At 43.4% G+C, this 288,358-nt stretch overlaps 3 protein-coding genes and 2 non-coding genes across 6 annotated transcripts; 1 reads left to right on the top strand and 4 right to left on the bottom strand.

Annotated features, from left to right (window-relative positions):
- Positions 1 to 45,004: 45,004 nt before the first annotated feature.
- Positions 45,005 to 54,470, bottom strand: EMX2 (empty spiracles homeobox 2). Of its 2 annotated transcripts, XM_056850031.1 has the most exons (3): positions 54,069 to 54,470; positions 50,933 to 51,117; positions 45,005 to 45,174 (listed from the first exon to the last, which is right to left on the bottom strand). In XM_056850031.1, exons 1-3 carry the CDS (start codon positions 54,463 to 54,465, stop codon positions 45,007 to 45,009), a joined length of 750 nt encoding a protein of 249 aa, XP_056706009.1. In that variant the 5' UTR covers positions 54,466 to 54,470; the 3' UTR covers positions 45,005 to 45,006. The 2 variants fall into 2 exon arrangements, with proteins under 2 accessions (XP_056706009.1, XP_056706010.1); XM_056850032.1 differs by lacking the exon at positions 50,933 to 51,117 and having other exon boundaries at positions 45,071 to 45,174.
- Positions 54,471 to 173,951: 119,481 nt separating this feature from the next.
- On the top strand, positions 173,952 to 234,953 carry PDZD8 (PDZ domain containing 8). The gene is made up of 5 exons (XM_056850081.1): positions 173,952 to 174,820; positions 198,087 to 198,209; positions 201,112 to 201,214; positions 224,572 to 224,734; positions 232,641 to 234,953. The coding sequence occupies exons 1-5, from the start codon at positions 173,952 to 173,954 to the stop codon at positions 234,827 to 234,829; spliced, it is 3,447 nt and encodes a 1,148-aa protein (XP_056706059.1). The 3' UTR covers positions 234,830 to 234,953.
- Positions 234,954 to 240,963: 6,010 nt separating this feature from the next.
- SLC18A2 (solute carrier family 18 member A2) lies at positions 240,964 to 270,535 on the bottom strand. Its single transcript, XM_056849657.1, has 15 exons — positions 270,391 to 270,535; positions 266,618 to 266,969; positions 262,297 to 262,355; positions 260,637 to 260,720; positions 259,977 to 260,069; positions 259,048 to 259,137; positions 258,897 to 258,940; positions 258,755 to 258,815; positions 252,639 to 252,734; positions 248,949 to 249,027; positions 248,671 to 248,722; positions 245,365 to 245,428; positions 244,545 to 244,664; positions 244,015 to 244,148; positions 240,964 to 241,398 (listed from the first exon to the last, which is right to left on the bottom strand). The coding sequence occupies exons 1-15, from the start codon at positions 270,509 to 270,511 to the stop codon at positions 241,288 to 241,290; spliced, it is 1,560 nt and encodes a 519-aa protein (XP_056705635.1). The 5' UTR covers positions 270,512 to 270,535; the 3' UTR covers positions 240,964 to 241,287.
- Positions 270,536 to 273,521: 2,986 nt separating this feature from the next.
- TRNAA-CGC (transfer RNA alanine (anticodon CGC)) lies at positions 273,522 to 273,594 on the bottom strand. The gene has a single exon. It is a non-coding gene; the product is annotated as a tRNA-Ala (tRNA).
- A 67-nt stretch (positions 273,595 to 273,661) lies between these two features.
- TRNAA-CGC (transfer RNA alanine (anticodon CGC)) lies at positions 273,662 to 273,734 on the bottom strand. Its single transcript has one exon. It is a non-coding gene; the product is annotated as a tRNA-Ala (tRNA).
- Positions 273,735 to 288,358: the final 14,624 nt, after the last annotated feature.

Below are 288,358 nucleotides of genomic sequence, written 5' to 3'. Positions count from 1 at the left end.
CCATCACATTGGTGGCTAAAGTTGGAGAAAGCTTTTATTCTGTATAAGGAGGCAGCTTGCCTGAACCATTCCAGCTATTCAGCATTAGCCTGATGGAAGAAGTAGGCAAATGTGTTGCTTGCAGCCAATGGCAATATGGCAGATGGGATTAGGGGAGAGACAGAGGTTTTTTGCCTAGGCAAGAGTCACTGGAAAAGACAGTCATGCTAGGAAAAGTTGAGAGCAGCCGGAAAAGAGGAAGACCCAACAAGAGCTGGATTGGCTCTATAAAGGAAGCCACAGCCCTCAATTTGCAACACCTGAGCAAGGCTGTTAAAGATAGGACGTTTTGGAAGACATTGGGCAAAAATGCATGGTCGCTTTAGCCTCCTTTATTCCCTGTTTCAGCCAGGATTCAGCCAGGATCGAACACATTTTCGGAGAAACGCATGTGTTTGATCCTGGCTGAGTCCTGGCTGAAACAGGGAATAAAGGAGGCTAAAGCAACCATGTGTTTTTGCCCATTGATTCATAGGGTCACCATGAGTCAGAAGCGACTTGACAGCACTTAACACACACAATTCGGTGTACCCTCCAGGAAGCCTGTCACATGCCCAGTATCTTTGAAGAGGCAAAGTATTCTCTTTAAGGGGGTTCTTGTTCAGAAAAGGTCACTGTCCCAGTTGGGGTGAAGGTGTTAGCCAAAAGCTAGGAGCTATATTTTGCTGTGTTCCATTCCCTCCAGATGCCTACCCTTAAACAGACCTTTTCTGTGGAGCAGAAGCTATTCATCTTCCACCCACTCAAAAGCAAAAAAAGAAGGAAAAAATATGCCAACCTCCAGGTAGAGTCTGGAAATCTCCTGGGATTACAACTGATCTCTAGACTACAGAGATCAGTTCCCTGGACAAAATGGTTGCTTTGGAGGGTAAAGTTTATGACATTGTACTCCACTTAGCTCTCTCCCCTCCTCTAACCCTGTCCTTCCCAGACTGCACCCCAAAAATCTCCAGGAAATTCCTGACCTAGAGTTGGCAAGCCTATGTGTAAAGCAGTGGTATGAATGGGTGTGTGTTTTTTTTTATTTTGTTACAAAAATGTAGAACTTGGATGAAGGGAGTCAAATCCCGCTCCTCACATGTCATACCACATTGAGTGAAGCATTACTTTTTTTTAATGACACTACCATGCTTGATACTTAATAGTTATGCAAGGGCTAGAAGAACCATACAGAAATGTGGTTTATGGGTGTGGGAGTATGTGTAGCATTTAGTGCCTCATCCTTCTTCTTTAAAAGTCCAAACTTATGCCCCATGAGGATCCTGGTCATGATAAAAGATAGATCATCTTTTCAAGGACCCTGTGTGCCACTGCCTACAGAGGGAAGGTGGGTGGCCTGACCATCAAAGACAGAACTTTTGGGGTGGTGGCATATTACCTTTGGAATTCTCCTGGCATCTACCGGTACTTTCCTTTCCTTTAGGTGGCAGACCAAAAAGTTTCTGTTTTCCCAGGATTTTAAAAGGTTCCATCTTTTTAGCTCTTTCATGGTCTGCTAATACCTTTACGACTCTTTTGTCAATATCATTTTAGTGTACTCTATTATTTGTTTTGTGACTTAATTTTATTGGTATGTTTTTATTCGCTTTGTCTTAATTTTTTACTGACTTGGCTGTTGTCTGTATTGTTTTTATTGGCATGATTTGCTTTTATTGACTTTTTACTCCTTGTTGGATTTTGTTCTAATGTTTTTGTCATGAGCTGGCTTGAGTAAGTCTAAACGATGGAGGAAAGATAGGATCAACCCCATATTTGGGCCCCGTCTGCATGGGGGAACTTTCATGGCCTTCTTTTTAACTCCTTTTCTGTTATCTGCCTGAAATGTGGGAGGGGTGTTACTTTAGGTGAGGGGTACTCTCCTAAGGAACTTACCTCAGTTAGCTGAGGGAAAGTCACAGGTGGGAATGTATTCATTATTGAAATCTGTATAAATGGCACCTGAAAGCAATAATGACCCTGGACATGTGACACAAAGATATTAAAGAATCCAAACAAGCTTTTTAATTAGCTGAAACTGAATACAAACTTAAGAAGAATGAATGAAAAATTCAAGTATTTTTCACAGACTCACTGCTTAACACTGCATATGGGTTGCACTCAACATTTCTTTTGAAGAGGGAATTCTCTACCTCAGATCTCTCTCACCACAGACCTTCACACATTCTTCAAGTACTCAGTCCTGTGTAAGAATTCAAAGTCAGATCCCAGAAATCAGATCATATAAATCAGGAATGATTATCAGTGAGTGATGAAATGAATATTTTTTGTATAAGGCACATTTGGCTTTTGAGTTTTTGTAGATACATTCATTTCAAGCTGCTAAATTCAAAACAGATGCCAAAACCAAGCAGTAAAGTTTACTAAGACAGATTTTCACATATCTTTTGGTGAGTGCTTTTAACAATAATACACATGAAAAGGATCTGAGAATCTTTATTGCATTAATTTAACTGCCATAAATCAACAGATAATGAAAGTTCATTTAAATTAACCACCTTGGAAATAACACAAAACAATAGAATTTTATGCTCACATCCTTACAACACAATGGATGAGATTCCATTTATGTTTGAAATTTAATATAATGTTCATGAAATGTAAGAACTGGATTCTACGAAGATATTACTGCTTCTTTATTTATGGAACTACATGTTAAATCAGCTGGTTATAGCCCAGTGGTGAGGAAAATTATGCCTGATCTAGTACAAAATAATCTTGAGACTTCTTCTTGAATGATGTTTTACTTGTGTAGATGTACACACAGATGTATCTATGTAGAAAACAATCATGGTAGTTGACAAACTTGAACAGGAAAGACATGGATTCAAATGCTCATATGGCAAAGAAGCCTTGGAGAAGTTACTGTACCTCAGCCAAACCTACATTGCAAGGTTGTTGTGAAGACAAAATGGTGTGCTTCCTTTAGCTCTTTCAGGGGTGGTATACGAATATGGTTAATGAATGCAGAGGTATAGGAGAAACCCATGCCAATCTAGAGACATATCAGACACTATGGAAAAACAGCTAGAATTTTTAGCTTGGGCTATGTTAATCCTAGCTTGATTGAGGATTAATCCTAGTTACTCCTTGGTCACCCAGTTCTGTGTATGGTCTTGGAAAAGCATTGCTTCTAACACATCCTAGAGGGCTGTTATGAGACTAAAATGTCACTCTCTTCTCCTTGAGGCAACAGGGGAGGACACAGGTATTAGCATACATACATACATACATACATACATACATACATACATACACACACACACACACACACACACGCTACTATGCATGAAGGTCATGTGAATCTCTTTACCGAGCAAGGCCGGCTCAATGTTTTTTGACACTGTTAAGGTAAAGTGTGCTGTCAAGCCACAACCGACTCATGGCGATCCCATGAAGCTCCACTTCATGGAGTTTTCAAGGCAAGAGATGAGAAGAGGAGGTTTGCCATTGCTTCCTCTGCATAGCAACCCCAGTCTTCCTTGTTGGTCTCCCATCCACATACTAACTATGGCTGATCCTGCATAGCTTCTGAGCTCTGATGATATCAGGCTACGCTGGGCTAATAGGCCTGCTAATTTGGCACTCTGGGTGAACTATGAATGAAGATGTCAACCCAGTGTGTGACTGCTGTAAAAAAGGCAAATTCCATGCTGGCCATAATTAGAAGAGGAATAGAGAATAAAACTGCTGATATCATACTGCCCTTGTACAAATCTATGGTGAGACCACACTTGGAATACTGTGTACAGTTCTGGTCACCGCGCCTAAAAAATGATATTACAGAGCTTGAGAAGGTGCAGAAAAGAGCAACCAAAATGATTAGGGGACTAGAGCAACTGTCCTATGGGGAGCTGTAAACGCTTAGGGCTGTTTAGCTTGGAAAGAAGGCGGCTAAGGGATGACATGATAGAGGTCTATAAAATTATGCAGAGTTTGGAGAGAGTGGACAGGGAGAAGTTTTCTCCCCCTCCCATAATACTAGAACGTGAGGTCATCTGTTGAAGCTGGAGGGTGACAGATTCAAAACAGATAAAAGGAAGTATTTTTTCACACAAAGCATAGTTAAATTATGGAACTCCCTGCCCCGGGATGTGGTGATGGCTGCCAACTTGGAAGGCTTTAAGAGGGGAGTGGATATATTCATGGAGGAAAGGGGTATTCATGGCTATTAGTTAAAATGGATACTAGTCATGCTGCATGCCTATTCTCTCTAGTATCAGAGGAGCATGCCTATTATATTAGGTGCCGTGGAACACAGGCAGGATGGTGCTGCTGCAGTCATCTTGTTTGTGGCTTCCTAGAGGCACCTGGTTGGCCACTGTGTGAACAGACTGCTGGACTTGATGGGCCTTGGTCTGATCCAGTAGGGCCTTTCTTATGTTCTTATTATGTTCTTATTGGGCACAGAGTCAAATTGGAATACATCCCTATACACATACCTTGGTTGTTATAATACTGTTTTATAATAATACTTAGACTACTACAGTCTAAGTGATTGTATAAGACCACTGATGAAGGCCAAGGGGCTGAAATGCGTTTGGATTGTGGTTTCAGTCTGTCAACCTGTATTAGTTGCCATTTGTGCTTTCTTTTAATGTATATTTTAAAATGTTTTTAATAGTGACATTAGCACCTTAAAATAAATACATTTCTCTATATAACTGAGTTCTTTTCTACAACAGACACTCTGTGAGGTAGGTGGGGCTGAGAGAGCTCTGAGAGATCTGTGACTAGCCCAAGGTCACCAGCTGACTTCATGTGTAGAAGTGGGGAAACCAACCCGGTTCACCAGATTAGCATCCGCCGCTCATGTGGAGGGCTGGGGAATCAAACCTGGTTCTCCAGATCAGAGTCCACTGCTCCAAACCACCACTCTTAACCACCACATCATGCTGGCTCTCATGTTGTGTTCACATTTATGCTTTGTTTTAGCTCCATTGTCAGTTTTCTGCTTGATTTCAGATTTCTGCAATCCAAACATCGCTTTGCTTATTGGTGGTCCCATCCTGTTGATGTATGACCTATCTTGTGTCATCCGCCTTGAGGCTCAGTGAGAAAGGCGAGCTATAAATAATGTAAATAAGTAAATAAATAAATATTTCTTACAAAGCAATTTCTTATAGGTGATGGTGTTAATTACCGCCTCGCATGGCGATGAAGTAAACATGTGTAGCACTGGCTGGCTTAGTGCAGCTGCACCTGCTACTCCTCTCTCTGGGGTTGTCTAAATGATATGGCTTACTATACTCCCAGTTGTGAGGTGATGTACGGCATGAGTACTTGCCATGTGTGTTGATTGTTGCAAATGTTATCAGCACTGTGCAGTGTTAATGTTTAAACAAAAAAAATCTGCCTTCAGGATGTGTCCTTCCCTCCTCTCTCACAGAGTTTATAAGTTATTGCTAGATTTTAAAAGGAAGCTGAAGATGGGACTGTATTAGAAGGAGAATCACAGATACAATGGCTAGATAGTCTCGAGAAGGAGGAGGAGGAGGGTTGTTTTTACATGCTGATTTTCTCTACCTTTTTAAGGAGAATCAAACCAGTTTACAATCTCCTTCCCTTCCTCTCCCCACAACAGACACCTTGTGAGGTAGGTGAGGCTGAAAGAGCTCTATGAGAACTGTGACAAGCCCAAGGTCACCCAGCAGGCTTCATGTGGAGGAGTGGGGAAACAAACCTGGTTCACCAGATTAGAGTCCACTACTCATATGGAGGAGTGGGGGATCAAACCCCAATCTCCATATTAGAGTCCACCGCTTCTAACCACTATACCACGTTGGCTCTCAATTCTCTCAGGCAGTTTAGAATCAAAACTTTATGGTGGAAGATACCAAAAACATCATTCCCTGTGAGAATTATGCACATGTACAGAATGCCACAGGTTAAACATATCACAGAATTCTTGAGGTGGATTACGAAGGTGACAAGCTACCAATTAAACATGTTAAATAAACATGATAACTCTTCTAAACAAACAAGTATATCCCATGAATACAGAAGTCTCCCCATGATCTGTGGATTACTTTGTAACCTTTTTTGTAGCAATGCTGCTATTATATGTATTATAGAATTGGTCTTCAACCGTAACAAATAATTCAAGTGTATTAACTAATCTAACCCAATCGTGCAGCTTTTCAAGGAACAAGGACCCTGCAGTAGTAAGGAATAAGGAATAAAATTGTAATAAGTAATAAGATTGCCAATCCCATCTTCCATGATGTTGTCACACCTTATTCCATAACTGATCTAGTCCAAAAAAAGCGGTGACTGCTTCACCTACCTGTGTGCTTGTGATGTTAGCAGATAAAGAACTAACATTGCCCTTTTAACATACCTGTCCCTATGATGGGGCAGCCACACTGAAAAGAGGGACCAATGAGTACTCCATAATGCTGAAATGATGAAAGAATGAAAGGGAAGGCCTCAGCAACTCAATGTCATCCTGATTCTCAGCATTCCTAATTACTTCTGATGTGATGATAAAGCCAGCAATTAGGCTACCTAAAGTGGAAGGTAGTAGAGAAAAAGGATAACAAAGTGTCTTGGGATGATAATGAGCAAATATTAGCAATCAGTCAAAGATTAAGGAGAATGAGCAAAATGGGCCAACCTGAATAATAGTTATTCACAGCACAGTCATTCTGCCAATCTATAACACTGCTGTGATGTGCATCTATCTGTTTTTTTCCAGCCCTTTTCCGCTTGGGGACCATAGCCAAGAAATGAATCCACAACCTCGTATATGCCAAACGGTGTCATTCCACTAAAGAATTTTTTTACTACTGAGCTATATAGTTTCATCCACATGCAGCCTCTATCATGAACATATTAGACACTTTCACACATGCTGAATAGTGCACTTTCAATCCACTTTCAATGCACTTTGAAGCTGGATTTTACTGTGTGAACTGGCAAGATCCACTTGCAAACGATCATTAAAGTGTACTGAAAGTGGATTGAAAGTGCATTATTTGGCATGTGTGAAAGTGCCCATATAGACTGTTAAGTCAGATTGTTTCTTTCTGCAGCAGGATGCCTGGCTTCTGTCTCCACTACAGTTTCCCTTTTATATCTAAAATTATTGTTGCCATCTCCACCCTCAAAATGACTGGATTCTAGTCCAGTAGCACCTTAGAGACAACATTTTCCGAGATGGAAGCTTTCAAGAGTCAAAGCTGGAGTCTATAGGGCACATATATGCTATAATGTGGAGTTCTCTTTTCAGTCCAAAAACTTTAATTATATATGTACTAGATAAAAATAGGGGAAAATGTATCATAGTCTTTTCTCAAATGAAGGGGTTTGTAAGAATCAAGGGTAAGTCTTAGTGATTCTGAGGCCCTGGGCAAAAGTCAGGGTTGGGGCCTCAGAAGCACTGCTACCTCCTCACCACTACCATTCACAGCCTGAGCCAAGCAAGGGGTGTCACTCACCCTGTGCAACGGGGTGGGAGCAGCCACCAAGTGCCAGTAGCCTGACCCCAGACATGGTGGGCATAAGCGCTAGCAGCAGCCTGCTCTTCTTCTTTACCCCTCCTTCAGGGGGCCATGGGTGGTCAAGGCCCCTCCCAGCATGGGACCTGGGGCGGCTTCCCTTGTTGCCCACGTGTTAAGACTCCCCCAGTAGTAATCTCAACTATAACATGGAACGAACTCATCTTAGCCTATCTGCTTGTAGGTGTTTTCTCCACATGGGTCATGATGGTTTAGATACACTGGGTTGGATCCAGTGATGCATGAACAGAAAGGAAAATTGACTTAGCATAGTCCTGCTTGCACAAGTAATGGCACAATGGCTGCAGCAACACATAGCACAGCACTTCGATATGATTTTAAACAAAATAACAATCTACAACAGTTTGCATGATTGTGGCAAAATGCTTTACACTCCCAGATTAGTCCTGAAGATCACAACCCAAAAGTGGGATAACTGGGTCTGCACTCTATACAAGCTCAGAATTTATAAAATACATTTTTCTGGCTGGCTGGGGAGATAGAGTAGGAGGAATGAGGATGACATTAGGGCTGTCAATTCGGTTCGGCCTGAACTGAAAATCAGCCGAATTTCCCCTGATTCAATGGTTTTTAGTTCGGGAGGAACCGAACTCAAAACTGGCGGGCAACCGGGGGGGGGCGAATTCAGCGAGTTCGGGAGTTCACGAATAAATTCGGCAAATTCGGCCGTCAGTAAGCAGCATAACCGTCAGTAAGCAGCATTCTCCTCCCCCGGCCAATCGGTGGGCAAGCTGGGTCTTCTTCTGGCCAATCAGTCAGGATTGAGTACTGGAGGAATCAGCTGATGTGCGGCCCGGCCAGGGAGAGAGAGAGAGAGAGCGAAATCCTCATGTGTGTGTGTGGGGGGGTGCTTGTGCACATTTGCTCCTTTCTGTGGCTGCAGGGGGCGTATTTTTTGGGGTAGAGACACAAAACTTTCACTGGAGCTTCAGATGAAGCTTCTTAAGATACCCCCCAAGTTTTGTAAACATTGGGTCAGGGGGTCCCGAGATATGGGCTCCCCCCCTTTTTCTTTCCATGGCTGCAGGGGGCGCATTTTTGGGGGTACAGATCCCAAACTTTGAGCGGAGTTTCAGACCAGTGTTCTTAAGATACCCCCCCAAGTTTTGTAAACATTGGGTCAGGGGGTCTCGAGATATGGGCTCTCCCCCTTTCCCCTTTCCCCTTTTCCTTATTGGGATGAATGGATCAGCCGATCCTGTGCATCTCCAGAGCAAAACGTTCTGTGCCTAATTGGAATCATCTTGGATTACAAGTCCTCTTCAGCCCCTCTTGATGGAACAGAAGACAGCCACAGTAAGACCCCTTTGGGGGCTTTAATCTATAATTTTTCTCCTGTGTATGTGTGTGTGTGTGTGTGTGGGGGAAAGCAGAGTCTGTGTGTGTGTGGGGAGGGAGCAGTTTCTGTGGGTGGGGGGGGAAGCCAAAGGGGGCTTTCGTCGGTTCTGCCTGGGGTGTGTGTTCCCCCTCGAGTCTCTCGCTCCCTGGTTTGAGGGGGGAGGTTTCAGTTGTGTGTTGCAAAGGTGTTGTTTAACAAGGTTGTGTTGTTTTGCAGTTGTTTTGCAAATTTCTCAGCTGTTGTCAGGGCTGGGAGCTTTGTGCATGGGCGGCAAGCTCTGCTGAGAGATGCACATTAAGGGTGGGGGGGACCCCTTTCAGGGCCCGTATCTCAGCCCCCCCTGACCCAATCTTTACAAAACTTGGGGAGTCTTTCAATAAACGTCCTTTGAAGCTCTGCCGAAAGTTTGGGACCTCTAACCCCAAAAATGCCCCCCCAGAGCCGCGGAAAGGCGCGATTGTGTTTTTAATGGCTTTATTCGGCCGAATTTTTTTTCCGAACTTTGAATTCCCGCCGAATTGAATGGATCCGAAGTGGGGGAGTTCGGACTTCAGCACATACCGAACCCACAAGGGCCAAATTCGGCCGAATCCGAACTGTACCGAATTTTTTTTTCGACAGCCCTAGATGACATGCCTTCCAAGCACTGTGCCATTCAGTGCTATAGGGATGTAGATGACTCTTGCCAAGAGAAGGACAATAGACAGCCAATGTCCCACCTAAAGTCATACTCACACCTGACAGCACTTCAGGAGGACAAGGGACAGAGTAGACACAAATGCAAATAGGAAAAGATAGATGGTCTACTGATGTAGGGACCAAGAGGGAGATAATAAAAACCCCTGAGCATGCTGAGGGAGCTCTTTTAGCTCTTAAGGTAATGGGCGAGTTCTAATTGCTGGTATCCTCAAGTATTATATTGCTTATTGGTAATTACCATCTGTAGGGATATGTACAACATTAAGGTTAGAGAATTGCATTTTATCATCTTTTCTTTTAATCCTTGCTTAGTCTGTTGTGTTTACATATGCTGTATGACTTTTATTTTCTCGCTAAACTTCTTTATGCTTCTGTGCAGCTAGCCTGATCTGAATGACCCACTTCAAAGCCCTTGTTCAGTCTGCAAGTATGAAGAGCAGAAGGGGGAGGGGGCAGTGATTAGCTCTACTCCCCGAGAGTGTTCTGCCAAGCATGAGTCCCCTCACCAGCAAGGGCAAAAGGAGTGGGAGACAAAACACAGAATGGAGCCTTTAACAGCAAACTGGGTGCCTGAGCTCAAACCCTCAGGTGGAATTAGGGTTGCCAACCACCAGGTAATGAAGGAGAAAAAAGACACCTCTGTACTATTATCAGGAGGATGAGAAAACCAGTACAGGAGCAATGCTGCTAACAATGCCAATATATTATAGCTACGTATACACTTTACAGTATGTGGTAATGAAACCAACAACAACACATACATTCAGTACAACAGTGGATGTACAAAATTTCCACAGCTCATTTGAATTCCATCTGGTAAGTATCAAATAAGTCCTTTCAAGTAATTATCTTAGTCTTTTCTCAAAACAGATGTTGCAAGATGAACAGTCAAGGAGAATACGATCATTTCGGAGCACAAGGGCTCAGTTCTTCATCAGTTCTTCCTGTACAACATAATAAATACAAATTTTTCTATTCTGCAGTCTCTTTAAAATCCAATAAATATCTTTCAATAAATAACAATAATTAAGTTACAATAAATAGTTCAAATACTTACAAAAGATGCAATGCATGCAATCCTATATCAACATCCATGATATCAGGTTTCAAAGAATAACCTTTTCCAGAATAAAGTGCATAATACTTCCCCAGAGGGGTAAGATGCTGAGTTCCTTCCACTCCTGGTAAGGACTCAAGTGGCGTTATTCACATAGCATATTCAGTAAACCCATCCACTGTTGTACATCCACTGTTGTACTGAATGTATGTGTTGTTGGTGGTTTCATTACCACATACTGTAAAGTGTATATGTAGCAATAATATATTGGCATTATTAGCAGCATTGCTCCTGTACTGGTTTTCTCAACCTCCAGGTAATAGCTGGGGATCTCCTGCTATTACAACTGATCTCCAGCTGATACAGATCAGTTCGTCTGGAGAAAATGGCCGCTTTGGCAATTGGACTCTATGCCATTGAAGTCCCTCCCTTCACCAAACCCAGCCCTCCGCAGGGATACAATTGCCTTCACATAGCACAGGCAGTCAGCCAGTAGTAATTGTAGAACCTCGTCTTGCCCCAAGGATGGTTGCACATGCACAAATTTTCCATGGGATCCAGCCCACTGAGTCCCTGTGAGCACGTTTTAGTCTTTTCTTCAGAAGGAGGTTAATGGCCTTCATGTGCCAAGGACCAAGATGTAGAATTCAGAAAATCTGATTTGCATCCCAGCTGGAAAGTGAATTGTTGTTTTTATTTATTTGTTTGTTTGTTGCAAAATTACATGTCAGTCAAAAGCATCAAGGGGGCTGAATCTTCATTGCTGAGAATTTTGGAGACATTTACTCTCAAGTCTGGCTGTGTTCCACAGAAGAAGGAAAAGCTGGCTTTATAGTTCTAACAGCCCTAAACAACAACATCTTAAAGATGATGACTCAGTGTTTTGACAAGGTTTTTAAAATATTTTACACATGAGCATATGAACAAATTTCAATCTGGGCTTCATATTGAAATAAGCATGTTCTTCTCAGACATAAGTCTGCCATTCTTTGCCTTCTGGGGCCTATTAATATGATGTTTATGCATTTCATAGCAAAGCAAAATAAAATACTTTGAGCCTATCCCTAACATTTGGGTGTAACTTCAAATAAACATGAACAACAGTGCAATGAAACTGGGAATAAATCATTAAAGAATGGCATAATGAAATGATGAGAGTATGAAATTATCTTCCCTCCGTCGTCTTATTTCTTTCTCCTTCCTCAGCTCCACTTTAATGACAACTTTCTGCTACATCATTGAACTCTAAAAATCTAGAGTAAATGATTTTCAGACTGATGCAAGCAGAGGAGACAGCCTTTTTCTTAGGCTTTTAACTGATGAAGGTGCTTCCTCAATGGGCACTGTAGAAGCACTGGTGGGTGGTGACTAATAACTACTGGAATCTGGAAAGAACACAGCCAGAGAAAGAGGCTAAAATATGGCTTGTATAGCTGGCTGCCAAGGAGGAGCCTTAAGGAATGGGTTCGAGAGGAATGCTGATAAATAATGCCACTTTTAGAGACTAACAGTCTCTCCACATTTGTATCGCTGTTAATCAGTACATATTACAAAAACATAATCAGTCTCCAGTCTCTCTCAAATAATCACAGAGTTGAAAGGGGCCATATAGGCCATCTAGTCCAACTCCCTGCTTAATGCAGGATCAGCCTAAAGCATCCCTGGCAAGTGCTTGTCCAACCTCTGCTTAAAGACTGCAAGTGAGGGATAGATCACCACCTCCCTAGGGAGCTGATTCCACTGTCAAACAACTCTTACTGTACAAAAAAAAATTCCTAATACCCAGCTGGTACCTTTCCTTCTGCAATTTAAACCCATTACTGGGAGTCCTACCCTCTGCTGCCAACAGGAACAGCTCCTAGCCCTCGTCTAAGTGACAGCCCTTCAAATACTTAAAGACAGTAACCATGTCCCCCCTCAACCTCGTCTCCTCCAGACTAAACATTCCCAACTCCCTCAGCCTTTCCTTATAGGGCTTGGTCTCCAGGCCCCCAATCATCCTGGTCGCTCTCCTCTGCACCCACTCGATTCTGTCCACATCTGTCCTTGATTCTGTCCACATCCACATCTCCTCACAAGAAAACTGACGGTGTAAACGACTGTTCAAAAAACTTCCCACAATTTGGAGGAAGTGAAGAGCACAGAACTATAGGAATACAGAGGAAATTAGATTAAATTTTAATAATTCTGTTATGAAAGTGCCTAATTTATTGACTTGACTTCCACAACAGATTAAGAAATAGGGACCTATAGGTCAGAGAATCATGAATCATTTATCTGTCTTAGAGCGCTGGCTGTCACATTGTCTATCCTTGGGGTACCTTTTCCACACTGATTTGCCTGTTCAAAAACTCTGTTGCATTGTCTGCAATATCCCTACATGCAACAGAGAATTCTGGGATAAGATCTAAAGTACAGCCCTGGGTTGTGTTGGACCTAGCTGTCTTTCAGGCAGCTTGTCCACCACTAGTGATTTCTTATCAAATAACCCAAGGGTATTTAGGAATACAGTCTGAAAACCATAGCTATACAGTACCATACTCTGCGAACTGAATGGTTGATATACTCCCTTTAAGACAAACTGCAGTCAATTCTTCCTCAGAGTCTCAACGGGAACATAATCCCTGACAGCCCCTATTGTTGCCCTAGGCCCTATAACCTTTCCATTAGGAGCAAAAGCGTTCCAGGCTCTCCATTTTCAGAAACTCATTCTTTTCTGAATACACCACAGCTAGAGTGCTTTTAATACAGATATATAGCCAACAAAAAGGTCAGATGTGTAGGTGATATGTAAAGCGGTATGAGTTACACATTAACTCCAAGGGAGTTTGCATTGGTGTAATTTATACTCACAAAACAGCCGAAGTGTGATAGGCGCAGAGTGCTCTATCTAGCCGCCATCGCCAGGACTTACGTTGTGTGTTGTGTTATTCCCTTGTATTGTTCTGTTGAGTAATGCAATCCCCCAAACATCTGCACATTTGCAACGCTGATCTGCATTAGAGCTACAGGTGAGGTTGTAATTTGCTGTGCCTTACCAGCTGTCCCTGCAGCATTGACTTGCCCAACCCACTTGGGAATTATTACACCCGGGCAAAAACCATTCTTGTTTAACCACAGCTAGAATTCACCCTCCTGTCCATTTCTTTGGGGAGTTTCTGGAAAATAGATACAATACCTAAGTACCATAGTGGTACTTAGCCTCCATGTAGAAGTTGGCAGGTGCAATGTAAAAGGAACAGTTTAAGGTTCAGGTTCGAGTTTATTGCATTTGGCCAAAGGCCATTACAAGAACTGATAAAAAGGTAGTTATACAGCCCTTTAAAAATACTTGATTTTAAGAATGGAAGGCATGTGGTCAAGAACACAATTGTTTGGTTTCTTTTCGGCCAAAGAATGCTAATTAATTGGTTCTTGTAGGTTATCCGGTGTCAGATTCTGGGACTCCGTTGCCTATCAGGAATCATCAACTTTACTCCAGATGTTAGCAGAGAGTTAAAGTAGAATTTATTTGAAAGGAAGGGTACAGTAATCTAGGACACACAACGTTACAATGGCGCAAAATCATTTGGAGGGCATTCTTATAGAGTACACAAGCTAGAAATGTTTACAAATAAAAAGCTTTGAAATGCAAAACATTAGAGGTTCCCCAACACCAAGAGAGAGAATTCACACCTTAAGATCAGAGCAGGATTACAATCAGGAAGTCACTTTGAAATGGAGATTTCTCGAGCCTTTGGCCGTTGCCCCTTCCTTCCTTCCCACGGGAAGGAGAGGTGAAAAGAAAGTCACCTCGCTATCCAGGGTTCGATTGCATGCCCTCGCTGACACTCCGCCTCCCCAAAGGCCCCCCCCCAGATTTCCTGGTTTGCCAGGGTAATGGCGATGGAAATCCGCTACAAGGGTGGGAGCCTGTACGTGAACAGCGGACACCCACTCATCGTGACTGGAATTTAAATGTTTCCAACGCACAAGATATTCCAGTCGCCCCCTCTGCCTCCGAGAATCGAGCACTTTGGAGATTTCAAAGTTCCGTTCACCCTGCACCATGATGGGAGTTGCCGCTTCGGGTTTGGGGTGCCATTCTGGTGCTTGTAGAAAAGGTTTTAGCAGACTCACGTGAAACACCGGGTGCACCCCTTGTAAGGATTTGGGTAGATCCAACTCTACCGTAACCTCATTGATAACTCGGGAGATAGGGAACGGACCCACGAACCGTTGGCTCAATTTTTTGCACGGGCGTAAAGACCTGAGATTCTTGGTGGAGAGATACACCTTCTCTCCGACCCTCAATTCCCACTGAGGTGCTCTGTGTTTGTCTGCTTGTATTTTGTACCTGTCTTTAGCCTGTTCCAGGTTTTTTACAAGCCAGGGCCAAGTGTTCCTCACTGTGTGAGCCCATTTAGACACCTCGGGGGGATCGCCTTCTGGTGGGGTAGGTACAGCCCCTAAGGGTCCAAAATCCATCCTATAAACCGCTTTGAATGGGCTTATCCCGGTTGCAGAGTGTACCGAGTTATTATAGGCATATTCTGCCAGTGGCAGCAGATCAACCCAATTGTCTTGGTGATAATTAACAAAACAACGCAAATAACATTCCATCACCGCATTAACCCTTTCGGTCTGCCCATCCGTCTGGGGGTGATAGGCAGATGACAAACCCAACTGCACTCCTACAAGCCCTAAGAACGCTTTCCAGAACTTAGACACGAACACCGAGCCCCTATCCGAGACCACCTTCCTCGGAAATCCGTGTAGTTTAAATATGGCATGTATGAATAAGCGAGCCAGTTTGTGAGCAGATTGGTCTTGGAATTTTCTTTCCTGACATTTCGCCAGCAGCTGTGGCAGGCATCTTCAGAGTAGTAACACTGAAGGACAGTGTCTCTCAGTGTCAAGTGTGTAGGAAGAGTCAGAGAGGGGTTGGGTTTGAGCTGAGTACTGTCCTGCAGACATAATGTGCTAATCATTGTCAATGATACACAGCCCGGATAACCTACAAGAACCAATGAACTCTGACCGTGAAAGCCTTCGACAATGCTAATTAAATTGAGCACCCTGGCAAATTGAACCGTTCTTCCCACAAATCTATAAATCAGAGATTCCAGTTTGTTCAATATATGGCTTTGCTATCCTAGTTGCCCTGGTGTGGCCTTTGCCTGTGTGGACAAGAGACCTCCATGATGGTCCCAGTGGAACTGTTAATGGATGAGGATTTGACACACACAAAAAACTAGAAACGTGTAGGATCAAGATTACCTGGACATAGTGGTGACAAAGCCTTGGGACTGACTTACTTGATGGGCAATGAACCTTGTGAAAGTATCCGTCTTTCTGATATTTTTCAGGACTTCAGCTTACCACTTCTTGTCTCTGTCTACAATCGAAGGTTTTTTCAGAAGGTGCACAAGTGCTGGAAATGTGTTAGAAAATTCACACTCCCGGTCCATCACACCAAAGACTCTAAACTCGTGATGGTTCCTCCATTCTCACCACCATGTCAAAGTTATCATATGAGTCATCCCTAAGTCCAAGCCAGAACCAGGATAAAAAGAAAAGCAACCACTTTCTCTAGAACAAACATTTTGAGTTAGTAAGTGCCAACCAAGAGACAAATAGACTCATCAAATGAAACAGGTGATACTCTGAAGACCAACAGCTCCAAAGAAGCGGGCTGTTTTACACTTTCCTGTATGGAAAAACCCTGTACAAAATTATGTATGATATACAGCATAAGTGTGTGTTTTTCCATACTGGTTCGATATGTATTGCCGACTGGCTCAACATACTTACAGCAAAATCAACAGTCGTGCCATACTTTGCAAATGACAGGTTTGTCTCCTACTTGGAGACTGGAGAGGCAGTGTAGGGTAGTGGTTAGGAGCAGTGGACTCTAATCTGGTGAACCAGATTGGTTTCCCCACTCCTACACATGAAGCCTGCTGGGTGACCTTGGGCTAGTCACAGTTCTCTTCAAACTCTCTCAGCCTCACCTACCTCACAAGGTGTCTGTTGTGGGGAGAGGAAGGGAAGGAGATTGTAAACTGGTTTGATTCTCCTTAAAAGGTAGTGAAAATGGGCATATAAAAACCAACTCTTCTTTATCTTTTGTGCAATACAAATGTCACGTGCAAGTGTAAAGTAGCCTGTGGAAATCTGGACTTAAGCTAGACGACCGGCAGAAAAACAGGCATGAAAGTGGTAGTCAACAAAGAGGAAAGGTCTATTTAGGGGAAACTTTAAAAAAAATGTTTCCTGCTGCCTGTACGAAATTATGAACAGAAACAGGACTTTATACAAACCGGGAGTGAAGCTCATTCAATCTGAACCTTATGAAGAAATGGAAAGGTACCAGCGCAGCATAATTTCTTGGAGTGAGAACATTCCCTCTATGATCCCAAAGGCTATGTAACCCAAGAGAGATTTGTATAATGTCCCGTGGGGAGAAACCAGATCCAAAATCCACCATGCCTTAACAGGCCTCCTACCTGCCTTCTTTGCATCTTTGGCCGGTAACATTTTCCTTAATACCATTTCACAGCACCATTGGCTTCAGCCTTGTGAAGCGCCATTCCCTATGGTCACGCTTATGTAAAAAGGGGAGGATGGCTTGTCGGCATGTAAGTGGTTTAGTGACCAGATGTGTAGCATTTCGAAGTCTACTCTGACACACAGTCTAGAAAGTTTTGTTGTAGAGCAGATATGTCACGATCATCAGAATGTTATCTTTTAATTATTTTATTGCACTTTTCTAGCCTTCCAGCAGTTTGCGCAAGGGAGCCTTGAAAGCCTTCAAGGAATAATTACTAAAGACTCAGAAACTAAACAGTCTGGAAGGCAGAGCTTTCAGTTGTAGGGTGCACTCATTATTAGGCATGGAATTTATTAGCCTACCCTAACAGTACAATCCCAAACAGAGTTACACCATTCTGAGTCCATTGACATCAGTGGGCTCTGAAGGGTGCAACTCTGCTTAACATTGCATTGCTAGTCTCATAATGTTGTTCCTCCAGGCCCACAGTCAGAGCAGTATGTGTTCTAAGATTCCACCGTCACAACTAACAGGACAGTAATGAACACGTATCACCTATCACCTAGCTGTCATGGATTGAGCCTGGGATTTTTGCAGGCAAACAATGTTCTCTAGCACTGAGCCAAATCTTTCGGTCCTGAGTGAAGAATCCATGCTGAGCATCTCAGTTTTTATTTTTTAGGATTTCTAGACCTGAAAATGTACTAATGTTTAAGCAATGTTTAGTGAAATCTCAAATACAGAGGGGTGTCTGAAAACAACTTCCAATGATATGGTGAAGAAGTAGTGTTGGCTTTTATACTCTGATTTTCTCTGCTTTTAAAGGAGACTCAAACCAGCTTACAATTGCCTTCCCTTCCTCTCCCCACAACAGACACCTTGTGAGGTAGGTGGGGCTGAGAGAATTTGGAGCGAATTGTGACTAGCTCAAGTTCACCCAGCAGGCTTCTTGTGTAGGAGTGGAGAAACCAGCCCAGTTCACCAGAGTCCACCAGTCATGAGGAGCAGGGAATCAAACCCGGTTCTCCAGATTAGAGCCCTCTGCTCCTAACCGCTACAACACGCTGGTGGAGGTTATCTTCAATGCCTTGTATGATCCTGACCAAAACTATCAGAAGTAAAATAAAATGGGGAAATCAGTAACTAACTAGATGCTGTGGGGCTGTTGCACAGAAGCTAATCATAGCCCCAAATTTGAAATTGAGTAGATCTTGATCCAACATAAGACATAGACACACTCTTGGGAGCCACATCTGTATCTTGAAAGTGAAAGGTCAAGAAGAAAGCACAAATGTACAGCCAGTCATAGTGATAACATTTTAATGTTAGCATGTCAGATCTCCAAAGGACAAAGCTGGCATTCAGGGTTGCCTCTAAGAGATTCCCAGTAATGTTACTGAATGGCTCTACTCTTCATTTATTTCCTACATGTTGCACTTTTCCCTTAACATTACTGAAGAGCAATTTCCAAGGCTCACTGCAGTTAGGCGCAAGGTCATTCATTTTGGGGGAGGAACTTCTGACCTGTCCTTCTCCGATTGACTCTAACTCCTCCCACTTCCATCTTTAAAGAGCACAGTCTAGTTATTCTTCAAGTGTTTGCAACAAGTATGGAAACAATGAAATCCATATGTGCAATTTGTTCATGAATTTGGCCTTTAATTCAAAGAAGCCTGCTGAGAACCATTTCCTATGAGCAAGAGAAACAGAGAAAGAGCTCTTTAGGGGAAGAAAGAAGTTTTTAAATAGCCATGACAGCACTTAACAAAACCATTAGACCTCCACATACAGTCACAAGGAAGAGCACGAGAGGCTTATTATTATGATAGATTATTCAAATTTCACAAATAAGATGTTTGAAATATTGAACTTACCCTTCTCACAAATATTGAACTTACCCTTCTCGTCTCCTCTTGAGACGAGTACCCTGATGATTTGTTAGCAATTTAAAATGAGCAGGATTCTGAGTAGTTTTGCATTCAACAGTTTGGCTCGTTGGGCACTCACTGCTGGAGCATCCTTCACTTTTCAAACTTGCTTGGATTAAGTATGCACCAGGGTCATCATGGACGTATCATTTAATATCAGCCACATTTCAAGTGTATGGGGTACTCCTACACAGCTGGCCATATTAATCAGTCCCCAGCATTCATTTTACTGGCTGATGCTCAGAACTTACTGGATTGAATTACAATTCCCAGGCAGCAGCCTGAGAACATACAAAGTATTTGTGGTCCAGCCTAGAACACTTGGTGAACATGCACACTCTTGGCTTTGTGAGTCAGGCAAACAATAGGAGTGTGGCTGGCACATTGTCAAGAAGCCATGAAGCTTCTCTACAACCACCACCACCGTCTGAATAGGACTGGTGGGGGAGCCAAGCACTTTTTATATATTTTTTAATATTCTTTTATTTGCTGAATGGATTTTGCAGGTCGTATAGGGTGGCTAGGATAGTCATGGGGAAGCAGTATGAAAAGAGGGTGCACAAAAAATGTACAATACAATTCAGAATAATTTTGAGAGTTCAGTACCAAGAGAACTTGTTTTTTTTAGTTTGCAAGTCACAATATGAACATAGACGTGTTTACCAACTGCTGATTATTAGTCATTGCTATATACTCCCAAATCAGGGGAGTTTTAACAGTAATCACCACTGGACTTTGACCCACTGATGATTAGAAGTACTAGTTGTGGATACTTTCCCTTAAGCTACAAATCTATACAGCTACTTGATAGCAGGGCTGGCCCAACCATATAGGTAAACTAGGACTCCTGGTTTTAAGGGGCATCCAATTATATGCAAGTGAATTTTTTTCTCTAATTAAAAATATGGAACAATAAAAGAAAATTCCTTAAAACTTCTATAAAAGAAAATTTATTCTACACTTCTTACTCTTCTCTATGTTGGATGTGGGGGGCACTAAAAATCAGTGGGCCAGCGCTGCTTGTCGTAAACCATGTTGAACTCACTGAAACGTATTCATGAAGATACCACTTAGGAGTGAGCAGTAAATGGAACAAATACCCAAGAACATTCATCATAATTAGTTGTATGAAGACTGCCTTTCCCTTCTTCTGCCAGTCACCATAGTTAACTACTGCAAATAATTACTACCTCCATGCTTGCTCATAAGTATTTCCCAAATAAGGCTCAAGCAACACAGATGGCTAATATACCACAAGGGTTATATACTTGTTAATGGCCCTTATTAGCCTCTCACATACTTCAGGTTTCATGAATACAGGTTTCATGAATACACTGTGATAAATTTATTGAAGCAATAGTATTTAATACATTTTTGATAGTAAGAATATAGAAAAAGAAGGACAGTTGGTTTTTATATGCTGGTTTTCTCTACCTTTTAAGGAGAATCAAACTGGTTTACAAACTTCTTCCCTTCCTCTCCCCACAACAGATACCTTGTGAGGTAGGTGAGGCTGAGAGAGCTCTGAGAGAACTGTGACTAGCCCAAGGTCACCCAGCTGGCTTCATGTGGAGGAGTGGGGAAACCAGCCTGGTTCACCAGATTAGAGTCCGCTGCTCCTGTGGAGGAGTGGGGAATCAAACCCGGTTTTCCAGATTAGAGTCCACCGCTCTTAGCCACTACACCACACTGGCTCTCTATACTAAATTAATCTGTAGAATAAGAAACAATGGTTGATTTAGGACTGCAAGAATGTATGTGTGACAGACAGGAGGCTGTACTGCCCCTGAAGGGAAAATCAGTCACTCAGATGAGCCCATAGGAGCACTGCTCCAGCATCCAATCATTTTCGAGAAGGGAGTAAGATGTTGGAGGGAACACGGGAGAAGAGGAAGCTGAGTTCTGCCATAGAGAGACAGTGGCCGCTCAGGTCTGGCTCAGGAAAAAGCAGACAGTATGAAGGGTAGCTCTGCCTGGTGGTGTGGCAGAGCGATTTAGCTCCATCTCTGGGAGCGAACGCTCGATTGTTAGGCCTGTCTCTGGCGAGCAGACTTGTACAATTTAGTACGACTCTGGGGAAAAGGCAAGCTGGTGTGGGTGGAATCCTGTATGAGAGAGAGGATCCAACCTAGTGGCTAATCAACAAAAGTCTGTTTGTGCCCGAAAGCATTGTAGAAAAATCTAACGACTCTCTGATGTCATAACCCCTTTAAATTGTTGTGCCTCATCCAGGTTTCTATTTTGTCTACCTGGAGACCTGTGCTGCTGGTTAGTTCGTTTAAAACCAGCCTGTAAATAAATAAACCTTCTTAGTTGTTTAGCCTCAGTGCTCTCAATAATCTCCTTGAGCACCACAACAATAACCTCACAGCAGCGAACCCAAAGCCTATACACTCGCTACCTGTAGAACACCTACAGGGAAGGTTTATAGTTCAAAATGAACCTAGATCCCAAAAATCTTCAGAGGCTGTGTGCGTCCCCTCAGTACGAAAAAAAAAACTGGTCACAGTATGCGTCTGTGCAAATGAAATTATGGCCAATATCCAAAGGTGACCAGCACATTAGCCATTCTGACTGAAAACAAAAGCATGGTTGAAGTTTATGAAATCTAGGGTTGCGCAAAAAAAATGGGTTTTTTTTGTGTGGTAAATTTCAGGTTTTTTCGGCCTGATTTATTTCAGGAAACCTGAAATAAGCCAAATACCCATACCGGTAAATATGGGTATTCAGCTTATTTTCAGGTTTCCTGAAAAATTCAGGCCCATTATAGTCAATGGGGATTTTTTTAAGCTCCTGGGGGCATTTTTAGAGGTGGAGTCCCCAAATTTGCAGCATGGCTGCAAGGGACTCTCCTTTGATGGTCACCAAAGTTTGGTAAACTTTGGGACAAGGGATCCAATTTTATGGACCTGCAAAGGGTTCGCCCCCATCCTGCAGGTATTTGAAAGCCAAGTTGCCCATCAGGTTCAAAAGTTCAGCGTTGCTGAGGACTGGCGGAAAGAGCTGATTCCAGGCTGGCACCTCAAAGTCTGGGGTCTGCTTTAATTTCTGGGTCGCTTTGCATGATGTCCATGCAAATGAGCTTGCAAACAGAGGGAAAAGGCTTAAATGCAAGATACATAAGGCACGGAAAACATTCCTTTTGGTGGCAAGTGACATTCTGTGAGCAGTCCTTAATTGTGGTCATGAAAAATCAGATTCCAAGAGATAGTCACCATGCAGGGAAATTATATTGGAGCCAGCTCATGTTAAGGAGATTGCTCATCCATGCAGGTGACGGAGTCTTCTTCAGAAGGGCCATGAGCAGCTGACGGAAACTAATGTTCTCCGGACTGGGTGAGCCCCATCTTTTAAAGTGCAGATCAGGTCAGCTCACTGTTGTCAGTTGTTCAGACCAATTTGGCTCTGATTACACGACCCCTACCTCAAAAGGGCCCCAACTATGGGGCCCTAACAAAACCAGTCAAAAGAAAGAAAGAAAAAGGGGAGAAAGCACAGAGCTGTGCCTCTAAGCAAAGGCGAATAGGCAAACCCGAAAAGCTGAATACCTATTCAGCTTTTTCAGGAATCGCCTATTCGGCTTCAGCTTTATCCCCAGGTTTTTGTGTTTGATAAACCCGAATCCTGAAAATTACCAAAACGGCTAATTTGGAGTTTATTTTTGGTTCAGGTTTATCAATATGCATAACCCTAGTGAAGACCAACCAAAATATCACAAAATAGTGACTGCAAGCTTTCAGGTTTCCTAGATGTCTTCATCCAGCTAGTACACAAAATAGGGAAGAAGGGGGAAAGGATGTTTCAGGGCATTTTTGGCAACCCCCACAAGTCTGCTATTTGAAGGGGTTTTTTTAATTGATGTCAGGAGGTGTTTCACACTCAGGTTACAGAGGTTTATTTTTATATTTATTTAATTAAGTAGGGATGAACTCCATTTTTGCTCCTTCATCCCAGGAACCTCTTGGGCATCTTGAAATATAGCATATAGCAACGCCTCATCTCCATTTTAAGAAAACTACAAAGAGACTTTTGTGCTCTGGCAACATGCCCTGAAACATCTTTTCTCTTACTCTCCCCACTCCCTTGTTGTACCGAACATGTAGTCTAATGGAGACTTACACTCACTATTTTGTGATATTTTGGTTAGTCCTTGGCAATAACAGTATACAATGCCCACTTTCAGCTTACATCTTCGAAATAGTCACCATATATTTTCATATGTAACTCACCTGTTTAGGGACAGTTGCCAGAACAGAAACTGGGACTAGTCAGTTTCAGAGGGTGACCATGTTGCTCTGAAGTAGAAGAGATAAATTCAAGTCCAGTAGCACCTTATAGACCAACAAAATGTCCGGAGAATAAGCTTTCAAGAGTCACAGCTCCCTTTGTTGGATAAAAAAATCTAGCTAGCCAGTGGTTAGCCAGAGTTTTAATATGACTGCAGTCACCTTCTGATCTCAGTCTTGAAAGGTGTATTCTGTTAGGATCAAACTGAAATTTGATCAACTACTAGTATTTGTACTTTCAAACTGAAGTCACCATCCCCCCTTTCTTCATCCCAGAAGATTTCCTGAAACCAGCTAGTTATACCCAATCACCTAATCTAATTCTAGTTGCAACCCATCTTCTGTTCTGCAGACAGCAGGCTACATGCCTTTTCATCATGACCTAACATATCTTTTTTCCCTCTCCCCCTCCTTTTTTGGGGTTTTTTATTTTTTGGGGGGTGGGGGTTAATAACTAAACATCCAGCCTGATGAGAGTTCTGGAAAACTTGGAGATTTTTATACCATTTTTATTTATTTAGAAAATGTTTGGGCCACCTTTTCAGAGACCTGCTGAAGGGGGCTCACAGCTAAAACAATTCAATAAAATCATATAGTCAACCAGAACATAAAAAAATGCTTGGTCATAATTAGAGGTAGGGTTGTCTACCTCCAGGGACTAGCTGGAGATCTCCTGCTATTACAACTGATCTCTATCTGATAGAGATCAGTTCACCTGAGAAAATGGCCGCTTTGGCAATTGGACTGTATGGCATTGAAGTCCCTCCCCTCCCCAAACCCTGCCCTCTTTAGGCTCCACCTCAAAAACCTCCCGCCGATGGTGAAGAGGAACCTGGCAACCCTAATTAGAAGTATTACTTGGCTTTCATGAGGGGAGGGGTTGGACTAACATAGCTACCTCTACCTATTGGGGAGGTTAACCTATAGGAGTACCAACCTACATTGCTGTGGAAGCATTTTTACATCTTGGCTTCTCCATTCATTTCAGTGGAGGAAGCAGCTTGGTGAATGCAAAGGAATAATGTGCATAGAGCTGCCCCCTCCATTGGAATGAAAGGGGAGCTCCTGTAAGAAAAAAAATGCAGAATCCTCGTATCCACAAGGTAACAGTAAACAGGGATGTCACACTGAAATGACATAAGCTTTCATGGGAAATCTTCTCTTTGTTCATCAGAAGCATGAAGTGGATGGATGAAAGAGGGTGAGGTGGTGTGTAAACACATGGTTAGTATAAGCCAGAGACTGGCTCCAGAATATTTTTGCCCTAAGAAACTTGAGATTCTCCTGAGGATTTCTATGTATTTTCTATTATTGCTGTTTATAAAAAATTCTTGGATCTGGTCTCATTTTTAAAAAAAAAAATAGTAAGGAAGGAAGGCTGAGGTTGAAATACACTAAAATGAACCAGTATAATGAGGTTCATGTTTCCAACCACTGATACTGAATAAAAACTAGATTGCAGTAACGGTCTTTTAGGCTCCACTTGACCTTTGAACCCGCCTGGAAAAGTTTCCAAATATTTTGTGGCATTAGCATTTCTCTGATGCGGTTTCCAAAACGCACCACTGAGATGCCTCCACGGTGTTCTGCTGTCCCAGCGGCTGGTTTCCCTTTTGAATGAAAAGTAATCTTGTGAAGTTATTATGATTATTTTTAATGAAGAAGAAGACAAAGAAAGAGTCAGTGCTGGCCTTTTCACATTTATTCCTTACAGACATTACAAGAAGACGTCGTGTGAAACCCTAAAGACTAACCAATTTATCGTGGGCATCCTGCCATCGTACGAGCCTTTTTACTCGAGCCGTCTTTTTCCTTATGTAAGCTCAGGCATTACTACCAGACAAAAAAGGGGAACGAAATCTTTCTTGTATCCCCGCTCTTCCTTATAAAGTAAAGAAAGCAAAGATTTCATTTTCCTACACAACTTTGGGGAAGATATTCTAATTATAGGCACAGGCCAACGAATGTATCTGGAACCATCTCATTTGACCTGGATTCAAGGCCTGAACATGCATAATAATGAGGTATGAATGAAGGGGTGACATGTTGAGGTGAAAGAATGGGCTACACATGATAGGTGAGGCACATCACTTTAGATTAGATACAAGCCTCTACAAACAAAACATTAGCACATCAAATGGGAAGAGTTCAGCCCTGCCCACAACACATGTTAAATATGGATTTTTATATATTTTGGCATTAAAAAAATAGGCAACGTATACAGTTGTAGTATGCAGAAATGTTCATGGCAGACATTATACAGCCAGGGAATGCAAAGGTTGCTTCTGTGCTAATGTGTGTAGAGTATTGCTGGGTGGTAAACAAGTAAATCAGTTTCAACTGAAAACAATGACCGCCACTTGAAGAGCAGGGAAACTTCAGTGAGTTGAGTACGCAGCAACCCAACCCATCTTTTAACCAAAAGAACTTGCTTCTGTCAAACAACACCAGTTTTGAGAGATTTATTTCCGGGTTCAATTCACCATGCTGGTTGTATCTTCACAACCCCGGTACCTGAAGCACCATCTCTCCTACAATGCATCTGACAACCACGTCTGTTCATCACCCAAAGTTCTCCTTGGTGTTTCTTCCTGTAGGGAAGTTCTAGCTTTGGGGGCTAGTTTCAGGGCATCTTCTGTGGTGGTGTCAACATTCTGGAACAGGTTTCCAGTAGAGGAAAAATCTGCCGCCCTTCTTTTCCTTGCCCATATCTTTAAGGAGGTATATAAAGCTGTAGTACATCAGACTTTTTGTTGCTTTGATCTCTGTGATGTGGTTGTGGATTTCAATTGAGATTTATTACGGAGTACGTTGTTATGGTTTTATTCTTTATAGTATATATGCTGCAACATGTCTTATAAACCGCTTCGGGCCCATTTGTTAGGGGAAGGCAGTTCATAGATGTTTTAAAATAAAATGAATAAATCTGTTGACTGGAAGCGCGGATTGAGTTCAATCCCAGACAGTAAACTTCTTCTTGAAACAAACAAACTGGATGGGGTTTAAGATAAGGATTTATGGTTCAAGCTTGCTTCCATCCCAATCCAACACGCTGGTGTCACAGGTTAACAACTCATCAGATACAGCTGGAGAAGTTATATCGATTACCTTGTCTTTGCTTGTTGCTCTCCAGTCCAAAAAGATCCCTGTTGGATCAAATTAAAAACGCATCTAGCAATCTAGCATACTGTTTCTAAACATGGAGGCTCCATTTAGCCATCATGGTGAACAGCTGTTCGCAGTTCTATTCTCCATGAATGAGTTTAATTTCCTGTTCAAGCCATCTAAGCCCATTGCCATTATCAGATCTCTTGGCAGTGAATTCCCTAAGTTAAGTGTGCCTTGCGTGCAATACTTGTCTTTGTTCTGCACTGAGCCTACTGCCAATCAATTTCATGATGTAATCCCAATATGATGATAGAAGGAGGGAAGAAATTGCATCGTTTTGCCTGTTTGTTTCTTCCAATAAAATTCTTGATTGAAAGATGGGTGAACGTACATGTTACTATAGCATACATACTATGGTGCCGCAGGGGAGAGGGAAACTCAACAGTCCTACGGTAACCTCATCCCTTTTAGTCCTATGTACTTTCTCCCTGGCCCAGGATAGTATTATAATCAAGCTTGCAGAAAGACTATTTGTCCAGGATTCATCAGAACTTCATTATCAGACTTTCAACCTGTTCAAACAATGAATCAGGGTCAGATCAGTTTGGAGCCTCTTGTATAGAACTGCAGATCTCTCTCTCTCTCTCTCTCTCTCTCTCTCTCTCTCTCTCTGTCTCTCTCTCTCTCTCTCTGTCTTCCCTACCCCCTTTTGGCAAAGGCTCCATGTATCACCTAAGCCCAGTTGAAATGAAAGGTACGTCCCCTCTCCCTCATATTCACCCTGTTTCAATAAATCAGCTCCAAATCACCGTCTCCTACTAAGCCTCGGAGACTGGCTGGGGTTTAGCCTGTGAGCTTTTCCCTCCAGACAACAATTATGGGGAGAAACATCTGAATAAACACAGGATCATTTACTTAACGAATTGACAGACCTTCCACTTGAACTGCTTTAAATTATTTGATGCCTCTTTTTTCCTACTCCCCCCCCCCTCCTTTCATAAAACATATAATTATAGTCATTTACCAAACCAGAGCAGGAATGGCTGAGGGAGAGGAAGGAAGAAAAGCGGCAGTAATCAGATGCTGAGATTCATATACACAAACACACAGCTTGACTTGGTGGGGCGGCATCAAGAGAGCTTCTCCTCGGCTGGCTTGCCCTGATGCTACTGGAAACCCAGCAGGATAAACTTCGGGCTGCTATTTACTTTTTCACTGAGAACTAAACTAGATTGTGAAAAGGAACAAGCACCCAGGTAGGCAGATGTGCTTGAATTTAAGCTATGATCCTAGCCTGTTTGATCCAAAGATTGCATGAAATAGAAGAATGAACATGTGACTTATGGCCACCAATCACTCTATGATACTGTCTTCAGGTTTTGAACAATGGCTGCTTGATTCTATGGATACATACTAAGAATTTCATTGAGGTTCAGCTGATCTTACTTTTAAGTATGCATAGGACTGCAACCTTGCTCAGTCCATAGAATTTACTTCCAAGTAAGTTTCCACTAGATTGTAGCCTGACAGATGGGTGGAAGGGGAGGGGGCAGAAGTGCTTTAAAAGGAAGCCAGATTAAAACAGAGATCCATCAACAAAACGTATTTGGAATTGACTTCCACTAAAATCTACAGACCTTCTACACAGACGTGTTTAGGATTGGGACATTCTTAGCTTCCACCTTCAGTATAAATTGATCTTTGGGCTGGCAGCTGGCACTCATCTAAAGCCCTATCCCACCCATGGTTATTCAGAAGAAAGTCCATTTGGGCCTCATTTGCAATTACTGTTGATTTCAGTGTAGCTTCTCCCCGGGTCAACATATACAGCAAAGGTCCGCAACGTTTTTGAGTCTGTGGGTGCCTTTGGAATTATTTGGAACAGGGTGGTGGGTACAACCACAAAAAGGTTGCCAGGGGAAGCGAGGCCACACGCTCAAACACCCACCAGAAGTCCAAGTGCAGAGAAGAAGAAGGGTCATTTTAACTACATTTTAACATATGTTATGGAGCCATGCACTCATGAAACTGCCTCATACTGGGTGGTATAATATATCACACCAATACATACAACAATTATACAATAAACACATCCACCAATATCAACTATGATCCTAAATAACTATCTGCTATACAATGAAAATCCTAAAGTTACAGAACAATTCCACATAAAGTCAGCTCAGTGCAGCTGTAGTGACTTGAATTCACCAAAACTCAGTTAATAGGCAAATAGCTCAATCACAAGCGTGAGCAAACGATTCCAGGTGAAATTTAGGATCATAATTGATATTAGTAGATGTGTTTATTGTATAATTGTTGTATGTATTGGCTGGATATATTATATTTTGTCACACGTACATCAGGATTTTGTGAATGTTATTTCATGAGGTTGGCTCATCTATGTGAATTACATTTGTGATTGTAGTACGTTGTACATAGAGGTGGTGTGGTTGTTTATAACATTATACTGAGGCATTGGTCATTCTAACTATAGATGCCAAGGATTGAACCTGAGAAGTTTTGCATGCAAAGCAGATGCTTAACCGTTTAGCAACAGCCCAGCCTTGAGATCAGATTTGAAAAGATTATTAACAGAGATGTGTACCTGGACATTAAGTAATCAAAACTGGAAGCAAACCCTCCACATTCAAACACCCACCAGAAGTCCAAGTGCAGGGGGGAAGAAGGGAATTTTAACTGGCAGAGAGGAGTGAGAGAGAGAATAAAACTAATACTGCAGTGCTGTTTGAATCTGCACAGCTAATCAGGTCTCCAATGGCCAATCAGAAGCTGTGCCAGGCAAGAGCCCCACCTGGTGCCACCCATTTTTTGAAAACACTTGGCAGCGCAGGTGAGGTGTCCGCACGCACCATGATGCCCACAGGTATCGCCTCTGATATCCAGGATCGGAGAGTGCAGAGGACGTGGCCCTCTCCATGAGAATTCAGTGGGAAATGCTCAAAAATAATCAGGAGCTTCCCCCTTTCGGGATGAAAATGTCCACACTCACACCTTCCAAAGAAGATGCTCTATAAAATGGCACTCCAGATGTTTGGGTGGATGACTTCAGAGTCATCAATTTATTGAATGTCCCAAAATCTGTGTCCCACCCCCACCCCCCGTTTTGATTGGGTTGAAGCTTGCTTATTCCTTGGCACCCCGCAGCCAAAGCTTCACAAGCACCTGCTGAATTCTTGTCCCAGGCTCTTCGCCAATATTTCTGCTCAACCCAAGCCTAAGCAACAGCAACTTGAGGTCTATAAAATTACAGAGAGAGCGGACAATTTCTCCCTCTCTCATAATACTAGAATGCAGGGTCATCTGCTGAAGCTGGAGGGTGAGAGATTCAAAACTGATAAAAGGAAGTATTTCTTCACAAAATGCACAGTTAAATTGTGGAACTCCCTGCCCCAGGATGTGGTGATCGCTGCTAACTTGGAAGGCTTTAAGAGGGGAGTGGGCATGTTCATGGAGGATAGGGCTATACTTGCTGCTAGTAAAAATGGATACTAGTCATGATGCATACCTATTCTCTCCAGGATCAGAGGAGCGTGCCTATTATATTAGGTGCCATGGAACACAGGCAGGATAATGCTGCTGCAGTCGTCTTGTTTGTGGGCTTTGTAGAGGCACCTGGTTGGCCTCTGTGGGGACAGACTGCTGGGCTTGATGGCCCTTGGTGTGATCCAGCATGGCCTTTCTTATGTTCCCTCCACTTGTTTGAGGATCGAGGCTAGCAACTAGCAAGATTAAGAACCAGCCCGTCCCTCCCCCTCAACCCGATTTCTGTGAATGCCAACTATTTGTCAAGAGTAATTCACAGATCATTAACAGCTTTGAGATGTCTTCTGTAGAAATGAGGATACTTTTAAAAGTTCTTTCCCCCAAGATTCTAAAGGGGAGAGAGAGACACAAACTGGTGCGATCCACAGGTAATCCAGAATCATCAGGCTGAGCCTACGGGCTGCCCCAAGGATTTCGGATGAGGGTGGGGGTGCAGATCAGTCTGCTAACGTACCTTTCCGAAGCTAGGAATATCCGTGCTATCCTAAAAACACTTCTTTGGGAGTCAAACCCATTGAATAGACTCAAGAAGGATTCTGTGTAAACTGGTTTAGGATTGCTCCACAAGTCCCACTGAGTTCAATCCAACTCCTTCCCCCGTGGGAGCACTGCCCACTGAGAGTGCCAAAGCAAAGATGGTTAGCATTTAAACTTGCAATCCTTTCCCAACCCACGCTTGCACACACTTAAAAAAACCCAAAGTCAAGGGGATTTAGTCTCAAGTAAATGTGTGTTGTAGCCAGGTGGGAGGTCAGCCTGCATATTATCCAACAGTAAATACCAATGTCTTCAAATGGGGCATTCCCAACAGCCTACCCACTTTACTCCCAGATCCTGGTCAGACACTCTATTCACGACACTCCCAAACCAAAATATATCGCTAAACATATCTCAGTTTGTTCAGTTTGGGTTCCCTCTGGCTATTTTCGGACACATGAGGAAACATCTGTTTCTTTCCTCACGATTCTTGGAACAACCCCGCTGGCTCAGCATTGGATTCATCCTGAGATGAGAAATGTTGTGGCTCTTGAAAAAAGATTGCTTTTAAACACACACACACAGAGAGACACACACCAAAAGAGAACCATGAGGCTGGTGTTCATGTTGATGGGAAGACGCCCCAGGACTCACTTCCGAGTAAGCATGCACTTTTCTATCTTCCCCCCTTCTTAGACAGAGGTCTTGAACAATAAAACCATAAAACTTAAATAAGACCCATCTCAAAAAACACCTCCCTTCCTCTCTTCTCTGCAGCCTCCAGAAAACAAGCAACAAAATAAGTACGCTGAGGATCAGAGTCCTGTAAGTAGGAGGAACGGAACCTTTTGCTCCAAAGTTGCTCAAGAAGATGTGGACCATTTGTTAAAACGTGGTATAAGCCATTTTAGCCTAAGTTGGTACACGTAAGGGCAATGCAATGCAAAAGGATATGTACCAAGGAGTCCACTGACTGACGCGTAAACATGCGTAGGATCGGCTGCCCGAGAAACATAGGATGCTTCTAGCCATCATCCTGCGGAGAAAAATATTGTAGGGGGGGTTTCCCCACCAATCTGACCAAAGCAACCTTTCTGAGGATGAATCCTTCCCGGAGACTCGGAACACTCACCTGCCAAGTAAGCGATGAGCGAGATTGCGAATGAAACTGGCCTAGGAGCTTTATCTGGGAATCCCTCGCTCTCTTCGAGTACTCTGGACCGCGCTGTCTTCCCTCTGGCTCGCTGGGATCCCAAATGCCACGGAGCGTAAGCGGAGCTGTCTCCTGCCTCGGGGGTCCCGGTCGCTAGGGAGAGAGTCCGGGCTTCGGGAGTCCGCTTCCTGTTCGGAACCCCCCTCCCGGCCCCAGGTTTTTAAAAAGGGTCCGCAAGCAATCATCAAGCTAGGAATGAAATCCAGACCATTTATGCATGGGAGCTTTTGCCTTGGATTTGCCGCTCTCTAGATGCACATTTTCCTTATCCGAATTCTCAAAACTCTGCAGGGAGGCTTATTGTGGAATTTTGAGAATTTGGATGGGGAAAATGTGCATCTAGAGAGCAGCAAATCCAAGGCAAAAGCTCCCATGCATAAATGGCACCAGACTCACACACATCCCAAGGCCGCTTGGAAATGCTCTGGGGAGTTAGGCACGACCGCGTGGGGCCCCTTCCCACCACACTGCACGGCTTGACACGGGCGCTCGTTCCCCAGCAGTCAATTTCACAGCGCGGGATATTGACAGGATGAGTTTCGGTTGTTTGAAGGGATCGTCTCCTCCACGGGGGGGGAGGGGGGAATATAAGTTTCGCAGCTATCCAGAGAAGGAACTTTTAGGGAAAGCATAAATTCTATGCCCCTGTACCTAGGAGCAAGTCTCTTTGAAATCCAGTGGGATTTCCTGCCAAGGGACTGTAGATGGGAGGGGGCTGTCGTGTGTCGAAGGCTGAGTTTACTTAAACAACAAAATTAAGTGATGTCTTTAAAACAACAACAAGGAAACAGGCAGTTATGCCTTGCGTATCTACAGCGTTTCCCAACCAGTCGCACCATAGATGTACCCCGAAGTCTCAACAACTTCGGTGGAACTTTCCAACCTGTCCTGCCCCAACCCTAGAAAACCAGTCCCATGGAATCCAGTGGATCTCCTTTCCCACTAAAAAGATGCAAAGACCAAGCTTGTAAACTTCGGGATCTCAACCCGTCCGGCCCCCCCCCTTTTTTTTCCTTCCAGCCTGGCGTCTGATTTTTGCTCTTCCCAGTATTTTAAGTCTAGGCTGAAACCGGCCCGCTTTTCTCTTCGATGCATTTGCCATTAGAGGAGAGGCTGGTCTATTTCCCCTCCTCAGACTCATTGGGCGAGTGAGGCTATGCGGTTCTGGACTGATTTTTCAGCAAGGAGGGCACTCAACGACTTGTCAGAAAGTTTGAGGCCATTGATGCACGCGAGGTTTTGCCTTGGGTTTGCCGCTCTCTAGATGCACATTTTCCCCATCCGGATTCTCAAAACTCTACACGGGGGCTTATTTTTGAGTTTTAAGAATGTGGATGGGGAAAATGTGCATCTAGAGAGCAGCAAATCCAAGGCAAAACCTCCCGTGCATAAATGGCCTGATAATTCAGATGGCGACAGCAAATGGAAGAGGCAGTCCGAGTCTGATTTCTGAAGGCGGTTCTTTTAGCGCCAAATAGTTGCCTGGATCGCTTGACAGCCAGGTTGTAAACTCTTGACGGGGAAGAGGCTTCTTTCGCACACCAATGACTAATTGGGAACATGTGAAAGGTCAGCCTTACAACTAACAAACGGCAGGAAACACCCGCGACTTCGGAGCTGACCGTTTAGCGCTTGCATTTCACATTGTGCGCGGAGGAGAAACCCTGAACACGGAAACCGACCTCGAGCCAGCCAAGGTGAAGCAGCAAAGCTCCGCTGGTTCCACCGGGGGAACGGAGCGCCTGCCTCAACCTTCCCCGCTGGAGCCCGTTGGATCTACGAGTGGTTTGCTTTCGCTGGATCGGGCCCATTTCCTCCACTGGGAAAGAGTATAGACTCTCAGGATCTGAAGGCTTACCGCCCGATCCTAGTAGTAGGAAGTAATTCGTGCGTGCTATGCCGACCGTATTTGCACACAGCCCGTCCCAGTTCAGTCTTTCACAGGGCGCTCTTAAGAACGCTTTCTTGGGACGAGCCCATCTGAATAGACCTGAGTAGGAGTCTGAGCAGATCTTCTTCGGATTGCACTCATAGGCCATTTATGCATGGAAGGTTTTCCCTTGGATTTGCCGCTCTCTAGATGCACATTTTTTCCCATCCGAATTCTCAAAGCTCAAAAATAAGCCCCCGTGCAGAGTTTTGACAATTCGGATGGGGGGGGGGATGTGCATCTAGAGAGCGGCAAATCCAAGGCAAAACCTCCCAAGCATAAATGGCCATAGAGTCTGCTTTTGACCAAACCCCCAGATCTAGAGCGGTTCTCTAAGATCTTCGGGCGTGATAACGTTTGATTCCATTTGGGGTGGTTCTAAAAAAAACAAGGCACCCAAGTCTCCCATAACAACTCCCAGAATACCATCAAAAGCCCTACTTTTGCTTGGCTTCTAAATCTCAATCTAAAGAAACCTCCATGACCCCCCCTCCCCCTCCTTCCCTGCCTCATTTAGAATAAAAAAGTTCGGAAAAGTGGAGGGGAGAGAGAGAGAGGAACAGAAGAGAGCGTAATCCTTTCTCTTTCCCAAATTTCCAAGCCGATTGATCCCTGGCAGCCAGCCTCTTACCACCTGACTCCCCAGTTCTTCTGCAGAGGGGCAATTTGGCCCGCGGAACAAGCCCTGAATGCGCCTTCGGCGGACGTTTAGAAGTTCTTTATGCCTTCCCATTTCAAAGAAACGTGGTCGATCCTTCATTGTGCTGATAGAAAACACACACACATTCCGAGGGGGGAGGTCCTTGTACCTCCGGACTTTGATGTGGAATAATGCTTTTCAACAAAACAAATAATAGCATAAGGGCGGGGGTGGGACGCGTAGAAGACATTTGGCTCCCTGCTCGTTCGCAATTTCTTTTTTTCTCCCCCCATTAAAATGAATGGAAAGTTTCTGATGGGTTGTGCCTCGCGGTATGGAAGACTTCTTGTGTTTTGTTTTGTTTTTCTTTCAGTGAAAGCATCAAAAGCTAAAGGCGGAAGGATGGGACGGCCAATACCTTTCGGCGGACTTCCCTAGGCTAGTGGTAAGGACAACAAGAAGAAGTAAATAATTATTTTTAAAGCCCCAAGGAGGACCTGATATGAATGTATAATCCCCCTAACCGGAGAGAGAGAGAAAAAAAATCTCCTATCTCATTTGATATTTGGTGCTAGGCAGAAGCTAGCCTTCGTAAATAATATACAAAGTAAGAAACCTAATCCAGCCGGCTAGAATGTTTAATTCATCATTATGCGAACTAATTGGAAGGTGATTATATGGTAATTGCTCATTAGTGGTGTATATTTATCGCTGTACCTTATGTCAAGGCCATGGGAATTGTGTAGAGTCTGTTCTCTCATTTCAAGATCAGTTTCAGAAGCAGGCTGGATCAAGTGGGTGTTTTTTTTTCCTTCTTCTTGACGTCAGGTCCAGCCAGTGCAATGGAGAGCGGAGCTATAAATATTAGCCGCCTTCCCCCTGCATGAAGGGGAAGGAAGAGAGAGAGGGAGACGCGGGGGTCACTTCAAACGGGTACCTGATAGCCGTCGACTGCTCCAAAAGGCATTGCGATGGAGACCAATGCAGGAGCTGTTCGTTCGGGTTATTTTATTTGGGGTGGGGTTGGTTTAGAGAAGTAATAGTTGGTGCTGGAGGGTGAGGTGGCAGGGACCAGGTGAAAGGGGCAGCTGGGAAGGGGGACTTGTCCTCCCGGAGAGGCGAGGGCCATGAGGAGGACCCCAAGGATAAACTTGCCTGTTTGGGTTTGCATGAATGAGAGTCTCATTGCTTTTAACGAAACTCCTAATAAAACAGGTGAGAAAGCAGGCTGAGGATGATGATGAAGAAGAAGGGTTGGTTTTTATATGCCAACTTTCTCTACCACTTAAGGGAGACTCAAACCGGCTTACAATCACCTTACCTTCCTCTCCCCACAACAGACACCCTGTGAGGTAGGTGGGGCTGAGAGAGCTCTAAGAGCTGTGACTAGCCCAAGGTCACCCAGCTGGCTTCATGTGTTGGAGTGGGGAAACAGATCCAGTGCACCAGATTAGCCTCTGCCGCTCATGTGGAGGAGAGGGGAATCAAACCAGGTTCTCCAGATCAGAGTCCACCGTTCCAGATCACCACTCTTAACCACTACACCACGCTGGATGCAATATGGAAGATCTCCTACGAGGAAACAGCCATCTATGGCAGGGTCCTCCAGACTGTGCTTCTAACAGGAAGGATGCTGGGGGATCAGATGCGTGTGCAGGTGCGAGAGATCTTATAGGACCCGATTCACCTGAGTGATGAAAGGGGCAAGAAGCCGGCCTTTCCAGCTATCGCTTTAAACCTGCATGAGGTGTGGGGGGTACACATGAAGCAGTCTTCTACTGAATCAGACCCTTGGTCCATCGAAGTCAGTATTGTCTACTCAGACCGGGAGCGGCTCTCCAGAGTCTCAAGCAGAGGTCTTTCACATCACCTACCTGCCTAGTCCCTTTAACTGGAGGAGCTGGGGATTGAACCTGGGACCTTCTGCATGCCAAGCAGATGCTCTACCACTGAGCTATGGTCCCAAAAGCCCCTGAATGGTGGGCATGGGCACCAAGGCCAGGTGGGAGCCTGGCATGGACCAGACTCTTGTCCGAGCCGTGTCAGTTTGGAAAAGAAAAGGCTTTTGTGAGCTCGCAGGTCACCGAGACACCTGCCAGGCAGGGCGTATTGAATTCAGGCGAGGCGTCAAATGACAGCCGCCGCTTTGACACTCTCTCCTCCACGCCGAAGGTTAGAATTTTCCAGGGTGGCGGTAGCACCCAGGTAAGCCAGAAGGGTTTAGGTTTTAAGGCTTTGGCGACCCCGAGCACACCTATTTAGACACCGGTCTCCTGGATTTCACCGCCACTCATTTCCCATCAGGCTCGCATGTATATGTATACACTTCTAGCCTAAACACATTTAGTTGGAAGTCAAAGGAACCTAATGGTCGAATACGATCCTATGTAGATCTACCTGGAAGTAAGTTCAGCAGAAATCGAAGTACGATCACAGCCGTTGCCCATAATTACTCAAAAGGGAATTCCACGGTCCTTCCCAAATCCCTACTGGTAAACTTGTCAATTAAAATCAGTGTGATTTTGAATAAGACCTTGGATCCAGTTAAAGACTAGAAAGCAATAACGTCTACACAGAACTGCAGCCAATGGGTTTGTTAAACTTTCGCAGTTGGAGGGATCTGAGGATCGATCTTTTAGGAATATAGAGCCTTGGGTTTCTTTCTTGAGCAAACACGTCTTGGGTTTCACCGAATAAGTAAATATGTTTTTTAAACTGGGGATGGGGGGGGGGGGTGCCTGTCTGCGATTTTCAAGATCCTTACACCGAAGCTCGGGGATCTAAGGTACCAAGATCCCAAAGGGACGATCCTTTGGTATGCTCACGCGGATCTAAGGCACCAAGATCCTAAAGGTACGATCCTTTGGTATGCTCACGCGGATCTAAGGCAGCAAGATCCTAAAGGTACGATCCTTTGGTATGCTCACGCTCCTGGGGTAAGGAAAGAGAGGGCAGCAAACAGAAGATCGACCAGCGAATGACAAGCGCTAGAAAAGCAGAATGAGTCCTTCGGCAGCATCTGTAAGCAAAGGGATGCCGTTTGACATCTGGCTTCCTGGCCCTAATCACAAAAGGCCAATTAAAAGCCGAGCGGCTCCGATTCATACAACCTCGCGCTTCCAAGGGCCGCTTCCCTCCCTCTCCCACCCCCACCCCCAATGGCGGAGAGCGTCCTGCCAGGACAAGCCCTGGCCAAGGAGCAAGGTTACCGCTAAGGGTCAGTAGGTTCTCTAAACTGCCACTTCCACGGCGCAGCGGGGGCTATTTGGAGAAGTAAATCAATTGATTTATTATTAGCTCTGAGTCGTTATGAAACGCTGTAGAGGAGAGGAGAGGGGGGGGGGGCCGGGCAGAGCGCTGGAGGAGCAGTCGCCGCCGCCGCTCATTTCCTCTCCTCGAGCCCAAGCGGTTCCCTGGTCTAATCGGGAAGATCACTCGTTTCCGGAGAGCTCCAGACAGACGGAGAAAGTCCGGCCGAGGGTTCAGGGATATTCCGTTCGGGTATCTCGCACGGGAATGGCGAGATAAACGCTGTTCGCGCGCCGCTGGTTACAATCCGGAGTTAGGCCACTTCCAAACGAACTCCGGCTCAGACACACACCCAGGCAAGCTGCAAACCCATCTCCCCCCCCCCATTGCAGTGTAGACAGGCTATTTACACCCGAGCACGTTTTCACGGGAGTTGCAGGTCACACATGAAGCTGCCTCATACTGAATCAGACCCTTGGTCCTTCAAAGTCAGCATTGTCTACTCAGACCAGCAGTGGCTCTCCAGGGTCTCAGACAGAGGTCTTTCACATCACCTACTTGCCTAGTCCCTTTAACTGGAGATGCCGGGGACTGAATCTGGGACCTTCTGCATGCCAAGCAGATGCTCTACCACTAGGCGACGGCCCCTCTCACACACAATAATGTAGTAGTAGAAAAGGGCAAGAGTCCAGTAGCACCTTAAAGACTAACAAAAATATTTTCTGGTAGGGTAGGAGCTTTCGTGAGCCACAGCTCACTTCTTCAGATACAGCTAGAATGTCTGAAGAAGTGAGCTGTGGCTCACGAAAGCTACCAGAAAATATTTTTGTTAGTCTTTAAGGTGCTACTGGACTCTTGCCCTTTTCTACTACTGCAGACAGACTAACACGGCTACCCACTGTGAATTATCTACACAAGAATGTAGTCTTACTATCAAACGAAAGTGGTTTGGGAGTCACAGCCCCCGTATCCGTTCATCTCCAGACACGCACAGGCACACCCCAGAGAAACTGGAATCTCGCCTCCTTCTTTATGCCAGTTGTTCATATTCTTTGTGGGGGGTGGGGGAGGGGGAGAGAAGGTACACAGCCACAGAATTTATCTCACAAACGTACAATTGAACTTCAAACCAGGTAATTCCAGAGTCCACCTTGGTAAGCAAGTTTTATAGGGAACCATATGCAAAGACCCGTGGCGCAGAGTGGTAAGCTGCAGTACTGCAGTCCAAGCTCTGCTCACGACCTGAGTTCGATCCCGAAGGAAGTTGGTTTCAGGCAGCCGGCTCAAGGTCGACTTAGCCTTCCATCCTTCCGAGGACGGTAAAATGAGGACCCAGCTCGCTGGGGGTAAAGGGAAGATGACTGGGGAAGGCACCGGCAAACCACCCCATAAACAAAGTCTGCGTAGGAAATGTCGGGATGTGACACCACCTCATGGGTCACCGGGTCATGAGCTGGTGCTTGCGCAGGGGATCCTTACCTTTATATGCTAAGACCAGCCGTGGAAAACCACGAGCCATGTGTGGCTAGATGCTGTGCGTGTTTGCTCAAAAGTAAGCCTCGATGTGTCCCACGGGGTTCATCTACAAGGTCGCCTCGCTCGCGTTCAGAATGACAGCCAGCCCAAGTGGGGAGATCACCGCCAAGCTCCCAAAAGCGGCACCCTCGAAACCCGTGGAGCGCCTGGGCGATCCAGATCCAGGCCTGAGCGAATGTCCGGCTGGGCTACCAGGGCCTCCGAGCCTTTGCCCTGCGTGACTACTGCTCTTCAGACATTCGTTCGCATCCGAATGCAAATGGGGAAGCCATCGTTCAAAAGGAGAAGCGCCCCTTCGGTGTCGGATGCGGACATCCGGCCAGCCTGAATGGCTTTGGAAAACGCCCCCCTGCATTTCACCGCAGGCCAAGTTTTCACCCCGGAGCTCCATTTGTGTCTGGACGGCACCGTTTCCGACTGCAGGTGAGAGGTCTCGTGGCAGAATGCTCCGGCTTACTTAAAACTGCCTCTGGAACACAGAAACTTGGACCCGAGGGAGAAGGTTACTTTCACCCTGAGGTGCTAGTTTTCTACATGAAGGGTGGCGCTGCCGTTTTCTTTCTTTTCCCCCCGTATTATTGTGTCAGCGGGGCTCCCAGTCCAACATAGCTACACTAGACCAGTTTATCCTCCCAGCAGGGAGGTAGGGCTTACTGGGAACAGTTAGCCCACAGGGGCAAATGTGCTTGAATATATGCTTACTTCTGCTGCCGTTCCGGCCAGCCTGCTAGGTAAAAGGTAAAGGTAGTCCCCTGTGCAAGCACCGGGTCATTCCTGACCCGTGGGTGACGTCACATCCCGATGTTTTCTAGGCAGACTTTGTTTAGGGGGTGGTTTGCCAGTGCCTTCTCCAGTCATCTTCCCTTTACCCCCAGCAAGCTGGGTGCTCATTTTACCGACCTGGGCAGGATGGAAGGCTGAGTCAACCTTGAGCCTGCTACCTAAAACCGACTTCCGTGGGGATCCAACTCAGGTGGTGAGCAGAGTTTTTGACTGCAAGACTGCAGCTGACCACTCTGCCCCACGTGTAGGACAGGAGAAACGCATGTCTGGCCGATGGGCACCGATTAATCTATCACACCGCCTTCACATCTGGACTTCTAAGGAGAAATACCTGCTGGGACGGGAGACCCCACAGCTCTACCTGAGAAGGAAATCCCATCTGGGCAGGGTAGCCACAAGCGGCTAAAGAGTCTAACAGTGCATTCCTAAGAAGAGTTACTCCAGTCTAAGCCCATTGAAACGAATGGGCTTAGACTGGAGTAACTTTCCTTAGGAATGCACTGTAAAGCCTGGTTGGCCCCTGTGTGAACAGACTGCCGGACCTGATGGGCCTTGGTCTGATCCATCATGGCTTTTCTTATGTTTCCCAGCTCCTTACTCTTTCCAGGGACAAAGTGAAGGGTGAAGCTCCAGCGGAAGAACACCTCCCCTTTTCAAGATGTATCTGAAGAAGTGAGCTGTGGCTCAGGAAAGCTCATACCCTGCCAGAAATGTTGTTCATCTTTAAGGTGCTACCGGACTCTTGCTCTTTTCTACTGCTGCAGACAGACTAACACGGCTACCCGCGGTGATATTGCTTCCCTTTTGGTTCGCCTCTGGATTTGGCTCGCGGGGCTGCCGGGGGAAGAGAAGGCGTGCGCTTTTGCAGCCCCAGGGCGGCCAGAATCGTTCCCCTCCAGGGAGGAAGGAGCCCTGTTTAGAGTCAAAACTCCACTGAGCTCCTTGGGAGTTTTTTCGGAGTAAACAGACATCAAACCCGGTCGGGTGTGTGGCGGGGTGGGGGAAGCAAAGCCACTCCCAAATGCCTCCATTTCTTGAAGTTCGGGAGCAAACGCAAAAACAAACAAACCACGTTTTCCTCCCACCTCCTGGGCAAGCCGGATCCTCAAGGAACCCCCCTCCGTCCCGTCCCCCCAGCTCCTTTCAAGTCTCCCAATCGGTTCGGGACCCGATTCTTGGCCCGGCTGCATACAGATGGGGGGAGCAAAGTTCGCCGCTATCCCGCCAGCGCCCGCAGCCCCCGGGTAATCCGGGCCCCACTTTAAAAGAGACGAATTAATAAAGCAAATGAGGACTTAATAATTCCGAGCGTCCTGCCTATGGGGGGGGGAAAGGGGGGAGAGCCAGCGAGAGGAGAAAAGTGCGCCCAAATTGTTTGCAGCGGATCAAGGCGAGCCGCCTTTTGCTTCACTTTCTTTATCTTAATTCCGACTTGAAAAGATATAATTATCTAGTTTGAACAGAGCTGCTATCAAATCCTTCTTGCGGCAGGGAAGGGGGAAGCTGGAGTGGGGCTGCGGTGTTCTGAGCCGCTTGGTGGAGCCTGAGATAGCGGGTAATGAAGTTGTGGAGTCCTCAGATACAAAGGGCATTAACCTCATTAGCATGAAACCTTTTCTTCTCGCCATTGTGGGACTCTTTCAGACGCCTAATCCCCCCTATTTTCAAAGCTCGGTTTGTAATAAAGCTTTTAGGGCTCTCTCCCCCCCCCCCAAAGCTAATAGCATTCTCTGAAGATTTTATTGCTGTTACGCTACATAGGACGCTTAATTCCTCCCCCCCCCTTCCGTCTCTTTTCTCCCTCCCCCCTTTGCGGTTTAAGGGGGGGATAATAATAATAAAAAAGAGATCGCTCCTGCATCCTGCAAGGGAGAGGAAAAAAGCTTAAAAATCAAGATGGGGAACAATTTCTAGGAAGAAAGAACCAGTCCAGGAATTGGATGATATGTGACTTTTTCTTTTCTTTTCTTTTTTAAGTAAGGCTGGGAGGAGATTTGAAGATGCCCGAACAAATGCTCTGCCTGATTTCTTTCAAGCGACGTTTTCAAAGGGGAGGGGGGAGATGAAGGGGGGAATAGAAAGTTTACCTAAGGAGTAAGACCGGTAGAGTTGAAGTGGAAAGAGGCGGGAGGGAGGGAGGGAGGAGGGGCGTATCTGGCAAACGGAGCCTCCTTTACTCTTTCTAAACTGCTCGGAGTGGAAAGTCACTCATTAAGATCGAAAGGAGAAAAGAGGGGTAAAAAACAAAATATTCATAAAAGAAAGCGCCCGGCCGGACCTTTGAAAACCGAATTTCCACCGGGCCCTATAGTGACCGCACGTGCGCTGAATGCTTAAACTGAACTTTTCAACTACTGATGTTTTAACAAAGCGGGTTATTTTCGCGACGGCATTGTAACTTCGCCTTATCGCAGCGTAAAGGGTAGTCAGATTGTCCTAAATTATGTCCAACCAGCCCCCCTGGATCCTCGGATTAAGAGATTAAAGGAGACCACTGGGCCAGGGCTCCTCTTTCCCCCCCTTCATATTCCTGGTATGATAATTGCCTAAACTGATTTGCACTTCCACAAAAAAGTCTTTGTAGCTTGAACACTGCAGACGAGGTTTTGCGCTGTCAATGGGAAGAAAACTGATTAATGCAGCCTAAAGAGCAAATGAAGCATGAATTTAAAAAAACTTTTTTTAAAAAAACCCACCACGACCTGGGGTACCCCCAGAAAGCCAGCTAGGGTTCTGGAGGATTAGGGGAAACGTTCCCCCATTAACTACTAAAGTCGGCACCCCCTTACCTTTTAGAAAGTCTCTCCTCTTGGAAAGCATAAACAATCATGCTAGCGGGGAAAAAATGCAATCCTGGACTCAGATTTTAGAACCCGCCCCAACGCAAATGACTTCCTTTGCTGTTATTCTTACACGCGGAACTCAAGGACTTTCCCCGCTGGCGGGGCTTTACTTCCAAGTAAACATGTGTTCAGAGATGCCAGACTGGGATAAATTTAAGAGCCCTGGATGTATTTTAAAAACAATTTGACTGGGGAGAAAAGGCTGGTGGGTTTCAGCAGGTCTTCATTCCTAGACCGGCAGCCTTACTTCGATTTCAAGAGGAAGTGTTGACAGTACAACAGTATAGGGAATTTGGATTAAGAAGATGCCTACCCTCCAAAACCTCACCAAGGCCCAAACACACGCTATGAGGTAAATCACATTACGGCCATTTATGCACGGGAGGTTTTGCCTTAGATTTGCCACTCTCCAAATGCACATTTTCCCCATCCAAATTCTCAAAACTCTGCTTGGAGCGGAGGCTTATTGTTGAGTTTTGAGAATTTGGATTGGGAAAATGTGCATCTAGAGAGGGGCAAATCCAAAACAAAACCTCCCGTGCATAAATGGCCTACGTCTGTAGTTTTACTCCGGTTTAGATCTAACTCTGATCTAAGGGACCGTTTTTGCCAATCCGCAGCAACAAACCCAGGTTTGCCATCCGCTACGGGTGAGGGTGAGAACCAATTTCGGTTCTCCAAAAGTGTCACTTGACTTATAAAATACGAGTGTTTTCAAAAATCCGTTTAGGCATACCCTTCAAAAGTTAGGTCTAGGTACAAACATGATATCAGAAAAGTCCTGGCTTGTTGGTGAAAGGCCTGGGGGGGCGGGGAGGAGAGCGGGGCCATTCTCACTAGGAATATTTTATTCCGCGTTAATTGGACGCCTACTCCGAGACAGCCGATTATGTCGGAACTAAATACGGGTCATCCTGACCCTTGAAGTCGGGTTGGGGGGACAGGAGGGTAGAGTAACCCTTGGGGGAGAAAAACCTTGCTTAAAATCTTTAGGCCATAATGATAAATCTTTATTGACAAAATATTGACATTGAGATACTTCTTGGAAGTATATAGTGTGTTAGAATTCTAACAAATTAAAACACAAAACACAAAAATATTTACATTCTGGTAAAGAAGACATTAAGGAAACCTTTGCCATTTTTTTTTAGTAGCTCTATAATCTGAAACATCACGATCAGTGCTTGAAATTTGTCCCCCATGAAAACGGGCCTGGGTCGCGGTCCTTCCTGGAACAAGGGATCTTCAAGATCCCCGATCCTTCTGAAATCCTGTCTGGGAAGAGCCCCAACGAAGGGGGCCAGGGGGAGGGGTGAAGCAAGAACCGAAGTGTCACAATGAGGACTAGCTTCTTTAACCTCCTCTTTTTTTTCCGCAGTAAAGTGATAAGGGTTCCCGCCCCCACCCTAGCCCAATCCTTTTTCTTCAAAGGTTTTCCATTTGGGGAAGCAAATATATATATATAGAGAGAGAATTTTTGTTACCGCTACTTCATCGAGTGTTCACAACCACGTTGACGCCAGAAGTTATCATAAAAAGGTTTACAGACTGCACAGTTTCTCTTAAAATAAATTTAAAAAGCACACAGAACCTGTCTCAGAGAGGAAAACCGAACAAAAAAACAATTTATGCCTGCCTGTCTTTAGCAACCGGGTTAAAAAAAAAAAACAACCAAAAACCCCTCTCCCCCCCCTTCTCCCCCCTCCCGTAAGTTCTTTTTAAAAAGCATGCAATTCAAGTTTCTGAAACAGGTCTGTAGATTTTGGCTAGGTTGTGGAACTTTCTCTCTTAACGACCAAGAGAAAACGAGAGTCATTCTTAATAAGAATAAATCCCCTTTACGAAATGCAAAACGTCCCGTTAAGGTAGTCTGTGTAATGTGGTGCGTGCCTGCGTGTCTCTTTTTTTTTTTTCTCCTTTTAAAATTTGGAGCCGTTCGGTTTGGGAACCTGTCAATCATCCCGTCTCGGTGGTTTGGCTTTGATTGACAGAGTCCCCCTCCCCCGCCCTTTTGCACCAGTGCTGGACCAGCAAGGCCACCGTCGGGGCTGACTTCAGGCTGGTCGGCCGGCCGGCCGGCTCCCGCCCCCTCTAAAGGAGGGCGGCCGGCTCTGTCCCTTCGCTCTGCCGCGCCACTCACTTTCCTGGGCTTGTCAGGAGCCTGGTCACACTCGCGCTGTTCGTGGGGGGGGGGGAGTCTGTAAGTGCCAGCGGGGGGGTCGCTGCTGCTACCGCTGCTTCTTGCGGCGAAGGATGGGGGGGGGGTTTAATCGTCTGACGTGACGTCGATCTCTTCCGGGCTGGCTTGTTTGGTGGCGATTCTCCACCGGTTAATGTGATGAGTCCCCTTTTTCTTCTGTTGGGAGTCTGAGCCTTCTTCTTCCAACTTCTGCCGCTTGAACTTTGTCCGTCGGTTCTGAAACCAAACTTTTACCTGGGGAGGGGAAATAGAGGCTGCCATTAGCCCCGCGCGGCTCACAGGAAAACCTGCCTGGACTGATCTCTAGCCCCCTCCCATCCGACGGCTTTTAAGGGGGGGGGGTGTCTGATTTGGAGATGTGATTGGCTCAGAGAGGTGAAGAACACCGTTTCAGAAGAGATCTCTTCCCGAGGTGGGTTTCTTTCCTCTCATAAAATGCCTTATGCAATTGATACACATCTGGATTACAGAGAGAGAAAGAGACATGCAAACACACCTCGAGCTCAGGCTCTTACACCGGGCATTTCATCCATTATTTTTTACCATGGCTACAATCCTAAAACAAGCTGAAAGTCAGGCCGCGATCTTACCGCGCGCCTGCTTGGGAAAGTAAATCACAATGAATTCTTTACAACCTTTTAAAGTAAAGGTTCATGGTAACATACTTTGGCGGGTGGAGGTATTTAGATTTGGTTATTGATAGCTGATGAATTTCCCTGCTTCCCCGTATATACGTTGTACACATTCCTTTGTCAGTACCATTTTTGGAACTTACTGAATAGGGGGCTATGTAGCCCGACTCTATGACCATTTGCACGTGCGAGTCTTTGCCTTGGATTTGCCGCTCTCTAGGTGCACATTTTCCCCACCCCAATTCTCAAAACTCTGCAGGGGGGGGGGCTTATTTTTGAGTTTTGAGAATTGGGGTGGGGGAAAAATGTGCACCTAGACAGCAGCAAATCCAAGGCAAAACCTCCCGTTCATTTGAAGAAGAGTTGGTTTTTATATGCCGACTTTCTCCGCCATTTAAGGGAGACTCAAACCGGCTTACAATCACCTTCCCTTCCCCTCCCCACAACAGACACCCTGGGAGGTAGGTGGGGCTGAGAGAGTGTGACTGGCCCAAGGTCACCCAGCTGGCTTTGTGTGTAGGAGTGGGGAAACAAATCCAGTTCACCAGATTAGCCTCCACCGCTCATGTAGAGGAGTGGGGAATCCAGATCAGAGCCCACCGCTCTTAACCACTACACCAAGCTGGGACATATGTTTACTCAGGAGTCGCCCCATTGAGTTCAAGGGGGCTTACTCTGAGGTAAATGTGTATACAACATAGAACTGAAGTCTAAGAATCGCAGTCTTTTGAGCACAGCGTGTGCTTGTGTAGGTGGAGAGAGAGAGGGAGAGAGAAAGAGAACGAACTTGGATTGAAGACAATTAGGGTCACGAATCACGATCGCCTGCACGCTTGCTTGGAAGCCAGCTCTATAGAAATCAATGCGATTTCCAGTCCTCTGGGAGAACCGATGCCATGATCAAAGGCCGTCTCATTGACTTTAGGGGGTCTAACTGCCTGGTTACTCTACAACTCCGTTAAACCGCAGTAATTTGGGGTTTACGTCTAATCCTCGATTTTTAAGCACAGTCCTTCGAAATATGTCCCCATTGATTTCCACTGACGACCTGCAGCTTTTCACCCCCCGACTCTAAAGTCATTTGCGGCAGGAGAGTCGGTAGGAAATCAATACTGTCCAATCCGAAGAAACCTGTTCCGGATCACAGTGTCAGTCTATTTAAATCCAAGCACCTAGGCTCAGAGCTGCTGCGGATCGCCCGGGAAAGCGGATTGTAAACACATGGAAACTGAAGTGAGGATCTGGTCAGCCCACAAAGGCCATTTATGCATAGGAGATCTTGCCTTGGATTTGCCACTCTCTAGATGCACATTTTCCCCATCCAAAGTCCCCAAACTCAAAAATAAGCCCCCATGCAGAGTTTTGAGAATTTGGATGGGGAAAATGTGCATCTAGAGAGCAGCAAATCCAAGGCAAAACCTCCCGTGCATAAATAGCCATAGACTTACTCTGAAGTATAGTAGCCATGCGCCATATAGAGGTGAGAGTCACATCCCATTTACTCCAGAGTAGTCCTATTAAGATCGGTGTGAATGCTTGAGAGGAAATGGCTGTACCTCTTGCCAGTTTAAGGTGTCCAAAACACCTTTCATTAGGAGCAAGCCCTGTTGATTTAAATTGAAGTTACTCCCAAGTAAGTTTGCTTAGCATCATAGCTTTTTATTCTGATCTTGGGCGCGTTGGCTTGCAAATAAGGCCCGTTGATTGCGGTGAGACTTAATTTCTCCATAAAATGTTATTAGAAGCGGGATATGTGACTGCTTTTTTTTCTCCTATTGGTGTGCAAGTTATCCCTGTCCCTGAATCCCCAACCTTGAGTGTACCTCTGTTTACCTGTATATTTTGAAAGAAATAGGCTTATATGTGTGGTTTGCCTATGCCTCACGGGAAGGATTCTTCTGTGGCAAACGTGCTCACACGATTAATATGCAGTTATGCATAACAACGTATGCTGTTTATATTCCACCATAAAAGTGAATACCTTCTGCTTCGCTCTCTGCCTACACGTGTAGAGATATACGTTATCCTATAACTCACGCATGTATGAATCGTGTGTGCCGTCCGATTATGCATACAGCTGTATCAGTCTGTTCTCTCTAATATCTTGCATCAGCTTGCACACATATTTATTCTTTTAGCAAATATCTGATTTTCATATTAATTATAACCTATATCATGTGGGGGTGAAAAACCCTGGCTTTCGCATATATACCAGAATCATTATGAATTCTACAGTCAATTTCAATTTTCTGTACCTGTTACATATCGATCATACTTATTTTTTAAAAATAAAAACAATCACCCATAGAATTCAGACGTTGCGGTTGCGCGTTAAACCCTGACTCTTTTTCACACGATCAGTTTAATATAATTCAGCATCTAGATTGTTGATCCTCCGGGTGCAAAACTCAGATCTTCTGCACCGATATATTTTTTAAGCCGCTTAAACAATTCAGAAGGGGGCGGGGGCTTCTACGTTTTCCTCTTCCTGGTTTCAGGTTAATTTAGAAAAAAAATCTTTTTCAGGATGGAGGAGGGAACTCTTCATAATTAAAAATAATCAAAGACTATATATTGAAGAGCTCTAACATGGCGTGTGGGGAGGGGCGAATCACTCCGTTAATTAAGTATCAGGTTCGAATTCTGCAGGCTCCAACTTCCTTTGTACCCGAGAGCCTCTTTCTTACCAAAGGAACCCGAAAGAGACATTTTCCCAGAGATGGGGCGGCCGGACATTCCAAATGGGGAAACCCTTCAAGTACTTTTGGGCAGGGAAAGGGAGAGAGGGGACCCCATTTATGCATGGGAGGGTTTGCCTTGGATTTGCCGCTCTCTCGATGCACATTTTCCACATCCAAATTCTCAAAACTCCACAATAAGCCCCCATGCAGAGTTTTGAGAATTCAGATGGGGAAAATGTGCATCTACAGAGCGGCAAATCCAAGGCAAAACCTCCCGTGCATAAATGGCCAGGAGATGGGGGGGGGGGGAGTCCCGGTGCATTTGCTTTGGGTCAGGCTAAATCTGAATTAAACATAACCACCAGCTGACCCTGTCAGTCATTTAATTACAGATCTTATTGATCCAAAAATTATCTCCAAAGAGAGAAGCACGCACGCACCCCTTGTTGTGACCAAAGGTAAACACAGCCCCCCCCCCCAAAAAAGAGTTTCTGCTCCGATTCGGCCTGAAAGGGCCTGATAAAGGGCCTTGCACCGAAGGGGAAGGGGAGGGGAGCGCAAATCCGAAAACGGGACTGGCTTAATCAGCTACTTTCACCCGCTTCGCTGCCCCTTCAGAAGCCGTTCGCTGCCAAACGCCCCCTCCCCACCCCCATCCCGGCCGCATTTTCGCATTCACCTCCAAGCTTCCCATTTAAAGCGCCGGGCAGGGAACAAGGGGGGGAGTTTAATTCGCTTTTCAGCTCGCTAATTGAGGGGGGAGGACGGTTCACTTCTCCCCGCCGATCTCCAAAGGGGAGCCGGGGGCCTGACACCGCCACAATAGACCCCGGCCAGCTTCGGAATCAAGCGGCACAAAGACCACCTTAAATACCGCTTTTGGACGGGTGGAAACCAGCCTGCGCCCAGCGCCTCGTTCGGCGGACCCCATCAAAGCGGCGATCCTTTGACGGGTTGTTGATTTTTTTGTGTGAAGGAGACATTTTAAAATAAAAGGCCCTGCCTCTTTAATGCAGCGCCCCCCCCCAACTCCCTCCGCCCCAAAGAAAGACAGGGAAGGAGGGGGGGAACGGGGGGAAAGTGTTACAACTTAATCCGACCAAAGAACGTTACTGTTTACGGGGAACTTTGAACCAAGCCTTGCTTATCTGCCCCCCCTCCAAGATAGAGCCAGATCCCGAAACGCAAGCCATCCCCTAACCTCCCCGGTTTCTTGGAAGCAAACGCAATACGTTTTCAGATGGGAGCAAGAAGTCCTCCCAAGAACCCCAATCTGAAAATCTGCAGCCAAAGGGACCATCTGGATCTAAACTCGCGGGCGCGCGCACGGAGAGCAGCTGGGCGATCTAACAGACGTCGCTTGAAGACGAATTTGGTTCCCACCCCCCACCCCCACCACTCTCTCTCTGGCACACTCTTCAAGACACCAAGCGCGGTCTCCCCTCCGCACGACCATCAAACCACGCCATTCTTTCCACCGGGTTGTCTTCCTCGCCATCTTTTGGACGCCGCCCCCCTCCTTCCACCCCCATCCCTTATCATTGCATTTCACTGGCACGATTTGCCAGAGGGTCCCTGGGACACCAGCAGCGCATCAAAAACAAAAAAAACAGCAAGCTTTTTGCAGCCTTTCAGGAAGTAGACGAGCGACCCGATCCACAACTCTCGGTCCAACCGGATTCAAGGCGGCTTCCCGCCGCGCTGAAATTCCAGGGGAAAGCCTCGCGCGGACCTCCGCGGAACCGGACGGCGGGTTTCGACAGACTTTCGCTTACAGCCAAGTTCCCGAGGAAATCAACGGGGGCTCGCTTCCAAGCAAACGTATTCGGGATCACGGTGTGGAAACGGCTTAAATAACAATCGCGTTTGGTGTCAACGTGTAATGCGATGGAGCTGTGCGTATGTCAAGGGGGAAAGGGATAGAGCTTTTCAAATTAAAAATCTCTAAACTAAACGGGGGAGGGGGTCTCCCAGCTTCGCTCCTGGCTTCCTCATTGTCTTTCGTTGGAAATCTTTCCCTTAACTGCCTAGGGTCCTAAGCGCTCGGCAAAAGACATTCAGCAGCCTCTCCCTTTCCCAAGCCACATCTGACCCCGAATGAAAGCAAACCGCTCTTTTGCATCCCCCCCTTTCGAAACTGGCGGAGGGGGGGACATCCCCAGAAATCGAACCGATCGCTTCGCCGCCCCAAAAAACAACAATTTATTATTTTAAAACTCCTCGACTCAAAATGGAGTTCGTTCAAAAGGAAAACGAAACAAAACTTCCACCCGGATGGCCTTTTCGTTCGTCTTGGTGTTTGGCCAGGGAGGCAAGCAGCCCGATCCGGAAGTCCGTTCGGCCGAGATCCCTCTCTTTAAGATGACCTGACCCTAGGAACGGAGTCGGTGGGTGAAAACGGGTGGAGATGACATTTGTCAAACCACATTTCAAAAGATTGACCGTGAAGCGCAGGGAATAAACGAGTCCAGGGGCTTTCCTAAGAAGGGCCTGTCTTTGCGATCAATAGCCCCATGCTTTTGACTCTGCCCAAAAGAAAGTGGCACCAGGAACCCACCTGGCGTTCCCACGTTTCCCGGGTGAACCGGAATCTCAACGATCCGGCCCCAAACAGGTTTGGGGAGGCCGCGGCCTTGCTCATGGCTCCGGAGCGGCACCGCAGCACTCGCTTCTCCTTACCTGAGTTTCTGTGAGGCTGAGGCTGTGCGCCAGCTGCTTCCTCTCGGCCCCCACGACGTAGTGATTCTTCTCGAAAGCGTGCTCCAGCCGCAGCAGCTGGGACGGGGAGAAGGCGGTGCGGATCCGCTTCGGTTTCCTGGCGAGTGCATTGTGCAAAAGGAAGCTCTCCGGGCTGGTTTCGTTGCCTGGACGGCGAGACAGAAGACAGACACGCATGGAGATCAACGACTGAACCCAGCCTGCCGAAGGGGGGGGGGAAGGGGGCATAAAGGGACTTCCCCGTTATTGTGAGCTCCTCTCCGTCCCCTTAAATGGGGGGGGGGGAGGATCAGAGCCAGTCGGTGTCAACGGTGTGCTGCTAACTTTCTCTCCAAAAGAGAGGGGGGTGCAGGAAACGTGCTCCCAGCGAGGACAGAACGAAACGAATGAGATTCGCTGGCATAATGGTGCACCAGTAAATTGACACGTCGGTTGTTACTTTTCAATTGTGGCTTTTGGGGTGAAGTGTGTGTAGGGATACCTGAGTGTGTACAATTAAAATTAGGTGTGCACTGAATGAAGCCCACTCCGGATTATTTTTGGGGGGTGGGGTGGAACGCTTCAATAAGGAAAGCAACGAAATAATTCACCGACAGCCCAAGCAACTCAATCCCATCACTATTGGGGGAGGGGGGGTGCACCAGGGAATTTATCCCAGTCTTGGAGGAGCGGGTTGACTTCGGAGGAGATCGCTGTGGCAACAGAGATCCCTCCCAATCCACTTCCTACCCTATCTCTCCTTCCCACCCTGACATGACCCTTCTCCTTGCAAGAAAACCAGAACAAGGCAGCCAGAAAATACGAAAACAAAACAAAACCCAACGTAGGGCTATAGTGACGTTTGCAATTGAAGCCCTGCTGGGTTCCACGAAATAATTTTAACAAGAAGCAACCAGCGGACCGGAAGGAAGCCTTCTCCAATAATTTGGAATTTGAACTTGAGAGAGAGAGAGAGAGAGACTCTTCAGGTCACACACACAAACAGAGAACGAGAGAGAGAGAGAAAGCCCTCCTCTGCCCTGGTAATTTGTCAATTACTGGGAGCTTTGCAAACGAAGGCCTTCCAACTCCCCCCCCCCCCACATTCCCCGGAATCGCTCTGCCTATTTTCGTGCTTTAGTTCATTCACCAAGAGGCTGTTATTTCAATCAGACAGGGCGGGGGGGGGGGGGGCAACTGCAGCAGGCAAAGTCCTTCTTTGCTCCGGTGCCCTTCAACAAGCTGTTGGGGGGGGGGCATGACTGAGCCAACGAAACCCGCCATTATCCATCGAGTGCCTAATAATAATACTAACAACAACAATAACCTCCTCACCACCTTCTCCCTCTTCCTTGGAAACCATGCCTAGGGTCCAAGTGAAAAGAAACGAAGAATCACGAACGGGTGCGTGCGTTGGCCCGGTCCTGCCACAATACTTTTCCTGAAACGTCGTGTTAACCTGAGAGTAAGGAATTCTTCGTCGGTTTTAAAATGCTCGGGATTGAAACGTCAACATGTCTACACATGGCCTTTTATGCATGGGAGGTTTTGCCTTGGATTTGCTATTCTCTAGGTGCACATTTTCCCCATCCGATTCCGAATTCAAAAAAATCAAAAATAACCCCCCCCCCTGCAGAGTTTTGAGAATTTGGATGGGAAAAATGTGCATCTAGAGAGTGGTAAAGCCTCCTGTGCATAAATGGTGTTAGTCTCTCTCTCACGTTCACTCTCACACACGCAGGAAGACAAATGTCCCACGATTGATTGGCAGGGAGGCGACCCCCTTGATTGATCGTTGGCCGTATTTCTCCCTATCATCCTTCAAATGGCTTTTTCGACGTTTGGCCTCCCAGAGGCAGGGAAAGCCTGTAAATTCTCCCTCGCCAAATTGCTTTCCCTCACACCTGCTCTGGAAAGTCTGTGTATAGGAAGCACCTCAGCTCGTCCCTCTCTCCTATGGCCCTTTCGCCCGCATAGAAGCCGGGAAAGTGAAATTGAGAAAGTCCCCCCCATTAAAAAAAAAAAAAAAAATCATTTTCCAACGCTTTCTGGAGACCTTCCAGATTTAGAGGGGAGGGGGAGGAAGAACACTATTAGGGGTAGCAGATCGGACCATTACCTGCAACCCGACCCAAGCACTAAATCCCACACTCTTCAATGGAATTACTCTCCAGTAAATTCTCATTGAACTGAAAAGAGGAGCCCAGTTTTGGAAAGGTAGCCATCCCTTCCCTTGCAATCAGATTTACATCCAAGGTATTTTTGTTTCAGGCGGCAAAGCGTGCTAAAAAAATTGTTTTTTTAAAAAACGGAAAATATTAGCAATGCCCTTCAGCCTTGTTCCCTGGGCGAACTCGTAGCCTCCCAGAGAGAGCGGAGATCTTTGGTTGTACATTTTTCCCGCTGGAGAAAAAAAATTAAAATTTCAAACAAATCGGGAGGATTTTTAAAGGCGAAATTCACCCGAGATAATTTTTGTTTAAAAAGAAACGGGTCTATATATTTACAATAAACGTATTTCTGTCCTGGCCGAGAGGGTCTGATCTTTTGTTTGTTTGAACTTTTCCCGGCAAGAAATGTGGCTGCTGGCTGTCTAGCGCTGACATCCCGTTGAACCCCTAGCGCGGACAGAGGATTTGGTTTCCTGGCAAGGGAAGACCCCAGCCCCAAATCCAGCTGCTCCGTACTGCTCTCCCGACAGGGAGTTCCCGAAAGGGGGGGGGCTCTTGAGCAAACGAATCGTGACCAAAAAAGCTTTTAAACAAAAACGTTCTCTCCCCCCTCCCCATACACGCAGTTTCTCACACTGAAACTAGTTAACCCATGGGAAAAGACACCCCTCTCCAAGCGGTAAGGTAGCATTCCCTTACTCTGGAGTAGCCCCGTCGATTAATTCTCTATTGAAGTAAGAGGCTTCGGCGACGGGGGGGAGGACAGCTGCCCCCTGGCTCCAGGCCCTCCCCCGATCCTATTTTCGTTCTCTCTTACAAACGGCTTTTTATTGGGGAGGGGATCCCTTGTTTGTGAACTGGGGGTGGGGGCGTTTGGCTGCCCAGACGTGAAGCTTCCCGGCGTCGCGTCCCCTCCCCCCCGGGGGTGCCCCTCGCCGCTCCCTTACCTTGGAACCGGTGGCCCAGGTACCGGTACCTGTGGATGAGCCAGGGGTAGAAGGTGGAGGGGTCCCGTTGCTGCGAGGCGAAGAGCGGGTGCGGCGAGTGCGAGGAGGGCAGCGGGTGGGCGGCCAGGGCGTGGGGCGGGGGCACGGGGTGGACGGGCACGGCGGCCGGGTTGGGCGGGTGGGCGACGGCCTCGGCGAAGACCAGGTCCGGGTTGGAGTAGACGCCGCGGCCACCGGCGTGGAAGCCGTTGAGGAAGGGGTTGACGGGCCCGGAGCCGGCGTAGCTCAGCGCCGCCGGCCGGAGGGGCTCCTCGGCGCGGGAGGCGGGCAAGGCGGGGCTCTCCTTGGCCACCAGCGACTCGATGGTGAAGCAGCGCTTGGGGGTGGGCTGGAACATCCTCCCGGCCGCCCGGCCGGCCGACCCACCGACGGGGGCCGCCTAGATCCACGGGGCAGAGCCGGGCCGGGGGGGGGCAGCCGCGGAAAGGGGGGGCGCTCCGGCTCGGCTCCCGCTCACTTCATCCGCCGCCGGCCGGGCTGGGGCGAGAAGTTGCGCGGGGGCGGCCGCCGCTCCGCCGTCCCTGGCCTCTGCCGCCCGGGCGCTCCGCTGGCGCTGTCCTCCTGGGCGCCGCGCCCCCGGCGGCCCCCGCTAGCTCCCGCGGCGGTCCATGGCGGGCGGCGGCGCGGCTCCCTTCGGCCCCGAAGTGGCGCAAGCCAGCCGTCGGTCCCGGGCGCCTGACGAGCTGCCCCCTCGGCGGCTGCCTGCGAAGCCCCGGCGACTGGCTGGGCGCTCGGCCGCGCTGCCTCGCCCGGAGGTGGGAAGGGGGGAGACTCTTTAAAGTGCGTCAGAGGGGAGAGGCGAACTTCTGGCCGGCGCGATCCTGGAGGGATGGATCCGGGCCCGCACTGGAACGGACTCGGCCGCCGCCTGCCGCGCCGGGCCAGGCGAGGCGAGGCGAGGCGAGGCGAGGCGGGCTGGCGACTCGGCGGAGGCGGGCGCGGAAAGAGGCGGCGGCGGGCGGCGGTCCCGAGAGCCGCCGAGCCGACTCCCCCCCCCCCGGGATGCAGGTAGGAGCGGGGAAGGGTCCTGAGGGGCGGGGGAGGAGCTGCGAGGGGGGAGACTCGTGCTGGGGCTGGGGGGGTGGAGAGAGAGAGAGAGAGAGAGAGAGAGAGACTGGATCGCCTGGGCTACAGAGGAAATCTGGCTCTCCGAGCGGAGCCGTCGTGATCGAGCCCCCCTCCGGACGCCTCTCTCAAGCCCGCCCTCCTGGCGGCCGGCATCCCCCGAAGCGAGTCTCAGTCGTCCAGGGGGTCGCTCGCCTTCCCCAAAAGATCCTCCTCGGGCCGGGATTGGGCCGCGATCTCTGGCCCCAAAGACTTTTCTCAGCAGAACTCGACTTGAGGGGGGGGGGCTTTTCAAGGCTTCCTTGCGCTGTTCCGACGAGCGCGAATTGGGGGGGGTGTCCCCTCCTCCCAGCAGCGACGCGAGACTCGCGCCGCCGAGGCTCTTGCGAGGGGACGGGCGGCGCATCCGCGGATCCGGCCTTGTCCGCGTTTTCCAGATCACCGTGGAGTTCGGGGGACACGATTTTTTAGGGCCGCGTCCTCCGGCTCCCATTGGCTGCCGCGGTCGAATAATTATGATCGCATCCTAATACTTCTGGCTGCTGCTTACTGTTTATTGGTAGTTAAGGATCTATTATCTATTCATCAGCCTCCTATTTTTACCAATTACACGCTTCTAAAGTGAAGTACCAGCAGGTATTTTTTTCACGTTTACAATTAATGATTAAAACACACACACACACACACACAACCTGGCGTATTTTAAATCTATTACGCGGCGGCGTGATTTATTTTGAAAGATGCAGAACTGCTCCTGTCAATGCGTATTTGCTTGATTCAAGGGAAGGGGAAACCCCTCACTTCAAAATATTTTAACTTTTTCTCTTCTTCGTCCCTCCCCCTTTACCATCAATAAAGAATCCTAGTCTAGCGGTGTTTTTTAAAAGGGGGGAAATATAATAACGCATTCATATAAATATAATATACTTGCATTTTCCTTAACAGCTGATACGGTGTCTCCGATTTGTCTGTTTGTTTGAAAGTGTTAAACTAGCAGCCGTAGGAAAGCGAAAGCCAGGGCCTAGCTGGCGCCGCTGAAAACTTGGTGGTGGGTGACTCCATCCATTTTCTCCTCATATTCAGAAAATATCACATTTTCTGCATAAAGTGGAGATTTTGAGTACGTAATCATATCACACACAGGCTACAAATATATGTGTGCTTACACACACGCAGGAGCATGGATTTTGCACATTCCTTTAATTTGTGTGAGGTTTTACATTAATTATGCAAAAATCCTATCTGTATCTCCTTCAAGTCCACGGAGATGGAAGTGTAAGGAGATCTTTCAGATCCATTTAAATGTATATAGGAAGGTAAGAGCTATGCACCTGTGCATGATGGCGTTCTAAAATTTGCCTTGATTTCCAACCTTCTATTGTCCCAGATTACTGTCACTTGCTATTATTATTATTATTACTACTGCTACTACCACCATATCATGCAAGAAAACAAACGGTCCCCCTCCCTCCAGCCCTAAACGACAAGGTTCAGAGCGGTTGGCCATAACGGAGCTTTTATTTTGCTTTTAACTGGATATTTTATTTAAGCGGACATTTTTAAAGAAAAGGACTGTCTCCTTCTCTATTTCCCAATAATATTTCTCAGGTCCACCAACTGAATCCCCCCCCCCCAAAGACTCTTTACGTTCGTCTTAAAGAATTAAGTTGCAGTCAAACATTTCCTCTCCTTTTCTCAGCCTTAACTTTTCTGGAAAAGTAAAAGAGAGATGCTTTGGGGGTATAAAATCGTTCGACATGTCGACAATGGAAAACACTGTTCCCTGATCCCTAGTTCAGTTAAACCGGGGTCACGTCTAGGTGCTCGAATATCCTTCATTCCAATTCATTCGGTTTCGCCGAGTCCTGGATTCCCTTGGGGGGGGGGGTGTCCCCTTTCTTGCACGCGATCCTAACCAGGAGCGTGGATGAGGCTGTTCGTGTGCGTGCGATCATTTATACTAGAGTTCCACGGAGAATAGTGGGATTTACATTCAAACTAATCGCCAAGCCACAGATCTAAGCACGCTTTACTTGGATACCTTTCTTAATTGAAATCTGGGAGATATTCTGGCAGGTTAATTTTGCAATATGGTTTAAGGTGCGGGGGCAAAGTAACAACCGCGACCCATTTGCTGCCTGTTAAGGCTCCCAACTAGTAGCGCCCAGAGCGAAATGCAATGTCAGGCTAGCGAGGAGAAAGGGGAAGAAGCCTTTTTTATTATTATTTTAACTGGCTCCTGGCAACGAATCTCCAATGTTTCAAGAGCGCCATTCCAGGGATCCCCGCTCGCGTGTCCTCCTCCAAGTTCTTTGAAGACTCGGGCAAAAGGGTGGACCCCTGGGATGAACAAAGGGGTGGAAGTCTCGACTCCCCGATTAGAAAAGGCACCCGACCCCAATAGCCCCGGCTGGTCTGTCGGCCTGGGACCAGTCTCCGCCTAAAGGGGGCATTGTTTCTAACCGGATCGCCGCTGCGAGCCGAAAGCCTCAGCCGTCGCCCTCTCTTTAGGGGGAGAAACCGGTTTCGGTAGAAGAGACTCTCTTTCCGGGCGGATCGGGGCCGTCAGAAAGGGCCTCCTGGTTGTGCTCCCCGCCCGCCCCAATGCTGGGGAATGGGACTAGAAAGCAAGAGGGTGGCTCCGACCCTTTAGGAAACTCTTCCTGGGACTTTTCTCTGCTGAGAAGGGAACAGGGGCCAAGCCTCCCCCCCCCCCCCAATCTGCCGCGGCAAGGAGGTCGCTTCTGCACACACACACCCCGAATTCCTGGCTGGGCCGTTCTGGAGCAGCCGGCAGGGCCAGCTGGATTCCAGCAAAGCTTTCTGGCTGGGTCAGCAACCCAAGGCCACGTCTGGACCCCGCTCCCACCACACCCCCTGTGTGTATTTGCGGATCTCCTAATGCTTCCCCCGACGCCCGGGCCCAGATCCAAGCCCAATCCTTTCTGGCCATTTAAGCATGGGAAACTCAACAGTAAGCCCCCATGTAGAGTTTTGAGAATCTGGATGGGGAAAATGTGCATCGAGACAGCAGCAAATCCAAGGCAAACCCTCCCGTGTATAAATGACTCTGCCCGCCTGCCCTCTGCCCCAGACCTGTCCGCTGGGCTCCAAACGCTCGGCAGTTTTTTTTTTTTCAATGGGGTGAAACTCTCCGCCCCCCAGTCGGCTCCATTGACTGGAGCAGCTCCGAATTGCGCCCACCAGAGAGGCTCCGGGTGTCTGGTTGGGTCGGGTGGAATAATGAAGTGGCTGAAATGCACAGGCGAGCTCGGCACCGGCGGCCAAGCGACTGAGGCGTGCTTCCAGCACCCTCGGGAAGCATCTCTGGCGGCAGGAGCGAGAGGGGTTCGTGCGGCCGGGCCTGGCCGCGGCGACTGGGAGGCAGATCAGTGGCCAGCCGGACCTGGGCCGTGCCCGGGAATAAAAGGGACGGGTTACTCATTACGGGAAGGGAAGGGGAGAGCGGGGCGGGGAGATGGAGGTGCAGCGCCCGTCGAAAGCCAGGCAAGGTCCGCTCCGGCGGCCACATGAACACATGAATTTATACTGAACCAGACCCTGGGTCCATCCAAGTCAGTATTGTCTACTCAGACCGGCAGCGGCTCTCCAGGGTCTCAGGCAGAGGTCTTTCACATCACCCACTTGCCTGGTCCCTTTAACTGGAGATACCAGATTGAACCTGGGACCTTCTCCATGCCAAGCAGAGGCTCTACCACGGAGCCACAGCCCCTCCCTTCTGCAAGGCAAGCCGCTTTCTCCATTCGCCCCACGCAGGTGGACGGGGCCTAGCCTTACCCGCAGCCCCTGCTAAAACGCGTTGGGATCGCACGCTTGGTCTCCCCTAAACCGATCCGCAGAGCCTGAGGGGGGAATGAACGTCCAGGGGCTCGCTGGAAAGAACTCTTTTGGTCAGGAGGAGGAGGGGGTGCACTGAATCCCGAAGTCACTGCGATTTGGCGTCGGGGGCATTCCGCCAGGGTAGGGCCGAGCCGCCGTCTATTAAAGCCCACCCAGTCCAAACCTCTGGATCCAGAGCGTCCCCGCTCTAGATCCAGGTTGCATTCAGAACTGTTCTCCCCTCCTGGGTGTCCGGGAATGCGGGCCCTGCCAACCCCCCCCCGTGGGGGTTCGGGGTTCATCTCCGCATTAATTTGAACGGAGACACACCCCAGCGTTTCAGGCAGCCCGTTCGGAAGGGGACGGTCACAAACAGCTGCGAAGGAGATGGTTTCCTTTCGCCCCCTCCCCTCAATGAGGGACCAGAATAAGGGAGAGTCAATCTAAGGGGGATCCTGTGGGGAGAGGGGCTGGGGGAGCCTGGTGACCTTTGGAGACCCCAGTTTTGCTGCAAGGAGGCTGGATCCATACAGTGCTACCCTAAGAGTAACGCTCCCCAACGGATTTAGAAGAGTGCAACTTTGCTCAGGATTGCACCGCTGAAGCGCAGTACTGGGGGTTTAGCAAATTTGGCCTTTGTTAAAGTCAATGAGCCGTAAAAAGGCCCAAGAGATGACCGACATGCAAGACACCAGGGCGAGCTCCAGCTAGTCTGAATCAAGGGGGGGGGGGGGTTGCCCGGCCTGGGGGGGATGGGGGAGTGGTCAGTCCCGGCCCGTTTGCGGATTGTATTCTGACTGAGTTATGAAGTGGTCTGTTGGTTTCGGAGCCTAAGCAGAATACTGATTCGGAGGGCAGCCCCGCTGATTTCAAAGGAGCTTACTTCGGATCAGGTCTGGGGGCTTTTCCACTGGCCGCACTTACTCCTGATTTTCTTCGGAGTCAAACCACAAGCGCTGGAATCGGTTGGGGGACGGGTCTTCCACACGTCTCTCTCTCTCTCTCTCTCTCTCCCCCCCCCACCCATTTTCACAGTTGTACAGTCAGTTTATTTCCTTCCCCGCGAGCCTTGGATTTTAGCCCGTGATGAATCCGGCATAGAAACAGAATCGGTCAATCGCCTTCAACTGCATCCCTCTAGGTTCTGAAGGGTGATGTAAAGGCTTGGATTCACTGGCCTTGTGATTTCCTGTCATAACACCCTAGGAAGCAAAACTTCAGATGATGGTTGAACATTAGACGGGCCAAACCCCGGAGTCTTTTAGGCTTTAATCAGCCATTTGTTGAAACTTTAGCCTGGGCTGGCGCTGCATGTCTGCCCAGCGCGTTTAAGATGTTTCAAACCATTTTTCCGAATTAGCTTTGGCCTTGGTATTATTTTGATCCAGAGTTGCAAATGTGGTTCGAATCACTTTAAGAACAGACGGCTCTATTTATAAATCATCTCCTTCAAATTTTGTATGGAAATTCTTCATTCACATCATTTCGAAAAGACACACCCTACGTATTAATATATCCAGTTCTGACAGGCTGGATAAAATATCCCTTTTGTGATGTCTATTTTTTTTTAAGAAAACTATGCCGTCGCTAATTCATATGCTTTTATGGATGAAATTAGAAGTTACATATTTTCAACACGTGTGTTCATTAGAAAATGCTTTTATTTTTAAAGATGTAACATTAAATAGGAGACTTTATAAAAGTATTTTCTGACCAATACGTCTTTCAGCCTTTCACTAAATCTATGTGTATGCAGTGCCGCCTAGTGGACAATGTCTGGAAAATTCGATCATAAATCTCTTTAATTGCAGTAGACAAGAGATTGAGGAAAAAACAAAACAGCCAATTATTTCCTGTGTATATTTTGTTCCCCTTGCGTAGACCCTCGCGCCTCCTAACCTGCTCACCAGTCGAAAGCCTTCCATTTTATAATATCGAGATGTTATTAATGGAAGCGTGATGTCACAATTCAGAATCTGGAGGAAAATTATAAACTTCATTTTACAAAGATGCCATTTTTGAAAAAGTCCCCTTGATCGTATGTTCATAGATTTCAGCGCAGAGCTCTCAATTTTAGAATATGTGAGGGACATTTAATACCCCATCCCAACAGGCAACTGAAAATGATTTCCAATGGAAACTATCTCCGTATAAGTCCAGGCTCCCAGGCTCTAGTAGGATAGACTGATCCTTTTATATTGGTTCTCCCCTTCATTTGTCCTCATGTGTGATACTTGGGAGTATGTGCGTCACATCTACCGCATTTGGGCCGGTAGATGTTCCCTTACCTGCTTCCATGCTACGCCAAGGTATCTTCAACTTTTGCCAATAAAATTGGCCATTTCATTCAAACAACATGTTTAAAGTTGTTTTATGGTTCGGTAACACCTTCCGTCTCCATTCCCACATTGCCCCAGAAGTAGAGAATTCCAGACGTTTCCCGGGAGGGTTTCCAAAATCGTAGCCATTACGAATTCATACTTGTACTCTTATTTATAAATTATGGGTATTTGAAATAATAGAATACATTTAAAGGCACACGTCACCGATGGAGTATACTTTCGTTATCTGCTTACTACTTGGCTCTCAGAGATGGTATTTTATAGGCCCCGGCCTTTCAAACTGCCTGAAAAGTTTTCCTCAACAACATGGACAGCAACAACAAAACCCCACCATCCGTCTTTACTTCGAATTAAGCCCTTGCATTGATCTGAACACAGTGAACCCACTAACTTGCAGGTCAGTCCCAGGACAAGACACAGGGTCCAGGGAATCTTTTCGGGGAGAGGAGATCCGCTTCCTCCCTCGGATGAGCAGTGCGATCCTAAAAGCCCTGTCCCGGGCATAAATCCCGTCGAAGGCAGGCTTCTGTACGGCTCTGAAGAGACCCGCGCTGCCAAAGTCATCAGTGCGAATTCTCAGACAGACTTCGCTTCAACGTGCTGCCTCCTTGGGGCACGTCCGATCCCCCCCTCCCCCTTCAAAAACCAGCTGGGCTAAGAGGCCTGAGGGGGTCCACTCACATTCCTCCCCCCCCAGTCCTGCGTTACCTTTTTCCTTCCCCGAAATCTCGCCGCGACCCCAAAACCTGGTGCCCCAGACGGGCCCTGGAAGAACTCCTGTCGCCGGAGCAGGGAGTCCTTCCCCAAGGGACGGCTTGTGGGGTGCCGGATTTCTGCCCTGCTCTTTAGCCGACGGCAGCCCCGCGCTTCTGCTGGCATCCTGGACGGGCCCGGGATTTCGAAGCCCCGATCCGCTTATGCTCTCTAGCCTTGACTTTCGCCAGATGCGGCTAAGCCCTTCCCAATTCCCATCCCTCTTTCCCGGCGTCTCGGTTTCAAGTTTCCTTGCCTCCTGTCGGTTCTTGCTCGGCTTTGCCTTGCATGGCCCGGATGCTTTCGAGAAAGGCCGTCGGGGACAGGTTTTTCCCTTCCCTTGTGTGACTTTTCACTTTGCCCCAGTATGTTTCCTTTGCAAGTAAGCGTTTCCGTCCAGGTTTTCCAGACCTCGGAGTCCTCCATTCACTTCTCCTAGGAGCTTTCGAGGGCTTGTTTGTTGGAAACTGGTCCTTATTTCACGCCAGAGGGGAGAAATCCGGGAAAAGGTCCATGAAAATTCGCAAGGAAACGCGGGGATTGGCGCGTCTAACTGCATTGGTGTCTACCAAAATCTCTGCGGTTTGCTGCTCAGCTGGTATTTGGGGGTCTCATAATACAATTAACATAACCGGGAAGCTTTGTAATTGGTTCGAACATAATTTAGTCCTTGTATATATTCTGTTGAGGTTCTTGATCCCAGAGATTTCCCTTTAGATGAATATTTGAAGTTTCTAGTCCTCGTGGTTGGGAAGAACTTGGGGAACGTGGGGACAGTCCAGAATAACTGACGTCAGCAAGGGTTGTGTTTCCCATTATCTTCCGGGGGTATGGATTGAACCCATTTATCAGCTGAAAAGGTCACCAGCCACCGAAATGCTGGCAGATTTTCCTTGGTTCAGTATATTGCTGAGTTATATTTCACCCCCTCTCCTTGGGGGGGGGGGATCTCCCTGTTATCTAGAGGGCTTGCATTTCATTATTAGATCAGAATGTGCACGTGAGGATGTCTTCTTTCTACAACCTATCCTTATGGTAGCATGTGAAGGATGCCTTCTTGTGGTTTTGCTCGGTGGCTTATTGATATACTTTATTTATTTACATCTCTCAACCTCAGCCCTACCCCCCCATTGCTGTATGAAAATAATATTGGTCGACCCCACAGGGTTGTTGTGACGATTACTGACAGAACGTTTGCAAGGCTTTCTGAACGCTCTAAGGCTCTGTATCCCGGATGTCTTATTATAATCTGCAGTGGCCAGAGGCCCAGGAACTTCAGCTGGTTGGAGTCGATGGCACAAATCCCATTGATTTAACGGATAAGGACCGCTTTCTTGGCTTGCCCCGGACGGTTCTGCTTGTTAAGTACTTGCAAGGCTCTCTAAATGTCACAGGCTAGTGAGATGGCCAACCGAGGCCGCGGAGTCCGAGCCCTAAACGAAAGATAAACGGGGTTCAAGCCCCTCTGACTGTTCCTAGCCCAGGTCTCGTGGGATCTGAAGTTCTGTGAAAGGGACAGAGGTTGTCAGCAACAGATTAAAAAATAAATAAATAAAACGTGTTCCTTGAGGAAAGCCATAGAAATTAAACTAGCTCTAAAGTGCTCTAAATTGTTGGTGTGGCCTTTGGAGAACTTTCAGTTAATCAAGGACAGAGGCTGGAGGTCTCTGGCACTCAGCTGGGCAAAGGCAGAAGAGGGGGAACCCGGGTGCTCACCCACGATCCTATACAATCCCACGGCACAACTGCTTCTTTTTAAAAATTCTGGGTACCAGCAGGGCTCCCTGCAATCTTTCTTAGGGCAGGGAGCCCCTGCAGTGGCGGACTGGCCTTTGTGTCAGCTTGCCTGATGGCAAGTGGGCCCTGTGGGCCTCGGTGAAGTGAGCCCCCTTAAACATTGGACAATATGTTAAAAATAAAAAATAATAAAAATGAATAAATGACAGCCTTGTAGTTGTGGGTGGTCTGCCCTTTGTCTCCTGGCAACCAATATTTTTAGACCCAGTCCGCCACTGCCCCTGTGGCATAATTTCCAGTATCTTTATTTCCCATGCAATAAATCAACCCCAGTAGACTCAACCGAGCAATCCTACACCCAGTGACATCCCTTCTAAACCCGTTTGCTTCGGTGGGTTTAGAATGGACAGGAACTCCGCCTAGAACCGAAGTGCCAGGAGGTTTCCTCGTTCCCTTGTTTTTCATGCCCTCTCCCTCCTTCCAGGTCCCATTCTTTCGGGTGAAAGATCCGCGCCGCCCTAAACAAGAGATGCGAAACCCATTGAAGTCGATGGGCCCTGTCAATCTCAGAGGCCATTTGCGCATAGGAGGTTTTGCCCTGGATTTGCCGCTCCCTAGGTGCACATTTTCCCCATCCGAATTCTCAAAACTCTGCATGGGGGCTTATTGTTGAGTTTTGGGAATTTGGATGGGGAAAATGTGCATCTAGAGAGCGGCAAACCCAAGGCAAAACCTCCCATGAATAAATGGCCTATGTGTCCGTCCCCCAGATGTAATCCAATCGGGCGCCAATATGAGACTCGGGGACGTGGTGTGGAAATCACACCCTCTGGGTCGAAGTTGGACAAGCATCGGGGCCTCTCGGACGGACTTGCGCCTGGCGTTGCTGGCTTCTCCCTCCTCCTCCCTCTCGTCCCTTTCCAGCCACCTCCAGCGCCTATAGCAGAGGAGGCCTGTTCAGCCAAGGAGGGAGAAACACATTCAAATAATAAGTCAACCCGCTTCTAAAGCAGAGATTCAATATTAGCACATTAAAGTGTCATTTAGGCTACTAATTAATCTGCATTTCGTTTTAAATCATGCATTTTTTTCAAGGGCTTCGAGTGCATAATTGCTTGCAGTGGCGTCTTCTGGCTAGACGCATAAGTGCGCAGAGCTGAAAGCGCAACGCTGGCGGATCGCCTCCCGCTCGCCGGTCCCCGGCCCACATGCGTTTCCCAAAGAGGAGAACCCCCCGCAGCCCCCGGGGCCGCGTATTGCTCTATCGTAGATCTCCCAGGTGCAGGAATTTCGACGGGGCCTGCCGTGGTCTGCTCGGGCCCTCCTTCCTCTGACGTCTGAGGAGCGGCCCTTTGCCAAGGCGAGATCGGGACCCGTTCTCCCAGTTGGGCTGGTGTCGCGGAGGGAATTCGAACCCGCGGCCTCGCCCGAGTTTCCCACCCCCTCGGCTGCAGATGGAGTCAGTAGAGAAGGCGGGGCCGGTGGGGGATCCAGTCACATGCGTGGGAGGTTTGGCCTTGGATTCGCTACTCTCTAGATGCACATTTTCCCCATCCAGATTCTCAAAACTCTTATTTTTGAGTTTGGGGAATTCGAAGGGGGGAAATGTGCGTCTACAGAGCGGCGAATCCAAGGCAAAACTTCCCATGCGTAAATGGCCTACAAAAGAGGCCCGCGGGCTTTATTCGGACCTACCAGGCTACCCCTTTGTTTTTGAGTGCGGTTACTCATGAGTAAATGGCCTAGGTCTGCTACCCTAGGGTTCCAAAATTGCCCTTTGAGGGGGAGGGTATTCTAGGAGATCATTCTTTAGAACTGGGGCCCTAACATCTTCCCAGGTACCTTCTATCCTGCTTATCCAGGGGCAGGCTCCATCCAAAACCCACGGGGCGCTCTGTTCCCTGTCGCTATGCTGGTTCCCTTATCCTAAGGCCCTGGAATGTCACCGGGTCTACTTCCCGATGTCGTGATGGGCGTTGAAGCTCCAGCCTCCGACACCTGGACCCTAACAAAGCAACCCTACAGAGTTATGGCAGAAGGCTTAAAGCGCAGTCACTCTGCAACTCATTGCGCACCTGGAAATAAACCCATTTATTTCTGTGAAGTTCGCATCCAGATATTATACATTTGGAGTCCTGCTGTAAGTGTTTATAGAATACACAAAACCTCAGGGTGGTTGTGAGTCAAGGAAACCTCACTCCTCCCCCCCCCCCAATACACATAGGCCATTTATGCCTGGGAGGTTTTGCCTTGGATTTGCTGCTCTGTAGATACACATCTGAATTCTCAAAACTCTGCATGGGGGCTTATTTTTGAGTTTTGAGAACTCAGATGGGGAAAATGTGTATCTGCAGAGCAGCAAATCCAGGGTAAAACCTCCCATGCATAAATGGCCATACGTTAAGGCAGCTTCTGGAGCCGAGATCCCGACCCTAAATATGCCGGGAAATGTGGAGCGATACATCGGGGCCCAGACTGTGAGGTATTCTTAGCTTTATGTTGCCATAGATTCTTTGCGGGGAATATCTTCTTTGTTGTTTTTTTAAGTGAAAGGAGTCTACTTTATGGTCACAGACATCAATTTAAACTTTTGCGGAATCACCAAAGGTAAACAAAAGGGAAGTTTTGAAATGGAAAAACAAATCCGATCTCCCAGAGTTACTTGCTTTTATTTTCTTGGGCGCCCACGGAGTTTTATTTGCGTGTTTTGCTTGGCACGCACGCCCTTCCCCACGTTGGCTTGAAGGAAGCGAGTTTCACAGATCTCAGGCCGAGCAGTTGTTTCAGCGAAGTGCGGATAGTAGGATCCCCGCGAATGGCAACGCCCTCGGAATCATCTCGTTCCCCCACCCCACACCCCCAGTGAGTGTCCCCCAAGGTATCTGAAGAAGGGAGCTGTGACTCTTGAAAACTTATACCCCGACTGGACTTGAATCTAACTATTCTGTTGCAGGCCAATATGGCTACCCCCTTAACACTATCCTGCAAAGGAGTTTTCGGAGGGGAGGGATCCTCAGTCTTTCACACTCCCCCCTTCTGAAAATAACGCTGTGTTTTCCCCCTTTCAATTTCCTGCGCAGTTATATTCAACTTTACCAAACCGGTTTAAAGCTACCCTTTTCAAGGAGCAAGTTCCCCTGAACTTAATTCGCCACGTCTTTAGAATGGGACTGCTGGGTCCCTTGGCTTCTTTAAGAAAAGGGTCTTGTATGTGTGTCAGAGAGGGGGGTGAGGGGGGAGAGGGAAAGAGAACCCCTGCTTAAAGCCTGTTTAGGATTGCACAGCAAAGAAGTTTTTTGTTTTTGCTTTTAACTGAACTCAGTGGATCTAGTGTACGGGTTGATGACTGAGCGAGGATCTCGGTTGGACCGTTGCAGCTCTGCTTTGCGTGATGCGTTCGTCCTCTATGCCCACCCCCCCCCCAAAGACACTTCAACGCGCCATGAAATGAAAGGAAAGGGTCGGTGATGCAGAGCGGGTCGCCTGCTGGATCCCGCGCCCTCCGAGTCTGCGGGAGGGAGATCTCCCGACAGATCCTCGACTCAGAGAGTCCGGAGCGCGACGGCCAGGCCAGCCCCAGCCGGCCTGGAGCGCGGCAGAAGGACGAGCCGCCCCGTCTGCGCCCGCCCCGCCACGCAACCGACGGGAAGGGAGGACGCGCCGTCGGGTCCGAGCGAAGAGGCGAGGCGTGTTCCCACGATCGTGCTGTTGCTTGTTCGTGGCACATTGGGGTCGGGGGAGGGCGGCGGCGCTAACGTCGCCCCAGGCAACCTGCTTTGTTGGCCGGGATTTCGGGAACGAAAGAGAGAGCTTTTGGGGCGCGGAGGACGGGGAAGGGATCCGGGCGGTGACTGCCCGCGGAGGGCCTGGGGAAGACGCCGCTTTCTCTGCGGAGCTCCCAATCCGCTCGCCAACAGCATCCGAATCAGCCCGGGCTAGGAGGCGAGATCCCAAGCACGGGCTGGACGCCAAGCGAGGCTGGGAAAGGCTTAGGGGTTTAGGCGAATCGCGGCCGGAGACGGCGCGTCCCGCTTGCTTGGGAAGGAAGCCCCGCGCTGACTTCGGAGCGAGCGCCTAAGCCGCGGCGGGGAGCTCCTTTACTCCGAAGGCGCGCTAGAAAGCGATGGGACTGGCTCCCGAGGAAACGGAGCGGTTAGTTCCGCAGGCGGGCCCTTGAGTCCCAGACCCAATGGGGCTCCCCCTTAGCTGAGCCGGAGACCCGTCCGCCATAAACTACCAGCGGGTCAAAAGTCGCATTGCGGTCGGTGGAATTCGCCGAAAGGGCGAGCGAAGACGATTCAAAGGCTGGGAACCGACCCACCGTCGCGCCCTTAGAAACCCGGGGGGGAGAGAAGCCATTTCCCTGGGTTGCGTTGCAGAGAGCGGACGCCCGAGGGTCACTTGCGCATATCTTTGATCCTGGACGCATATCAACAGGTTATGCGGGAAAGTAAGCGAGGCAGACGCTCCAAACTTTTTTTTCCAGGCGCCCCAAACTTTGATCCCCACAGAGGTGTGCATGCACAAATCCGTCTGGTGTCTGCCTGCTTTAAAATACCGGAAGCTGATACACTGTGCCTGTATCTACCATGGGTGTGCGTGCGAGGGGAGGAACGGAGTCCCGAGTTCCCTTGTTCTTGGCTGATCCCTGATCATTTCTCCCATTTTCCATAGGGGCTTCATGACCAGAAAACAAGCCTTTTCCAGGAAAAGGTCCTTGATTAAAGTAATGTTCTTTTGGGTCCCTCCGTTCAGAATGCAGAACAGAAACGACATCTTCGGATACTTTCCCGCTCCCCAAACTTCCTACAAGTGGAAAGAGAGCATGTCAGAGGCTAGAATATAACCCATTTCACTGATGTGTTCGATTTCTGTTCTCACAGATAGGAGACCCTGAAAGGGGGGGTTACATCAGGTAGGGAGAATCGGTCGAAATTTAGTCCAGTTTAGTCTGGATCTAACCCTGTATCATGTACTTCCACTGAAAACCTCTGACAGGCAGTGACTTTGGGTTGCATAACTGGCTGTGTACAATGGGGCTGTGTGCCTATACTCATTACTCACCATGAGAAACGGTTGTGTGGGATGACTGTGATACATGACAATCTGCATCCTGCCTTCATTCCCGCATGGGAGTGTCTTCTGTGTAGGATTTTTTAAAAACCTGAGCTTTAGGCTCATCCAGCTGTTCTCTAGATGTAGAAACTCCCTTCAAACTCTTTGGAGGAATTCTCACGGGTCTGCAAAGCACAAAGGCATTTGTAACTCACCTCTTTTTCTCCTATTCCCTTTCAACAGAAATGTAGAAAACTGGTCAATGCACATCAGATCGACCAACAAAACTGGTCAGAGAGAGGAAGGTTGATTCCTACCCCCTCAAGTCTTTGGTTAAACTATTTGGGGTTTTGTCGAAGGCTTTCACGGTCAGAGTTCATTGGTTCTTGTGGGTTATCCGGGCTGTGTAACTGTGGTCTTGGAATTTTCTTTCCTGACGTTTCGCCAGCAACTGTGGCAGGCATCTTCAGAGTAGTAACACTGAAGAGACACTGTCCTTCAGTGTTACTACTCTGAAGATGCCTGCCACAGTTGCTGGCGAAACGTCAGGAAAGAAAATTCCAAGACCACAGTTACACAGCCCGGATATTTGGGGTTTATTAAATAGATGCATTTGAAACTAATTCTGTACCAAGAGTCAAGAAAGCAGCAGTACCACATGTATAAATGAGCTCAAGCAAATCAGCCCTTGGCTATATTTGTGGCAGCATTATTTTGGTGCAATAAATGGAAAGGTTACTATAGCTGCTAGTTATAGCAATTCTCTCTATGAACATACGAGGCTGCCTTATATTGAATAAGACCTTTGGTCCCACAAAATCAGTATTGTCTCTTCAGGCTGGCAGTGGATGTCCAGGGTTTCAGGTGGAGGTCTTTCACATCACCTACTAACTGGAGGTGTTGGGGACTGAACCTGGGCCAAGCAGATGACCTATCACTCCTCAAGCTCTCTGGAAATGTCCATGCCAACTTTTCCCAGCCCCACCCCTGTATCCAGCTCTGATGCAGGTCTGCCTACACCTATGAAATCCAACTGCTATTGGCTCAAAAACAGCAAAACAAAAATTGAAGCCCTACATATCTTTTTTGTTTGTTTAAAACAGTGAAATCTGATTGTGTCTAGTTATTTATTTTGATGTGGGAGCAAGGGGATTTATTCTAAGCTTTCGCTGTCATAATGGATTTACTTTTCTATCCAGGCCCAAAAAGATTTTAAAAAAACTTGTATAAAGGCTTCATCTTTCACCGTCTATACTGAACATTGCTGAATTCCCGGAAAGGAAGCTGCTTTTAATAATGCTGGAGGCCCCTGACACTTGTGATCACATAGTGAATAAAGATAGTTCTAATAAACTGCTAGCAATGCCTTTTTTGCAAAAATTTACTGTTCTTGCTTCTGATAGTACCTAAGGGGAATGTATATATTTGGTGTAGTTATTTTCAAACGTGTTGCTCACTGGGAGGACACAGTGTTAGGGGTCTTGGTCACCTTGGGGGCCCATGAGGCTGCAATTTGTGTTGATATGTTTCTTGGGTTGGCTTGGGGGGTACAGAGAGAATCTTGCAATGGACTATACAGGACATTCAAAAGGCCCCATGGTCCACCAGAGTAAGATTCTCCCTGTGCCCCCTCCCAGTTCTATACAGAACAATACAGGATATGTGAAAGTTCTGTTTATGCTCACCTACCAGTTCACATATATATGCTCAAATATTTATGCTGGCCCTAAAAAAGGCACCATTGATTAAAATGAACGTATATTATGGAACACATTGCTAAGATTGCTACATTATTCCTGCCATTTGTCTTTTGGCCTCTTAAATTCCTCTTAAATTGGCGATCTAGGTGGCAACCAACTTTGTCCAACAGAAGAGATGGACAGCATAAGCAGGCGTCATCATTATGAATGGCAAATGATTGCCAGATTTTGCATGCGCTCTGACTCCATCAAAATCACTGGCAGTTTTGCCATTCCCTCAAGTGGGATGTGAATGAAAACCTTCATTCAATATAAGCAGCTACTCATAAGAAGGTTGCATGCACAGGGAGTGTATAAACTCCGCAAAAAGAGTCTGACGACTTCCATAGTTGCTTTTATTATCTGGAAGTAGCTGATGAGAAGTAGAAGGAAACTGACCCATGTGTCTGATTCTTGATAACTGAGAATTATAATACCAGACAAGCCAGAATTCTATGCTGGAAGAGTATGAAATAAAACTTACTAATTCTTTAGGAAATATGCTGTCAATTTAAAATCAGAGGGTGGTGTGTATGTGTGTGTTTATGCACCAAATGCCAGAAAATGAGTGTGTGTGTGTGTAAAGTGCCATCAAGTTGCAGCTGACTTATGGTGACTCTTTATGGGGTTTTCAAGGCAAGAGACTAACAGCTGTGGTTTGCCAGTGTCTTCCTCTGCATAGCAACCCTGGTATTCCTTAGGAATCACCCCAAATGACTCATGCTTATTGGTTTTGTCCCAAAAATCCCAGTCTTGATTTCACTTCTCCATTGTGCAAATTGAAATCATGATTGGTTCTTGTGGGTTATTCGGGCTGTGTATCCGTGGTCCTGGTATTTTCTTTCCTGACGTTTCGCCAGCAGCTGTGGCAGGCATCTTCAGAGGAGTAACACTGAAGGACACTGTCCTTCAGTGTTACTCCTCTGAAGATGCCTGCCACAGCTGCTGGCGAAACGTCAGGAAAGAAAATACCAAGACCACGGTTACACAGCCCGGATAACCCACAAGAACCAATGAACTCTGACCGTGAAAACCTTCGACAATATTTTGAAATCATGATTCTTTGTTTTTCTTCTGTGACTTCATACCAAAGTTTCCTCAAAGAAAGCATGCATTTTCCAACACTATTTGAGCATCGATAAATCAGCATTATAGTATATTAGCCGTATAAATGAGGTACACTGTGCATCTAAAAACTGTACAGCAGGCATACAAGACACAAATGCATCTCTAGAACCACAGCAAAAAAAGCAGAGGACCTAATCTGTTGATAAAACCTAAATGAATAGAAGACAAAAGGAAAAAGGAAACATTTGATCTTCCCTAGGGAAGAATCCAAAGGTAAATGTTTCAAGCACATGTTTTGTAGACAGTTCTTTGCAGCAAGAAGAATATTGTAAAATTCCCAATATGGTTTGAGATTCTTCCTCAGGGAATTAAAAAAAACCCTACTACTTGTGCAAGGTAATACTGTTCCGCTGTATTTCCAGGATAAATTATACACATTTATATAGAACCCCCCCCCCCAACAATGAAAAAATCTCTAAACACATCAGGGATTTTATAATGTACATCTTAACTGCAACTGGAAAATTTATGTTCAGCTTTATATTGCCTTCGTTTCTATCAGTTCGCAAATGGGAACTTGTCTACAATATCGGCTGTCCCATTCTTTGTGCTCAGCTCAAGAGTGTCCTAATTCCACACAAACTTACTGATGCCATGCTGAAATTCATCGGGGGTTTTTCTAAGTTCTAGTTTGCGACCTTCCTTGATCTGAAATGTCCAAAGGTAAAAAAGTTATACTGTCAGGAAACAGGAAATTCTCTTTCAAGGAAAGTATTTCAGCCTGTGGAAAGAAGTGGGAAATGCAGTGTTGAATGTAACCAGTGCAAAGTGCCAGAGAGGAAGTGGGTTCAAATCAAAGGTGCAAAAGCATGGAAATCAGATGTGGACATGTGTGGGGGGGGGAACAATTCTCTACAAACTCTCTTTGTCTGAAGAAGGTCTGGAATAACTGGATGATCAATCAGATGTTTATGAAATCAGGAAAGTTTGTAAAAGATTACAGTGACACAGACAAAATAAGGGTGCAACTGATTGGTTTATTCTTCCGTCCAAGTAGCACTGAAAAGAACAGAAGTTGTGCAAAGGCATTGGGTCCTAAATGATGTGAAGAGGTGTCAATTGAAGAGCTGATCTTCGAGATGGCAATTTCTTTACTTTCACAATTGCTAACCGATCCCCTTGCCAAAGCAATCTTGGGACATACATGCAAATACAAAACAGAGAATCTTCGAGCAGGGATATGCGTGGGGAATCCACTTTGTTTCCTGACAGCTTTCTCTTCACACTAAACTTTCTAGGGAATAATAAATGAATGAGTTATTAAAACCTGTCTATCTAGTGAATTGCAGCTACAGAAAGAAATAATGAAAGCAAGTAAGAAAGTTCAAATTTAATGTATACATCTTATGTATAAATATTCCCACTTTCAGAGGGAAATATTAAAGTTTCCTCCTCCCTTCTTTCCCTCCACTTTTTCAGGCATGCTGTTGACACAATTGTCATGAAGCTTAATGTCAAGAGCCAGTTTTCAATCGTTACACAAGATATGAAAATCTCTTTATCCTCATGAGCAATGTTAACGATTATATGTGGTTGCTTTCTTTGTTCACCAAAATATTCAGTGATGTTGAGCAGCTGCAGTTTGGTGCAGAATTTGACCCAAGCACCATGACAGGCACCCAGAGGCTTCTCACCATGTAAGGGCGCATTCTTGGGCTCATGTGTGAGCCATCCACTAAGCATATGGCTGGACAGGGAGTGGAAATGAATACTGTCTACTAGCCTACATTATTAGTGCCTTTTTTTCTTTGCATACTATAATTCTCTGTGAGTGTAAAATTTAAGATTTCTTTCTTTCTTTCTTTCTTTCTTTCTTTCTTTCTTTCTTTCTTTCTTTCTTTCTTTCTTTCTTTCTTTCTTTCTTTCTTTCTTTCTTTCTTTCTTTCTTTCTTTCTTTCTTTCTTTCTTTCTTGGTAAATTACTCCAATAAAATACAAAATTGGCCGGCTGCATTTCTACCAGACCACAGCAAGAAACTGCTATTGTCTCCAAAATGCTTTTGGTGGTTTGGAGGCATAAAATGTGTATCACTGGTGTGTAAAAAAAATTTTTTTGCAGCCCAATTTATGTAGGCCTCAATCCAGCAAAACAGTTAGGCCTGGGCAAGTGGACAGCGCTATCAAGGAGACTGGTCAGCAAGTGGGGTTTATTGATGCAATTCTCTGTATAGCAAAATGAAGGAGTTAATGTTCTGTTGAGAAAACTGGACTCAGTGAAAATAAATAGACCCCAATTCAGAGATCTACCAAAGTTATTTATGTGATCTGTCCTTTTTTATCAGATATCTAGGCATATGTTGCCACTATGAAACAACAATTCTTGTAATAGATATCAGTTCTAGAACTGACAGGCCTCGATTTTGCCCATTTCCTAGGAAGATGATATGCAAACATTGTGGAAGGGAATGGTGTTTCTTGTCCTTAGTCACTATCTGCATTCCAAATATTTGCCACTGTATTGATATATAACAGGGGCCATGGCTCAGTGGTACAGCATCTGCTTTGGATGCAGAAGGTCTCAGGTTCAACCTCTGACATCTCCAGTTTTCTATAAAAAAATGGATCAGGTAAGAAGTGATCTAGAAGGTGATGACCCAAGATCCTGCTACCATGCAGAGCAGACAATACTGACCTTGATCCACTGATGGTTCAGGATAAGGCAGCTTCATGTCTTCATGAGCTACACATTGCTAAGTATTATCTTGAATCATTCTCAGGTCTCTGTGTGTGCTTAATCTGAAAAATATTGTCTAGATAGTCACTCGTCCCCAAACAATATGGAAATAGGCAGGAGCCTTTCATTGTAGAACACAGACTGAAGTAAGATAAAGGGCTGTCAGAGCAGAATTTGTTTTTCTCTATAGAAGTCTACAGTAAGTTGGATCAAAAGTACTGTCCTCTTTCATATATATGTTTGATTTGGTTTTACAAGCATCTCTGTTCTTGGAAAAAAATTTAAAAGAACACCCATGCCCGTTATCATTGCTAAAGTGTTAACTCACACAAACCCCACAATTTGTCAATTCTCTTTTAGTTGCTGGTGAACTGAGAAAGCAACATTGTCTCTACTTCTTCCTCCCTTTTTGGGTGAGGGAAAGAAACTTTCAACAGATAAATTAATACTGGAATAAGTTGACGGTATGAGAGAGCACAAGACTAGAAGCACTGAATATGGACAGAGTGGGTGTCACATAGTTATGGTGACCAATGATGCCTGCGAGTTTTGTTTTATATTCCCTTATTTTAACTCTGAATTTTGGAATATTGATTTGAAAACATGTTGTTTATGCAGCCCTGTGCTTGTTTGAAGTAACGCCCCATTGAGGTCCGTTATATTTACTTCTACGTACAGAAATATAGGATTGGAGCCTTGGGTCCTTTATGTATAGGAACTTTCACTCACGTTTGACCCCCGTCTGTCTCAGTTGTTCCTTGGAGTTCTGCATGAGTTTTCCGTCCATTAGATATGACCTTGCTTCCAGCCTTCACAAATCCCAGGACTTCCTGTTCCTCTATTAACTCAATTCTTTGATCTCTCCTGAGATCATCCCTGGCGAAATAATCATGCATAAGGCAAATTTGGTCCACAAAAGCTTGGGGGAATGAGTTAGGGCTGTTGAAATTTTTTTTTGGTAAAATTCAGATTCGGCAAAATTTGGCCCATTTTGATTCAGGAAATGCCGAAGTCTGAACTCCCCCATTTCGGATCCGTGGAATTCGGTGCCAAGTTCCGAGTTCGGGGAAAAATTTGGCCGAATAAAGCCATTAAAAACACATTTGCACCTTTCTGCGGCTCCGGGGGAGCATTTTTGGAGGTAGAGGTCCCACATTTTCAGCGTAGCTTGAGGGGATCCTTCTTGCAAGAACTCCCAAGCTTTGTAAAGATTGGGTCAGGGGGTCCCGAGATTTGGGGCCCGGAAGGGGTCCCCCCCCAAAATCGCCCACAGGAATAAAGGCATTAAAAACACATTTGCGCCTTTCTGCGGCTCTGGGGGGGCATGTTTGGAGGTAGAGGTCCCAAAATCTCAGCATACCTTGAGGGGACCCTTCTGGCAAGAACCCCCAAGTTTTGTGAAGATTGGGTCAGGGGCCCCAGAGTTATGGGGCCCATAAGGGGTCCCCCCATCTGCCCATTGGAATACAGCCATTAAAAGGGATGTACTAAAACGAATGACAAGTCAGCCCATTGGAAGCAATGGGAGAGGCTGCCCAGCCCATTGAAGATAATGGGAGAGGGGAATGTCAGTTGACTTGCATTGACTCCACTGAAATACATTAAAGGGGATTCACTAAAACGAATGACAGGCTAGCCCATTCGAAACAACAGGAGCGGCTGCACAGCCCATTGGAAACAGTAGGAACCAGCCAAAGAGAGACTCACTGACCCACAGTTAACTCCACATGAAGTTGGCAACCGGTGAAAACAGTAGAAAGCACAGTCCCACACAGAGGTAATTAAGCCCACCGCCCAGCAGAACAGGTAAACCCACCCCCCTTTGGCTTCTCTCTCTCTCTCTCTCTCTCTCTCTCACACACACACACACACACACACACACACACAGGATCTCCCCCCCACATACACACAGGAAAAAATATATAAAGAATTATAGAGAAAAGCCCCCAAATGGGTCTTACTGTGGATGTCTTCTTCTCTTTTATCAGGAGCAGGGATTGGGAGGACTCAGGAGTAATCCAAATACGATTCTAGCAGACTCTCACACACATACTCTCTGGAACGGGAGGTTTTGCTTTGCATTTGCCACTCTCTAGATGCGCATTAAGGATTGCCTGCTCCCATTCATTCCAATGGGTGGATAGGGGGACCCCATAACTCGGGATTAATTTTCTTTTAGTCAGACCCTCGGGCCGGGGTAAGGGTACGGCCTAACTGCTGAGGCAAACCGACCCCCAGGCAGGGGTAATGGTACAGCCCAACTTCCGAGGCAACCACAAGTCCAGACCCCCAGGCCAGGGTAATGGTACGGCCCAACTCGAATGTGTTTTTAAAGGCTGTAATGGGCAGATGGATGGGGGACCCCTTCCGGGGGCCCATAACTCGGGACCCCCTGCCCCAATCGTCACCAAACTTGGGGGTTCTTGCAAGAAGGGTCACCTCAAGCTAAGCTGAAAGTTTGGGGCCTCTACCTCCCAAAATGCCCCCCGGAGCCGCGGAAAGGTGCGAATGTGTTTTTAATGCCTTTATTCCTGTGGGCGATTTTGGGGGGGACCCCTTCCGGGCCCCATAACTTGGGACCCCCTGCCCCAATCGTCACCAAACTTGGATGTTCTTGCAAGAAGGGTCATCTCAAGCTACGCTGAAGGTTTGGGGCCTCTACCTCCAAACATACTCCCCCAGAGCCGTGGAAAGGTGCAAATGTGTTTTTAATGCCTTTATGGTTATGCTTCTGATTCGGAGCCCCTGAATTTGCTGAATTTATTCGGCAATCGCCCCGAACTCGCTGAATTCGGCTCGTTGTTTTCCCACCTTTTTAAAAATTTGGTTCCATCCGAACTAGAAACCACCAAATCGGGGAAAATTTGGCTGTTTTTCGATTTGGGATGAACCAAATCGACAGCCCTAGAATGAGTAGGGTTGTGCAAAAAATAAAATCGGTAAATTTCGGGTTCGGGTGTATTGGGCCCATTTTTTTCAGTAAATCCGAAATAAGCCAAATACCCATACTTTCTGCCAGTCCTTGGCAATGCTGAACTTCTGAACCTGAAAACGATGGACAGTTTAACTTGCAAATGCCTGGAGAATGGAGGTGACCCCTTTGCAGGCCCATAAAATTGCCCCCCCATCCCAAAGTTCACCAAGGTTTGGTGACAATCTAAGGAGAGTCTGTTGCAGCCACACTGCAAAACTGGGGACTTTACCTCCAAAAATGCCCATAGATTATAATGGACCCAAATTTTTCAGTAAACCCAGAAATAAGCCGAATACCAATATTTACCAGTATGGGTATTTGACTTATCTAGGTTTACCCAAAAAATCAGGCCCAATAAACCTGAACCCAAAATTTACCGTTGTTTTTTTTTTGCCCAACCTTACTACTAGCAAAATGTAGAAAATAAGCCCCAAATACAACAACTTGTTTAAAAAGGAAAACAGTGATATCTCAAACCCTTCGATGTCTTCTCTTCCAGACAGCAGGCAGGAAAGAATCCAATCCAAGCAGCAGGTTGTAATCCAGCAGGTCAGGATGAGGCACCAGGATCCAGGATTGCAGAGGAAGAATCAAGCAGCAGGAGCTAAAACCAAGCTATGCCACCAAACTCTCACAAACACTTGGTCTGGGAACCACCAGACCTGCTTTTATAGCCCATGTTTTCGAGGGCTTGCCTTTACAAGGACTTTTCAGTCATATGAAGTGCCTTTTGGACTCTGAGGGAAACCTGGACATAGATTTCTTGTACATATTTCTTGTACTGTTGTTAGGTATTTGTTTCCTGTTTAGATGACGGTTCACTTGTAGATATTTGCACAGCCTTGTTGTTATTTGTGTCTCTCCTTACAATATATGTGTTTAGATATGAGCCAAGTGCTGATTTTTTCTTTATAACCTCCAGGTGGTGGCTGGAGATCTCCTGCTATTACAACTGATCTCCAGGAGACAAAGAGAAAAATGGCTGCTTTGGCAATTAGATTCTATGGCATTGAAGTCCCTCCCCTCCCAAACCCTGCCCTCCTTAGGCTACATCTCCAAAATCTCCACGTATTTCCCAACCTAGAGCTAGCAACCCTACCTATGGAGTCCCACAGGGGTTGATTCTCTCGCTGATGTTGTTTAATATCTATATGCATCCTCTGGCATCATCAGGACTTTTGGAGTTGGGTGCTACCAACATGCAGGTGACACCCAGTTCTACCTCATGCTTGACAAGCAGCCAACAGCTGGGATCTCAGCCCTAGCCTTGTGCACGGATGCCATTGTGGATTGATTAGATGAATGCTGGCTGAAGTTAAATCCTTCAAAAATGGAGATCACGTGCTTGGGTAGATGCAGGGTTCAGGGGTGGCTGACTTTACCAGCCTGCAAACTCTGTTAGGAACTTAGAGATGTGACTTAATTCTTCCCTTATCCTGGACAAACATGTGTCCAGGGTGGCAAAGACAGGGTTTTATCACCTAAGCCAAACCCACCAGCTGGCTCTCTATCTGCCCCACTCTGACCTTGCCACTATGATCCATGCAATAGATTCATAGAATAGAATAATAGAATCATAGAGTTGGAAGGGACCACCAGGATCATCTAGTCCAACCCCCTGCATAATGCAGGAAATTCACAACTACCTCCCCCACACACCCCCAGCGACCCCTACTCCATGCCCAGAAGATGGCCAAAATGCCCTCCCTCTCATGAACTGCCTAAGGTCATAGAATCAGCATTGCTGACAGATGGACATCTAGCCTCTGCTTAAAAACCTCCAGGGAAGGAGCACTTACCACCTCCCGAGGAAGCCTGTTCAACTGAAGAACTGCTCTAACTGTTAGAAAATTCTTCCTAATGTCTAGATGGAAACTCTTTTCATTTAATTTTAACCCGTTGGTTCTGGTCCGACCTTCTGGGGCAATAGAAAACAACTCAACACCATCCTCTATATGACAGCCCTTCAAGTACTTGAAGATGGTTATCATATCCCCTCTCAGTCTTCTCCTCTTCAGGCTAAACATACCCAGCTCCTTCAATCTTTCCTCATAGGACTTGGTCTCCAGACCCCTCGCCATCTTTGTTGCCCTCCTCTGGACACGTTCCAGCTTGTCTACATCTTTCTTAAATTGTGGTGCCCAAAACAGAACACAATACTCTAGATGAGGTCTAACCAGAGCAGAGTAAAGTGGTACAATCACTTTACGTGATCTAGACACTATACTTCTGTTGATGCAGCCCAAGATCGCATTTGCCTTTTTAGCTACCGCATCACACTGCTGACTCATGTTCAGTGTTTGGTCTACTAAGACCCCAAGATCCTTTTGGCACACACTACTGCTAAGACAAGTCTCCCCCATCCTATAATTATGTATTTGATTTTTCCTACCTAAATGCAGAACGTTACATTTATCTCTGTTGAAATGCATTTTATTGGTTTTAGACCAATTCTCCAGCCTGTCAAGATCACCCTGCAATGGTCACCTCCAGATTAGACTACTGCAATGTGCTCTAAAGAGGAGGACTGCCTTTGAAGATGCTTCAGAAGCTTCAGGCAGTCCAGAATGTGGCTGCTAGACTGTTGACTGGGTCCCCCTGCTCTGCACATGTAATACCAATACTTCAGCACCTGCACTGGGTTCTGGTTAGCTTCTGGTGCAAATTCAAAGTGCTGGTTTTATATGCCAACTTTCTCTACCACTTAAGGGAGGCTCCAACTGGCTTACAATCACCTTCCCTTCCCCTCCCCACAACAGACACCCTGTGAGGTAGGTGGGGCTGAGAGAGAACTCTAACAGAGCTGTAACTTGCCCAAGGTCACCCAGCTGGCTTCGTGTGTAGGAGTGGGAAAACAAATCCAGTTCACCAGTTTTGTCTCTGCTGCTCATGTGGAGGAGTGGGGAATCAAACCTGGTTCTCCAGATCAGAGTCCACCACTCCACACCACCGCTCTTAAACACTACACCACAAATAAACAAATAGATCTGCAAAAACACTGTGAGGTAGATTAGGCCAAGAGAGAATGGTTGGCCCAAGGTCACCCAGAAGCTTTCACTGCTGAACGGGAATTTGCACTTCATGGCCTCACATGAAATTCTAACCATTACACCACATTGGCTCTCAGTGTAATATAGTTATTGCTGTATTAGTAATTACTATCTGAACTGAGTGTTTCACTGTATTTGGAATAATATGGAAATGTTGTCATTACTCCATATTCTGACATCTTACTGACCCTGTTTCAGTTTGACACTGGAAGCAGGAGGAAGAGAAGGGATGATTCAGCAGTTAGTATGGCTGATACCATGACTAGCCAGCAGAGGGTATATTGACCCCATGCCACTAAGAGGATAGCACTGACAGGTTTTTGTGCATAAGGCCAGTATGGTGCAGTGGTTAAGAACGGTGGACTCTAATCTGGAGAACCAGGTTGGTTTCCCCACTCCTCCACATGAAGCCTGCTGGGTGACCTAGGGCCAGTTACAATTCTCTCAGGACTCTCTCAGCCCCACCTACCGCTGTTGTAGGGAGGGGAAGGGAAGGTGATTGAGATTCCTTAAAGGTGGAGAAAGCTTGTGAAAATGATACTAGGAGGCACATGTGGTCTACAGGACAACAGTTGCCCATCCCTGATTTAAAGTTAGACCAATTGCTGGAAAATTTGTATCTTTTTGTTGAAATGCAAGACTGTCTGTGGAAAAACAGCAAGAGGTGGAACACAGAACAGTCACTGAGTATGACTGGACAGTATCATCTCTTTGTGCAATGCTGAGTAGGAGATTACTCACAACTCTCTACTCTGGACACACCTTAGTTATGTTTGTATGGCCTGATATGGCTATTGTAACGGTGTTTACACTGTGCTAGTCTTCTGCTATTCCAGACTAATACATTATAAAATCCTATACAAAAACTACACTGGTAAAACTGAAGACTGAAACTGGAAACAACAACGTTAAGATTACTGTCCAGTACAGTATCTAATTACAAGATCACATATGTCTGATGAAAGAACGGCACTGTGCAGTCAGGATGAATGAATTATAGTTAACTGAAGAGCTCTGCCTGATTAACTGCAGAGGAAGGATGGTATGTAATGTATGGGGTACGTGGCCATACATCTAACAAAGAGGATAAAAATAAATAGTGAACAGCTGCCTCTTTCATCAAGCTTGGACTATCTTGCACACACCATGAGCGTGGGATCTTACTGAAAAATGTAGTATATGGTCATATTGGGCAGTTACATGTGAAAAACATTAATGAATCAACATGAACTGATTTATATGGGAAGGACACATTTTGGATTCCAGATCAGATCTTTTATATATGTGTATTACACATACACATTTCCAGCAAGATAGATTAGCTAAAAAGAAATGTTCATGATGAAAATAACACACTTTTATAAGGTTATTTAAACATTTTAAATGAACTTCTACACCTGTGGGCTAAAAACAAATTATTCATTTTGAAAAGTTTCTATAGACGAGTAATTCACAGCGAAGAGAGGTTTCCCCAAGACCAGGACCTCAGAACACCTGTTCTGGTTTACATTTGAACCCACTGGACTATCTCAGTTACATTGATTCCCATCATCCCTTACTATTTACTGATCCAAGACAACAGGTAAGAATTCGCTGCACTTGAAACACAACAAGGGGGTCCTTGAATACATAAGCAGGGGCATTAAGGTAGAACTGTGCCCATTCTTTTTCTCAATATTAAAGAGTCAAAGTCTTCTGGAAAATAACTAATGGTCCAGAATGTCAACACTATATATTTCATTAAGGATTTCTTTTTCAAGAATCACTTTGGAATAAATCTCAGCACATTTCCAGCAAGATAATAATTATTCTAAACTCTTGTACAGCATTCTCCCTTGAGTAATACGATTTAGAATAAATTGCTGCAAATTTGGGATTGCTAAAGAATTTCAGTTATCCCGCTAGTAATGGGAATTGTAGCAGCGTAAGCTAGAGAATGCTATTTCAAGCCAAAGGATGCCGGTTTTATTATTACAGCAACAATTAAGGACACTTCAGGCACCAATATGCCAAAATACCACATGAAAGCACACGGAAGGTTTAAAATATGATCACATTTGTTCTGGCTAGCAATACACAAGGGGGATAAAAAAAAAGAAACATTCCAAGTTGGATGTTCCAGTGAACTTAAACAGATGAAGGAGCTCTTCTGGCTTCTTGCCATACAGATGTTTATGAATGAATCTTCCAAAATGTGGGATTTGGCTTTAAATGGCAAGTCTGTAAAATGAAATAACCCCAAATCAGTCTGTGTTGGAGAGATACCATGGAAAAATAGAAAAGGTTTTCCCACTGTCTAGTATTTGCAATAGCACATGTAATGTTGTGCAAATTCTTGATGGCTTACTCTTCTGGAGTGAAAACACTGGTTGTGCGCTCTTATCTTGATGCTTTCCTGACCTGCTTGCTGCCTCCTGCAGTTTTTGCTGGAAGAGGATCCGTGTTGACTAATAGACACAATTTAAAGCATGGCAAAATATCTTCCTAATCCCACGTAATGCAGAATTTCACCAGCTGCATCAGAGAATTCATATTTCCTCATCGTACTGGCCAGCTTTTCATTTTAGCAATCCAGAGAACTAAACCAAATACCTTATAAGTCACTCCCCACACTTAAATCAGCATGGAAGTATGTAGCTAGATTTTCCTAGATTTTCAGAATGGTGTATGATTCAAATGATCAAATTAGCTTGACGGTGGTCAGTGTTTGCCATCATGCAGGAAATGATTGCAGAATGGCCCTTGACATCCAGCCTTGATACCCACAGTAGGTTGGATAGACTTAGTGATCTATTTGGCTCTGAGACCTGGGTTTTTGGTGAGAATGTGAAGAATGGATTTAGCTACAGCATCTGTATCCCCCACCCAGGAAAACAAAAACATCACCAAAGAAATAGATGCATGACAATGTATTATGTTTGCATCTTGCATGTTCATGGTTTGGCCCATATCCTATGTGAATTTATTTATTCACTTCTTTTATACTCTGCCTTTCTGCCTAACAGGAACCCAAGGCAGCTTATATTGCTATCCTCTCCTCCTGTGAAGTAGATTAGGCTGAGGGTATATGGACTGGCCCAAGGCCTGCCAGCATGCTTCAATGGTAGAGTGGAGATTCATACCTGGGTCTCCTAGATCCTATTCCGATACTCTAACCATTACACCACACTCCCTCTCAATTGAGAGTGAACTGAGAATGCATCCCATAAACGTACATGAAGTGAGAGACAGCCTTTTTCTGTTTAAAGGCATAGGCCCTGCCATCCCTCAGCATGAAGGAGAGTAGGAAATTCCTCCATGATCTCACACATGGGTTCAACCTAGAGTAAAGAACCATGCTCAAACCATTGGGCCCCACATATATTTCAGTATTTCAAATAACTCTGAATTTATGAGGTATATTCTCAATTCATGGAGGATCTCAGGCATGGCAGGAGGAGCGTATGAGTCTTGCATGTGCCTTCTAATCTGACACCACTTTATGCAAGCTGTGAGTACATCGCACAAACCTCTGCTATGGTCAGAGGATTCTGGTATGCAATTTCAGTTTGTGTACTGCTGTTGTCTAGGCTAGCATTTCACAGAAATGCAGAATATATTTTGGAATACTTGGCAACCTCACAGGGCTATAGGTTTGTTACCATGTGTGATTAGGAAGACATAGGTAGACATGTACCATGGAATTAGGTACAGTTTTCAATTTTGTTCTAATTTTACCCTACAGTAGCCTGATAGTAAGAAGGAAACCCTTCCTTTACATCTCACTACTAGGAGCTGCTGGCTTAGGCTTTATTATACCCAGGTTTAGGGAGTGTACCTTATTTGGGCAATGGCACACACCAAGTGCTATAAAAAGATCTTTGACAAATTGCTGCAGTTTTTTAATACAAGTTTGGAAGATGAATCTTGAGTGTGGTCAAACCAGAGGTAACTTTATAGAGGAGAATAATTAGAACATTTGAGCAGTGATGGTAATATAAGGCATACAGCAATACATTTAATGGCAGAAGTCTCTCATTAAGATGCAAATATTCTCACCCCCCATACACACATTGTGTGCAATGTATATCACTCAAGCAAAAAGTCAGAGAGACGGAACAAGAGGGCAAAGCAGGGCTACCAATAACTACCTTTATGTACTAGCAAAAGATCCAAATTCAAAGCAGAGTTCTTGTAACATTCAGGGAGCCAATAATCTAAGGGCAAGAGAACAGACTGATGTACAATCATGACAGATGTGGCTAGGGTGGAGTAGATCAGCAGTGCATGCTGCCAGAGTCCAGGGCAACAACCCAAACAGTAGTACATGGATATCCAAAGAAGAAAAGAAGTAGGGAGAAACATAATGTGACACTTTAGTAGAACACATAATGGAATTCACCATTTAGGGATAGATTCTAGCTTCAGTTATAGGACTTGGGACTGGAATGAAAGCAAACTATTTATTTTTGTCCAAGGCTTGGAGAAAGAAAAATCCAGGTCTGTTAACCACTAACCTTAGCAGGTAGAAAGTAAGAAGGAGGGAGTTCCCAGGTCCAGAAAATATTTCCAAGTAAGGAAAGAGGTCTCTATAAAAGCACTCCTAATTACCTCATTAAACTGGGATTTTCAGAGGACATTTCAGTTACTGAGATGATCTGGTTAATGTCTGAAGTGAAGCAAAGGGAGATATGTTCCACCAGGCCTACGGTTGATGGCAGAGACAGCATATACCCCAGCTGACTTCCCTCCCTTTCTCTCCCTTTTCCCTTCCTTTCCACACTTCCTCCTTTGTTTCCTGCTGGACTGGACCAAATCTTTCCCCATCCCTCTTTTGGGTCTCCACTTACTGCTCCCGAAAATTAATGCCACTGTGTAGAAATGGTGATTCCTTCTTTTTATGTTGATTTTAAAGTGTATGTAGAGGGAATCACAGTTAGGGCACCATCTTTTTTTAGCTAGGATAGATTTTAAGGTTTTAATAGTTACGATTGTATATGTTGCAATGTTTTATATATACAGATTGCTATGTATAATTATCTTGTTGTGAGGCAAAGGGTGGGGTATAAATCAAATTAAACTGTGGAACTCCATGCCCCAGGATGTGGTGATGGCTGCCAAGTTAGGAGGCTTTAAGAGGGGTGTGGACATGTTCATGGCAGATAAGGCTATCCATGACTACTAGTTAAAATGAATACTAGTCAAAATGAATACTAGTCATGATATATACCTTGTCCTGGGATGGGCCTCCCCACTGCCTACCCGGGCCTGCCTGAGGCTGAGTCACTTACCCAGCAGAAGAAGGTGGGGGTTGCTGGGGACAACAGCAAGGCACAGGCTGAAGATCGGGCGGCTGCAACTCCTGCTTTTCTTTCCTCAGGCACCTCCCAAGGAGTGGGAAGAGTCAGCAGGCCCAGCACCATGGCTGCCGCAATGCAAAGCTCCCGGACCCAGCCCTAGCCAGGAAAATGTGCACAGAAGTGCCCCGCCCCGACAAACAACTGAGCATTGGGAGATCGTGGGCAGGGCAAAGAAGAGCGCATAGGCCAGCTGCAGCGTGCCTGTTGGAGGCCTGTGCCCCCAGGCCCTTTTATGGACTTCTGAAGGGCGGGTTGGGGGTGGGGTGAGGGTGGGGCTTCTCTAGCATGGAGGAGATATAATGCCAGAGAAGAGCCACAGCCGGGGAGTAAGGCAGTAGGCTGTATACAGGGCTTAGCCCATGACAACCTGGCTGCATCTGAGGAGCGGGAAAGCTCTGACTCTCCCTCAGACTGGTCTGAGGCTGAGGAGGCTCCCTTGGCCCAGACCCTCCCTAGGGCAGAGACCCCACGGAACACGGAGGCGCAGGGGAAGCGCAACATACCTATTCTCTCCAGTATCAGAGGAGCATGCCTATTATATTGTTATATTAAGTGCCATGGAGCACAGACAGGATGCAGCTGCAGTTTTCTTGTTTGAGGGCTTCCTAAAGGCACCTGGCTGGCCACTGTGTGAACAAACTGCAGGACTTGATGGGCCTTGGTCTGGTCCAGCAGGGCTTTTCTTATGCTCTTATGTTTTAAATCAAATAAATTCAATCTATATGCAGATCATATAATTAGGAAAGCTGGATTAGATTTAGATGAAGGTGGAGTGAAAATTGGAGGGAGGAACATTAATAATTTGAGATATGCTGATGACACTACATTATTGGCAGAAAATAGTGAAGATTTGAAACAACTACTGCTGAAAGTTAAAAGAGAAAGTGCCAAAGCAGGACTACAGCTGAACATCAAGAAAACAAAAGTAGTGGCTACAGGAGAATTACACAACTTTAACACTGACAATGAGGAAATTGAAATTGTTCAAGACTTTTTATTCCTTGGCTCCACCATCAACCAAATGGGAGACTGCAGCCAAGAAATCAGAAGGAGATTGAGACTGGGAAGGGCAGCCATGAAGGAGCTAGAAAATATTTTGAAGTGTAAGGATGTGTTACTGGCCACCAAGACTAGATTAATTCATGCCATCGTATTCCCTATTACTATTACTATGTACTGGTGTGAAAGCTGGACAGTGAAGAAAGCTGATAGGAAGGAAGTAGACTCCTTTGAAATGTGGTGTTGGAGGAGAGTGTTACGGATACCGTGGACGGCCAAAAAAACAAATCAGTGGGTTATAGATCAAATCAAGCCTGAACTGACCCTAGAAGCTCAAATGACTAAACTGAGGCTATTGTATTTTGGTCACATTATGAGAAGACAAGAGTCACTGGAAAAGACCATCATGCTAGGAAAAGTTGAGGGCAGCAGGAAAAGAGGAAGACCCAACAAGAGATGGACTGACTCAATAAAGGAAGCCACAGCCTTCAGTTTGCAAGATCTGAGCAAGGCTGTCAAAGATAGGACATTTTGGAGGACTTTCATTTATAGGGTCGCCATGAGTCGGAAGCGACTTAACAGCACTTAACACACACAAATTAAATCAAAATAAGGCAGCCTTTCTTTCCAGTGAGCATGATGATAAGCCCCTCTTTTCCTGGCATTCAGCCTCCATGGGCCTCATGTGACTGGCAGAGAAGAGCTGGTTTTGGCTATTAAAACGTAGGCAAAGACGGTAGGGGGAGAAGCTAACCAACTAGAAGCTTGAAAGCAACAGGGTGCGTTTTGGATATCCTGTAGGGTGCCTGCCCAACCAAAAACACGACAGGAAATTCTAGCCGAGCAAGTTCTCAGCATGAATGATTCCCAGAACAAGAACTAAAAATCTGATATTGAGTTAGGTAAATCAATTCCATTGAAGCATCTTCTATCACATTAGGAGGACAGACCCCTTTTTAAAATGGAGCAAATTGCAGCAGATGCTCCTGGTTCCTGCTCCTGGTCATTTATAGGGGAGAATGAGAGCTGAGTCTTCTTGCTTCCTTTCCCTGTAGCATTTGGATCTAATAATTCCGGTTTCAATTGCTTTCCCTTTTTTTGCCCTCCTGATCTTGAGTATGTTTGCTTGAACAAATCTTCTCCTTCACATGGCGCACAGGAGTATTTAACACAAATTAATTTCACACTTTATTTTCATAATTAAAAAAAGATAAAACACTGTGACCTTAATTAGGGTAACTTCCTCTTGACAAACAAGAAACATCTGTGAGAATGCTGAAGGTTGTGGTGGTGAGATGCAGATCTGGGTGAGATGCAGCTGGCTATAACCTAAAAAAAATCACCTACCACCTGGGCACATTTTTTGCTCCCAAGGTGAACTATAAAGATAATCATAGATATGGTTTGTGCTGTAGAGTTCAGAGGAGTTTATTTTCTGTGTTAGAACTCCCAAAACCTTGCAAATTGTGCTTATATTTCATTGAAAAGCATTTGCTTTTTTGCCCTATCTGCCTTTGCACTGAGTGAAATTAAAAATAAAAATGCAGGATAATGTTTTAAAAATAAATAAGTTGTTAAGATAGCATTGATAACACTGAGATCAAACAAGCTAGCTTAATAAGTTTCTGGATATGTGTTTTGGTTGAGCAATTCTATGAACCCTTCTAGAAAACAACACAAATCAGGTTTTTAATTTTTGTGCTGCAGTAGTCCTAGGCCAAATCCAATGCCAATAGCACAAAACCTGTCTCCACACATATAACATAGGCCTGTTGGCATTTTAAGAAAGAATGTAAGCTATCTGAATCTCAACAGACATTCCCAGTTTTAAAAATCTATATGAACACTTTCACTGGAACAGTCTACTGATGTGCTCAGTCTTTGTGTCAATACATAGAAGTCTAAGAGTGGGTAGATTTTGCTGGGAGTGGGTGTAAAGGAAAAGCGCTCCTTTTACTGCAATACTACACAACATTGGCTCTCAAAAACATTGGCTCAGGCTTCGGCCTAGCTAGCAGAATTTAATATCAATCCTTTGAGGGCTAGGGACAAAGACCAGCCCCTAGCAAATGCATTTCAAAGCGAAGTTGGTTTCTGTTTGAAGACTGTGAGAGCGGGGCGGGGGGGGGGGAAGAGCTCATTCACAGCTACCTTTCCTCTGAAGCTTCCTCACTGATTGTAGGCCATAACCGCCCATTTGTTTCCAAGGTGACACATCTGTCACACCTTAGTTGTCTCTGACTCTGAGAAACTCCTGGTGATTTGCATTCACTGCAGGGATGCAGATTACCTCATGTCTTCAAAGAGCTAGCGGCGACATGGCCAATATTAATGTGGTTTATTGTTTTCCTGACGACTACATTGGCTGACTGATCACCAGCTGATGAATTCGGAAGGTATAAGAATGAACCTCTTCTGATATAGAACTATGGAGTTTTGGGGACGCGCTGGCGTGTCCTCATTCTGCATCACTTTGCGATCTCTTTTGCCCCAGGGGGACTCCCTGTGGGACTGACACTCTGCAAGATGGAAACAAGCCTTGCGTTTGGAAATCTGGTAATAACTTTGAAGCAAATCCTTTTGTCGTTGTAACCTCTTGCAAGCCTCGCCTATTGCTTAAGAATTAATGTGTAGTTAGCAGTTGTTAGACTTTCTTGTTTTCATGCTATTTTGCTTCCACGAATATTTTACTTTCTGTAATGAGCACATTTCTTTAGAATAAATCTTTGACTTTACTTTGGAGTCTGTGAAACCTTTTTGGGCCTCATGGCTAAATCTAAGTGCCTAAGTGTGTGTGTGTGTGTGTGTGTGTGTGTGGAAACCACCTACCTTTTGTAACAGTTGCTGACAGCTACCCTCCCCTGACAGAATCTCTACTCTGCAGGGCTGGCACGGTCGTTTGGGAACTAGGTGGGGAAGAGTTGCTCTCAGCTCCTCTCTGTTAAGGCTAACCCTTTTGGAACTGAGAGCTGGTGGCAGAACTACCTACATTGCGTGGGTGATTCGGGTTTTCTTAAGGAAAACATTTGGCAACTTTTGACCCAAAGAGGAGCCGGCTTGCTGGTGAGTAGGCCGGACCTCCTCTGCAGTGGGATCAATGCATGTGAAACCCAGAAGGTAGAGCTTCCTCAGAGAAGCCAGGGTGAAACCTGGGAGGGAGGGAGGTGGCACTGGGCGGAAACTAAAGAGCCATGAGGGGAGCCTTGTCCAGTTGAAGAATGGCTCTTGAACTCCCAATATTAATTCCCTGACCGAACATTCATTGGTTGCGTGATCCTAAAAATGGCACAGATATGGAGGCAGGTAATATATGTAGATGTACTGCCTAACACTTAAAACTACATTCTAGCTGTATCTGAAGAAGTGAGTTGTGACTCAAGGAAGCTCATATACCCTGTCAGAAATTTTGTTAGTCTGTAAGGTGCTACTGGACTCTTGCTCTTTTCTACTGCTACAGACAGACTAACACAGCTACCCATTTTTATTTACTTAAAACTACAGTTGTTTATACCTGTCTGCTAGCTGAGTATCAGGGCTTTGAAAATCTAAATATTTCGTCTAGTGGGTAAAATATTAGCTTATTCTTGTTCAGAGGCTCTGAACCTGTCTGACTCACTGACAAGATTCTTTGGTGGGAGGTTGCTACTGAACAAAGTGGGATTTCTGAATTCATATGTAAAAACAAACCACAATTAGTACAAACCGCAGTTAACAAACTAGGTGCAAACTGTGGTTTACAGTGCCATCCTAAACAGTTTATACCTTCTAAGTCTATTGAAGCCAATGGATTAGAAAGGTGTAATTCTGCTTAGGCTGACAGTATAGCCCCTACCAGCAAATCTTATTTGGACAGCCCTCACTCAGACATCCTGATTAAAAAAAACCCAGTAACCACAACTTTGGTTTATTATGATGTCTACATCCAACCTTTATCTGTTGCCTCACTACCACTCCGTCTTTCTTCTTTGTTGTGCTTTGACCTGAAAACCTGGTTCAGAAATGGAAATAACTTTTCAAATACCAGTAGAATAATGCATTTGTCAAGTGTCTCACCCATGCCACGCCCTAACTTGCATAGAATGTAGGTTCCAATATTACCTGGTTCAAATATATTCCAAGGCAGCTGGTCTTCACATTGTGGAGGAGCTGACAAATCTACCATGCATATAATCATGTGAATCAGATATTTACACCTTTAGGACTTTGCATGGAGTATACACAATGTTATCTGAAGCTATCTGCATGGTGAAGGAGACAGGTTTGGATCCACCAGAGGTTCTCCCTGGGTGGAAGGATTTCAGCCCACAGTGCGTGACATTCTTGCCTCCCCCTTCTGCTGTAGCCCAATATGTCTCCTGAAATGCTGCTCCTGTGGAACAAAGGACCTTCAAGAACAGCACTTTGAAAGTAGAATTTGGGCTGCAGGGGGAGGTGAGAAACTCACACTCCTTGGGTGGAAATCCTTCTGCTCATGGAAAAGCTCCAGTGGATCCCAGCTAGAGTTTGTTCTCATTCCTCCATCTCATAAGGCTCTCATTGCATAGGTCTTTGAACTGGGCCATATAGGGCAATATCCGATGGAGCAAAGGAGGGGGCATACTCACTTTTCCCACTATGCAATGACTCTTGAAGGACAGATAAGGGTCTCTAGTCAGGATGGATGGAAATATTTGAAGACTCACCAAGACAGCCAGTGTGGTGTGGTGATTAGATGGTTGGACCAGGACCGTGGAGACCAGGACTGAAAATCCCACTTTCTTTAAAAAAGAAAGAAAGAAAGAAAGAAAAGAGAAGAAAAGATTCACCCACAGAACAGACATCCACTGAACTTAGTTGAGTTTGCCTTTGAACCACAGACGTCCAGCAACACTTAACATCCTCATACATTTCCTATTGGTTTTTCCACATCTGTGTAAGGCACATTTGCGCAGGCATGCAAATGACCTATGTATGCAAAGCCAACCAACATTAAACCCACCATTAAATGCACCTTCTTTGTCACACCCAACCAGACAATCAAGCTTTTTTCCTGTAGCACAGCACAAATATTATCAAGATTATGATTTGTTTGTCTTTTTTTAACTACACATGTGTTACTTCAGATTTCAAGGAATCTTCTGGGTTTTCAGAATGGGCAACCAAAAAGGGAGGAGCAAACTCCTGAACTGCTCGAGCCCATTCCTTTGGTTTTATCTATTTTCTTCCAGAGAGAAATTTTCTCCAGCTGCAAAGTAAGTGGCGTTAGAGTGACAGCCTGTGGCAAAACAGAAGAATTTCAATACCTTAATCCTATTGATTTTCATTTGCTTTTGATCTTCATTCTTTTTGCTTGTCAGGCAAGATAAAGGCACTGGCGTTTGGAGCTAACTCCACTCATTGGTGCACAGAAAGCTCCTCTTAAGCAGTGGAAAATATTACCTCCATTCCCCTCATACCATTCCTCCAGGAAACATATTGTATGTCAGACTGCAGCCTGGTAATGGGGTCCTGAACCTGGGGTCTGCAAAACAGGGATTCAGCCGGTGCACCACCACCGAGTCCTAGCAAAAGGGAAGCAAAATGTCCAGTTGGGCCTGTAAGAAATGTTGGGATGCCAGTCTTTACTGGAACTTTCACTGTGAAATTGGTTAAGCGGTGACTCTAATTGATATTGCCCACATATGCAGGGCTATTTGTCATGGGAATGCAAGAATAAAGGGATGCTCTACCTACAATCCACAGAGGGTCATGGCCAAAGGTGGCTCAGGACTCAGTAAAAGAAATGCAGGCTCTAAGTTACACTTGTTATTGTTAGGGTTGCCAACCTCCAGGTACTAGCTGGAGTTCTCCTTCTATTCCAACTGATCTCCAGCCGATAGAGATCAGTTCCCCTGGAGAAAATGGCCGCTTTGGCCATTGGACTCTGTGGCATTGAAGTCCCTCCCCCTCCCTCTCAGGATTTCAGTTTATTCTGCTGTCTGTCTGATTTCTTGCATCTCATCCACATAACTTAGCAAGCCCCTGAACTGCAAAATGCCACTCAATTATGGCTTTACTTTGCCTAAGACTGTCTCTTTGTACCTTTTCCTCTTAGTGTGTACCCATCCCACAGTCCTGGCTGCCATACATACCATTCTGAGATACATAAGCACCTGAGATTCAGGATCAAGACACTAGTGGCCATCAGTAACAAGGAAATCATAAGAAACTTCACTTTCTTTCTTCTTTTTTTAACTACAAAGCAAGTTTTGAATCATTTCCCCAGAAAGTCCTCTACAGCCCATACCCTTAAGCAAAAGATGTATTTGAATAACAGAAAGATATTCAGTCCTGCTTCTCAGTGATTCTCCATCACACCCACCAGCCATTTCTAACCAGCCTACTGAACATCTGCTTCCTTGGCTGCCATTAGCAGTGGCCTCTCTCACTAGGGTTGCCAACCTCCAGGTACTAGCTGGAGATCTCCTGCTATTACAACTGATCTCCAGCCGATAGAGATCAGTTCACCTGGAGAAAATGGCCGCTTTGGCAATTGGACTTTATGGTGTTGAAGTCCCTCCCCTCCCAAACCCCGCCCTCCTCAGGCTCCGCCCCAAAAATCTCCCGCAGATAGCGAAGAGGGACCAGGCAACCCTAGAGTTAAAACCTCTAAAATAATAGGAGCAGCACCTACAGCTTTAAGCAATGAATGCTCCCTCTGGCTGTTGTGAGGATTGCTAGGCAACCACAGAATTATTGCCAGCCTTCAGGGCTTGGTTGCTGTGAGTAAAAGGCAGGGGGAGGGGACAGGGCCATTTCCAGGGCTGTTTTGGTTTTGGAGGGAGGATTCGTTTGGCTAGGCCCACCAGTAACCACCAGGCAACTTACTACCATGTATCTTGCATGACTCACCCAGGCCCTGCTGCTTGTTATTGTTCAACATCAGCCACCCCATGAAGACCAGTGTGGTGTAATGGTAAGAATTTCAGACTACAATCTGGGAGACTCCCACTCTCCCATGGTGCTCAACAGGTTACCATGGGCAAGTTGTGAGACAGCCTAATCTACTTCACAAGGTTGTTGAGAGGATAAACTGGAGGAGACTGCTGTAAGCTGCTTTGGGTCCCCGTTGGGGAGAAACGTGGGGCATAAATGAAGTACAAAAATTAATAAATGTAGCTGAAGATGGGGATACAGATAAAAGGTTGGTTGGTTGAAAGGTGGGAAGGAGAAAGGAAGCAGGGAAAGGTGAGGATATGGGGGCTTCCAGGAAGAGGAGGAAAAGAGGAAACAGTGTGGGAAGAAGGATAAAGGGGAAAATGAGGTGCCTTTACAAGTTTGCAGGTCCTGCATTGTAAATGTGTGGGAAGGGGGGGGATGAAACCCATTAGTGTGCTTTAACCGTTCTAATACTATGACCAAAAAGATAACTAAAGTATGCATAAAATGTTTATTGCCTTTATTCAATGACCATATGAAATGGGGAGACAGAGAATTTTGTAATCCTTATTAGTGGTTTTGAAAACATAACTGGGCATTTTATTGATTTCATAAGATTTCATCTGAGATAAAGGGTTGGTATTTTCAAAATGCCCCCCCCCCAGTTGCTCCTTTATAGTTGCAGGGTCATTGGACAGCTGTACCTGCCCATTTTCTCATGCACCTTCTGTACAGCACTTTATAGTGGCACAGGGCCTATAGGATATTAAAGCCGTTTCTGAGTCAAATTCTTCCAGTTGGCCAGGCAGCAATCCACTATCTCACCACCAAGGCAGCAAACAAAACAAAACAAAACAAAAACCCTCTGCTCTTACAGCAAACACGCTGGCAATTTTTCATTTTTGAAATGTCTGCGCTAGGTTGGGTTTTCTTTTCTTCTTCCACTCCTGAGCAGTAGGACTAAAGAGAAGTGGGAGGTGCACCTATATTCTCTCGATATTCTGCCTGAATTAATCAAATAAATCTTCTTTAAAGCAATGCTAAATGAGTCACAGATGGGCTTGCCCTTTTGGAGGTTGCAGAAATCACCCATTACAGTTATTTTAATTTATCAGAGGCACAGGAGAAAAATAAGATGCCCTCTTGCTCCTTTGCAGTAATAATCAGAACCAGTCTATCTGGCAGCCTAATTTACTCCAAATACGTAATGATAGTTGCAGTGAAGAATATGTGACCTATCTGGAAGTCACTAACGGAGAGAGTGGAGGATCGCTTTTATAAAACCAGGTTTAATAAAAAAGAGTGTTATATTAAGTATGGTTGCCTGGTGTACTTAAGCATATGGTTTCCATATCAGGAGCCAAGATGGCAAACACATGGCTTGCCTTTGGACTAACCTTTCTTATAATCTCTGCTCCTTGCTATGGGGCGGGGGTTACTCTTTTTTTATCATATTTTTCAAAAGCGATGAAGCAGCTTTTCAAAGGATGTCAAGCCCCCAAAACAATTCTTCTACAAAATAACAGTCTGCACCGCTGCTTAATCTGCCTTATTTCTACTTATTCAAAAAGGGCCAACCATTGAAATCCTGGGTATGCCTCGATGTCCATTTCACTTCTCATTGCATGATTTTACCCTAAAGCAGAAGTGCAGGAAGCAGTCCTATTTTGTAAGGAAAGGCTCACGGCAAGATTTACACCACAGGATGTTTCCTAACAGTCTCTCATTTGGTGTGTTATACTCACATTGACATTGTTTGTCTCTGCAGTGTACCATTTGGACAAGAAGACCAACACACTCCCTGTGTGACTTCCCGGACTCGAGACAGAAGCAGAATGCCCAGCACCCTCAAACCCCTTTTCCCAATGGAAGGGCCCCATGCCCATCTCATTCATCCAACCCCAAATACTCTTTGATTCTTTGACAGATGGTTTCAGCAATACTTTCAAAGTATACTTTCAAAGTAATGACTCAAGGCAACTTATATCACATTGGTATACATCCTGGTCCGGAGTTGTGTCTCAAGGCCAGAATAAATATACACTGAAAGTGGTATTAATTTTTTTTACAAAAGAATTTCTACAAAGTGTCTCAGCTGTCTTCATGATGGGACACCAAATGGGAAAGTAGTAGATTGTTCTTTACCTACCATGTCTGAGAGACAGCATCCTGAGCACCAGCAAGACTATTGGGTAGGGTTTCCAGGTCCCTCTTCACCAGAGGCAGGAGGTTTTTTTTTGGGGGGGGGGAGCCTGAGGAGGGTGGGAATTGGGGAGGGGAGGGACTTCATTGCCATAGAGTCCAATTGCCAAAGCGGCCATGTTCTCCAGGTGAACTGATCTCTATCGGCTGGAGATCAGTTGTAATAGTACCTGGAGGTTGGCAGCCCTTCTAATGGGGTATGCCCAAACAGCTCATCTTCTCATGATATCCCCCCTTCCAGGAACTGCTGGTGTGACAAACCAGGCAGTCGATCTCCATGAAATGGAGGTGGAGTGGTGATGGTGGAAACAGATGACTTGATCATCACCTGGGAAAATAACCAGCAGTTATAGGCAAGACCAAAACACCCACGAGACACATGGCTTGATATATTAGAGGGGGAGGAATAAAATGTTGATGAGTTGAGGCCACTGGCTGTATCACTCTCCCTGCCTGGCTATCACATTACACTGCCTCTGGTCTACATTTATGTTCCCAGCACTTGCTCTTGGGAGTCAGTAAGTAGGCATCAGGGTTGCCAGGTCCCTCTTCGCCACCGGTGAAGTGCCTGGTTGTCTTACATAGTCCAATGATAGACAACAAGGAGGAGGTTAAAAGCAACAGTTCTTTATTTAGCTAAACACAGACCTGGGGTGAAATAACCAAAGATAAGATGCAGGGTTATTCACCAAAGGAAGCTCAGTATCATTTATGCATTCGGATGGGGCAGGCCCAATCTGCTGACAAGCAGATTGATACACAAAAGCACCAATACATGTTTGGTGTCTACTCCACATTAATTAGCATAGCCTATAGATATTGCCCGAAGGCGTCTCTAAGCAAGTGCTGTCTTGTGATCTAGGAAGTAGAAAACACATTCCTGAGGTTTGAGATAATTCAGAGCTCTCTACTGGTGAAAGGCCTTACCAGGCAAGCAATGTAATCTGTTGGCCTCTTATAGTTGTGGATGCCAAAGTTCCCAAAGCTTCCATGTGTGTGCATATGAATGCATAGTGTTCTATACCAGCCCTTATATCTGGGCATTACACCGGTGGGAGGTTTTTTGGGTGGAGCCTGAGGAGGGCGGGAAGGGACTTCAATGCCATACAGTCCAATTGCCAAGCTGCCATTTTCTCCAGGTGAACTGATCTCTATCGGCTGGAGATCAGTTGTAATAGCAGGGATCTTCAGCTAGTACCTGGAGGTTGGCAACCCTAGTAGGCACTGAACCTCAGATCTTTGGTGTGTTGGAAGTTCCACTGAGCATTCTCCAGACACAGTCCAATAATCCTGTATGGCTGGATCCATATGGGGCAAAGGGTATGGGAAGAGATGTCTCAAGGGCTAGGCTAGGCCCTGTCCTGTCTCTCTCTTTTGCCTGTTACTGAGGCTGTGTGATATAGTTCTCTCGAGCAGAAGCCCTGGGTTCATTCTACTCCTGCTCTCCATTTTCTCATTGCTAGCACTATATTCCAAAGGTGAAATGTGTCCCATCTTCTGAACATTGCCTGTGTGGGATTTCTGGCAAAACTCTTCCTTTAAAAGTGGAAAATTTCCCTAAATGAGGTGAACAGAAAGGAGCACAGGTTCTGGCAAAAAAAAGAAAAGAAAAAGAAAAGTAAGCTGACAATAAAATGAGCAAAAAAGAATTTGAGGAGCAGACTGGTAAAAATATTAAGGCCTTTTATACAGGGACATTTCCCCATGGTCACCCCCGCCGACTGCTTTGGGGCTTCCTTTTGATTATGTATGCCTTTTCCGTCCCTCAGAGGTCACCTCGCTCTCCCTGTGCATTTTGCCCACCTTTTTCTGATTCTGGCTAAAACACATCTGGAAAACATGGGCAAAACGCGCGGGGAGAGCGTGGCGACTTCTGACAGGCAGAAAATACATGCATAATCAAAAGGAAGCCCTGAAGCAGTCGGCGGGGGGTGACCGCAGGGAAACGTCCCTGCATAAAAGGCCTCAGACAAAAAATAAGCATTTCTTCAAATATGATGAGAGCAAGAAACCAGCTAGGGAGGCAGTTGAGCCTTTAGATGACAAGGGAATGAAAGAATTACTTAAGGAAGATGGCAGGGAAATGGAATGAATTCATTGGCTTGGGTCCTATGGCACTGTTCTCCTTGCCCTCCTCTCTGGTCAGTACAGGGGAACAGTGTCACATGATCCAAGCCTTTCCATGTTTTTACTCTGGAAAGTGTGAGACTGGAGCCACTGTTTTCAGGAAGAATGTCTGGAGAACTGGGCCAAACTGAGGTGACAAATGATGAAGTTCTAGGACTACTAAGCAAACTGAAAATTAATAAATCTCCAGGTCCAGATGAAATATACCTACATGTGAAATTGTTGGTTTATTTACCAATATATGTAACTTGTAGCTAAAATTGACCTCCATGCACATTGTACCAATTTAGAAAAGGAATCCAGAGGGGATCTGGGGAATTACATACCAGTCACTCTAACATCTGCTCTAGGGAAGTTAGTAGAAACTATTTAACATAGAATTATTAAGCACATCAAGGAACAAAAACCTACTGAGGGAAAATCAGCAAGGCTTCACCAACCTTTTGGAGTTCTTTGAGCGGGTTAACAAGCATGTGGAGAAAGGTGATCCAGTAGGCATTACAATACTTGGACTTCGAAAAGGATTTTGACAAGGTACCTCATCAAAGGCTGCTGAGTATTATTTGGGATGGTGAAAACCAAGGTGGATTGTGAAGAGCTCCAGGATGATCGATCTAAACTGGATGCCTGGGCGACAATGTGGCAAACGAATTTCACTGTTGGTAAGTGTAAGGTGAAGATTCTTAAGTGTAAGGATGTGTCACTGGCAACCAAGATCAAGTTAATTCATGCTATCATATTCCCTATTACTAAATATGGGTGTGAAAGCTGGACAATGAAGAAAGCTAATAGGGAGAAAGTAGATTAATTTGAAATGAGGTGTCGGAGGAGAGTGTTACGGATACTGCCAAAACAACAACAACAAATCAGTGGGTTATAAATCAAATTAAGCCTGAACTTACCCTAGAAACTGAAATGACTAAACTGAGGCTGTCGTACTTTGGTCACATTATGAGAAGACAAGAGTCACTGGAAAAGACAATCATGCTAGGAAAAGTTGAAGGCAGCAGGAAAAGAGGAAGACCCAAGAGATGGATTGATTCTATAAAGGAAGCCATGGCCCTCAGTTTGCAAGATCTGAGATAGGCTGTTAAGGATAGGACATTTTGGAGGACATTGATTCATAGGGTCACCATGAGTCGGAAGTGACTTGATGTCACTTAACATACACACAAGTGTAAGGTGATGCACACCAAAACAAAAAACCCTACCTTTAAATATATACTTGATCAGGGTTTAAGATTGAAAGAGATCGCAAGGCTATAGTTGATAATTCAGTGAATGTGTTTACTTAGTCAATGGCAGCAAACTCCATGTTGTGGATTATTAGTAAAAGGATTGAAAATAAAATGGCCAATATTGTGATGCCTATTATAAAGCTACAGTACGGCTTCATTTGGAATACTGTGTACAGTTCTGGTCATCATATCTTGGGGGGGGGGGAAGGATATTGCATAAAAAGCACAGAAGAGGGCAACCAAGACAATGAATGGGTGGGAGTGCCTTTTCTGTGACAAAAAGCTGATGGCTATGTGAAGACATGATAAAAATTTATAAAATTATGCATAGGGTGGAAAAAGTGGATTGAGAGAGCTATTTCTCCCTCTCCCATAATACTAGAACTTGGGGGCAACCAATGAAGTTGATGGGGAAAAAGAGTAACCTTTAATCACTGAGTAATTAAATTTCTTTACTCAATGAGTAATTAAATTGTCAGTTTCCCTGCCAGTGGATGTAGTGATGGCCACAAGCATCAATGGCTACTAGCCATTGTGACCACAGGAAATGTTCATGTACAGAGGCAGCAAGCAGCTGAATACTAGTGCTGGGCAGTAGCATCAAGAGCAGGCCTTGGCTTCTATGCCATGTTTGTTGGTCCTCCGGGTGAACTGGTTGGTTGTTGGGTGAAATAGGATGCTGGACTAAATGGACCACTGGTCGGATCCAGCAGTGCTCTTCTTAAGTTCTTTTGTACTTTGTTACATACATAAGTGCTGTCAAGTTGCAACCGACGTATAGTGACCCCAGCAAGAGGCTTTCAAGGTAAGTGAGAAGCAGAGGTGGTTTGCCATTGCAATCCTCTAAAGAGCTGTCCGAGGTGGTATCTCATCCAAGAACCAGCCCTGCTAAACTTCTGAGATCTGACGAGATCAGGCTATACCACACCACCTTCCCTTCATGTACTTTGTTACTGGCATAGTATCACAGCTATGTTACATAATGTTAACTCTTGTGTAACAGCCACCTGAGCAGAAGGAGCCTGATCTTGATCTGCTCTTTACTCTGGTACTTTGTGAGTAAGGCTATGTTTGTTCCAAAGGGGAAGATCTAGCATTAGAATGAATTACATCATTGTTTCTTGATTATTACTTTTAAACACCATGAAATACCCCTGGGATCTAGTGGATAAGCCAGTTCTGAACCAGACTGGTAATGTGGATATGTATTGTATACTGTGTATATCCAAAGACTGTACAAAAAAAATATATATATCACAAAATCCCACAAGGTTGGAAGAGACCACAAGGGCCATCAAGTCCAACCCCCTGCCACGCAGGATCCCACAATCAAAGCTCTCCCAACAGATGGCCATCCAACCTCTGCTTAAAGACCTCCAAAGACTCCAGCCCCCCCAAGGGTGTACTGACTGTGATTATAGCTGGGTTCTTATCCTGATGTTCTCCACTGACCAGCCCTTATTTAAGTGTATGAATGAAAGCTCTCATTATTAGTGGGTTTTTAAAAAAAAAACATCATGCAATATTAGTGGTTTCCATTACAGACATAACAGGCATCACTTGTACCAACAGTTTGATTTTCAAGGAGTCAAATTATAGTACAAAAAAAGTCTAATTGCTAATGTTGGAAGACGAGCAGTTCCCACAGTACTCTCCACAAATGTTAGGAGATAGGCCATTTATATCAACTGGGAAGTGGAATACAGTAGGCTTTGTTTTGATACATGACAGAGCTCTTTCAGCTTCACCTTATAATGCTCACATCATTTGGTTATTGGTTTGCAAGTTCAACGTGGGAAGACAATGAGTGATGACACCCCTAGTGTGAACTTTACAGGAAGAAGAAGTAAACGCTGACACTTGTTACACTCGCCTTGGTAGTTGCTGGTCTGCAGCAATGAGTTATAAATCTATTGGTCCCGTTGCTTTTTCGTCACTTGCCTGATCCAGTGCCCTTCTTTTCATGTGTTGTAATTACTAACATCTGCTTTCTGATCCTGGGCTGTGTGGAATTTACAAAGGCACTTTCTATCCAGAACAATGGCAACAGCTGTTTCATTTAGCCTTGGGCCAGCACTTCCTGTTCAGTCTACAGCTGTCCTCCTGTGTCCAATTTATGTTGCAGGGGTTCTTTCTTTCTTTCTTTCTTTCTTTCTTTCTTTCTTTCTTTCTTTCTTTCTTTCTTTCTTTCTTTCTTTCTTTCTTTCTTTCTTTCTTTCTTTCTTTCTTTCTTTCTACTGGCTGCATTCTGTATTGAAGCATGGCAGAAAACAAAACACACAGGAACATGCTGGAGTGACTGACTTTTGCAGTACCTCTCAACAGATGTGGAATAGTAACTACAGTGCTATGCATAGGAGTGGTCAACAGTTAGCATGTCTGGCCTTTCATGAACATGTCCCCCAGCACAGACTACTTAACCTGCAGCTTGCCTTTCATTCTTATGCCAGGCTGTTGAGAACTTGATAAAAAGAGGCAGCTTCCATTCATTTAAACACAGAATGGCGAATGCAAGAGGATCCTGCTAATACAGAAGGTTAAACTAAATAATTCTCAAGGTACTTTCCATGCCATTATGCTATGCTTCTAGACCGCATTAGTGATTGTGAAGATTTGCAGGTTAATTGATTAGGATTAAAAAAAAACACGGATCAACATGGGATTCTGAAAGCATCCCAGAGTGCTGATGAAGTCCCACTTTTGCTATATATTTACTACCCTAAGAGTGATTTTTTTAAAAAAGGTGTTAAAACATGTTATAGGCTAATTAATCCATGTTAAGTGGGTTTGAGGATGTGCCCCAGAGTATTGGTATGGAGTACAGTCTGAGTTTTTGATTGTGAGAACAGAATCGGAGGATTTCCTTTTCAGATGCTTAATCCAGATTAAAAGAGTGATTTTGAGAGCATAATTTGAAACATGTAAATGATGGCCTTGTAACGGAAGATTAATGTAATGTAGGCGATAAATTCATCTTTCCTTTGGCCTAGAAAATTATGGGATTAAAGCCGCAGCTTCAACACATGTTGTGGATTGTAGAACAGACTGTTCACATTATCAAGTGGAGGGTTGCACGTGATCATTATAACTGTGTGATTGTGGCAACTGGTAGGCTGAAATGAGAGCACATCCTCAGTACTATGAAGGAAGTCAAATACCCAGGAGAGCAGGGTAGGACCACTCCTATCCATGGAAACAGGGAATTCAAAATTATTCAGCAAAAAAAAAAAAAAAAGACAAACTATTTATGAAGAAATTACCAGCAAGGCCCGCTTTTCCAGTTCCTTCCAGCAGGAGAGACAAAAAAGGAAACTGGAGTACAGACAAATGGAGGCTGTTTGCTTTGCTCAGCTTGTGCTGATTGGAGGGAGCAGCTGGGAGCTTTTCATAGCACAAGGAATTCTGGTGGTTAATGGCAGAAATTAGTCCCACTTCTTTAATGTTTCAGTGTGTATTGAACTGAGAAATTGGGGCTCATTCCTAAAACTAATTCCTACTGATGACAGATCAGATCTTCTTTTGTCTCCTTAAAAGGTTTGCTCAGTAGTGAAGCTTTCCCTCTGGCTTTCCCTTAAAATTGTGCTGAGTAGCAATATTTCTAAGCTATGAGGGTACACTTGAATTATCTGGAGGGGAGAGGAAAAGGGAGGCAGATCACCAAACCCAAAGTCTCCTTCATTCTGCTTTCCAACCCCCCATCCACCACCCTGCGTTTCGTTTTCAGAGCAAAGGATACAATGTGGAGAAGTAAAACAGTCAAAGATCTGCACTGTGGAGTAAATTACAGTGTTTGGTAGGTATGTGGGACCCAGATTGAAATTCCTACTCTATGAGAGTAAAGGTAGTAACTAGTTTCAACCTACCCCAAAAGGTTGTTATAAACACAATAAGAAATGTAAAACACAGTCTACATTGCAAATGTTAATATTAACCACAATGGCAAAAATAACTAGGTATGTGCACTCATACAGTAGCTAATGAAGACCTCATTATTCAATATAGCTATTATAACTAATATGAATGGTGGAAATAACAACCATAATAACTGCAATAAATAATATAGCAGCAGAACATAAAAGCTGCAGGCATTTTTATCTGTTTTTGGCCAAAGCCATTGAGATTCAGACAGGTCAGTGGCTGTCAAAAGGGAAGCCATCTTACAAGAATTGTCTAGTCAGTTCCAGCTAAATTCACTGTTCTCTGATTCTCTCCTGGTGTTAGCCACACACTCAAACACACTGGTGGGTATTCATCAAGGTAATCTACTCAGGTGTGTTAATTAGCTCCCACAATTCAGTTGTGAATGTGGTATGGGAGGGGGAACTCACTCTCACCCTGGAAAGCTCCATGGATAGTACACTGTGATTGGTTGAGGAGGCCAGGAAGTTATGGCCAGTGTTTTTCTGTATGTATGGTTAGAAAGAAGAATCCTTATTCCTTCACCCTTTCTGCCAAGAAGATGTTTATATTATGCTCTGGAATGCTTTGCTTGATGAACCAACTACTCTAGCCTTAATGGTTACATTACTGCACCGAGGCAGGGTCAGACTTGACACCGGTGTAGGATGTTTATGGAGTAATTTTGATTACCAAAAACAAGACCAATCAATCTCAATATGGTATGAGGAATGTATGTCTACCACATCTGTTCAGTCTCCAGTGACTGATGAGAACAGGTCACCATCATCACTAAAAGTGAACACATGAACACATGAAGCTGCCTTATACTGAATCAGACCCTCGGTCCATCAAAGTCAGTATTGTCTACTCAGACTGGCAGCGGCTCTCCAGGGTCTCAGGCCGAGGTCTTTCACATCACCTACTTGCCTAGTCCTATTAACTGGAGATGCCAGGGATTGAACCTGGGGCCTTCTGCATTCCAAGCAGATGCTCTACAAACTGAGCCCCAGTATGTGAAAGTAGGGAAATAAGGTCCTTTGAATTGGATCCACACAAAACAGGCCAAATTCATTTTTATCTCAACATTCTTCCAAAGGATATCAGCACCCCTCCCAGTTTATCCTCACAACATCTTTCAAAGTAGGTTAGGCTGGGAGGAAGTAATTGCCTAGGGTCACCCAGATGACACTGGAGTTCTGGGATTCGAACTACCAACACATTAATTGGCTCTAAAAATGCCAAAAGGGGCGATACGGATTGGAGCCATGGCCAGGAAGCTTGCTTTTGAACACCACTGTTTTCTCAGATGCTGCAATGTTTGAGCTGCAGTACAGGGCTATGTTTTTATATTAAGTGAAGGGATTAAGATCAGGCAAATTCTGCCGCAAGAGGAAATACCCTAGTTCCTGTGGGAACCCTAAACCATACTGTTCAGTTGGTCCATTCTGTGCCCCTCTGAGGCTCATCAACTTTTGACTATAAGTAATGATCAGGTCTTGCGAGATAACAACATATCCTTTTGGGTTATTCAGGAATCTCCCTTATTATTTAGCTTCCTCCAGAAACCCATCTCCTGGCTCATTAGCACCTCCCTGCTTCCCTTACAATGCAGATTCTGCCATAAATATATCCTGTAGCCATCTTATGGCTCATTACTCATCTGGAAATTTAGTCAAGTGCATAATTAGGACCATCTACCCATCTTCAGGCCCATTAGCACCTACCTGACACACTGATGACTGGGTTACCTCAACTAGACCCCTTATTAGCATCTCACACAACAAAACGTTCCACTCTTTGTACGACAGCTCACATCCTGACATTTCTCCCAACAGAAAAATGGATTCTAACATTGCTCCAATCACAGAGCGACCCCAAATTCACCATTGGCTACAAAGATCCTGAAATTTGGTCCAATAGCAAAGGGATCCAGAATTAATTACTTTTGAACTCAATAGTAAAGACCCAGGTTAAAACTATATAATATGGCATCCCAGAATGGGCAAAAATAGATTCAATTTAATTCCCAAGATTGCTCCTCTGCTGCCAACACTTCAGGTAAGACAATCTACCCTCCAGTTTGAATTATTCTATTGCTGCTTTGGACATTCATGCTACAGGATCAGGTAATGTATGACATTTTCTGCCCCGCTTCTTTAAACCTCTCTCCCTTACCTCCTGATTAGATTGCCAACGTCCAGGTAATGGCTGGAGATCTCCTGCTATTACAACTGATCTCCAGCCAATAGAGATCAGTTCACCTGGAGAAAATGGCTGCTTTGGCAATTGGACTCTATGGCATTGAAGTCCCTCCCCTCCCCAAACCCTCCCCTTCTCAGGCTCTACCCCAAAAACCTCCCACTGGCTGTGAAGAGGGACCTGGCAACCCTACTCCTGATACTAGCCTCCCTGCTCCCAGGACTTATCCCTTCCCCTCCTCCTCTTTGATTTACTACTAGGGAAAAACCCCAGCCCTCCCTTCTCCCTCCTTCTCCCCCTCCCCTCCTCTTCCTCTCTGGGAACACTGTACAACTAACAAAACAAAGAGTTGGTTCCAACTTTGGACTAGACTTACAAATCTCTCAAAGGTCATCCTGGGACTCAGAAACCCTTGTCTGAAGGCCAAAGGGGTACAGCCCCCCTGCTTCCCAGATAACAATAGGTCTGGAGAAGGTAAGATAAATGCTTCCCCTGTGCCATCAAATATGTTTCCCTGGGTTGCTTTAAGCCTATGTTCAGGAAAAAAGACAGGACTCCATGTTATGCAGGTCTTTTTCCCTACTCAAAGTTAAAACATCCTGTATCAATTTAGAACAGTGAAAGGACATGGAGAGGGAAGCTAAAACCTGCTCTCCTTCCCCAGCCCTGTTTCATATTAGGCTCCCCTTTGGCAGATTTTTAGGGCCAAATAACATGTCTGCAGGTCCAGTCAAGGAACTCCGCTGACAGATACAGATTGTCCATAAGTGAGGATTTGAATCCAGACCTTCCCAGTCATGGACTGACATTCTGGCCATTATATCATGCTGGCTGTCAGAATGCTGTTCTTCTTGCTGAGGCAGGATGTCTGCATGGGCTGTTCCCTTTGGCTGCTGTTTTCAGTCGGAAGTATTTATTACTATTCCTAATGACCGTTAAAATCATGCAGTCCACTAGCTTTTACATCCCAAGATGATTTCCTTTAGCAGATTCATTTCTATTCCTACTTCGTGAGGAGCATCTGTTTAAAGCAAGTTTCTTTTTTCCCACTGAGAAGGAAAAGAACGGAGCTTTTGCAGTAGGAATGTTTCCTTTTGTTGTCTCAAGTTTTCTCAGGAGTTTTCATCGCATGTGCAATGGGCCTGAAAGGAAGGCATGTTCAGTTCAAAGAGATGAGACTGTTACTATTAAAAATGTCAGAGAAGCCACATTTCACCAAGACCTACAGGCACTAGTCTTACCTTGATTGTTGCTACCACCCTCTAGTGAACGAGACAACAGCACGAAAGAAGAATAACATCGCTACACATTTGTATTATGACTGTTGTGTTTTAGTGAGTGTCTTGTTTTTTTATTTCAGATTTTGATTTCTTTATTGGAACTCAAAAAGGTGGAAAGGAAATTAACTGGGGAAGTGTACTGCTTAAAAAAAACTAAACAAGTAAAATCTCCTGTGATTTCTGTCCAAGCAGGCATGGAATTCTGACTTTTCAGACATCAAAATATCACTGATCCCACCAGTTTCTTAAGCATAACACATCTTTCTGGTGAGCAATACAGGGCCAAATCAGGCCACACAATTCTTATTGACATTTGATATGATTTACATGAAAAAGCTGATATCCATCAGTGTAACTAGCCATTGAGTGCATTTTCAAGAAGGCACTTCTCCTCAAGGGAAGTTTTAAAGCTGTGCACTTATGAACCCATTCGCAACATTGTGGAGATTGGCAATTCATTCTTTGCATGGGAAGAAAAGTCAGCAAATATAAGCTGCCTGCTTGTAGAAAGAAAAAAATGGATGTAACAGACACAGCAAGACAAAACAGGGGGAGAAGAGGGGAGGAAAATTTTGAATCAAAAGCAAATGGGGATAGTACTCACGTAAAAAAGACAACCAAAGCACCTGCATCAGGTTATATGCAACCTTCTCTCTTTCCTTAGGTAAAAAGAATAACATCCATGCTTTCCAACAAAGAACGGAATAAGGGCATCACCAAAATGGCTGTCTCTGCACAGATGACCAACTAGATAAGCAAGCAAAGAGAGGAATGTAAGGGGATTAAAGATGGGGAAAAAAGAAAAGCGGTCACTGATATTGTCATCTAAGATATGTGTGTTCTTAATTGCCTATATACTGCATTTCACTACTTAACTGCACAAAAGCCAGGCTTTTAAAAATGGATCCAGATTTATCCTCCATGCTCTTGGCTTATAACCAATCTTGAAATGCAAAAGTTTTCTCTAGTTCTCCCCCCCACCCCCAAAAAAACCAATTATGTGATACTGAAATGCGGTAGGAATTGTGGCTCTGGTTGACTCTATATACGATCATTAAGATTCCCCAGTGGGCTATCCTGTTGGTGCAGCTGACTGGCAAAAAGAACTCTCCAGAGCATCATTTTCCATACTCTCAAATTCTCAGAACCATTTCCCATCATTCAACCAATTTCAGGTTTTAATCAACGATTAATCAGTTAAACGACTACTTAAAATTAATACTAACGTACCACAATGCTAAGCAATATTTCAGTGATATGTAATTAAGATCAAAATTATATTGATTGGAAAAACAAATGGTGTGTTGCTGGGGGGGTGGGGGGTCACCTTAAAATGTTTTTTGTGTCCCGAATATGGACAGCTCGAGTATAATAATAGCTGCAATTTAAAAAGCTGACTGAAATCCTACTGAAATCAATGGGATTTACTTCTGAATAAACATATTTTGCTCGATGTGTTCGGTTTTACCTTTGCAATTAGTAGAGTAATTGATTCATTACAACAAATATGTGTTTAAAAGCATAAGTCTGTTTTTCAGCAAAGTCCCATTGACTCTCATAGAATTTGTATGTGAGGTGCAGAATTGCAACCTTAATTTTTCCTGCCTCATGAACAATAATGTTTCTTCACTGAAACAAAAACTTTTAAAATCCCTGTATCATAAGCATGTTTCATAGATCTGGTTTCTCGTACACTATCAATATATCTAATCTTTAACATTGTCAGATCTATGGAACTTAAATCTGGAGACTGGAGCCATGAACAGACAAGTCAGATCTTTCCACAAGCATGAGAAAAGCCTCAGGTTTGCATAAAAATCAGGAGTCTTAAAAAAACACACCAACTACTGGGGGGGGTGTTAACCCACCTCAAATAATAGAAGCAGTACCTGTAGCTTTAAGAAAATTGCACTCTGTGGCTATTCTTGGGCAACTACAACAGTATTTCCAGCCTTCAAGACTTGGTTTCTGTCAGTAAAAGGGGGTGGGGGGAGGGAACTTTCCAGAGCGGTTTTGGTTTTTCCAGTAAGAATTTATCAAGGCAAGGCCCAGCAGCAACCACCAGGTAACTTGCTACCACTGGACTTGCGTAACTCACCCAAGCCCATCTCCTTGCTATAGTTCAACAGCAGCCACCTCACAAAAGCCAGTGTGGTATAGAAGTTAGAGTTTCTGACTAGGACCTGGGAGACTTGGGTTCAAATTTTTACTCTGTATGAAAGCTTGCTGGATGACCCTGGACCAGTCACACATACTCAGCCTAATCTACCTCACAGGGTTGTAGTGATGATAAAATGGAAAAAGAGGAGAATGGAAAAGAGGGGTATAAATGAAATGAAGAAATAATAAATATATCTGAAGAGGGGCAGATACAAGTAGGTTGGTGGATGGGTGTGAAGGAGGAGAGGAAGTAGGAATAGGTATGAGGGTTGCCAGGAGGAGGGGAAGAGGAAATAGGGTGGGGAGTATGGTAAAGGGGAACATGAGGTGCCCTACACAAGTGCTTGCAGGTTCCCACCATGCAAATAGTCCTGGCCTGGAGGCCAGCACTGCACAACTCAGTCAGACTTTTCCCAGGGAAAGGCTGCTGGGGTAGGGAATTAGGGAAAACTGAAGACGGGGGGGGGGGGGATAAAGGTAGGTTGGATGATGGATAGGAAGGAGAGGAGGCAGGGAAAGGAGAGTAAGTACATGATAAATATAACTGAAAGTGGGGCAGATAAATGGTAGGTGGGTTGGTAGGTGAAGAAAAGAGAAGGAAGCAGGGAAAGTTGAGGATATGGGGATTGCCAGGATGAGGGAAAGAGCAATAGTGTGGGGAGGGGGTACAGGGGAAAGAAGATGCCCCCATCAAGTTCTTGCAGGTTCCCCACTATGCAACTGGACCTCGCCTGGCCAGCGCCACACAACTGGGCCCAGCTCAGCCACCACCATGCAACTGGGCCCTGGCCAGGTGACTGGCACCATACAAATCTACCAGAGTTTCCCAGGGAGAGGAAAGGAGCAGAGCTGAAGACAGAAGAGCAGATAAAGGCAGGTTGGCTGGTGGGTGGAAAGGAGAGAAGAAAGGAGGTGTAGGAGAGAGTCTATGGCCATTAACGCATGGTTCAGTCCTACTTGTCCCTGCGTTGTCGCACGTATGATGATCCTGCATTCAGAAAATTAAACGCATTGCAAGGACTCTGCGCTCCTCCACCATGCCATCCCCTGGGTGGAGGCGAAGGGAAGCCAGCTGTGGGTGGAGGCAGTGACTGGCAGAAGGAGCCTCTGTCACTCTGCCATCCCCCAGGTGAGGTGAAGGGAAGCCAGCAGTGGGTGGAGGGAGGCATGGGAGTGGGGGGGAAAGGGGGAGGGGGAGTGTGAGGGAGCAGGGTCCGGGGGGTGGAAAGGTGCTGCTGCTGCTGTTGGGCTAGACAGTGGCTTCTTCAGGTGGGGAGTCACAAGGTCTTGTGTTTGCTGCGAGGCTTAAATTAAAATCGCAACAAACCAAGAAGTGGAAAACATGGGGAAGTTCCAGAATTGGGGGGCTGAATACGCAGGCTGGAGATGACCATGCATGTTGACTGGGAAGATTCGCGACACTGGGGTCACTGGGGGTGTGGTGGTGGGGGAGGTAGTTGTGAATTTCCTGCATTGTGCAGGTGGTTGGACTAGATGACCCTGGTGGTCCCTTCCAACTCTATGATTCTATAACATGCCCGGCAGATTCTCTGGACAAAACAGCCATGTGTTTTCATCCAATGGGGGCTTTCAGGAAAGGAAAAGAGAAAACAGTGGAGGTTGGGAAATGAGATGCCCACTGCAAGCCCTTGCAGGCCCCCCACTTGTTCTAGACTACTCCTACTATCAGCTCCTGGTCAATTTCTTTTCTAGCTGTTTCTGGGTAGCTAGATATGCATCAAATAAAGTATTTCCACAGTGCAAAAAGCATTATCAAAATACTGGTGGGGTTATAAGAGAAATTCAGTTTGTATGTGCCATTCTTGTGTCGGTTCAAAATGTCCACTTTCAAAAATTTCCACATGCTGATCATATTCAGCACTTCTTTCAGCTGCTGTTTAAAAACCCTCCACTTTACCATATTAAAAGTGATCAATCTCAGGCTCTCTGGTTAGAGACAATCTTTCATTATAATCACCCTGTGATCCATAAAAAGGTCAGGGGTTTTGTTATATGCAGAAAAGTACTCTCTGCACAAAATCATCAAACCATTAGTGGTGGGCACTGGAGAAATAGTTCCACCAGGCTAGAAGTTTCTGGGAACACAAGTGGTTTGTAAAAACTTACTTGGTTTCTCTTTCACTTAATGGCTGTATTGCAATTTTCCCCCTGACAACCCTGATTATTGACTCTCTTGCTTTCCATGGCATAGCAAGCAACGTTCTTCTTTGTTAGTGTTAGCTGACAGAGCTACCAATTTAACATTTGCCAAGCAAGCCAAACATATCACCATAGTGCGACATTAAGCAGTCTGGGGATGGATTAGGAAGCAGCACAAATCTGCGAACCCAAAAAAGGTCTCTAAAAGGCAGGCAAAATGACACTGCTTAAGCATGAATACCATCTGCTCTCCATGAAATACAGAGTTGAGTCTGACGGAAAAAAACGGAATTACCCCAAAAGTAGCCCTGTCAGTTCTTTTCCCAAATGTGGCGGGTATTGTCCCATTCAGAAAAAGCTTAAGTGGCCCTACAGCTTAATGCATGGCCATGGCTTCTCTGTCATATGATAAAATCCCCTTTCAACCTCAGTTCAGACTCATTTAGGAATGCACGCCTAAAAAACCCCCAGTGGTTTTTGGATTCTGGTTTCTGGAAGGGTATAAATAATGGTATTCATGATCATTCCGGTCCCCAGAGCAGGGGTCTCCAACCTTTTTGGGCCTGCAATATTTTGGCATTTTGAAAGAGGGTGGTGGCTACCACCACAAAATGGCTATTGCACAAGGCAGAGCCAAGCATACCTATGCACATACCCACACTAGAGAAAAGGAGATGGGGAATAACACATACGAAGAAGAATAACACACACCCAGAAGACCAATAAGGAGAGAGGAGGAAGGGCCCCTTTATTTGTGAGAAATCAGCCAATCGCAGGTCCCGCCTTCATATTGACCCTGCCCACTTGGCTGAAACACATGGTGGGAACCAGGAGTTGTGCTGGCAAGCACCATGGCATTCATGGGCTCCAGGTTAGGGATAGCTTTACAACAGCAAACACTAGCCATAAGCCTCCAAATGCAAGCATAACCAACAAGTCCAACAGGACCAACGTCAAACCACAGAATCCCAACAGAACAAGGGCCAATGTGGTAAGTCCAACACAATCAATGTCAAACCAGAGATTCCAACTTAAGCAAGGCGCACTGTGCAGGTCTCACAAAACCAGAGTCAAACCACAGAAGCCAAGTAGAACCCAGGGCTAATGTGGCAAGCGCAACGGAACCAACATCAAACCAGAGAATCCAAGTCAAACCAACCTGGCAAGCCAGCACCAAGGCACCCAACCAGACTTGGCAAGACACTCACCCCCCCCAATGTGTTATTATCCGATCAAACCTTCTTCCCATGTGCATCTCACATAAGGGTCCATGTACCACCAGGGAACAGATGGCACACTATGCCCATGACATTGCAGGATCCTGCCTGAGACCCTTCAAGTGATTAACTTTGTTCACTGCAAGGTTTCTCACCAAAGTAAGGTAACTCCCTTTGGGGGAACTTTAGTACAACCAAGACTTCATTTCATGCCTTTGTAAAGAAAATTCTTCCCGTACTGATTAAACGGTAGCTGTTTTTGTCAGGCTAATTGTATCTTTTCTGTGGCCTGAGTCAGATAAGCCATATCTCATTAGAGAAAGAAAGAGAAAGATTTAACATAAACTCAAAGCCTTCTTCTGAACATTAAAGAGAAAAGAATCCCTAATCAGCACAGTATATATTTTGTATAATTGCACCTTGCAACCCTTTCCTTGCTCGTTAAACTGAAATATACAAATGGTGTGTTTTTACAAGGCAAGAAAACTCTGCGTCTGTTATTGTTTATACATGCAAAGTATGCCTGGGCTGGGCAGAATCATCTGGTTTCAGAGATGCAACAGCTAAAATATTATCATTATAGTATCGTCTATCTGGAAGCGACTGCGAGGAACCCGGTTTTCAGCCAATGTAAACTGACCTGGCTCTCCCAAAGTTAATAAGCTCACTGCACTTTCTTTTTTTGCATCAGCCAGAATCTATGAAGCTACAGTGAGTCTGCCAACTGAGAACGTAGTCCCAGGGCACAAAGGCAATTAAGGATGAATTATTCACGGAGATTCTTAAAGATGAATTTAAGGGAAATTGTGGACTGGCATCAAATCTGTACAGATGACCATTCTACCCAGGGCCAAGCTTTTTCACGGAGGGTTAGGATTTTACTACACATCGGGTGCAGACATGTGGGGCAACCTGTTGTAGAATAGAATTGTTAAATGGTTCTTAGGATGGATTCTATGTTAAACCACATCCTGGAGCTCAAAACACCTCTCAGTTTATAATCACCCCACTGAAAATAAATTTTTATTTTCCATGATAGAATTTGATTTCAGGTCTCACATTAAAAAGCTGCCTTATACTGGGCCTCTGGTGCTGTCCTCTCTGACCGTCTGCATAGAAGAAGAAGAAGAAGAAGAAGAAGAAGAAGAAGAAGAAGAAGAAGAAGAAGAAGAAGAAGAAGAAGAAGTTGGTTTTTATAGGCCGACTTTCTCTACCACTTAAGGGGGAATCAAACCGTCTTACAATCACCTTCCCTTCCCCTTCCCACAAGAGCCACCCTGTGAGGTAGGTGGGGCTGAGAGAACTCTAAGAGAACTGTGACTAGCCCAATGTCACCCAGCTGGTTTCATGTGTAGGAGTGGGTAACCAACCTGGTTCACCAGATTTGGAGGAATCAAACCCTGTTCTCCAGATTAGAGTCCACCACTCCAAACCACCACTCTTAACCACTACACCACACTTGCTCTCAAGGGTCTTTCCTGACAACTGCTGCCTGAGACCCTTCAATTGAAGGTGCAGGGGACTGAACCTGGGACCTTCTGCATGTACTCTGTCACTCAGCCACAGTTCCTTCCTAAGATCACCTGAACACTAATTCACGCCACACATATTTACTAGAGATGGGTGATCCTACATGGGATAATTCCATGGGATAATTCAGATCAAAGTTTTGGAGCGGATTATTCCATGAAGTCGGAGGAAGCTGGCAAAGGTATGTTTTCTCAGAAGTTGTAGGACTCTACATAGCCCTTGGGTCCACAAGGCCCACCTGGCAGTTTCTAGACCTGACACACATCAATATTGGTGCACACCAGGTCCACAAAGCTTCCAGGTAGGTTTATGCCCTCTGGCAGGATGGGGTGGTGGTAGGGGGATTCCAGATACAACCCACAGTGAGTCCTCCATATTCCATAATAGATACTGTCCAACTAGACACCACCACCACCACCACCCCCGCACACACAAATCTGCAACAGAATTCCAGTTATTTTTCTGGAATTTGGCATCAACTGTTATATCAATATAAGCATTTAACTAAACTACTGAGCAAGCCCCAGTAAACTGACAAAAGATTTCTACTCTACTCCATCCCTAGTCATTGATACAGGCAACTATAAATACTTTACTGTCCTTCTTATTTGTAATCTGTAATAATTATCATTTATATATAATACATTATATATAATATGTTATAATATTGTGTGGGGGTGTTATAATATGTGAAACTAATAAAAAGGAAGGGATAGGAAAGGCCTTTCAAAAATATTATTTAATTGCCATTCCAATACAGCTTCTGCATATTTTCTCTTCAACTGCCCCGCCAATGACCTTGGTCTTGACCAAGAAGAACAACTGTTTCTAGGGGGAAGAACCAGTTGTTTGTTCCCACCAGCCAAGTGTCTTTTTCCTCTACTGGAGTTTTACATAGTACCTGAACAAATGAGTTCCGTTTCATTGTTGTCGGATCTCGAACACCTCTGTACAAACAAGGCTGAATAACATATTCCAATCTACATGTCCCCTAAGAGAATCAAGGTAACATTTTGCTGTTTTCAAATTTACAAGGGCCTTGCTTTTTCAGGGTTTGGCCCATAATCCTGCAATCAAACCAGGGATTCTTTTAAAATCAAAAAGTACATCATGGAAAAATAATCAAGAATGGGACATCCGATCCTTCTGGGAAGAGGGTTCTTCCAGGCCCCAGAACTTTTGCCTTTCTTCGTTTTCTAGTCTTGAATGATGGAGATCTTCGAATACCAGGATCCCTACCATTTCCTTTTCCATATAAGATGGGGGGGACAAATGCCTGCACTCCTAAATGCAGAATCTAGAGCTGAGAGAGGCAGATCATTGTGCACAATCCACAGGATGGTTGAAGCAGAGCACAGAGATGAGAATGGTGGGCTGGACAACAGCCGCAGGGTCTGGTGGCGTGCTGCTACCATGCATCCTGTCTCCTTCACTGTAGGATGACCAGTGGGTCAACCAAGCCCCATCTCAGAGTAAGCCATTGATTTAAAAAAAAATGGACTTCTTGGTAGCCACCGATGGAGAAAATCTTCAATGCATTTAAACATGAAAAAAAAAATTCTATTTCTGCTTGTCCTCCAAAATTTGTTCTTTATTTTCTAAAAATCTATTTTCTCTCTCAAGATGTGAGATTGCAATACATTTGCAAATTTCTAAAGGTGCACAGAAACCGTCCAATTTTCATTTTAACATTTACGTTTCTCTCAGCAGCAGCCTGAAATGTTAGGATAAATGGGGTGATGTGGCTTTCTCAAAGTGCTTCCTTGGGAATAAACACTTTTCTATTTGTTTACTTCATTTATACGCTCTTGGTTTTCCCAAGGGTGACACAAAACAACTTATGTTTTCCATGGCATTATGGGGGTTTGAACCGTAGTCTCCCAGATCCTAATCTAACACTAACCACTAACAATTTTAAATAAGAAATTCTCTGACAACTGCAGGTTAAACACTGGAGAGGTGAAGTATTCCCAGTCAATTGATCTGCATAGTGGGGAAAATTTCACTCCTAAATCTCTTTTTATCATGCAAAAGTCAAAAGCACAGAAGTCCTGTGGGGGTGAGAGTGGGGACCTTTTGGCAAGCCTATCTGCCGGTTCCTCTTGGTCTGATCCAGCATGGTCTTTCCTATGTTCTTATGTGTCATTTAAGTATAGCGTATTTTGATTTGCTACATCTTAACAAGTCGGTTGTGCCTAGATGATGCAATTTGTATAGGTTTACCACTTATTGTGGTGGGGAGGTGAAGGGAAATTGGGAAGGATAGGTGGAATATGGCAGGAGAGGATGCTTGTGGGAGCTGCAGGAGGGGTAATAGGGGATTAGGAGTATGTTTGATTGTACTGTAATTTTTAAAATGTAAATAAAGAAACAGTTTACATTGTTAATTAAAAGTTAAAGTTGCATTTCAGCTGTCTGAAGATCATTTGTTGAAGCTTCCCTAAATTTCTGGGAAGCCCCCCTAAATTTCTGGGGAACCCCTTCCTAAATCCCCCATGGCCCTGCCTCCATAGATAGTGGCAAAGGAAGCCCCTCCCTGTGATGTCACTGGCCCCTCCCTGCGATGTCATAGCAATGCCTCTGGCCCAGCCCCAGTGCCCCCTGGGAAACTGGAAAGTCTATGCCCTTGCCTCTGCTGAATCCTCCTAACTAAAATAACGCTGAGCATCCAGACCTAACTGAAAGTCCTGTGAAAGGACTATGGCTCAGTCCTATGCAATTTTGCCACTTACACTTTGCAAGAGGCTGTCTCTGTATAACATGAATTAAAGGATAGAATTTAAAAGCACAACAGAACAAGTCTCCAGGTCTTAGTGTATGATAGAATTTGTTGGTAGTATTCCCTAGCTGGCTGTGATCCAGTATGTGTGCAGCATTCCTAGCCACAGTAAGGTTTCGGGATTTGCTGTTTAATTTCCTGATCTATAATCATTCAGACATACTTCAATAGGTAGAGCACTCCAATGTGTGGCTCACCAGGTACAGCAGCTAACTGTGCCCGACTCCACCCCCAGCTGCTAATTTATAACTGGCTCCACCCCCAAAGTACCATTTCATTTTATAACTGGCTCCATCCAAGAGCCATCTTGCTGGGGGTAAAGAGTAGATGACTGGGGGAGGCAATAGCAAACCACCCCATAAACATAGTTGGCCTAGCAAACGTTGGGATGTGACGTCACCCCATGGGTCAGTAATGACCCGGTGCTTGCACAGCGGACTACCTTTTCCTTTTTTTTTCTTCCATCCAAGAGCATCCATTTTGTAACTGGCTCCAGCTGATAGATCGTGGGGCTCTGGTTTTCTTTTTTTAAAATGCAGATGCCCTGAGCTCGATATTGGCCCACCCCTGCTCTCAAGGAATAAAAGCAATAGGCTTATGGTTTCCAGCATATTATTCCTTGTGGGTGTGATCACCAGTGTGAAAGCATATTTAGTTTATTTGCTCATATGGCTATTGCTGTGTAGTTTGGTAATTTCAGATGTTTTATCAGACTATCTATTCATCCTCCTTTTATCCTGTCAGACCCAAGTATGCTTACTCCAAATGTGTTCCATATTTCAACCTGTCTCTTTTTTTAATTTGCAGCTCCCTTGCAATAGTCAGCCTTCTATGTTCGTATGCTGCCATCTTCTGTGAGTAAAAGAAGTTGCAAGCAAATTAATCTCAGGGAAAAGTCTGAGGATAAATTCTACTGCTGAAGATAAGCAGGTCTAGCGGTGGAAGCTGCCTGTGTGGGAGACCACCTGGAAACCAAGTCTAAGCTTTTCTGAGGCCCTTAGAGAAAGAGTGGGGAGGTAATATGATGAGTATGATAAATAAATAGTAAAATAAAATAATCCCATCTCTGAAGCCCAATTTTTCACAAATTCCCCCCTGATGTAGGTACTCCTAGCTCCAGTAAACACAGCTTCCCCTTCAGTGAAGTACCTTTTAAATCTTCACTGCACGAGATGTCCGAAGGCCAAGGCATGTTTACCTTGGACGGGATTCCAAATGCCAAAGAAACTCAAAAGCAGTCAGCGTATTTGAAATTAAAATATGTAAAATAATAGTTCAAACTCATTTTTTCCTTAGCTCTGATCCATACAGTTCTTATCTACAGTTAGATCTTATCCATTCAGATATCTTAAAATATAGTTTTGTAAGTCAATATATACATCTGAAAATTTCTCTGTAATTTGGTGCCTGAATAATTGAGGGATGCATTTGGTAATTTCCAGAAAGTGTTCTTTCAATCCAGCTAAATAGCAAATATAAATGTCTAGCTTTACTATGTTTAAAGGGATGTTAACAAAATTTACAATTGCTTTCCCTTTTTCAAGGAATGTAAATTTAGTTTATCAGTTGAACTTGTAAGGTGTCAGTGTTTTTTTAGCTTTCGCCTATATTCAATAAATTTTTTCTGTCTGGATGATTTGGTTTTGCTGCATTTTAAAGGTAAAGGTCCCCTGTGCAAGCACCGGGTCATTTCTGACCCATGGGGTGACGTCACATCCCGACGTTTTCCAGGCAGACTTTGTTTAAGGGGTGGTTTGCCAGTGCCTTCCCCAGTCAGCTTCCCTTTACCCCCAGCAAGCCGGGTACTCATTGCTGCATTTTAGTTGACTGTTTTATGACTGGTTTTCTCCTGTCATTTTTAGTGATTCCAGTCATATACAAATCGCATTAGCTTCCTTATGAGGGAAGGAGTGCTATCAGAGGTTTGTCTCCTAACAATCACCACCTACTGAGAAAACTTTAGCCAATATTCAGAGTCATCAACATAACAAAGGATTACTCAGGGTGCATAACTGCATGTTAGAAAAAACGTTCCTTTTTATCTTCCAGAATCTACAGGCTTGCTGACTAATCAAATCTGTTCCCATCCAATATGGCTTCCTGGGTACTTCTGATGTTTAGCAGAGGGTGAAAGCATGGCCTCAAGTGGTTATCTGATTAAGTGTTCGAAGCACCCAACTGTCAAAGGGTCCTAGGGTTTATGGGTCTGTTGAGTTAAGCTTACTGAGAAAATGTTATCCTATTTAGCTGTCAAGGTGCGAAGCCTGGGATATATCAGCAAGGAATTTGAGGAAGTAATCACAGAACCAATGCAAGCAGTGACCACTGCTGTATTCTGTTTGCAAGCATTAGGTAAAACAGGAGTAGATTTCCCTTTTACAAGGAACTTGCTCACAACCAGTATCATTTATATTACATAAGACGATGGTGAAGATGCAACTACTACTAACAACAACAACAACAACAGTATGTTCATAGTTCAAGCAAAAAAAGTCCAAGTCACCACCCCAGGCAGTTTATAATCTGTAGTCCAACAGGAGGAGAGGCCACAGGAGGAGGCATGGGAGAGGCACAACACTGTAACAAGAGATGAATCTTAACAAATACCACCACACATACTTAGTCTCATTATTGTGGCTAGCAATACAATGCAGTCAGATACACATCTATGACATCTGCTTGGTGTCTAAATCACATCCTTTAAGAAGCATTATTTCTTGTTTGACAGATGATATGAACCAACAGACAGATTCCATCCCAACCTATATCTCAACAAAACACAACCGCCTTCTGGTTTTTCATTGAAATAGTATACAAGAGTTAGTGTCAAAATGACAGAAAAACCCTTGTGTTTTCAATCCATCATCTCAGGAAGGTGATGCTTGACTGCTGCCTTACACATAAGCATTATTATAGAAAGTTCCATTCAACTCCAGACATTGTTCGTACAAAATCCAGTTATAGAGCTCATATGGTGGACATCAGTCAGGTTGAAGTGCAGATGGCACCATCTGTTCCCACTGGCCCATATCCAACCATCCATGCATGGAATGCAGAGTTTCCCCACAATTTCCCCCCATTCCTGCTATCCCTTTTCACCCCTAGAAAAATTATTCTAAGATCACGGGGCCTGGAGAGAGGAATGGGTCTTCAGATAGGAGGACATGAGTGAGGAAGGACAAGGGGGTAAAATCGGTACTCCTCCCTCTTCCGCAAGTGCCACTGAGTGAGAAGGTGAGCCAAGTAGAATGGTGACAGCAGCACTAGAGCTGCCAATCAATCAACCCATATGTGGACACTCTCTAGTAGACCCGAAAAGAAGAGCCATGGTGGTCCCACAGCTGATAGATGGATGGGTAGATTACACATAGGCACTTCCCTGAATTGATCATGACTTTATCAGTCCATGTGGAGTGACCCCCTCAGCCAAAAATAAGGGTGGGTGGTAACAGCAAAACTACCAGGTGGGCTGGGTTAGCTGGACAGAACGCCCACTGCCACCACTATCCTGTGGGCCCAGATAGAACTGCCTGACTTAGTGTAAGGAAGCTTCATATGTTCATATGATCTGTTGACTGAAGCCTACCCTGCCCCTTTTGTGCATATGTACAATGGTGTGCTATCACGATCTGTGCATACCAAGCAAGAGACCGCTTTCCAAAATGTTCGATTGGAATTTTATTTTTTCTCCCTAATCCCTTTACTTATTTTATCTCAGTAGAAATGAGACACCAGAGGCTTTATCAAGTTAACAACCAAGTAACAGAGATTTATTAAACACTGTATAAGGGATGGACTTGGAGGGAAAATGGTATGTAGGGAAGGCATAGAACCAGAGCTAGTTTATAAGTTTTACTACAGAGAAGGCATAGATCTTAGATGGCTTAGTTAGTACAGAATTCCAATTCTTAAATTAAGTTCCTAAATTCTGTTCACAGAGCTTCCTATAGATGTTCCTATTCAGACTGCTGCCTAGCTAACAGGGAAGTGTGGAGATTATACAATATCTCTCCCCCAGAGAACAAAGAAGTATGGAGATTGTTCCTCAAATCTCTCTTCCAGTTCTCTCTATAGGTCTACCCCAATCTCTGCCTGTCACTCCACAGGAGTTGTTTCACAACCACTTAGGCAAATTTGAACCCTCAACTTCCAAGTCAAAAACAGCTAACAAAAACATATTCTCTCTCTTTTTTTTCAGAAAAGAGTGAGCTCCTTAGATCCGCCCACTCCCTGCCAGTTTTTTTTCCCCTGAGAATCTCTTAAAGGTTAACTCTTTGTTCATCATATATGCAGTTATACATCCTCCATAGGGGAGGGGCTCCCTCCTTATAGGATGTATGTGTGTGGTGGACTTCCATTCACAAATGAAAAACATAAACTCTTCCCATTCCTTTCCTTAGTAAAAGTAATCCCTCATTTGGCAACTGGCTAGAACAGAAAAACAGCAACCCAAGTTAAACTATTTTAAGTGATTTGAACATTTAAAATGGTGAGCTATTTTGTATATGTCATTTGTTGTAATCTGAAATATAGTTTGGAATGAATGCATTATAATTTTACAGGGATCTTTTGGAAGATCTACCTTGTTGATATATTTACTTAGACATGTTGCATGTTAAAAATGGATTCTTTTTAACCAATAAGTTAAAAAATGTAGGATTTTAGCCACTGCATTGAACATGAGATACTGCTAGGGTTGCCAGGTCCCTCTTCGCCACGAGCGAGAGGTTTTTGGGGTGGAGTCTGAGGAAGGCGGAGTTTGGGGAGGGGCTTCAATGCCATAGAGTTCAATTGCCAAAGCTGTCATTTTCTCCAGGTGAACTGATCTGTATCACCTGGAGATCAGTTGTAATAGCAGGAGATCTCCAGCTAATACCTGGAGGTTAAATATCAATAGGGAAGTGGTACCCAAAGCACATATTTATATATAGAGGAAAAAATACCACTATACACCCAAATGGAATAAATTATATAATTTTCAGAAAGGTGATTTATAATTTTAAATATCAACTTATAATTTCCAAAACACTTCTGTCAAAACAAAGCAAACTATACAAGATTTTGCGATTTATCCTTGTTTCGCATATCAGCTTAATCAGAAGTCTGTTGCTTTATGTCTTGCTATACAGGAGAATTTTGACTGCTCTATTGAGTCTCTCTGATTCAAATCCTGTTACTTTAAAGTAACAAAAACCTGACTAATGCACTTTACTGTGTTTTGTTGATGGCAGAAGAGACCCCAGGTGTCAGAAGCCACCAGATGCTTCCCCTTAATGATATACCATTCCTCTTTAATGCAGTCCCAGAAGACACCTTTAACAGCATGATGAAGTATTATGTATTAGGCCAAATATGAGGTCTCTACCCTAAGGAGCTTCCACTCCAAATTACATAGATAATCTAATGAGACCTTGCACAACATGATCATAAAAAAAAGTGTGAGAGACAGAATGGAGAATATACCATAAAATGAGGAATGGACTTTTGGGAATACATGAATTACAGAGAACAGAAGTCTGGGCAATTAGGTGCATTCTGTTTCTTAAGCATGAGAGAGAGAGAGAGAGAGAGAGAGAGAGAGAGAGAGAGAGAGAGAGAGAGAGAGAGAGAGAGAGAGAGAGGAAGGAAGGAAGGAAGGAAGGAAGGAAGGAAGGAAGGAAGGAAGGAAGGAAGGAAGAAAGAAAGAAAGAAAGAAAGAAAGAAAGAAAGAAAGAAAGAAAGAAAGAAAGAAAGAAAGAAAGAAAGAAAGAAAGAAATTTTGAACAGAGCCACTGCCCATGCTGCCCAATCACAAGGAAACTGGAACAGCATGTGCTAATCATGAGCTAAGCCTAAAGAATCCTGCCATTGCAATGCACAGGTGTATATCAGTCCCACTAATTCTATATTATGATAGAATATTAAGGAAAATATTTGATTTAAATTATGAAAACTCCCATTCTTCTCCATGTATTCATGAAACTAGAAGATTGCTTTCTGTAGAGAATAGCATCATCATAAAGAAACACAACTTCATTTTAGAATAACCTTGTAATTAAGACCTGTGGTCAGCTTAAAAAGGTAAGGGTCCCCTGTGCAAGCACCGGGTCATTCCTGACCCATGGGGTGACATCACATCCCAATGTTTCCTAGGCAGACTTTGTTTGCGGGGTGGTTTGCCAGGGCCTTCCCCAGTCATCTTCCCTTTACCCCCAGCAAGCTGGGTACTTATTTTACCGACCTCAGAAGGATGGAAGGCTGAGTTGACCTTGAGCCGGCTACCTGAAACCGACTTCCATCGGGATCGAACTCAGGTCGTGAGCAGAGCTTTTGACTGCAGTACTGCAGCTTAACGCTCTGCGCCACGGGCCTCCTGTGGACAGCTTAGCACATGGGAAATGCTTGTATGTTTGCTTCTTCCTCAAATGTACGCTCAAGTGTTGTAGCGCCGCTGGCTGTGGCTGGTATTTTTTTCCTTGTGCATGCCTGTTGTTGCACTGACCATAGTTACTGACCTGTTGTGTTACTACACAGTGATTTTGTTTGTTCTATATATCCCACAATACATTGCTTCGGTGATTGGCCACTATTTCCTGGCATTTCTTTTAGGGAAGTAGATAGTCCAGTGTGTTGCTGTAGTATAAAAGACAGCTTTTGTCACAAATGGTGTTGCTTGTAAAATAATATATGAATTGGTTTCAAAATAAATATATAATGTTCCTAATAAAGCCTTTCTTGTCATTTCTTTTCAGGAGGCCATGATTTGATATAGCTTTTAATTATTTCAGCTCATTTGTCATTTTGATTAATACTTTCTTGTGTGATACACACATTGTTAAGATGCTTTTTTTCTCTCAATTTCCTTCAAATGTTTGTAAAGACGTTTGGTAAATTGCAATGTGGAAAAATGGTTTAAGCCACACTGGCTGTGTGCCAGTGTGTCACAGAGATGCACATAAACATCTAATTGAAAAAGAAAACTAGAATGTACTTAATGCAAGACGCTGACTCACACTGGCTGTGTGCCAGTGTGAGTCAGCATCTTGCATTAAGTACATTCTAGTTTTCTTTTTCAATTAGGTATTTATGTGCATCTCTGTGACATTTTAAAAAAGGGAACAACAACTGTGAACAACCTCTATTTTAAAAAGTACACTAAGAACAGCTGCATGACATTCCCACACACCTCCACCAAACAATTTTGGCCCTATTTTATCTTGCCCATTGCCCACAGTAACCACGGGTATAGAAAAATGTTCAATTAATACTAATATTTAAAAGTACAAAGACTGACAGACCAACTAGAGAGGCAGAAAAGACCATCTATACCTGAAGAATTCCTGTAGACACACATCTCCAGCCACTGAACTCTATTTTTGGAGGAATCCCATTATTACTTGATATCACTAACTATGATTTATTAATACATACCAACCATTCCACCTTACAGAACACGCAGAGGACTCTTACTACTTCCCTTCAGGGATGTTTGGAGAAAACTAATCGAAGGAACATTATGACCTCAGTATTTATTTTGTTAAACACCAGATAACGTCCAATGCAATCCCATGTAGAGTATAAACCAATAGATTTAGACCGAAGTAACCGCATAGGATTGCATTCTGCAGTATTCCTCATTACTTAAGTAGCAGCTAATCCATCCTTGTCCTGTACTTTGAGATTCATGGGCCCAGCAAAAGGAGGCTGCCATCTTGGGAGTGTCCCGATGGATAACTTCCTTGCTTGAATACAGTATGATTAACATTGCTGGAACAGCAGGGAACAGCTCTAAAAGGCCTCTCAAGATAGTATTAAAAATGTGGTTCTCTAGCAAATTATTGCTTGGGTAAAACCTGTGGCCATGCCCTCCATCCCTTCCTATGTGAATGCCTGCTCTTAGCCCACTCAGCAAGTCTTTAGGAAAATAGCTAAGAGGATTTTCCTTTTCAGATTAAACCATCTCCAATGATCTCACTCAGTGAATCAGCAGGCAGTTGGGATAGAAAAGCATTTACTATGGCTTTAATTTAGAGCAAGACGGATGCATTTATTTCAACACCATTGGGTAAATTAACAAAGAAAGACATGAACACATGCTGCAAAGATTAAACTTATTCGGTTGAGTAAAAGACCATGCCCCCACTAGGACCCTCTCTTCTTTCTGCTGAATGTGGAGGTTTGCATTTTTAAATTTAGAAATTAGTCTTTCTGTCATAAGAAGGGGGAAAAGGCAGTAGTACCAAAAAGAATCTCAGTAGTATTATATCAGGTCACTGAAAATATTTTTGTGCATAATCAGATTGACCACACTGTGCGTATTGTTACAGGCTTGGATTCTGATTATTATATGTTACATTACACAAGGAATGTTACTGTGTCTTAATAATTGTCGACATCTCCAAAATGGGCTTTAAGAGTTAGGAATTGGTTCTGACCAAGCGCCCAACAGGACTTGAGGTGAACCCTTCCCAGCCCCGCCCTGTAGCTGAGGGTGTGTGTCTGTGTGAAAAAGAAAGTACCATTTTAGATTCTGGAAGAGACACAGAGAGAAGATTACAGACTCTGCTGTGAGTTGGCTGAAGTACCTGGGGAGTGGATGGAGTATCTCTCTGGGGTTCTGATGTGAGGTTGCAGATCTGATACCCTGTAGAAGGGCTTCTTTGCCTCAAACTATGCCGTACTTATATATTTGTAAATAAAGCAAATGCTGAAAAAATATCATGTCTACTGTGGTCTCCCCTCCAAAAAGAACCAACCCAGATAAGCATTACCCCAGGAAATTTTCACTGCTCATGGAAATGTTCATGTGTGACAATATTTTATTAGTATTTGTTATCATTTGGAATTTGTTTGAAGGAAATAACGCTTAAAGTACAAGTGAAAACATCCCTCGCTGAAACTAAAGATAAAATAGCAAGCCCCAAATGTACAATGGTTTGGCTCCACCAGGCACTTTGGCATTTTATCTCTTCTGATTTCCTTTAATATCTGATCAGGAGGGCCAGCAGCAAGAGTAACTCAGATTTCCTACAGGTACTGTCTCTGTTGGGGGCTTGAAGCAGAAAATGTGAGGTACCACTCTGGCCACTTTCTTACTGGTACTGCATATTGGCCTGTATTAGCTCACCCCTGGCCAAGATAGAGCTAATGTAGAGTCACAAAATTCAACAAGGAATCAGACTGCCAGTAGACTGACCTAATTTTTTAAAAAATCATGGAATTCATGACCATCTTCTGCACAGCCTCCAAATGTGAATGCCCACTATATATGCTCATTCTTTCTGTACAAGTCCTCCTCTCTCGTTCCATACCCCCACTGGAAATTGAGGTGATCACAGAGAGTCATGTCGGGATGGCAACAGGCTCAGAGAAAAGCTATCCTGTTCCTTTAATGGAGACATAATAGAACGTTATTTACCGGATTATGCTGTTTACCTCTATGCCATGAAAAGCTTCAACTGGCTGGTTCTATACATTAAGCTGCTGTTAAAGGGACAAGACTTTTTTCTCAAGGTCTATTGGAAACCCTAGATATGTGAAGGTTTCCCAAAAGATCAGCTTATTCTAAATGGAAATTTCATCTCCTTTTATTAGTGTGTCCATGTTCTGCTTTAACTTAAAATGGGTTCGATCTACAGAAAGGTAATATTCAAAGGAGTAACACTGAAGGACAGTGTCTCTCAGTGTCAAGTGTGTAGGAAGAGTAATATATAGTCAGAAAGGGGTTGGGTTGAGCTGAATCATTGTCCTGCAAAAAGTATCAAAGGTAATGTGCTAATCATTGTCCTGTAAGTATCAAGATAATGTGCTAATCATTAGCACATTATCACATTATCACTTTTTGCAGGACAATGATTCAGCTCAACCCAACCCCTTTCTGACTATATATTACTCTTCCTACACACTTGACACTGAGAGACACTGTCCTTCAGTGTTACTCCTCTGAAGATGCCTGCCACAGCTGCTGGCGAAACGTCAGAAAAGAAAATACCAAGACCACGGTTACACAGCCCGGATAACCCACAAGAACCAATGAACTCTGACCGTGAAAGCCTTCGACAATATTTTGTAATATTCAAAGTTTCATTTTACATTTTTTTGTTAATTTCGCAGAATATCCCTTTCCTATCATTTGGTGCATCTGTTGTCCCAAGTTAGGATCTCTTTTATTCTCCCACTTGCCCTCCATTTTTTCTTTTTCTTCTCTGCTATTACATCTAACTTTGAACTTTTCTTTTGGATGTTTTCTCCTATATTCAGCTGCAAATAGCAGGAAGGATTTTTGTTTAACTGAAAGCATGCTGCTTTGGCCTTTCTCTCAGTAGGTTTCCCTTGCCTTCTGGTTTTGCTCCGTGGATGTTTCTTTCTGAACTAAATTCAATATGCTGTTTTGTCTTCAGGTTTTGTTTCATTGAAATGTGGATTCTCCAACTTTTTCTACAGTCGTTATTAACAAAACCAAAAAAAGCTCATAAGCAAAGAGGGTAATCTGAAGAATTTAAATTATGTTATTTATTTCTGTCAAGAGAAACCAAAAATTCCTTCTTCTTAAAATGATAGTTCCAGATTTTATCAGTGTGGCTGGTTTCCATTACCTTTTACAGCATAAAGACATTAAAGAAAATTTAGAGCCGTCTCTTCTGCACTGGCAGATTTGGCTTATTTTTCATATTTTTACTACATAAATAGTAGACTGTATTTCTACCCCATCTATAGTCAATACTCAGCCTTTTCTACTCTGCAAACAGGCTGCAAAATTATATTAGTAAGACACTGAAGCTTCAGTTTAATAATCATTAGGAGACCAAAAAACTAGTGAAAAGTTAAATATTAATCACCATCTTTCCGTCTAGTGATTATCAGAAGATTTGTTAAAAATAAAACTTATTTTACACATCATTTAATATTGAGGGTCTACTCATCTGAAAATGTATTTGAACTTAATAAGGGAATGGTTAGCTAAAAGGTAGATGATAAATGAATCAATTGTTTTATCAGTTGACAGTCTGCTGCTGTTCAGCAACAAAGGAATGTTCCATAGCTGTTGACACCCCAAGCCCTTTGCTCATGATCTGAAAAGTATTTCTTGGTCTTCTCAGGAGAATATGATATATAGGTGGTGCTTCCATATTTCCAGTTGGGGCATCAAAGAAATGAAGGGAGAACTGCTGATTTCTTCATTACAAACAGAATCCGTTTAACAATGCCCAAATGTCTATGTGTTATTTTAGTCTTTGTGGATTGTTCGCATCAGAAACACGGACAATGAATAAGTATGTTTAAAAAAACAAAACAAAAATAGAAGCCTTTACTTGTGTCCAAGAATGTATGATAACTTCTTTACCCATACCCCTTTTTCAAGCACTTTTCCAAGTTTAGGGTTATTGTAGTTAAAGGGGCTTTTTATTTTTTTATTTTTAGGATCACCTGGATTATAACAATCTTGAAAAATCTACCCTGAGCCTGGTAGAAACTTGGGTGGATAGAGCTGGGAGCATCAGGATACTGGAGTGCAAGAAGTACCACTTCCGGGGGTAGGCAGGGCTACCCTCTGGCATAGGTTTATTAGTTTTTTGAAAATATTTTTTCTGTTCTAAAAATAAGCTTGCTTGATTTCTTGAAACGGAAGCCATCAAGTCACAGTCATGACTCTGATAGGAAGGAAGAGCAGAAACTGATTTTCACAAATTCTTAGGTGCAGTAAATCACTGCTCCAGATAGGGTAGTAAACCCACTGGTATGGCATACTAATGGGTGTACTAGTATGACTGCTAGTCCGGAGTTTGGGGCTGGGTTGTCACCAGTATGAGGATGATACCCAGCTATATCTGCTGATGGGTGGCCGGCCAGATGCCATCTGAGATACTATGGCCAGGTGGCTGGAGACTATGGTATGGTTGAAGCAAAGCTGGCTTAAACTAAATCCATCAAAGACAGAGGTCCTGTGGCTGGGCCGGGGAGGGGTGGAGATAGGGCATCTGCTCCCGACTCTTGACGGGGTGCAAAAGACCTGCACCACCATTAAGAGTCTGGATGTGATACTGGATGCCTCCTTATCAATGAAGGCACAGGTCACAAACGTAGCTAGAGTGGCATTTTTCCATCTCCGCCAGGCTAAGCAGCTGGTGCCCTTCCTGTCCCATCCTGAGCAAACTACGGTAATCCATGCAATGGTCACCTCCAGGCTAGACTACTGTAACTCGCTCTACACAGCGCTGCCTTTAAGACTTCTCCAGAAACTTCAACTAGTCCAGAATGTGGCGGCGAGAGCCAGCTTGGTGTAGTGGTTAAGAGCAGTGGTTAGGAGCAGTGGGCTCTGATCTGGAGAACCGGGTTTGATTCCCCACTCCTCCACATGAGCGGCAGAGGCTCATCTGGTGAACTGGATTTGTTTCCCCACTCCTGCACATGAAGCCAGCTGGGTGACCTTGGGCAAGTCACTCTCTCAGCCCCACCTACCTCACAGGGTGTCTGTGGTGGGGAGGGGAAGGGAAGGTGATTGTAAGCCGGTTTGATTCTCCCTTAAGTGGTAGAGAAAGTTGCCATATAAAAACCAACTCTTCTTCTTATGGAGACCCCGTGCCAAGCACATATTCAACTGGTGCTCCGCCAGCTGCATTGGTTCCAGGTTGAGTTCTGGATCAGGTTTAAGGGTGTGGTATTGACCTTCAAAGCCCTAAATAATCATACCTATGGAGCCATCTCTCCCAATACACCCCTCAAAAGCATTACACTCATCTAGCAATAACTCATTAGTGGTCCCTGGCCTGAGAAGTATCCAGCTGTCCTCAAGCAGGGCCAGAGCTGTTTTGGCTTTGGCCTGGTGGAACTCGCTGTCTAATGTGACTCAGGCCCTGCAGGATTTGGCTCAATTCCACAGGGCCTGCAAGATGGAGAAGTTCCACCAGGCCTGTGGTTGAGGGCAGTGACGGTTCCATCATAGCTGCCCCCCTGCTCTATCCTTACTTGGGCTGCCTCACCTTCTCCCCTGACTGCTTTGCTAGCAGTACTGGTATGAAAAGCACCATCTAGACTCTCTGATTTTAACTGTTAAAACTCTGGGATACTATATGTTTTTAATTTGAAACTATTTATTATTATTTATCATGATGAATTGTATTTTAACTGGAATGTTGTGGATGATATTATTGATGTAAGTCGCCCTGAGTCCAACCTCAGTTGGGAAAGGGCAGGATAAAAATTTAAATAAATAAATAAAATACCTAAATCTGTTGCACAGGAAGGTTTTGTGTTTGTTTGTTTGTGTTTGTTTGTTTAGCTGCTAAATTCTTGACTTGTCAGTGTGGTGATAGGCTGATGACTTCTGGCTGATGACATTCTGTAGAATGCCTGTAGTAGTGCTCTTCCCACAAGGGTATACAACAGCCATTCTTCAGTGAGAACACACATATGACATATGAAGTGGCCTTGTACTGAGTCAGATAGGGTTGCCAACCTCCAGGTAATTGTACAAAGAGGCAGCACGTGGCTCAAAATAATAAACATCAATCTAAAAAACAACAATTGTGTTTGTCTTACTGTCAAATGTATTGAAAATAGACCACCCAAACAAATGAAAAGTGTGTCAAAAAACACACACACACAATAGCCTCGCAGGGCTAGTCTCACAGGGCTTAAGGCAGTGCCAAAAGGCTGAAAATATAGGAAAGCCGAACAGCTAAACAAAAATGAAGCCTCCCGGGCTGAATATAGACCAAAAAAGATATGGTTATAAGCAATACACAACAATAGTGGTGGTTGTAAGCAATACACAACAATGGTGGTATTACAATCACAATAGTAACAAAACAAAAATGCGGTCCAAGGTGGGTCCGTCGCAAAGACGAGTTTTGAATCTTCTTCAGTTTGCCGACCCAACCACTCTTAGAGAAGGAATTAGAACTTAGTAGAATGGTTCATCACATGTATAACCCCATCTGATACTACAAGATGTTAAGGTTTTTTTATGAAAATTTTCAATCCGGCCTCAGATTTCAAAGATTTCAAACACAATTGTTGTTTTTTATATTGATGTTTATTATTTTGAGCCACGTGCTGCCTCTTTGTACAGTTACCACTATTTTCAGCATAGGTTCCCTCTTTCTCCAGTTTAACCTCCAGGTAATAGCTGGAGATCTCCTCTATTACAACTTATCTCCAGCTGATAGAGATCAGTTCACCTGGAGAAAATGGCCCCTTTGGCAATTGGACTTTATGGCATTGAAGTCCCTCCCCTTCCCAAACCCCACCCTCCTCAGGCTCTGCCCCCAAAATCTCCTGCCAGAGGCAAAGAGGGACCTGACAACCCTAGAGTCAGACCACTGGTCTGTCAAGGTCATTGCTGTCTACTTTGATTGACAGCAGCTCTCCCAAGTCTCAGGTCTTTGTCTTTCACATCATGTGCTATCCGATCCTTTTAATTGGAGATGCTGGGAACTGAACCTGAGACCTTCTGTGTACAAAATATGTTTCACCACTGATCCATGTCACATCCTCTAAATACTTATCCAGACATACAAGAAGCCTGTCTTTTTAAAAGTATATTCTACAGAGATTTTTCATGCCAACATCCTAAATGTACTTAACCCAGTAGCACACCAATCCTAAAATTCCACTTCTACAGTGTAATCTGGGGGAACATTTTACAGGGACTCAATGGTAGAGCATATGCTTTTCATGTAGAAGGTGTCAAGTTCAATCCCTGATCTCCAGTTAAAGGATTTCCACGCAGCAGGTGTTTGGAAAGGCCTTTCTCTGACTGCAGCCCTGGAAAGCTACTGCTCCAAGATACAGAGCTAGTTGCGCCTGTTGTAAGACAACTTTATACGTTCAAACGCCATGGTGCATGTATGCTTTTGCTTTCGATCAGCATTATTAACAGACTCAATTTGCTTCCCCAACAGAGTCATGCCAGTCTCTCACAAACTGTAAAACGACAGTTTTTCCTCCTTCTATTCCTCTACACCAGGATTTCCTGGAGGCAGAAGGTCATCGCCTTGGGCATGTACTGCTTTCAGCTGCTTCAGCAAGAGAGAAACAGTGGGCAATCCAGCTTGTGAAACATTTGCTGATGGAATGTACAGTCCAAACAAACACAGAGAGTGAGAGGGATTTCTTCAGATCCTGCAGTAGGAGAGCAGATGAAGGCTGCAAATTTGAAGCTTGAAATGTAGAACTGGGTTCTATTCTTCCGGTGCAAACCAAAGTAATTGCTTTCCCCAAATTAAGGAAGCAAACTTGCTCACACCTGAAGCCAAGAGCTTTTCTTTCTTTCTTTTTTCTTTTTGCACGTACAGGTTCATTGACTGCCATGGAAATTATTTTTTGCATAATGGGATAAGGATGTTAATTGCAAGATCTTCAGTTTCCTGGCTTTGAGGTCAGGTTACCAATGCATTCTTCTGACAGTGACTCAAATTAGAACCCACCATTGATCTCTCATCTATGGTTCACTAATTACCCCTCAGAGGTCTACATTTGTTTCTCGTGCATCAGAGTTTGAGGGCAGACCATTAGAAGAAATAAACAGATAAGCTTCCAGTTGAGAAAATGGTCTGGTTTTATTGACAGAAATACATGCACATTAAAAGATGGGTTAAAACACTGATTTAATGCATTTTGCTCAAATGATTCTAGGAACAACTTTCATATCAAATGATTTAACTCAGTACTTTGAACTAGGATGCTGAACTAGATTTTTATTTGGGGCCTTCCTACGGTTGCCATCCTCCAGGTAGTTAATTAAAGAACCAGCACAAAAGCTCAAGAAAATTCTTGAGCTTTCATGCTGGTTCTTTAATTAACTTAGTTTAGTTTCAGCATAGGTTCTCTTATTTGTGAATTAAACCTCCAGGTAGTAGCTGGAGATCTCCTGCTATTACAACTGATCTCCAGCTGATAGAGATCAGTTCACCTGGAGAAAATGGCTGCTTTGGCCATTGGACTCCATGGCATTGGCGTCCCTCCCCTCACTAAACCCAGCCCTCCTCAGGATCTGCCCCAAAAATCTCCTTTCGGGGTTGCTGCATGGTGTTCCCTAAGGATGGAAAAATCATGAAAAACTCAAAATAAGAACTGGGGCAAAAATACTAAGAGTTTGAGTGGTCTAAGGCTCCTCGCGAGGCGGCACTTCTGGTTGTAAACCAGAAATCATGCACGTGTGAGCCGACGCAGCACTTCCGGTTTACAACCAGAAGTTGTAAACTTCTGGTTGTAAACTGGAAGTGCCGCGTCGGCACACACATGCACGATTGCCCGCCGGCACTCAGATGGTTGGTGGGCAGAGGGGCACATTACTGGGGTTGGCCCGCCACCAGCAGGCACCTGGCAACCGTAGACAGAGGGTTCCATGGAAAGCACCTGGTAACCAGACACCACCACTGAGCATCTCCTAAGAACATCTAGACTGGATGTGAGAAACGAAAAGAGAGAGGAAAAGAAAACATAACAAAATAAAAAGTGTTAACATTATAAACTGATATTTTAATAAACTACCAGCAAGACTAAATAAAAACACAAAAAACCTGGGAGCATGCATACAGCCTATCTGTTGTTCATAGGCCATTGGGTTTATCAGCTGAAATTCATGGCACATGAGTTTATGATGCCTTCATCAAGACTGAACATATGCATGAATATGTGAAGCTGCCTTGTACCAGGTCTGATCGTTGGTCCACCTAGCTTGATATTTCTATTTTGAATGGCACAGCTCTTCACAGTTTGAGGCAGAGAAACATTTTCCCCAACCCCTGTCGCCCAGGGATCAAGCCTGTGCTCTACCAAAAAGCCACACTGCCCTCATGCCCTCATGTGTGCAGGCTAGGGTTGTCAGGTCCCTCTTCACCATCGGCGGGAGGTTTTTGGGGCAGAGCCTGAGGAAGGTGGGGTTTGGGGAGGGGAGGGACTTCAATGTCATGGAGTCCAATGGCCAAAGTGGCCATTTTCTCCAGGTGAACTGATCTCTGTCAGATGGAGATCAGTTGTAATAGCAGGAGATCGCCAGCTAGTACCTGGAGGTTGGCAACCCTAGAGCAGGCCTCCCTTGATGTCTTTCCTGACCATGTTACAATGAAACTGCTTCCTTAAAAATATATATTTTAGGAATGGTTTACAGGACCATGTGGAAAGGGGGGCTACAATTAGAAAGGGGTCCTTTGAAACCATCTAGTCCATGTAGAAGTTCCCAATGCAGCTTTCTTGATCTCAACGACTGTGGTAAAAGACAGTGCAGTCCTAAGCACATTTACATCCTTCTAACCTCATTGACTTCAATGGACTTAGGAGGGTGTCACTTGGCTTGCACTGTAAACCAGCCAACCCTCATTAATAGTTGGTGTACTTTACACCTATACCTGCAATTAAAAAGGATGTCAGAGATTGCAACATCTTGGGTCATACAAAACAAAACAGCTCCAACCCTGTTTCTTTTACCAGACATTGTAAGAAGGATGCAGGAATGTTCTGAAGACCCTTTCCGAGGACAGGTCAATGTGGACGTGAAACTCACACACTGAGTGTTCCAGGGATTGTTTTGCTGGATTCCAACACATCTGTGTTAGTGAACACATATGATGGCAATTATGCCTTTGGCACATTTGAAGTCAGCTGCTTGCTGATCTAGAACTTAGATAGGCGCCGAGATCTTTTGGTCCGAGTTGAGAGAGAACATCTTGAATCTGTTTCTGGGCATATGAAAAATTAATTGAATCTCTATGGGCCGAAATCTTCCCAAATGCTAAAGTATCAGATGGTTTGTGGTGCCCTGCATGAAAAAAGGATAACCTGCTCAGCCTTTAAAGTCAGAATAATTTTGTCTGCAGGGTTATTGGGAGACATGTAATGAAAAGTGGCCACAGCCAGGGCGCCTGGAGCTGAAGGGGTCTGTTCATGGATTATATATTAACAGCACCGTGAGAGGGACTAAATAGCTCAGGGGTTCTTTCATCTATTTGGTGCTGAAATGCAGTTGCATCAAATTACTGGAGTGTACAGAAAATCCTATTACAGGGCACATTTGATGTTCCTAAAGCCTGGTTTCAGGCTCAACCACAGAGGTCCAACTGATATTGTGATGTGCATCTCAGGAATGTTCTATGGCTCCCAGGTAGGGTTGCCAACCTCCAGATACAAGCTGGAGATCTCCTGTTATTATGATTGATCTCCAGCTGATAGAGATCTGTTCACCTGGAGAAAATGGCTGCTTTGGCAATTGGACTCTATGGCATCGAAGTCCCTCCCCTCCCCAAACTCCTCCCTCCTCAGGCTCTGCCCCCAAAATCTCCCGCTGGTGGCGAAGATGGACCTGGCAACCCTACTCCAAGGTCAAAGGATAATGTTAGAAAGAGAGGCAGGAATGACTGGCCCAGTAGGGGAAAGATGGGGCTCCTAGCACTTTAGAAGAGCTTTCTAGAAAAATCTCTGTGGCAAGCCTGAATGCATGTGGGACTACACAGAAACCATGGCGATGAATATAAAGACTCTTGAGTCCAGTCCCTCCAAAAACATTTGCAGAGCATTATGCCAGTTTACATGGGGACGAATTGTCCCAGAGCAGATGCAGTGGGCTTCACAATAGTCCTGCTTCCTTGGCAAAGGTCTCATACTGTCCCATTTCAGCATTTACAGAAATCCTTTACTTTAAAAAAAAAAAAGGAAAGGAAAATGAAAGCGATTTAAGGGATGAGTGATCTTTCTTAATGAGTACTGGAGAGCCAGCATGGTGTAGTGGTTAAGAGTGGTGGTCGGTGGACTCGGATCTGGAGAACCAGGTTTGATTCCCCACTCCTCCACATGAGCGGTGGAGGCTAATCTGGTGAACTGGGTTGGTTTCCCCACTCCTACACATGAAGCCAGCTGGGTGACCTTGGGCTAGTCACCGCTCTCTTAGAGCTCTCACAGCCCCGCCTACTTCACAGGGTGCCTGTTGTGGGGAGGGGAAGGTGATTGTAAGCCAGTTTGATTCTTCCTTAAGTGGTAGAGACAGTTGGCATATAAAAATCAACTCTTCTTCTTCTCCTTCTTCATCTGACTGACGATGGTGAATTCAGTGCCCTATACCTTGCCTTCAGACGCCTTGCCTAAGCAGCAGTAACCCTATACCAGAGGTCCCCAATGTGGCTGTGTCCACCATGCTGGGTCAGAATTCCAAAGGTGTCTGCAGGCTTGCTAGGAAGGGTCATGTTTACATTTGTCTACTGGTAAGAACATGGGGGCCCTGAACTTTTATTTTCTGCTATTTGCATACAGGAGTTTTGCTATTGGGGGGGGGGATTTGATTTATAATACCAATAAGAACTTTCCCACAAACAAATTACAATTCACAGTATATCCCAGAATCTAAGAAATCAAGAAGCTGTAATAAAAATGTACTTTACAACATCTGAAACTAGCAATATCAACCCATTGCCCGGCATAGGCAACAGAACCACTATTCTGTGCCATCTGCTAGTTGAGGCATTACACATGAAAGGCTGTTGTGGCATAATGTTTAGGTAAGTTGTTCCTGGCTTTGCCTTCTCCCTGCCCATTATCTAGATATATGATAGATGCACATCTCTCTGGTATCCCATATAATGGGAAGACCCACACCTATATTTCCCTTGGTAGTATGTACCTACCACCTCTAAATGGCCTCAGTATGGGTGTGGTTGCCTCATCAGAGAGTTATATCCTAAGTCTAATAAAACAAAGACTAGTTGATCACGAGTTCCAGCGCAAATTTCCTTCAACGCCGCCAATTTGCTCACCTCAATACTTTGGACTTCCACCTAATTTCCATTTAAACTACCTGGACCGTCTTAAAAATCCTAAACTCAGGAAAGTCTTTATGCAGGCTAGGACTAATTCATTGCCTTCAGTGATCCTTCATGGCAGATTCCTGAAAACGCCTTACGCTGAAAGGGTCTGCGGATGTGGTGCAGGATGTCCTGACTCCCTGTCTCATATTCTTTTGGACTGCCATCTTTATGATTCCCCAAGAGGAAACCTAATAAAACCTATAGTTTTGAACTTCTCATCAAATAATACGACAATACTTTACAAACTATTAGCTGATAAGGATCCTGAGATAACCAAAAACGTGGCAAAATTTTTGACGATAGTAGTCAACCGATGGGAATCTAGTCGGAAGTAGAATCACAACATTAAGGAATGATTAACATTAATTTTATTTTACTCTAACTTTTATCCTTTTATATACTGCAGATTGTACTATGCCAATAAAGGTATTTGAAATTTGAATCTATTTTTATGCTACCCTTCCTCTAGAGTAGGTGGTTGCCTCCAACTCTCTTTTATCCGCAAAACAGCACTTTGGACGTTTATGCATGGGTACTTTCACTCATGTTTGCCCCCAGTCTGTCTCAGTCGTTCGTTGGAGTTCTGCATGAGTTTTCCGTCCATTAGAGATGACCTCATTGCCAGCCCTCACAAATCCCGGGACTTTCTGTTCCTCTGTTAACCCAATTCTTCCCTCTCCCTTGAGGTCAGCCTGGGTGAAATCCCCATGCATAAGGCAAAGTGTGGGACACACAAGCTTGATCTCTCTCACACCCAATTACAAAGCAGAGTGTAAAGAGGCAGGGATTCAAATGCTTCCTGCTTCCCCTGAGCTCTTTCTGAGCAAAAGAAAGGCTTTTTTAAAACTGAGGCTTGTATTCCCCCCCCCTTTCAGATTGTTCCGTTGTTGTTGTTGTTGTTGTTGTTGTTGTTGTTGTTGTTGTTGTTGTTCTTAAAATGCTTTTTAATGTAGCATTTGGGTTTGGGGGGAATTTTCTCTCACAGTAAGCTCTAAAAGGTAAGCCAATTACAAAGCAGCATTTAAAGGGTTGGGGACTTGATTTGAGCTTGGAGACTGCTGATGCATAGACTTCCAACAGGAAAGGGTGGTCCAGCGAGCAACGAACCTCAGATAAAACTCCCATGCATAAAGGACCTTTGAGGCAGGTCAGGCTGAGAGAGAGGTCGCCTGGTGAGCTTCATAGTTGAGTAGGGGTTTGAGCACAGGTCACCTAGGTCTTAGTGCAACTCTCTAACTACTACACTACAGTGGCTCTCCATCTATGACTGAGTGAGGCTGGCTCTTGTAATTGTTGACCATGGGTATTTTCCTATTCTTTCCAGCCCATTCTAAGATCCGTTCTCTGTCTTCTTCCCCATCCAAATACTCTGTCTGCTTTCTACCCCTTTGTGGTTGATTAAGTATACACTTGCCATCAACTCCACACCTTTATATCCCCTTGTTTCCATTTCTGAGCAAGCACAATTAAGTTATGAGATTATGATCACGAGGCACAAACAATGTTAAAACATCTACACTTTGATTTGCTGCTGTGGCTTTTACTTCTGTTAAAATAGGCATCTTTGAGCTTGTTTGGAATGTTATTACCAATCTAAACTCAGAGAAGAAGAGAACCAAACACTAAAATCCTAAATGCCTCAATAACTAGGCAACTCTATTGACCTTGGGAAGTTACATGCTAGTAGGTGATGTCAAGAGTACAGCTAAAACAGATGAAATATTGGAAATAGCTCTCAGATAACAACAATTCATCAATAGAATAAGCTTCTTGTAGAATAGGGGGTCCCCAAAAGGTCGCTTGAAAGTTACTTGTAGCATACTGGCTGCTGCAGAGTAACACATGAAACCCCACAAAGACCCAGGAAAATATCACAAAAACGTCCTCTCTAGGCATTTTTTAAAAGCTTGTGTTTCATAGGATTTCTCTCTGTGCTTCCTGATGCTCTTCCATTCCATGTTCTCTTTCTAGGACAGAACAAATCTAGGTAATTTGCTCGGAATATTTTTCATTACTCAAAAGTAGTTCTCGTTAAAGAAAAATGTTGGTGAGCCCTACTTGTATAGCTCAATGGAATATCTCCTCTTGTACATTGTGAAGGAAAGGGTTGACCCTCCTCTGTCAGGGACGTTTTCAGGTATATACTGCTTTAGGCAGAGTATTGGATTATATAATAATGTTTAGCATTTACTAGACACTTACTGAGGGCCTAACTACATGGTACAATGTCCTTATGTCCACCCAGCCCATGTCTGTACTGGATCCCATTGCATTGACACACACTGGGGGTTCCATGATCAGAACTTAGTTCCCAGGTATATGGGGCCTGATTCAGAATAGGACTGCAACATGCAGGGAGCGAGGATTTAAGCCTTCCCCCTCCACCATATTCCTAACTTGATGTTCCCAGTGACCCCCTATTTACCCTATTGGGAACATATGTGTAATCATCTACACACGTACTCGTGGGTTACACACACATTTTATTTATGGAGTAAATAGTAAATAGGTTGGGAATAATAAATAGGTTGGGAAAATGATGCAGTCAAGAAATTTTAAGTGTCCTCTCCCTGCATGATCCAAACTGGGCTACCTCACTTGGGAATTAAGTTCTGAGCATGAAACTCTTAGTGCAAGGCTGGTTGACAGGACTTGGAGCAGACGTTGGGGAGGGGGAGGGACACAAGGACAATCTTCGAAAACGCATGGTCATTTTATCCTCCTTCAATCCCTGTTTTAGCCAGGATCGAACGCACATTAGGCGAAACGCATGCGTTAAATCCTGGCTGAATCCTGGCTGAAACAGGGATTAAAGGAGGATAATGCGACCGTGCATTTTTGCCCAACGTATCATGCAGTTAGGCCCGGATTGTTCAGAACCTGTCATATACATTACCTCAGTAATCCTGTCAACAAACCTGTAAAATAAGCATGTATCATTACTTCTATACTGAAGATCTGGCATAGATGGATAGTGAATTCCCTAAGGCAACCTAGTAAGTTCACATGGCTACAGCAATCAGGAAGTGTGACAGTTCACATACTTAGATACTACACTGCACCAGATCTCATATGGCCAATAACCCTTTTTCTTCCCTAGGGCTTTTGAGTTAGTTTTGATTTTTATGCCAGTTCATTTTTCCCTGTTGTCCTGCAAAACATATCGTTTTGCTGTCAAGTTGCAGCCAACCTATGACCACTCCATAGAATTTTCAAGGCAAGAGGCATTCAGAGGTGGTTTGCCATTGCCTGCCTCTGCATAACAACCCTGGATTGCCTTGGTGGTCTCCTATCCAAATACTAACTAGGGTCAACCCTGCTTAGCTTCTGAAATCTGATGATGATTGGGCTAACCTCAGCCATCCAGGTCAGGTCAAAACATAAACAACTTGAAAAGGGCCTCTGTATTCAGAGGCATTATATCTACGATTACCAGTTGCTGCTGGCAAACAAGGAATTACTATTGACCTGCTTGTAAGCTACTCAGGGTCTGGTTGGAAAGTGCTAGAAAATAAAATGCTGAACTAGATGGACCTTGGCCTGATCCAGCAAAGATGTCATAGATCCCAGCACCATGTAATGGATCTACTTTAGGGAGATCCCTCTGTTTCTTGGGCCCCCAGCTGAGCATTCCTGACATGCCTCAACCCTCTTGGACCCCAGAGTTACACTCTTGGTAGTTCTCTTGCCACCACCTAGAGAAATTGATTCTCGAGTCAGGCTGCCCCACATCAGCCTATAAGTCACTCATTAAATGTATCTCTGTGTGCGCGTCTGTGACAAAAAAAGTCAGTGCCTCCAACTTCTTTTACTCTGTCTGTGCAGTAGTTTGCACTTTAATAATGGCTGGTTCCTGGAGAAGATAATGGAGAAAGTCTCTCCCACTCAAAGTACCAAATTATATTTTAAAAGTTTTGATTCTAAGCACATACAAATAGAAAATGTACAAAGATGAACTACAGCACACAAAAACAAAACAAAAGGAAAACACAATTTCTAGCTTACTAAACACAATCTACAGATATCGGATCAGGTTTATACCACCTCCCCTAAGCAGGCAGCAGGGCTTAGCAAAACTTAACAAAGACTTGCTTCGTCCTGACCCATATTTCTAGGGATCCTCAGGGGAAGGCTGTTCCCATTTTGCACCAATCAAATAGTGGTGTGCCGGTTCAAATTTCATGCTGAAGGAGGCTTTGGCAAATAACGTTTCCCCTCCAGATCCAGTTTTGTGTATTCCCCCCAGTGTGCAACACATAGTGTGGGGGTGCAAAGAGGAAGGAATTAGTTGTCAAACTGAGAAAAGCCTCCACTGACCTCCCCCAGGGGTTGACAGGACACTGTGACCAATGGTCAAGACGAGACATCTATATGCTGATTCTCCCCTCCACCCATAATGAAGACCTCACTAAGGAACATTGCCAAATCTTGCCAGTTACAAATTTCATTTCCTGCCAAGCATAAAAGCATGCAGAAAAAAGAACACTAAAAACTATTTCACTTATAAAATGTGAAGACTAACTAGTTTTTGACCCAATACGTGTGCCTTTTCTTTGTGAATGAGTAACAGTTTGTTAAGAATGAGCAACATAACTCTAATAAGAGAAGGTTAGATTACTAATAATGTTTTATTGCTTGTAATTTCATTTTATCATTTGTTTTAAAATTTATTAAAGACGTTTAATTGCAAAGTACATTACACCCATTATACCATTCATCTTTGTAACAACCCTGTAGCTACTATTTTATGGAACAGAAGATTAAGATTGAGACGGAGATGCAGTGATTTGTCCACAGTGAGTTTATGTCTTACAGGGGATTTTATTCTTCAAGGTAAGCATTATAGAACCTGCAAGTTGAACTCCATTTTCATGTAGCTGAGTGGCAGATTTCTATGGAGAATCTACCTGCCCATTTTAATTTTTCCATTCGTGCTGCCATGCCTTGCAAATGTCAACTGCTCACTTCTGTTAAAGACTCCATATGGTTTTATGCATATGTGTTTTGCTTGTTGGTGTACTGCATTTTGGGTTTTGAGATCCTGTGGTTGCATAAATAGTTCTTGGGCATGTGTGTTTCATTCACAAGAATAAAACCCTGCCCAAGTGCAACACAGTGGTTAGAGTGCCAGACTAGGACCTGAGAGACCCAGGTTCAAATCCTCACTCCGGCATGGAATCTTGCTGGGTGACCTTGGGCCAGTCACAAACTCTCAGCCTAACCTACCTCATAGGGTTGTTATGAGGATACAATGGGTGAGAGGAGAACAATGTAAACAGCTTCTGGTCCCCATTTGGGGGGAAAGGGGTATAAATCAAGTAAACAAACAAATCAGGTTGCCTGGAGCAATCTATCTGCTATCAACAGTCCACAGGGTGATGAGTGCGACAGAGCAGGTGGTAAGAGCCTCTCCCCAGGCAGGCACTTACTATCTTCATCCCAGAAGGCAGCCTCCCTCTATGCTTCCAGGAGTTAGAGAGCAGGGGCAGAGCATATGATAGCAGCTCTGCCCTTGACTGTAGCTGTGTCCCACAGGCAGTCCTGGCTCCTGACAAGCACATGGACATCACAAGAATAAATAACAATCATTCATTCAAATAACGGTGCCTTCTGAGTGGATTTGTTGGAAGCGCAGCAGATTATGGGATATCTGCAGAACTTTCAAAACTGGGTGGATGGCAAGTCTAGTGCAAAGTACTAGCCATGGGTGGTGTGGGCATGTAACTCACTGGGAAAGTCCCCAGTGGGCCACTGACCTGGGGTGCACCTGGAGACTAACAGCAAGAGGATCCAAATGCTGGCTGCTCTGTCAGCACTGTGCAGGCTACTTGGCTCAGAGCCTTCAGCGGCAACAATGATCTGTGTCAATTCAGCAGCTGTCTCTTCTTACAGCCCTGCTGGTTGGCAGCACGGAGGGAGGAGGCCATGGGTGAGCCTCAGCCTTTGTTAGTGCTGCTGGATGGATGGGAGCTGAATGATTCCTTCAGTGCTCAGCTTGGCTTGCTCCTGGGCCCATTTTAACTTCCTAGTCGGTCCCTGGTACCAGACCATCACTGTTCATATTGTTAGCGGGCAACTGTATTTTAATCAACAAGGTTTTATTATCTGTAGGTTAGGTGTCTCTTCATGGTGAAATAAAAATGTGTCTAACAAAAAACTGTTCCTGAGAATCAGTGACCTTGTATCAGTGATTAAATATTTGTTCATATGCCCTAATTGAAATTTTGAATGACAAAGAGGCGGATACGGGGGCTTGAAACAAGCATTGCAAAGACCTTAGGAGCAATGTCATTAATGAAGCAGTATGTCTAGGGTTAGGGTTGCCAACCTCCAGGTGGTGGCTGGAGATCTCCCACTATTACAACTGATCTCCAGCCGATAGAGATCAGTTTACCTGGAGAAAATGGTCACTTTGGCAATTGGACTCTATGGCATTGAAATCCCTCCCCTCTCCAAACCCCACCCTCCTCAGGCTCCACCCCCAGAATCTCCAGGTATTTCCCAACCTGGAAGAAAAAAATAGAGGCCTAAGGTGTGGAAATGTGCAGGTGAAGTTTTTCATGGCTTGGAAGTAAATAGCATCACCTGATAAATAACATCCCATTAAGCCCCGTTAAAGAAACAGCACATTTTCTTCAGGTTGGTGACAAATCTCAGTCTTTTATTTCTGAAGTTTTTCTTTCTTTTATAAACTTGAAACCTGCTTGACATGGATCAACAGTGACACCCTGTGGTACCAAAGGTAACATAAATATTGTTCCAATTTAGCATGCCTTTAGCAAAAAAGGAAAAGGAAAAAAAGAGTAACATTCTATCTTCTACAATAGTCTGTAATGTATTTAGTATTTCTCTACTATTCCTATAGCACTACTGGTTGTAACGTATTCTTGAAAAAAAATTAGAATCGTATTAACTTTTCACATAGCAAGGAAATTCAACAGCATCTCAAATGGTAGCAAGTGCTTTCATCTATGGCCCAGAAAAGTCTTGCTTCCAAAATACAAATGATTTGATCCAGAGTCCCTGTATACTCTGAGCCGTATATGGAGCTCTTATGCAAGTGGGCAGAGCTGCATTTGCAAAGGATCTGCAGGGATCTGCTTTCTTCATTGCACTGAAGCCAGGGGGGCCATAGGCAGAAATCTGGGGCAGGGGAGATGGAGAAAGAAAACAAAACTACCCTAATACATTGAAATGAAAGTTATTGCGTTTGGTAAATAAATTTAATAAAATTTAATTTGAATGCAATTAAAGAGAATAAGAACCAAGTGCTTGTCAGTGATCACGATAACTTTACCTTCTTCATTAGGGTTGCCAGGTTCCTCTTCACCACTGGCAGGAGGTTTTTAGGGTGGAGCCTGAAGAGGGTGGGATTTGGGGAGGGGAGGGACTTCAATGCCATAGAGTCCAATTGCCAAAGTGGCCATTTTCTCAAGGTGAACTGATCTCTATTGGCTGGAGATCAGTTGTAATAGCTGGAGATCTCCAGCTAGTACCTGGAGGTTGGCACTTGTACAAAATCCACAAAACACATAAAGACTAAACAACAAACCTGCTTAAACTGGACATATTGAAATAAACTCAGACTTTGAACTAAAATGTTGAGAATATACGTTTTACTGTATATGCTGAGTAGAAGGAGGGTGGAGAGGGGGTGGGAAAACACTTTGCAATAAAGAGAGGAAATGCTGGGGAAGCAGGGAGGCATAGTAATCTATTGCCCCTGGTGTCTCCGGCATCTTCCTGATGCAGATAATGAAAACTCCAGTAACATGTTTTAGCAAATGCTATGCTTTGGGTAACTTTTACTTCCTAATATACATAAACAGTTCATTGCCTCAAGGTCAGAGTGTTCAGCTGTCTGGAGCCCTGATAAAGATCATGGAATGTGATATTACTTGATCTGCAACACCCACCTCAGTTGACTTCAGTTAAATAAAGAGATAGCAAAACAGCCTAGAGATTTATAAAAAGACTTGTGGTGGGCATCTTATTCCTCCCCTCTATTTCCTCTTTCTGATTTCTGAAAGCCCCCATAGCCTTTCCCCTTGTCCTGCTTCCTGCTCTCCTTCTCACTCACCAGCCAACCTACTGTTATTCCCTTCCCCCACCCCCGCCTTCAGCTTTCCCTCCTCCTGGCAGCCTCAGCCCAGGAAAACTATGGCTGAGTAGGAGTTGCATGGCCCTGGCTGTTGGGCCTAGTTGTACAGGGGGAAACCCACAAAGACTTGTGTAAGGCACCCCCCTTTCCTCTGTATCTACCTCCCCACACTATTTCCTTCCTTCATCTGGCAACACCCATATACTTTCCCTCCATGCTTCTGTCACTCACCCACTAACCTACCTTTGATGTGCCCCCATCTTTAGCTATATTTATTATTTATTTACTTTCTTACACTCTGCTTTTCTCCATAATGGGGATCCAAGCAGCCTACACCATTCTCCTTTTCTCCATTCTATCCTTACAGCAATCCTGTAAGGTAGGCTATGCTGAGAACAGGACACCCCGTGAGCTTTCATGGTGGAATGGGGATTCTAATCTAGGTCCCCCAGATTCTAATCTGAAACTGTAACCACTACACCACACTGGCTTTCAAGGGGTGGCTGCTGTTGAAAAGTAGCAAGGTGAGGGACGAGAATGTTACCCGCAAGGACAAACATTACGTGCCCATGGAACTGCGGCGAGTGGTATTGGAAATGAGCTACGGGGGGACATTTCGGGTTTGTGAAATCTTTGCACCTAATAAGAAGGCAGTTTTGGTGGCCGGGGATGCGCCAAGACATTGAGGTGTTCAAAAATCCTGTCCTGTGTGCGCGATAAGCAAACGCTTGATGGGAAAGCCCCCGGGATTACTAAAGCCCCTGGAAACTCCAGAGGCACCCTGGCGGGTGATTGGGATGGATTTTATAACCGATCTCCCGTCCAGCCAGGGAAAGACAGTTCTGTGGGTAATCACGGACCTCTTCTCTAAGAAAGTTCATCTCGTGCCGTGCGAAGGAATGCCATCTGCGCACAAACTGGCTCGCTTGTTTGTGCACCACATATTCAAACTGCACGGATTTCCGCGGAAGGTGGTGAGTGACAGGGGCTCCGTGTTTGTGTCTAAATTCTGGAGAGCGTTTTTAGGACTTGTGGGTGTACAACTGGGTTTGTCTTCTGCCTATTACCCTCAGACGGATGGGCAGACCGAAAGGGTTAATGCGGTGGTTGAATGTTACTTGCGATGTTTTGTTAATTACCACCAAGACAATTGGGTTGACCTGCTGCCTCTGGCAGAATATGCCTACAATAACTCGGTACACTCTGCAACCGGTATAAGCCCATTCAAAGCAGTCTACGGGATGGATTTTGGACCCTTGGGGGCCGTACCCTCCCCGCCAGAAGGTGATCCTCCCGAGGTGTCTAAATGGGCTAACACAGTGAGGAACACTTGGCCCTGGCTTGTAAAGAACTTGGAACAGGCAAAAAACAGGTACAAGGCACAAGCAGACAAACATAGGGCACCCCAGTGGGAATTGAAGGTCGGAGAGAAGGTGTACCTCTCCACCAAGAATCTCAGGTCTTTACGCCCGTGCAGAAAACTGTGTCAAAAGTTTGTGGGACCGTTCCCAATCTCCCAAGTTATCAATGAGGTTACTGTGGAGTTGGAACTACCCAAAACCTTACAAGGGGTGCACCCGGTGTTTCATGTGAGTCTGTTAAAACCTTTTCTACCGGCACCCGAATGGCACCCTGAGCCCGAAGCTGCAAACCCCATCATGGTGCAAGGAGAACAGCACTTTGAGATCTCCAAGGTGTTAGATTCTCGGATGCGGAGGGGGCAGCTGGAATATCTCGTGCATTGGAAACATCTGAATTCCAGTCACGATGAGTGGGTGTCCACTGAACACGTTCAAGCTCCCACCCTAGTAGCGGAGTTCCATCGTCACTATCCCGTCAAACTGAGAAACCTGGGGGCGGTCTTTGGGGAGGCGGAGTGTCAGCGAGGGCATGCAGTCGAGCCCGGGATAGCAAGCTCCGTGAATCCCCCTTCACCTTTTCTTCCCGTGAGAAAGTCTCTTCAGTTTGGGAGAGAGTTGCGATAGCCAGAGGCCCTTTAGATCCCCATTTCAAAGTAACTTCCCTATTGTAATTCTGCTCTGATCTCAAGGTGTGATTTCACCGGAACCCTCTATCCCTTGATGTTGAGAGACCTCTGATGTTTTGCATTTCAAAGCTTTTACATGTAAACATTCTAGTGTGTGCATCCTATAAAACTGGCCTCTAAATGTATTAGGTCATTCTAACCTTATGCTCCCTAAGACTTCTGTATTCATTACTTATGGAATAAAGCCTTTTAAACTCTCTGCAAACGTCTGGAGTGAAGTTGATAATTCCTGAGAAGCAACGGGGTCATAGAGTCTGACAATAGGCAGCTAAAATGACCAATACAAGTTTCTGTGCTTGTCAGAACCATACACTGGCATTTGAGAACTCAACTCCCATATTCTGACAGCATATGCAGATTTCCCAAACCTTTAGAACATTCAAAGCTGTGCTTCTCCTACTAAGCAGAGGGGTTAAAGCAGGGGTGGGGAACCTTTTTTCTGCCAAGGGCCATTTGGATATTTATAACATCATCCGCGGGCCATACAAAATTATCAACTTAAAAATTAGCCTGCTATATTTGGTCAAACATTTACCCAAGAGGCACGACAGGAGACGGCTCCGAGTGTCTGCCACGTAGAGCGACTTGCTTTTGAGCTCCGCCGTCCCCAGCTGGGCCCAAGATATTCAGGCAGGGCAGCATCCTTCTGAGCTAGAGATCTGCCAGGACCCATGAAGGGCCAGACCAAATGATTTCGCGGGCCTTATACGGCCCCCGGGCCTGAGGTTCTTCACCCCTGGGTTAAAGTAAAGACTTTCGGGCCCAAGCACAAATATGATTCCCCCTCTCAGATTTTGGAGCTGTGTTGTTCTCTGCTTAACCAACAAGTCCCCTGATTACTGAGGCAGTAACTGTTTTATTATTGGGTTTTGGAGCTGGCACATTATAGGAACAGCCTCCGCCCAAGGACAGTTGGCATAGCCTCTCCCTAGTTCCCTAGTCTCATGTCTAGCAGCCAATCTAGCAATACTTCAAGCCTCAGATCTTTTGGCTGGGCTACGTGGTTGGCCTGATGAAAGGTTCTCTCTTGGCTCTGACTCACATGCTCCTTTGCTCCACTCCTGGCTGAGCCTACAGTTTGTATTTAGCTCAAGGGAGCTAAGTGTAACAGTCAAGGACTCTCGCTATGCTTGGCTCAGCCTCCTAATCTATAGACAAACATTCATGGAGTTTGATGGGCAATAAAAACTGTGTCGTTCATCTTTCTTGAATAGACTCATTCCCCAAGGGTTAAACTACAAGGCCAAGGAGCTCATCATTAATGAGAATCTGCTTGTGGGTGGTTATGCAAAACAAAGGGTTGTAAATTACTTCAGCATTCTTATATTGAGGCACAGGCAGTCCTAACATTTATTGTCTGGTATCCAAAGAACCATGCAAACTAGCAGGGCTTTGAAGTCCTCTCTTCTTGCAGCAACACACATATCCTGCATGATCCAACAAACTTCCCCTGAAATTCGAGTCAGTTTCATCAATGACATCCTCCACTATAGCACAAGATGCATAATTGTGGGGAAGAGCAGGAATGGGAGAAGCCTTTGAGTATGTCTGAAGTGAGTTATTATACCCTTCCCATTCTGAAAATGTGAATGCCAATGCCAATGGATCCTAGGGCCAATCTGGATGTTATATTATTAGCTGACATTGTTGACATATGCTTAGATTTTTGCATTACTATACCACCCCAATCCTAGCATGTGGATGTTACTCCCAGTCAGAAATATGTGCACAGAGCTCATTAGTGGAAATAAATCTGAATAATGGCAACATCTCGAGCAACTTCTTTATGCCAACAATTCTGGTGGTAATTTTATCAGGGAGGATAAACAGTTGTGAGACATTCTTGCATTTGTAATGCCTACTAATAATGTAGCAGGGATGTGGAATGGTATAGTATAGCTCAGTGATGGCGAACCTTTTAGAGACCGAGTGCCCAAACTGCAACCCAAAACCCACTTATTTATCGCAAGTGCCAACATGGCAATTTAACCTGAATACTGAGGTTTCCTCCCAGCTCGGCGGCGGGGAGTCCAGGGAAGGGGGGGGGTTTGAACGGCTCAGAGCCCTTCAAAGCCTGGCGGGGAGTCCAGGGAAGGGGGGGGGCTTTGAACGGCTCTGCGCTACCTGTAGGCAGCGCAGAGCCCCTCAAAGCCCCCGCCGCCCCCACGCGTGCCCACAGAGAGGGCTCGGTGTGCCAAGTCCAGCACGTGTGCCATAGGTTCACCAACACGGGTATAGCTCGATCTCATGAGATCTCAGAAGCTAAGCAGGTTTGGTATTTGGATGAGAGACCACAAAGGAAGACCTTGTAAAGGAAGGCAATGGCAATCCACCTCTGTTTGATGACTTGCCTTGAAAACCCTATGGGGTTGCCATAAGTTGGCTGTGACAGCACTTTACACGCACACACACTAATAATGTAGTGCTGGAATTAGCATTAATGCAAAGTGATGTGTTTAAGAGCTAGTTTAAAGTTTGTGCCAGCTGGGTTTCCATGTGCCCAGCACCATGTTTAAACTGGTTTGCCCGCTACGTTGTAAGCCTGTGACAGAGCTGAAGATTGGAAGTGTAATACATGGTGTATTGATGCCTGGACACCAGTGTTGAAAGGAAGCATTCAGGGACAGACACGTATGCAATATGTGCAAAAGGTTAAAAAACAGTGGCAAAACATTCCATCCACACCTATCAAATTTAGAGTAATTTCCAGCAAAACATGCTGAGGTGTTTGAAAAATGTGTGTAATGGCCCTTGGCCTCATACAATAAATGCTACTTGACTTGAAAAATGTGTAATGATCCCCTTGCATTACTCAACAGGAGCTGTATGCTCCTCCTCATTATTCTTTCTGTGTTTACCTGAGATAAGTTCCCCCCCCCCCCCGACCTCCCCAAGAAAGCTTATAAACACTGAACTGATTCTGGATAAAAGTGATGGGTTTGCCCACAACTAGTCTCCTGCAACAGATTTGTGGTACCATTATAGGTGTACAAGTGGGGACCTGCAAGAAACTCGCGGAGAGGGTGCAATCCTTCCCCCTCATTTTGCTTCCTTCCCCCTTTTCTAACAATCTCCCCCCTTTCTCTCTTCCCCTTATCTGTCAGCCTACCCTTCTCTAACTTTTGCCCCCCCATCTCTTCTCTGTCAACCTACCCCCTATTTCTTCCCTTCTCTTTATGTCAACCTACATCCTCTCCTTTTGCCCCCCTTCTCCATCAATCTACCCCTCTCCTTCTCCTTAAAGTGTTACTGGACTCTTGCTCTTTTCTAGTCTACAGACAAACACAGCTACCTACTGTGATCCCTCTCCTTCTCTGTCAACCTACCCCCTATTTCCCCCCTTCTCCCAGTCCCCTTATCTGTCAACCTACCCCCATCTCTCTCCCCCCCACACACATTATCTCCATCAATCTACCTTACCCTTACTGCTCTCCCCACCTACCTTCCAGCAGGCGAGCAGCGGGCTTGCTGGCTGGGGGGGGGGGAGACTTTCTTCCTGGCTCAGTTGGGGGGGGGCTACGAGAATCACAGGAGGTGGGTGGAATCCCCTCTCCCCCTCACTTTCTCGCCAGTTCTGCCTGCCTCCCACGTGGGGACTTGTGATACTCGTGGGGGGGATCCCTCTCCCCCACTATGAACTGCATCTCCCATAGGGTTGCTAGGTCCCTCTTCGCCACCGGCGGGAGATTTTGATGGCGGGTCCTGAGGAGGGCGGGGTTTGGGGAGGGACTTCAATGCCATAGAATCCAATGGCCAAAGCAGCCATTGTCTCCAGGGGAACTGATCTCTGTCGGCTGGAGATCAGTTGTAATAGCAGGAGATCTCCAGCTGGTACCTGGAGGTTGGCAACCCTAATCTCCCAGCCAGCCCCCTGGGTATTGCCGCTGCCACCATCCAGCTTCCTCATTGCCAGCTGGGGGAGTGGAGAGGACTGCTACACCACCACCCGACTCCCTGGTTGCTGATCGGACTGGGGCAGCGAGGACTCGCAACCCCACCCCACCATCCACTCGATTGCTGGTTCAGCGGTCGGAGGGGGCTTGGCAGGGAGCAGTGAGGCCACCCCCGCCCTCTGCTGCCCAAACCCTTCATTGCCGGCTCGGCGGGGGCGGGGAGCGAAGACACCCCACATCCCACCTGGCACCATCCTTGCTGGCTTAGTTAGGAGCATGAGACTTCGGGTAGGGAGGGGGATCCCATATCCACGCTGTGGCTTCCCCTCCCCCAACCCCGTGCCACTGATCCCACACTGGCGAGCCTCCCAGCCTCTACTGCCGAGCTCGCTGCAGCTTGCTCCCCTCTCCTCCAATGCCCACTGATGCTGGGCCGGTGAGGCTGGAGGGGGGGGGGATCGCATATCCACACTGCAGCTGCCTTCCCCCCACCAGCTGTTGCTGATTCCAGTCCTCACCAGGCTTCCGCTGGTGAAGAGGTGGTAAATCTAACTGTTGTCTGCACATGCTCAGATAACACTTTGGTTTGGGGGGGCATTTACACCCCCCAATATAATTGTTATGGATTTCAGATTTTTCTGCAAATTTGGGGGACTCCCCACCTGTGTAGAAATATCTGTTGTCTTTCTGTGTGGCCCTGACCCATGGATTTAGGTATCCGCAGATGGGGCGGGCACGCTTGGGATATATATATATATAATTTAATTCATTATTATGATTTTAACAGTATACGGTATGCATGTGCATTTTTTTACTGAATGCCACCAAAATATTTGTGCCAGTCCTGTTACCTTACTCCTGAGCAGGGAGAGCAATCTTCTGTTGACCACACCATTCTTTGGCTTTGTAACATGCTGGAGTTTTCAAAGACTTGTGCCATATCGGGAGAGGAAAGGCAGCATACCTCCAAAAGCTCATTGATGGTCATACCCCTCTACAACTGCATTCAGTTGTTCATTCAAATCTAGTTTACTGTGACAATAGAAAACTTCATGGTTTGCGACCCAGTTTTCCTATGGCCATGTCATTATTGACTCTGTGATACCATTTCTAGTACAGCTTAGTGTATGTTTGCTACACAGATGCCCATATCTAACCAATGGCTTATTACACTGCATCTTCTGTCTCATGAGGGTCAAGCTTCAGCTTTGTGTGCTCTTCTTGTCATCAAAGGGAACTGGACTGATAACTGCTGCTTGCTTTTATTTATACTCTCAGGAGTAGCAGCCCATTCATTTGTTTCCTATCAAAGATGCCTGCAATCAGATGCTATCCTGACCTGGCTTAGGAACAGAGGATAGGGTGGTTCCTGACATTCTATCTGTTTTTCTCACCAAAGGTTAATTTGCACAGGGCAGACAAATGACCCCGAGGTACTTTGCTAAGGCACTATTTACTCTAGAGTGTACTTTCAGCTCCCGTATTCTCAGAATTCTGAGAATGCAAGAGGGATTTACCACAGGTCCAGCACAACATTCTGCTCAACGGACCGGCTGTTCCTTTGTGTCTAAAAATGTTGACCTGCTTCTGTGATGGCTTCTAGAGTACACTGTTCATAAATTACATTTTTCCCCTTCAAGGAGAAAATCTATTTGAAGGAATATGGATGTACACTTATGTATGGTGGTATCCTGTGTGAATAATGTTTGTGCTACTGCTTGTGCTGGTAGTACCTGCACAATCTGCTGCTTAATACGTGACATCACAGTGCAGTAATCATTTCCCTGTTCTTTGCTTATGATGGTGGACAGTTTCCCATATTTGGTTTACTTGCATGAAGATAATTTGTGGGAAACTGACATTTCTGAAGAAGCCCTTTTGCAAATGCAGCATCTGACAAAATTGGTTTTGCAGTTTCTGCTCTTCCACTAGGCCCATGAACCCAGTCCACTCCACTATTGCACTTGCATGATATCCAGGTACAACAGGGCAGCCAGTGGCCCTGTAAACAACCATCATCACTGCATTATGCATATTATGTATGCGTGGGTGATACATGAGCCCGGAGACGGAGTTCCAACATCAACCACTTCATTAACAACCTAGAACTGAACTCTCTTGAATTGAACCGAACTGAACTGCAAGTGCACAACACCCCGTCTTTTATGTCAATCCCAACCACCCGGAGCCACGCCCCCAAGTCCACGATTGGCTAGTTGTGGTCCATAGTCCAATGGGAGCACAGGCGTAACCCAAGTCCGTGATTGGGCAGCTATAGCCCATTGTCCAATCAGAATTGCAGGCGAAAGAGCCTGGAGAGAATAGCAAGCTCAACATGAGCCTTGCTTCCACTGCATACATAACAATGTGTATGCATCATAGAGGAATGGAATTCTAAGATCATCTTTGTCCTCCCTGCATCAAATAGATTTTCTGTCTAAAACTATAGAAGTGCCTCATCTGCTCAGTGTTGTGAAGGCATTTGGCTATCAAAAATATCATCTAAAGACATTTCGATACTTCCACTGTGCCTGTAAAGAAAAAAAGCCAATTGGAGAATATACTTTTTGTTGCAATTGTTAGCCTGTGGCTATTAATGTTATTGACACCATAATAACAGGAAGCTTTGTACTGAAACTATATTATTCTGTGGTTAAATACGGAGGCACTTTGTAATGCCTTAGAGTATTTTTCCAGGCTTACTAGAAACCTGAAGACAAAGCAAACTTATCCAGATCAATAAGACGTTTATTTTAAGACCAGAGAGCAGGGGTACCCCCCATCTTCTGAAGTGAAGTGCATTTTCTTTAATATTGCTCATCCTGATGTCACTGTTTTCCTGGTAATCAATGTAGGAAGTGCTAAGGCATTTTGCATTTATTTTCGAACTGTCTTTTGCTCAACCTTGTGCAGGCAGATGAACTCATTAATACACTAGTTCCGAATTTGTGATGCATTGCCAAATAAAGAAAATGGTGAAGTACGTGAAGCCTTTCCCCCTTTTTGAGCGTGATGCTTTTAGAACCCGAGAACCATACTGTGACAAAATCATATTTTATTAATGGCCCTTGAATGATTGACAGATTGGCAGGCAAGCTCGTGAAAATAACACCATGAAGAAAAATCAGTTGGGCAGCATGGAGGGAGACATATCTTGAGTGCCAAACACACTGTAGATCAACAGTCACACCTTTCAAAGCAGACGAACAAACTTCCAAAGTCACTGAAGCTCAGGTATTTTCTGTTGGCAGGAGAAGGTAGGTCTGCAAAAGGCTAGTCCCTGTTTTTGTACATAGCTGGGAACACACCATTGTGGCTTGACAAGGTGTGCTGCTTGAGACCACCACCGCCTTTTCTTCAGCCTGCCAGAACCATTCACCTCTCACCACTGCCTCTTGCCACCATTGCCCAGGAGCCAAAGCACCCAGTGTGCCTTCCCTTCTCATTACTCAAGCATCTTTAAATACAGTGTGGCAAGCCTTGCATGCCTAATAGGGTTTTCTGAACTCTCCTGAGATGTGAGAAATCAGGAAGCCTCATGGGGCATATGCAACTTACCCTGTTGTGTTCAAAGATGGTGGTGGCATGAGGAAGGAAGGAGAGTACGGTGAAATGGCTTTTGGGTGGGAGCAGAAGCTGTTCTCCGAAACCTGATGCCTGTAGCCCGACCTTGCCTCATTGCTGAGCCAGTATATTCAAGATGTATGTCCATATGAATGAATGAATGGTTTTATTTGCATTTAGCCATAGGCCATTGCAAACATGTCAAGGATACCACAGATACATAATAAGGGAAATATAAGATTAATAACATTCTGGACTGATAATAAATATAATAAAACTATGCTAAAATATACATAATAAAACTATGCTAAACTCAATGAATTCAGATAAATAATAACTAAAAATTGTGGTGGTGTCCCAATTGGCCAATGGGCCCTAGCAACCACTGAAATCAACCTGAAGGTTCAGCTCTCTTAGCAACCATATTGGACCTTATTTTTTTGCCACTAGAGCATTCAAGGGAGTCCTATAAGAAACAAACCCATCAATGTATTTGGGGGATCTTGACACCAGGCTGCTGTTTTTGGCATCTGTCCCTATCATGTTCTTTATAAAGGCCAGTCTCACCCACAATTGGAGTTGCCAACTCCAGTTTTGGAAATTTCTAGACTTTGGAGGGGGCAGTGCCTGGAGAGGGCAGAGTATTTTTGTGGGGGAGGGAGCTCTGCCATGATGTGGTGTCATAACAATCTGCCCTCCAAAGCTGCATTTCCTCTGGGGAAACAATTCTTGGAGAAGACCTGGCCCCACCTGGAGGTTGGTAAACTTACCCCCAATGGAACCATTTCATGCATAAAGTTCTAGATTCATCACGTTTGTCATTTAAAGGTTCTCATGAGGCGGATGCTTTTGTTTCAGCTGTGTTTTTGTCACCTGCGTTCTTGTATGTATAAGTGCTGAGAATGGCCAGAGGCAATAAGCCCTTAGTCAGTGGCTTGTAGCCTGGGAGGCTGTGCTACCTCTCTTTCTTTGGCTGCCTGAACTCTTTTTCGCAGCTAAAATGACACTCTTAACAGCCGATCAAAATGTAAGCTTTTAATCCACCTGAAACTGATCTTCTGGCTCTCTAGTGTGTGATGAAGAAGAGCTGAGTGGGAGTAACTTCTTTTTATAATGGATGTGCTTTTGGAAGTCGACTAGCATGTTTGAACTTCTTTCCCCAAGTTTAAGAAGTCACAAGACTTGGGTCATGAACCGAGAACAAAGAACTTTTTGTAAATAAGCATTATTGGAGATATAGCTGGTGGTACAGAAATGTTTGCATTCTCTGATTTTTTTAAAATAATTTTTTGCCATTTTCATCAGTCTTCTGTGTTTATAAAATGCTTTGTATTTTTTGTTATGTGTCTTCCATAATAGCTGTTACTATTTTGAGTATAAAACTGTGATTTTCTTCTCGGCTGGCCTACTTTTGCCAAACTTTGATTATGTCTGCCGTGTTATTGGTCTCTTAATGCTGGGGTTTGTTGACTCTTCGATAAAGTACCCAGCAGGTGGCTGGAGCAGCTTCTAAGAATTAGAGAAGTTGAAGTCTTAAATGTCCTCAGTTTGTTATTTAAAAGCTGAGGGGATGGCAATTTATCTTTTTATAAAAGATTTGGTCTCTTGGTTGAATGCCGGAGGGATGGTCTACCTATGAGTGCAGGCATCCGTGGCTGCAAAACATTATACATGCCCCCAGAGCCTGGTTCTCTGCCACAAGAGAGTTCTACAATGTGGAGGGGGCCACTATTGAGGAAGCCCTGCTACAAATGCCAGCCATCCTCTCTTCTGATAAATGCAATCTCTTGTGATGAGACACCATCAACCAGGTTTAAAATAAAGCAATACCAGCAAGGTCTTTTACTGCTGATTGAACAAGACCATTTTAAATCTAAATGGTAGATAGCGGTACGCCATGATTTAGAGAGATTGGGCCTGTGCCCACAGGACCCATTGAAACTGGATAAAGCCCACATAAAACAAACAGTAAGACAAAGGGTAGAGGACACTGGATGGCAATATGATATAGCGAGGACACTTGGCTTCCTGTCGTCCTTAAAAAACAGATATATATTGGCGCCCCTCTCGTACCTCACGGATTTAAATGTAAACAAATTACACAGATCCTTTACGCTAGCTAGATGCACAGTACTACCGTCCGCCGTAATTGAAGGAAAATACAATAGGATTTATCCATGTGAACTCGAAGAGGTCGAGACTAGGGAGCACATTCTCTTTAAATGTCCTATATATAATCAGCTTTGGCTCGTTATTCTAGCCCCATTATTAGTTAATTTACCTGGCCGTTCCAATAAATATAGACTTGAAAAAGTATTGACAGGCGAAAACCCTTTAATTACAAGACAGGTTGCTAAATACTGTGTTGCGGCGATTAAAGCTCAAAGTAGGATAAAAACTAAAGACATAGGTAATAACGATCTTGGTCTACTGAAGCCTACTAGCAGATGATTCTGATGACTTTTTTATGTGTAAGAGTTTATAGTTAAACTACCATGCTGTGATCTGTTTTGTCTGATCACTTTTTATATTTTATTTTATATGATATTATGCTGTGTGTTGTTATTACATGCAATATGTATTTATTGGTCTTTGACCGCAAATACATTTATTCATTCATTCACCATCAACCAATCTCTAGTCTTCGGTAACACTTTTATTCAAAAGTATATATCCTGCAGAACTGAGAATCAAACAGACAAATGGCATTTGCCAAAGCGACAGCCCTAGCTCCTTAAATTCCGCCTCTTCACCTAGTTCCAAAAACTCGCTCACTCCAAGCTGCACCTTTTTAAGCTTTCCTGACACACCCAGGTTGATTTCCACTGGCCAAACCAGTTCTGACACTGTCTTCAGAATCAGTAAGACCTTTGCACGAGTAGAGGAAGGCTGACTTGTCCCAACTCGTCTTGTGGGGAACATACAGGCATTACTGAAAAGAACGCCTGCCCAGTCTCAACGTTGACTCTGGCTGCCTACCAACAAATCAAATGCTGATTAAGCCATCAGTCTCCCCACACACACATACTCCCCCCTATGCTTCCCACCATGCACACATAGTGAGCTGCTAACCTTTTAAAATTGTCGACACAGCATTTAATTGGGGAGTGGCTGGAGCTGGCTACACTGAACCTAACCCCACAACAAAACTGTAGCATGCAAATAAAAGCACAGACACATTGCTGGGATAAAAATGGCCACAACATTTATTGGTTACAGCGTAAGGGCATTGGCATAGCATACCGACTGCCAGCCGATGATGTACCTCCTACTCCCAGCCCACCTGCTGGGAGTAGCCTGGGATGGCAGTATGCAGGATATCACTTGGACATGAGCCACTCTGGGAATCCCCTGCCACTTGAAGGGAGGCCACCCTGACAGCCCCCCGATCTGGGCATGTCTCCTGCCAGGCCTCCCCCAAAATCCCCTTATTGGGATCCCCAGAGTGGGGGAAAGGGTGCACGCCGGCCATCTTTCCCCCCAAACTGGATCCTGCCCCATGCAAACACCACCAATAAGTTGTGACATGAAATAAAACAAGATAGAACAAACTGCAATGCCAAGTAAAGGGAGGGAGGGAGGGTGGGACAAGCCAGGAGGATGAATGAGTGGCGAGGCGAGCGAGGGCCGAAAAACTGAGGCGAGTGAGGGCTGCATTTATATCTGACTGGTGGACCCACGTGAAGCCCACAAGCCCGCGATCTGCTGGCCCTCCCTGATTGGCCCCCTTTGAATCAGGGCCCTTACAAAGAAGCAAACGGCTGGGCGGGAAAGTTAGCTAGCAAGCCTGCACAGATGCAGCAGGCTTCCCAGACGGCCGCCGCCATTGCCAGGAGTGCCCACCCGGATCCTGGGGAGCTGGAAACTCTACCCTGCCACCCACTCCAGCCACCCCCCACGAGGGTCAGCAAAATGTGGCACAGGGTAATTCCTGAGCCAGTGCTTCTTTTAGGAGATTTTTAACTGATTTTATTTTTCCCCCCTTCCCCGCTCAACTACCTCAATAATAATAAGAAGGCATTTATAAATTCAACCAAGCCATTATTACAAATGAGTACATTTTTAATATTGATATTTACTGAGTAGAGTCTAGAAGTGGAGATCAGAAGGCTATGGAGCTATCACTTGATGGCTCTGACAGCCAAGGTCTGTCATGTCCAGGGGCTGGGGCTGTGACACTGGTACACGATGCCTATCACAAAAGTAATGAATGGCGGCCATCATTCTTGAGGCAAGAAGCAGCCAGGCACACCTTTCTCAGGCCCGGGTCCAACAGTTCCATTCTTGAGCCCACGAGAGGGAGTAAAGGCATTCAGCCAGCTACTTCTACACAGTACTGGGTCAAGGTCCCAACTGGCAGCCTCCTCTCTCCATGGGCATGCCAGGTCCCTCTTTGCCACCGGCGGGAGGTTTTTGGGGCAGAGCCTGAGGAGAGCAGGGTTAGGGGAGGGGAGGGATTGCAATGCCATAGAGTCCAATTTTCCAAAGCGGCCATTTTCTCCAGGTGAACTGATCTCTGTCAGCTGGAGATCAGTCGTAATAGCAGGAGATCTCCAGCTAGTACCTGGAGGTTGGCAACCCTATCTCTCTAGCTTCCAGTTGCCTTTAAGGTGGCCATGAGAAGGAGGGTGGGAGTCTGGCTCATCAAAGAATTTCTTCCCCAAGCGGAATTGCTGTTGAATGTTAATTGTCACTTATAGGAGTTTGGATTACTGTGAGCCACTTCAGACACTCATTTGGGCCAGGAAGTAGGATAAAAAAATAATAAATATACACCTTCCCAGTAAAAATAAATAAATGCCGTACTCTGAAAAAAATATCGTTCAAGAAATATGATATTCCCACAGCAGAAGTGCTGCTTCGAGTGGATTTATGTAAAATGAGCGCCACAAATGTGCACTTGTAGTATAAAATTGGATTGTGCAAAATAAAGTCATGGAAATTGTCACTCCACTCAGACTCATCCCTCTTCTCTACCCAGAATTCCAAATGCTGTGAAAATACAAATTGGAAAATGTTTTAACAAACCAAGGGTTGCTGCACTTTAGAAATCTGAAAATATATTTTAGGTACAGCTGTTAAGCATTTCTGGATGCAAAACCAGGTATTTTGTAACCAGCCTGCATACAGTCCTGGCTGTTAGTCAGAGGAACAAAGCAAAGGGATTGTTGTGATGAGCTGGGTGCATGGTTCATTGAATACAGTAACCTTACCTCCATAAACGGAGAGTGAATATTAGCAGAGAGACTCTCCTGGGAGCACCCATCCCCCACTGGTGGATGGCATGACAGCAGCAAATAAAGATACATGTTCACCTTCCCTTGGCCTTGTAAATAGATATGCCCTGCAGGACAAATCAAGCAAATTCCCCTTAGGATGCGAGTGGGGGGGGGGCTGCCCCTCCCTGCTGCAAAGCCTGGTGAACTTCTTACAATACTCTGCTAGGTATGCAAACAGCTAATGAAATTCAGGACTGTGGTTCCTGTATCACAAAATGCTTTGCAAAGTGTTGGAATCGGAGGTGCCATGAAATCAAATACGAGGCCATTCACTCTCCTGATTCCTTCTGTAATCGTTTATTGAATGTGAACATATCGTGATCATGAGAGAGAGGGCAGGAAGGGTTGCATCAGTGCTTGGCTCTCGTGGCCCTTTCTTACATGCCCTTTCTTACATGCCCAGGGTAATGCCAAATGCCACTTTGGGGTCAGAAAGCAATTGTTCTCCTGGCCAGATTGGCTAAGGATCCTGGAGGGGTTCTTTTGGCCATCTTCCCAGCATGGAGTAGAGCTCACTGGGGGTATGGAGGGGGAGGTAGTTGTGAATTCCCTGCATTGTGCAAGGGATTGGACTAGATGACCCCGGTGGTCCCTTTCAACTGTATGATTTTATATGAGCTGCATGTATAATACAGGCACTACACTGGTCCATCTTGCTCAGTATTTTCTGTTCAGACTGTTGTCCATCTTGCTCAGCATTTTCTGTTCATCTACTTAAGATGTTTTTAACTGAAGGACTTGCTGTCTGAAAATCAGGTGTGCTACCACAAGTCTCTTTTGTAAATAAGGTAACTGGGTTACCAGTTCAATCCCTCCTCTCAGGGCTAGTTTCACTTATCGCACAATTCTAGTAGGACAGTGCAATATCTCATTTACAAAAGAAACAATTACTGGGCCAGTTTTGGGAAATATATACCTGAAAGTGGAGGTGTGTCTGAGGTATGTAAGAGTATGAATTTAGGGAGAAGGAAGTTTTGTAACTTGAGGTTCTACTCCATACTAAAAAGGTAAAGGTCCCCTGTGCAAGCACTGGGTCATTCCTGACCCATGGGGTGACGTCACATCCCAACGTTTCCTAGGCAGACTTTGTCTATGGCGTGGTTTGCCAGTGCCTTCCCCAGTCATCTTCCCTTTACCCCCAGTAAGCTGGGTACTCATTTTACCAACCTCGGAAGGATGGAAGGCTGAGTCAACCTTGAGCCGGCTACCTGAAACCAACTTCCGTTGGGATTGAACTCAGGTCGTGAGCAGAGCTTGGACTACAGTACTGCAGCTTACCCCTCTGTGCCAAGGGGCTCCTACTCCATACTAAAGCCATTCATTTTTATGGAGCGAAAGCTAATTTATTAAAATATCACTCTGTTATTTTGGAATAGTGAATGCAGCCTGGATTTGTTAGTAAATATGGTTACAAAAATTACTGAAATTGTGTAAGGAAACCACAAAGAAAGGAAATATGTAAGTAAACACAACACACTTCACTTCCTCTAATTCTTCCTTGTTGATGCATTACAAAATATTCTATTCCAAAACTCCAGGCAGACATTATGTTTCACTATGTGAAGATATGAATATTTAATGTTAAAAATGATGGGTCTAACTTCCAAGTACCCCAGCATCTGTGAGGAGTGTGTTTTCGCATTTGAATTTTGTCAGCTGAGAGGAAAATTCTATATCAGAACACTCTGATACCATCTTTTAACCTCAGGCTGACAAACCCATGATGTGTCACAAGGCACAGGCTTCTTCATTGTTTGGAAGGATAGAAAACAGATCACCCTTTCAAATATAATCTTGCTTTGACGGCTTTCCAGTGGCCTGCAAGCTATGCAGGACCCTGAAATTGATAGAAGTGAACCTCCCTGGTTCTGTATCTGAGTCCAGTTCTTTGAAGCGGCAGGCAGCTCTTCTTGGCTTACCACCACGATGAAACTCAAGAATTCATCAGCTATTCCGTAAATATTATGCTATAGAATCTCTAGGTTCCTGGAGAGTAACCAGTATATGTTACCAAGTCTTAAAACAAACAACACTTAGAAAGCAGATGATAACAAAACAAGTAAATTTAAGAAGGCAGGTATTACTCTAAGGGAGAAGTAAACAAAAAGAGTTGCTCTCCGGGGTCCTTACACATCACCTACTTGCCTAGTCCCTTAAACTGGAGATGCCGGAGATTGAACCTGGGACCTTCTGCATGCCAAGCAGATGCTCTACCACTGAGCCACAGCCCCTCTCCACATGAACCTGAATTCCCAGTTCTAGTACAGTAGTGACCCTGGACATCCGTGGCGGTCTCCCATCCAAGTACTAACCAGGGCTGACCCTGCTTAGTTTCAAAGATCTGATGAGATTGGGCTAGTCTGGACCATCTAGGTCAGGGCTACCAAGGAAGTGGCTGCTGTGAAATTGGTGGTTGCCACCAGCCTTTTGGCCCCTCCCCTTTTCTTTCTTTAGATTCAGCAGCACAGTCATATTTAAATAAATTGATGTACAAACATGCAAATTAGGATTAGCCGTGTTGTCTACTTTGACGTGTAGTGACTAAGTACTGGGCTGTAAACACTTTTAAAATTATACATTTTCCAACAACCTTCCACAGAGGCCTTTTAGTCAGAAAGCGGAATAGATTCACATTACAACACATAGGCAATAGCTACTGTTGCCTTGGTCTCAGACCCCAGTCTGCGATATGGGATTAGGAGTACTGTCCTCCCTTACAAGACTGTTTTAGGAATGCTGATAATCTTGAAGAAGCCTTCTGAACTCTTATTTTTTTATGTATTTAGATTTATATCCCAGCCCAAGGCCAGGCTCAGAGTGGCCAACATCAATTAAAATCATACATATAGTATAAATACATAATATAAAAGAATTTCAGTCAATTGAAAAACAGCATTCCATAACATTAAATCTATCTAAAATCTATTTAGTGCCATTGATCAACACACCTGTCTACGGCCAGCCCAGGGAATAGGAGTCAAGGTTCCCAAATCTATACCAGCTTAGATGGCATAAAAGGGAGGAGAAGGGATGCCAGTCATGATGGAAACCGTTGCTGCCCTCAACCATAGGCCTGGTGGAACATCTTGGTCTTTCAGGCCCTGCGGAACTGCGCTAGATCCCACAGAGCCCTGGTCTCACTAGACAGACAGTTCCACGAGCCCAGGGCCAAAAAATCCCTGGCCCTGGTTGAGGGCAGCCGGACATTTCTCGGGCCAGGGATAACCAGTTGTTATTTGCCAAGCGTAATGGTCTTTGGAGGGCATACCAGGAGAGATGGTCCCTCAGGTCCCAGACCGTGAAGGGATTTAAAGGTCAATACCAGCACCCTGAACTTGATCCGGTACTCCACCGGGATCCAGTGCAGTTGCCGGAGCACTGAACACATGAACACATGAAGCTGCCTTCTACTGAATCAGACCCTTGGTCCATCGAAATCAGTATTGTCCACTCAGACCAGCAGCGGTTCTCCAGGGCCTCAGGCAGGGGTCTTTCCCATCACCTACTTGCCTGGGCCCTTTAACTGGAGATGCCAGGGGTTGAACCTGGGACCTTCTGCATGCCAAGAAGATGCTCTACCACTGAGCCACAGCCTCTCCCCTTTAGAAAGTAGACTTAGCTACTGTCACACATGAACACATGAAGCTGCCTTCTACTGAATCAGACTGGCTGGATATGTGCTCTTGACATGCACTAGTATTAGTGAGGCCAGTTTTTGAAAGGGGAGAAGTATAAAGTTCACCTTGCTGCTAAGGATAGTATACACTTCTGAGATTATTTATATTTCATAGAGGCCTTTTATGTCAGTCAGAAAGTGGACGAGAGTTCACATTATAGCATCAGATGCACTGAACAGCTGGTGAAGAGATGGTATTAAGGGTTTATAAATCCCTAGTATATTAAATTAAACAGACAATTATCTTAAGATTAGCAGCAACCTATAGCATATGGGGGAGGGCAGAGAGACAGCTATCTTATCTTCTTAGTAGCTCCCCAAACTCTATCTAGGATTCCAGGATTGCTGCAGAGGAGATTGGGATTATACTAAAGCAAAATGCAGCTCCTTTTATTTTGTTTTTCTCCATTTGGAAGCAGCCATGCATTATTGCTATGAGGCACTACACAGGAGCTTATGGCTGCCTTCTGGGCTGATGCAGAAACCATTTTCAGCCAAATTGACACTGACAGTGTAGGTGAGTCCATGAACAAGCTTTAAAGGGAGGCAGGTACATAGGCAGGAGTGGATTAGACTAGTTGATGACAGCTCTGGCCACCCTAGAGGATTTCCCTGTATGCTGTGTAAGTGATAAAAATGGGGGTGGGGAAAGTTGGGACAGAGAGAATGTCATGCAAAGCAAGGGGGGGGGGGAAGAGAGAGAAATGCAGTCATCAGGAAAGCAATGCTAGACTGCCTTCTTGATAGCCACTCTGCTGCAGAACTGTTCGTGTGGTTACACCGGCTGTTGTCCTGGATGACCTCTGGGCTGGCTGGTGCATATCCTTCTCTGTTAGCTTTACAGCGAAGGCTGGAGAAGAAGAAAAAATATTGTACTCCTCTGGCTGCTTCTTGTATAGATATCAGTAAAAGAACCTGGTATAAGGGGATAGCTGGATTCTCCTGGCATACCTGAGCAGGAAAAACAATGCACCTGCTATATCAGTGATGATGAATGCATATCTGTTTCCAGTGCAGGTTTCCCCTTTAAGGAAAATGATTCCTTGTATGTATTTTTAAAGGGAACAACCAAGCCTTAAACACATCAATGACCTTCATTGTGATATGTATCATTTTATAGTCAGACACACGTCCATGATTCCAAATGTTTCATAAGAAGTAACCCTAAATTACTACACATCTGTAGTAGGATGAATACTTTGAAGGCCACGGATACGACTTCCAGACAGACACCTCTTAATCAAGTTAAGCACTGGAGTTTTAAACTGGAAAAAGGTTGCAGTAACTCTAAATATAGACGTTCGTGAGAAACATTATCTGCCCTCTGATTTACCATTTGGAGATGTTAGTAATAGCAACACTTAGCAATTGCATAATGTTTTTATAGCAAACTACCTAGCAAAAAATGTTAGTTATGCAACCGCCGAGTTTCTTTGTTCCCCATCATTTGATCCAAAAATACTCAGTTTATCATAACCAGCCTATAGTTGAAGACTTTGTAGATCTCACCCTGGCATTTAACTCCATTGATAGAACATGATTACAGGTGGGTTGGTGCAAACGAAAGTGCGGTAAACCCCAGGGTTGCCAGGTCCCTCTTTGCCACTGGCGGGAGGTTTTGGGGGTGGAGCCTGAGGAGGGCGGGGTCAATGCCATAGAGTCCAATTGCCAAAGCGGCCATTTTCTCGAGGTGAACTGATCTCTATTGGCTGGAGATCAATTGTAATAGCAGATCTCCAGCTAGTACCTGGAGGTTGGCAACCCTAAGTGTCTCCCATACATAGGATTACCAAGTCTGGCCTGGGAGATTCCTGGAGATTTGGGAGTGGAGCCTGGGAATGACAGGGTTTGGGGAGAGGAGGGAGTTCAGCAAGGATGGGATGCCATGAAGTCCACCCCCCATACCTGCCATTTTCTCCAGGGGAACTGATCTCTGTGTTTGGGAGATCAGTTGTAATTTACATTTTATGGATGGATCTTCTTTCTCTTCTGTCTGAATCCCTACCCCACCCTTGTTATGTTATCTTAGACTGGCTTGTCTAGCTGCTTTACCAGAATGAGGAAGGATAGTTCTTAGATAATTGCTGTAACCACTTCCTAGCTGACGGTGAAGCAAGTTCTGAGGGGAAGGATAACATTGACTGGAAATAGATGAAGGGAGGAAGGCTGTGGACAGAATATGTTTAGGCGTTGCTGGCTAGTGTGGGAGTCTAGGAACGGTAGCCCAACATGAAAATAAATATGAAAAAGTACTTGTGAAGTTCTTTGATATGTATGCCTAAAGGGGAGTGGTTAACCTGTTCTCGACCTTTATCTCTTCAAACTACCCAGGGTACTGGAGTTCTGGGATTCAAACTCAAGATAATTTAACCCTACCCCCCCACCCAAGCATCCCCATGTCAGCACAATACAGCTCAGGGCCACAGTGCAAAGGAGGAGGGGGTTAGCTCTTCCTTCCAGCACCTCCTCCCGCCACCTTTACCCTTGGTAGGATTATGTCGGTGGAAGCTCACGTGACTGAATACCCCTTCCATACAGGGGAAAAAAGCTTCCTGAATCTAGAAAACTAGTTTGTCAAGGAAAGGATCCTTTTGTATATAGCAGCGTTTTATGGCATGATCCCCACTGCAGTCTTCAGTGAGGTCTAGGCCTTTGTGCTTTAGAAGCTGCTTTTTTATTACAGGCACAGAATGTGCCTCCAGCCTCGATTCTGACTCTTTCCTTTTGTGCTGGCTTTCTTCCTCTCCAGCCTCTTATTATGCGTGTTTATCTACAAACCTCTCTTCCTTTGCCTTTAATCACCCTGCTTCCCAAAACTCTCTGGAGAACAAATAAAGGGGTGTGTATATTTATAGAGTGAATAATGGATGAACGCAGCACTGCATTTACTGAGCTGTGAACCCAGCTAATATAGATTATTTCTACATGGCACAGTGTTGCTAGACCTATGCTTAAAGCTAATGAGCCACAGATTAGCATATCAGAAAGTCAATTAATATGGCTGCCTTATCCTCCTTTCATTAACTTGTATTTATATATTATTAATACGGAGGGATACCTGGTTGCCTTGTGTGGTATTTATGCCCATGCAACTCCTAAACACTGTACAAACATGAGCCTTGAACTTTAATCTCATACAACTGTGAAATCAAAAGCTTATATGTTCCTTTTGGTAAGTCATCAAATTGTGGCTGCTATAGTCAACATGGCTGTTTACTTAGTTATGTTCTACACATTTTGACTAACTGGAATTTACATTCTACCTTTCTTCATGGTGCCTTAACTATCATTATATGTGATCATCCAAAGGAACAATAATGAATAGGGTTGCCAGGTCCCTCTTTGACACTGGGGGGGGGGAGGTTTTTGGAGCGGAGCCTGAGGAGGGTGGGGTTTGGGGAGGGACTTCAGTGCCATAGAATCCAATTCCCACAGCGGCCATTTTCTCCAGGTGAACTGATCTCTATTGGCTGGAGATCAGTTGTAATAGCAGAAGATCTCCAGCTACTACCTGGAGGTTGAAGAAGAAGAAGAAGAGTTGGTTTTTATATGCCGACTTTCTCTACCACTTAAGGGAGACTCAAACCGGCTTACAATCACCTTCCCTTCCCCTCCCCACAACAGACACCCTGTGAGGTAGGTGCGGCCGAGAGAGTGTGACTAGCCCAAGGTCACCCAGCTGGCTTCGTATGTAGGAGTGGGGAAACAAATCCAGTTCACCAGATTAGCGTCCACCGCTCATGTGGAGGAGTGGGGCATCAAACCCGGTTCTCCAGATCAGAGTCCACCGCTCCAAACCACCGCTCTTAACCACTACACCAAGCTGGCTCTCCAAGCTGGTTGGTGACCCTAATAATGAAAAGAAGGCCAGTTTGCTTGGATATGCATGGCTGGAATCTTTCAGACAGGCAGCCCATTCCTGAAAGGATAGTTTTGTCACAGCCGGGAATGGCGTCGCCGCACTGCCTCCTGAGAGTCTTCCCAGTCGGAAAATATTATTTTTTTAAGCATTTAAATTTAAACCTTGTGAAAGTCGTCCATTGGGTTTCATGGAGCTATGCCAGCTCCTCTTCAGTGTAAACAGGCGTTCCTGGGCCAAAAGCAGTTTGGAGGCTGACTAACGTCAGCTTCGCTTCTGGGAACATCTCCTGGATGCCGGTGCGGCTGGGACAAAGCTGCTGGGGAGGCAGCGCTGGCGCCTGAGGTCCACGCCACAAGTTTCCTGCACTGGCGTCCAAGCTACTTTGCGCGGTGCAAGTGGCACAGATGCTAGCGTGGGGGTTATGCTGGCTCCTATGTGGCTCTGCCCCCCATTGAGGGTTGCACAGTTAATGGTACAAAGAGATCTTACACATTTTGAGAATAAGAACTACCTAATCCATCAAATAAATTGTTTGGAATTAAAACTAACAGCCAGTGACTTTCTCCTTTGAAAAATAGAGAGTAACAGATTGGGAGCAGCTCAGATAGCCCAGACTAGTCTGAGCTTTTTAGAGCCTGAAACCTAAGCAGGGATGGCCACGGTTAGTACTTGGATGGGATACCACCAAGGAAGATGTAGGGTTGCTATGCAGAGGAAGGCAATGGCATACTACATCTGCCTTGAAAACCCCACGAGGGGTCATCATTTGTCAGTAGCAACTTCAAGGCACTTAATTATTTTAACAGAGTGGACCAGCACCAAAGATCATTCTCTTCCCCCACCCAACACACACACACACACTTCCAGCTGCAGTATGCCTTGCATACCTGGCCAGGATGGATCCATTCATATCTCTTAACCTCCTTCTCTGTGCCATATTCCATGATGGTCATTATATCCAGTTGTCTCATGTGATTTCAAAAGGGCCAGACATCTGTACCTGTCAGCTCCTTCCTTAAAGTGTTTTGGCAAAGGTCGGTTTGCCAGTTCCCATTAAAAAAAAACATTTTCCATTCACTGTCCTTTAAAATAATGAACTTCATGTTACATAGGTCTGTAATGTTGTGAACTTAGAGGTAATCCTTTCAAATAAAGAAGATTCTTTACGGTTTCAGGTTTGCAATTAAATTAAAAGACGTTCCTTAAAACAGGGCACGTCTGGGATCCCCAAACAAAATTCAAAATATGGTTGTAGCCACTGGCTTAAGATGGTTTTAAAGGGGATTAGTCCATGGAGGATAGATCTATTAATGGTAATTAACCTTGATAGTTAAACAACTTCCATATTCAGAAGTAGTATGCCTCTGAATCCCAGCTTCTGGGGACAATCAATGGAACAGGGTAATTGCTTTCATGTACTTCACTTAGGTTTTTGGCCAGCTGAAAGCAGGATTGGATTCATAAATAAGCAACAAATACATTTCTTGTATGATTATACAATTATGCACTTGTAAAACTAGATCTAGAACACAGTTTATGATATACTTCTGCTGAAGCCTTGTTGGTTAGCATCAAATATTTAATGGAAAAGTCCAGAAACTGGGCTGTGTACAAAGTTACTGTTAGTCTCGTGACTGAGTGTAGCAGACAATATACAAAGTATGTGCTGTGATTCCTGCCAGTTTTTAACAAGGGTGCTCTGATGTACAGGGCATTTGGCAGACAGCAGAAGCAAGGATGATTAAATCAACAGGAACAAGGGGATTAGTAAGTGTTAACAGCACAAACAGATATGGATTTTTCAATAATAAGGATGGCTATTTCATGTAATAGCAAGGCAATACAATAGAAATAAATTGTGCCTCAGCTGGACTTCTGAACTGTATATTTATACTAGCTGAGGTTGTTGAATGATTGCTAAAAAAACACATTAATATTAATTCAAAGTGCCTTCAAATATTTTTATGAACCAGTATGTAATGCATCATACCAGTTCCTTGTGGATGAGTGTGAGACATCTTTCAGGCCAGATATCCTGACTTCTACTGAAACTTCCTGAACACCATCTTATGCTTGTCAGTGACGTAATCATCAAAGGGAACAAATTTCCTTGTCTCCTCCCTCCCACTGCAGCCCCAAATGCCCCCCCCCCAACAGTGCTCCTATGAAACAGGCAACCCTCCCCAGGAGCAGCAACATCTGGGAGAAGCTAGGGTTTGCCACAGGAGGGAGAAATTGGAGGAAGAAGTAACCCCTCGTGGCATGGCTCTTTCTGATGGGATCCAACCCAGAGTTTAGCAACATTTCTCAGTAGGTTTTTAAAAATCTTGTCTAAATGGAACAGCAGTCTTGCGTACTTCCACAATAGTTTCATATATTCGCTTCCAACCTGTTGTGCTCTAGGGCAGAGGTTCCCAAACTGCTCCAAGGAGCACTTGGTGCTCCACGAAGCATCTCCTAGTGCTCCATAAAGAGATTGGAAAGAAAAATACTACTGTCATTCAATTTAGTATATAGGTGCTAGGTGAAAATTAGTGCTCTGTGATGAATTTCTCTCCTGAAAAGTGCTCCATGACTCAAAAGGTTTGGGAACCTCTGCTCCAGGGTAAACTCACCCTGTGTGGTAGAAAACTGCATTATTTTTTTAAAAAAGACACCAGCATCCTACAGATGGTTCCAGGTAGGTCTGGCCACTCTGAGCTACAGGAAAGGCATGGTACTAATGTCTTAATAAAATACATTTTGATTTACTCATTTTTGTATGTTTTTAATGAGCCCTTGTTTTTCCTGGGGTTTATTTTAAATCTGTGTTAAATGTCATGATTTGTCCTTGTTGTAAGGAAGAATCATTTGCTTGAGGGAGATCCTGTGGTGAAAAAGCAATTTCACTGTGCGTTTGTGTGTGTTTAGTTTGCAGGACAACTAATGTCAGAGACTGTTCAGTGCCATGCCAGGAAGTCAGCCAAATATGGAAAACACATCTGAGGATATTGAACATCTAAGACTTATTGATCACAGCATAATTGCACTTTAAATGTACTACAGGAAATAACAATTTTGACTGAAATAAAGGCGATCTAAGGAAATGCCCTTAGGGAGGTAAACTTACATTCTTTTATGATTTTAGTGCACCTATTTCAGAAAAGATTAGAAAACATCCAGGACAGAACTGAGTAGACTTTGATACTTTGCTGAATTCAGAACAAAGGATCATTGTAAAAAGAACATATCCTGTCTTATTTTCTCTAGTGGGGTTAGTACTACGTGTGGGGTGAATTATATCAGGGGGAAGTGTAACTGCTTTTATAGAAATATATTTTATAGAAATAACTCTCATTAGCCCTCCTCATTTGTATGTTTGTATGTGTTATGTATTTTGTTTTAAATCTTTTTATATATTTGTATTTTAACTGCTCTTAATGTTTGAAATGCTTTCATGTCTGACATGTTTTAATGTTTGCTGCCTTGGGGACCCTGAGTCGGGTCAATAGGTGGCATAGAAATGTTTTTATAGAAAAATCCTTCTTCATCACTGAACCTTAAATGTTTTCAGGTTTTTTTGCGGGGGGGGGGGGGTCTTTACAGTTGGGTAGGTTTGCCAGCCTCCAGGTGTGGCCTCCCAGAATTCCAGTCTCCAATCTCCTCAGGCTCCACCCCCCAAAAAAAATCTCCAAGTACTGAAATCACAGGATGGACCTCTGCTAGGGTTGCCAACTTCTAGGTACAAGATGATCTCCTGCTACTACAACTGATCTCCAGTCGAAAGAGATCAGTTCACCTGGAGAAAATGGTTGCTTTGGCAATAGGACTCTATGGCATTGACGACCTTCCCCTCCCCAAACTCTGCCCTCCTCAGGCTCCGCCCCCAAATCCTCCTGCCAGTGGTGAAGAGGGACCTGGCAACCTTAGCCTCTGCCACTGTTTCTCCTCAACATGTCAGCAACCTAAGCAAAGCTTCTGCAACCTCTTCCACTCGGATGTGCCACCAGGTTCTAGTTCTCTGGAGCCTTCAAATTATCTGAAAAGGCTGCCCCACATAGAGCTTATTCCCAGTAGTCTAGCTCCAGAGGGAAGCTCTGCAAACACGTCTGGTCCTAGAGATGTGTCAACATAATTGTCCTTGAAGCTATACCAAATCCTGAGTCCCATTCTGCTGGCTTATAGCTATATTTGTTATATCCTGCAGCTTACTGCTTGCTGTAAGCTATATTTAGAACACGGGATCAAGCACACACTGTTTTTTCTCTGCTACTCCTATCCCTCATGCTAGAAGTCATGCAATTAAAAAAATACAGTTCAGTAACAGAGCAAATGTAGAAAACTGACAAATCCCATGTTGTCAACTGTTTTTATAATTGATATGATGAATACTAGTCCACTGCTCTACTTCTGTTGAAGAGTATATATTTTTCTGTTTGTTCTTCTCATTATGGCCAATGGTTAATAGGAATAAACTTCAACTTCAGTAACTGTAGAAAGTAGTCCCTAACTTGGTTTCAGCGTGTCAGACCTGCATATTAGAAAACCTCATGAAACCTCTGAAGGATACTCTTACATTTCCCCCAAAGTATGTCCCACTGGTTAAAATGAGGCTTAAGGAGGTGTTATGCTGGCAATTAATCAGTAAAAATACAATTATTTTATACCAGCCAATAATAACTATTTAAAAGAAATATGGTACCAGTGACTGTGAATAATTTATATTCCCATCTAGCTCCAAAGCCATTTAATAACATTAATAGAATACACCAAATCCAGTTATTTTACTGTTTCTGTCTGCAACATGTTTTTTTCTTGCCAGTTCTGCATTTATGAGGAACCATGTGCTTCTTCTTTCTTATTTTCTTTTAAAAGAATAAATAAATGCCTATTTTTCAAATCCACACAACTCTGATTAGGCCTTTTTCTGTTGCTCACAATGGCCTACTGGAATGTCCAATAAATCTTCCCTTTAATTTTTAAATTTGTTATTTCATAGAAAAATGGTTGTCACTTTCAGATTGCTGGTTCTTTGCATCAGAAACCTCATCGCTTCTGTTGATGAGATGCAAGACCTTACGGCCCTTCTGAGTCCATCTATCTTTTTGCTGGCAATAGCTATGCTCAGTGAAGTGTGAATTGCGGTTTTCCTTTGTTCTTATTATATTCAACACCTAGTTTGACGAAGCATGCTAGAAAACGGAAACACTTGTGCAGAATTTTGTGATATTAACCTTGGTCCCGATAAAAAGTTTCACGTGGCATTCCTTTTTATTTTGTCAATTTTTAATTCTATGCACACGTAGAACTTCTCAATTTATTTTCCTGGCAGTAACCCCGGTCAGCCAACTGCATAATCTATACTACAGAGGAAGTCTGTCGGGGGGTGGGGAGGAGGGGTAATTTTCAATGTGATGGGGTAGCAATGCAGGTAGGAAAACCAGAGCATGCGAGCCGAGGGTTCTTGCAATTAGAGGGGTTTGCTGGGGCGAAGCCATGGCTCAAAGAAACGCGATGGAGTATTTTGGAATGCGTGCAGTGACTTCCATGAGTCTTCTGCATTTCATGATGTTCAAGAAAATGCTACTCCCTCTCAAACAACAGCGCAACCCTAAACAATTGCACAGTTTACATGTCCAAAGCCATTGGTCTTAGAAAGCTAGAACTATTGTCGAAGGCTTTCACGGTCAGAGTTCATTGGTTCTTGTGGGTTATCCGGGCTGTGTAACCGTGGTCTTGGTATTTTCTTTCCTGACGTTTCGCCAGCAGCTGTGGCAGGCATCTTCAGAGGAGTAACACTGAAGGACGGTCTCTCTCAGTGTCAAGTGTGTAGGAAGAGTAATATATAGTCAGAAAGGGGTTGGGTTGAGCTGAATCATTGTCCTGCAAAAAGTATCAAAGGTAATGTGCTAATCATTGTCCTGTAAGTATCAAGATAATGTGCTAATGAGGGTGTGGTATGTTAATATAGAACCATTGTATCCTGAAGTGATCTGTTAATGTGTGAAATCCAAAGCTAATCTGCATGGCTATTGTGGACTGTAGTCTTTGTTAGTCTGGAGGTTTTCAGGACAGGAAGCCAAGCCTTATTCATTCTTAAACTCTCTTTTCTGTTAAAGTTGTGCTGATGTTTATGAATTTCAACGGCTTCTCTGTGCAATCTGACAAAATAGTTGGTAGAATTGTCCAGTCTTTCAGTGTCTCGGAATAAGACCCTGTGTCCTGTTTGTGTCAGTCCATGTTCAGCCACTGCCGATTTCTCAGGTTGGCCCAGTCTGCAGTATCTTTCATGTTCTTTTATCCTTGTTTGTGTGCTGCGTTTTGTGGTCCCGATGTAAACTTCTCCACAGCTGCAAGGTATACGATATACTCCTGCAGAGGTGAGGGGGTCTAGAACTGTTTCAGACAGCCAGAACTGTTTCGGACTGCAGTGCAGCCCACGTACTTTGGCGAGGCACTCGGAATCCCCGTCCTTGAGACGGAATGCAACGAAGTTAGCTTTTAACTATTTTTTTAAACTATTTTTTAACTATTCTTGTTCGTCTTTAAGGCGCTCCTGGACTCTTACCCTTTTCTACTACTGCAGACAGACTAACACGGCGACCCACTGCGAATTAGCTTTTAACCGAGCCCGACGCTTTTGGACACGCTGCCTCGAGAGCAGAATCCTCTCGAGCCGCCATTCGAACCAGTCATGACGTTCGAAACCCAGGCAAGCGCGCGCCTCCGTCCGCGGGCGAAGACCGCTCTCGCCCGCCACGCGCGCCCGACCAACAACACAAGGCGAACCAGCCAGGGACAACCGGCCAAAAAAAAAAACGCGCGAGGGACGCGCACGCGCACATCCGCCGATCCCTCCCCCCTTTCCTTCCCTCCGCAGTATTATGAGGTCAGCGCGCGGGAGGACGTGTTCTGTGACGTCACTCTCCGGCTCGCTCCAGTTTCCTCCAATCTAGGCATCAGGCGAGGGAGGGGGGAGGGGGGAGCGGCCCGGCGGGGGAACTGGCAGTTGGTCTCTCATGTCCGGGAGGAGGGGGAAAGGGAAGAAGACGGGAGGAAAGACCCGGATGCCGCCGCTGTGTGAGGCGGAGCGGGCCGGAGAGGGGAGGCGTTGCTGCGCGCGGCGGCGGCGGCTGGCCGGGACGGCTTGAGAGAGGCGGCGGCGGGGGAGCCGCGACCCGCAAGATGGAGGCGGAGGGGCCGGCCGCGTCGCCGTCGGGTGCGGCGTGAGGGGCCGCGAGCCGGCGCGTTTGGCTGGGGCGCGATGATGTCGGTGTACGGCGTGCTGCTGTCGGCGCTGCTGGGCTCGTGCCTCACGCTGCTGCTGCAGCTCCTGCTGCTGTACCGGAAGAAGCCCGAGCCCCCCGAGGGCTCGTCCCAGCCGCCGGGCCCCAGCCCCTTCACCACCAGGGTGCTGCCGGACGCCAGCCTCAAGGAGTACTTCGCCGGCGGCGTGGGGGCCGAGGCCCCTTCGGCGGGCGGCTCGCCCCCCAACCAGTCCCCTTCGCGGTCCGAGCAGGGCTCCCGGCAGCCCCTGCCCGCCCAGCCCCAGGAGTCCGCTGTGGAGTCCACCGAGGAGACCCTCTACTGGCTCAACGCCATCTGCCTTTTCCTCTTCAGGGAGCTCAGGGACACCTCCCTGGTCCGGCACTGGGTCACCAGGAAGATCAAGGTGGAGTTCGAGGAGCTGCTCCAGACGAAGATGACGGGCAAGGTGCTGGAAGGGCTCAGCCTGCGGGACGTCTCGCTGGGCGACGTGGTGCCCCTCTTCAAGAACATCAAGCTCCTGCGGCCGGTGATCTGCAACGAGGAAGGCTGCCCCGAGGAGCTGGACTTTGAGGTCGACATCGAGTATAGCGGGGGCTTCCACCTGGCCATCGATGCCGACCTGGTCTTTGGCAAGTCGGCCTATCTCTTTGTCAAGATCTCCAGAATACTGGGACGGTTAAGACTGGTCTTTACCCGCTTGCCTTTCACGCACTGGTCCTTCACCTTTGTGGATGAGCCTGTCATCGGCTTTGATGTCAAGTCCCAGTTTGAAGGACGGCCCCTGCCACAACTTACTTCCATCATTGTCAATCAGTTCAAGAAGGTTATTAGGCGCAAGCATACCTTGCCTCACTATAAAATCAGGTGAGGTGCTTTGGGCTTAAGCTGCAAAGGAGCTTATTTTTTACTTAAGAAGTATAGTAGGGAGAGTTGAAGTAAACACAGAAATGCCTCTGCAAAGTGTTAAGGCAGGAAGGCCAACAGATTTTGGCTTGGCTGGCTAATTTGGTTTTGATTGCCACTGGCTTTCCAAGTTATGAAGCATTTGCAGAGAAGGAGAGAGATTTTTTCTTGCCCTTGTGGTGAGCTTTTGAAGAAAGTAAGCAGCACCATCCTGCTGTTTTCCTGTGATGGCCCAATGAAAAACAGAAAAACCGCTTCCCTTTTCTGTGCCTAAGTTCACTGTAGAAGAAAGAAATAGTATTTTCTCTGTAGTTGGTTTTGCGGGAGACACCAAGAGCACCTCACTGCTATTGCTACCTCTTGCAAAGACCAGTGGAAAAAGAAGCTCTCTGTTACCTCAAGTTCTGTGTGAACTGCAGATGCATGTGTGTGTCCCTCTCCCCCAACGCTGGTGGTGAGCACAGTCTTTGCCTTTGTGTGGTCTTCCCTGAGACCTCTTGTTTATGGAGAACTTTTGAAAAGACTGAATTATATCTGTACTGGTGTATGGGATAGGACTGCATGCTACAGGAAAGCAAGCAAATAGTCTCATGGATCCTCTGGTACAAAATGTTTGGGTGAAATAGTCTTCGTAAATATTAGGAGCTAATTAGAATTTCCAACAGGAAGGATTATGATACTGGCTGTATACAGTACCTATTGGTGCTTTATAGTGGAATGGTCAACATTTCTGTGCCCGAATGCTGGAAAAAATGCAACGCTCACCTGGGAAGATGTTGGTGTGCAGGAGGAAAAAGGTGGGAGGGGCAATGAGGGGTATACTTGGCCACACACTGGATATACTGTATATTTATCTTGGGGGGGGGCGCGTATGGGAGTAAGGAACGAAAATAAAATTGCTTTAGAAATGTCACTGACATAAGCACATCCCAGTCTGACTATATCCTGTTTTTTGGCACACATGCTAGGGGTTGCCTTCCCCCACTTTACAGTAGCTAAAGAAAGGCAGGTTCTTGGCTATTCAGTATCTAGATTTACTGGTGCCTTTCTGTTAAGCTGGAGGCAGACACTATTCTTTTTCAGAGGGATAAAAACCTTTTCAGTGAGGGATTGTTGCCTGTGGTGTGTAAACTAATCCCACTGTTGCCTCTGGTAAACAGGTACTGCATATCTTTATATTGTTTCTGTGCAGTGTTGTCTTTATTGAGCAGATTAAGTTATTAAATTTAAAAGTACAACGTCTTAATTATTTAAACAAACAGTGCAGTTCTATATGTTGTACATTATGCATTTGTGTTCTTAAGGCACATTTCAATTGTTTTAGTAAAATTTCTGTTTGTTTGCTTGCTTCCTTAGAGGGGGAAACCTGTCCTACTCAGTGAGGGGTGGGGGGGAGAAACCATTGTTTTTTGGCTTCATCAATATTTCCAAAACTCTTACATTCTCTAGTTGTATGATTAAGCTATTTTTTCCTAAAAGGCACATTCTTGTATTCTGCATTAGTATTTAGTTTGGATCACCTGCCTCTCACTCCTGTTTTGTATTCACAATTTCTAGCACAGGCTGTCATGCTATGTAAGCTTGTGTTGAAAAGGCTTAATGTTTCTTCTAGCTGATCTCCAAGACATTGAGTAGTATGGGCCTTTTAGTATTAACTTCATGCAATATGAAATTGCAAGTTGAAACTTAACATGGAAGTGATCATCTACCTCTTGTAATCAAAGGAAACTTTGGGATCTTTCCACTGACCCATGAAGTCCTCCTTTATCAAGAGGAAAATTTACTGAGGCCAACCTGTTAGTCTACCCACGTGGAAGCTAGAGCTGCTGCTGCTCTTGAAACTCCTGAAGCCCAGATACGTGTCAATGAATTGGAAAAAAGGCAGAATATGGAAAGTGCTTCTGTAACTGGTTAAATTATTAGAATTATTAATGTCAGCCTTTACCTGGAAATTCTACAGCCCATGGTTTGATAAGGAATGCAGGACTATGAAAAAACTCATACAAATTAAACATTGAAGTTTTAGGAAGTGCCGTAATTCCTTATTACTTTGGGATCTTCTCCAGTCAAAAGAAAAATATAAAGTTATGATCCATAGGGTAGAAACATAAGGCAATTTATAATGAATGGAGTGCTTTAATAAATGCCTCAAGGAATAGTAATTCCAAACAATTTGGGCATTTCTTCCTCTCAGTGTAATGATAAATTAATCACTTTCTGTATTCCTCCAGTGGCATGGGAACAGTATTTCTCAGCATTATATGCCTCCAGTGGGCATTACTCTGGAACAGCCTGAGAATTTACCATCATTGCCAGAAATAACAAAAGAAGAAGTTATGGAAATCCTCAGTAAGCTGAAAACATGTAGAGCACCTGGGCCGAATCTAGTTCCACTTGAATTTTCCTTGGTTAATCTCAGTTGGTGGTGTGATATATCAGCACCCATTTTTACTGCAATTAACTAGACAGGTTAAATCCCTAATATATGGCAAAGGGCAATAATTGTCCCTATCCATAAGAAAGGGGATAAAAATGATCCAAGTAACTATCATCCTATTAGTTTACTATCTGTATTGGGGAGAATGTATACCTCTGTCCTGTTACGTTGTCTACTTGATTGGATTTCCATAGAGACTATTATTGGTCTTGAGCAGGCAGGCTTCATTACAGGCCAATTAACAATTGATCATTTTATGTTATTCTATCATTTGGCTAAGAAATATACATCTGTTACAAAATGATGCCTTTATATGGCCTTTGTAGATCTACAAACACTCTTTGATTCAGTACCAAGGAAGTGCTTATGGGAAAAAGTAGGGAGGAAATTGATCGATCAGAGACTTTTGTGGTTAATGTAAAGACGTTATGAACACTTGGCTGCCCAGTAACACTGTAGTTCTGAAGGGCATCTGTCCAATTCCTTTTCTTTACAGAAGGGTGTAAGATGGGAGTTTGCTGGCTCCCATTCTGTTTAACATCTGTATTAATGACATGGCCCTCAGATTAAATAACCAACAGTTCCACCCCCCTGTATTGGCACAAACTCCTATTTCAACCTTACTGTATGCTGATGACACCCTTTCTAGAACCCCAGCGGGTCTCTACGCCAACGTCTGAGCTCTTTCACAGAGTATTGATATTCTGAGGGCCAGGTATCATAGTGCTGCAAGGATAACTTTGTCTGGCCAGTTGGAAGTGGCTTGAAGTGAAGAGTTGCATGTCTTGTAGTGTGTGATCCTGAGCCCCAGAAAATTTGGCTTCTAGTAGCCTAAGCCTCTGAAGATGTTGACTAATATTCATATCCTGGTAGCAAAACAGACTCTTGCTCAGTGGTGAGAATGTCTTGCAGTGTATAACTAGGCACGGGAGAGATTGTCCTGTGCTTAAAGTGTGCTTGCTTTGCATTTTGACTGTGTACTTAGATCTTGAGTTTGCTTATCTCTGGCACAAGCACTGACACATCCTAGGAGATCCCTGGAAAATGCAGGTATTCCCAAGAGCAGAGGATTAGGAAAGTAGTCTGTTTCCAAACAAGCCGAGAAAGTAGAACGGCTTGGTCATATGAGTGATAGAACGGTGTACCCTTTTCTTTTGATGGCTCTGAGCTTAGGTTTTTTTAATTCCCTCCCAACTTTCTGTGCTGGCTCAGGAAAGCTGAGGCTGGAAAGAGAATGATTAAGAGAGCATGTGAAGTTCTAATTTATTTTTGTTCAGTTTCTTCTCTGTAATTGGAATGAGTAGACATTCTCCATCTCATTGATTGCTCCAGTTTCTTTCCTTTCTTTATTAAACATGTGGCAAAGCTGCAGTACCACAAGGAGGACGGGGATCAGCTTAGGAAGAGGCACCGCTATGCCTCTTCCCCACCGTCCCCGTACGCCTCAGCTCAGGAATGGGCTGGTATAGTTGAAATCCCATTACAATCACAATGTTCTTATTTTTCTAGACAACTTTAGAATAAGTATATTCTGATTTACATCCTCAGAATGGATTTAGCTTTACTAGTATGGTGAATCACATTCAGGTATAATTTTTACACTTCTTAAATTAAGAATCAATCGAGACAGGGATTATTTTACCCTGTCTAAACTCCTCTTGATATTGGCTGGGACTCCAAAGCTTTTCAGTTTTTCATCCTGGTAGCACTTCGTTTCCTCTATAATGGTTCTTGTATGTTACAAATCCTGTAGAGGAACGCCCCGTGGAATGCGAAATATTTTTGCGAGAAGTAAAAATTTGCTATTCCTATGTGTGTGTATGGAAGTAATGAGCATGTGCACACAGGCCTGTTTATGTTCCTGCCACTGTTAGCAAATATTGTGGATGTGAAAAGGACTTCAGAATTCTAAAACTATTTAAATACACTTTGTGTATTCTTTGGAGCCTGCTGGGGTTCCAGCAGCACTTATTACTTGATGTCTATCAGAGATATAAAACTTCCAGAAATTTTGAACCTATGGGAAAAAAACTTTGGGGAAAAATGAAATTTTGGGGGAAATTGAAATATATAAATTGAAATATTTACTGTACTATTAAACCTAAACTAATTTTGCTTTTTTTAACGACATAAAGCCCATCATTTATAATTTATTTGCAATATTTGAAATTGCAATATTTGTCAAATTTATGGAATTAAAAAGCTATAAATGCTTAGTTTTCTACAATCAAAATTGCAAATACAGTAGTACTCATTGCTTGAGAGAAAACTGCAAGCTGCTGCACTCTATACTACCTTAGCACATGTATTTCAGTTCCAGCTAGATACTGTCTTCTTCTTTCAGTGGTTACTGGTTAGAAAGAGATCAGTTCTCAATGAACCGTTCAGAGGTTTCCTCTGAGGCTATGCTCCACCTCCTTCTGATTTTTTTCCCTCCAGTGTGGTAGAGCAATATGCTACTTGTTAACCAGTCTGTGGGTGTATGTGTCACAATTGTTTGAGGGAGAGATGAAGAGGTTGAGAAGAGTCAGGTCAAAAGGACAACGTAAAGCATGCAACAGTTGAGAAGCAATGAAAGCTGTGCATGCTCCCTTTATGATGAGTAGATACCCTTCTAGTTGCAGAAATGCATCTTGAATTTAAGAGTTGGGTATGTCTACAGCCTGCCCACATTGTCTTTAAAAGTATGTCTCTCATTGCAGAAGAGAAAATATTTCATAGGAGATCTTTTAAGTACTGGAGAATGGCCAATGTAACACCCATTTATAAAAAGGCTCCAGGGGGGACCCAGGAAATTACAGGCCAGTTAGCTTAATGTCTGTCCCAGGTAAATTAGTGGAAAACATTATTAAAGATAGGTCAAGCATATAGAAGCACGGGTCTGCTGGGCAAAACCCAACATGGTTTCTGTAAGGGTAGGTCCTGTCTCACTAACCTATTAGAGTTTTTTGAAAGCGTCAATAAGCATGTGGACAGGAATGAGCCTGTGGATATTGTGTATTTGGATTTCCAAAAAGCTTTTGACGAAGTCCCCCACCAAAGACTTCTAAGCAAACTTCATAGTCATGGGATAAGAGGACAAGTCCTCTTACGGATTGAGAGCTGGCTGAAAAATAGGAAGCAGAGAGTAGGAATCAATGGTCAGTTCTCCCAATGGCGGGATGTGAGCAGTGGGGTGCCTCAGGGATCTGTGTTGGGACCGGTGCTTTTCAACCTATTCATCAGTGACCTGGAGTTGGGGTTAAACAGTGAAGTAGCCAAGTTTGCAGATGACACCAAATTATTTAGGGTGGTTAAAACAAAATCGGACTGGGAAGAGCTCCAGAAGGATCTCTGCATACTGGAAGAATGGGCATTAAAATGGCAAATGAGATTCAATGTGAGTAAGTGTAAAGTGATGCATATTGGGACAAAAAATCCCAACTTCACATCTACACTGATTGGATCTGTGCTGGCAGCGACAGACCAAGAAAGGGATCTTGGGGTGGTAGTAGATAGCTCAATGAAGATGTCAACCCAGTGTGCGGCTGCTGTAAAAAAGGCAAATTCCATGCTGGCTATAATTAGACGAGGAATAGAGAATAAAACTGCTGATATCATACTGCCCTTGTACAAATCTATGGTGAGACCACACTTGGAATACTGTGTACAGTTCTGGTCACCACACCTAAAAAAGGATATTACAGAGCTTGAGAAGGTGCAGAAAAGAACAACCAAAATGATTAGGGGACTAGAGCAACTGTCCTATGGGGAGCGGTTAAGACGGTTAGGGCTGTTTAGCTTGGAAAGAAGGCGGCTGAGGGGAGACATGATAAGAGGTCTATAAAATTATGCATGGTTTGGAGAGAGTGGACAGGGAGAAGTTTTTCTCCCTCTCCCATAATACTAGAACACGGGATTATCTGCTAAAGCTGGAGGGTGAGAGATTCAAAACAGATGAAGTATTTTTTCACACAACGCATAGTTAAATTGTGGAACTCCCTGCCCCAGGATGTGGTGATGGCTGCCAGCTTGGAGGGCTTTAAGAGGAGCGTGGACATATTCATGGAGGAGAGGGGTATTCATGGCTGTTAGTTAGAATGGATATTAGTCATGCTGCATACCTATTCTCTCTAGTATCAGAGGAGCATGCCTATTATTTTGGGTGCGGTGGAACACAGGCAGGATGGTGCTGCTGCACTCGTCTTGTTATTGGCTTCCTAGAGGCACCTGGTTTGCCACTGTGTGAACAGAATGCTGGACTTGATGGGCCTTGGTCTGATCCAGCAGGGCCTTTCTTATGTTCTTACTCTTGGAAAAACATTGGGGGGGGGGATGGAAAAAAATTCCCCCAAAAAAATTCTGTGTTTTTTTTCAGGCCTTCACATTTTTAGTGTCCTCCCACCCCCATAGTATGAGGAGTCACCCTAGGTTATAATTGTTTTAGGTCTAATTTTGTTCATATATAAAACATTATTTTAATTTAAGAACTGATGGACCCTAAAGTTACTTGCTGTTGCTGGGATTCCTGCAAAGTGTTCTATTAAGTGTATATCTTGATCTAATCCTGTTAGGCACCTCTTCTCCTCTCAAGTGAGAGTGTATACATAAGATGGCAATATATTAGGTAAGGTAAAGGTCCCCTGTGCAATCACCAGGTCATTCCTGACCCATGGGGTGACGTCACATCCTGACGTTTACTAGGCAGACTTTTGTTTTATGGGGTGGTTTGTCTTTGTCTTAACTGTTCAGTAGTACTATGCACTTTTGCTTTATAAACCAAAAACATGCTGTTGGTCCTTATTAAAATAAGTTTTTCTGTTTGGATACCAGGGGGCTTGCAGATAACTTCGATGTCTTGGACAAAAAATTCCCAGGTGCTTGCAGATCCAAACATTCTCTCAAGCCCCTGAGATGCAACTGATTAATTTCCTGTTCTAGGGACTCAGAGCACCACCCTGAGAACATCTGAGAGGCAGCTTTCTGACACACACACACACCCCAGCAATTACGGGAGCCATTATAGAGTCAGGCACCATTACTGGATGGCCCACTTAACTCCACTAAAAATCCCTTATGGCCCACATAACTGTTTGAGTTGTGTATCCTTCTGCACTATTAGTTGCTTTGCAATTTGCATTTGAAAGCTATTTTTGAGTGGCAGCTGTGGACTAAATTGATTTATGCTTATTTGTTAATAGTAGTGTTTATGGCCCCTGTAATATCAATCCTGCCAGAACCAAGGATCAGGAAGTCAGTTTGTCATATCTAGGTATCTTTATTTTTTCCTATTTCGATTCTGTATCTAATGAAATCTGCTGTAGGCAAAGCAGTCCTCCAGACACATTCTGACATATTAACTCCTATTAGACTGGTTTTATTCAGTCCTTCTAAAGAAACGCTTATCCAAAACTTGTTTAATGCTAAGTATAATCCCAAAGCTTTGGTTTTAAATTGTATAAGTTGTGAGGTTGTTGTTGAAATCTGTTTCTTTATAAGGGGTTCAGTTTTGTATTCTGAAGTCAACTGTTCTTTGTTTGATGCTTTCTTTCAACCAAAACAACATACATTGAAACTCAAATATATTTTTGTGTTTTGTGCTTGAATTTGTTGTCCATCCTTTTCTTTGTTTAAAACATTCCTCTTTTTCTTCATAAATTCAGAAGCTGCCACATGATTTAAATAACTAGTTAATTGATTTAAATCTTAATTAATTTGCATATGAAGAGAAGCAGGGTTTTTTACACCATACTGTTACTAAATTCACCCATGTGTTGCAGCCAGCATTCTTTTAGAACAGGTACTCTCCCTTGTCTCTTATATGGCAGGGAATGTCTATTAAGAAGATGCTTACTGTCTGTAGGGGTGTGTTTGGAGGATTGCATTAAATAACTTAAAATACAGACCTGTTACATGGGTATACCTTTTTTCCCGATGTTATTGTATAAACATTTTAGCTTTAATAATAACCTCTGGTTGGAAAGGGCAATAAGAATGCAACGCATAAACATGTCAGGTGCAACAACTTGTGTTGTAGATTCCCCTGCCTGGATATAGTCAGACAGTACCTCCTAAAATAAAAGATATGGCAGCAGCTCCCATCAGTGAGAACTGATGCAGCTCTTATTGCTCTGTGTGGTTAGCCCAAAATTTGGTCTGAAATCTAATTTTCACAAATTATAACTGCATAGGTGATGGCTTACAAGATGGAATGCTGCCTCACTAACCCTGATACCTTATTTTCGATGGGAAACCCTGATATTTTCGATTCATTCATTGGAGCATCCAGCTGTAGTCTGAAGTGATATAGCACAGGTATGGGTTCACCAGAATTAGTTAGAATTAGATCTTAGTGTGAGAAGTTGTACTGGCTTAACTGGATCACTCCTCAAGTTTATAGAATTTGCCCAGATACTTCTTCCCCTCTTTCATGCAGTGTCCACTCAGTGCCAAGTAATTTTCAGATATTTAAGTATAGTACTTGATACAAATGTATGGCCTAAAAACAGATATTTACCTGTTTATACGTCAGTAAGATTGAAGAGGAACCATGTAACAGTAGATACTTAAATTAAGACAGTGAAAGCTGTAGAAAGGAGGAAAGTTATTAGTTATTCACAAAACAGCACTTAAATTCATTTGTTTTAAATGGCTGACATTTAATAGCTTCCGAGTTGGAAGTTCTGGAAAGGAATGTGGAACTGGCAGGAAGCTGTTAGTACATTTGTCTCTCCTGAAGAGGAAGAATGTAAATATAAAACTATATTAATTTTATATAAATATAAAACTATATTAATGAGCTACTGGACTGGCAGATATGAAAGAATGGTATTTTCCTGATAAAGGCATTTTGTTTTGGAATCTTTTGTACCAATTTATTTTTTCAATTAAAAGATCTAATCGGTTTCCAGCAAAGGAGATTAGAGTTGAATAATCCAGTTTTAAAAGAATTATTGTTAGAATGGTCCAGGTCAAACCCTCCTTAAGTCCTGGTCCTTCTCCATTAAGCTCTGGTTGCTGTTGGAGACCGTCATTAGTATGGGATCTATCTTTCAGTGTTCCTCAGGGCTAAGTCTTACCCTTTCCCCTGCATGCTATTCCATCTCTATGTAAAGCCCTTAGGGAGAAATTATTTGTGGTTTTGGAGTAGGCTGTCATCAATATGCTGATGACACTCAGCTCTGTGTTTCTTTCAACACATCTCCTGGCGATGGTATAAAGGCCCTGAACCTGCTGGATGTAAGTGGCTAAGGACAATCAAATTGAAATTGAATCCTTACAAGATGGAGAGGAAGGCTATGGTCTTGAAGGACATTCTGCTTCCCACGTTGTTGGGGTCCAGCTGATGTTCATGGTCTCAGTCTAGGAGTTATACTGGATCCAGCACTATTATAGGAGAAGCAGGTCCACAAAATGCAGGTCCACAAAATGCAACTGCACAAAATGCATTATTCCAGCTTCATTTAACTTAAACCAGAAGATGGCCTCCTACTTTGACTTGGCTGATCTGGCCATCTGGATCCATGCTATGGTTACTTCGAGGCTGGATCATTGTAATTATACAAAAATTTATTATTTATTCTTGAACATAGATGTTGTATCTTTAAGCAATATTAGAAAATTGGATAGCCTATGCTATTCATGGCTGTTTATTTTTTGGTTATCACCACATGGTCCGACTTATAAATGAAATGTTAGGTGGCAACATTTTTTTTTACTGGAAAATCATTTTGCTAGGCTATTTAAAGGAGCATTTTGCTTTCTTGGATGTGTAGTTGGTTCTGAGCTTAGTTACAGCTTCTAATTTGGAAATAAACACCAGATTAGTTTGAAAATAAACACCAAACAAGGTAGAATCTCATTTTAAGAGTGATTGGTGTCATCATATCTATAGCATTGTTAACAAAGTTAACATTAACAAGGAACTATTGGTAAGAGTTGGCATGGTGTAGTGGTTATAATATCAGATTATACCTTAATGCATAGGAGTTGCAGAGTCCCAGAGGGTATGCCTCCTTCTGATTTGGAGGCCAGTGAGAGGCTTCAAACTGCCAAAATCTTCTTTGGGAGCCCCAGTTCTTACGAGCACGAAAAAAGCACAAGTAGGGTCTTGCAGCCTAATCAAGGCAAGCAAAAATGAGGTAAGATGCAGCCTTCATAGGTTAGCATCATGGAATAAGGCCATCTCCTTCATCAGGCTTTGGTGCCAGACTAATTTTTCAGCCTTCAGGGTTCTTTATTTTAGTGACCATATCTTCTAGTTATTGCTACCATAAAACCTAAATCTTCACAGTTTCTTGTAATTTTATTAAAGCTATAATGATGTGCTGAAGTATACAAATAAACAAGTGGGGGATATGTGTGAGGTCTCACTGGGGGAACCCGCTTGCTTTTCTTCTTTGCTCCCCCAGCAGTTCTTGCAGCCTCTGTCCCATTCAGTGATAGCTAGCAGGATAGCAAAACACCCCCCCCCCGGACCTCTTTTATATGCTAAATACCTCTGACCTGGCTCGCAGATGCATGGATAAAATATTCAGCTCTATATCAAACTGGCATTCCTAGAAACAGCAGAGAAGTCCCAGGGCATTCTTGGCTAAGAGTAACCCACCTGCTTGAGTTCTCTATGGAGCTATCAGTCCTGTTCCTGTTCTGGAGCTGTCCCTTGACCTTTTTTGGCCATGATTAACAATCCAGGGTGTGGAACAAGAAGCAAGTCCAATGATCTTCAGGAACTGGCCCGCTACCGCATAATTCAGTTATGTGACCTTCTGCCTTGTCCTACCCTTTATATGCTTAGGTACATTTCTTTGACATAATTCATATTTTTATCCCCTTATCAACTTTCTTAGTGATCATTATTCAAAATTCACTTGGAAATTCCCAAATTCCACACCCTAGCTTGACTTTGCCCAAGGCTCCAGACTCCTTCATGGATAATGAATTTATGGATATGTGATCACCCTCCAGATCTTTGACCTCCTACGTTTGCTAGGATCCAAGCCTGCTCCTCCAGCCTCACTGTTAGCTTCTTGCTGAAATCAATGAACCTTCCCCCTTTTGGACTGTGGAGCTTCATCCCCAGACTGGATTCTTCCCTGTTTTCTTCCCTTTAGAATCAGGATAATATGTTATCCCCCTTTTATTTTCCATAGTGCTCCTGGTTAGGCTTACTGCTGGCCAGTCCCCTTTTCCCCAATATACAATAGCTCATAGGCAGGAAGGTTTATTCAAAGGTTTTGTATTTTTATTGAATGTAGTTGCTTACTGTCTCTTTTTTGCTACTCACCACTCCTTTTTCTATTCCATATACTGTTAAGGGAATAAGGGTTTTTTGTTTGTTTGTTTGTTTAAGAACTATTTCCTCCTTCATTCTTTTGGAGTGCTGCCCCAAATTGGGAGCCTGGTATATACAGGCAGAAAATCCCAATGTTTATTGCCCAGGTGACACGTGTTGAATTTTACATTTGTAAAGGACACTTTGCATGTTGTGGTCCCTTCCAGAAATACCTATTTGGGGACCATCACTCACCCACCCCATCAACAGTTTTCCCCTTTTTACATTTTCTGCTCTTTACCCTAACATCTTTTCATTTTGTCCTTTGTATTTTTTACCTTTTATCTTCCCCCTCCTCAATGCTGAAGGTTGGAATCCTCAGCGATATTGGTTGTGAGTTACCTAGCAACCCCCCAATGAACACTGAGCTCTCACAATGTACTTTCATTAGATTTCAATGTCACACTTTCCTTAAAGAAGCAGACATTGTTTCTGTAATGTTCGGGGTTTTCCAGCTCCCATTTTTTCATTTTTTTACTTTTCATTTTCCCCCCCCTGGAAACCAGCAGCTTTCCTCTGGCTGGAAGAACAAGTCTGTCTGTTACCCTTTGTATGGATTTTTTGATCCACACTCTGTGACCCAGTTCAAATTTCTCATAATTCCATTATTGGATTATAAAGCTCCAGTCATCTGAGAATGGACTTTGGTATAGAAAGCAACTTGACCGAGAGAATAACTCCTTATACAGCCTCAGTGTGTCCATCATCATAAGGAAGTCAACATTGGCTGGGCTAGTGACAAGTTCTCTCCCCAAGCATGGAAGGAGAAGCTACAACTCAAGCATTAGACTCTAGATCAGCCCATTTGATGTTTTTGGTTCCCTTAGAGGTCCATGATACCATGCATGGATTACATGTCTTGGTTGTGGTTCTGCACCTATTTGTAGTGGACATGACTTCCTTTCCAGGATAACGTACTAATAAAAAGGTTGACTTGGATCATTCATCCCATTTTTCTAAGACTCGACATGGCATGTAGGATTCAAGCATTGTGCTCTTGATGATATTACCTTCTACAGCAGGAACTTCATTCAGATTATAGTTACATTGAAAGATGTTGTCACAATGTATATTGGCTGGAGCACCAGGCTTCAACTAGCTCTCATTGCCTTATTTCCTAAAATCAAGGGCTTTTAGATGTGCATGATAACAGAAATGTGATGGATAAGATTTTTCTTTTTTCCCCAACATCTGGCCTCAACCAAGAATTGTTTTTGCTGGCAGCAATGTTCAATCTGTTCAAGTTCTGATGCTAGCTTGACATCCACACACAAAGAACTGTGCCCACTAGGTGTCTCTTGCGTTTCTGTATTTCTCAAAAGACAAGGTGCTGAGACTGTTAGTTGCCAGAGTGTATCTTGATTTAGATTTGAACCACTTGGTTGCTTCACTAAATGATGCTCCTCAAACAGGTCTCAGCTTCAGTAAACAGACTAATTTAAATATATTTGAATCAGAAAATAATTCAATTCTAATTTAAATAAAGTTGTTGGTGGAAAGTGCGGTCAAGTCGCAGTTGACTTATGGCAACCCTGCAGGGTTTCCAAGGTGAGAGATGAACAGAGGTGGTTTGCCATTGCCTGCCTCCCTATAACTGTGTGCACAGACTGCTGGACTTGATGGACCTTGGTCTGATCCAGCATGGCTTTTCTTATGCTCTAACAACTGTGGACATTCTTGGTGGTTGCCAATCCAAAGTACTAACCAGGGATGACTCTGTTAGTTTCTGAGATCTGATGAGTTTGGGCTAGCCTGGGCTATCCAGGTGAAGGAAAATACAATTAACAAAGTAAATATGCCATGTACAAGCCTGTACCATTTACAACCACTGTGGTTTGTCCATATTTCATATCCTACATTTAGCATGATTGATTTGCAGCACAACAGCCCTGACAAATATAGATGAACAGACTATATGTACTTTTGTGGGGGGGGGGGAATAAGCCCTTGGAAAATTTTCTGCTCCATATTACTGGCTTTGCCTTTTGAAAACTTACTATGAGTAATGGATTCACTGTTTCTCGCTCAGAGGGAGAAGGGCATCTTCATTATGGGTGTTTCCTTTTCCTCTTATCTCGGGAGGCAGGAACCAAATATTTAAATTTTTCTGACCTCTGAGGGTAAACGCCCCCTTGTGATCAGTTCTATTTCCTGCCTTGAACGGGAGAGCAGCCTTCTAGCAGCTCTCTGCTACAGAAATAATAGAGAAACCTTAACCTTACTTATTAGACCTAAACATATTCTTATTTTAACAAACCTAAACTTAACCTAACTAATCTACTACTCAATTCTATTTACTGTCTTAATTTTCTGCCTATTCTCCTCAGAAGGGTCTTTTCCCGCCAAAAAAAAAATAAAAAATGGCGGATCGGCATCAGGACAGCTATATAGCGCCTGCCAATTTAGACCCTAGCCTGCTAGTGGCCTTACCACTACAATTAGATGAACCCTCGGACAGTCACTCTGGTGACCTGAGGACCAAAACTCAAAAGGGAAAGGCAAAAGCGGCAAGAACGGCGCAGGCAAGTACAAACGGCTTGGCTTGACCGCTAACAAGCGCGCCAAATGCCTGCTGCAAAACGCACGCTGCTCTGCTGCGCCTGAAAGACGCGACTGCCAGATCGCAACAGAAAGCGGCCGGGAGAAAACAGCGGCAGTAGCCGCTCCTCCCACACAGCATGAACGGGGGAAATGAAGGAGGCTGGCGGCTCGCCTTTTTGCCTTGCCCGCCGTGCTCCGTCCTTAGGCGGCTCGCCTATTGCTATTCAAGGACGGGAAGCAGCGGGAAGCAGCCAGGAGAACACAGCGGCTATAGCCACTTCTCCCACACTGCACAAACGGGGGAAATGAAGGAGGCTGGCGGCTCGCCTTTTTGCCTCGCAATGCTCCGTCCTCAGGCGGCTCGCCTATTATTATTCAAGGACGGGAAGCATCAACGGAGACAACGACTGCCGGTAAGGTGACTTCGCCCCCCCCCCCATAGATGCAGCCTGTTTTACTCCTGTAAGAGCAGAGCTCTCCGCCCTGATTAAAAACGCCTTCTCAGATGGCTTAAGGGCAGTACAACCTCCTTATCCTGCCCCATCCATACAGGGATCGTAGGGATCACACCCTCCAGCACCACAAACAGTAATCTGATTGCTAAAAGGGCAGAATATCAGCCAAAGCAGGGGAACGGCTGTGGCTCAGTGGCAGAGCGTCGGATTGGCATGCAGAGGGCCAATTCTGGTAGTAGGTGATGTGGAAGACCTCTGCCTGAGATCCTGGTGAGCTGATCACCAGTCCAAGTAGTACCAAGAGAGTACGTGCTGGCCAGCCTAAGCAGCGCTGAAAGCTAATTCACGGTCACAAAATTGCCAATTGGTACCCAGACTGTCTATAGTATTTAACGCAGAAGATTTCCTTCTGCATTGGCATAAAAACCTAGCTACTCTTGATCTCTCAGAGGACTCAGAGTGGGAGAAAAGACTCCAGATAGGTTTGTGCCAGCGCTTGATTATTTCTAACTCTGTTGAAAGCAGAGCGGGAGAAACCAATGGCACCCATACAATGCTCCACAGCCTCTAGGAAGCCTTTATATTTGGTTTATCGGTGCTTCTAAAATTCTAAAAGTGCCTTCAGTAGAATCACCTGTCACTGCCTTCACTCCTTCAACCTTGTTACATGGCCTTGCCATGATTTGGGACCCTACAGATAGGAAGGCAGAGTTAGCAGGCATAAATGCTCAGAGGCCTTGGCACTCACTATCAAGCGCTTCTATCACATCTGCCCTAGTATACAGAGCGGCAATAATTTGGACTAGGAAGTTATATCAACTTTTTCCACAGGAAGAAAGAAACACCTTTACAGGAGTACCCATGTTTTTTGAGAGTGGTATTCTTTCTAACTGATTCGAACTTCGATACCATGCCATATGCAGCTAGGACACTAGCCGCAGCATCAGATGCCAGAAGGGCATCCATGTTTTTTTTTTTTTAGAGTGGTATCCTTCCAGCTGATTCTACCTTAGATACCATGTCATCCATGTTTTCGAGAGTGGTATTCTTTCTAGCTGATTCCTCCTTAGATAACATGTCATATGCAGCTAGAACACTAGCCACAGCCTCAGCTGCCAGAAAGGCTCTCTGGGTACGCCCCTGGCAAGCGGAGTATATAGATCAAAATTGATTATTATGGGCTTCCTGTATCAGGGAAAGACCTTGCTTGGAGACAATTTGGTCCCCATATCAGTGGAGACCAAAGACAAGTTTCTACACAAGGAATCCAAGGGATCACTCCCTCTATGTCCTTTCGTGCATACCACATACTTCAAAGATACAGACCTGATCAACCTAGAAACCACCGGAACCAGAATCGCAGCTCCTTTAGTAAAGGAGGACAATTCAATAAATCTCCAAAATCCTCCACCTTCCAAGGCAATAAAGGGGATAAACCCGACCGCCCAACCAAACAGTGACGCCAGCCACCAGTCAGTGGAAGGCAGGCTCAGCCTATTACACCGTCAGTGGTCACCTCCCAACCAGGCCTCTGGGTCACAAACATTATCTCACAAGGCTATCAGATAGAGTTTTTCTTACACTCCTTCACATCGACTAGTAATATCTCCAACATTCCCCCACCCAAAAAAAAAAAAAACAAAAAACAAAACCCATAGAACTTTAGAGGCCTCTTAGACATCAAGGCGATGGAGCCAGTCTCACCATTAGAGCATACATTGGGAGTCTATTCAGTATTCTTTACTGTTCCCAACAAAGGCGGCGGATGGAAAGCCATCCTAGACCTCAAGTTTCGGAACAGATTATCCCATTAAAGCACTTCAGGATGGAGACACTAAAGTCAGTCACACAGGTCCTCAGGGAAAAGCATTTTCTTACATTCTAATACACCCGGCACATTGTTGTTTCCTTCGGTTCCCGTGCAAGGGACACCTCTTCCAATTCAGGGCCTTACGATTCGGGTTATCATCGCCCCTCCTCGAGTATTCACCAAAGTTCTGGACACACCAGTCACATCTCTGCGCAAGGAGGGCGTGAGAATGCACCCTTCTCAGACGACATTCTGATTTGCGCAAGCTCAAACTAGCAGAGCATAGATCATTCAGAGAGAGTTCTGAAGAGGTTAACAGAACACGGGTCATAATCAACTTCAGAAAGACCCACTTAGTTCCATCCCAACGATTGAGAGAGATGGGGGATGGACATAGACACACTGACAAACTCCTTATACCTTCCAGTGAAAAAAAAAATCCACAACATTTCATCTCTAGCAAAGAAAGCGATTAATTCCCGGTCGCCTTCTCTAATGTCCCTGACCAAACTGAAGGGTCACATGTCTGCATGCATTCCCGCAGTTCAAGGGGCACGCTTACGAGCAAGACCTCTTCAATGGTTCTTAAGGCCGTACCAAAGAGATATACCAAGGAAGAAGTGACAGAAATCTCATCTTGACCGAGGAAGTCAGATCAAGACTAGTATGATGGTTTCAGTCTCAGAATTTGACGAAAGGAAGTTGGTATCTCCGTCCAACACCAATTCAAATCTTCACGGACTCGTGTCTATCAGGTTGGGAAGCCACACTCAAGGGACAATGGCTCAAGCAACATGGACCATCAAGAACAAAATCTTCACATCAGTGCCCTAGAAATCAGGACGATCCTCAGAAGCGACTCCATTTTTCCTTGGGCCGAGTCCAACCTCTCATCAAAATCAGCGGAACATATTCAGGGCACAGTCAGCATACAAGCAGACTGGCTCAGCAGACAGGACATCAGCGAGGCAGAATGGTCTCTACATCCAGAGGTCTTTCAACTTATTACTCAGAGATTCGGCACGCCACAGATTCATCTGTTTGCATCCAGCATCATCCACCAGCTGCCAAGATACTATTCCATGTACCGTCAACAGGGGGCGGAACAAATGGGCCTCTTAATGTCACCAGGGCCACACGACCTACTGTACGGGTTTCCCCCCTCCCTCCAAGGGTATTGAGAAAGGTACGACTTCAAAAAGCATCAGTCAGATTCATAGCTCCATATTGGCTGCGACGACCGTGGTTCCCATCTATAATTCAGATGTCCATACAGAACCATTGGAGACTTCCAGACAGACAAGATCTCCCTCTACAAGACCCAATATGCCATCCCAATCCAGGGTGGTACAAACTGACCGCATGGGCACTGAAAGGAGATGACTTATAGCCCTAGGTTATAGCCCGGTGGCCGTCACTACCATATTGACAACAAGGAAGCCACCAGGAGGGACAGAGCTTAGGGCTAGCTACCTGCACTCTACAAAGGCAACTGGCATCTATAGCTACCATAGTACCCAAGGTATCTGGATACCGCTTAACCAAACACCATCACATAAAAGCCTTTTTAAGGGGCGTCAGTTATTTAGCTCTTCCTGTTAGACACAGGTTCACAACTAGAGCCTGCACACAGCTTTGACAGCACTCACACAACTACCATTCGAACCAATCACTGAGATAGGACAAAATGTAGCTGCAAGTTTCACAGGGAGCAAGACATAGTGCTTACATCTTCTGCACTAACCCCAAGAATCCTAAGGAGAAGGCCTGGCACTAGCTAGGCCTAAGAAGGGCACTACCTGTTTACATTTACCTTACTAAAATTATTAGGAACTCTGACTCCTTATTCGTTCATATCTCACCACCTGACAAGGGCAAGCATATGTCCAAGGCATCCATTAGTAGGACCATCACCTTATACATAACACAGGCTTATAGAATAAGTAACCTACCTGCTCCTGCGGGCGTTACTGCCCACTTGGGAAGAAGTGCGGCTACTTCAGCAGCCTTCGACTGCCGTGCTTTATGGAAGAGATATGTAAGGCCGCAACTTGGTCCTCGGTGTCCACATTTGTGAGACACTACAAATTAGATCTATACTTGTCAGCAGATGCCGACTTAGGCAGACGAGTACTGCAAAGTATACTTCAGGACATCTAACCCTCCCAAGGGCGGGGGACAGCTCTTGTATGTCCCATAATGAAGATGCCCTTCTCCCTCTGAGCGAGAAAGAGCCTTGGCTACTTACTGTGAAGGCTTCTTCTGCTCAGAGGGACGAAGGGCATCTTGCCCGCCCAGACGTCAGTAAAATATAAATAAAACAAATAAAATAAAATTACAGGTAATCATGGTTACATCTAACTTCCAGTTGACATTCAATTCAAGTTAAACGCTGTTTGTTGGTTCATGACTTATAGTTTTCCTAAAGGTTCATCGTTAATGTTTATTAGGAACTTATTTCTTGTATAGAATTATAACTAACATGTTTCTTCAGTCTATCTTAAATATATAAGGCTCGGAAAGTCTTTAACTGATCACAAGGGGGCGTTTACCCTCAGAGGTCAGAAAAATTTAAATATTTGGTTCCTGCCTCCCGAGATAAGAGGAAAAGGAAACACCCATAATGAAGATGCCCTTCGTCCCTCTGAGCAGAAGAAGCCTTCACAGTAAGTAGCCAAGGCTCTATTTGTCCAAATAGTATTTGATGAAACACTACCTAGGTGAGAGGAGAAAGTAGTGTGAATATGTTCTATATGCAATATTAAAGATTTGTTGTGCAATCCTGTCACTATATCCCTTGAAATGGAAGTCAGTGAAAATACATGTATCATGTGATGACTTGATTGATATGATGGCTAACATACTATTAAGATTACAAAATGTAAGGAGGGATTTCGTTAAAGTGTAGTTTTTGTGCTTTTACTGTTGAGTGAATTGTTCAACAGTTGTTTCAATACTACTGTTTGATTTAAGTAATGGATAAATGTACAGTATTTTGGACATATGTATGTATCTGTAAAAGTTATTTAGAACCTTTGCAAAGGTGTCCAAATTACTAGCCGCTCACCAGCAGTTTACCGATGTAGTCAAGGCACAGAGGGATAGAAATATGACATAACTGCATCTTGGTGTTTTGTCTTTTGCAAATCTCTGTACTTCACAGATCTTGTTCTTTTTTGATGTTCCAGCCCAGGGGAAGGGGGCAGCCACCTCAAACTTTTTAAAGTAAATATCTTATGATTTGCTGATCTTTGGCTTTAACAAATAAACAGATTTCAAATACAGAGCCTCACTTTCAAGGGACTTGATCTTCTTAGCAATGTCATGCTGCATAAATCTAGCAAGTTTATTTCTCTTTCGCAGTTATTAGATTATCTTCTCATCCTATTGTAGTAGCCCTTTAAGGGCTGTATCCTTATTTTGTAGCGCAATGGTTAGGAAAAAAATCAAGCCATTAACCTATTTTTTTGTGTCTGAATCCAGTATCACTGGATACAGAACTGTGGTTAAATTGCTTTTCATTGCTTTGGGACTCCACTGTTAACAGTTACCCCAAGACCACATATGCTATAGAGCAAGGAAATGGTTTTACAATCTGCACAGACAGAATCAATAATTAATAGTGGAATGAGTTTCGGTTTGCCATATGCAATGTATCAGCAAAATTTTGTAGAGCAAACAGTCTCTGATAGTTATCTCTGGGAGTTAATATAGTCAAGTAAATGTACATAAAAGCTTTTTTATATGGCACTTGATTGTCCAGAATGCTCTGTTAACCAGCATTGCCTAAAGTGCAAGCTCCTTCTCCTCAGCTACCATATCCATGTACTTTGGGTGTGTGCATGCTCTACTCTTGCCTCTCCAGCTGGCTATCTCAATGCTTGTGGCCATTGCTGAGCTTCTGACAGCCAGGGCTGCCAGCTGATGCCATTTTTGGGTGCCTTCTTCCCCCTCAGTCTGCCTTGAGCTGCCAGGAGCCATGTTTGCTGTGTTGAATAGCACCATGGCTTTGGTGGGGAGGGGAGGAGAGAAGGATCCTGCTAGGCATTGGTGCTGTTGTCATGACATTCCCAACAAGGTGGGGGTTTGGTCACTGTGGATTTCTCTGGGTGAGCGGAAGCAGGGGGAACGGACCACAACTGAGCAATAAGCTTGAGTATCTGGTCCACTTGATTAACCAGCAGTCCTCATTCCCCATGAGTATAACAAAGCTTTTACTGAATATAAAATAGGGATAACCATTTACTAATATTTTCTACTGTAGTTGGAAGGTTCATATGTTCCAATATGAATTACTTCAGAGTGAAGGATTCGTTTTCACAATGCTTAGAAGTATTTCAGTATTGGATATTAATTACACAATTTTACACTTTGAAAAAATTGTATCTTACACAAAGGATAGTGATAATTAGATCCAGAAGATCTAATTGACAATGTAATCAATGGGATTCCAGTTCAAATGCTAGTACTATATTGTTTTATGGGTTTGCTGTGACAGCAGTCACTGACCCACACAGGTAAAGTAGAATGAAATCAAGACCTTTCTATGCTTATTACTGAATTTTGAATGTGACTGAAAATATTTTAATGTTGACTTGGGCAGGGAGTGTATGTAAGTTGCTTGAGGTCACAAAGTAGAAATTCTGGTAGTGGTCTAGGTGTCCTACTCTCTGTATCACTGCAGCACTATTCAGGCAGAGGGCACTGCTGGTCTGGTGACTGCTAGTCTGGAAGCGATTAGAGGGTGTACTGCAGCTTTCAGTACAATAAGATCATATGACTGAAGACCTGATAGGGTCCTGTCTGACCTTACACAATTTCCTTCTTTGGCCTGGCTCCTTGGCAACTTGTCATTTAGTGTGGTAGCTGCTAAAGGTTGCTTGCAAGCCCCTCTAGAACCTGCTGATCTACCAGTCTTAAGAGTACACAGGAACTGAAGTTTGAATAAAAGGGTTTTGGTAGTAGAGCCATGTTCACTTGCAGGAATAGATATTTACCTTTTAAAAAATATATATTGCACAGACTGAGCTACAGATTGATTTTAGCTGCAACGGGGCAGAGACTTCCTGCTGCAACTAAAGTAGATTTAATGGCTGGCCATAAACCTAATGTCATTCAGTTTCTCAAGAGGGTGTGTGTGTGTGGGGGGTGTGTGATTATGCAATCATTTCAGTTGACCTTAAGATGCCACACAAGGTATCTGTGACCCCATACCCCACTGCTGCCAAAATTATGTACCGTATATACTCGGGTATAAGCCGACCCGAGTATAAGCCGAGGTGCCTAATTTCACCCCAAAAATGGGAAAAAATTAGGCACCCGTGTATAAGCCGAGGGTGGGAAAGGAGGCCCTTCCCCCCCCCCCGCAGGCTTACCTTACCAGGCCGCCGCCGCCTGCCTGCGCGCCTTCCCTGTGGGCCAGGAGCGGCCCGCGGGGCCTCCCAGCCTCCCAGGTGGAAGGCGCAGATCTGTTCCCCCCCCCCCGCCCTGCTTCACGGGGCTTTCCCAGGTGGGAGGCACAGATCTGTTTAAAGACCCCTGCGCACCTTCACGGGGCTTCCCTGAAGCCGGGCAGGGGGGAACAGATCTGTTTAAAGACCCCCCCGCCCGGCTTCACGGGGCTTCCCTGAAGCCGGGCAGGGGGGGACAGATCTGTTTAAAGACACCCCCCCCCGCCCTGCTTCAGGGAAGCCCCGTGAAGCCAGGCGGGGGGTCTTTAAACAGATCTGTGCCTCCCACCTGCAGAGAAGGCGCGCTGGCAGGTGGTGGCGGCGGCCCCCTCCCTGCGCCCAGGAGGCCCCGTGGGCCGCTCCTGGCCTGCAGAGGAGGCGCGCGGGCAGGCGGCGGCAAGTTCCCCCCCTCCCTCCACCTACCGACCTGCGTATAAGCCAAGTTGGGTTTTCTCAGCCCTTTTTTTGGGCTGAAAAACTCGGCTTATACACGAGTATATACGGTATGTGTTCTGTAATGACCCAATGTAGCATGCAGAAGTTCTATAGTCTTCAAAATTGCAGCCATTGTGTTTGTTTTCATGATTGATGTCCTCTTCATCATGCTTTTGGGAAGATCTTATAATAGTTTTCAAGGTTTCATTTTTTCCCTGCCTCTTAGAATTTCCACCCATTGTGAAGCCTGCATACTATGTCAGAATATATCCAGGTTCCCTTTTGTCATGTGGGTAAATGTGAACTTCACCCAGGTGTACCAAGGTCTTTAGAGATAATGAATCAATAAAGCATCAAGGAACGCTGAGTTTTCCCCCCTGCATGCAGTGTCAAGAAAAAGAAGGGACTGTCTTAAATTCACAAACAGATTATAGTGATGTTCAGTAATTAAAGACACTTTTGTGTATAATTTTTTTTAGGGAATCATCTTGCATTCAGGGTTGCCTTCCATTTGGATCAATATGGTATACTAAAAACAGTGGATGGATGTCAAGGGGAGTGTTTCCTGGTCTTTATTCTTCCGTGGTTTTCTCCCTGTATTCTCTTTTTCCTTGGACGAGGAAGGCACGAGGAACTGCTCCTCTAAAGCCACACCAGGGTCTCTACATTGTGAATTATTCCATGCCTTTACTTGAGTTTATAATTGTTGCCTCTCAGCTGCAACTGCATATTGAATACTAACAGAAATACAGTTCTGACAAAGTGATTTGTACTTCTTTTGACTAGATTCAAGCCATTCTTTCCATTTCAAGTTGTGCCACCAGAAGAATATAGAGACCGTAATCTCAATATACAAAATTTCTCATTGACGGAAGGCCGACTGAAAGTTTCCTTAATAGAATGTTCAAGGTATGTCTGCACTTCTAGTTTCGTTTGAGTGTCCTAACTTGAGGTACTCAGGTTTAACTGGATTGAAAATAATTGAGAACTGGGGCTGTTGTCTTAAACTAAACATTTTGCTAAATATTGCATGCAAGAAACACTGGTTCTTGTTAAATATTTTTCCTTTGTACTCTCTCTTTGTGAGTGGAGGGACTTTTGCAATCTGTATTTCTGCTTCAGTCTGCTTCAATATCCTGTCAAATTTCAGTGGAAAACAAGAACAAACTCTTTATTTTACTGCTGTTTTAAATAGTTTGGAATTAGAAAGGAAGTTCACAAAACACAAAAATAACATTGCTAATTTTAGATATTAAACCACTTTGGCAACTAAATCATGATAATTTATAATGGTCAAGAAGTCTGATGCAATACGGTTCAAATTTAAAATATGTCATCAATGTAGCCATGGCTGAGGAATCCTCCTTTGTAATCATGAGCTCAAAAGAACAAGTATCGGATCACTTATTGGCTGCGATGCCTACACCTTAGACATTTTAGTATTGATGTATATTCAGGGAGATCTTATCCAGCAAGAAGGGCTGGGTCCAAGAGCACTCCCAAACTACAAGCCTGTTCCTTCAAGAGGAATGCAACTTGATGCAAAACAAGTGACACCTTAAATTCTAGGTCAGACCTTCTGATCACCAGTTACATTTCCATTTAGTTGGGATTAAGCATCAGGGCATGTAAAATTAATATTATCTTGCCTCTCAGTTTTGAAATACCTCATATTTCCCCCATTTAGTCATTCAAACTTAACTGTTCAGAATACCAAGGCTGGTATGCACAGACTATAATTCCAGGATATTTAAAAGCAGCACAGCCAAAGATGTTCAAGAACTATATATGTTTGAAGCTTGCCCCAGTATAACATTCTGTATATTGATTAAACCTCAACTGTGGTTAAAATATAGTAATTCTGAAATGCTACCTCAAAGACTGATAATTTCTTTCTCTTTAATGATCCCACTGGAAGTCAAAAAGCTTTCTTCAGCGAGATTCAGTACTTCTACAGATGAAAACATAGTCTGGATGACAGAACCAGCCATTGCCAGAGTTTTCAGAGTGCCCCTTGCATATTATTGTAGGTTATGAAGAATCCCTGGTTTTAGGTACACATGGAGCACTAAAACATTGCAACCTATGATATTTATTCAAAACCTAAATGCATTTAGATGGAAGTTCACTATTTTCAGGGGTGTTTGTTTCCCTATCAGGGATAAAGGTAAGGTAAAGGTCCCTTGTGCAAGCACCGGGTCATTCCTGACCCATGGGGTGACGTCACATCCCGACGTTTACTAGGCAGACTTCGTTTATGGCGTGCTTTGCCAGTGCCTTCCCCAGTCATCTTCCCTTTCCCCCCAGCAAGCTGGGTACTCATTTTACCGACCTCGGAAGGATGGAAGGATGAGTCAACCATGAGCCAGCTACCTGAAACTGACTTCCGTCGGGATCGAACTCAGGTCATCAGCAGAGCTTGGACTGCAGTACTGCAGCTTACCACTCTGCACCACAGGGCTCCTAAATCCAATATTTATTTATGTATTTATGTGTTTATTTATTTATAAATGATTTAAATAAATATTTTGTGGGCCTTATCCAGCCACATGCTTGAGAAAACATAAGGGCGCTTTGGTGGAGATGGCAATTTCCACTAATTTCCACTAAACCTCTTCCTGTAGACTGCTGAGCCCCTTGAAAAATTGTACCTTGATGTCAGGTGACCCTCATGAATAGCATAGAGGGAGTATGAGGTAGGGAGAGAAACAGTAGAAATCTCTGCCCCCTTTTAAAGAAAACTTAAGTAACCTTAAGTAGAATTTAGTTGGATATAAGCCAGTAGAATTTTCTTAGCTGAGGATGGCAAGCCTTCCCTCAAACTTTGATAATCAGAATAAAAGGAGGTACATTTGATTCAGAAGTAATGCAGAGCTATCAAATGAACTTTGGGCTTGCATGCTTTCTCTCCTCCTTCTTTCAATTGCTATGGCTTCTTACCTTCCTTCCTGGTTTGCATCACACCATAGTTTGCCATTTCATTGGAATCGGTGGAATTTATATGTGTGTGTGAAGTGCCGTTAAGTCGCAGCCGACTTATGGTGACCCCTTTTTGGGGTTTTCATGGCAAGAGACTAAAAGAGGTGGTTTGCCAGTGCCTTCCTCTGCACAGCAACCCTGATATTCCTTGGTGGTCTCCCATCCAAATACTAACCAGGGCTGACCCTGCTTAGCTTCTGAGATCTGACGAGATCAGGCTAGCCTGGGCCACCCAGGTCAGGGAATTTATATAATTCTTCAGTAGTCATTACTTTTGTTTCTTGATGTTCAGCTGTAATCCTGCTTTGGCACTTTATGCTTTTATCAATAGTCATTTCAAGTCTTCACGATTTTCTGCCAGTAATTCGATGTCCTCTGCATATCTCAAATTGTTCATGTTCCAGCATGGTATAGTGATTAGGAGCAGTGGTCTCTAATCTGGAGATTTGATTCCCCACTCCTCTACATGAGCGGCGGACTAAAATCTGGTGAACCGGGTTGGTTTCCCCACTCCTACGCATGATGCCTGCTGGGTGACCTTGGGCTAGTCACAGTTCTTTCTAAAATCTCTCAGCCCTACCTACCTCACAAGGTGTCTGTTGTGGGGAGAGGAGGGGAAGATGATTGTAAACTGATTTGAGACTCCTTTCGGTAGAGAAAATCAGGGTATAAAACCCAACTCTTCATCTTCCTTCCACCACTTTTCAGAGTCTAGACTCCTAATGGTATTGCTCTCAGCTTCACCGACACACACAAACCCCTCACTACATTAAATTGTGCATCCAATTAAAAATATGCCTATGTTAATGCAAGGAATGTTTCTGTATTTCAGATTGCTTATTTTTGGATCTTATGAGCGGGAAACAACAGTTCATTGCACAATTGAACTGAGCAGCAATGTCTGGGAAGAAAAACAAAGAACTTCCATCAAGATGGTAAATTGCATGTACTGTTTTGCGTTACTGTTATTTGCTGGACCCATGTTTTCTTTCTCTACCATTTAATCTCCTCACTGTATTTCATTTTTTTAAAAAAGAAACCTTACACAATTTGGATTGTGGGGTATATTTTAACCCAAAGCCAAATTTCAGTGTCCCACAGTTCTTTTTGTGGTGGCAGTCATTGTATTTCATGGTACCCAAATACCCAGAACTTGAAATCATGCTTTCAGATAATCTAAAATTGGTCTTTTGAGTAAATTCACATCTCCCCTTTTGCATATTGAATCATACCAGTTCATAGTCATGGTACCTGTGCGGTCCCACATGGGTTCTGAAAGTGCACTGGCCAACTGCAGGTAGGTTTTAGAAGCTCTAAAGAAGCAAAGGGCACTCCCTCTTCTATGCTGTTTTCCCATCTTTTTCATTATGAAACCTGTTTGGCATCATCATGTGCATCTTCAGTTCTAGCTGAGACCTTGCATTCAGCTCTGACTATTTGCACTGCTTCAGAGCTGCCTCCAAAGAAAGCTTACCATAAGCACAAACTTCATGATAAGCTAGGCACATGAAACCTGACCAAGTCATTGTTGATTCCTACTCCTTCTGAGTCCCAGGACATGACTCCAGATTGATCCTGTAAAGCAGTGGTTCCCAAAGTGGGCAGTACCACCCCCTGGGGAGTGGGGGAGGGATTACCTAGGTGGGCACTAAAAGGCAAGGGGACAGCAAGGGGGGCGCTAGCAGTTGGCCCCTAACTGTGCTGTTCACTAGTTTACAATAGTTTACAAGCTGTGGCACCATGCTGGAAAATTTGGTGGAAACTATCAGAATTTTTTTCCAGACTTTGAAAAGCTGGTACCACTGGATCAAGTTCATCAATTTTGTTGAATAAATTTCAACTGTAAAGTTTTGATTTGCTTTTGAAAAGATATGCAATTAACTGTTACTGCTTTGAAATTTTATTGTTATTATCTTCTTTAGTGACTCATGCAAACCCCTATTTTGAATAATGTTTTTTATAGGATAGGGGGCGCTGAGGTTAAGTTTGTGGAACCAAGGGGGCGGTGGCCCAAAAAGTTTGGGAATCACTGCTGTAAAGGAAGCCATACTAGTTCCGAGGATGCCTTCACCTTTGGGCAATGCTCCCGTGTCTGTGTGTTCTGTGTCGGAGGTCGAGCTCCTTGAACTCGAGCCCACAACATTGGTTCCAGCCTCTTCTTAGCTGCCCATTCACTGTCTCTGAATTGAGAAACCTAAACAAGTTTCCGCTAATAAATAAATTCAGAATAGTGTCTATTTCTGATGTTCTCCATCTGCTATGCCCAGGCATGTGGTTTGTGAATGTAGACCTGCTCGATGACTAGTTTCAAATCAAGATCAGACTGTTTTCAAAAATATCTCCATTTCCAATGTGGTGCACTATACTTACAGTACACAATCCTCCCTTTCAGATTAGCAACAACCCCCAAGGTTGTAGCTGTTGTTGTAGTTTATTTACGCAGACCGGTGTATGAGATTTACCCATATCGCAACAACTGGTTAGTTGTGGCCGACACAAAGACAAACTACAGGCAGACATTCACTTAAACATCCTAAAAACACTGCTTTACAGGTAAATTTTGACAACTCCAATCAAGAGCCCATGCAGAAGGTGACTTTCATAAACACTGTCTTGGATTCCTCCTTAGCAAGGCTTTCCTACCCCAAGAAAGAATCTTGGCAATTTGCCTGGGGATTCTTCCATTCCAATGACAGACTCTCCAGCAGGCCATTTCCATTCAGAGACTGCAGGACCTCCTCGCTTCTACCAAGGCTGTAGTCCCCTTTGCAAAGATGCAAATGCTACAGTTTTGGCTCCTAAAGGTGTTCAGTGCCTTCTGCCATTTCCAGTCCAAAAGGTTTAACCTTCCAAAGGTCAAACTCCTTTGGAAACATACTTTGTTGACCGACACTGCAGAACAGTCCCCTGATAGGGGTGCTTTTCAGTCCTCCTTTCCAGAGGTTACCCTAGCCACCAATGCCTTCCTTCTAAGTTGGGGGGGATTATGTTGGAGCTACCTCAATCTGCGATACCTGGTCCCACTGAGAGCTTACTCCACATAAATGTTCTTGGGCTTAAAGCAGTCTACAGTGTGTTGCTTGCCCTTCACTCTCATGTGACAGGGAAGGCCATTTAGGTGTCTACTGACAATGTCAATGTGTTACCTGGACAAACAAAGGGGAACAGACTCTGTGGCTTTATGCCACCTAGTTATCCAAATATGGAATTAGTGCCTTTCCAACCAGACTTTTATACAGGCTGTTCATATAACAGGTTCCAGCAACCACTTTTCAGAATTCCTCAGCTGCTCCTCAAAAATAGGAGTTGCATGCGGATTACCTTCTTCCAGTCTTACAATGGTGGGGGACTCCTGTCATTGACCTGTTTGCCACAAACACAAAGTGCAGGTACTTTTGCTCCCAGGCAGCCTGGGACCCATCATCTCTAGGGGACACTTTTCAACACTGATGGGCACAGGTCCTATATTACGCTTTCCCTCTCTTCCCACTGATTCAGTGGGTTGGTGCAACTGAGAGCAGAATGCAGTAAAGCCATTCTGACAGCTCCCTTCTGCCTGAGGCAAGCTTGGTTTCCCACCCTACTAGCGATGTTTCAAGGTTGCTACCACATTTTTCATTCAGAGGACAATCTTCTTTTTCAGAGTCAGTTCCTGCACCCAAACATTTGAAACCTTCATTTGACCCATGTGGTGCTTTCAGATTTGAACCAAAGTTTTTCAGATCTAGTGAAGCAGGTGATTCTAAATGCTAAGAAATCTTCTACCTTGCACTCCTTACTCATATCGATTTTGTATTAAAATATTAATTGATTTTTGAGGGTGCATATATACTTTTAAACTATTTGTCTGTCTCTTGGAGGCTAACCGATGGTCAACGAAAATGGACCCTCCATGCCCTTACTACAGCTAAAAGACTCATATTACAACACTGGAAAGATAAAAGCCCACCTCCAGTAAATCAGTGGATTGAAGACCTTAGAACTCTGTCAGTATTTGAACACATAAGATATAAAAATAGAGTAGTAGTACCTATAATGTATGTGTATATAATCATAAATAGCAGTTGATTCATAATAGTCTATAGGTTTCTAATATATATCCGATTTTTACTAGAATACATTATTCAAAAATTAGCTTCAAAAATTTACTATTGATTGTCACAGTTTAACCATTTCGAATGTCCACAACAGGTTGTAAATGTATATACATAGTATTTCTTTAAGTCAATTATACAACATTTTTGATAGTTACTCAAAAAGATGTAAAATACAGAGTAAAGTCCAATAACACATAAGTTCAACAAGAAATGTTTCCTTTAACTGTTTTTGAGAGTTCTCTACAAGTTGAAATATCAGCTAGTTAATTCATTAGGTAAAGTTCAAAAGGATCAAAGTATTATAGTTTCTTACATAATAAAGTACTATATCCAATAGGTACAACCAGGAATATTTTCTATAATGGTTTGAAATTTCTCTTTAAATTGAAATCTTGTTCACTGGAGTCATCAGGTAGTTCATTCTTCAGGTAAAGTTCAGAAAACAAATTCCCAGGTTGCACTTGTCTCATTGGATTACTTCATCAGTGAATACTATTGTATTCCTTACTTAGAGTATATATTTTGTAGGTTAACTGTTTTATAATTCTTTCATAAACATTGCTATCTGAGGTTATGTTAGCTTCTATGGTGTCCATCGGGTCTGAACAAAAGGGTATTAACCTATTTATTGTCCCCCGGGAGATATCATTATAGAATCATAGAGTTGGAAGGGGCCACCAGGGTCATCTAGTCCAACCCCCTGCCCAATGCAGGAAACTAACAACTACCTCCCCCCCACATCCCCAGTGACCCCAACCCTCCCCCCACCATGTAGGATCCCACAATCAAAGCATTGATTATCTTCCGCACAGAAGACTTTCATCCTCCTCCATCAGGGTACATTTCACAGCCTTAGCCTCCTCGCATATCCAAATGAAGGGAAGGTCAGTTTTCACCCAGAAAAAGTCTAAGTATTTCCTATGGAGTTTACTTAATCAGTTTCCTCCTGTCTGTTGTTCTGTTGCACAGTGGAGTCTCTCCATAGTATTGGCTAAAGTAACAGGGAAGCCTTTTGAGCCACTAGCTACCTGGCCTTTTCCTGCTCCTTAACATAAGAGCTGTATTGTTCATAGCAGTAATATCTGCCCATACGGTCAGTGAGCTTTAGTCCCTCTGCATAACCTTCCCCTTTCCTTAAGCTTTTGGTGTCCAGAGTGGTGCTATGCCCTTCTGATCCATTTCTGCCTAAGATGGTCTCCACTTCCATGTCAATCAAGACATTACCCTATTAGTGTTTTTTCCACATCCCCAGGATGATAAAGAATGTGCCTTTCATATGCTTCATGTAAGCAGAACTTTACTGGTCTACCTGGACAGAACTAAATCTCTAAGAAAAGACTTTTTAGGCTGTTGAGTGATGATCGACTAAGAATAATCTATTTTAGTAACTTTAATAAAGTTATTAATGTGCATGTAAACAAAACTCGGGAAGGCACTGGCAAACCACGCCGTAAAGTCTTCCTAGAAAACATCAGGATGTGACATCATCAGGAATGACCCGGTGCTTGCACAGGGGACCTTTACCTTTAAAACAAAAATCATACTATTCAAAAATCTTGGTATAAATAAAAGCAAGTGTTACTGCTTCCTAAAGACAGGGTTTTTTATTGTTTTCATTTTTCTGCTGTAATACAGTGACAACATTTTTTAGTCTTATAGCTCTGTCAGTTGTAACTGATGTAATCTATTGATTGGTTAAAATTTGCAACCCTACTCTACTTATTTGTTTAGGGGGGGTTGCATTTTTGGCACCACAGCTGTTTTAGAATACTTTTTTTTTACAAGTTACCAGGGTTGCTGAGAGAGTAGCGCTAGAGGGACAAATTCTGGGGGAGTGTGGTTGTCCTTCACAAGGCGCTGTTGGTATGTGGGTTTGCAGCTCATTATTGAAGGAGAGGAACCGGTGAAGTGTAACCTTGGGCCAGTCATTATCTTTCAGCATTGTCTGTGTCTACGCTTCCCATGACTCTGCTTTCCAAAAGTTCTGGCTCATGGGGAGGGAGGATATGCACAGACACTTACTCCACACATTCTCAATGTGTGGATGGCCCTGTGATCATGTGGACATGCTCGTGCACGCTCTCCTGACCTCTGTGGTGAGTCAACACGCAGATGGGTCATCTGTACAAGGCTACTGTGCTTAAATAATAGATTGGATCCAACAAGCATTTCTGCTGTTGAAAAGGAAGAAAAAGTCCCCTTGATCACCCGAAGCAGCTGTGCTGGGAATCATGGGACCTGCATGCACAAAAAACTAACATGTGATGGGGGCTGTAATAAAAAGGGCAACTAGGCAAGTTTGAGCAGTGTGTAGACTTTTGATTGAAGTGTGACCTTGGGCCAGTCACTATCTTTCAGCCTCATTTGTCTTGCATTGTTGTTGTGAGGATAAAATGAGGGTGGTGGGACATGTATACCACTCTGAGTTTCTTGGAAGAAGGGCAGGATATAAATATGAGGAATAGAATAGGAAAGAAGTATAACACACCAAGAAATAATCAGCTATCCTGTTCATCCTAACAGCAAGTGATCTGACTTCATGCATTGTCAGGTTTGAGTCTGAGTGATGTGCTTTAGGGGGCCCATGGTGACACTTGGCCACCCCACTAGATTCTAGTATGCTTCCTATGAATGTGTGTTCATGTGTGCATGTCTCTCTAGTTAAATTGAGAATAGACAGAATTTAGTTCTTTAACAGAGAACCAGCATGGTGTAGTGGTTGAGGTGTCAGACTAGGGAAACCCAGGTTCAAATCCCCACTCATGCCATGGAAGCTTGCTGGGTGACCTTGGGCCAGTCACATTCTCTCAGCCCTGACCCTTGCTAGTATTTGGATGGGAGACCGCCAAGGAATACCAGGGTCATTATGTGGTGGCAGGCAATTCCAAACCACTTTCAAATGTCTCTTGTTTTGAAAACCCTACGGGATTGCCGAAAGTCAGCTGTGACTTGACAGCAAAAAAAAGTCCTTTAACAGAGATTTGGGTGGAATTTCAATCCCTTTTTGACATTCAGGTTTTGTGTTGCTGTGCTGACATACTCATCAGACACACCTGTACACAATTTGTTACTATACAGCATTAGCAAAGAATACATTTAAAACACCTAAATCTCTATACTTTAACTATAGTTAATAAAAGTGTTTAAATGCTGACATACTCAAAATGATCAACTAACTCTTTCTGGAAAGGAAAGTCCAATGAAATTTAACAGTTTGGACATCTAAATATTAGTTCATTTTCCCATTCTGGGTAGTTACATATTTTAACAGCAGGTGGCAGCATTGCTATTCATATGCATAGATTCAGTGACAGAATGCCTGTGGTAGGAGTGGACTGCAGGAAATAAATGAGCGCTTTTAAATGAGTTAGTATTTATAGTAAGAATCATTTCCTTAGAAATGTGGTGATAGATCTATTATATTCACCCCACTTAAATCAATAGAATACTTAAAGCACCTCAACGTACTATGGAAAGTATTCCGATTTCAAGATAGGCTAGTCTATTCAGTCCCTCTGTTTAAACAGAACTGTTTGAAGCAATAAGGACGTTATGAGAAATTAGGGAGAAGTTAGGTTAGGATTAGATGTTAACTTTTTGTTGTGATGATAATCATAATCCCCCCCCCCATTTATTTAAACACTACAGTACTTTTGTCATTGCTTTAATAAAAGTGTGAGAAATAGAAAATAAGGTCATTAAAATGCAAAACCCTGGCGGCTGGAAAATGAGGCTGGCTCTTAGAGCCAAAAAAAAATTATCAAGGCATGGGATAGCTATTCACACTGGGGTTTCTAAAGCTAGCTGCACAAGGTATGCATGAATTTGCCTTAGACTGAGTCAGACCCTTGATCTATTGAGGTCAGTATTGTCTTTACAAAAGCAGGAACTGGAAGGCCAGTTTTGATGGAGACCGTTGCTGCCCTCAGCCATAGGCCCGGTGTCTTGAAGGCCCTGCGGATGTGAGCTAAGTCTCACTAGACAGAGAGTTCCATTAGGCCGGAGCCAGAGCCAAGAAGGCTCTGGTCCTGGTTGAGGACAGCCGGATACTTCTTGGGCCCTCTAAGGGGTTTATCTGGAGATGCGGTCCTGCAGACCGTTTTGGACCTTAAAGGGCAAAACCAGAACCTTAAACCTGATCCGGCATTCGATTTGGAGCCAGTGCAGCTGGCAGAGCACTGGTCGAATATGGGCTCTTCAAGGGATTCCTGCATTCCAGACCAGCTAAAGCTTCCGGAGCAGGCCTTTAAAAGCCTACATGGCTTGTGACCAGAATATATGAAGGACTGTCTTCTCCCATAAGTTCCTCTTTGGGAATTAAGATCATAGGGAGAAGCCTTCATGACTGTCCCATTAATCAAAGAGGCTCGTTTGGTAGGTACATGAAAGAGGGCCTTTTCAGTGGCATCTCCCCGATTATGGAACATTTTCCCCAGGGAGGTATGCCTGGCTCCCTCACTTTCAATCTTTAGGAGGCAACTGAAGACAGTGGTATTTAGGTCTGCTTTTGATTTAAGAAGTCCTAAATTGTTATTTTAAGTTTTGGTTATATGTTTTTAATGTCATCTATTTTATGCGTTATCTATGCTGTAAGCTGCCTTGAGCTCCACAAGGAAGAAAGACAGTTAATAAATATTGTAAATAAGTAAAATAAATAAAATCCTGCATCTTACCCTTCAGAAGGAAGAAAATGGGGAACTACAGTCCTCATAACAAAGTGGGTTTGCATAAGCTTCTCTTCAGCCAGCCTTCTATAGGAATTCCTTTTACAGCAACCTTTTATCATTCTGAAGCTTGCTCCATCAAGTGAAAAATGGGGCTTCCAGATAAAGCAAGTATGACTGTGCTAGTCAACTTCTTCATATTCTAGGGTTATGCCTTACCAGAATGGCTTTGCAATAAAGGTTGTTGCGAAGAAAGGCCAACGTCCACTATGAATGCTTTTGCTCTAGTCTCTAACTGCATGCCAATAGCCAGAAGTATCTGCTTTGGGTTTGTCAAAGTTTTTAGCAAGTCATTGAAACACATAGAATTCAAGAAAAATATGAAAGTTTACAATGTTTCCCTTAGAAAGTTCAAGATCTTGAGACTCCTCTTCCGGTCACCACAGCTACAGTAACTCTGGGTATTAAAGTCACACTCTTCTTAGGTCCCTGCCAGACATCCCAAGAAACCTTCCAGCTGATGATTCCCAGGCCTCCCTGCCTTCTGGTGTTTGTGTGCAGGGCTCTTCTGCAGTCTAGAAGACAATCCTGGGTCAGTGGTTCAAAGAAGTTGTGAGGGAAGATGCCTGGTATCCAGAAACATATTCCTACCATTGCCAAGATCAAAGATCCTAGTCTACATAGCAGAAGACCTAGTCCACTCATTTCAAATTCAACCGAAAGGGCTGTACTCTAGGCCAAGAAGAATGATTCAGAATAATCATCACCAGCCTAAAATTCAATTGTCAAATAGGTCTGTGCACTGTTTCTGAGATTTTGAGAAACACTAAGCATATTTAGAAGTATACTAAAATGTAGCTTGTGATTATTATTTCATATAAACTGTTCAGTTCTTTGGGAAAATACTAATATTTGTCTTAGTTGGCATTTTCATTCTTATGTTCAAAGTGAAGCTCAGGCAGCTTTAATGCACAGTAACAAATTGTAGGAAGGATTTAATCTGATCACAACTCTTATGAATTCCTGGTACACTACGATAAACAAAATTCTAAGTTATTAAACCTGCCTAGTACATCACTTAAAATGTCAGCTACAATCCAAACAAATCTAGTTCAAGTAAATTCATAATTTTCTGTACCTGGCTCAGTATGATAAAGGGCAGTAAAGGTTCCTAAATAATATATACCGTTATAAAGAAACATGTTTTGTGTGCAAAAATACATTCATGGGAAGTAGTCATGCTTCATGCTTGGGGCAGGGCAATGGATTAATGGAAGAGCTTCTGCTTTGCATGCAGAAGGGCTCCTTGTCTGCATTCTGCTTGGCAGGTGGGTTTGAATTGATGTAATGGAGCTGGTTTCAGGCTGCACCTTTGGCCCTATGGGAGTAGGAAGGGTGGGATTATGGGAGTTTCCCACTGTAAATATAAAATTAGATGTAGTTGACCATATGTTGCTGTAATACCAGACAAAATACACAGGCCTCTTAGCAGGGAAAAACATGGTAGACGTTATATTAGCAATATTGGTTAAATAGTAAGTGGAAGCCAAATTGGGTCATATTACCTAGCGCAAGTTGCAAGCATGCAAACGTGTTCCAGCTTCATCCAGCACCATTGTACCCATTCAAACCTGCCAAGTGTTTCAGGCAAGGGGCCTTGAGACACTTCCTGAACACTTCCCCCCTGAACACTTCCCCCCCCCTTAACAACCAGCCTGATAGAAACCTTATGTTGTTTTAGTTAGTCTTATTATATAGCTTTTATGCCTAGAGGTCATCTAATAGTGGGTGCTTTATCCAGTTGGAAATCTGAATTAACATGACTTCTATGGGATAAACAGTTGGCTGCAGAGTGTTGCTGTTTGAGTTGCAATTTTTTTTCACCTCAAGATAGCACAGATCTTAATGAGAAACTGCATTATGTGAGCCAGTAGGGATTTTAGAGATTTTTGAAGTTTAGTAACTACTGAATAGCCCAGGCAAGCCTGATCTTGTTAGATCTTGGAAGCTAAGCAGGGTTGACCCTGGTCAGTATTTGGATGGGAGACCACCAAGAAATACCAGGGTCATGACACAGAGGCAGTCAATGGCAAATAATCTCTGAACATCTCTGAACATCTGAACATTTCAGATGAGACTGGATGCCCCCCCCCAAAGTAACTAAGAATTCAGTCCATTATGTTGTAATTTAAATAAAATGTTGCACTTGAGCTCAGTATTGGCATTTGGAGCCAGATTTCTTCCCCATCTTTAACTTTGCAAGTAGAAAACAAAGTAGAGAGAGGAGCTTGAACCTAACCCTGATATGCTAGCTCTCCTTGTGTTCTAGTGCAATCCTTAACAACAACAACAACAAAAACCTTTCCTGGGAATAATCCTTGTTGAATAAACCTGAGTAGGAATCTTAGACTTGCTTAGGATGACTCAGAACTTTCTCAGCCCCACCTACCTCACAAGGTGTGTGTTGTGTTGAGAGGAAGGGAAGGAGATTATAAGCTGGTTTCAGTCTCCACACACACACCACTATAGCTTGTGCTTGGTATCATGACAGGATCTTGAGTGCTCTAAAGAAGGTGACATGAACACAGACCGTTGATCTGTTTTGCTAAGATGAGGATTTCTGGCACAAAAAGTCTTTCTCTGAGAGAGGAGATATTTCTGCCAACCAGAAGACCTTCTTGTGTCAGCAGAAGGCTTGTTGTTATCAAAGAAAGCACCTTTGTTAGGGGAACAGATCCAGGGGATTCAAACCATTATTTTTTTTACTATGAATTAGAAAGGTTTGCCTTGTATGTTTTTTTAATGGTTTTTAATTAAATTTCAAAAGCTTTATTTTTTAAAAAAAAATCTAAAGTTAAGGAAAAACTATGCCCTACCTTATTAGCAAATACAAAGGTTTTGTTTTCGTAAAAAAATGACATTTTCAGAAAGGCTTTTTGCCTTAATCTTCCTTCTCTTCTTTAACAGGATTAAAAGCTGAAATGGCAGACTTCAGTAAGTCCATTAAAATGCTAAATGTGAGATATTTGGCTGAATCAATGTAAAATGTATTATTTCACCATTACTTCAAATTTATCTCGTCAGTCATATATGGTTATTCTCATTTTTGACTGGACAGAACAGGTTGCTTACCTGTAACTGATGTTCTTTGAGTGGTCATCTGTACAGTCACAATGATAGGAACTCAAGCATGTGCAGAATACAGCTAGAGAGACTTCTAGAGGGAAGCAGGAAAAAAAATCCATAGTGCTTGCTTCACCCATCCCAAGCACCCTGTAGCAACATGCATGGCTGGAGCTGTGCTTCCCACACAGTTCTTCCATTCAAAGAAAATCAATTACAGGCAATCAAGGTATTCTTCTTCATTGTTCCTGTGCTTCACACTAATGGGATAAGACAAGCAAGCTGACCTACCTGCCAGTGGAAACAGTTATGGAATAAGTGAAATCAAACACTACATCTTTCCTAGCTTGAACATCTTGAGGCATAATGCCATATGAAGATCAAGGTTTGTGACCAGGTTGCTGTTCTGCAGACTCCTGGAATGGGTGTGCAATGAGCAAAGGCTGTGGAGCTCAACAGTGGGCAATTTGCTAGGTAGCAAAGCAAGTTAGTGGAGGATATCCATTAGCTTAAACATTGAGAGGATTCTTTGAGTCCATAGCATAACAATTCTTGAAGACCAATAGGATTATGTCTTGATTAAAGTGGAACAAGGTTAGGACCTTTGGAAGAAAGATAGGATCTGGGCAGATACCTCAGTACCACCCACCACCCCCACTGATGTGTCCCTGGGACCAGAGGGTGTCAGTTCATCATCAAAGCAACAGGTCCTTTCTGGAGATCGCTTGTTGGCCTGACACCCTCATGCTCTGCTACAGCAAAAGAGCTGTCATAAGAGGAGAAGGCTTCTATCTGCAGGTCTCTGAAAATCTCATCCATACACATCATTCATTTGTTGTTCCGAACACATCATTGCCTCTTGTTCCATAGATCAGCAGAAAATGCACTCCATTATACTGGCTTTTTAGGATGGTTGCTAAGTGTTCAGAATATTGTGAGGAATGCTCTGTAACAAAATAAGGTGTCCTAGGAGATAAATTTAGCCTACTTTCTCCTGGTAAAACAGTTGTAAATCCCCCCCAGAAACAGGGCTAGTATTTATTTTTCACAGATGCACTGTACTGACAATCTGTCTTTTATTCATGTGGTAATCTTCTCTGTTGCTTGTATAAATATTGGACAGAAGATGGTTTAAAATATTATTTGCAGACAGCTATGTTTCCCAATTGCAAAGAAATAAATTTACAGTGACCACTGCTTTTGGATATAGAGGTGGCATCAGTACAAAAGCTATTAATTTATATATACCAACATGCCTTGTTTGGAAGAGAGATAACTGTGCTTGTTTTTCTTGACCCAAGTAAACATGGTGGTTTCAGGGTTATGGATGAATTACTAAAACATGCATGATGTTTGGCTGTAAAGTGTTGCGGCCTAGTTACAGGGTTCTAATAATAGGCTGGATATGTTCATGTTGAAGGTGAAGAGGAGGATGAGTATTAATTGTATACTCTTCTTTATTGTACCTCAGAATCATGCTTGTGTTGAAATAAGATTATAGTGAGAAATATAGGTAGGAACATATTATGGAAGATGTTATGCTTCTGACCCTTGCTGGAGTGAACTTGTCTTTTTTTTTTCCAGACACAATGACAGGTTTCAGGTGTAGTGTTGGACCCTTCTGTGGTATTAGAGACATGTTAGTGTGGTGGCAAAAGTGTCTTTTCCAGCTTCATTTGGAACTTAAGACAACTCCTATTGTAGATTCATCTAACCTGGCCACACTTACAGCATTGCAGCTTCTACAGCTGCCTTAGAATCTGCCAAAGCTGTATGCTGATGCTCCTCCTATTTTAATTGAGCTTTCTTTCTGGTGAACTGTTAAATTGGGTGCAGAATTTGAGCAAAGTGCACTATATGCTGCCTCCAGAAACCCATCATGTACACAATGCACTTGGCTTCACTATTAGATGTTGGAGGCTTTAAAGTGGCTATCACATTCACCGGCTTCTGAGGTATGAGTTGGACATGTCCAGTTCATGCCACCCCAAGGAACTGCATCTGTCGAGCTGGACCCTGGATTTTCTTGGTGTAGAACTCCCACTCCTGGGACTGTATGTACTCCACTACAGTAGTTAACCCTTGCTGTACCTCCTTTTCTGTAGGGCCCGAGATCATAATGTCATCAGTATAATGAGCAGTGGACAGAGCAGGGCTCAGGGTAAAAACGTAAAGGTCCCCTGTGCAAGCACCAGGTCATTCCTGTCCCATGGGGTGACGTCACATCCTGACATTTACAAGGCAGACTTTGTTTACAGGGTGGTTTGCCAGTGCCTTCCCCAATCATCTTCCCTTTACCCCCAGCAAGCTGGGTACTCATTTTACTGACCTTGGAAGGATGGAAGGCTGAGTCAACCTTGAGGTGACTCCCTAAAACCGACTTCCGTTGGGATCGAACTCAGGTCGTGAGCAGAGCTTGGACTGCAGTACTGCAGCTTACCACTCTGCGCCACGGGGCTGCTAGGGTTCAGAGTAACTTGCTTTAAATCTCTAACCACAAGCCCATGATACAATGTTGTACTATATAGGTACCCCTGGGGCAAAACCTGACATGTATTGTTGCCCCTGTCAAGTAAAAGCAAAGTGGTCCCGAGATGACTTATATACGGAAATGGAAAAGAATATATTAACCAATCCAGCACCACATGCCACTTCCCAGCATTTTTCTCTATAAAATAGTAACCATGTCTGGCACAGCTGCTGCAAGAGGCAAGGCCTATTTATTTAACTGAAGATAATCCACTGTTATCCTCTAGCTCCTGTCAGGTTTTTTACTGGAGAGTTGAAAGGAAACACTGCTGGCTATAAAAACCCATTCTCTAGAAGTCCCTTTATTGTTTCTGCAGGAATCCAAAATGAACTTGGGGACAGCTTGCTCATCTTATTCTAAGCCATAATGTGTAGTAGAGGCTTCCATAAGGGAACCTGCCATCTAGAAAAGACTATAAACCAATTTTATATAATTAAACAGTATTGGTTGATGTAATAGCATAGAAATATAATTCTGTCTTTGCTTTTGCATTTCTGAGCTATCAAATAATTTAAATGCCAATGTAGCCTTTCCACTTTTAATTGTATTACCACACTGCTGTTTTGAGGATATTAAAGCATACAGTCAAACACAACAATTCAGGGAGAAGGCCAAGCTTGACCTGATGACAATAGAAGTTTACTCTTCATGATCTTCTGCTGACATTTGAAGGCGAACACATTTCCTCAGCAGGAAATAAAAGTTCCACATTGATGCATTATGGTAACTGACAGTTCTGTGAGATCACTCAGTTCTTGTCTTGGAATTATAAGGAAACATGAACGGTTTTCTGTCTGCAAGAAGAGCAAAACTGTGGTGGTTTTTCAGTGTCTCCATAACAACCCATGACCTACAGCTCTTCCAGAAAAGCTTTTCCTTACTGTTTCAAAAGTTCTCATAAAAATAAATTTACCTACAAATGAAAGACACAGTCAATATCCAGTACAGTTACAAAGATGAAACATCCATTTATTAAATGGCAGGGCAATAATTTGTATCTATAAAGTCATATTTTTAAACCATCGCTTTATAGTAAAAAGAATTGAATTTATCCTTGTATATGACTTAACACAATGCTCCGTGCCATCCATCCTTTGTAGTTCTTGTGTATTTCTGGCTAACATTAGATATTTTATTACTGGCTATATTAGTGAATGCTAATTAGTGGTTTAATGAGATTTTTGCATAAGAATTATTTAAGCCAAGGTGAAGTACATTAAGTAAAATCAACATTTCATTTGTTTTTAGTTTTCCAAAGAGTAGCAGTATGAGAATATACCCCCCAACAGGAATGTCATTTTTTAAAGGGGTTGTAGTTAACTTGCACATATATAACATAAACATAGCACATATATACATAAATGTATAGTTGTAACAAGCTGATATAGTGAAGGCTTGAAATGACTACTGATGGTTGAAGCAGAAAGTGCCAAAGTAGGACTACAGCTGAAAATTCAAGTAGACAAAAGTGATGACTACTGAGAATTATACAACTTTAAAGTTGATAATGAAGGGATTGAAATTGTTCAAGTTTTTCTATTCCTTGGCTCCATCATCAACCAAAGGGAGACTGCAACTGAGAAATCAGAAGGAGATTGAAGCTGAGAAGGGCAGCCATGAAGGAGCTAGAAAAGATTGTCAAGTGTAAGGATGTGTCACTGGAGACCAAAATTAAATTAATTCATGCTGTAGTATTCCCTATTACTCTGTATGGGTGTGAAAGTTGGAGTCATCTGACATTCAGGGTAGGCTTCCTTGCAAGTTAGTATAGTATATAAGAATTTATTTAATGTTTTTATTTATTTGAACAAGTTGATATACATTAAACAAAACAATACATAAATTAAACACATTTATCACCTGTTTGACTCTATTCGACTAATAGGGTAGGTAACCAAAGAGATTGAAAAAACATAAAACCTTGTATATGGAAATATCAAGGTCAATTCCAAAAAAGCTAAAATTGTATTAAATACCAGAATCTTTAATACCAGAATCTTTAATCATATTATAAATATTAAAAACTGCACAATAATCCATCAACTTTGGTTACGTAGATTGCCTCAGAGCCTCCCCGGCCACCATGGAGAAAATAAAGGTATTTAATATAAAAGAAAATGGAAAAGGGGGAAAATGCCCCATTGCAAAAAGCAAAGCTGTGCCACCAAAAAAGGCGCAGCCATGCTGCAGCTCAAGGAGGTGTTCCCAGGGCAAAAGGGTTTGGAAGCTGACTAACATCATCTACGCCCCCAGGAACACCCCCCCCCCACGCTGGCGCCTGCTGCCTCTTCCAGCATTTTGCTCCCAGTGTGGCTGCACTGATGGCAGAGGCTGGCACAACTCTCAGGTGCCGACATGTTTGCCCCCTCACCAGTGTAGGTCCCACTTTATTCCATGATAAGGTGGCACCTGTGCTGGTGTGGGGTCATGCCAGCTCCTATGGAGCTTCAACCCTCTCTTCAGGATTGCACGGTTAGAGTAAATACTTGTGAGCCTTGGATATGGTGCCATAATGGAATCCAGAGTCATTTGCCTCAACATAAGAAAATACTGGACAAGACAGAGTATTTAGATTTGTTCATAGGGCACCCCAGGAAATAGTAAGTTTCTTTGAATAATCTGTTCCTGTTATTCCCTTGAATCATCCCACATGGTGCTTTTCTTACCATTATATAATATATTTTGATCCCAAATATTTGTAGTTTTTAAGATTTTTTTAAAATCATACTCTATTGATCGAAGACTGAATTATTTCTCTCAAATAGGATGATGACTAAAAGGTTTCCTGCATTGAAAGAAAGTTTACTTGTAAGTTATAAGCTTGGTATATACAAGGTGATAACATTTAAGCTCATGATGAAAAAGTGAGTTTATTGGAGATTTGTTTGACATTGTACATTCCTTTTTAAATGTCAGTCTGTGACAAGACACCCTAGCTTTAGAATAAAATGATATGAACCCTTGACATGAAAATAATATTAAGGAATACTCATTTGTTTATCTTTCTTATATAAATACCATCCAGAAATACAGAGTGGTGAATGCCAATAATAAACAGCTACCTATAGCTCTTTCTTCAGTACAGAATTGTAAACCATTGAATTAATAACCATCTAACAAAATACTCAGAGGACAATTTCAAATAGCTGTGTTGGTAGAGGAGTTAAATTTGAGTCTAGTAGCACTTTAGAGACAGGATTTTTTTGGGTTCAAGCCTTCCAAAGTCAAAGTTCTTTGCAAAAGGGAGCTTTGACTCTCAGAAACAGATCTCTAGAAATCTTGTTGATCTTTAAGGTGCTACTGGACTGGAATCTAGCTCTTCGAAGAACAGAGAATAATTTAAAATGACTAGGATAATATGCTCCATGTTTAGAGTCTTCTGTGGATGGAAGTTGGTGTACGTATTAAGGATTTAGAATTTCTAATCTGTGCTATTTTCTGATCCCTAAATGTCTGTCTGACTTGTAGCAGTGGAGGGGTTGGCCAAGGGCCCCACCATGGGATGACAGACAGACCTACATTCCCTCGCCTTCTTTTACCTCCCCTTCCATCTGTCCTATTTTTACTCCAGGACAGGATGCATACAGTAAACACTGTCACCACCCTCAGTAATTAGTAAGTTAACAACTTGGACAAAGCCAGAGATAATCTTCCCCCTCCCTTTTGTTAGCCCTAGCAATACATCCTTTATCAACAAAGACAGAGCTACATAGGATGGCATGCAAGTTTGAGACATGTAAACACACCAGTGGAGTTTTAAAGCTTTTAGTGTAAGACTTTACAAAAAAAACACAAAAACAAAAGGTGGAACAGTTACTGGTAACATGCATAGAGAAACAGTATGAATCAATGAAGTTTGCATAAAAGTGACTGGAAGTTTACTAAGAGGTCAGTGTGAAACAGTTGAGAGTCCTAAACTGAAGAAGAGGCATAGAGAGGCAGATTGGGTTGCGCAGTTGGAACAGTTGTAATAATGGAATTTAAACTGCACACACAAAAAGAAACACAGTGGATTTGGTTGATTTTTATATGCTGACTTTCTCTACCATTTAAGGAAGAATCAAGCTGGCTTACAATTAATTTCCCTTCCCCTCCCCACAACAGACACCCTATGAGGTAGGTGAGGCTGAGAGAGCTCTAAGAGAGCCATGACTAGCCCAGGGTCACCCAGCTGGCTTCATGTGTAGGAGTGGGGAAACCAACCCAGTTCAACAGATTAGCGTCTACTGCTCAAGTGGAAGAGTGGGGAATCAAACATGGTTCTCCAGATTAGAGTCCTCCGCTCCAAACCATTACACCATGCTAGCTCTCTCAAAATAGTTGAAAGCACCAGAAAAAATGAAATGAGAATTATCCAACACAATTAACTTACCTAGGCTTCTTTACCCTTCCTTCAGATCCAACTAGCAGGCCCTAGTGTGAGGGCACATCCAGTCAGAAGCAGCAATGGCCAGTGAATGAATCCAGAAACTTTACACCTGAGTTAACTGGAGCTTTAAAGATGTTGCAAGGTGCCCATCCTCTTGTCAGTGACTGGGGTGAATGAAAAGGTATAAGATGTAGGAAAATTCAGCAAAAAGTAGGAAAACCATAATCTGTGGAATTCATAAATTGAGGGTTATTATTTGGGGAGTGGTTTGGGGCTCAGTGGAAGAGCCTCTGCTTTGCATGTGGAAGGTCCCAGGTTCCAGCTCCGGCACCTCCAGTTCAGAGGACCAGGCAGTGGGTGATACAAAAGACTCCTCTACTTGAGACCCTGGAGAGCTGCTGCCAGTCTAAGTAGACAATGCTGACCTTGATGGTCTGCTTCAGTATAAAGCAGCTTTGTTACTGTTCTAAAAAACAAAACTTTCTAATCAAATACCAGTCTAAAACTGGGAGGAAGACCTGCTGTGTATTCAGAAGCCCCCACCCCCAGTTTGTTTGTTTTTGCTGTATTTTTTGTATTACAAGCTGCTTTAGTTTCCCGTTGGGGAAAAAGTGGTATATCAATAGCAATTTATAAATGTTATAATAAACAGCCAGTGTGGAGTAGTCAGACGAGTGTCTGGATGACCCAGGTTTGAAACCCCATGCTGTCTTGGAAGCTTGCTAGGTGACCTTGAGCAAGTCACCCACACTTTCAGCCTAACCTACCTCCCAGGGTTGTTGTGAAGAGAACAATGTGAGCTGCTTTGAGCCCCCGTAGGGGAGGAACACAGGCAATAAATAAACAAATAAATACAACTTTAACCATATTCAACCTGCTTCTTCTTCATTACTGCTCTTAATTCCTGCCTAATTACTTTTGTTGTGAAAACAGTATTTAAGAAGATATTCAACCTGTTCCATTGCATCAGTCAATGTACTAGTATTATTAGAATCCAGGAAGCTGTATATTACTTGGGCAGAGCAATCCTGTGGGGCGCTTGCACAGCAGTGGCCAGCTGAGGCGTAAATGTGTCACCACTAGTCCTCCCTAAAAGGTTTGGTTACAGGATGGCCAACATGACAAAGAGTCAGTAGCTGGGCTTCTCTGGCTGCAACCCCATCAGTGTCCCCAGCAACCATGCCATAGCATCCCATACAGGTGTTGTGGTGAGGGAATGGGGGCATGACCAATAGGGCAGGCAGAACCAATAGGCAGTAGGGCAGGCAGTAGGCATGAGATCGGTGGAGCCCTGTTGTGCTTACACTGCTCCTCGGGAAACCCCGCCAACCTGCAGCCCCATTCCCATTGCCTGTTAGCATGCCCAACCCCATGTAGCACCCAAGATAAAGAGTCATAGTCTCCAGATGCAGGGAGGACTGTTGTTATGGGCTCCTTTGCCATTCATAAGTACTCAGCTTGACACCCCCACAGCCTGGCTGCAGGAGCCTGACGGAGGGCATGGAGGGGAAGGAAACCGCACGTTGTGCCAATGACCACGGAAGCCATATGCAACTGTGCATGCATATGTCCCCCCTCAGCCAGGCAACACGGGATTGCCAGAAATTTTTCTCATGTTTACAGTTGTTTATAGACAATTAAATTTCCATGAATGATCAAATACTAACAGATTATAGAATTGCCATTAAATGGAATTGGTTCTAACTTATTTCAGTTAAACTAATTCCATGCTTTACATACTTCCCACTTAAATGTCTTCTATAATTAATGATGCCGCAGAATTTTTGAAAAATGTAATAGGAGAACAAAATTTATATATTGTTTATTGCTATCATTTACAAAGTCCCTCCACCTTTTCCCTTTCCATCAAAATAGAATTAATGTCCTATGTGAGACTTTTCTCCTTGATATTATGAAGCTTCCAATAACTGGTCCATGTTCAAGTCCCAGATTAGAAGAATCTTTTCTATCCAGTACTTACCAGAATTGAAGGGTAAAAATCAATATTTTCCCTTTTTTCAAGGTTGAGAGAACATCACACTTGCATCTAGTAAGGACTAAAATTCAATGCATAACAACAATTCAAGATGAGCCACACTGGTGTTTCCACTAAATTGCTTTATTTGGCAGAGTCACATATAAACCTAATGACCTTTTTTAACGCAATGCAAACATTGTCCTGCTAAATGCTGATTGCCTAGTGTTGCGGTTGGTTGTACATTCTCTGTTCTGCTCTTTTAATTGCCATTTACTTGGAATACCTGGGCAATTTTTTCTAATTGCTGAAGAGTGTCCTTCTTGCATGTCACAGAAACTGGTTATTTCTTTGTGTTCTGAAAACTGCTTTGCTGCCTTAACGTAAGCAGAGCTAATTAAGTATGTTCAAAATAGTGACAAAGTAAATAGGATATTTCTTGCTTAATTAACCTGTCTCATATAAATATTTGCTTAAATTGTTGCTCGTATGTACCCTCATGAAAAAACTAAATTTGCTTCAGAGGATTTGCTTTCTTACATAAATGACATTTGTTTAACTGAAGAGCCTGCCCCCATTCCAAGTGTTCGGTACAAAGTCCTACTGCTTTCCTGGAATGTACTTAACTGGAATGCTGGGCAGATCACAACAAGATGAAGTTCAACAAGGAAGGTATAAAATGGAGGGGAAAATGCCTTCCATTTAGGGTTAACCAAAAGTAAAAAAGGATTATGGAAGCCTGTATCAGGAGTGGGTTCAAACAGAAACATGAAGAACACAAAATCAGTAAAATAACCTATTCATGATTGCCAAAAGGTTTCAGCTTTCTGAGCTACATTTCATGATGTATCCAGTAGCCAATGTCTGATAAAATAAAAATTGAAAAATCAAATATTTTCAAGTCCCGCATAAACAGGTTTCTGAAACTATACAGGGCTGCTTCAGACACTTTAAGCCCATTCATAAGGGGGGGGGGGTAGACAGTGTCTGGAGGTGGTGCAGCCGTGCTGCCTCCAGAGCAGCTTGCTTCCAGCCCAGCAAGCCGAAAAAAGAATTTAAAAGGATTTTCCGGGGAAAGCCCTGTGGAACTCCACATGGGGCTATGCCACCATTTTGGGTGTAACTGGACACCAGCAGAATGGTGTGTTTTCAGCCCAAAAGGGTTTAGGAAGCTGCCTAAAGAGAGTTCGGCCCCTGGGAACACCCCTGGAATGCCTCCCCAGGATACCAGCATGAGGAGATACACTGGAAAACGCCGCCGGGAGGCAGCGCCAGCACCAGCATTGTGCTATTTTGCACTTTGCACACGCAAGTGGCACAGGCGCTGGTGTAGGGGTCACACCGGCTCCTATGTGGCTTCACCCCCCTTCAGGGTTACACAGTTTGTCCATGGAACATCACCACTAGTTGATATTTTTAAGAAGTCCTCACTAATTGGTTTGACAAATCATTTTTAGATATGTGTAAGCCGAATCTTATAAAAGAGTACTTAGTTTACTCTTAACTAATTTGACAGTATAGTCCTAAGCAGAGCCACATCATTCTCAATTAATTGAAGTCAGTGGATTTAGAAAGTATAATTCTGCTTTGGATTGCACTGCAAACTTGCTTTATAATATTAATGAACATTTAATTTCCAGGAAGTAACAATACTTGTGTTTAGACAGTTGCATTTAGGCTAGCCAGATCTCAGAAGCTAAGCAGGGTCAGCTGTGGTCAGTATTTGGATGGGAGACCACCAAGGAATACCAGGGTCACTATGTAGAGGCAGGCAATGGCAAACTGCCTCTGAACGTCTCTTGCCTTGAAAACCCTACTGGGTCGCCATAAGTCAGCTGCGACTTGACAGCAAAAAAAAAAATCCATTTGGCACTCTAAGTAATGACAAGTATGCTAAACTTAAAATTATTCGTAATTATACTAACTTCAGAATCCTTGGAAATTATTTAATTGACTTCTCTATTAAAAAGTCCTATTTACCAAGTGGTAATCAAATTTATAAAAGACAGAAATATTAAGAGTGTTGCATTTCTGAAAGTGGAGTGTTTTTTTTTACTAAGTTAACAAATTCAACAGCTGAACCACTCCTATGTTGCTTTAAAAATAATTGTCTTGAATGTTGTCCTTTGTGACTAATTAGTACATTGCTGTTATTAACTCTCATAATCCTGCACATATTGCATCTAATGCCTCCATTTGCATGACTGTTCATTCTTGAAAATGACATCTTCCATTTCAAAAGTAAATTATGACTTGAGCCCCTGTCATGTGCCAAGCCTACTTGTACTGTGCCTCGCTGGACAGCAGAAAGCTTTGGTCTGTGCTTATTTACTTTCTTGTTCTCATTTATGAAGTAATGCTCGAGTGTGTATGTTTGATTCCTATATTTGATTGTCATAGTGCAGGTTCACTGTTTCTTGTTATCTTCATCCAGCTGTGTGTGTTTCTGTATTTTACATTTAGTAAAGAGGTTAAATTCTGTGTGAAAGTGGTAAGTGCAGTTAAAGCAAGTATTATTATGGAGATACACAGCTCTGCTTTTTCTTTGTGTCGTTCACAAAGGTGACAACTGTGACAGATGGCTTCTAGTTCCACCTGCCATGTGTCACAGCCAATCACTGATTCCCTGCTGTGTATGCAAATCTCTAGAGTTTCCAACCAATGGGACTCTGTGTATTTGTCAGAGAGTGAGAAGGGAGGGGGAAAGTGAGTGGAAAATGGACAGTGGGGGTGGAATCTCAGAGGGCGAAAACGCATGGTTGCTTTATCCTCCTTTAATCCCTGTTTTAGCCAGGATCGAACGCACATTAAGTGAAACGCATGTGTTCTATCCTGGCTGAATCCTGGCTGAAACAGGGATTAAAGGAGGATAAAGCGACCGTGCGTTTTCGCCCAGATAGGGCTCAGGCGTTGGTAGAGCTAAGTAGTTAAGACTCAAGCTCCTATAGAGATTTAGCATTTGATTTTCTGTGATAGGCAAGTTAGGTTAACTCAGAGAAATAGCGTGTTAGTGACTTGTGAACGGGCTGATGGGTAAATCCTGAGAGACAAGCTAACACTATGTCTATCACATAATTACACCAAGCAGTACATATTCCTGCACTCTGTCCCCAGAGGTGCTTGCGGATTTTTAGTAAGGTAAAAAGGATGAATGCATTCACAAGTACATAACAGGTTCTTTGAAAACACATAGAGAAAAAATAGTGCAAGCTTGTTCATACCCCAGTATCTTTTTCATTTTTTAAGTTATGTACAGTTCCAGCATTTCCTTCTATCTGAGACACTGACCTCTGTTTGAGCCATACTGCCTGTCAAGGCTGTGGACTGGAGTAGAAAGGCATTTGTCTTTTAATACATCACATGAAGTCTGTGGGGAAAAATTAATTTGTTAAAGGCATGGACTACATAGCTTTCTACAAGGTTGGTGCATGTTATACTTCATGTGATGTGTTTAGTTCTGTAAATTATATAAACAAATGTTAGCAATATCTTGACCTTAATGTTGTATTCTAAATACATTACTTGTCTTCTTAGGCAGAACTAATTAAAGGAAATATGCCAAGTGTTGGGCTCACTCTCCGCCAAGTACACGCTAAGGAAGGAGAAGCAGGACATGTTGTTATTGAGAGTGTCACTCCAAACTCACCTGCTGCAGCTGCTGATCTGCAAAGAGGAGATAGGCTCATATCTATTGGAGGTAAGCTGCTAAACTACTTACATTTCCTGATGTGACCCACTATAACAAACTCGGTTTACCAGCTCCATGTGGTGGTTCACCTAGGGCTTAATATCCCCCATTTTTTTGTAGATGGGAGGACAGGTAGGCCACAGTTTGTGGTTGGTGCATTGTGTTCAATTTTATGGGTCACAAATTCTGTAGTGCTCTATGTAACTAGGAATCTGCAGCCAAATAATGCAGTTCAAATAAATATGTGAAATTCAGCCATTAAGACCACCCTTCTGCTTTAACCTTCATTGTTCTTGAGCCACAATACTACAGTGCCATATCTAAAAGAACTCATTTTCAAGATCCAGATTCTAGACTTGCTGCCTCTTGCTTCCTTGGCTCCCAGGTCTATAATCCACACCCTGCTTTACTTGCCCATTTCCTTATTGCCTGTCTTCAGTCCAATTTCCAGTTTCCCCCCTTTCTTCAGTTCTCTGTCTCTGCCACCAATTTCTTCCTATTGCTGCCTGTTTTGTCCCTTATCTTTTAACTGTCCTGTCTCAACCCACCTCCCTAGTACTCATCAGTCAGTCAATGTAAGTGCTTTAAGATGTCCTCAGACCTTCCTTTTTATGAGTCCTTCCTTGTCTTTATTGCCTTTTTTTCACTGCCCTTCACTCCAAGCATTATTTTCCATGCACCAGTCTTTCAGACTATTGTTTTTTCAGTCCTTACTCTACATTCTTCCTTTAACCTCCTTTCTTCTGGATCCCTGCCCCTTCACTTTACCACTTTCACTTCCATCACAGAAACTATACTGCAATCGTTTAAATTTCTGAGCAACATTCTATGATACCACCTCAGCTCAGCCAATCAGCCAGTCAAGGAAGAAAGGAAGAAAGAACTACATCTATCTTTAGAAATGCATGCTGTATTACACTGAGGCTTCCAACATGACTTCCAACATTCCTTCCTTCATCAAGTCACAGCCATCTTATAGTCACCCCACATGGTTTTCAAGGCAAGAGGCATTCAGAGGTGGTTTGCCATTGCCTGCCTCTATGTAGCAACCCTGGTATTCCTTGGTAGTCTTCTATCCAAATACTAACCAGGGCTAACCCTACTTACCTTCTGAGATCTGATGAGATCAGGCTAGCCTGGGCATCTGTAATCTTGCTGCCACTTTAAAGATAGGAAGAAATATAATTTTCCTTTTATTTCACTTTGGGCTTCTCCCAATGAAATGTTAAGTCTTATGCATATATGCTTAAGAATATAGGAAGAGATCAAACTAGTCCAACATCCTGTTTCCTACATGTTCCTCGGGAAATTCCACAAGGAGGATCCTTCCCTACCATTGTCCCCTAGCAACAGATATACAGAGTTATACAGCTTCTGAACATATAGGTTTAATTTAGATATCATGAGTAATAGACATTGCTAACGCTCTCCAGTGAATTTCTCTAGTTTCCTTTTAAAGGAACTTTCATCATATGTTAAGGCAGTAAATTCCATAAGGCAATTATGCATTCTGTGAAGAAGTACTTCCTTGTTTTTTTTCCTGACTCTTCTGGGCATGGAGTAGGGGTCACTGGGGGTGTGGGGGGGAGGTAGTTGTGAATTTCCTGCATTTTGCAGAGGGTTGGACTAGATGACACTGATGGTCCCTTCCAACTCTATGATTCTCTGCGTCTATGAATCTATTGCCTGTCAGTCCCAAATTCAATTATTATGGGGGATAGGGAAAAGGTTCTCTATAAGCTTTCAATGTACCAAACATAAATTACCCTTTATCAAGTCCATCTTTGGTTGTTGTTTTTCTAAAAAAAAACCACACACACATTTTAGCCTGTTCTCATAGGGAAAGATGCTTCAACCCTTTATCATTTTGACTGTTCTTTTCTGCATCATTTCCAGCTCATCATTTCCATCTCTAAATCCTTGGAATGAATACAGTACACAGTATAAAAAAAAGGTCATTATTAGTACATTTCTTTTCAATCCCTTTTCTAAACCTGTAGCCTTGTTTTCACTCCTGAGCACTGATTTAATACTTCCACTGCGTACCATGACCCCAAGATCCTTTTCCGGGTTGTTTGCTGACAAGTTCAGACCCCATCATTGTAAATATGGTTAGGATTTTTTGCCCTGTGCATATGTTGAGAATTAAAATGAATATCATTGGTCACTGTGTTGCCCATTCACACAATTTAAAGAATTCCTGTCAAAGCACTTTGCATTTAATTTTCCTTCATAAATAATGTGGTGACATTTGCAAAATTAGCTACTTTGCTGTTTATCCCTGACTTAAGATAATTTATGAACCAGTTAAATATCACTTGTCTCAGTATGGATCTTTGGAGGATTACACTGCTTCTTTCCATGAATTGCATATTCAGTCAGTTTACTTCTATCCTTTGCACCTTGTTTTTTAACCAGTTATCCATTAGAAGACCTATCTCATAACTGCTATTTTTTGGTAAAGAGCTTTGTTAAAAATCTAAGCATATAAACGCCTACTTGATCACCCTCACATATTTGTTTGCCTACATATTTGTTTTCATGTATTTCAGCATAATTGTACCCACTGTTACCTGGCAAACTGCTCCAGCACTTGAAGGAGAAAAACATGGTTAGGCTTACCTGTAACTGTTGTTCGACTGTTATGGTTAACTGGGCAGCCATATATGGGCTATGTATATGTTCAGGCCAACCACGGAGAAATTTTAGAGCAAAGGGTTCTCTTTTTCCTTCCCCCATGCTGGTTTCCCACTTTTTTCAGCATGAAAGAGAGGGAAGAAATTTGCAGAAAAAAAGAGCTCATGGCTGAGCAGGCGGGAGGGATGTGAGCCTGCACAGGTGACCACTCAATGAACAACAGTTACAGATAACTGCAACCTTGTTTTCATCATTGTGGTACCTGTGGAGTCCCACATGGGAGAACAGCAAGCTGACTCACCAGGTCATGGAAGATGGGTGTGAGCTCCAGTTGAATAAGGATTGGAGCATTGTTCTGCCAACTGCTGAATCTTTTGTGGCATCTACATCCATGGAGTAGTGCTTTGTGAATGTATAGGCGGAGGTATAGGCGGAGGACCAGTTTGCTGCCTTGCAGACTGCATCACCAGAGAGACCACGGCGAAGTGCTGCAGAAGTCGCATGCACTTTAGTCAAATAAGCATTGAGCAGTACAGGATGCAGATGCCGGAGACAATCCCCCAGGGACTGGGATTGTACTGAAAGGTTGTGGCCTGAACAAGAAATAAACCAGTTGGGGTCTTTTCTTAAAGGTTTAGTTCTGACCAGGCAGAACAATAAAGTTCTGAATACATGAAGTGGATGAAAGATATGCTGTTTATCCTGGGGATGCAGAAAAAATAGCAGTATGGTAATGTCTTGATTGACATGAAAGGTGGAGACCACCTCAGACAGAAATTGAAGAGTTGGGCCTAAAACAACTCTGGACTCAAAAATCTTAAGAAAATGGGGAGTTATAGACGGCCTGAAGTTCAGTGACCCTATAAACAGATGTTCTTGCTACGAGAAATATAGCTGTCATTTTGAGTAGCCAGAAAAGGCAAATAGCCAGGGGCTCCAAAGGCTTACCCATTAATTTAGCCAACACTAAGGAGAGTCTCCTTTGTGGGACAGGAGAAGGTACAGAAGTATTAAGTAGACCTGTTAAGAAAAACTTTGATTCCCTTTGGGTGAAAACTGAACTTCCTTTAATATGAATATGGATGGAGGTTATGGTTGCTAAGTGTACTCTGATGGAGGAAGATGAAAGCCCTCCATGAACAAAGTGCAGAAGGTAATCAAAGATACCTCCCAAGGGACAGAAATACCCTCTTGTTCAGGCCAGATGGAAAAACACTTCCATTTAAAAGAATGCCAGATAGAAGCTTTCTTAGCATTTAGAATGACTTGCTTCACTAAATCTGAAAAAGGATGGATTGGTTCAAAAATGATTGGGTCAAATGAAGGCTGGAAAATTTGGAAATGTCCCTGAGAGGGGATGTTGCCCTCTGGAGGAAACGTAGCAGCCATGAGCCGTTGCTTACAGTGTGGGGAACCAAGCTTGCCATGGCCAGAAGGGAGTGATCAGATAGCTTTGGTATGTTCTGCCCTCATTTTGTACAGGAAGGCAACCTGGATAAGGCAGATTGTTTAGAGCCCTTTCAATCTGGTTTCATGCCTGGTTATGGGAGTGAAGTAGCCTTGGTTGCCCTGGTGGATGACTTGCTCCCGGAGATGGACAGAGGGAGTGCAACTTTGTTGATTCTCCTGGACTGCTCGGTGGCTTTCGATACCATCACTCCTGGTATCTTTTTGGACTACCTGTCTGGACTGGGATTGGGAGGCACCATTCTGCGGTGGTTCCATTCCTACCTGGAGGGTAGGTTTCAGAGTGCGGTGCTGGGGGCTGCTGTTCAGCCCTTTGGCCTATGGGGTCCCACAAAATTCCATCTTGTCTCTGTGCTCTTTAACACTGTCTGAAATGGCTGGGTGAGGTTGTCAGAGATTTGGGCTGGGCTGTGTCAGCAATATGTAGATGATACTCAACTGATCCCAGAGTGGCTGTAGAAACCCTGAACCAGTGCCTGGAGGCAGTTTTGGCATGGATGCAGGCTAATAAATTGAAGCTTAATCCCAACAAGATGGAGGCGCTACTGATGGGCAGAAGGTCTGACCCGGGATGTAAAGTGTCACCCATTCTGGATGGGGTTGCACTCACCTTGAAGGAATAAATCCATAATCTGGGGGTGCTCTTGGACCCAGGCCTACTGCTAGATAAGCAGGTGTTAGCTGTGGCCAAGACTGCCTTTTACCAGCTTTGACTGGTTAGCCAGCTGTGGCCTTTCCAGGATAGAAAAGATCTGGCCAGTGTGGTGAATTTCCCAGTTACATCAAGATTAGATTACTTCCGTGTGCTGTATGTGGGGGCTGCCCTTAAAAAGTATTTGGAAACTTCAATTGGTACAGAATGCTGCAGCCAGGATGTTGACTTGAGTGTGTTGTAGGGACCATATCACTCCAGTCTTGGTCCACCTACACTGGCTTCCTGTTTGTTTCCAGGCACAATCCAAGGTGCTGTTCTTGACCTTTAAAGCCCTATATGGTTTGGGACCAACATACCTGAAAGACCACCTAATCCTTTATGAACCTGCCCAACCGAGATGGTCATCTTCAGGGCCCCTGCATCAGGTGGCAAGCCAGGAGAGGGCCTTCTTGGTCATGGCATCAAAGCTCTGGAACTCTCTCCCCAGAGAGACTACAGCTGTGGTTGAAGTCATGAGGCCCAGCAGCCTGTGAATGGACATGGCTGGTTGGTATCTGTGCAGTTGAAAATGAAGAATCCCCAGCCGAATTACCAGGATTCTTTCTTAGGGTGGCAAGGCCCTTGTTAAGGAAGAGTTCAAGACTTTTTTATTTATTTAGAACATTTCTATTTATTTATTTGTTTATTTAAAACATTTTTAGCTGCCTTTCTTCTTTGTGGAACTCAAAACAACTTACAATGTAAATAAAATGGCAATTATAAAAATACACAGAAGACCACAATTTAAAATCATGATTAGGACTGCCAACAAATAGAAAACTAAGTCAGTCAAATGCAGTCATAAATAAAATTGCCTCCTAAATATAAAAATGAGGGGGCCAGGCCACCTTTCCACCCAAATAAGGTCCCCAATGTGGTGAATATCAAACATTAAAACATTTCAACATTAAAAAACATTTAAACTAAATTATACATACAATAATGCAATAAAAAGATACGAACAGACGTAACACTAAAAACCAAGGAGGAGGCCAATAACAGTTATTGGGAATATGCCAAACAACAACAGAAGTCTTCACCCACTGGCAGAAGACAATAATCAAGGGAGATCCAGAGTTTTGACACCATGACCAAGATGGCCCTTTCTTGGGTTGCCACCTGGATAGCCTCATATGGGAGGGGCACCCAAAGCAGGGCCTCCAAATATTTTCTGTGTGGATGGGTAAGTTCATATGGGAGAAGGCAGCCCTTAAAAGATATTCTGGCTACAAACCATATAAGGTTTCAAAGGTCAATACGAGAACCTTGAATTGGGCCTGGAAAGTGATGTGAAAATAGGCATTGAGCGGGTCTCGAGTCACAAACCAGATCTCTGGGTGTGAAAGAGGGAATACACCAGAAATAGAAGCCATTCTGAATTTCTTTATTAGCAAGAACCTGTTCAGCTTTCTCAAATCAACAATTGGTCTGCCTTCCTCCTCCAGGAAATACCTTGAGTACAGCTGTAGGTGCTGTTCCATCACAGGCACCTTTAATATAGCATTTTTCCCACAGAAGGTGAGAACACCTTGCACAACATATTCTTGCACAACTTATGCAAGAGGGGGAGGGATGGGTGGATTGGTTAGAGAGGTAGACTGGCAGGGGTTGTCTTGAATTCTATGTCATACCTTCGTGAAATTATAGAAAGGACCTGCTGGTCCTTACAAATGCCCTGCCAAGTGAGACCATCCGAATTGGGAAATCCTGGGCATAAGCTGTGGTTATCAAAAATCCTGCTTAGGGGATGCAGTGACTTGGGCGAGGGCAACCTAGACTTCCCTTTCTGGGAAGGATATCTTCTTGATTGAGAGGAGGCTGACTAAGTAGGAAAAGGAGGCTCCAAACGAGAAGGGTGCATGAAGGAACTGATATCCCCTACCTCTTAGTTTGGGTGGTAGGGCCTAAAATAAGGCCTAGACCTTTGGGATGGTGGGACAGAAACTGCCAAGGTTATTGTTGTACTTTGTTTTTTTCCCTCTCATATGGTAAAGGGCCTCATCTCTTAGTACTAAAAAGATCTATTCCTTCTTCAGAGATCTTCAGTTCTGGAGTGTGTATTGTTAGATAAGGCTGTGGAATGTAACCATGAGTAAGGTCTCCGGGAGATGGCTTTCTTGAGCCAGCAAGCTGAGCAAAAAATCTGCCACATGTTTAGCAGAAGAAGCGTACTGCTTAGAAGAAACGTAATGTTTAGCAGAAGAAACGTACTGCTTTGAGGACTCAAGTTGTAAAAGTTTGAAGAACTTCCACTTATCCTGAGGAAGAAACTGTTAAATAGGGGGCAATGCTACCCCAAGGAAACAGTAACAGGCCCCAATACACCTGTAGTTTGCTTCAGTTTAATTAGCCTTCATCCACTCCAAAACTAGGTTCTTTAAAGATTTTCTCAAAGAAGGAGTTTCTAGTAGAAACAGCTTCCCTCAAAGGCAGCAGAAAACCGAGGGTAGGGCTCTCCTCCCCCTCCTTTTCACACTGAAAAAAGGCAGGAAAGCATCATGGTGGAGAAGTAAGGAGTACCCCCTGCTTCTCTAGAACTGCCAAAACTTCTTCATGGTTGGCCTGCACACATGCTGAACCCATGTGGGACTGTAGAGGTCCTATATTGATGAATTAACAACAATTAAAATAATCGTTCTTGTTTAATTTTGTGTTAAAGCTGGTGTTTGTTCCTGTAAGAATAATACATTAACTGAGCATAATAGCATTGATCCAGATATGTGCACTAGTACAGTTACCGAACACTTGATTTGAGGGTTAAGGATTTGGATTCAGGCTCTTACAGTGAAAAGCGCTTGGATTCAGTCTCCCACACCTTCCAAAATACATTCTGTCAAAGATGATTGTCAGCTTTTTGTTCTGGATTGCTCAGTTGCCAGTCCAGAGGTAAAAGCTGCGCACAGCCTTGAGTGCTGCAAGCAGAGAACTGTTGGTAGGATCCTGACATGTAGCACTCTTCTGTGCACAATACCTAGTTAGTCAGAGCTTTAAAACAGAGAATTGGATGTTCTACATATGCTCTGCCTTGCTGACATAGGGTGTGAATGTTTCCATTACTTTCTGCAGTTTTGTAGTATTCTTTCATGATTATCGATTCTTGGTTTGTTTTTTTAACAGGAGTGAAGATTACATCATCAATTCAAGTGCTAAAGCTTATCAAACAGGCTGGTGAGAGAGTAGTAATATGTTATGAAAGGCCTGTTGGCTGTAGTCAGCAGAATCCATCAGCACAAGATAATTTTGTACAGTTGGAAGACACAGCATTTCCAGATGATGACCCAAGTGGCACATCAACAGAATCTGAGATTGCAGAGTTGGATTTACAGTATGAGGAGCTGGCAATTGTGCTAAGATCTGATGAATCCAGAGAGGATACTTCAACAAGTCCCAAACATACATCAGTATCAGCTGCTGCTAAATCTACTGGGACTGTATCTCCGATACTAAATCGCAAGATATGTTCAGGAGGCCAGTCTTCTGGAAAAGTAGCTTTCAAGGATGGAACCAAACAAGTGACACCGAAGAATCCTGAAACTGTGGATGGAAGCCTGCAAACGAATAGACATTCTCAGTCAGGTACAGCAAAACCTCCTGTACCACCAAGACCACAGATTAAAACAATATTTCCTACTGAAAATCAAAATACGCTAGAAACTGGTGATTTGCCTTCTGAAAAACCCGAGAGGCCACCACCTCCTGCAAATAATGGAGACAAATTCTCTGAAAAGCTAACAAAAAATACTGATATAGTAGAAGAAGTTACAGGAGCCAAAGTAGTTACAAACAAACAAGAAGTAGCACGGGAATCTTCAGACGATTTACAGAGTCCTAAGGAAAACACAGAAAACCATAATTCATGGGAATCATCAGAAATCCCTTATCGTAATCGATTAGGTAAATGGGCAAGGACAAAGGCCTCTTCTTGCATATTTGAAGTAGAAAAACACCATAAATATCTAAATGTTGCCATTTGGTGTAGAGATCCCTTTAAATTAGGTGGACTTCTCTGTCTAGGACATGAAAGCATGAAACTTGAAGAAATAGCTCTAGATTGTATAGCTACATCCTCTATGGAATTCATTAGGACAATTAGATTTAATCCTCCTGCACCGAAAGCCACAGTGAGTAGAACTGCATTGCGTAATTTGACTTCGCACAAAGGTTTTAATGAGAAGTTTTGTTATGGTGATATTACTGTGCATTTTAAATATTTAAGAGAGGGTGAACCAGAAGACTCAAGTTTTCTAATGGAGAAAGAAAGGGAATATGTTTCAGAAACAGCAGCTGCTCCTATTCTCCTAAAAGATGATCCTTATTTGGGGCACATAACGTACATTGAAAACAGGCATCAGTTTCAAGATACCCAGTTTCAGAATCCAACTTGGTGTGACTACTGCAAAAAGAAAGTTTGGACAAAAGCAGCATCACAGTGCAGAATTTGTGCATATGTATGCCACAAAAAATGTCAAGAAAAATGTCTAACTGACACCCCGTATTGTTTAGGACCTTCCAGACGACTTGAGGGGCGTTCTTTTAAAATTGAAAGTCACGATTCTCCGTCCATGCAACCATCAACACGTACTGATGCAGAACTGAAATCTGCAAACAAACCAACAGGCTTAACAAGACATATCATCAATACAAGCACTCGTTTGTTAAATCTTCGTCAAGTTCCTAAAACACGATTTACAGAGCCAGGAGTAGATACAATTGAACCTTCACCAAAACACACACCACATACTTCTGATAATGAAGGTAGTGACACAGAAATTGGTGGTCCAAGTAGCCCTTCCAAACAAGCTGCTGGTACTGGGATAAAATTAGCAAGAAAAGAAGGAGGACTAGATGATAGTGTTTTCATTGCTGTTAAAGAAATTGGCCGAGACCTCTATAGAAGCTTGCCCACAGAAGAAAGAATTCAAAAATTAGAAGTTATGTTGGAAAAACTGCAAAATGAAATAGACCAGGAACTGGAGAACAATAATTCCCTCATTAGAGAAGAGAAAGAATCAACAGATACAAGGAAGAAAATGCTGTTTTCTGCTGCATTGGCTAAATCTGGTGAACGACTACAAGCCCTAACTCTCCTTATGATTCACTACAGAGCTGGCATTGAAGATACAGAAGCCTTGGAAAATACAAGCTTAGAGCTGGAATCTACAAAAGTAGATAAGTATGAAAATGACAATATTTTAACAGAAGAAATCGATCATGAAGATGAAAGCAGTGAAGTGATGTCGCCAATACTTGAAACCCTATTAAAAGACCAGGAAACAGTTGATAAACCTCATGAATCTGTAGACTGAAATTTGCACATTTGACATTGGGAATGAAAAGCTGGGAAAATACTTTGCACTTAATCAAAATCACATCAAATTCATCAAAATATAATTAAAAACTGGGTATAATGTACACGGACTATTTCTCCACAGTTTTTTTTTAACCTGTGTAAAGAGTATGGTCAAGAGTGTTATTTTGAGCTGCAAGAACCACTACTGCTTTTGTTCTATTAGCTGGTCCAAATTGTGTTAAGCAAACCTTAGAGAAATTTATACTGGGAGATTATTTTTAACTTACTTGAACTTTTTCTAGTTATATATTTCTAACATTTCATGCTTTTGTGGGATTAAGGTTTTTGTTGTTTTTGTTCTTGTTATGTCATTATAAAGTAAAATGCTTTGAATTTATTCTGTCTGCCTAAATGAATATTCTCATAGCAGCAACTGAGAAACCATGCTCTGCTTTGATTGTATTTTATTATTGTTTGACATAGGGTTTTTTTTTAGGGGTAGTGGTAAAAGGTTTCTTTTTTTGTTTTGTTCTTTTGCCAATCATGCACTGTGGAAGCAACTTGACTTCATTTTCAGTTATTTAGAAACATTATTACATATCAAGATGCTTGCATTCTGTAAGTTTTTTTCCCAATCACATATTTTGAAAAGAATCATGCTCAAACTACTTTTTGTTTTTAATGCCTAGTAGGGTAATGAAGTGGGATGGACTTCTAATGCACATCTAGTTCAACATTCTTGAAATAGCCCTTTCAATGTACTCATGTATTTTTATCTCTTACAGCCCATGGATATTAGTTTTGCCGAAATGTAATTTTTACCAATGTTGCTTAGCAATTTATTGGGAATGTGCCAGCAAATGATTTGTGGAGATGTAAAACAGATGGAAGCCTTATACTGTAGAAAATATCAACCCTATTAATGCTTATATACTTTTAGAGAAATTGCAATTTGAGTTGTACTTTTTCTGTTTACTTAAGCATTGAGTTTGCCACAGAATCTATGACTTCAAAGAGGATAATGTTTTAAACAGGACTGTTTAAATTCATTCACTTTCCAACAGTTGTAATGCCATCATGCACAGGAAAAATTGTGGCGAAGTGATCAACATTTTTATACAGCATGCAGTGCTTTTCCTTGAATAACAAGCTCAACATAAATTAATAACTTTACCAGCTTTATTTGAACAAGCCCCAGCTTCTCTGATGTGAAATTGTTTTGGGTTTACAATCTATATCTTAAGGCTTCAACTTCCAAGAGCATTTTCACCATTTTAGATATTGTACAATATTACTGAATGAAGCAAAAATGCCCATGTAGAAATGGGTAATGCTAGCACAATTAAATCAGTCTTACTTTGATTGGCAAGCTCATGCTATAGTGGTAAATCTGGTTTTCGTTCACTGTGAGATACAAAAAATGTTTTTAAACTTAGAAATAACTTTTTTTCTCATTTTTACATAACCTAGCAGAATAATAGCTAAATAGGGACCATAGCCCATGTTAAAATTGATAACAATACTACACTTTTTAAAAATTCTGCTTTGTAACATAGATAATATTTTCCAACATTGTGTGTGTGTGTGTGGGGGGTCAACACAATGTGTAATGACTCTCCATCTATGAATTTATATTCTAAGTTGCTTACCAGCAGAGGTGATCTGGGATAAAATCTTCATCAGTGTTTAGCTTGTTCCCAGGTCTTTAAACACTTCTTGATGTGAAGAAGCAACTGCAAAAATAATGTAGGTGTTAGGTTTTCCAAAATGACATCCTATAGTTTATAAGTTAATGAAATGGGTAAGAAAGGTTGGGTATCGAGCTGTACTATGATTGTATAATATAAATTAAATGTAGTGCAATATTCTAAATGTTGCGTGGGAATGGGGGCAAAATAATTGTTTGGTAGCATTAAGGAAAATACATACAAAACATTATAATAACACTGATCTTGAGAGGCAAGCTGTATTAACACATTCCTAGTATATTCTTTGCTTCTGTGCTTTACTGTACATAGCTAAAAATTTAAAAATACCACTGAGAGCAAGAGTATCTTGATGTAGTGGTAACTATTTGACAGTTGCACATATTTATGGGAAGTCTGCTGAGATGATTGTCAGATATGATTTTATCATGAAAACAAGCTTTAATAAAAACTTTTTAATAAATTCTCAGTTTCTCTGTTGCAAGGTATTAATACAGGATATTTCCACTACATAACTGGAGATGAGATCTTGTCATTCTGTACAAGCAAAGGTATATCTAGAATAGTAGTGTTTTTCAAACGCTTTAAAGAATACTTTCCATACATCAGTTTGTTGAGAAATTGCTGTATATTTACTTCAGAATAATTGTGTGTTGCAGAAGATTTGGGAAATATAGCTAGGGAGCACCCTAATTTCAGAACCAGATCCCTTAGTTAATATCAGGGCTCTTTTGCATAGTAATACAAATGGATTAATTCTAGTATGAAGATACATGTATTCTCTTATGTGAGAATGACCAAGGAAGTGTCTTTTTATTGGTGGAAGCAATGCTATTGTACAAAAAATGTATTACTACTTCCAGATACACATCTAGAGACAAAATACTTACATGTAGCCCTTCTCAGAAGAGAAAATAAATGGCAATCAGTGTGCAAGACTGGAACACTGGACTTATGAGTGTACCTTCTAGTTGAAGGCAAGATAAGCATCGTAATTAGGTGATTCCTCCTATTGGGTCCAGAGTCTGGGCTGAATTCTTGTCTCCTCTGTAGGAGGACATTGTACTTCAGTTCAAGATTTTAAAAGCTGAGGAATTTCACATGTTCTGTCACATTTAAATCCCACCATTCTTCCAAGAAATTCGGCGAGGTGTACATGTTTGTCCCTTCCTCATTTTTTTAAAAAAACCTTAGAGGTAGATTTGAACCCAGGTTTCCTTTGTCCTAGTCCTGCACTCTTACACTACAGTAACTTTCTTTCAGAACTTTATGTAAGTCAATATTGCAGAAAAATAACATTTGCTGATAAGGCTGACTATGATTCTCTTCTCATAGTCAAATGCTTGCAATAGTAAAAGAAGATGGACAGAGAGCAAATATAGCCCTTTAGTGACAGCCAAAACATGCCCTTGCTTAATTCAGTGGTGCAAGGTGTCCTACTTTCTGCCAAATAGAATGCTCATGGTAAGTCCATTCCATTCTCATTCAACAAAGAAGGCGATTCTGAGTGATGAGAAGTTTTTTAAAAAGTATCTTTTATCCACAGTAGGATTGGCAAAACTGAAGGAGCCTATCATGTAGTGCCTGTCAAAAGTTGACACTAGTATCCATGGTGTAGCCTTACACGTGCCTTTAATGAATGCCTTTAATGGGGTCAAAAACCACTGATGTAGCTGCACCCCATATCGATTGTGCTATGGTTCTTTTTGGAACCTGTTGCTCTCGAGCACTATAATCCTGGTCTCTGCCCTTTCAAAACCATCTCCTTAAGGTTGACTAAGTTACCTTCTTCCTTTCTGATGGCTGGAGGGAAGGCAATAAACAATGGAACTCAATTTCCCAGTGGCAGAGGTCTTAGAGATATAAATCCTGGAAGCCACAGTGTTGTGAGATCTGTGTATATTGGTTTTAATAGATAATTGATAGATGTGTCTCCTGTGGTCAATGACAACTGCATTTTCTCCAGCATGAAAGTTAGGTCTGTCCTCAAACCTATCTTATCCTTGTGAAATATGCAAAACTCTGGCCAAATTAACAGCATCCCCGTTTCTGAGGCACTGCATGAAGAAGTAATTGCTACAAGGAATAATACTTCTGTTGGCTCACATTCTACAAATATTTAAATATGCAAAGTTTTGTTACATTTTATCTTTTCACACTGCATGCAACTTTGAGCCTGTACTGACCAGAGAAAAACACGGGTTAAAAGTACCATTTATGAAACGTGTTTTTCCAGTGTGAAAGTGACCCAGCAATGGAAGGTCGAGTCTGTTCTGATGGCTTTTAAGTATGTGGGTGTGGCCCCACCCCTCAAACCTCATGAGGTTCACAAGTGTGAATTTATAGGAGTTTCCCCTAGCATAGTGATATCAACAGCTGCTGCTGTCACAGCACCAGTTTATGACACTTATGAATCATAATCCTTTTTCCCAATAGAAAATGAAGAGGCCTTCTACTAATTAGAACATAAACTGCATCAAAACATTAAATTATTTCTTTTATTATTTTTTCCAGAAATGACATTTTGGGTTCTCATCTTTCTATATATTGAGTGCATAATTATCAACAAAACACAATTGATCTACAGCATTTTCAGACTTTCAACCAAAATATATATATATGTATGTATATATGTACACACTTTACAAAACTATGTGTAAACGGGATCTGCTGTAAGACACAAACCATCTAATGATACATATGAGAGAAGGCACAGAGATCATGTTTTACAAACAACATGGAATGTATACAAACACAAAATGCAGATTTGATATTTAAACAGGGTTTGGCATGTTGTTGAATGTTTATGTTCTTAACTTAATCCATCTGTCTTTGAGTTCATATGTGGGAAGAGGATTGCCATAGCAGTAAGTGGATCGACATTTGCTGGCCATTATTCACCTGGAGGAAGGATATACACCTCCCATATAGTAATCTATCTGACTCTCCTCCCCAGACATTTAACTTGCAAATTACTCCTGTTCGGAGTAACTGCATTTGATCTCTCTAGCTATCTCCTCCTTGCATGATGCTGTGCTCATGCAGGGATCAGGAATGAATTTATCTTACATTGCGGAATGAAAAAAATACTACAGTCCCATAAGTAGTATTAAACATGACAACACTACAATCTTGTAATTAAAAATAAGCTTCAGCTATGTCAAAAATCTAAACATAAAATGTACAAATATCAGAACTGCTTCCTACCAATACTGCCTGAAATGTAACAGGGTTTGATTTGTTTATTTGAATCCTCAGGCAACCCTAAATGCCCTCACAAAAAAAGGTAGACACATAGTATTGTGTACCTTTTTCCAATGCTCACGACTAATTGGTCTATGAGCATTAAATAAACGATACACGTAAGTATTGTACTGAAAATGGCTCAAGTTTGGCAACTCTTCAGGTATAAATAAGAACACAATTTTCTGAATGGTTTTAACTCAGATTAGGTGAAGTCCATCTGTCAATAGCATCCATTCCTTGAATAAGCAGGAATAGTTTGAAATAAGGATCTGGATGTGTTCCCACTATGGGACACAGTATGCTAGACTAGAAGGACCTGATCCAGCAGGGCTCATGTTTCTATTAATTTTATTCTTCCTACATTATTTTGTGTTTAATGCATGGCATGCAGCCATTTTAACAACTGCTAAAAACTTTCATCATTCCATAATGTACTGTGCTTAAGTGTAAAAACATTCATTGAAGTTACACAAATGAATTATGATGGATAAAATATGGTAACAGCAATTTATGTGTATAATGCTGTTATCCTTCTATAAGCAAGAGTACTAATACCAACAACAGGTGAACCAATAAGTTATGCTCATGTTTCAAATACTATGTTCAGTTATAACAATGTAGTTTTTCTCCACAAACATCAAGCAGCTGTTTTTTCACTGCAAGATGACTTGGGCAGCCTATTCCTGAAGGCTGGAAAATACACAAATTAAAGATATTTAAAAATAGAAACCAGTGAAACTCCTCCATGGTGATGCAGCATAGAGGGGCATTCCCAGGCCGAAAGGGGCTTGGAAGCTGACTAATGTCAGCTCTGCCCCTGGAAACACCCTGGGAATCCCCCCCCCTCAATGCCAGTGCGGGCACCTGCTTCCTGGTTTTTGCTGCTTGCACTGCTGCAGTGCTCCACAGCACTGGCATAAGTGTTCCTGCGCCAGCGTCCATGCTACTTTATCATGGCACAAAATGGCACAGATGCCAGCACAGGATTGCACCAGCTCCTATGGCACTTTGCCCCCCCCCCTTTCAGGACTGCATGGTTAATCTAGGAAGAGGACTCATGTTAAACTTTATGTTGCCAAGTAATACAATCTGTCCACAAAATACTGGATCATATTTTAATACACAATCAGTTTATAGCTGCTAGTTTCAGGCACTCATTGCTCCTTTGTAAATCAAATAAAAATGTGGAATAGGAACTGTTCATGAGTGAACATTTTAAAAGGCATGGATCTTGATTTAGATATTTATAGACATTTCCACCATTCGTGTAATCAAAAATATATCATATAATATTAAAAGTAAATGCACAATTTTTAACACTATACAAAGTCCTTAAAAAGCTTATTTTCCTTTATAAGGCAGTGGGTATTCTGCTTCATAATAATGGGCAACAGATAATCTACCTTTGGTTTGGTTTTGTTACTAATTCACCAATAAGACTACAGTACAACTAAAATTTTGATGAGATGTTTCACAGGAAACACTGTTGTATACACCAGGCTATTTTTATGGCTTTTAGATATTACTCATCGCTTTCTGATTCTTCATCATCGTCACCTATTGGATAGGACTGGACATTGTTCTGTGTATACATTTTGGTTTTATAGTGACAGTTGTGGTCCATGAGTATTGCCTATAAAAAAAAATAGAGTGTCCTATTAGTATATCTTCCATTTTAGTATATCTTCCATTTTATTACTGTCTGTAACAACAGAAGACGCTTTCAGATTTCAGCCAGGAACAAAAAGCTTATGTAAATGCAGCAGGGGTTCCCTGAGGCTTTCTACACTACATCAGATGCTGCTCCAGTCATTTCCTCAAGTTTTGGGAGCATTTATTAAGTAGCACGGGGGCATATTTTGATGAAGAGATGTAGGCCTCTTTGGATCTGCTTCTTTAAATAGTGGCAAATTACCCATACAATAAGAGAAAATTAGGATGACCGAAATCAAGAGTGTATTCAGAACACACCAAAACAGAGAAAAAATACTTTATGCTGGATTCCTTCTTCATATTTTTACCCTGGACATGAAACAAAATTACTCTGGGTAACAAAATATTGAATGCAGAAATGTAGCTACTGAATTGTTTCATGATTTTCCATTTTAACCAGGTAGAATATTAACATTGGATGTAACATTTCTAGAAGAATATTCTAATTCAAGCTTGCAAAAAATCATTCTATAAATAATTCATTATCTTAGCAGGTAATGAATCAGACCATATAAGCCACATTATTATTAACTGCTTATATACAAAGTTAACATAAACCACGAGGAAAGACTTAAATGAAATATAGAATTGGTTATTTATCCTCAGTGTTCTCATATCTCATTTTGAACGGACAGCTGGGATACCACACTTAGTTTACCTACAACGAAAAGTATATACGCAGTACTTGAATAACACTTTATATAAAATAGTTCTCCTGAAAATGGATCTCAAGTATTTTTATTTTTTTTGTTAACTTAGACTAGAAGGGTGCTACTTAAATCAAGTTATGATGCACATATACTCTTACAGTGTGATCTTACAATTTTTTCTGGCAAAGGTTCACACACACTTGGGATTGATTTCCCCATGTTTCTCCACTGAAAAATACAACATCCAATACAAACATTCATGGCTTTTTATGCACAGATGTGTTCTCTTGTTACAGTTATCAGCAGTGCAGTCCTAAACAGAATTACACCTACTGACTGCAATGGATTTAGAAGCGTATAACTCTGCTTAAAATTGCACTGTGGGGACCTTACTAGGATTTCACAGATCTCTTGACAGGGATAAGTTGCTGAACATTTTCTAAGTACTGAAATATCAAGACACCCAGTCCACATTCTGATGAACTTTAGGACATTTTCATACAACCCCTTCTTAGCATTAGTTGTGGTAGGAGAGCGGGTGCAGCTGAAAAGGGCAACAATTGCAGTTTTCCAGTGGGGTCTCAGCCTCCTGCCATCAAAATGTAGATACTGGAAGATGTTATTATAACTTATATGTTGGAACTCAGTTTATTACCCTTTTGTATTTTACTGCCAACACTGACTGCTGAAAGTCAAACACTTATTATATCTAAGTAGCTTGGTGTTTGTTAGGCACCAGTTAGAAAGAAACCATAGGATAACAAAATATGTTTATTAATTAATTGTGAAATGTATATGGATAATATGGTTATTTAACAGGCAATCTCTGTGATAATTCATCCCTCTAATTAAATTCAGATAGCCAATTTCCTTCCATTTAGCTTCCACCCCAAGCTAGCACTTAGAGCACTGCTTTCTTTGGTCTAAAGACTTCTTTCTGGTCAGGCTCTTTCTTTGCCATCCTTGATGCTGATGTCAATCACCACTAGTGATTTCCTCCCCATCAGGACCGCGCTCTGAAGACTAAGCCACCAAGGTGCAGCTCCTGCAAGTCTCCACTACTCCCTCAGCTGATCTTCAGATTCCTCTCCCCTCCAGTTTTGTCTTTCAGTCCCACTGCCAGGTTCCTTTTCTTCAGCCAGCTCTTCTTAGAAGCACAATCCTTTTCTGCCTTCTTTGTCTCTTTTTGCTACTAACCCACACCACAAACTATTGCCAGCATACCCTTTAAGCGACCTGTATCTGTCTGTTTATTATCCCTGGTTACACTCCTTCAACCAATTAACTTTCTCCATATCTCAGACCACCAGCTCATTGGTTCTTAGTTACATACCAGTGAGAGGGGATAGAATGTTTACCAACTGGCCAATAATTTATGACCAAATTTGATTCCTACTTATTTAAAATGTATTTGGAATACCTGCATCAATTAAAAAAAATCTTGAAGCAGCTGCAAATTCTCTTATGAGCTGTATTTTTAATGTAAAAAATTAATTCTTTTATTCCTCTACTAGACAGGAGTGATGCCGGTTGCCCTTTTACATTTTTCAGTGTGCTCTAGGGTCATGTTTGCATTCAGTCTCTCAACAGTCCCGTATGGAACTTCTGGGAAGCAAACCCACCCTGCTTTCTTGCCTAAGTGAAACAGAAAGAACCTTTGTAAGAATATCATGGAACTTAAACATGCTGCCTAAGCATATTTAGAAGGAAGGATACTAGACAACAAGGCATTGGGAAGAGGTAATGGAGGAGAAGAGAGTAATTTAAACTAGATAAAACTGGGTAGAGAACAAATCTTTTAGAAGTCTTGCTATAAGAAAAACAAACGGAGAGTGCCTTAACTGAGATGTAGTGGACCAGATCCAAAAGAAAATAAGCATGCTTACCATTTTTTCTTCTTTGGCAGGTGGACTACGTAGGAACAAACACAAAGGAGCAAAGAGGATGTCAATAATTCCTATTATGGTCATGAGCCATGGGAACCCAATTGCCTTTGCAATGGCACCACCAAGAGAAGGACCTTTGGGAAATATAAGTTATTTTTAATAGTGCTGAAGGCACCCACAAAATAAACAAAGACCTGGCCTCAAACAGAAATAATACATACTTAAAAATACACATGGACATAAATTATTGAAAAAAATAATGGCTGACTTATGCACACATGCAAATTGTTGGTTCCTCAAAAGTCCTCAATAGCATGATTTTAGTTTTGGTGCAGGACAGCTCATTCTGCAACTAGAATGGAGTATTTCTTCCTTTGTTCTCCCCATCTTACTGGTATGGCTAGTGTTACATACTACATTTATTCTGTAGTCTGCTAGACTACATTATAAATTCCTTTGAGCAAATGTTAGCAATTTCCTTTTGAGTCGAGTTACACGTTTTTGGTCTAAGAACCAAATGAATCCATTACCTATAGCAAACCCCATGCAAAATGCAACATCTGCTATTGCATACACACTCCCATAGACTGACACATGACGCAGATCAACAAGGTAACCCATAATAGGCATCATTGAAGAATCCACCATCCCTAATGGTAAGGGGAAAAAAGAAAAACATAATTAAAGATTTTTTTTTCTCTTTCCACTTCCTCTAAGGATAATTTAAAGGCATGGAGATGGAATGATCTGGTAATACTGAAATAAGAGTTCATTTTTATGGTCATTACAAGCAGGGACCATACAATCACACCAAGGGTGAAACAATTTGGAAATATCCCCCCTCTTCAAAATCTCTCTCTCCAAGATTCGGTAATCTCTCCGAGATTTAAGACAACTAATATCACCTTGTTGTCTATTTTTCCTTTAACTGACTCTCAGTTGCTCTCAATATCACATGCCTCTAGAGGTATGTAGTGCTGGGAAAGACTCCTCCCTCTCCTTCTGGAGAATAACCACCAACCACAGTAGACAACACCAACCTAGATGGACATGGCACAGCCATCTTTTCTGCACAACGGAGGAAGGATCATGTTCTAAATTTTGTCATTAACTTCAGTGGAAGCTGGTTTGGCCAAAATCAGTGACTTCCATACCAGCAAAACCACAATCACTACTGACTTTCAACTATGGCATCTGGCTGATGAAGTTGTTAAATAAATATGTTTTTTCCAGCTGTACCACTTTGCTGACAAACTGAATTAGGGGGTTCGGAATAGCCCTATCAGTGTAACTATTGGAGGCAATTTGCAATTACACTTTTTCCAGCTAAATATGATACACTTTCCTTACCAATGGCAAAACCAACTCCAAAATTTGGTGCTATAAGTCCATATATGTTTTTCGCAAGAGGTACCTGGCAAAAAATTAAATACCAAAATGTTAGCTAGAGCCTATCATACATTTTTAATTAGTCTACTGGCTAATGTTTATCTGAACTAATCCACTAACTTCCTACATCTGGCAAAATGGGTCAGATAGTGCAGAAATAGTTTTTAACTAGCACATATTATACAATTTTAAACAAACAATATTTTATACCTTAATCCTGCTTTATCTCTTTCTGTCAATCATATTTAAGAAGTTTTCAAATACAGATGAGGACCTTAACTTTATAAGCCAATATTAGTTATTTATTTAGGAAATATCCATGTTGTTTCATCAGAGCCCTGCTCATGGTGACTTACAATTAAACTACATTACATTAAACTATGGCCATGAGTTCAGGCACTTTGATTCTGATATTGACTTATAAGCCTGCCATTGAGTGCATTACTGTACTTTCTTACCATGAAATCATGGGTATCAAAAGACAGGAACTAATTCAAAGCCCATTTGATTTTCTTAAGTAATTCTATGAAGTTCTTTTGATACTACCAATATTGTAATCCCTCTCCTTTTCTGTAACAGCTTATTTTCACATAAGGCAGGGGTGTCAAACAAAAGGTCCGTGGGCCGGATCCGGCCCCTTAAGAGCTCTCATCTGGCCCGTGAGCCAGCCGAGGCAGCCACACCCCCCCTCACTCTCAATCTGGGCTGGCAAGGCATGGCCCGGCCTGATCAAGTGACATGTATGTCATATCCAGCCCTCGTAACAATTGAGTTCGACACCCCTGACATAAGGCTTAAAGTGACAAGGATAAAATGGAGGCAGGGAGATTGATGTACATCACCCTAAGCTCCTTAGAGGAAGGATGGGATAAAAATGTACTATGTAAAACAAATCATTTTTTCTTTATATTCCGCTTCTCTCCGTCATCAGGGACCCAAAGCAACTTTACCCATCTTTCCCCTCTTCTCCACTCAGTCCTTACAACAATGACTTTGTAAGAGTAGCTTAAGCTGAGAAATTGTGATGGGCCCAAGGTCACGTGGTGAGGTTTCCATGGTTGAACTAGGGATTCAAAACCGGTTGTCATTGTTCCTAGTCCTACAATCTAACCACTATGGCACACTAGCCTTTTGTGTAACACACAAAAGAGACTCAAATAACACTGAAAAGCTCAAATGTGCTTTGGAAGTCTAATCTCAGACATAATGGATTGGATCCAGCCAGATTTTTCACTCAGTCTCACCTATTTTCTCTCCTTACTGTGGTCCCCATCCCACATGGCTTTTGTCCACGGACATCCCATGATCCTCAATTCAGTATTTTTGGTTGTCTGAGGGGCCCCTTTCTCCCTTTTTCCACCAGTGTAAAAGGTGGCTGGATCCAGTGCATTTACTTGGAAGTGATTTCCATTTTCTTACTCCCTTGTAGAAATCAATGGGTTTAGAATGGTGCAGATGCACTGTTAATGTCAAAGTCAAAGGTATTTATTACGCTCCATGACCAGCAAATACAGCAAAAATACAAAAAATGGGAACAAAAATAATCATGGTACACATCAACCACGAATACAGATAAACGTAGTCTATTTAACGTATTAACACTCCTTAATAAATACTAAAAATAAAATCACCCCAGGGATTTAAAATCTGTACCACTCTTTAATTTAAGAACACTTCTTAGTTTTTTTGAGGTTATAGACCTGGGCACAAAACCTGGCAACCCTACATGTCATTTGATGGTTTTTATCCGATAGGAGATATTCTATTTTGATTTTTTTAGATCTCCCTGGGAATCTTTTCAACAATGGCCCAATAGTTTCACTGTGGATTTTGTTGTATAAGGCACATTCCAGCAATATGTGCTCAGTTGATTTAATCGCTCTTTGTGGGCAAGCACATAGAAGAAAAAACCCTATGAACAGAGACTATTTCCCCTCCAGTACAGCAGAGAGTAAGGTATGGCTTCTGGCTAGCGTTAACACCCTTCTGGCTTTGTTAGATTCCATAAAATACAGGTAGGCTGCACTGTTACTGTCCAATAAGAAAAAGTTAATAATTCTTTAGAAGTGGATCTGTGGAATTCCAACAGATAGATAAAAGACAGAGAAACATTAATGCTCAGTATAGTGTTAAGTCATACAGCAGTGGTCCTGCAACTTAGGTGCTATGGCAACTGGGGGAGACTATAAACTTGGAAAACACCTTTAATAATCAGGAGGATAACATTATCATTCTTCATATATACACGTAAGAAAGGATGCTTCAACCATCTCATCCATACTCTTCTGCAGGAAATCCAGTTAATAAAATAGCTTGGAGTACACGGAGTTAAATCTAGATAAAGAAATTTCCTGTCCATGGCCAACACCCAGCATGCACTTGGACCACCCTGGGAATCCTCAACCTGACATGGGAACTATCAGCCCCTTACTTGGGCCTGACAGAAGCCCTGCAACAGCAACCAAAGACAGGAAAGGAGGCTAGGCAGGTAGAGGAAAGACCCTGGGACTTGCCCAGTGACAAGGAAAGATGTGCAACCTCACTAATGCCACCAATGGTGGCAGGCAGCGGCAGTTGGGGGACGCTTGTGGCAGCCAAAAACAGGCCTCGGCTCTCAACGTGGCCCCTAGGGAGGTTGCACCACCACAGGAGATCCTCATGATCTCTCCCCTGGACAGCCCCAAAAAGCCAGGAGCAGGGATAGGACAGACCCAGTCACAGGCAGGGCCAGGGCCTAGCCACTGGTCAAGAGGATGAGGGAGAAGCCAATGGGGGAGGAAGGGGTAGCTAAGGCAGGAGGGTGCCAATTCAGCAATTGGCCAGAGGTTGGCCAGTCAGGCCAAGCAGCTAGGACAAGGAGAGGGTCAGGACTGATTCCTGGGGACAGGGGGAGGCTGGCCAGGTCCTTAAAAGGGAGATTTGTCAGCCAGACCAGGGAGGAAGCAGGAAATAGTCATTTCCTGAGGGAAGGGCTATCTCAGGAAAGAGACAGAGCAAGCAGAGTGCCTCCTCTCCTTTCTGAGGCCTGAAGAAGCCTGCCCCACTCAAGGACAAGACAACTGATGGCAGAGGTGCAGGAACTATGGAGAAGGAGCCTCACATTTCCCTTCCACTTTGAATAAAATTTGTTGCCTGACTTAACTCTAAATACCATGTCATCTTGATCACTACACAAGAAAAATCAGCAGAAAGAGAGAGAGAGATTTTAATGAAGGTAAAAAGACATAGCTTGTTTTTCAAATTAGAGAAATAACAATTTTTACTCACACACAAAATGCTTATTCCCACTAATACCATACCAATTAGAGCACAAAGCCACCTATCAAAGGAAAAACATATTTTAGACACCAAAAATTAGACAACAAAAATGTAGGCATAAGACATGGGGTTGTAATTAATCATTAAATTAATAAAATGACTTAATCTAGTGGCTTAATCTATTTTATCATGAAAGCATATTTTTCATTAACTAACTTAAGGAGTAATGAAAAACTAGGAAATATATAATTGTGCCAAGGAATTAGATGTGTTCAAATTCAGCATACCGTCCCATTTTGTGTGCAAGGACTCCAAAAATATTAGTTCCAATCAGATAAGAGACACTAGCTGGAATGAAAGCAACGCCTGAAAAATATGAATGGGAGATTATATCAATAAGATTTTCAGTGAAGCATTAGAAAAACTAATAATTTCAGACACAGCATTTTTGATTAGAACATATCTAATGGACGTTTGCAGTCTGAACCAGAAAATCTAATATCCGGTTTGTTTTGTGGGATCTAACAAGATTATCCATCAAATTTAAACCTCTGTTATGCTTGAAAGAGAATATTTACCATCAGATACAAGAATGTGAGGGTGTGTAGAAGACAAAATGAAACAAAGAGAACAATATTACAAATGAAATATAATAATAATTGCTGTACAAAATAGAAGAATTAAAATGGAAACTAGACAATAATTTAATGAGAAAAAATACTGATAATTTCAAAATGTGGGAGGTAGTATTTTTACATCTTTCAAAAATTTAGTTAACCATCCACAGTGATTCATAATTAATGTCATCCTTCAATTTAATATTGACCTCTCTCCCTTTTACAACCATCAAAAAAAAATGTTGGAGAATGGTGGGATTTCAGCCAAGCTATATATGGTTGATTCTATCCATGCTGCTTATGACATGATTACATCAGAATAAGTGCATGGTCACCCATTTTCCCAATTGGATAATATTCCACAACATTCATATCACTTGAAACATCTGGAGTGGTTACCGTTAGGATTAAACCATTGGTCCATGAGCTAGAGGTTGAGTTCTAATTCTACTGTCACTTTCCTGAAAGCCAACATGAAATAGTTGATAGTCCCATTTTCAAATCACAACTAATCAAGATATTCATTAGGTAATGATGGGCCAGTAATTACCTCACAGGGTTGTTATGAAAATGAGATAGGAAAACCCTCGAATATATTGTCCTGAACTACTTCAACAAAATGTGGGGGACAAAGGTAATAAGTACAAAATACATTTTAATAAAAACAAAAGTAAAAATATATTTAAAATAAATTTTGATTAAAATATGTTTGCTCTGAACTACAGAACCAGGGCAATGCAATTATACTTTTTCTTACCTCTACTTGAAGGATCACTTAGCAAAAAGTGCATAAGGGAGTCACAGAACTCCAGAAAATTAAATCAGTCATCTGTTCTCAGGAGACTATTGCTAAAAGTATGTCTGGTGACTACTCCTTATTAAAAATTAATGACTAGCAGAGCAATCCTGAGGGCTGCCCGTGCCACAGTAGCTGGCTGCAGAGTAACTGTGGCACCGCTAGTCTGCTCCCTAAAGGGTTTGGTTAGGCAGCGGCAGGTAGGAAAAAGAGGCCATAGATGGGTTTTCGTGCCCGCTATCACATCAGCATCCCCAGTGACTGTTCCATAATGTTCCAACCAGGTGTAGCGCTGCGGCGGCAGGGCCATGACAGACATGGCCAGCAGAACCAATCAGGGGCCAGCAGGCACAGAGGCCGAGGCTAGCACTCACCACTGCCCAGAGGCAGGAAGGGGCGTGGCCAGGGAAGCTGGCTCCATGTCTGTGGCACACCCCTCATCCCCTTAAGAGGACTGGTCCTGTCACAAGTGACTGGGCAGCTGACAGAGTTGGCAATGGCCACAGCAAGGGGAACAGGGAAGGAGGTTTGGGAAAGAGGCCCCTGTTTATCTGTCAGGGTGTGGCTGCCCCTTTGGGTCCTGCCTCCGGACATGGGTACCTGTTAGGATTCTAGAATGGGAAAAGTCAGCCACAGAGTATGGATTTTGCTCTCCCTTTTGGGTGTTGGAATAAACCGCTCATCCAGTAGTACTGTGCCCTTTCTGTGCTTTCCCCACCACCAAAGTGCCTCGCTGCTCACTCTAACTCCGCATGGCAGCGAGCTGTCAGACACAGTCCTGTGCCATGTGCCCTACCTCGTGAGTTGTGGGATGTCCTGGCCAGAGTTTCTGTAGTGCTGGAGGGGCCGTGACCAGATGCTGAGTAGGGGCTTGGCCGCTGCAGGGGAGGGAGATGATTGATCACACCCATAGTCGGCATCCTGAGCTGCTACGGGCCTCATGGACATGGCAGTGGGGGGGCACTAGATTTTTGCGTACAATTGGCAACAATGAGCTACATCATGGTTTTTGTTGGCCCAACTCTGCACCTGTGTCAGGGGGCATTCCCAGGCTGAAAGGGCTCAGGAAGCATGAAAAGGCCAGGAAAAGGGACCAAAATGCTAGAGTTATGATTTATTGATTTCATTGTGAAATTATTATATTTGTAGAATCTCAGAATTTATTTAACATATTTATAGAATAACTCATGTGTTAAGTCCCATGAAGTCATTTCCGACTTATTGCAACGCTATGAATCAATGTCCTCCAAAAAGTCCTATAATTAACAGCTTTGCTCAGGTCTTGCAAACTGAGGGCCATGGCTTCCTTTACAGAGTCAATCCATCTCATGCTGGGGCTTCCTCTTCTCCTGCTGCCTTCAACTTTTCCTAGCACTATTGTCTTTTCCAGTAACCTTTGTCTTCTCATAATGTGACCCAAGTATGATAGCCTCAGTTTAGTCATTTTAGCTTCTAGGGAGAGTTCAGCTTGATTTGATCTTGAACCTACTTATTTGTCTTGTTGGCAGTCCACAGTATCTGTACAACTCTCCTCGAAAATTACAACCTTATAAATCCAGTAACTTCAATGGGCTTAGAAGGGTGTGACTCTTCTAAGGATGACACTGTTTCATGCTCAAAAACTAAAATGAACAGTGGATTAATTATACATATTATCTGCAAATTCAGTCTTAATTCCCAATTGTTTGAAACTAAATGCAGTGTTTGGGGTGTTTTAAATCAATTTCTAGTTTCACTTATTTTAGTCCTGTTGTGAGGAATGGAGAAAGAATTTTCTACTGCTTCTTAAACTATGCTATACACAATAACTGAATTCTTTGAACAGCCATTCCCCATCATCCGGCAAGAACTACGTATATGGACATTCCGCAGTACAGAAGAAATAGGAGCAACTTTAATTCACATGGAATCCCTTTGCATACACATAGAAGTCACTGGAGTTAGGACCACCCTGGTTAATAAGCCTTATAGAGCAAAAAAAATGGCTACTGCAAACAGAAATGTCCTTTCTCCCATATATCTAGAATTTATCCATTTTGTGTTTTCATTCTTTGAGCAAGAAGTGGAAAAAGGAAGAGACGACGAAAATAAAAAGGATTCTCCTCCATCTCTTGCTCTACAGCCTCCTGCTGAGCCCGGTCATTATGTAGGCACAATATGAAGCTGTTCACATGCTGCCCTTGACTATGAATAGCAAAAAGAGTATGAAGGCATACCAGCAGTTTGAACAAATGTGTGCTCACATTGGATTAAATCTGATCAGTTTTCTGCTGGTGGGAAGGAAATGCAGAGGCCACTTTGTCCACCCAAAAAGGCTATGCTGAGGATCAGGAGCCTTGAATGTATAAAAGCCTTGTGGGACAGGGGCTGTAGAAAGTAGGAGAATTGGGCAAAACAGAATGAAAAATCAGGCTAGAGCCAACGTATTTTATCTGCAACTTGCCAGAAGCAAGTTCTAGAAACAAAACCATTACAATCTATCACTAAAAGTTTAACGTGACCGTTAAAACATTCTCAGGATCAAAAATACAGGAATCAAACGAAAACAATTTGTTACACCTTACCAAGCTGCCATTTTCTTGAGCACATTGTCTCCATCATCCAGATGGGTAATGCTGGTTCCAGCATAGCAATAGCCATATTTGAAAAACATATTGATCCTTGAAGAGAGATGGAAAATAGATTGCTGGAATTATTTCACTTAACTTCTAATCAACAGATGGAAAGGACAGCATTGACAGAAATAATATGTGCTTCAAAGACTTGCTTGTCAAATATATATCATTGATTATTTTTAAAAGACAGGGGGAGAAGAAAAGTAATTTAATCCCTATATTCCAGTTGTCCAAAAACTTAGCACAATTCAAAGTGGAAACAAGATAGATTCATTGAGCGTGGTGACATTCAAAAAGTACACGAAATTCTAATGTGAACAATAGACAGCTTTTAACATCAGTGGCAGATCTGGTGGACTGCATGGAAACTGATTAGCAAACTCTAGCTCTAACGATGAGCTGCATCTACATCACAGTTTTGAATTCTAGTATTTCAAACAATCTTTACTTGGGTGTGCATTGGTACAGTTTGTTACAACACTTTTTGGACACTTAAGGATGAGTACTGGAAGGAAATTTAAAACCTGGACCCTGAAAGCTAATTGACCACTCATAACAAAATGAGGCAAAAAACCCAAGTAAAAAAGACATCGGTTCCCCCAACCTAACTCTTGTCACAGGTAAAAATATAGTTTGGCCCTAAGTATTGGCTCAGTGGTTACATTCTGTCAACCAACAGCTTCATCCCACCATGTGGGAACCTCCACAGTAGAAGGGAAAGGCCCTGAGGAATCTGAGAGAGTATCATGTCCACATTTTTAAGCTGCTATTGCAGAACATTACTCATTAATGTCTTTTTTGGCTGTTTGTAGGATGTCATCCAATAAGGAGAGAAGCCACAATGGACTCCATATCACAGTGACAATCATCAGCCAAGCCTACAATATAACCAATGGCCACAGTGATTGGCATGCTTTCAGCTCCCCTGCCATGGAGTTACCAACCGCTTTTGTTCTAGGAGTACCCCTGCACCACTGCATGCTTTCTAACAATTATATAATCAGGACAGTTGTCCCTAATATGGGCATGCAGTGATACGGGCAGCTGTACTTGTTGTCCTAGGGTTTGATAGTGCAGCTTTGAAAAGACACGGGTATCTTGCTGAGACAAGGAAGTTAGCAACCCCATTCATTTGGCTTGCTGCCAGTATGCGTGATGCTCAAAAATTGTGTGGACAGCTTTACAGCTGTGACACTGTGTGACTGCTTCTGGGCCCAATCCAAAATGCCGGTATTGCCCTTTAAAGCTTTATACCATCTGGAACCAGCATACCTTAAGGACCACCCACTCTCATATTAACCTATCCAACCACTACAGTCATCTTCCAAGGCCCTGCTTTAGGTACCCCTACATTCTGAGATTAGGCAAGTGGCTACCCAAGAGAAGGACTTTATGGTCATGGTACCAAGACTGTGGAACTCCCCTCCCAGAAATGTTAGTCTCTTCCCTTCTATCACTGTCTTCCACCAGCAGGTGAAGCCTTTTTTGTTTTGTCTGCCATTCACAGAAACATAGAGCTGGAAGGGACCTCAACGTCAGTTAGTCAGACCCCTACCCAATTTGAGAACTACCTCCCCCCACCACTCCCCCAGTGACTTCTGCTCTTTGCCCAGAGGAAGGCAAAAACCGTCCAGGATCCCTGGCCAATCTAGCCTGGAGGAAAACTCCTTGCTGACCTCAGTGGCGATAAGCATTGTCCTGGGCATGTAAGAAAGGGCCACAAGAGCTGAGCACTGAGTCAACCCTTCCTGTCCTCCCTCTCATGATCTGCCTAAGTTCACAAAGTCAGCCTTGCTGTCAAATGGCCATTTAGCCTCTGCTTAAAACCCTCCAAAGGAGAGCTTACCACCTCCTGAGGAAGCCTGCTCCACTGAGGAACTGCTCTGTCAGGAAGTTCTTCCTAATGTTTAGCTGAAAACTCCTTTGATTTAATTTCAACCCATTAGTTCAGGTCTGACCTTCTGGGGCAACAGGAAACAAATCTGCACCATCCTCTATATGACAGCCCTAGAAATACCTGAATATAGTTATCACGTCACCTCTCTGTTGTCTCCTCTCCAGGCTAAACATACGCAGCTCCTGCAACTTTTCCTCATAGAACTTAGTCTCCAGACCCCTCCCCATTTCCTCAATAATCCCCCCTCCCTGCCCTATATTTTAAATTGATGTCTAGGTTTTCATTTGATATCTCTCTGTTCACATATGTGTGTGTGTGTGTATTTTAGTTCTGGTTTTTAATTTGTTTTATAATATGTTTTTTGGCATCTCTGGGCACTTTCATACATGCAAAATAATGCACTTTCAATCCACTTTCAGTGCACTTTGTGGATGGATTTTACTTTGTGATACAGCAAAATTCCCTTGCAAATGATCATTAAAATGCATTGAAAGTGGACTGAAAGTGCATTATGCAACATGTGTGAAAGCACCCTGTTTTTAGCTGTTAGCTGCCTTGGTGGTGTGGCCTTGATTGGGCTGAAAGTTTCTACATAAATAAATAAATATGGTCACATAAAACAAAAGCACATTTATTTGTGGATACACCATTGTAATCTTGTGTGATGGCCTGCACACTGCACATATGCAGGTTCCTAGTGGGAAACAATTCTTTGTAGGAATTTTGTTCTATTTGAAGAAGCCCCGAATCTGTAACTGCTGCTATAATTAGTCTTATAACGCACTTAATGCTGAATGTACTTTTAAAGTGTTTTTATATCCATACTGCACAACAGAACCAGGTTGAGGCTATTTATAGCTCAAGGATCATTTTATCTTTAAAAATCAAATATAATTTGCCCTGGAAAAATCTTCTCATCACAATACAGTTCAGCACAAAATGAGCATTGCTGTCATTCTTTGTCCAAATACGCCAAGACATATTAGACTCTGAATCTAGAATATCTACAACAATATTGTGGCCTTACTAGCACTGTGCTCCTGGGGGCAAATACTAGGGGCAAAACAAGAAGGATCAAATGTAATGTCCAATGAAAACTTTCCACTATGACCTATACATAAAGTACTCATACATCTATGAGAACAATGAACTAGATAATGTTGCCCTGTCCAAAGCAACTCTATATCTGAACCTGACAACATTTTGCAAGGGGAAAAAATATAATTTGAAGCATACAAAAAAATCTGCAAAAGAAATGCTTTTTAAAAATTAGCCACAGATACGGGGATACAACCTGCAAGTTTACATTTAATTTGATTAATAACAAAAAAGAACATAAGCACGTATATCAGCACAAAACACTGTTTGATGCCACCAAGTGCCTGACACCAACCACGAGTCACTCAATTACATTGCTTCATTTTGTGTGTGTAAAGTGCCATCAAGTCGAGGCTGATTTATGGCATCACCAGCAAGGGGCTTTCAAGGCAAGTGAGAAGCAGAGGTGGTTTGCCATTGCCTTCTTCTGCAGAATCTTCCTTAGCGGACTCCCTTCCAGGTATCAACCCTGCTTAGCTTCCAAGATCTGACGAGATCAAGCTATACCATTCTTCCTTCCCCCATGGCTTCATTATTTGGTTTTAAAGCACAAGAAGTTGCAAAAGCAAGAAACAAGGAAAGGGATTTCCAGGACATGTATGATAGTCTAGTACTATAAAAATCAGTAACAAATTAAAAGCCTAACTGATGCCGATGAAATCTACAATTTTAAAAATATCAAAGACACTGTACAAACACATTGTTTGGGGAGTGATATAAATCAGAACTGGTGAAATCCTTTTTCCAATGGCAAACTTCAATAGGATTTATATCTTTTTAAGCATTATAAGAAGGAATGCTTTAGGTGAAACTGTTCCCAGCATGGAGATACAAGTGATAGGAACAAGTACACTTGTACCATTTCAGCATGCCACTAAAAGCACAGAACCACTGTCAATTTAAATAAGTTATATCATGCCATGTAAAGCAGGATACCAATAGTTCCCAGATTTTTACACATTTATGAATTAAAAAATTAGTCAAGGTAAGTGAGAAAAAATATTTAAAAGTTTCAACTGTCATGAAACTGAATGGATACGTGATTGTATAATGAGTGACAGCAAAAGGAATAATATTTTAACATATTCTCTATAAACTCATGACAACAGTAGATTGAATCTAGTAGAAACTTCCTGCTAATGGGCAGGGGGGCGGGAACAGTTGCAGTTTTGGCCAATGGCCCCGCCCACCACCAACTCACCAATTTGTCCCTCATGCTGTTCCCAAGGTCCCCCTGTCCCCCAAAGGCAGCATTTTGGGGACCATAGAGGGCTGCACTGGGAGGGAGGAGGCAGGAAAGGGGCAAGGGAGATGTGATGCCCTTACTGGAAGGCACTGAGAGGTGGGGCCATAGGCCCAATGGCTGCAGCTGCAGTACTCTACAGGGACACAGAGCCAATGAATGGATAGCAGAACCCACAATGAGATGACCACTATCCATTCAGTCGCTGTGTGTCTGCCTGTTGCTGCAGCCCCAGCACCTGTCTCTGCCTCCTGACACCCTTCAGTAAGGGAACCACATCTCCCTCCTCTTCTAGCAACGCTTAGTGATGGGACATGGAATTGTTCCTGCATCCCACCATGTAAACCAACTGCTGCTACTGATCCAATGTTCTTTAGATGCAATTCAAGATCGAAGTAGTAAATTACGTCTTGACTTTACTCATCATATGCATTTTTTATTCCAAATACAAATAAATGTTTACCAGCTACAAGGCAAACAAACATAACCTGCTTCTCTCTGTTACAGTCCTTACAAACAAACATAACCTGCTTCTCTCTGTTACAGTCCCTACAGACAAAGATGTGACTTAATCTGGTGAAAATCTGGACCATGCACATACAATAATGTAGAATGACTACAGAAAACAGTCTGATGGGTGGCCAATATCGCCAGTTTTTCTTTCCACTTCAATCAGCCCTAAAGATGTATCTACAGAATCTTTTATTTTACCTTCAAAATACCTTACATTTCTTGTACACTGATTCACAAAAGTTTATGACACAATAAATGTGTTAGTATTTAAAATGTCAAAAGACTCTATCATTAATTCCAATTGTACTTTAAAATGACTATCGTTCTTTAGACTGGAGCCTTCTTTTCAGAGTATGACAGTTTCCACTCTTAGAATTGTTCATTTCAATGTTCCTCCAGTCTCAAACAATCATGTATTGGCCAACATGATGACTGCATCCGTGAATCAGCATTTGGCATTACTCACTTAACATCTTCTCTGGGGGATCTGGCAAATGCCAAAAGCCATTTATACTTCCAAAGGGAAGGTGATTGTAAGCCGGTTTGATTTTTCCTTAAGTGGTAGAGAAAGTCGGCATATAAAAACCAACTCTTCTTCTTCTTCTTCTTTATTACTATCCATGTAAGTACTATTCTTTGAAAAGATAATCTATTTTGTATTGTGTTTGTAGCAGTGAAACCTTTCACACTGATTAACTGAGTTGGTGGATTGCCTGGAACATGCAGCTGCTCGGGGAACAAAGCAGTGTACAGTCCAGCACTTGTGAGGGAAAGGGACATAGTTTAGCTGGGAATAAAACTTTGCAGTTTCCCAGGCTGAGAACTAGGAATAAGTTCCAAGACACAGAGAAGCTGGTAAATAGAGAGCCCAGGCATAAGGAGATTGCAGTGCAGGCAACAGAGCAAGAAAGGGGAATCTGAAGAAAGGGTAGGCGATAATGAAGCCTGAAGGGATGTGGGTAGGGAACTGAGAGGGCATGGAATAACAGTGGGATTTGAGGAGATCACCACTGCAGTTAATATGCACAGACTGCAATTAAGAATCCTCTCACCACTGCACATTGCAGAGGAGAAGAGGAAGACCACTGTCTTTCAGGAAATCATGCATCATTACTGAACTTCTCACTCAGGAACTTCTCATAAATATCTCAGGAAAACATTAATTCTGACAACCCCAGTCAGGCAAAGAGTTCATGAATTATGCTGTACAGCTTCCCTTTAGCATCCTACTATGAAAGCATTGAGATAATATCTGTCACAGAACAAAAATGGCCACAATTAAGCAAAATGAAGCTGTATAATAATTGCTATTACCTGCAGCTATAATGATGTAGGGATCTCTCAAGAGTGTCAGTAATGATGCTCCTTTCTGGCTCTACCAACAGACAAAGGAGGCACAGGGTTAGGAAAAGGAAGATATAAGCAGTTTTTGGAAACGTTTTGTTAAAGTTCTTACTTCTGGTTGTATACTGGATGGTTGTAGAATTAACAACTGTATGGCTGCCAAGAGAAGAAATCAAAAATAGGATGCTTTATTTTTTTTAATGCAGTTTTTAATTTCAGAATTCAAAATTATTTGTTATATCATAAATAGTTAGTCTTCTTACCTCCATCAAAAAGAGCTAATGCTGCTAACACCAGGAAAGGTGATGCTTTCCCAACAAATTCATACATCACACTTCCAAAAGGTGGGCCCACTATAAGTGAAAAATCATCATTCAGAGTCAGTTTGGTGTCCAACTAAAGTCAAGAACCTTTTTAATAGTTAGTTATTGTTTATCAGTTCAAACCTTCTAGTGCTACATCTCTATACACACTTACTGGACAGTCACTGATCTCAATGGGACTTACATCTGAGTAAACACACATATGATGGAACTATGTCTGCCTGGCAGGTAAACAATCACCTCTTATTAATTGCCCATTCCTCACCTTTCAGCGGCTGGAAAAGGCATGGCTGAGGCGTTGCCACAGTGCCTCCAAAGCCATTTCATGGCAGCCGATAGGTAAAAAAAAAAGACTTTTAAAGGCACTTTTTTTTGTAAAAATGGGGCTTTTTGCCCCATAGAGAACAGCGATGCTGCGCCTACTAAAAAGCAGATGCGGCAATGCCGCTCTCAATGCCGGTGTTCCAGGCCGAATGGGGACAGGAAGCTGCCTACAGGTAGCTCTGCCCCCGGCACGCCAGCAACCGTAATCCTTGAAGTGATCTGAGACCAGAAAAACCAACAAATCTGAATCAAAGAACTCACTTAAATGTCATAAATGTAAAAGAATGAAAAGCTACATCATGTCATTCCACATACCCTGTCCCAAATGTATAGAATCATAATTTGTATTTATTTAAAACATGTATTAAAATATTTCTATGCCCATCTTTCTCCTGAGCGCCTTAGGGCCCATTACGTATTATGATTTTTAAACCAGATATTGACAACATTTAACATATATAAAACTTATCTTTGTATGAACAAGGCATGCAGAACATTTTCTAAATCAGTACCCATTTTGTCCCAGTGAATTTCACCATACTGACCTAATACTCCCATAGCCATTCCTCCTAAGGCAATTCCCATTGCATTGCCTCTTTCTTCATCATCAGTATATACACTGGCCAGCATACCCATCCCTGGATGAAAATGTGTAAAACGAAAGGCTGATAATATCATCTTTTCAGTGCAGAAGTGACAAAGACCAAAGAAGCAGGAAATTACAGAAACATCAACAGTTAGACACAGATGAATGTGTTTCATGTCTGCACACTCCCAATATGCTGAGATTTACAAGTGTCTTGAACTCAGAACTCACAATGAATATAAAAGGGTTCCCTTGTATCTGGATGGATGATAAAATTCTGTATACCTCCCACTGCATAGCAATTCTACTGGACCTATACAATTGATCAAATAATTTTTAAAAGCAAAAATAAATTGCTGCAATAGTTTTCAAAAAGGGTTTCAGCGGGATGGGGGTTATTTTACAGAGATCGTAAAATTATGAAATATACAGCTAGTTATCTGACATTACAGCTAGTTACAATAAAGATGATGCTGATCACGTCATACTGATTGTAAGTGAATGGTTTCCCCATAAGTAAAAAATGATAATGAAAACACAGTTAAGAATATGATTGTTGCTGAACGTGACAGTTCTGATAATTATTAATCTATATAAAAATGCACTTGTCAGTACTTACCAGCTACTGAAGAACAAGAGGAACCTACTCCTTGAAGTGATCTTGCTATAAACAGTAACTTGTAGCTTTCTGAAAAGGCAAACACTGTGGAAAAGACAGGGATTTTTTTAAAAAAACCTCAGATAAAATCTAACCAGATTTAAACATCAAAGGCGCTTTGACTAATATCAGAATTAACTGAATTTAAACAAGGTTACTCTGTCAAAGTTATGTCACTTTCAGGGCTGTCTGAGGTGTGAAGGCCTGGAATTATTGCAAACATTCGAGAGGGGGGACACATAATTTTTATTTCCTGAAGACTGTTTTTCAGTTCCTTCCAATGGAAAAATCGACAATTTTAGGAAGTGCTGAAAATAACCTAATGAAATGTTTTCTCTTTAGGAATGAGTGAAATGTTTAAGACAAGGTTTAACTCAGTCAACATGCATAATATAGAGATTTTTGTATGACAATCTACATCTTTGGAGAATGATAATTCCTGTGTATAGTGCAGACAAAATATTAATTTTCCAAACACAGGAAAAAATGCCACCCACCCCTTCAAAACTGTTTTGTCTTTATCAACCACCTGCTAAGGCAATTATACAGAAAAGCAAGTATTAGGTGACATCTTTATTGAGGCTGCGTTTGTACAGGTATATTACAACACATTTACCATGAAAGATATCTCAAGAAGTGTGCCAATCAAGACAAAATTCAAATTCTATAGTGGAAATTCTGTGTTGAAAATAGAAAGGAAGAACCAAGCTCGTTTGAAGCCCCCTAAAGGGGACACTTACTCAACATACCAGGAGAAAGTCACAACCCAAGGAGACATACTGTTGAATGACAGGGAGGAATTCCACTTGTATCCCCTCACCACCACTTTATATATAGTTACTTAGAGAAGGAAGGAAAGGAGGAAGCGGCAGGATTTCCCCCACCTATCCTACTCTACTGCATGTCCAACTTTTTGAACTAGACAAAAAGAGAAACTATTTCAAGTTGCAAGCATGCCCAAAGATGTAGGATTGGATTCCACAATCCATGGGTGCAAGGATCACAGGATTTCTACCACTTTCCCCTCCCTCCCATTACCCTTTCCACCCCAAGAAAGTTTATTCCCAGGGTGCAGGGACTTGCTAATAACTGTGCAGGCCAGGCATCTACAATTAGAAGGCGAGAGGCCAAAGTTGCCCCTTTCTCTCCCTTCTGTAAGCAGAGCTCTGCTCATGCAAGACACAAAAAGAGCAATCTTGTTTTTGTCCCCCTCCCCACTGCAGCAGCCCATTACCTCATGCAAATCCCTGTGCCCCAGGAATATATTTTCCTGGAATTGGAAATGGCTGGGGGGGGGGGGGGATGGCAGGGAAGATACGGACTGTCAGTGTCTTCCACTAGCTGCTTTCAGGACCCAAGCCACAAAGTATCTACTTCTACACTAAAGTTATATGGGACTGTTACGTCCAATAGGGTAAGAAGCATTTCTAAATCAATTTCTGTTTTTTCTAGCTAATAGTCCCATTAACCTGATGAAGGTTTGAAGTATCCACGCAGCAAAGGGATATCTAATTACTTTATAACTGTAGACCCTGCAACATTACAGAAAAGTATATTTCCTTTCTAATCATCTCTTCTTTTACAGTATTTGGCATAAAGAAAGGAGAAAAACAGCACTTACTAATTGTTGAGACAAACATTATGCAAAAGCCAGCAAACATGGGAATCTGATAGCCTATTCTGGAAAACAAAACAAATACAATATTTAATCCTACTATTTATACCTTTGAATAAAAAAATATTTAAAATAAATATTATTTATTTCTTCATTTAGCAAATTCAGACCAGTTTACTAGGATATCTCAGTGGCTTTCCCTCCAAGCCTGATAAGCATCTCACTGTCTAACATTGAACACATGAAGCTGCCTTATGCTGAGTCAGACAGGTCAGTATTGGGGTTTCCCTCACAGCATTACTGTGTCAGTTCTGGCCTCATACTGATTCAATGTTTCTCATACTTTCATACTTTCTCCATAGAAATGCATTCAAAACCGTTTGTATTGGTTTTAATGGAGGAGGATGGGGACGACCACTTCCAGACCCCATAACTTTGAACCCCTTAACCCAATCTTCTCCAAACTTGGGGGGTCTTGCAAGAAGAGTCCCTTCTAGCTACCCTGAAAATGTGGGACTTCTACCTGCAAAAATGTCCCCGCAGGAGCCGCGGAAAGACATTCCCGATAAAGCCAAATTTTAAGGAATGGCAAATTCGGCTTTGCCAACCTCCCGGATTTTGCTGATTTGGTAAATCCGAACCATAAATTTACCGAAATGGCATTCATTTGGTATTTTTTCAGTTCGGTTTTTACCGAATCAACAGTCCTAGTTGTTCTGCCACCATATACTTCAAAAATGTATCATACACTACAAGCAAATACTATTTCCCAGCTGGTGCTTCTAGTAGTGGCCTTTCAGATCAATTTGAATGAATTCCCATGGTTTTTTAAGTTCTAGCATGTCCCCCATTGGGGTTCTCTCTCATCTTGCTTTCTTTGGTTGGCAGATGAGACAAGACTGCACCTATTCTTCCACATCTTTTGCCATACCAATAAACAAACTTTCAGAAACCTGGTGAAATGTTTTCCATATCCCCAGTGACCTGATGTTCGTTATCATGTAAACATTCTAGTACTCTTCTTTGTAAGGATGGTGGTATAACAATCTTGTGACTCTCATGAACAAGTAGGTTTGAAAGAGAAGCAGTGTTAATTTTGCCCTGAATTGTGCCAAATCTCCCCATTTTAGGTTTCTGTTTATGTATCTGTTGATACACAACACTCATATTCAGCATCCTTGCATTGTTCTTGGACCATGACCTCTTGGGACTAGGCTTGAATTATTTTCACTGCTCCTATGCTGCTGATGGCATCTGCAACCACATTCTACTTCCAAGTTTGTGATGAATTGTGAATGTATAGTCAGTTTGTGAATCCACTCAATAGATGACCATCTGGATTGTGATTTGTAAGCAGGCACTGCAAAGTACTATGGTCCAAAGTACTATGGTGAGTTCCCTGCCTGGTAAATAGGGATGATAATCTTTGAGAACCTCCAGTATAGCTAAACATTCCAGTTCTGCTGCTGAATACTTAGTTTCTCTCTCATTCAATTTCCAGCCACCAAAAGCTACTGATATGCATCTTCCCAGTTCATTTGTTCTAGAAGAAATCCTACAGCAATCTTTGAGGCATCATGGGTTACAATAATAATAATTTATTAGGTTTATGACCGCAGTCTTGGACCAAGGAAAGAGGGAGGGAGGGAAACACAAAAGAAGGATAGGAAACATAAAACGTAATAAACATAGCAAACATAAGACAATATTAAATTAATAGATAAAATTCCTAGCTAAAATAAACTGGGGCGGAGCGAACTGACTAAAAGTTGACAGAGGTAGTCATTGAAAGTTCTTTCTTCTTAAGTGCAATGGGTTACAATAAATGGGCAGGAATTCTGGGACTTTAAGGATTGAATAATTCAGCAGACCCTCCTTCAGTGACTCAAAAGCTGCCTGGTGCTCTGGCCCCACATAAAGTTGTTCTTTGTTAGCTGGAACAGCGATGTAGCCCTCCATGAGAAATCTTTTATAAATCTTCTGTAGAAACCACAGAACCTGAGGAATCTTTGCAACTCCTCCACAGCTGGCAGCATGGCATCTTCCATTCCCCCCCCCCCAAATTTAGTTTTTGTCTCCAGACCACTCTTATTAACAATATTTCCAGTAATATGATGAGATTTATTGCAAACTGACACATTCCTGGCCAGTTTAAATCCAGACTCTTTGTAATAGTTTCAGAATACTTTCCAGGCCCAACCAATATTTCCTGCCATGTTTTACAAAAACAGCTGAAGTAATCTAGGTAGGTAAAAATGTCGTCAGTTTCAACACCCTAGTAAGGTCTTCAACCTTTGAAAGGTACTGGAGGCATTCAAAATCCCAAAAGGCATTCTGTAGTACTGAAGAAGTCCATAGGATGTAATGAAGGCACTTTGTTCCTTGTCTTCTGGGACCACCTGAATTTTATTATATCCAGATACCAAATCAAAACTGCTAAAAACAACCCTTTCCTCCAGAATTTTTATCCAATGTACTGCCATGTTTGAAAGTGGACAGCTATTCCGAACAGTTACATTGGAGTCCAGTAGCATCTTAAGAGACCAACAAACTATTCAGGGTATAAGCTTTTGAGAGTCAAGGATCCCTTCATTAGATTCCTTTCTGTATTTCAGAAGTGCAAGGGCACCCTCATAATGACCTTTTAGGCGCTTGCAGAGCTGTTTGTAGGAACAACAATGTGCAATGGGAAACTGAGGTTAAATGTGGGAGGGGAAGAGGAAACAGTGGGCTAAGAGAGACAAAAGAAATAATACCCCACATGCATACACACACAAGTTTTTCCAGGTCTCCTGCTTGTTCCTTCCTAAAAGGAAACTTTTTAGAATTCAGAAAGCTCAGGGAAGGTAAAACACATATTTATTAACTGTATTTATACCCCACTCTCTACTCTCCCAAGTAGAAAGAGCAAGTATACTCCTTGCTTGATCAAAATCCCTGCTTGATACATTCAAATGCTGATGAGCTCCCTGCACTAAGAAAGGAAATGGGGAGCTCAACCGCCATCCTTGGTGAATAACGTGCATTCCACTCTACTCATTGCTAGTGAAGCTAACCAAATATTTCCTTGCACAATCTTAACCAAATCAACCTCACTATGTATTACCAGAATAAGCAATAAACTACAGACAGAGTTCCAGTGCAAATTCCCCATAGCAGATGGGTGAATGTCCCCACACTTGCAATGTGGAAAGGCAACTGTTTATCATCAAATTTAGTTTTGATTTGCAGATTGTAGCCGAGTTGCTGTGAGTGTTGTTAAGCTAGCTCTTGTTTTCACTAATATTCTTATGCTCTTGGCTTTGTTGATTTAGGGTTTCCAACTTGCCTGGAGAAAAATGTCTTATCCCTTTAATAGAGGCTTAATGAGATGTTATTTACTAGGTGATGGTATTTACTTCCGTGCCATTAACAGCTTCAGCTGCCCATTTCCACACATTAAGCCTTTATTAAAAGACAGGGCATTCTTCTCCAGGCCAGTTGGCAACCTCATATATATAAAAACAGAATTGCAATGACAGCTCATGTAGCAACATCATTGGATTGTCCTGCATGATCTGTTTTGATGGAGTTTTTCCAAATGAAGTCAACTACATTTTCACTTGTCAGTCAGATCAGATACCCACCTGCACATTGCCCACATACACTTCTGCTCCTGTTTTGGTCACCTCATGATGCAAATCCCATGCTCTGCCCCAAAGTCAACATTGCCAGTTCTATCTGGGAGTATTTCTTGACCAAAAAGATCAAATGATCACCACTGTGCAGGCCTCTTATTAACATATCCAACCAGCATTCAATTACTCAATTATCCATTAAATTAGTTTCTAACTTATAGCAAGACTCAGACAAGAGTATAAGACAGAAAGGAAGAAGTTTCTAATGTTTGATGTCATTCAGAGACTCTGCAGTCCTATGTTCCTATATTTTGTTTTCACATTAATTGATATTGATACATTTCACTAGTGTGTCATTTCTATATATTTTATTTCTGGTTCACAACGTCTACTATTTATATTGTCAGTTCCCAAAAGGTGGGCACACTTTGCACGAATAAATGCAGTTCATGCAGAGAAGGAATCAAATGAACTCATAAAAAGGAAAGGAAAGCTACTTCTTAGAAGCCCCTGTTATTTAAAAAATAGTGTACGATATGATACATGTACTACTCAAATACATATGTGAAAGCTGCCGTTAAAGTGCACAGGAACATAAAGGCAATGGGAATAATTAAGGGAAGAAGACAGATTCCCAGTTTGAAATGCAGATATATTAAATGACACATCAGAATTAAATACTACCTTTCTGTGTAACAGAAAAAGCATACCTATTTGTCATTGGCCCTATGAAAGGGTTAGTGATGAGCTGCACCGTTGCTTTGGAGGCAAACAACAAGCCGACTTGAACATTTTCATTCAGCAGGTTTTTGTCTTCCTTGGGGCAGTCAGAGGATGTCTTAGTCATATTTACTGCCATTTGCTGGGTCTGAGCATGATAAAAATCTCCCGGCCTTGTCCCTTCAGAATGATTTCCAGTAACCATTGTAGAGTTGTCATAATAGGAGAAGATACTTTGAAAACTGTCCAAGTTAAATGAAGCTGTCTCTGGCTTAATGGTTTGGACTTCTGTTGCATTTTTCTGGTGTTCCATGCTATACAAGTAACTGGGAATAATTGGCACTGTGGGGGGGGGGGAAATCAACCAAATAAACATGTAACTATCATGTAGAGGGGACATACACATGGCATTTTCTGTTTTCAACATAAATACAAGGTCATGTTTTACTGTATTAGACAAAACACATGAGTAGAGATTATGCAGGCTTTCTGGTAACTTTGTGTGGAACAATAGCTAATTCACAGCTATTTCATAAACTGGGCTGTTTACATTTCACATGCCATGTAAATAGGGTTTAATCTCTGCCAGGGTTTTCCAGACTTCAGTCACCATCTTTCCATGCAAAGGGGCTTGGAACACATTAAAAACAGACTTAAGTGTCCCTTGCCATTGAGTAAACAGAGACACGTCCCCACATCTGGGATTAGAGAAAGTGCCTAGTCGCAAACAGACATGAGTCCCAGCATCAGCTTTTGTAAACATTAAGCACTGAATGTGGGATGGGGTTAGAACTACAGAGAAGAAAGCCATATCCTGCCACATACTCTCACAAACACTCATAAGATAGTCAGAGATTAAGTAGGCTGATGCCAGGAGCCTGCATGTTAAATAGATAGTACTTCGAATACCCACGAAGGAGCTGGAAAATGAGAAGCAGAAGCCATGCTTTGGTAGTTAAAACACCACAGTTTGTAGTCAGCTTTCATTAACAACAGCATTCCTCAACTGACTAAAGTCCATTTTTCCAAGTTGTTTGATTTATGCTCATTCTCATAGACTATAAAATGATAATATTTTAAAGGAAAAATACATGTTTATAGACTTGTACTACATTGTTATAATTATTTTATCAGGTATAAATGCAAAAAAAGTTATAAATGAAAAGGAAGATGTGCTAATAAAATTCTGTTATATTAAATTTATTAAGCCAAGCTTAACAGTTTATTTCATTTCAAGTTAATCATCCTGTGAGTAAAGACTGATGCTCAAGCTATTCATAATTTGAAGAGTCAACAGAGTATGTGATTTGCAGTGCAATCCTAAACAGTTACAGTCTTCTAAATTCATTGAAATCAATTGGCTTAGAAACGGTGTAATTCTGTTGTCAGTTGCATGGTTAAAATGTTAAATGCATCCTAAGCATATTATTACCCAAAGGAAAAAACAAAAATGTCAAAAATAGTAAAAAAACAGTTGAGGCAACATGTTTTTCAAAATGAATAGCCATTCCTGTATATCAGATCTTTTGCAAGATACATCTGTTTACCAAGGTTAAAGTTCTATTTATTCAGAAAACCTATATATTGATAGACATACCATGTATATTACAAACAAATGGTATGGTGATACATTAACCAAGAAATAGTGGTTGTTAACTTTCAAAACAATAATTCAGAACCTCTTGTTTAAAAAACACTCCTATTCCATATTAACCTAAAGTTTTACTTTGAAAAATGATATATTCTAGATATCCCTATGTGGCAGACTGTGTTATTTGTTACAGCAAACTTTTTCAATAACATTCATTATAAAAGTGACATGATAGGAAAATGCATCCTGAATTGTCACTTAAGTGTGCAAGGGTGTATATGAAACCTAGCATTGAAACATTCACAAGTTAATGGATGTCAATTTCACTTTACAAACTGTATGCTTCAATGAGAATCAATGTTTCATTAGCAGCATTTTGAAACACTGAAGAAATATATTTTAGAGTATGACAGATGGATTTAAATCACCAAGAAAAACATTTCTAATTGTTTCTTTCATGTATTTTCTGGGCAAGTATGCATACTACTTAAATTGCCATAACAATATAAGTATGCAGCTAAATTGAAGGTTTTGTACTACCAAAGGAAATAATTCATGACCTCTGGTGACACAGCCCACATGCCTTTTGTACCACTAGAAGACTGGGGAGTAATTAAGGATTTCTGTTTGCAAAAAAGATCACAGACTGTCAATTCGCAGCTAACCAGAACTTGAAATAAACAAAGCCTTGCAAACCCACTTCAAACCACGCTTTTAGATTCTGGTTTGCATGTCAAGGTATTATTGCCCATCTAAAGTCACAACAAACCAGACAAACTTTCCAAACGAAGGTTCGGAATTGAGCCAATGTCTTCAAAGTTAACACTCAGGATATTCTAGAAACAAGAGGTGCTTGCTACAAATTAGACAGCACCCCATTCTTTTGTGAGATGGAAAGTAAACCTCCATGCTCTTTTCTTGTTTATTTACTATTTCTAGTTTGCCTTTCTCCCAAAAGAGCTGTAAAGTGGACAACAAATCACTTAAAACACCAACTAAGTTATATATAAACAGTGGCCATAAAAATGACAATATTGTATAAATATTTATAATTTTCACAATAATAAATAAAACAACAGACTCATTGTACCCTGTTTACAATGCCCAGCCTCATATTTTCTGCTCTGGTGCTTTCTTTTCCAGATAGCGTTTGATACTGGATCGTGGATTCAGTTTTAAGAGACCAGGTCTGTAAGACTTTAACATGTTTGTTTAAAATGAAATCTTAATTTAATTGAAAACTGACAATTGCATACAATAGTTTATTAAGCACCTTGCTTAGCTTTTAAATAAAATTATTTCAACCACTGTTTAAATACTTATATACATATGTAAGAAGTTAATAGTTTGTCTGTAATACACCTGAGAATATCAAGTTCAGCAACTACTACATGGTAACAGTTTCACTTTTCTCATGTTTCTTCATGTTTACGTTTACTATATTGTGAACATGTCCTTACTTTTGCATTCTCAAGAAGTAGCAATGGCTACATGAGCAACTACGTAAAGCAGTTAGCTTGCCACAGCACAGTTAAAGCAGGATACTTGTTATCCAAAGTTAATAACACTTGTTTCAACTTTGCTTGTATGAGTACTCAAGCAAATACAGGGACATGTTGATTTAAGGTGACATCACTGTGGGTAACCCTAAATGTTTATATTTTGATACTGATCATACTGCTCTGAAGTCAATAGTGTCCCCCATTGAGTTCAAATGTGTTAGCAGAATTTATTTTGCTCACTGACAATGGATCAAAAAGAGAGAGAGAGAGAGAAGTTCTACAAGTTAATTAAATGTTGACTGAATACTGTGGCTTTGCAAACTCATAAAACCAAAGAAAACTATCAAGAGGAAACATACATCTTAAGTTTTATCTTCCCTGTCATTTTGGTTTGTAAGACTACAAAGGAAATAAAATGTGGTAGAGATAACAATGGACCGGTATTATTTTGGGCTTATAAATAACTTTTTGCCAAAAAAAAAAAAAAAAAAAAAGGCTGTAATTTTTGCAAATAGAAATAAAAGCAAAATAGCATAATAGTTGTGTAGAAGGGGGAAAATGCATGTATTCTGGGAATATGGCTTTAAAGACTAGAGCAATTACATTCAGTATAATCTGTGTGCTTTCATGTATGTTAAATAGGATGTAAAATTTAAAATATTCTACATACCAACTACAGTAAGCAACATGTTGTCCAAGAGCAACGCAATGAAGACAATCAACAAGATTAGTTTCCGAGATTGACGACTCTCTCTGAGCCAGCTGAGGACACTGAATTCACGCCAAGCCATTGTTTATCTTCCCTTGAGTAATGGCTTATACTGCAAACAAAAAGGATATTTAATGCAAATTCAAAATAAAGAAGCATAATCTCGTGCTGTTTTCATGGCATTCTTTTTAAGGGAAAGCACAATTCCTGATCTACAGCCACTAAAGGTACCTGTGTTTACTCCATGCTCAGGCATAAGATGTCAGGCGCTGCTTCTACATTTGAGACTTACTCATAATCTCTGGCTAAAGTAGTATTTTTCTGTGATCGGCAATGAAAATCAAATGGTTAAGCTTTCAGTGATACTCCTCGATATTACCCTTCCAAATTATCTCAACAAAAATGACACTAGAAGGGACAGGAGTCTGCTACTAAAATAAGCGTACTAAAATAGAGGAAGAATAGAAATACAGAGATAAATGTTGCCTGGACTGGTGTAAATGCCAGATACCTCTTGCTTGTATTGTTTGCCATTTCACTTCTATGTTAATCTCTCTGCACATATTCCCTTAGGCAAAGAATACTGAGCGCTCAGCACTGAATTAAAAAAAGTCTCCAGTATGAACTGTGGTCAGCAGATATCAAACTCATACAAATCTTTTCCACTTGCTCAAAACTGAATCCTCATTCATTCCTGATCCAATATTCAATATCCTAAATATTACAACTTAAATTTGCAGCATGCAAGGATGGAGTCAGTTGCTCTTGATCATGGCTGAGTACACCCCGTACTCCCAATAAATTCTTGCTCTAATTTGTTATCGCTCACTCTTTTTAGCAACTCTTCATGATAACTGAGAGACAACTACAGGAGTGTCAGATTACTAACACATTTCTTCTCAGAGCCCCTTACCTAAAGAACCCCAGAAACAAATACCCCCCCCCCCAACAATGCTAACTCCACTGCTGGAAGTCAAGCTGCACAGCAAAGACAACTCACATAAGAAAAGAAGGAAAGAGAGTCAACAGAAAGATGAAGACCACACCTCAAAGAAGATGCAACCCTGACCTCCCCCAAGAAGGTGATAGGTGTGCAAAGCATTTACTATGCCAATGACTACAGATTGTCCCTCCTGTTACATCTACAAATAGGACAAATGTGTACTGGTTTAATAACCCTTTCCTACTCAAGATGTAGGACGTTATCTCCTAAACAAAGGATACGCAGTTGGTACACTGTTGGCCACAAATTCCCAAATGCAGGTAAACATGGTTGTTTTCCCAGCATATTTTGGTTTTCCTGCATGGCAGAGATCCATAAAAATGTGTTTGCCTTGATACCACCTTCCAAGTAAGTCTTGACTGTAAACTTCATCAGAATAAGATGGAGGAACAGTAGGGGAGTGGCGCTCCCTTTCATCAGAACTGGTCCTGCATGGATCTTTGCCACAGACTAAAATGTGTCTCATAATAGAAGATGAGGCATTGGTGTATGAACTAACTCATACCATTCCTCACTTGTAGCTCACTAGCTTTCCCCCCCCCCTTTCCTCCCACTGTCCTCGCTGATGGTTAAAGAAGGGGTACTGGAAATCAAGCTTTCTTCAAAACCTTGCACTCTGCCCTGCGAGTTCTACCTCCTAAATCTTACATATCAACTGTGAACTAAGAACACTCTGTACATGTTTGGAGGCACTCTTCTCTTATTTCCACACATCTCCAGTCTCAGCCTTGGCACCCAAAACAGACTCCACATTTGCACCTTTGTTCAAATTAAACCAATCCCTACCTTGGACCCACCAGAGGGTGTCCGTGAATGGAAGGGTATCTGTCCACGGAGTGTTACTTTTTCACTCCCCCCCCTTCAACTGCAGCCCCAAATGCACCTGAAATGCTGCTCCTTTCTCCTAGTAGCATTTCAGCAAGCATTTTGCACGGCAGAGGTAGGGGAACCACACTCCCCTATGGAAATCCAGCGGTCCACAGAAATGCTACGGAGTATCCGAGGCACTGGTTTTCCCTCATACTGTTTTCATTAATGTACCCCTGCTTTCTCCCACGTCTATCAGCCCATATTCAACTGCTGCCGTACCCGATAACCCCCTTGTTCAAGAATGGATATTTTCAATTTTATGCAGACAACCAGGGACTTCAGTGCTAGCTTCAATTTTTGGAGCCATGGTCCAGTCTATTTTTCTATCTCTACAGATATCACATTTGTATCCCATCCCTCTTCCAGGGAGCTCAGAGCCCCATAGATGTTGCTCTCATGCTCTCCTCCATCCTTACAGGAACCCTGTGGGATATGTTAAGAGACGGTGTCTGGCCCAAGGTCATAAGCTGAGCATCAAGACTTGGGGGGGGGGGAGTTCCCAGGTCTCCCCATCTCAGTGGGGCACTTGAACCACTAGAGCCCTTGGCTAGATGGCTCTTCACTTGCTTCTTCCTCTGGCCAGGCTCCTGCAGGTCGCTTTCACACATGCCAAATCATGCACTTTCAATGCACTTTGCAGCTGGATTTTACTATGTGTAAGTTTTGGCAAACCCACTTGCAAACAATCATTAAGGTGCATTGAAAGTGGAAGAAAAGTGCATTATTCAGCAGGTGTGAAAGCGCCCGCACTGTTCCCTTCCCAGTACCCTGAACACCCCCCCTTTTCTGTTATCTCTCCTTCCGCCTCCAAAACAGTCTTTCCCTCCTCGCACCATCCCTCACAGTCACATAAGATCATCGGGACCAGCCAAAAGAGCACAAAACATTGTTCTAGCCTCAGGGCTCACGTGAACAGATGAAATCGCCTTGTACTGAATCAGACCCTTGGTCCTTCAAAGTCAGTATTGTCTGTTCAAACGGGCAGCGGCAATCCAGAGTCTCAGGCTGAGATCTTTCCCATCACCTACTTGCCTTGTCCCTTTAACTGGAGATGCCGGGGATTGAACCTGGGACCTTCTGCATGCCAAACAGAGGCTCTACCACTGAGCCACGGCCCCTCCCTACAGGTATTTACATCTGTTCTGCTCAGACCGGCAGCAGCTCTCCAGGGTCTCAGGCAGGGGTCTTTCCCATTACCTACTCGCCTAGTCCCTTTAACTGGAGATGCCAGGGATTGAACCTGGGACCTTCTGCATGCGAAGCAGACGCTCTGCCACTGAGCCACAGCCCCCCTTCCATGGCTCTCCAGGGTCTCAGATAGAGGGCATTCACATTACCTACTTGGCTAGTCCCTTTAACTGGAGATGCCGGGGATTGAACCTGGGACCGTCTGCATGCGAAGCAGACGCTCTGCCACTGAGCCACAGCCCCCCTTCCATGGCTCTCCAGGGTCTCAGATAGAGGGCATTCACATTACCTACTTGGCTAGTCCCTTTAACTGGAGATGCCGGGGATTGAACCTGGGACCTTCAGCGTGCCAAGCAGACGCTCTCCCGCTGAGCCACACACCTCTTCCTCAGCCCGGCTCTGGAGGGTGATGTGGGAAAGTTGCAAGCAGGACCGTGCGCGCTGTTTCCGCTGGTCCTGCTCAAAGGGACTCCGCGGCTTTGGGTTTGACCCCCGGCGGCTGCCCTCCCCCCCTGGGCCCTTCGGCTCCCCGGCCCCCTTCCTCCCGCGGCCCCACCCCCGCCCGCCCATTCTCTGCCCCGCGCCGCCGCGCGCCCAGGCTCCACTCGCCTTTGCGGGCGCGTCTCCGTCCCCTGGGCTGCTCCGTCCGCCTCTGCCTGGGCTCCAGCCGCCACGAGCCAGCAGCAGTCCGGCGCCGCTGGGCGCCTCCGCTGACCAGACTCCTCCTTGACGTCACGCCTGATCCTTATCGCTCCCCACGACTCCTCTCCGGACACGCTTCGCTCCAGGTCCTGGCTCCCCCCCCCCCTCCAGCCCCAACTCCCACTCCCAATGGGCGCGCTCGCCCCTCGGCGACGTGCGCGCAAAGCGGGCGAGGCGCGCTGCGCCCAGGCGGCTGGGAGGGAGGCGAAGCCCCTCTGCAGAGCCCCCGGGGGGTCATTTGGCGCGCGCCGGGCTTGCGGAAGCGCCGAGGCGTCGCCTGGACTGCAGGTGGCCTCGACGTCGCTGCTGCTTGCCGCACCGACAGCTGTGCAAGGGATAAGTGCTAGGAGGGCGGCCTGGAAAGGGCGCGTGGCCGCCAGCTGCCTTGGCCGGCCTGTCCATCTGCGGCTGACGCTCGGCTGTTCATAGCGGCGCCTCGCTCTGCAAATATTGAGCAGTAGAAAAGGGCCAGAGTCCAGTAGCACCTTAAACACTAACAAAAATATTTTCTGGTAGGGTAGGAGCTTTCGTGAGCCACAGCTCCCTTCTTCAGATACAGCTAGAATGTCTGAAGAAGTGAGCTGCGGCTCACGAAAGCTCCTACCCTACCAGAAAATATTTTTGTTAGTCTTTAAGATGCTACTGGACTCTGGCCCTTTTCTACTACTGCAGACAGACTAACACGGCGACCCACTGCAAATATTTAGCGTCCTCGTTAAACCACAAGCCGGTTTGAACAAATCAAGGGTTGGTCATTGTTAAAAGTTCAAATCGGGGGAAAACAGGTTTGTTAGGGGCCCCTTATGCAGGGGAGGTTTGGCCTTGGATTTGCCGCTCTCTAGATGCACATGTTTCCTATCCAAATTCTCAAAACTCTGCATGGGGGCTTATTGTTGAGTTTTGAGAGTCCGGATGGGGAAAGTGTGCATCGAGAGAGCGGCAAATCTAAGGCAAAACCTCCCATGCATAAATGGCCAGTGTGTTTTAGTGTGATTAGGTAGAACACAAAATATGGTATTGATTAAAGATTGGTAGAAGTAGGAGGTGGGTTGCGTGAGCACAAAAATGAAATGATGTATTTTTCCCAATTTACCCTTTTCCCCTGCTTTCCTTTTTGTACCCTATAGAAAAGCAATAAAACCTTTTTTTAAAGTTTAAATCTGGTTTTCCCCTAATGGATGTGCTTTTAAAAAATAAATCAACTTTTCCCCTCCTATGTAAGCTAAATGGGAACAGATACATTTACTTGCATGCTGCTGTTTAGCTGAAATAGATTGGACTGGAAGTAATAACCATAGATATCAATGGGATTCCATCTGTTTAGTCACAGCTACTAAAGTAATCAGCTTGAAAATTATGGGCTGTGTTTACAAGTCCATTCTTTAGAGTGAGCTGTGACTCAGGAAAGCTCATACCCTGCCAGAAATTGTGTTAGCCTTTAAGGTGCTACTGGACTCTTGCTCTTTTCTACTGCTGCAGACAGACTAACGCGGCTACCCATCATGATCTATTAAGAACAGTGATAGAACATGATTCATCCAAAAGGCAAAACATTCACCTTGAGAATAAAAGGAATATGGGGTGAGGAGACAGAAAGGGAGAAAATTGGGTTAGCCCCCCCCCCCAATTCTGACTTCGTAAGAATCTAAGTAACCGAGTAACTTCCACATGTTAACATTTAATTTACGGTTATTTTAATCCACTTCCTTATATTATTTTGTGGTGGATTTAGCCTACTTTGATAATCTCTACATGAAACAGGTATTTTTAGATACTTCCACAGAGGAAGATGGCCTTTTCTGTTAAAAGCATACCTTTATGATATCTGAAAGCAACTGTTTGACGTTTCAGGCCTCTGTGACCCAGCCTGTGGGGTATTTGATTGGGCACAGTGAAAAACAAACGTAAGAAGAGCCCTGCTGGGTCAGAGCAGAGGCCCATCATTCTGTTCACACAGCAGCCAACCAGCTGCCTCTATGAAGCCCATTAGCAGGATGTTGGCAATGGCATCCTCCTGCCCATGCTACCCAGCAACTGATCTGAAGAGGTACTGGAGGCCTTTGGTACTGGAGGGAGTAGCCACTAGTAGCCATTGATAGCCCCATCCTCTACGAATTTGTCCATAGTGGACTAGATGGACATTGATCTGATCCAGTGGGGATCTTCTTTTGTTCGTATGCTGTATAACATGAACAGCTACAGTATTAACACTGGGCAGTAATCTTTTTTGTCTATGAAGTAGTGAGGCCCTAACAATGATATTGTTACCATGTTTAGCCTGGAGATTATTAATTTGGGTGATTTGCAGGCTACCACAAGTAGTACAGCACTAGTTCACAAGGAATTAATTTGGAATGCATTAATTTGAAAAAACATCCAACTGAAAAAGAGAATAAATTCTCATTTGTATGTGGAAATCTTAGTTTCCGATTTTTCAGTTAGCACAACCAGAAGTTCCAGAATGATCGCCTGAGTTTTGCGACCCAATCCTGTACATGTTTACTCAGAAGCTGAAGTCCCATGAAGTCAAAGGGCTTTTATGCAGGGACATTTCCCTGCGGTCATCCCCGTCACCTTCTTCGGGGCATCCTTTTGATTATGCATGCCTTTTCCGCCCGTCAGAGCTCACCTCGCTTTCCCCGTGCATTTGGCCCATGTTTTCCAGATGCTGTTTTAGCCAGAATCTGGGAAATGTGGGCAAAACACACAGGGAGAGTGAGGTGACCTCTGACAGGCAGAAAAGACATGCACAATCAAAAGGAAACCCCGAAGCAGTCGGTGGGGGTGACTGCATAAAAGGCCATAGAGATTTAACTCTGAGTGGATAGGATGGCTATCACAATCTCTGAGTGAATTTGCAGTTTTGATTGAGCATCTTCTCTTGATGAACCTTCAGTATTCAAAAGCTGGTGACCAAAGTAGTCAACTATCAGGCAAAACACTAAAGGTTTTGAAATGTCCCGTTATGCATATTTCTTTCTTATGAAGTAGAAATGGCAATAACTTTTAGTAGGATTTGACAAACATCCCTTTCAATATGTTGTGTAATGCTAAGATGAATTTGGGAAGTAAAATTGCCACCCAAATTCTCAAAAGTGGCACAGACTTAAATTCAGTAAATGAAATCTAGTAACAATATATCACTGATGTGGCAAGGGAGCAGTTGCTGGTCTTAACTAAAAAGAAAATGAAGGATGCTTTTTTCAGAACCAGGGCTGGCTTGTCTCTTAACTAAGAGAACCTCCAAAAAGGAGAGGTACAGAGGAGCTACAGGATCACATGGCTTCTAGTCAATCAGAAATAGTCTTAATTCATATTAAGAGATGTCATATGCATTGGTGTTTAGCCACAAGAAGTAATAGAGTGGCAAGAAAACCAGGCTAAGATCAGAAATGAATATACAGTTCACATTTGGGATAGATTGCTTGGGGCCAACAGATAATGATATGTACAAATGGGAGACCTGTAAGGACACATGGCGTGTCATTTCCCCACTCTTTCTCTCCCTCTTCCTTGTCCTCTTCCCTCCTCCAGCAGCGCCAGCAGTCTACCTCTTATCTTTTTTCTCCCCCCACATTCAGATTCCCCCAGCCAGCCAGCCCCTCCCCTATCTTTTCTCCAATTCACCTACCTAAACTCTTTTGCTTCTCACCCTGGCACAGTGTGTCAGTCTCTTTCTCCCCTACACCACCTGCCATTTGAACACATGGAGCGACTTTATATTGAGTCATACTGTCGGTTTATCAAGGTCAGTAATATCTAATCTGGCAGGAGCTCTCCAGGGTCCTTGGGTAAAGGTGTTTCTCATCACGTACCATTTGATCCTTTTAAGTGGTTAATTGGAGATGCCAGGGATTGAACATGGGAGCTTCTACATATAGAGGAGATTCTCCACCACTGATCCACAGCCCCTCCCAAGTTTCAGGCAAACCTCTCCCTTCAAGGTTTGTAGAAGTCATTAGTTACTTGGATAGCAAAGTTTTTTATCTGCTAATTCTTAGTTCATTCAGTAATGTTTATGTTCCCCTCCTTACCTTCAGCTGTCCCTTTTCCCTTTCACTATTGTTTGCTCCCCCTCTGTGTTATCTTCTACATTTTTTAGTCTTCTACTCTCCCCCTCCCTCACAGTGACACTAACCAAGGCTTAGAAAGTAATCTGGTACAAAGAGCTGGTTCAGTGCTAACAACTCTGCAGAATAAAATTAAATACAGACTACAGTCTCTTTCCTTGTCCAGATTCGGGGCTGGGTGGGGGAATAGCCTTTTCTGGGGCTATTTTGGCCTTTGAGGAAGCACTCATGGAGCCTGGCAGAAACCACTGGGCAATGCTACCACCTGACTTGCATGACTCACCCAGGTCCAGCTGCTTGCTACTATTCAACAGCAGCTACCCCTTGTGAAAACAATTGCTGAGTAGTGGTAAGAGTTTTAAACTAGGAGACCCAGGTTCAAATGCTCATTCTGCCATGGTAGCTCATTCACTGGGTGACTTTGAGCCAGTTACACATTCATAACCCAACCTACCTCACAGGATTGATGTGAGGATAAAATGGAGAAGGCGAGAATGTTGTAAACTGCTTTGGGCCCCCATTGTGGAAAAAGGTGGGTTATAAATGAAGTAAGTAAATAAGAAATATAGTTGAAGATGGGGGGGGCAGGGAAAAGGTTGGTGGGTAAGGAGAAAGGGAAGCAGGGAAAAGTGAGGATATGGGAATTGTCAGGAGGAGAAAAGAGGAAATAGTGCAGGGAGGGGCATATAGGGGAAAGTGAGGTGCCCCTACAAGTCTTATAAGGTCCCCCCCAGTTTGAAACTGAGCCCGGCCCAGCAATTCGCACTATGCAACTGGGCCAGCAGCCAGCATTGCACAGCTCCCCCCCACCACCACCGACCAAGTGCCTGGAACCACACAGAGTTTTCCCAGCAAGAGGCCACCAGGGATAGGAGGGAAAACTGAAGATGGAGGAGCAGATAAAGGTAGGTTGGCTGGTGGGTGAAAAGGAAGCAGGAAAAGGGGAGAGGTTGTAGGGGCTTTCAGGGAAGGGAAACAGGAATTAGTAGGGGAGAGGAAAATGACATGCCTCCCTGCAAATCCTTGTAAGTACCTCACGAAGCTTTCTTCTGCATACAACAGACTGGAGGAGAGAGGAAACAGTAATATATTTCAACCTTAAAATAAAATAATAACAAGTGTGTATCTTACACATGTAAATAAATTTATCTTTGAAGTCTCAGCAGGGAAAAAACCTAATTATTTTAGTAATGCTTCATCAATAGCCAATAATATTACTAAATAGTGCCTTAGTGAAACATCAATAGACATTCTGCATCAGAAAAAAAGTATTGCATCTTCAGAAAACATCAAAGGAGAAATAGCATTTAGTTGTATTGCAGCCTATTTCCATAGAAAATGTTCCGTGTTTTGTGCACAGAACGGAGAGGAACAAGTGTGCTTCTGACAAGGTATACTATATTGTAAACATCTTGACATGAAAGACCTCTTGTTTGGTGAATTATTCTTTCCTCTGCCCCTTTCTGCTGCCTTTTCCTCAGCTCAGTTCATGTTGACAATGGCTATTTAGTAGTGCTCAAGTTTAAATCATTGTTTTTTATCATCTCTAAGGCTCTCTCTGCCTCCTAGGAGCTGACATTCTCACTGCCAGATACAAAAAGCCAATATATATTAAAAGGGATCTTGTCAGCACCTTTGGTACAAATGGCTGTAATTGTTTCTGAGAGTACTTATTTGTGCACAGATATATTATTAATAATACTTACAGTGTGGTAGTATCTAAAGGTCACCGTGGTCAGGTTTCCACTGGATATTACACAGCAGAGCATGGAATTATGTTCACACTTAAAAAAAAAGTATATGAATCAACAGCAGTCAAAAATATTACTACAAAATCAAACAAAAGAAGGACAGCAACAATAAAATATAATTGCAAGTGGAGATTATAAGGCCATGTTCTAAATAGCTTTTTTCATGACGTCAGCAGCCCTGATATTAATACAGCACATTGTTTCTTCTTCGGAAGATGGCTACTTTGGAGAACAATGGAGAAATGCTGTGTTATGAAATTCTTCAGACAGTATTGAAAAAATAACACATAGAAACATAGTTTATTAATATTGATAATTATGGAGATAATTGCCTCAGGCTAGCCTGATCTCGTCAGATCTCAGAAGCTAAGCAGGGTCAGCCCTGGCTAGTATCTGGATGGGAGACCTCCGAGGAATACCAGGGTAGTGACGCAGAGGCAGGCAATGGCAAACCACCTCTGAATGTCTCTTGCCTTGAAAACTTTATGGGGTCTCCATAAAGATTTCCATTTCATACAAGCTAGTATGCCATCTGTCTGAAGGTGACTAGTGTTATCCTCAACTAATTAATGTGAATTCACATTACTGTATGACCAGGTTGTTTGTGGAAACCACTGTAAAGCCCTCATTTCACGTTACTCTCTGAGCGGATGAAAATGCGATTGAAGACGCTTTAATGAAATGGGATTTTACCCCTTTCGCCACTCGCTCCTGTTTCCATCGTGCTTTCATAAACTACCATTATCTTAATTAGTCTTCAGTACATTACAGAATTTATTCACTAAGCTTGAGAAACAATCTCTCTATTGTATATGAAGTGTGTACATATTATCATTGCATTTGTTATGGCATTGTACGCTACTATGCATATTTGCGTCTATTTAGTCATTAGTGCTGCGGTTGTTTAGTTAGTACCCAGAGGCTGGCATCCCTACCCACTCTACATAATAGGTTGGATCCAGCACAGCATTTTTGCAAGTGCAAGGACTTCCACCTGCAGAACACAATGTTCTTGCCCCCCCCCCCATAGCAGCCAGAAATGCCTCCCAAAATTCTGTTCCTGATTAGAGTGGACTTCAAATTATAGGCTGTCACAGGAGTAGGGAGGCTGGAAAAGTCAAGCTTTTCAGGTGGGATGTCCTTGCACCCATGGACATGTTGCGCTGACTCCAATCCAATATGTAGAAGGCTTCATTGTTCACTCTAAAATAGTCTAAGGGCACTTTCACACAGCCCAAATAGTGCACTTTCAATCCACTGTCAATGCACTTTGAAGGTGGATTTTACTGTTTGAACTGGCAAAATCCACTTGCAAACGATTATTAAGGTTCACTGAAAGTGCATTATTTGGGCTGAGTGAAAGTGCCCTAAGTATCCAAAAGGCTTTAAAGCAACACATAAACCCCATTCAGTTCCTGTACACATATTATTTCAATCTGTCTAATTCCATCTAGCTTCATGTACTCTTACCCTGTGCAGAGTTTTTTCTAAACCATTTTGTTTGTTTTCCATGTCATGTCTGAATTCCCATCCCCACTTTTTCTTATGTTCTGCTTTACCTCATTCTTGTTCTACCTCGATATTTTTTCCATTTCATTCTCTTGATATCCTGAAACATTTCTTCTGTAGTGTGAGAGTATCAAGCTCTAGCAGCCGGGCCCATGGTATTAAAACACAGATAACCTGTCATCTTTGTCAAAGGAAATTAGATGGCCAAATATTAATGGCTGAGAAAGAAAGAGAGCTACTCTGTGGGCTCAAAAAGGAAAGACTAGTATCGATATTGTGTGTTACTCTAACAAGAAGGGAGGTTCTGTCAAGCAAAATAAAAGCTAGCTAATGACCAGGCTAAATCACACATTGTTTTATCTGTCTTTTCAAAGCCTAGTATTCTTTTAGCACTTGACACAGCCTTGAGGGCAACTTTGCTTCAGCTCCCTGATCAATAAGGAGACACACTGACTGCGGTGTTACAAACCTAATTATTTTTTTTCTAGAAATTTGTCTCTAACTAAAAGGCATCTGACAAATTATCTTCCCCATCCCTTGAGGTTAGAGGAATCCAGTCATTACATGCAAATTGTATTTATATTGACTGTTTACACTGCTCTTGAAACCTTTTGGCATTTAACCGACTAAGCACCAAGCAGTAAATGCCACCTCGTAGGCATAGCAGAAGTTCAGACGGATGTAAGTAGAGACCTATGTTTCACATGTGATTATGATGAGAGCTGCATGATTATGATGAGATCTGACCTGTGTTTGAACATACACCTTTACAAAAATAATACAAGCTGCATCAGAGTTAGATATTAGTGAGCACCCTTTAGGTACCTTTATGATGCGTGTGGCTTAACTTCATATTGGGCAAGATGGGGAAGGGAAACCATCATCTGTACTCTTCTGGGGGATGAACTTTGAAAGGAAAATGTCATCTCCTGCCTTTAGCCAATAAACGGTTCTCAAAAGTAGACAGAAAGTAAACTTTCCCCAAGCATTAAAAAAGGCAGAAAGTGCTATGGCAACTTTAAAATGAACTGATTTATCCTGTCATGGGTTTCTGTGGGCAAGAGGATGCTTTATCAGAGGCATTAAATGGACAGAGAAGGCAGTGCACGAACATAGAATGAGAAACTGTAAAAGAGTAACCACAGTAATAATGTGGGAATATAGGAATGCACCCATCTCTCCCCCGTCCCCACCCCATTAGTTGGGACACTACATATAAATTAGGGACCGAAGACCAGTGATAAGTTATGAATTATGGTGATTTCTGCATATTAACAGAAGTACCATCGGAATGGGATCTTCTTCTCCCTTCAAGGGGTTCTATGAATTCTAAACAGACTTTAAAAATGTAAAGATCTCTCTAGGAATAAAAGGAACAATCTGATGCTGGTTCATAATGGACAAATGCAAGGTGATGTGACAAGAAACTGGAAATGTCTGTGTTTTGTTGTGTCAATAAAAGTTCCTATGATGCTCTTAAGGACAATAAATTACTGCTAATGGAACACGGTCCCCAGCACGTAAAAGTCATTTTCCTCTTCCAGACATTCTCAGATTAGGTTTAAAATGCTATCAGAAAATCCTAAACATGTTTATTTGAAATGAGCAAAGTGGCCATCCCTTTCTAAGCCAACCAGCAACTGTTTAGGATAAAATTATTGTATTCCTGTAGTTTACCCAGGCACTACAAGGAACACAGACAAATCCCACATTGTGTAGTCTTTAAATGGATAATAGGGCTTTTTGATGCCAGAAATGTAAACTGGAATTATATCATGCATACAATAAATGCCCAAACTGAAAGTTATAAATTAGGGGTGCAACCTTTAAAGGATGTCATCAGGAATCACTTAAACAGTCAGTCTATTCAACTAATGGGTGTCAATCTGCATCAGGTAAATTTTAATGGGCGGGGTTGTATGTTTAACAGGCTTGCCAGCTCTGGGTTAGGAAATTCCTGGAGATCTAGGAGTGAGCCTGAGGAGGGCAGGGTTTGGGAAGGAGGGACCTCAGTTGCAAGATCTCCAGGCCCCACCTGGAGTTTGGCAACTCTGGCATTCAACTAGCTAGGCACACCTTATTTTTTTCAGGCTATTTTGATTCTGGTATAATTTAAGAGCAAACTAGATGGGAACTACACTGTGCATGAATGGATCTCCTGAACATTTTTATTGGTAAATAGCAACAGGGCGCAATTTTGGACTAGAGAAAGCACAGAGAAAGTCCTTTTCCATATGTCATTTTTCCAATGTGAAATGGCCCTCAGAATTTCTATCTATTACCCTGGGCTTGCATGTCTTTAGAGAATGTAGAGCAGGTATATATGTAAAAGGTAAAAAAAGGTAAAGGTCCCCTGTGCAAGCACCGGGTCATTCCTGACCCATGGAGTGATGTCACATCCAGACGTTTTCTAGGCAATCTTTGTTTATGGGGTGGTTTGCCAGTGCCTTCCCCAGTCATCTTCCCTTTACCCCCAGCAAGCTGGGTACTCATTTTACCGACCTCAGAAGGATGGAAGGCTGAGTCAGCCTTGAGCCAGCTACCTGAAACCAACTTCTGTCGGGATCAAACTCAGGTCGTGAGCAGAGCTTGGACTGCAGTACTGCAGCTTACCACTCTGTGCCACAGGCTCCTTGGTATATATGTAGAGCGGAGAAAATAGCTGCTCCAGGGTGCCATTTGATGAAGCAATTAAGGGCTGAAATACTATGAACACATTAGTGGAAACCTCACTTAACATAGTTGGATTTACTTCCAAGTAGACACGTCTAGGATTGTGCTATAAAGATTAAAAGGCAGATAATTGGTTCATCAGTCTAGTAATATACATGTATCATTAGCTATCCATTACTGTAGAACCATGGAATTTGTCTGACTCTTCATTTATTCCAAGCAGTGAGTTTCATACTACACAAGATAGGACTTTTCAGAGTCTTCATGTGAGAGATTTTAAACCATATAAAGAGCTGTGGGAAATGTGTAGCATGTTCAGGTGTGATAAACAGAAATCTTTAGCATCTCAGGCCCACATCTTAGCAACTGAGCCACTCTGCTGGTGTTGAATCAACGGCAGCTGCTGCAACTTACAAATTCTCATCTGTTGGTGCAAAGGCTATTCAGCTTTTGGTTACTCACTAGGCAAAAATGTTGTGCAAACAAGACCACAGAGAATTTCAAAAACCATTCATTTGAATCAGGGCTCATTACTAGGTACAATGACAGGGTACAACCTGGGATCTCACCATATGACAATAAAACAAACGTACAACGGAAAAAAAGTGGAAGCTAAACATACAACCAACTACCCAACAGTAAACCACAAAAAGTTGAGGAACAGATTGAATCTATTTCAAAAACATATGGATCCCAAATAAAACAATCATTCTTTAATAGATATATCAATACTATCAATAAGAAAGCCTTCTTGTGAAAATGCATAAAAGACCAAATGTGTTTTGACTAAACAATCTTCTTCGGCTGTCTCTAACACATAAATACACTATTCCTTCATAGGAATACATATTCACATACAGAATGTATACAAAGAAAAAAATCAAGAATATAAACTCAATATCAATATCCTATTCAACTCTGCCCTTTCAATTATTCTTTACAGGCCTTTTTAGAAACCGTCACATATTATTTTCACTGAGTATCCGTGAGAAAAATAAAACTGCAGACTACTGATAGCTCATACCAACTGATTCCAGTGGGTGAAATATGTTGACAAAAGGCAATTTACAATACATCCATATTTTTTAAAGCAGTGGAATTAATAGTAGAAAAAATAGCTTCCTTAAGTGCTTAAAATTGCTCCCTTAAGTGCTAAAAATCCCAAAACCCCTGCATCCAAAACAAATATGTGGCCAATCTAACTGGGCATAGACCCTGAAAGATCTCAGTGCTGAAGAAGAATCTGTTCAGTAGGGGTTCAATTTAGGGGACTCTCTTGCTGCAGAACACTGAACTAGATGACACTTGTTTGTTACCCTTTGAAGCCTGTGATTCAACCTTTTTCAAAGCAGGCACTTATGCCTAGAGAACAATTGCGTTTGCCAGCTACTCAGTAATAATAATCCAGCTCCAGGCATCTATTTTGTACTTACAAACGACAGTTCCCTTTTACTACATGGTTCTCTCAAAAGGGCATCATACATTATTGTTCATTGATTGTGACATGCTGATCTGCTAATTCAATGACGTCATTTTTATCATGAAACTATAGGATTTCTTTTTCTACATAAAAGCAAAACTATAGAAGAATCCAAACTGAACACCCTTTCCCGATGCAATCTATCCCCAATAGCAGGAGAACCCACTTCTACCAACACATTGAGAGGTAACAAATTGGGAACTGCCTCTTAGGATGGACAAGGAATTCAAAATATAAAAATAGGCTTGTAGACCATTAATGGGAGGGAGACAAAGTACAACAGCATAATAATGTACAATATTTTGGATTTTCTAGCAGATTTATTTGGTGTTCTTTATCTTACATGAGCCCTGACCTGGATGGCCCAGGCTAGCCTGATCTCGTCAGATCTCAGAAGCTAAGCAGGGTCGGGCCTGGTTAGTATTTGGATGGGAGACCACCAAGGAATACCAGGGTTGCTGTGCAGAGGAAGGCACTGGCAAACCACCTCTGTTAGTCTCCTGCCATGAAAACCCCAAAAGGGGTCGCCATAAGTCGGCTGCGACTTGAAGGCACTTTACACACACACATCTTACATGAATTTGGTTTTTAAAGAGATACAGGAGAGAGGATTAGGAGTCACATCATTCTAAAACCAACCACAAACCATTTAATACAAACAATGTATTGTATTAGATAAGAGCCACTCTGCACCTCTTTACACATTTATATACCTAAGAGAACCAGTGTGGTATAGTGGTTAGAATGTCAAACTAGGATCTGGGAAGACCCAGGTTCAAATCCCCACTCTGCCATGGAAGCTTGCTGAGTGACCTTGGGCCAGTCACACAGTCTCAGCCTAACCTCACAGGATTGTTGTGAGGAGACAATGGAGGCGACAATGGTATTGTTGCTTTAAGTCCCCATGGGGAAGAATGGCAGGGTATAATTGAAGTTAACAAACATTAAATAAATTATTTTTTAAAAGATCAAGTACCTAAAGTGAGTGCAATAAATTGATGTTAGACAACATGTGTGCCATACAGGTAAAGTCAAAGAGGTGAAATTGGCTGTGACTCCTTGTTGAGTGACACTCAGTAGAAAACCTGGGTTTGTTGCGGTGAAACTGGCTTAAGTGCTATATTTGGATGTGAGAAACCAGGTTCAGTTCCTGCTCAGCCAGAAGTTCACTGCACAATCTTGGGTTTTCTCTCATTCTTTCTGCCTCATTTATGTTACTGTGAGTTTCTGGATAAACGGACAATCCTAGTAAGTGGCTTCACTCAGAGGATCCATTAGAGCAGGGGTCAGCAAACTCATTAGTCAAAAGAGCCAAATATCAACAGTACAACGATTGAGATTTCTTTTGAGAGCCAAATTTCTTAAACTTAAACTATATAGGTAGGTACACTGTTTATTAACTTAATAAACTTTAATTAAAGTTTTAAGTCTTAATTAAACTATAGGTACACTGAATAAAACTTGATATCATACTTAATAGTGATCTTATTTATTGATAAAAATTAAATTGTAAGTCCCTGCCATTTCCCCCTCCCCATCTGGAGTCCTCGTCTGGAGGCCTGGTCTACCGCCATAAAAGCCTATTGGTAGACCTGGCCTCCGGCTGAGTCTCATTAGGAGGGCAGGTCTACCCATTGGCTTTCTTGGCAGTAGACCTGGCCTCCGGAGGCCCATAGAAGCCAATTGGTAGACCTGGCCTCTGAAGGGGGACTTTTTCCCCTCCTCGGAGTCCAGGTCTACCGCCAAGAAAGCCAGTGGGTAGACATGGCCTCCCAATGGGAGTCAGCCGGAGGCCAGGTTTACCAAAGGAAGCCCGCCCCGCCCAACAGCTGATAGGCGGGGGGGGCAGGAACTGCCGAGCCGCCCGCCCAGCAATCGCACGGCTAGAGGGGAGGGGAGGCTTTAGCCTCCCAACCATTGAGGGCAAGGGAAAGGGGGACCTGGCCATTCTCCATGGCGGGGGGGGGGGGAGAGACAGCGCGCCCGCTCGCCTGCTCTCTCTCTCTCTCTCTCAGGCGCGCCTGCTCCGTAGCCCGGCTGCCGGTGCGAGCGGGCGCGAGAGCAGGGGCTCCGAACCAAGTTCGGAGAGCCCCGCTCAATGGGCCAAAGAGCCGCATGCGGCTCGGGAGACGCAGTTTGCAGACCCCTGCATTAAAGGGATCATACATTTTCTCCTCTGGCTTACTGGGGGGAAATTGACGAATTTGCACTGATATCTCAAATGTTAGAATAATTCTCCCAGACACAATTTAGTGGTAGCACTGCTGCTTCCATTTTGCATGTTAGTTCTCACTCAGGATAATATAGCATGTCCACCAACGAGATCTGATGGCCAAGTCATAAATTCTTCAAATAAGTTAATTGCACCAGCATATCCAAAGACTATTTCTGAAGTCCATTTCAAGACTGAGCATCTTCATTTCTGGCATTAACATGTGTTTTTGCATGTGAAAGCTAGTAGAAGCTTTGAGCATGTGCTGAGTACTCTTCCACAACACTGAGTCATCCCCTGTCAGCTTGCACACATATGGAGTTAGCAACAGGAGATGACTTTCAAGCAAATTTGAACAAGGACTTCTCTTTTAAAATTATTACTTTCCCTTAAGGGAGAGCTAAGTACCTTTGCATAACTTTCTGTTGCCTTCCTTGCTCATTACATTTGTATGTCTTACAAATACATCGA

The sequence above is a fragment of the Euleptes europaea genome, chromosome 5, assembly GCF_029931775.1.
Source record: "Euleptes europaea isolate rEulEur1 chromosome 5, rEulEur1.hap1, whole genome shotgun sequence".
Classification (NCBI taxonomy): Eukaryota; Metazoa; Chordata; class Lepidosauria; order Squamata; family Sphaerodactylidae; genus Euleptes; species Euleptes europaea.
This window is presented reverse-complemented; position numbering and strand designations above follow the sequence as displayed.

What these genes read in the sequence shown, in the direction of transcription:
- EMX2 (XM_056850031.1), bottom strand. Translation starts at nt 54,465, where the DNA reads ATGTTCCAGCCCACCCCCAAGCGCTGCTTCACCATCGAGTCGCTGGTG. An exon ending in CCTGGGCCACCGGTTCCAAG is followed by an intron (nt 51,118 to 54,068) that starts GTAAGGGAGCGG and finishes CTCGCCGTCCAG; the next exon opens with GCAACGAAACCAGCCCGGAG. An exon ending in TCAGCCTCACAGAAACTCAG is followed by an intron (nt 45,175 to 50,932) that starts GTAAGGAGAAGC and finishes TCCCCTCCCCAG; the next exon opens with GTAAAAGTTTGGTTTCAGAA.
- PDZD8 (XM_056850081.1), top strand. Translation starts at nt 173,952, where the DNA reads ATGATGTCGGTGTACGGCGTGCTGCTGTCGGCGCTGCTGGGCTCGTGC. An exon ending in TTGCCTCACTATAAAATCAG is followed by an intron (nt 174,821 to 198,086) that starts GTGAGGTGCTTT and finishes TCTTTTGACTAG; the next exon opens with ATTCAAGCCATTCTTTCCAT. An exon ending in TAGGCTCATATCTATTGGAG is followed by an intron (nt 224,735 to 232,640) that starts GTAAGCTGCTAA and finishes TTTTTTTAACAG; the next exon opens with GAGTGAAGATTACATCATCA.
- SLC18A2 (XM_056849657.1), bottom strand. Translation starts at nt 270,511, where the DNA reads ATGGCTTGGCGTGAATTCAGTGTCCTCAGCTGGCTCAGAGAGAGTCGT. An exon ending in CATCCAGTATACAACCAGAA is followed by an intron (nt 258,816 to 258,896) that starts GTAAGAACTTTA and finishes GTCTGTTGGTAG; the next exon opens with AGCCAGAAAGGAGCATCATT. An exon ending in CTTGCACACAAAATGGGACG is followed by an intron (nt 248,723 to 248,948) that starts GTATGCTGAATT and finishes TTCCTTTGATAG; the next exon opens with GTGGCTTTGTGCTCTAATTG.